We start from the raw sequence: 281,576 nt of genomic DNA, 5'->3' as shown, positions 1-281,576 counted from the left end.
TGCAGGCCAGGTTTGCTGTCCTGCCCCGGTGCTGCAGGTGGGAGAACGACGCTGCTGAAGCGTTGATCGTTCTGGGGAGTTCCTTCTGGGTCTGCATCAGCAGTGGGACTGATCTCCAGTGCATTGATACCTCCGTGTGTTTTTTGGGAAGGCCCGGCCGGAGCTGCCAGGCTGGGCTGTCCTGTGGGTCCGGCAGGTGCCAGTGTCACCGTTCCCACCCCACAGCTGCCTGGGCGGCTCGGCAGGGCCGGGCCCGCCTGTGCCAGCATCGTTCGGGAGCTGAACAGCGATCAGAGGGCATCACAGGGCATCAGAGGGGAACCTGCCCGTTCCTGACAAACCTGCCAGGATCAACACCAGAGCTGCTCTCGGGGTAGAGCAGCAGCATTTTCACGGGGCTGTTGTCACCTGGAGAGGGTTCAGTCAAAGGTGAAACTCTCACAGAAGAGCCCTGGTGCTCCCAAATGATGGCTGGGGCCACTGTGAGGCTGAGGGCCAGACCCTGCAGCACTCCCAGCCCTCACCTGGAACCAGGACGATGTTGGGGCTCTTCCCCAAGCTCCCAGCTCCAGGATAACACACTCACAGCCAGCCAAGCACCTTTTCATCCACTCCACTGGAGAGGTGCAGGTCCTGCTGCCTCCCTCACTGATAGAGAACTGCACCAGCAGGGAATCAGAGATGAAATCCCACAACAAACTCCTCTGAACAGGTGAAGTTCTCCTTGCCCTTTCCCGCTATTGGTGAGTCTATAAAAAGCCCCGAGCCCAGGGCACGTTCCAGGCCTGCACCTTCTTGAGGGAAGCCTGAGCTCATTTAAAGTGTAAATGGCAGCGGATCAGGAACTTCCCGCTGTTCCCAACGCTGACACTTCCTGTAATTTGCATGATAAAATTCTGCTGATTTCAGACAGCATTTCTCAGGACGGATTATTTGACACCCAGACTGTATGTTAGGGAATAAATTATTTTGTTCTGTTCCTAACTGATCACAGCCATGAATTCCGATTTGCTGACACTGAGTCCCAAACAAAAGCACAGAACCTTGTCTAATGGTGCTATGAAAAAGGATATTCAGGAGATATTAACAAGTTTCGTATGGTAATTTATGTAAATAGAAACCATAACTCAGTTGAAAAGATTCAGTTGAACCTATAGAAAGTCTGAAAGCCAAGGTTCTCATGATAAAACATAAATTGAGACTTAGTCTTTACAACCCAAATGTTGTGCTTTCTGGTACAGAACAAAGAAGGGAAAACCAGAAGCTTCGCTTTAATTAAAAAGTGAAACATTTCCCAGTTTGGAGTTTAGGATCTGTGGTGGGGCACTTTTCCAGGATTGTGAACAGAGCCCTCCAAACGGCATCTCTGTGGAAAAGACGCAGCATTAACGTCCCTGGGCAGGGACACCTTCCTGGTGACACAGGGACTCCTTCCACTGTCCCAGGCTGCTCCCAGCCCCAGTGTCCAGCCTGGCCTTGGACACTGCCAGGGATCCAGGGGCAGCCACAGCTTCTCTGGGCACCCTGTGCCAGGGCCTCACCTCCCTCCCAGGGAAGAATTTCTTCTTGATACCCAGTAAACCTGCTCTCTTTCAGTTTAAGCCATTCCCCTTTTCCTGTCAGTCCATGCCCTTTTGGGAAGTCCCTCTCCAGAATTCTTGTAGCCCCTTTAGGCACTGGGGTCTTCTTTAGGCTCTGGGATCAGCCACTCCCGTCCCAAGATCCTGATGATCTGATGCAGATCAAACTGAAGACTCTGAGTTTTCTTTGGTCTTGGGTACCTCCACTAACGTGATTTCCAACCTTCCTAGAGCAAGCCCCTCCATGTCTAGTCTGAGCTTTGCAAAGACCATGTATTTTAATTAAAGACTTTAATTAGTCTGCCCATAATGTGTCAGAGCTCTCATGCTGAGACATAATTAATGTCTTACCTCTACCTTGCAACTTCCGCTATGTGTGTGCTTTCCAAATAAATCTGCTCTTCTGTTTGAAGGGACAGAACAATAACAGCACTTGGCACTTCCTCCTGCTGGAGTAACTGAGTTGTGCATTTATCAAGTGGCTTTCTGTGAGGCTGTCCAAAGGGCAGCAGAGAGCTGTGTGTGCACTCAGCACCTCGTGAGATTGGGCCTCCAGCACATAATCAATATTTACAAATTGTGCTCCAACCTTAAGGCAGCCTGGGACATTCTGGGGATGCTGGGCTTTGTTTGATTTCCAAAAGCAAAATACCGAAGGCCAGCGTCTGAGGGATGTTGGAAACCAAATTGTTGACACTCAAAATTCAAAGAAAAGCTCTCCTAAACGGCTCAGTTTCCATTTTGGCACTGAGATGAGAGTTGACATTGTCGGGATTGCAGCACGTTGGGTCTGAGGCTTAACTGCAAAGGAGCTTTTAGTTCTGGGTGATCTCTGGCTGTTGGGACTTGCAGCTCCTTCTACAAATGAATCATACAGAGACACCCCAGCACTGCAGAGCTGGGGCAATAATCTAAAGAAAAGGGGCTCAATGCACAATGAGCATCTCTGCTGTCCTGCTGAGATCCTGGCTCCTCCCTGGCTGTGGAGAACCCATTCCTCATCCCAGTCCTGCCTGCCCCAGTGCTCACCCCACGTCCCTCTGCAGTGCCAGTTATGATGTGTAACTAAAGCTGGAGGCCCAGAGGCCGGGCTGTTGTTGAGTCGCTGCTTCAGCCGGGCCTTTTATTGTTATTAACGATGAGATCCTGCGGCTGGGCCGCTAATGAGCCTCAGCTCCCTCCCGTGTGTTTATTTTTCTTCTCCCTTCCAACTGTCATTCCAGACTAAATTACTTCTGCCTGCATCTTTGTCAGGGAACAGGGTACCAGCACCCCCACCCCAGCTCGCCCTGTGCTCCCGTTCCAGGCTGCTTCCACCCCTGTCCCTGCGTTCTCTGAGCAGAGTACGGCGCATCCTCCCATCTGTCTTACTTAAGTGGCACGAGGCGCCTCGGCACTGGATGGAGACATCATTTTTATTGCGCCGAGTTCTGGTGCTTGTTTTTGCTCTGAATTATTTACTAACCCACTCCTGAGTGGGGAGAGGCGTGGGGCTGGAGGAGAGAGGCAGCGTCTTTAGATTGGGCGGTGGGAGGAAGAGCAAACAATTTTTCAAGCATCACTCAGAAACTCTGCTGTGATTTTCTCGCCTTTGTTCCATCTCGTGTTAAACATGTTTGTGTCAGGCAAACAACCCACATTAGATGGAATTTCACACCATTCAAAGCATCAGTGTCTCCAGCCTTAATGTGTATTATGTTCAAACATGCAACGTAATCCATCACAAACCCCTGCAGACCTCGCGCTTCCCTCCCGATTTATCTGCTCGAAGCTCCCTCCCCTCACGCACGTAGCCAACCTTCTGTCGGTGGGTTTTTTTATTTATTTGGAAACAGCAGAGCAGATTCTCAGTCAGTGTTCGCTATCACAGCTCCTCTGGCTCCCTGCCCGTGGATTTATCCCAGCAGAGGGGCCGTGCCCGTTGCTGGCTGGAATTTGCGGCTGCAGGATTAACCAGGGGGGTTTATCCCGGGGTCTGTTCCCAGCACACCCAAACTGACCAAACCTCTCTCATCACACCCTGCACGGCTGTCAGGGCCTGCCTCCCCCTGGACTCACCTGGAAAAAATCCATTGTTTGGCCAGGAGGAAAATGTTTGGAAATGAAGCACGAGGTTTGCACAAGGAGGGAAGGCAGCTCTGGAGGAGCCTGACCCGGAGCAGCAGCACTGCTGCTCTGAGGGGTTTGCAGCTGTGAAAAGGAGCAAAATGGACTTAAAGGGGAAAAAAGCTTTGGGTTTGTTTGCAGGACTTAATGCAAACAGAGCCACAACCAACAAACCCAAATCCACTCCAGTAGGGAGGAAAAATCTGTACTTGGTGTGAAGCAGAAGAGCAGTGATTCCCCTGAAAAGGATCCTGAAGTAAGTATCAGGGATACTTTAGATTATAACAGATACTGAATTAGATTCTATTGAAACAGTGGAGTTTTAATTTAAAGAGCAGCACTGTGCTGAAAAACACACCGGTCTTCATTGAGAAGGCTTTCCTTGCAAAGAGATCTCCAGTGAATTTTCAGCCATTTGTGAGTCTATCTGGCTTTTCTGATAGAAATAGCAGGAAATATTGTGGCATGTCTAATTCTGTTTTTCACTGGAGACTTAATTTTTTTCCTTCAAACTCATTTTTTTTTAGCGCAGCCTCCCCATCTCAGTTCATTTTTTCGCAGAGCACATCTTCATCTCTCATCACTCAGCGCTCACCATTTAGCGTATCAACATGGCAATTTCTGCAAAGCAGAAAGCAAAGCCATTAACATTTGAAGTGGAAATTTTGAGTTTCTGATCATTAAATAGCTTGGAAATGTAGGAAAAAATAACCTCTCTCTCCTTTAGTCCAAAGCTCCCAAATAAAACCCTCAGATGAAGGGGTCTGGATGAGTTTGGGTGCTTCCCCCAGATGGGGTGACAATGACCATTGTTCACTTTTGACTTTCCACATCGATCCCACGAACCAGGGGAAGATACAACAGCTTTGTCTGAGCCCTTTGTGTAGGGAAAAGGGGTGGGGGGCCCTGACCAGGCTCCCCAGGGAATGGTCACGGCCCCAAGGCTGTTTGGACAATGCTCTCAGGGATGCGCAGGGTGGGACTTTGGGCTGTCTGTGCAGGGCCAGGAGTGGGATGGATGATCCTGTGGGTCCTTCGCCACTCAGGACATTCCGTGATTCTCTGAAGGGACTCCCAGCTCACAGTGAGTCACTGATGTTTGGTGACCCTGCTGCAGCAGTGGGGCTTTTTGCAGGACCAACCGTGAGCTCATCCCTGGGGATGTCCCAGAACTGCCCCTTCCGAGGAAAGGGCCTGGTCCCGCAGCTCCTGCTCTGCAGGGTGGGTGCACACCTGCTCCAATGTTTGCAGAACCCCTCGTTCGTGTTTGAAGCTGCTGAGACTCCCAGGGCTGGGGAGGGAGCAGAAGGGGGAGGCTGGGCTGGGCTGGCCTGGCTGCGTGGGGGGAGATGGAGCTCTGTGCTCGGGGCCAGCTGTCTGCTCCCCCTTCCTCAGCGCTCCCTTCACGCCTTCCCCAGGCACTGCCAGACTCCGTGCGAGGAGCCGTGTTTGTCCTGGTGCTCCATCTGCTCCCGCTGCCATCCCGGGGCTGCTGCTGGCTCCGGGGCTGCAGGGACCCCGGCTTTGTGCCCAGCACAGGGACCCCAATTTGCACCCAGCACTTGCAGGGCCTGGGCAGCACCCAGGGGAGCGGTGGGTGGGACACAGGGCCGTGGTGGGGTAGGGAGCATCGATGGCTCTGCTCCAACACCGTCAGCAAACATCCCTCCCCAGCAGCCCTGAGCCTGCATGTCACAGAACCCATGGCACAGAATCCCAGCAATGTTAAGGGTGGGAAAGACCTCCAAGATCAACCAGTCCAACCTTTGGCCAAATGCCACCATGCCCAAAGTGGCACCTGTACCCATCTCCTGGACACTCCCAGGGATGGTGACTCCACCACTGCCCTGGGCACCCTGCTCCAAAGCCTGACCACTCCTCCAGGGGAGAAATTTTCCCTGCTCTGGACTGTGGCTGCTGATTGTTAATAATCACAGGAGATACTCCAGATGTGCCACGAGTGGCACAGATTTCCCAGAGCAGCTGTGGCTGCCCCACCCCTGACAGTGCCCAGGGCCAGGTTGGACAGGGCTTGGAGTGGCCTGGGACAGTGGAAGGAGTCCCTGCCCATGGCAGGGGTGGAATTAAGTGATCTTGAAGTCACTTCCCACCTAAACCCTTCTAGGATTTTGTGTTTCTCTGATCCTGCTGCACCTGCCCCTGATTTGGGACATTGGGGTAGTGAACACGGGACTTGGGACTGTGGCTGCAGCACATTTTAGGTTCCAAGATCAAAAACATCAGTTACATATTTTAATGTGTGTGATTTAGGGAAATATGGTCCATTCCATCTGCTTTGCATTAATTTGAATGACTGATTAAAAATACAGGTTGAGATATTACAGCTACTAATAATTTCTCCACATGGCTGGCTCTTAACGGATCGAGGGAAAATTGGGAATAAGGCTTTTTATCAATTTCCACAGGCAAGCTTTGCCATAATCCTTTTATTTCGTCGAGAAATGTTTGTTTGTAGACATTTTATTTGTTTAACAATTTCCCTCTTCTTCTTAATCTTTTCAGTAATTATTTCATATTCTATAAATATTTAAACTAATTTCATTCTTCATAAGAATTATTCTATTTCACTTCGTCCTTTTCCCAGTGAGCTTCAGCTCCTTCCCAAGCCCCTCAGCCTGGGATCCTACTGATCATCCCTGGTATTGCCCAGAAGACTCAGCTGCCATTCAAGCCCCAAAATTAGGAATAATTTTCTGTGGCTTCCCCCAGGGCATTGCTTGTCCTTCACCTGCTTTTATGGACTCGTTTGGCCCTTGACTCCCTGACCTCATGGTCTGAATTGAACACTGCTTTGTCTTTCGTAATCCCTCACCAGCCCATCCTGCAGCACGATTTTTAACTTCCTCCAGGTTCTGCATCCAAGAAAATAAGCAGAATACTGAGCAGGGAAAGAGATGTTTCATTAACACCAGCACTGACATCACAAATATATCTTCTAATTGCTCCTCTAAAAGTGAAATCAATAGCTGGGCTTGCACAAGGGCTGAGACATTTCTAAAAAATTCCACGTGCCATTTTTATTGGAGATGAATGTTGCTGAGAATTGGAGAGCTACTGTTTGCATGAGTGATCTGCCCAATTTGCTGCATATTACTCATAAATCTGGGAAGGAAAAAAAGTTATGTTGAAGTCGTCTCTTACAAAAACACGGGCATTAGATCAGTGAGAGAAGGCAAACATAACAGATGAAAGCCATTAGAGCTGGCTGGGCTTCTGCTGATTTCGTTCCTTGAATATTTCCACTTTACCAGCTTAGAGAATACATCTGCTCCTGACCTTGACCTCCCCACCGTGTTTATTGTGTTTGGGTGAGGAAAAGGAGAATACATTAAAACCCAAATTAAGGGGAGGAACAAGATCTATCCTCGCACACGTTTGGTGAGCAGCGAGCTCGCTCTCCTTTCAGATGACACATTCCAAATTTGTTAAGACAACAAGGCTTTAACAAGGTCAGCACAAGCCTGTGACAAACAGCTCTGAGATGATTTGGAATCCACCAGGGTTTGTTTGTTGTGGTACCCACACGGTGCCTGCAACCTGACAGGGACCTGCTTTGGAGGGGCTGGCACAGGAGGAGTTCAAACTCGTGGTTCTCCAGAACCTGGTGGATGAAAAGGGTGGATTCTGTAGAGCAGAACTGCTCAGCTCAGTGTCTGGAATGGGAATGGGCTTGTGGGGGGGTTAAAACTGCAGAGCTGGAGCAGGCTTGGTCAAAGCTGGTCCTTAAACATCTCCTACCCAAAAGCTGCACAGTCATTTCCAGTGTCCCGTAAGCGGTGCCAGCTTCTAGTGGGGAGTGGGAACGCCACACACAGGCCAGGCCATGGAGGCGTGGGGTGTGAGTGGTTTCCAGGTGGATTTAAACTTGGGAAGCTGTTTAATCTCCTCGGCAGCGAGGCAGTGATGGGGTCTGTGGAGCAGAGGGCTGGATGAAATCAGGTGGCGTTTGATTACAGACTCCAGGCTGCCGAGGCAGTGTGGGGGCAGGCTCAGAGCTGCTGACCCAACTCCATCACAGGTGACCTCTTTTTGTCGAGCCCCTGCTGCCGATTGTTCAATTTGGTTGTTTTTGTTGCCTGAAACCACTCATTTCAGCACTTGCATAAATACTGTTCCCGCTGCCCGAGACCTTGGGGCTTTCATTCCCGGATTTGTGATTGCTGGTAAATGTCATCATTTCTTGCATTGTGCAAATGCTTCAGAACGTGGTGTTCCAGCTCTCAAAGGCAAGGTCAGGGTGGGATGACAAAGGGAATGTGTTCAGTCACGCTGTTAAATGAAAGCTGGGCTTACAATGAAGGGGGAATGACAACTGCTGATCCAGGAGATGGAGAGGCACGGAGTTGTCAGGATTTCCATGGGTTTGAGGCAGAAATTTCCCATCTTGAGTTTTTGTGATGGAGCCCTTTTGGAGGGTCTGTGTTTCCCCATCTCCTGCTGTGACTCAGGACATCCCCTGAGGAAAAAACAAGGGGAGCTGCAGCTCCTTTTCCAGAGCATCTGGTTCAGGTGTCGCTGCTTTGACCTTTGACACCAGCTCTGGCTCAGGTGTCTGGTGAGGGAGACTTCCAGCAGGACACGTTTGTGCTGTGAAATGACTGATGCCAGTCCGAGGATTAAACCTGTGGTGCTGGTTTTCTATTTCTCAGTGTCCTGTAAACCCAGGGTAGACTCTCCCTGGTGTTGATGTGAAATATTGTCCATGAGGATGTTTCCTCCAGCTCTCTCCCGAGCCCAGGAGCCAAAGCCAGTTGAGACCTTTGTGCTTCCTTTAGCCACAGCTGCCAAATTAAATCCCCTGCACTGGCACCGGCGCTTTCCACAGCTCCGAATCAATTCCTCCATCACTCCCCATTCTTAGCTGTGATTAAAAACATGTGTCCCCTAATTAAGCTAACGAGGGATGGTTAATTGGCACACAGCCCCCCTCTGAGTGTGCTTGTTAGTGTCACTGTTCTGACAGGAGAAGGAGCACAAAGGAAGGGCAGAGGGTCCTGCCAGAACTCGGGGTTGGCCCTGGGGTGCAGCTTTGTTTGGGTGGCAGCTGTGGGTGGAGGGCAGGGGGAGCTGGGACAGGGCTGGCACTGCGGTAAAATGGGGATTTTGAGGTGCTGGTGACCCTTCCTAGTGCTGCCTTGCCAAAACTGTGATTTGAATCCCCAAGGGAGGTGAAAGAGTTAAGGATTGCGTCCCCATTGTCCCAGCTTCACTTAATTAAAAAGAAAAAGAGAACGGTAGAGCCAAGAGCTGCCAGGAGCAGCCCCTGCTCTGAGAAGCACCTACTTGGCTTTTGCTGTGGGAAAGGTTAAGTTTTATTTTATTATCACTTGTGTTCAAGGCAGACTCAAAGATTTCTCTGAAGATCAAACCCCTGTCATGGTAACAGCTCTGCTCTCACCTGGGACTGACATTCCCTTGAGGAAGAGCCTGCAGTCACTGAGCTCTCGGGAACTTGGGGAAAGGCTTTTCTTCATCAGTGTTTTCCTGGCAAAGACTGGGCCTTGTCACCAGAGCTTGTCACCAAACCCTGCACTAAATTAGATTTTTTTTTTTTGACATAAAGCTTTTGAACATGACAAGTTTGAAATATTCACTGTCTCTGTGGCTGGGATTTCCAGAGTCCTGCTAGAAATATTGTTCTTGAGGATAACAGGAAGGGTGCAGGGGACTGGAGCAGAGCTGCAGAGGGCTGTGGACACACCAAAGTGGCAAAAACAGAGTCAAAAAGGGCCAGCAGAGCCGTGGGTGAGGCAGCCAGGCTGTGGAGCTGTGGGGTCAGGCACAACATCCCTTTGGGTTAGTGCAGGGTCTGCAGGATGTGGGATTGGTGGAGCTGGCAGTGTGTGGGGCAGGATGAATCCCCCTGCGGGAGGGCAGGGAGGGGCTGGCTCAGGGCACAGCTGCACCTGGCCAGGTACACTCAGCAGGTTTTCCATGATGTCCTTCCTCAGGCCAGGCCTGCAGCACCTCTTTCCCGATCCCCCCGACCCCAGAGGGACAGACAAAAGGTCAGTGGAGCTGTTTGGCTGCAGAGCTCGAGGATGGAAGAATCCCAGCCCTGGCACAGCCCTCGCTCCATCTGCAGCCTCGTCAGGGATATTGTCCCTCATCATTTTTCTTCTCCCCCTGTTCACTCGAGGCTTTCCTGTTCCAAGGCCGAGCTCTGCCCGCTGCAGGCCTGGGCTGGGCAGCAGGGCTGCCTCTGCAAACGAGGCTTTGCCCATCAGACCTCTCGGTGTGGGTGCTCAGCACGGCCGGTTTACCGCTCCTTCCATCCCAGTGCCATCCCAACACAAACACCAGACAGACTGGAGCCCACGCTGCCCTGCAAGCTGGCAGCTGCTATTTTGGCCACACTGCTTTTTATTGAGAGCTAATTAAATATGCTCTTTTTAAGAGCCTGCCCTGCGATGGGTAAAGCCCAAGTGACGCGTGGAGCGTGTGGCAGTGGCAGGGAAATTTCAAGCACCTCACATCTCTGTCCTGGGTCTGCTCTATCAGGCTGCAGAGGGGACAGGGAGAGATGAAACCACATGAAAGCACCTTGCTTTTAGCAATTGCTTGTATCTGGTGCTTCAGGTTGAAGCCTTCCTGAGGAAATCTCTCGCTTTCATGCCAGATGCAATCACCTATTTCCTTCCATGGCTGGATGCACGAACTTCAAAAGTCGAAACTCGCTGTGCTCTCAGATCTGGTGGTGGCTGCAAGGGACCACTGGGATTAATTCTGCTTGGCTTTGAGTAAACACAGCCCTGGTGCTTGGGAGCTAATCCTGGGTTTAGCACTTAGGCTCCATCTCACTCTAAATATATGAAATTGCAAATACCATGATATGGGAAGTGCTCTAATCCCTGTGTTTTTCTGTGCACCTGATCTCCAGGGTCGCAGAGTCTGTGCCTGGGAGATTCCAGCTCCGGAGAAAGGCAGAGCTGGGCCATCCAAGGTTATTTATTGGGGTTTCATTGCTTCATTCTTGTCACCAATACCTGCAGAGCACTTGGGTTCCAAACTTTCAGGGCCAGAACCACAGCCTTGCCCCCAGTTTGTGCCATGGATCACCTGCAATCCAGGGAATCATTGGCATGGGAGGTGGAGGAGCATTTACACCCTCATGGCAGTGAGGTGAGGAGGGAGCTGGGCTGTGCCAGTGTTGGGTCTGAGAGTTCCCTGGGATACTGAGCTCTGCAGGGATGGGAAGTGGGGTTCCAGATGGGTTTAATGCATTATGTGAGCTCCAGCCCTGAGGAGTGCTGATCTGAGCCCACAGCCCCGTTCCACCTGCTGGCTGCTCCCAGCTGGAAACGCATCTCAAACTCTGCTCAAGTGACAGATTTGTCATCAAATCTACTCTGTTCTGTCTGGGCTGATAAGGATGCCACTCCATGGATCACTCGAGGAGAGGTGTCTCAGAGACAGAGAAAAGCTCATATTTCTGCTCACTGAGGTGTTGCTGACACAATTTAGCATGTGGTACCCAGCTCATTTGGAATTCAGTGCCGACTTCATCCGCATCATAAAGTGAATCCTGTTTTACAATTCCCTTGAACATTCTCTAAATGATGGCATCTGAAAACAAGCAGCACAGTTTATGTGGTGGAATTGTGCTGCTGAAATTAATTCTTAGCTGTATAATCCAGGCTATCAGTCAGACACACGCCAGGAGAGGGGCTGCAGGGACTGGGAACTGAGAGACCCAGGTGCCTGCACAGCTCAGCTCTGAGAGGCCTCATTGCTGGACTGCCAGGGCTAGAGGAGCAGGCATGGTAAATAAAATGGAAGTTGGCCCTGGAAAAAAATCATGTGAATTGAGTCAGAATTTGGGGGGGGTGTTTGTTTTCCCATATTTGCTTGTAAAAATCAAGGCCTTTCTTAGAAACAGTTCAGTTATAGTGAAACAGATCCATGCTGGAATTCCTGGCTCTGGTTTTCCAGCTTGGGTGCCTGACTTGCTCTGGTAGCACCAACCTCTGCCTCATTATCTTATCTCTAATGCTGCCACTTCCTTGGCAAGTGATCCTGGCCTAAAAAGCAGATGCAGACACACAGGTGGAGGCTTGCAGCGTGTCAGGTTTGTCAGTTGATTTAGAACTTCTTGTATTTCAATAATTCAGAGGCAAAGATGCTTCAGTCACCGGAGGAGCAGCAGTTGGGCAGTGATTGCTGATCTGAGTCAATAAATGATGGATAAGTGCACGTTAACGTTGGACCTGTGGTCCAGGTGTGTAAATCCCCCTCTAAAGCATCCTTGGAGTTATGGCTGGGACGTTCAGCTCTGAGGGATGCGAGGAGCAGCCTTCCCACAGAGCTGAAGGGAAACACTTCCATGCTAATAGTTGGTTTTAAAATTAGTTTTACATCTCACCTCTTGTGGAACGTGGAAGTGCGCCCGGAGCTGCCGGGGAGATCCAGGCAGCAGTGCCCCAACAAAGCCCTGCTTTCCGTTCAATCAGAGGGAGAGAGCTGCTCCTTTTCTGCTTCCAAGCCTTGCAGGATGTCAGGCCCCTGACAGAGCAGCCGTGGCTGCACGGCACGTCAGGGATCCAGAGCTGTCCAGGGAGACTCTCCCCTCTGCTTCCTGTGCTGAACTGGCATCAAAGACTCACTGGGAGGAATCCCAGCCAGGCGAGGGAAAAGCAGGATCACTGGGTCTCTGAGCAAGAGTCCTTCTTGAAACATAAAGCTGGGCTCGAGGTGGGGACACAATTGAAATATTAGGAGTTAACTGAGATTTTACTGTAGGATAATGCTTTATTTTTATAAAACTGCCTTCTCCTGGTGTAGGGAGAACCAAACCTTGCAGGGTGCTCTGCCTGGAGCTGGTTCTTGTGTCTGACACAGATTCATGGCTGGTGTGGGGTCCATGGAGTTGGCAAAAGCACCTGCTCTGAGCAGAACTAAACCTTCCCATTAGCCCAACCCCTCCAGGCTCTGTCCCACGGCTCTGGGGCGTTCTCAGATGCTCTCCAGTTCCCTCTGTGCCAGATCCTGCTCTGTCCAGCCAGAGAGGAGCTGTGGGAGCTCATCCCCTCATGAATCCTGTGCTGCTCCGTCAGCTCCTGGCCCTGCCAGCTGGGAACCCACTTAGGAAGTTTCAAAGAGAAAGTGCTGTGATTCATTCTTCTGTGACCAATGGATTACAGGCAATTATTCCAAAATTATATCCACATTTCCATCTACTTTCTTTGAAAACAAATAGAACCCAAAAAAAAAAAAAAAAAGAAAACCGAGGAGAGGCAGCTCATTGAACAGTTCTGAAGTGAGAAAAGTGGCTCTCATTACTGCAACTCATCCCCCGTGTTTGGCCTCAGAATCCACAGCTCCTGATTATTATTTGTTTTTTTCCAAGAGGATGCAGATTCCAGTCCTTTCCCATTGCCATTTTCCATGCCTTGGATGTGAACTCCGAGTCCTTCATCTGCTCTTGCTGTTCCCCTTTGTTTGCTGCTCGGGTGCATTGTCAGCAAACCCAGCTGGTTTTCCTCGAACACTCAATACCTCTGGCTGATTTGTTTGCAGTCCTCCTAAACTTTCCTGTTTGCCAGATATCCCAGCCCCTTGATCCAGGCACGAGCTGAGCATCCAAACGTGGGGTTTATGCAAAGTCTCTGTAAAGCTGCACGGCCCAGCCTGGCCTGGGGGGCTGAGCCGGTTCCGTGATTCCTGGCTCTGTGCAGGGACTGCAAACGAAGGGGAGCAGCTGATTTCCATGCAAACTCTGCATCTTCTGTGATTAAAGGAAAAAACCAGAAATAAATGAGGCATCACTCTGCTCTTCCCCTCCCTGCTCTGTGCAGAGCAACTCCAGGCAGCTTTGTCTGTACAGTTCAAAGGCTTTGAATATCTCTGTCCTGGAATCAGGGAATGGTTTGGGTTGGAAGGGACCTTAAAGCTCTTCCAGTGCCATGGGCAGGGACACCTTCCACTGTCCCAGGCTGCTCCAACCTGGCCTTGGACACTCCCAGGGATCCAGGGGCAGCCACAGCTTCTCTGGGCAAGAACCTTTCCTACCCTCAAGTTCTGTGCCACCTCCTCTCCAGGCTGTCACCGTCCCTGTAGCCACCTGAAATGGAAGGGATTTGCTTGTTGAGTCAAATTCTGCTCCTCTGAACATCTCCTCCCATCTGGAGTGGGGAATAGCCACATTAAAAATGATTTTATAGTTCATTTCTGCTGCTTAGCACCTGTTGCAACTGATTAATGAAGTAGCTGCAGGTCCTGATGATATAAATTAGGATGATGAACACAGAGCAGCACTGAACATCACAGGCCAGGCTTAATTCCTAAGCTGCCCTAATTTTTTCCTGTGAAGGATTCAGTTTGACTTTTAAGAGTATCGCACACAGAAGAAATGAAAGAATTAATCCCTTTAGCAAGGAAAAAAGGTAAATTTGCACATGTCTGAAACGTCTCGGGTCTCATTTCTTAAACTCTGGATAATGTGGTCAGAGCATCTTCACACAGATCCTGTGGGTAAACACCAGGATTTGATTTAATGATCAGAGTGCTTTAATTAATTGCTTTTCATATTCAATTTGCCTGTGGACACACAGCTGAGTGTCCCCCCCTGCACTCCCAGCTCAGGGGGAAGCAAACCCAGGAAATGCAGTTTTGGGGATTTCTCAGCACCAACAGCCACTCCTGGAACTTTTATCAAGGTAATTGAACAAGCCTTGCCACTATTCCTGTGTCACATCCTGACATTCTCTAATGACTTCAACCCTTTTGTGAGCAGGAATGCATCTGCCTTTATGTATTTACATAGATATACACCCAGCCTGGAAAATCAAATCTAATTTCCTGGCTGCTGAAACCATCTATAAAGGTAAATGCGGGTGCTGGGGCTTTTTCTCTCATTCCCTTTCATAGTCATGATGCATTTCATGATTTCTTTGCTTTACAGCATCCTTTCAAATGACACATTTTATCAGTTCTCTGGGGAGTATTGATGTTTTGCCCTTTTAAACATGTCATTTGATTTTTTTGATGTTCCTCTCTTACTCTCCATCTGTTTTCTTGTAATGCTTTCATTTGGTGGCAATTTTTCATTGAGTCCCCAAAGGTTTTTTCCAGGAGTTGCCTTGAGCTTATTTTTTTCCCCCCTTGTGTTTGGAAATGTTTGACATGTGACCCAATTCCTCCCCTGGGAGTGGGGCTGCTCCTGTGCTCCCCACAGTCTCATTTAGGGATTTCAGCATGCAGAGCACATTTCCCTGCCTTCAGGATCCCTGGGGATTCAATCAGAGAACAATTTTTAAAAGCAAATGAGGAGAAAAACCCACGGTGATGTTTTAGATTGTGGACAGGGTTTGTGTGGCTTTGGGGAGGTTTCCAAAAACCAAAAAATAAAGGGAATCCTGGATGTCAGAGAGCTGTGCTTCCCTGCTCCCCTCTGGTTTTCCTGTTCCTTTCCCAAAAACAATGTTCATGGTCGGATTTCAAATGGGAATTGTCCTTTGGAAATCTTTCCAGAGGTTTCTCTAAGTCAGGGAGTGTTTTGTGAGGGAAACACTGATGGGAAGCCAAGGTCTGAAGGGGGATCCCATGGTGGAAGCTCCTTCCATAGAAGTTCCCCAGTGTTTGGAGGGTTCTGGACCAGTTCTGAACTGGAGAGGTGCCAGCAATTCCTGAGCTTGGACATGAACTGGCTGAGGTCAGGAAGCCTCAAACATGAAAAATTCATCTCTTTTAATTCTCATTTTTAGTGAATTTAATCAAATCTGATTATTTTTAATTTCCTTATCCCTGCTGTTGCTGGCCCAGTTTTCAGCTGAACACCACAAACCCACTCTGGAAATGTCAGAAATCCATGGGAAATGGCTCCATGTGTGTGAATCCCTCATTTGGGCCCATCATGCCCCTTATGGCCCAGCGAGTTTAACAGGTTGGAGCAGAATTTTATTCCTGGACTTGTGAACGCCACTTCCAACTGTTTGCTACTAAATAACTCCTCTGGAAATAAATCCCAAATTATGTTCAGTGTCTGAACATGGAGGTTGTGTGGGGATGAGATATTTTCCAGCTTGGCTTCGGCAGCCTGAGCTGATATTTTTCAGCAGTTTTTCATGTGCTGTAAAAGATATTTAGATATGGCCAATATATAACCCCGGGATTATCTGGAACAGCGTTTCCAGGTCTGTTCCTATCCAGGATGACTTAAGGGACAAGTGATGTTCAGCTGCATTAGCACAGCAGATGGAGCATTATTCCAGCCTGGATGGCAGGAGAACACAGAACTCACCTCCAGACTCAGCAGATGTCAATTTATATTAACGAGCAGAGGCAACACACAATATATTTGATTTTCCTTGTAACCTGTCTCCATTACAAAACATCTGCATACATTATACCCCATTCCAGATGTTTAAAATTAATGCTGTAGCAAACAGCTCCCATTTTTGCCTTTCACTGATAATTTTTTTTGTCAGCATAGAAATTAGGTCTGATAAAAATGAGAGAGCTGGTGATGGGCTCGGTGTGTTTGGGAGTCTATTACACCATCAATTGCAGCTCCCCCGGCTGCTAAAAGCAGCAATAAGACAAGACTGCTTGTCACATATTTATGAGCTTATGAACCTTCCTGTCCCTTTTGTTATCCCTTCCCCTGGCAGTGCAGAGACTGAACCCTGAATTAATGCAGGAAGGATGAGGCTCCGCTTCCTGCTCCATCCGTCCTGGTGCCTGGCAGTTTGTAAATGTCACCCTGGAATCAGGGACAAGGAGCCGTGTGGTTGGAGCCATCGAGGCTGGCTGTTGTCACAGCTTCCCAGGAAATGGATGGAGCAGTAATGAGCAGCAGATAAGCTCCTTTAATCTTAATGCCCTTTGTATTTTTCTTTATCTTCGCCACAATCTACAGATGAATGTCCTAAGGGTGCAACCCTAAATCTTCTGTCCACAATCAGCTGTAAATCCTAAAGCTGGAGAGCCTCTGGTTGGCCTGAAAAGAGCCTTTCGTGGAAACAGGCAGGGCCTGAAGAGTGGCTGGGAAATTATTCAAGGAATAATTGCAGCAGCTGATCTGGAGAGGTTTTGTGGCGTCTTCCATTTCTCGTTCTCCAAAGCTTTTCCTGTGGCAGGGTTTGATGGAACCTGTGGGAAGCAGAGAGCTCCTGGCCACTGCTCATGAGGAAGAGTTCATGAAGAGCTAAAGGGCACCCAGGGCAGTGGGGTGAAGAAGTGTGGATGTTCACAGGGAATCCCACAAGGGTTTGGGTTGGAAGGACCTGAAATCCCATCCCATTCCACCCCTGCCACGGGCACCTTCCACTGTCCCATGTTGCTCCAACCTGGCCTGGGACACTCCCAGATGTGTTTATACCAACCCATCACACACATAGATGTGTATATTTGATTTTTGGGGTTGGAACTCGGTGAGCTTTAAGGTCCCTCCCAACCCCAGCCTTTCTCTGGTTCCATGATTTGTGTGTCTGTGCATTCCTGGATGTATTCAGGTGCAGAAGATCCCATTCAAACACCCTGGAACAGCACAGAACTCTCACTGTAAATGGTCTCCAGCTGCTCAGGTGTTCTCTCTGTACCAATTTCATTCTGGCCCAAATGAATTTGGCTTTTCCTGACCTAAGGGAGGGATGTGCCTTCCCCAGGGGCAGCCTGGCAGAGCATCCTCGTGCAGGCCAGGAGAAGAAATACATCTGTGTTTAATTTAGTGTGACTCGATTGTTGACTCAACTGCAGGGCAGCAGCACACCCAGGAAAGCGGATAAATCTTTCCTGTGCCATGTGGGGGTTGAGAACAGGGATGGACACTGGAGGCCAGTAATGCTCATTCTCCTTGGGAATCAATAGAATCTGTATTTTATAAATGGCTCCGCTAAACACAAGAGAAAATTCATGAAGTGGCGACAGAAAGAGGCAGAGAATGAAAAGCCGGCTAATTCCTTTCAAACAGCTGATGATTATCAGCAGCCTTGGGAAGCACACCCAGCGGAGGGCACGGAGCAGGAGGCTCCTGTGTTTATTCCCAGCGGGATGATTGCCCTGGCTGTGCAGAGATCCAGGCCTGGCCCCGTATTTCTGGAGCACCCTCAGCCCTGGATGGCCCCGTCACCCCCAGGTACAAACCTGTTCCTGTTCAGCACCTGATAATGGCACTGGGGATCCTCAGAGGCTTCAGGTAGAGCTGGGTAAGGCCTGGATGTTAATCAGCAATTAAATGTGGCATCAGTGGATACGCGGGAAGAGGATTATGAGGTAAAAAAACCCCAAACAACCCAAATGTTTGGGAGAAGAGGACAGGGAAGATGGTTCACAGGTGATTTTGGGGGGAATAAGATGTAGTGGGATCAGGAAAATGCAGGTGAATTTTAGGGTTGAAGTGAAGCTGACAGGGAAGAGAGGTGGGAAAACACAGATTTATGAAAGAGAGCGATGATGAAAAAGGAGCAGGAGAAGAAAAGGTGAAGAGGAGGGAAATGGCAAGTTGAAACAAAAATCAAATCAGGCAAAAGATCAAGCTCAGAGTAAAGTGGAAACCCATCAGCAATAACATTTACTGATGGGGCTGCTGCCCTGGTGGAGTCAGGGATGTGTTTCACTTGCTGAGACTCCAGCCACATTCCCCACAGTCCTGAAGGGATTTTCCTCCTCTCTGCTGTTGCAATCTTCCCTCAGCAAAGTCAGGTGCGAGGTTTGGAGACACAAACCTGGATCTGGCTGAGTTCTGCCAGCCTGGTTTAAAAGCAGGACAGGCAGGAGCAGCAGCTCCTCAAACCTTCCAGGGGTTTCCTCAGCTGGCAAGAGCCGCTCAGGAACGTGGCAAATCCACACCTGAGGCAGCACTGGGGGGCTCGGTCTGACCTTCCCGGCTGCTCCTGGGCTCTGGCTGTGCCTCACCAGCAAAATAAAGATGATTTTGTTTGCAGCACGATGGGAACCTCTGTTGGGCTGGGTTCTGCCGTGTTTGCTGGGGCTCCCTGCACCGCTCCACGAGTGCGTGGGTGAGGATGGATGGCTTTAATCAGGGACACAAAGTATTTATTTTAGATTTTCTCCCAGCGTAGCCCATTTGCAATCCTGCTTCATTGCAAAGGCCAGGGGGGTCACGGACACGTGGAAAATCCAAGGCACTCTCCTGCCTCTGCCACCAAGTCAGAAAGTTTGCAAAGACAAATGGTCCTGTTCCCTCCATGCCCGAGTTTATTCAGCTGGATAATGGCAGCATTAAACCCACGGCAGAGGACAGAGATGAATAGAGCAGAATTCCTCCTGCACCACACAGGTGACAGAAGGAAAAAAGTTGTTAATCCTTTGGAAAAATTGGCCAGCAGTGTGGAATCTGCATTTGTGGAGCTGCAGGAGCAGCGCAGGGCCCTGCAGCTGAGAATGCAGCTGGTCCAGGAGCTGCTGGATGAGGAGGAGCAAGGGGAGCCCGGGCCTGAGCTGCTGGGGCACAGCAAAGTTTGGGAGCCCCGGTGTTCCCTGGAGGGTCCCAGGGATGGGAACAGATTATCCGTGAGATACCAGGAAATCTCCTCCTAAAGTGATCCAAGTCTTTAATCATTATCCCAAAAGCACAAAGCAGCTCCAGACACACACCAGGCTCGCTGAAAGACTTGTCAAGACTGAAAGGGTAATTCACAAATTCACTAAAATTCCCTGCTCCACTGAGCAATGTGACAGCTCTGCCGACCGCAGTAACATTTCTATTCAAACTGGCTTTGGTGCTGGAGCTATAAATATCCCTGCAATATTTCCTGCTTCAGAACATAAAGACAGCTTTACAGTGCTGATAAAATAGAAATTACTTTCTCTCGGAGGTCTAGCTGGAATTTTAATGTCTGTTTTGCAATAAAGCAGCTCCTCCACAATTCAATTTGAGGGAAAGAAAACAAACAGTCTAATTTAGTTACAGTAATGACTCCTCTTGGATTGTTGGCCACAGCTGAGTCTGGGCTGGGGAAGTTTGTAGTGGTGAGCACGGAGATGATTTTTATTGTAATATGAATCCTTTTTATCCCTTGAATGTATAGATACACACACACCCCTGCTTAATTACAGCCAGGGAAAAACAAGGCCCCGGAAAGTAAAAGGTCATTAAAGTTTACAACATCTGACAGTGTTCCTGGAGAAACTGTGACAGCTCTAAAGCTGCTGACCAAAGATGACCTGCATTAAAAAAGGTTCTTTAATTGAAAAGAGAAGTTGCAACTACTGGGCTCATCAGTGTTGCCTTTAATTATCCATAAATGCCACTCTGGTTCTCGTTAGCGCCTTCAAAGGACAACGAAAGGATTTTGTCCACAGTTTTGTTTTGCATTTGTTGGCTGCAGACAGCAGGGAAGAGACCAGGAGCAGTTAAATGGGGAAGGGAGTGAAAAATAATGAAAGATAAAGATTCGCCATTTGCATTTTGGCAGAGGTGGAGCATCCTGAGCACCAAGGACAGGGCCCAGGCCAGCCTGGACCGGGCTGGAGCAGCCTGGGGCAGTGGGACCTGTCCCTGCCCGGGGCAGGGGTGGCACTGGGTGGGCTTTAAGTCCCTCCCAACCCACACCAGTCTGATTTTCTGATTATTGACCTCCTCTGAACTTGCCTTTGCTCTTCCTGCAGAAATCCCTTTCCTCCCCCCGTGCTGAGGTGGCCCTGCTTTGGTCTAAATGGTGCTGGAAGAGATAAAGCAGCTGCAAATAGGACAAAACTTCGGGACAAGTGGCAGAGGTGGGGCAGTGTGTCACTGGCTGACAGCGCTGAGAGGAGAAATTTTGTTTCTCCTTCTCTTCTCTGCTGGATTTATTTGTTTGTGGTTTAGTCTGAGCTCTCCTTGCGTGCCTGTGAAATGCCTAGCAAGCTTCCAGGGCTGCATAAATAAATAATAACTATTTAGAATCTTCTAAAAGATACATAAGTGTATTTCTTTTCGTAGACCCAAAGCTAATGGAAACCTCTGAGTTTTTATTTCAATGACAAAGCAGCCCTGGAGCAGCTGTGGGGGACTCGAATGGAGTCAGCTGCAAATGTTAGATACTATTTCCTTTAAAGAATTAGAATTTATAGTGCTGCAATGAATGCTGATTTATAGATATTTAAAGGAAAATAAATCCCTGTAGATATATTTTTTTATTTCAAAAGGGAATGTGTGATGATGGCTTCCACTGCTTTGGGATAATGTTACAGCAGGCTCCTGAAAGCTGTGGTATCACATAGCAGGGAAAATTAGGGACATTTTACAACAACCTGTAGCCTTCTGTTCCCAAAGAGTCCTTCCTGAAAGCCAGCGCTAAGTGGCTGGGGGAAGAACAACATCAGTCCTGCACAATTCCATGGAAAAGCCTTTTCTGTGCCGTGGATCTGCTGATGTCTTGCAGACAAAACATTGGTGGATGGGGTTTGCTCTGGAATGCTTTAAACCATCCAGACAAATAATAAACTCTGAAAGAGGCATTTTTTCTGTTGAAGAAGTATCAAGACCAATCTGGCAGAGTTGTTATTTCTGAAGGGAAAAGCTTTTATTCCAGAGGACAAATGATTCCTTTGGAGCAGCATTCCTGCTTTGCCTCTCAGGGCCCATAGGCTGCTCCCAGGGTGCCATCAGTGAGACCCAAACCCAACCAGAGCTCTCAAAATGCAGGGAAATTTTGCTGAATGGGCACCTGAACCTGCACAGGAAAAGGTTTCAATATCTGTAGGTCAAGAGGATTGGCAGGAAGGAGGATGAGACACAAATGTCTGACGGGGAGGAGAAAAAGGCACCAAGAGTTTGTTTTTTCAGGGTCATCCCAAAAGGATGCCAGAACTTGCCCTGTTCAATCCAAACGTGCCCAAGTGTTACAGCCTTCAAAAGGGAGGATAAATTCACGATATTTGATCTTAACATCTGTCCTGCTCACGCCTTGGCAAACAGAGGCATCGTTTCCAAGCTGGACTTGCAAGTTCAGGGTCCTATAAAGCAGCCATGGAAGAGGAGTGAATCCTGGTTTTCCTGCCAGTTCTCCTTAATGGGGATGTTCCAGGCAATCCGACCACAATTGCATTTAGATTACATTCATCCCACAGTAAGTGGCAAATCATCGCTGCTGCCTCTGACACTCAGTGTAATAACATTAACCATGATGAATTTCCCTTTACTGTTCATGTGGCCTCCATACATTATTCCAGCTGAATTCCATTGTAACGGGGCACTAATTAATGGCTGCTGCTTATCAAGTGGTGCCCACTTCTCCCTTCCATCCCACTCTGGTTCTTGAGGAATTGCACATGGGAATGCTGCATGAACTGCCACTGGTGCCAGGGAATCTCCACAGGGTGGAAGAAGTCAAGGTTTTGTTCTGATGCCAGGCTTATATCAAAATAACACCATTTTCTTCCAAACTCAGCATTAAATGAGGTTTGCCAAGGAGCTGAGACTATTTTCAAGAGTGATTCTGTGATGAATTTCCTTATTAATTCTCCAGAACCTTAAAAGTTCAGTTTCAGCTTCTTCCCCCCTTGGAGATGCTGCATAACAAGAGTGGGGCTGAAAACCCACAAACCCACAGTTCTGGCTGAAATGAAACCCAAAGGGCAGCTCCGGCCATTTCCCAGGCTCAGTTTCCAGGTTATAGCCCCCAGAAACGCAGCAGAGCTCACCTGAGCCTCTGCCTCGAAGACATCTCCCCGCCAGGTGAGGCAATTCCCAAAGCACAAAGGAGAAATCCCTTCCCGGCACCTTAAAGTCACCAAGTCCGAAGCGGAGCTGATTGAAGTTTTCCTCTGCGGCTGTGAGGGCTGCAAGAAGCCCCGTTCTCCTTACAGGATGTTGGCTGCAGCTTAATTTGAAGATTTAATTAGTCCCTGCTCCTCGGAGCCGTCCTACCACAAGATGTCATCCTTCCGACAGGTCTGTCTTCCCCGGCGGTCCTGGGCCGGACTTCTCTGTCGCGGCCACTCTGGAAGGACCTCAGTGGTCATTCCAGGCTGATTCCTGGTGGCAGCTGCTCCCCAGAAGAGCAAAGCCATTTTCTCCCAGTGACTGATTCCCTGCCAAACTTGGGAACTCGGGACAGGGAGAGAAGAGTTTTCTCTGTGAGAAGCAAACAACAGATTCCTGGCAGCAGAGTGCAAGAGTTAAACCATGCAAACGACTCTAATAAGCATAATTTAAACCTGTGGTTTTCTTTTTATGGTGGTTTCATATTTGGTGTTTTATATTCCAATTTTCCACCTTTTAGTCTTGCTTCTTCCTCTTTTTGCTGCGGAGCCCTATCACAAATGGGAGGGCAATTACCAGGCGAGCATGTAGTTCTTTAATTGAAACACTTATAGGTGTACACTTAAAAACTGTAAAGACTTTTATGGAATGGCAATGCCTTAATAGGCTCCTGTGTATGTACATTGTAATCTAATTCTGTGCCCTGTGAGCATTGCTGGGGGAAGCTGTTAATTTATGGTTCCCGGGAGCAATAAAGCAATAACAGTAATCGCGAGGTGCAATATCCCCTGCTTAGGGGGCATTTATGGGTGTGTATTAAAACTATAAATACATCAGCACGCTGCAGAACTGATCTATAGAAAATGAAAGATAAGCTCTCCTCCCTTTAAAACGGGGGGTTTTCCAGCAGAAGAGCAGCCTGATTAACTTACGGTTGATCTCAGATCCCAGTGCTCAGCAGGGACTGAGGAGGAGCCAAGTGACCAAGTGACCACCTCCCCTCTCCCCAGGTGTCCCCAGAGCTGCCCTGTTTCACCCCAGCAGCTGCAGCTCAGGAGCATTTCCTAGGACACTGCTTGACAGACTTGGTACAAACACTTCATTTTAACCAAGCTGGAGCGAGCAGGGGTGACAGGGAGGGATAATTACCTTGTCTGCACCAGGGCTCTGGGCAGGCACGGTGACATTTCAGAAATCCAAACGGCTTTGTTGTGTTATGATTGGGAAAAGAATGGAGGGCAGAGCCCCTGACATTGCAGACTGGCAGCAGCTCCTCAGGGAGGGCTGGCAGAGCCCTCTGTCCCTCCAGAAATGAGCTGCTGCAGTAAATATTCTGCTTTGGGAGCGTGGGTTAATAACTGCAACTGGGCAAGAACTGGGAGCCAGAACCAATTGGTTTTAATTTGGAGCTTGCACAGGTTCCTCTGAATTTTCCTCTTCTTCACTGTGGTAATGTAAAGTTCCATTGCTGAATTCTCATCAGTGTTTGCAGTGCTCTGCCCTGGGGTTGTTCCAAGCTGTGCCTGTGGTGGCTGAGCACTGATCAGGCGTGTGCTGGTCCAGAGCCTGACTTACAGGTGCAGATCCTTGTGCTGATGGAACTGTGACAGTTGTGAGCTCGCAGTCAGGGGCTGATGTGTGTGCAAGAAAAGTTCAGGTATTCACATCTATCTCCCAGAATTCTGGAATGGTTTGGCTTGGAAGGAACCTTAAATGCCATCTCATTCCCCCTCTGCCATGGGCAGGGACACCTTCCACTATCCCAGCTCACTCCATGCCTCATCCAACTTATTTTCTGTTTCATCCTTTCGAAATGAGGTTGAAAATAAGTGTTTATCTTAAGTAAAAGTTGTGTGAGTACAGATTGATTTTAATATTCAAACAGAGCTTTGAGACCTTCTAGAACAAGATTGTTTAGGAGCAGAGCTGTGCTGTCAGCAATTTTTTCCTTTTCCCTGTTTCCTGGTGAAGGCTGCGAGTTCTCCTTCCCCTCTGTGCTGAGGCTGTCCCAGGAATCCAGAGCTCAGGTGGAATTTATGAGCTGCAGCACAGAAAGGTCCAAAGGAAAGACGCCACTTCAATAAATAAACAGCAAATCTGCATCATTTTCTGGTAACTCCTTGCACTGCTCCATCATTTTCCCACTCCCTGTGCTTTAAGGAGTATATCCATGAGCTGTTCCACTCCTTCCTGGGAAAGGCTGGTGACAGAAAGGCCCTCCCAGGCCGTGCCTACCCAGACCCATCATTTTATCAGGAACCAGCTGCTTGGCACAAGCCTTGCCAACTCAGCAACTCTGTCTGCTCTTCCCTTGAGGAATCCGTTCACCTCATCTCCAAAGAGAGACAGGGGGAAAAAATTCCATCTGTTACAGCTCAGAGCTAGAAAGCTCCATAATTGCGTGGGTACACAGGCTGCATACCAAATTTTTTTGTTGTAGGAAGCACTTAGGGAGCGTTCATTCTCCTTTTATTGTTGTTCCCTTCTCACAAGTGACTGTATTTCACCTCCTCTGGGACACGGAGGGAGGATTTCTGAGCAAATTTCTGGCTTAACAATGCCAGGGAGGTGTTTGGAGCCACAAATCCATCCTGCAAACTCTGTGTGCTGTCCTGAGGTCTGAGGAGAGACCTTCTGCTTCTCCAAAGTCCCTGACAGGAGGGGGCAGCCGGGGGGAGTCGGGTTCTGCAGCGGCTTCGAGCGAATCTTGGGGGCATCACAGCGAGAGAAAAATCCTCCTAAATGCAGTTTACAAGGAGCGAACACTGCAGAACTCCTTGCAAAAAGGGTTTGGGCCAAACGTCTTTCATCCCTCTGCTGCTGGCTTTGATTCTTCGGGTATAGTCAGACCTCAGACTGAATAGCAAGTGGTTCTGCTTTATTTGTTTTTATTGCTGCCAAAAGGAAAAAAAAAAGTCAGAGTAAACAGTGGGATGTTTGCAACCTTCTCACATTAGGCAGATTGAATAAACTGGCTCGCAGTTGATTGTTTTCCTTCAGATCAGTCATTGCATTTGTATTTATTTGATTTTATGGATGTAGTTCTGGGACTTTTGTTTTGTCTTGGATTTTTTTTTTTTTTGCAGTCGTGACTTGTGGTGAGGGAGATGGGAACGGAGACGGCTCTCACCTTTCCTCCCCATCCGTGCGGGGTTTGCAGAACGCCCATTCCTGGGACGGCAGAAATCAGGGGATGATGAGCGTGGGGCTGAGGGGATGCAGAGCCATTCGTGGCAAACAGCACCGAGCCCGATCCTCTCTCCCAATGCCCGGGGCTTTCCCGGCACGGGGAGCAGGACGGGACTGTGGGGCTGTGGAGAGGGGCACCCCAGGGATGGGAAACTTTCCAAGACTCCATCTTGTGCCCACTGATGGCAAAAGCAATTCCCCGAGAACCTTTGCTCTGCAGCAGCCTCGGTTCCCCAGCCAGGCATCCACACCCCGATGGTTTTTCCCTCTCCCGGTCTGGAATTCACTAAACAATGCAAGAAGGGCAGGAGGAGCTGCCGGCAGCGCCTGCCTCTCTCGGTAAGGGTGGCACAGCCACGGTGTCACCTGCACTTACATCTTTATGTCCCTTTTTTCCCTTCCCTTTCCCAGCTTTATTGCAGCTCTCAGAGCACAGGGGAGGGAAAATAGGGCAGGCAGTGCACACGAATTCCCGAATATCCACGATCAGCCCGGCGCCATCTCAGCTCCAAAAATCCACATTTCTCTCCCTGTTTTTCTTAGAAGGCAAAATGAGTTGGAGTCGTGTGGCACTGCTGAGCAGGGAGAGGAGTGAAAAAAGTGAATGTGGGGGTTTTTTTCATGCCTCACAAATGCAAACAGGTTGTGGTTATTCCCTTTATGCAAGGGCATAGAAAGTGCAAGAACACTCATTAATTATGTATAATGCTCACAGTTCAGTTGCCAAAAAATCGTATTTTTGGATATTGTTCACCAGAATATGACTTTAACCTACTGTCACCATTATTTTGCACATTGTGGTGTTTTAATGAACATATGGCACCACATTAGCTCATGCAAGCCCCTGATTTTCTAAGTTGGTTTCCCAGTAGCTGCAGTGGGCATTGTGTGCATCACAAACCCTGCTGAATATTGAAATACTGGGGGACCGGAGCAGCAGAGCTGCTCCTCCTTTGCATTCTGGTGCCGGTGAGTGAATATCAAACGCTGCCCCAGACCTGGCTGAAGGGACCATTCCTGACCCTGCTGCCAGAGCCTGGCCTTCAATTAAATCAATCTGCAACTCCTGACATGGCCCCAGCCCACTCCAGCTCTCAGCAAGGAGAAAGTCTGTTGATCTCTGAAATGTCTTCAGACATCACAGTTCCATGTGAGCATCTTCAAAGGACCTGCCTTTTCCCCCTGCCATAGCACATTGTTTTAAAGCTGATCTCGTAATTGTATCGATTCATTTTTTTGGTTCTCTGCGTCAAAGCACTTCTTTAATCAAAAGTAAATTATGTAAAGGCCACTAGGGTCAGCCCAGCCAGCAAAATAAAAACTGCAATACATCATTTATTTGTAAATGTCAGTGAAATCTGCAGATCAATATTCTGCCCAATGTGATTGATATTTATTCTTTTCTATAACTCCTGAGGCAGCTGCTGGCTCGGGGTGGCCCAGCAGAGCAGGCTGGGGCAGGGGCAGGTTTGGGGGCACCTCTGGGCCTGTCCCTGCTCCTGCACCAGCCCCAGGGCAGTGGCAGATCCTCTCTCCCGTGTCCGTGTCCCTGTGCCTGAGCCGAGGATGCCACGTCTGGCCCTTGGAGCAGGGCCCAGCGCCCAGCTGGGGGTGGCATTTATTGTGTGGCTTTTCAGCTGTGCCCAAGCAGACACCAAACCCTGAGTTTCCCGGCGGCTGCCACCCGTCCCTCCCCGTGTCCCACAGTCCAGACCCCAAACCCTGACACCCCATGCTGTGGGAGCTGGGAAAGGGGGACTCGGCTCCAGGCTGTCCAAACTCCATCTAGTGGCAAAAACCTCGGCATTTTGGGGCGGTGGCAACCCTGGTGGGTGTGGACCAGGGCTGATCTCCCCCAGGGATGGGCTTAGATCCTTCCGTGGCAGCTGGAAACTTGACCTGGATCACTCCTGGGTGCACCCAAGCCAGGAGTTGTCGCTCTCCCGAGGGTTAAACCCCACGTGCTGCTGTTCTGCCCCGACAATGAAGGCATTTCGTGGTGTAGAAAAGCAATCCTGGTGTAATAAAGGGGAAAAAATGCAGGGAATTCTGGCTGGATGGCAAAGCAGGAGCTCCTGGCAGTGTCAGAAGTATCTGTCCATCTTTTTATAGACTTCTATTGGCACATGTGGGTCACTGTTATCTGAGCCTTGTAAGAGGAAATGAAGGAGGATATAACAGCAGATAAGATCTGAGCGCTGCTCTCGCTCTTAAATATTCAAAAGAATTTTATGAGGGATGGGATTAAAATGGAGAGATTTTGCTGATGCTCTGTGGAAAGGATGGTTACAAAGAATAACAATGGGCTGTGCTGGTGGTCAGAGATGGGGCTGCAGGGGAAGGGGGGTCCTGCCCAGGCTTGGGGCTCTGCCCCCCATGGCTCCCTGCAGGAAAAGCCCCTCTGCCCCAAGATCCGTGCCCAGGAGGGAGGACAAGGGGGGAACTGCCGAGTTCCTCGTGTGCCAGGTCTTGGGAGGGTTTTCTTCCAGCTGCCCTGGGGTTTTTATGGACTTAGAGCTGGGCTGGGGGAGGTGCCATATCCCAAATCCCAACCAAGGCCTCGTGTGGATTGGGCTGAGCCTCGTTTTTAGCGAGATAAATTCAGCTGCTGAGGCCGGGGATTGTTCCCTGCCTGTGCACAGAGCGAGGGTTTCCTACAGCCCGGAGGGAGGGAACGCTTCCAAACTGTTCCACACGTCCCTGGCTGTCTCCTGACACTGCCAAGGACCTTAGGGTGCAAAAACCGTGACCCCAAAGCACAAACCCCAGCAAGGAGAGCAGCAGGGCCGTTCCTGCGGCAGGACCTCGGGTGAACGAACATTCCCGGCGCATCCCGGCGCATCCCGGGGCAGGAGCTGCTGTTATCCCGGGGGAGCAGGGACGGTCCCCGGCTGGACAGCGAGAGGCGGTGGCACAGCCTGGCAGCCGGGGACAGCCCAGGGGCATCGGGCCGGGCCCGAGCCCGGCGGAGGATCCCCGTGAATGCGAACCCGGGAGCACAAAGGGCCCGGCACCGCCTGGCCGGGCCGGGGAGCGGCTGCCGCAGCCACGCGCCCGCTAATTGCGGCGCGCTTAATGAAGGCAGACGCAGAGCGGCCGCTCTCATTAAAATATGAAAATGGTGCCAGGCGCTGCCCCTCCCCAGGGATAGCCCTGATGGAGCAGGGAAGGGATGAAGACGCCATTCCAGGGTCCAGCATCTCGCTTTTATCGGGGCCCTTTCCCGTGCGGGGCCCGGAGCTCAGCCCGGAGCTGTCCGAGCCCCACGCGAGGATCTGGGACGGAAAGGCACGGACAGGGCTGGGATGACGCTGCTCAGAGAGAGGGAGATGGGTCAGGAGAACAAATTCCCCCTCCAGACTTTCCCTTGCAAGCAGGAAACACTTCCACAGGGCTGCTCCTGCGGGTAGGGAGTACTGCCTTCAATTCTTCACCAGTCAGAGCCTCCAAAAATCCAGCAGCTCCCGTCATACTCCCCCAGTGCTGCCAAAATCACCTGTCGGGATGGGTGGGAAATCCACGCGTGGATATTTTCAGGAAATGGAACAACCTGGCCTTGCATTGAGGGAATTGTGGTGCGTTTTTCTCTTAATCAACCCTGCAATCTCTGCATTTAACTCCATGTGAGAGCCATGAACCACAGCTGTAAATCCTGCGGCTCTGGGATGAGAAAGTCTTGTGGGTTCCTCGGAAAAATTCTGCAAGGCAACTTCCAATCCCTCCGAAAACAGAGAAAAAGGAAAGGAGGTTAAACACCTAAAACTGTGATTCCACTTGGGATAAAGCATTAAGAGTTTCTATGAAGTTATCATTAAAAAAAAAAAAATAGAGATTTGAGAACAGCTTGGCCTGGAACAATATTTCAGGCATGGCTAGCTGTTAAAAATAAGCTAATTCAGAAGAGCCACATTTAAATAAATATAATGCAAAGGCATAATGGCACAGATAATAGTTTTGAATGGGAAATTCTAATGACTTTGAGGGCATTTTACAGGGCAATTAATACACATGAAAATGCTGCTCTATTCAACCGATGGAAAGAAAATAAAATAAAATAAAATAAAGCCGGCAGAAAGAGAAAGGGAGATGGCTGTGACTGGTAAAAATAGGGTTTGATTTTCTTTTCAATAGGATCACTGCTTACAAACATAATAAAAGGAAAAATAAGCATGTCAGGCTCTATAATGTGGCTTGTGAAATCCCCAATGATTGGTTTCTAAAGAGGGGCAATTAGGAGCCTTTTGCATATGCATGTGACTTCTGCGGAGCGGGGCTTTCTCCGCTCCCTTCTTCTCCTCTCTTCATCAACAGGCTAAAAATACACCTCCCGTTGCAGCGGGCGGCATCCTCCCTGCGGAGGGCAGCGGGGCCGGGGGCTCGCAGAGCGGGGCCGGCGCTCATTGCCCCTCTGGGGGGGACCAGCGGCGCTTTTGGGGTCAGCGCAGCCCCAGACCCGGCCAGGGCCGCTCCCAGGAGGGGTTCGCTGGCAGACGGGAGCCGGAGCTGCCAGGGAGAGGCTGCTGCTAAAAACTGCTCGTGAGGAGCTGCTCCAGGGGGAATCCCAGCGCTTTTCCCTCTGCAGCGGGAATTCAGACACCGCTGAGCGCTCGGGGCTGGCTCCTCCTGCCCCGAGACAGGGGAGGGAGGAGGAAAGCAGCACCTTTGTGGTTTAGCGTGTTTAGTGGAGGTGGTGTTTGGCCAAAGGTCAGTGACCTTGGAGGCCTTTTCCACCCTTAATGATTCTAAATGCTGGTCCCACATCCATTTTTTCCCGGATTTCCTAGCACGGCCTTTCCCGATGGAAAGGGGCAGGGTGCCCTGTGCTGCTGGGGAGCCTCCTCCACCCCCAGGCTGCCCATCACGAGCTGCTGAGCTCACGGCAGGGCTGGATGGGGACAAGGTCACAGCTCTGCTGGCAGTGCAGGGCTGAGCCAGGGGGTCCCTGGGGACCCTGCAGCCCAAAACCCTCCCCCTGCGCCCCCCTGCCCATCTGCACCGGGACTGAGCTGCCCCTGCCCCTGCAACAGAGCCTGTCCAGATCTTGAGCTGCATTTCTGCAATGTATAAATAAATATTACATATGCTAACAGATGGTTCATTAGCCAGTTGTTATGGCAATCAGCATTTCAGCCAATTAAAATCCTTTCTCATAGCTTTAAAAATGTCAGTGATAGGGACGTTTAAATGGCCAGAGAACAAACAGCCCCTCTGTAGCCTGGCACTAAGACAAAAGGCATTTTCTGTGAGTTTATGGAGAAAGGAAGAGGAGAAATAGAGTGAGAGTTGGAAGTCCTTTGTGCTGAAGGAGTGAAAGGTGCTGCCCCTGAGTAAGAATTAATGGGAGAGGTCGCTGGACATTTGTCACCCAAATTACCCAGTTTGGGGTGACCACTTGGGAACCCCAGAGGTGCATCCAGGACATCCCAGTCTCCCCTGGGGTTTTCCTGAAGGAATTCTCCGGGGAGAGCTCAGAGTTCAGCACCCACAGGCAGGGTCAGACTTGGTCCCCAGGTGTGCAGGAATTCCTGAGCTCCTGTTCCTCGGGAATGACAGAGCCTTGCATCCCTTGGCAGCGCCTGTGCCCGGGGGGATGCTCAGCAGAGTTCAGGTCAGGCTGGGTTTGAGCCAGGAGCTCCGTGTCCAGGCCAGAGGGGATGATAATCCAAAGGAATTTAAATTATTCTTGTAGGAACACCAGGATACCCAGAGATGGTGGGGATGGGACAGTCCCAGGGGAGGAATGGAGGAAGGAAGTGACTGTTCCTCATAATTCCTGGTGGTTTTGAGGTTGCATGTGGCTTGAATAGAAAAGAACTGCTTAGGTCCTAAAAATTCCTTCCAAACACCTTTTCCCTGGGTTGGTTGGGCTGCCAGCACTCGCCTCTCCAGCCTGGGGCTCTGAGTGTAGGAATAAAATCGTGGCATGGGAAGGCAGGGCCTTTTCATCCCAAGCTGGTGGTGTGGCAGGACAGGCCCTGGAGTGGGGACAAAACCTCTGGATTCCAGAGAGCATCCTCTTGCAGGCAGGGATCAGGGTTGTCCATGTCCCTTGTGTATGGATTAATGAAGGTAAAATTCCTCACACCTCTTGCTCAGACAGGGCAGGACCGGGTTTTTCCCCCTGTCCCTGCCACATTCCAGGGGCTGCTGCTGCCCTGGCAGCCAGCACAGAGCAGGAGCCTGGATTTGATGAGTCACAGCCTCACCAGGGTTGATTCTCTTTTTCTAATCTCTGCTGTCTTTTGCAACCGTTTAGAGGAGCAAAAAATAGCTCCCACAGACAATCAGGACAGATTATTTTAATGAGAGCTCAAAAACGAGAAACAAACGGCTCAAATTGAGCCTTCAAACATTTCTCCCCACGTCTGCAAGGAGCTGCACGATGCCTGAATCAGCAGGTCTGCAGCACGAGACGGCTGCTGCCAGGAGGGCAGGTTCCAACCCTCTTTTTTAAATTTTTTTTATCCCAGTAGCTGAACTGAACATCCCAAGTGGAAGCTGCCTGCTATCAGCAGCTCCATGTTCTGCTTGTAATTGTCTTTTATCTGCTGGAGTCGGCAGTGCCCAGCTCCCATCTGCTCCTGATTCACTCCCTGCAAGCGTCAGGGAGGGCAGCAATCCCTCCCTTTGCCCATATGTGCTCCAACAGGCACAGGTAGGATGGAGCTAAAACCTTTCAAACCTTCCTTCCTCCCTGGATTGTGGCCGCTTTTTTAATGGTCATTGTTTGCTCATTGGTTAATTCAGCCCGGCCTTGGACACTCCCAGGGATGGGGCAGCCCCAGCTCCTCTGGGCAGCCTGTGCCAGGGTTCCCTCCCAGGGAGCAATTCCTTCCTGACGATGAAGATCTAGTGCAGTATTGGGTCAGAACTGCAGGAAATTGTTGCGTTTCCACAGAGGGATGATTTGCTTCAGTAGGGAAAAGAGAATCCCCAGCAGACCCAGCACCTCCCAGCATTACGTGTCTCACAGGGGGATTCTGCAGCAGAGGAGGAAGCTTTGAGAGCCATGCTGGCATTTCATCCTGTCTGTGTTATCCAGAGAACTCCCCATGACCCATAAATAGATTTTCCCCTTCCCTTTATTTCTCGCCTCCCTTTTGGTCTGTGATGGCAGCTCCAAAAGCTTTAGAGCTGCTTCTTGACGGGCATAAAAATATCATGAGTACTTGTTTAAACATCAGAAAGGTATTAGCTCAATTTTGCACTTCAATGCTACCAAGAATGTTTAGGCCCATTGGGCATGAATTTAATTTTCTTACAGGCTGCAGAGAGAAGAAAAATCAGCCTCCCTATCTGAGCATTAACTGCTGCTCCCTGTGACAGCTCAAAGCATCACCTTTCCAGGGCTCCAGGCTCCAAATGGTGCCGAAATGAAGTCCTGAGCAGGCAGAGGCCTCCAGATCTCTCCCCAGGGCTGTTCTGCACCTTTGCTCGGTGCTTGCACAGGAAAAGCTTCAGCAGGGTCACAATAATTAAATAATTCTGCCCCCTCCAAACCCCCACCACGCTCCCTGTGGCAGGAGGAAATCCTTCCTCCCGTCGTTGGTGATAAAACATTGGCTGTAAATGCATCAAATCAGACTGGGGATTTTTAACAGGGCATTAATGACACGGTTGATAATTACAAAAGCAGATTTGTTTTGCTGTATCCTATTTGGTATCTCGTGTCCAGCTCAGAGCCCTGGGTGTCTCCCCACGTGTGTGCCCAGGGGCTGTGAGGTTCTGAGGGTGACAGGACATCCCCTGCTCCTTTCCCAAGGATCCGGGAATGTCAAGAGTCCTTGTGGCACGGGGGGAAATCACCTTTTAATGGACAATAGCAACAGCCAGTCTGTTTAAATTTTGATGGCAAAGACGTGGACAGTCCATGGCTGTGAATTACGCATGGCCCTGCAGTGGCTGCGAGGTAGGGACGCTCCCAGTCCTGCTGTCCCTGACACCTTACCCCGGCCCCTGCAGTGGTGGCTCTGCTGCCTCTCCCTGGCCCTGCCCTGGGCTCTTCACAGAGCCTCCAGCCCACCTCAGCTTCAGTGCAGGGGGGGCCAAATCAGCGCTGGAGACTCCTGGCATCCTCCCGAGCTTGGTCTGTGCTGGTGAGGAGGGGTTTGATCTGCGTCACCAGGAGCCTGTGGGAGACAGGACCCTTCAGGGCAGTGATGGCCGTGGTAACAGCAATGTCCCTGCTGCAGGAGGTGACAGCAGTGTCCCTGCTGCAGGAATGGCAGCAGTGTCTCTGCTGCAGGAATGGCAGCAATGTCCCTGCTGCAGGAGGTGACAGCAGTGTCCCTGCTGCAGGAGGTGACAGCAGTGTCCCTGCTGCAGGAATGGCAGCAGTGTCCCTGCTGCAGGAATGGCAGCAGTGTCCCTGCTGCAGGAGGTGACAGCAGTGTCCCTGCTGCAGGAGGTGACAGCAGTGTCTCTGCTGCAGGAATGGCAGCAATGTCCCTGCTGCAGGAGGTGACAGCAGTGTCCCTGCTGCAGGAATGGCAGCGGTGTCCCTGCTGCAGGAGGTGACAGCAGTGTCCCTGCTGCAGGAATGGCAGCAGTGTCCCTGCTACAGGAATGGCAGCAATGTCCCTGCTGCAGGAGTCACAGCAATGTCCCTGCTGCAGGAGGTGACAGCAGTGTCCCTGCTGCAGGAATGACAGCAATGTCCCTGCTGCAGGAATGGCAGCAGTGTCTCTGCTGCAGGAGGTGACAGCAGTGTCCCTGCTGCAGGAGGTGACAGCAATGTCCCTGCTGCAGGAATGGCAGCAGTGTCCCTGCTGCAGGAGGTGACAGCAGTGTCCCTGCTGCAGGAGGTGACAGCAGTGTCTCTGCTGCAGGAATGGCAGCAGTGTCTCTGCTGCAGGAGGTGACAGCAATGTCCCTGCTGCAGGAGGTGACAGCAGTGTCCCTGCTGCAGGAATGGCAGCAGTGTCTCTGCTGCAGGAATGGCAGCAATGTCCCTGCTGCAGGAGGTGACAGCAGTGTCCCTGCTGCAGGAGGTGACAGCAGTGTCCCTGCTGCAGGAGGTGACAGCAGTGTCTCTGCTGCAGGAATGGCAACAATGTCCCTGCTGCAGGAATGGCAGCAGTGTCTCTGCTGCAGGAGGTGACAGCAGTGTCCCTGCTGCAGGAATGGCAGCAGTGTCTCTGCTGCAGGAATGGCAGCAATGTCCCTGCTGCAGGAGGTGACAGCAGTGTCCCTGCTGCAGGAATGACAGCAGTGTCCCTGCTGCAGGAGGTGACAGCAATGTCCCTGCTGCAGGAATGGCAGCAGTGTCCCTGCTGCAGGAGGTGACAGCAGTGTCCCTGCTGCAGGAGGTGACAGCAGTGTCCCTGCTGCAGGAGGTGACAGCAATGTCCCTGCTGCAGGAATGGCAGCAGTGTCCCTGCTGCAGGAATGGCAGCAATGTCCCTGCTGCAGGAGGTGACAGCAGTGTCCCTGCTGCAGGAGGTGACAGCAGTGTCCCTGCTGCAGGAGGTGACAGCAATGTCCCTGCTGCAGGCAGGGCTGGGATGAATGCATGCAGTGCTTTGCTCATTTCCCACATTTTTATGCCCTGACAAAGCCCTTCTCTTCGCTTCTCTCTTGCCCACAGAAGAGGTGCAAGGCCACAGAGGGATTTATCATTTTAAAGGAATTTCCAGCTCTGAGCGTGGACATGCAGCCAGCTCCAGTGAAAATGTGCTCTTGGGGGACTTGGGGCCCAGATTTGGAGCCTGGGCCGAGGTTCAGAGAAGCCTTAGCAGAGCATCCAAAAGTGACAGATTCCTTTCTGTGCTCTGCCCAAACCTTGGATCCTTTGAAGCTTGTCCAGGGCTGCTGGCCTGGAGATCAGAGCCACAGGGAGGGAGTTTGGACCCAGGGACCAGGGAAAAGGGTGGCAATAAAAACAAAGGGAACAAATGCAAACTCGAGTGCTACCAGTGCCCTCCACCATCTGCACATCTGCACCCTGGCTGTGCTGCAGAATTCCATGGGGAGTGGGATGCAGCAAGTGCCTCTTGGTGCAGAAGGAGATTTTGGATGCTGATCAAGGTACAAGTGGAAAAGGTTCCAATGAATAAATAAATAATTGTTGGAAAGCTGAAAGGAAGGTGTGAGGATGAGATCAGAGAAAGCCCAAGGAGTGAAGTCTGTAGTAAAGGAACAAATAATCCTGGGGCTGTGGGGAGCTGGCAGAGAGGCTGGACCAGCCTGAATGAAGAGTGCGAGATCCTCGGAAAAACCCTTGGAGGATGGCAGAGCTCTGCTGGCCAGGGTTGGTGGAGGCAGGACCCCGGTTTGGGGGGGTCAGCAGGAGATGCTCTGGGATGAGGCAGGATGGGCCCGATGGAAATGCCATCCCTGTGTCCCTGTGGGGTCCCAGAGCTGCTCCTCCCTGGCTGCACGAGGTGGGAACCTTCCCCTGTCCCTGTGGAAGGAGCCTGCAGGAATCTGGACAGGGACAGAGCCCGGACAGGGCCATAACCCCTGAGTTTGGAAAGCAGGGCACTGAGCACAGGTAATGTTATTCATCCAACCCCCAAACTCTCATTTTAGCTCCACGTCAAATCCTAATCCTCTCCCAGCTCCCCGGGGTTCTGCTGGAGGTGTTTGATTCTGCCTCTGTCTCTTCCTTTAAAAACCCATTTCATTATCAAATGGCGTTGGGGGATCTGATCTGTAATGAGGAACTTGGCAGAGGTCCCAGAGCCATCTGAGGGGCTGAGATCCAGCCAGGTTAAGCTACCGCTCCCCCCAAAAATTGTAAGCAATTAAAATTAATTAAAAATCATGAAACAAACCTTCATGGCTGCAGTGCCACGTGCTGCTGGGTCGGTGCACGCTGTGCCACCATGCCAGGCTGTGGGGCCGTGGAAGGGGTGAGGAGCTGGTGGCTCTTACAGCTCTGAGGGTTTGGTGACAGAGTCAATGCAAATGTTGGAGGGTTCACTGTGTCCCCGTGACCCTGTTCCGTGGGATGAGGCTTTTCTCCCTGCTGCTGGCAGAGTTTCCCTCGCTGTCCAGGGGACGGTGATGGAGTTTTTGTGAATCTGAATCTGTAGCAGCAGAGAGGGAATTTGCCATTTTCTCTCACTGCCATGGGCACGAGCCCTGCTCTGCCCAGGGGTCTCTGGCATTCCTGGTGCTGATACTGACATTACAAAGGTTGATTCTAACCCACGGGGCTGTTCAGTTAGGGGTGGGATTTTGTGCTTGCCTGAAGAATTCGATTTCCACCAGCCAGTCCTACATTTGCCCCTGGGCAGGAGTTCCCCAGAGAAGGGGTTGGGAGCTCGGGGCCCTTCAGGGCTGTTTCCCCCAGCGCTGTTTGCCAGGAGCAGCACCACAGCAGCTCCGTGTGTTCCATTTTCCAGGTCTCTCTCTCCATCTCCTCTGAGCCTGAGGAACATCGATAAACGCCGTGAAAAAGTCTGGTGTAAATAACAGGAGTTTCTGCCTATTCTGATCAATAAAATATTGTTTATAGGAGCCCTCGTGGCCCTCTCAGCTGCAGTGGAAGGTCTGGCAGTGGGTTTATAAACTCGCTTTCCAGGTGGCTGTAACGGGGAGTGCTGCTCTGCCAGGGATGTAAATCAGGTTAAGGTTTGTAGCTCCTGGGTTTGCCGTTTCTTTAAAACACAAGTGGCCGTATATGGCTTTTTAAAATTATTTTTCCTTGCTAGGCCGTAGCTTAATAAAGGGGGTGCAGAGGGTGGATGGATGTGCAGGAGGTGCAGAGGGCAGATGGATGTGCAGGAGGTGCAGAGGGCGGATGGATGTGTTTTTGCAGTTAAACTCTATCGATGTGTTCTCACATGCAGGGAGAGGGAAACAAGCAAACAAATAACGTTGTGATGGATTCCCAGTATCTGCATTTAAAAGCCAAGCACCACACAGAAAGCACAATAACTGCAGCCCATAACTCTCACTCTACAGAGCCAAACTGGGCACTGCTCTGCTAAATTATTTCCTTCTGCTGCCTACATTTCAGACTCCTCTCTCTAGATTTCATCTTGCCCTTTTGATATCCCACCAGCCAAAGACTCAGTGCGTGTAGCAAACCACACCAAACCCCATCTTCACTTCTCAAAATATTAGTTCAGTCCTTACAGCAACACTTGATTTATGGCATGCTAAAAGAATATAAATAATTTCTTCTTGTTTTCACAAGATTAGTTGCCAGATGCAGAGCTAGAAATAAGGGATGAAAGGTCTGTGCTTGCTGTTGGGCATCAAAATCCTTTAATGATTTATTAATGTCAACATTTTTATTTTCCATACCGACTGTTGTTCTGTGTGCGCCTATTTATTTCTGTGCACAGCCAAAGGTCAGTGCTTGGAAAACAGTTGGAAAGATGTTCAAAAGTGCCTGAGAAAGCACCAGCGAGCTTTGTAAGTGGTCAGAAGAGCTTTTGGGATCTCTGTCCATAAATCCACACTTCTCTCCCTGCCAGAGGTGCCAGGTGCCCGCAGGCTTTGCTGCTCTGCAGGGCAGTGACCCCGCAGGTCTGAGCAGGGAGAGCTGTGGGAGGCACCGCTCTGGGGCTGGGGCAGCAGCTTCGTCCTCTCCAGTGGTTTTATCCTTTGGGCTGGGCCAGCAGCACTGGGCCCCGCTGGAGCCATCAGAGGTCATTTGCTGGCCCTGCCTCTGTCCCCAAGTGCAGGGCTGCTGCTGCGGCTCAGAGGGACAGACGGACACTCCTCTGTCCATCCCTTCGTGCCACAGGGAGCGCCAGGGATCCCTCCACACTGCAGCGTGAGCGGCTCTTCCTGCTGACCCAGCTCCGGAAGGTCCTTTCCAGCCTTGAGGCTTCTCTATTCAGTGATTTATCCCCCGAGTGTCTCTGCCCAGCGGGACTCCTTCGCAGGAGTTCTTGAGCGGTTCCCTCTCACCGCTTGCCCTGTCTGTCCCTCTGGGACACCGTGCCTTTGTCTGTCACACCTGGACTCTCTCCCTGTCACCTCCTCAGTGACAAATGCTCCCCATCAGTGTGGGAGTGCCCAGGGCCAGGTTGGAAGGGGCTTGGAGCACCCTGGGGTGGTGGAAGGTGTCCCTCCTGAATAAACTTTAATGTCCCTTCCCACCCAAACCCTCTGTGATTCCATGGCTGTGCCCTTACCTGCCCTGCAGCTCTGGATTCATGGTGAAATTCCTCTCCACAAATTCCCCAAAGCTTTCTGTCGAGTTGGAACTGCTGCCTCCAGCACTGGAGGTGTTTTTGAAGGACACAGGCACGCGTTCACTCACACGAACCCACACAGAAACTCTTCAGCATCGCTGAGTGCAGCTGATGTAACTGAGCAAAAAGAGCCCCAGGAGCAAGCGGGGCCATTGTCCTCCTGTCCATGGCCAGGCTTGAACAGCCCTAAATGTCCAACAACAGGGGCAGAGAGCGACATTTTACAAATAAATTCTATTTACAAAACATTCAGTATCCGTGAAAAGCAGCATGGGGGAGAATTATAATGCAAACCAGCTTCGTTTGACAACACAGCTGAAAACTTATTGACTTGGAAATGTGTGTTTGAGCTATCAAAATGAGAATATTCAAATGGAAAAGTCTCCCTTCCTTTTCAATCGTGGCAAAACTCTGTCCCGTGCATTCAGTAGATTTAGGACAATTTTCTAGCGGTGTTGTCTGGGAAAAAATGTCTTTGCTTGTAAGAGCACAGGTTCTTTTAATGGGAGTTGTCATCTAAATAATTCCATATCATCAAGCAAAAAGATAATTTATAAGGGGGAGAAAAACCAGAGCAGCTTAAAGTCTCAGAGTCAGCCACAGAATTGCTTATGAATGTGCTATTAGTTGGAGGTAAAAGTTAATGGAGAACTGGCTGGCCTCGGGGGGCCAATAAATGGGATACTGAGTCTGCTGCTCTAGGGCAGGATTTCAAAATTGGTCCAAGGCCGCCGTGATTTGAAAGACGTTCCTGTCTGATGCTTATTTGTTGGTCGAAGTGAGATAATGCACTGATGAGCCTCAGCCTAATTCCAAATGAAAACCAGTTCCAGGATGATAATTTTTATTATAGAAACGCTCAGAGGCCACAAACTGTGCCTGGATTTATAATTCCTGCCCATGGTACAAATCTTTCCCCCTGAGCGAGCGCAGGAGGAATATCCATAAATAAATGTGGGGCTGCTCACAGGGCCGGGGAGAGGCAGAAATAAGGCTGGGCTTGGGGGCTGGCATTTTACTGCTGCTGGATCTGGTCCCATCCCTGGGAGTGTCCAAGGCCAGGCTGGAGCAACCTGGGATAGTGGAAGGTGTCCCTGCCCATGGATGAGCTTTGAGGTCCCTCCCAACCCAAACCATTCCATGATTATCTGTAGGGTTATTTTATGTTTATATTTTTGTTTTATATCTTTCATTTTTTGTTTTATATTTTTAATTTGCACAAATGGAGCTTAATTGACTTGTGGTAAAGTGAGACCATTCCTCAAGCTCTCTGAAAGCTCCAGTGGAGGAGAAACCACCTCGCTCCAGCCCTGGGCCAGGATGTGAAGGAACCAGGGAGGGAAAACCAGCTGCAATTGTCCTCCACCCCCACCCAACAGAGAAATTCCAACTCTTGCAGAGGAGGCAGAGCTTGGTGGGTTCGGTGTGTGTGCTGTGCTCCTCCTCTCTGCAGTAATTTATCAATAATTCCATTGCTCAGAGGGCTTTGGAGCCTGGGCTGGGAAGCTTTAGCATGAGCAGGAAAAAAAAGGATTAGATTAGAGGATTAGACATTAGACATTTATATGAATATGAATGGTCTTTGCAGCTACATCAGCCAGGAGAAAATTACATGGGGCTGATAATCTTCATGCTCGAGGGCCTAAGCCGCTCGTGAGAGCCGGTCAAATTATTTGTTGGGAGCCGTTTATTTGAAGAATTCAGCCCTTTGCTGTTTGTGTGCGGATCATGGTTTTTATTCATACCCTTCTTTCTCAGGACGGTTGGACAGCACTTTGCATGGCTGGGGCTGAGCTGTGAATGGTTTATCGTGGATATTCAATCAGTCATTTCCTCTCTGGGGTTTATTCTCTGCGAGGGAGGAGAAAGAGCATCCCGGGGTGGCACTGAGCTGAGACACAGCCCAGTCCTCTCCCGCTGCTCTGCTGCACAAGGCAGCCTGGGCTCAGTGCAGATAAACTCAGTCCCAAGGTATTTTCCCAGGGCCACCCCTGCTCCTTCTGCCCTTCAGCATCTTCATCCCTTGCCCAAGACAGAAAATTCCACCATGGCAGTGACATTCTTATCCCTGGGATTGTGGGGAGCAGGATGGGCTGGGAGTGATGGCAGCTGCTTGGAGCCCAGACCTCTGGACAAAGCCCCAGCTGACCCGGGCCATGTGAACCCCTGAGTGAAGCTTTAACTCCGCAGAGCACCTCCCTCGGGTGCTCCTTTGGTTCATTTTTGGAGTTCATGGGTGTTTGTTTTTGTTCCCTTTTTGCCAAGCTGGTTCCACTCTAGCCTTCGATTAATAGCTCTGAAAAAAAATCACACTCCCGGTTGCAGGGAAGTTTGTGCAAGTGACAGCTTTCCTAACACGTCTGTGGAGCTTCCCAAAATATTGTAGGGGAGAAACGTGTGTGTGTGACTCTGCAAACAGACGTGTTCTGCACGGCCCCTTGTGCAGCCAGGGAAGCACACACACAGTCCTGGGGAAACTGGGCCTCCCCTCCTGGCAGCGGCCCTAACAGACATCCCAATCCCTGCAAACTCCTTTGGGGATACGGGAACATCACAAGACATTCCCTGGCCGTGGTCAGGCAGCCAGGACAGTCTGCAGACAGGGCTGGAGCTGTTCCCAGCCCCACTGTCCCCAGGCAGTCTGGGACCTGCAGGGGAAGGCTGGGCTGGGCCAGCTCGCACCCCCAGGGAGAACAGACCGGGGGTCACTGAGGTTGGAAAAGATGTCCAGGAACATCCAGTCCGTCCTGTGCCTGATCCCCACCTTGTCACCAGCCCAGATCTCTGAGTGTCCTTTGACACCTCCTGGACACCTCCAGGGATGGGGACTCCACCTGGGCAGCTCCTTCCAACGCCTGACCGCCCTGTCCATGAGGAGAGATCCCGATGGTGCTGCTGATGGACAAGAAAGGAGAGGAAAGGAAAGCAGGGAAGACACCTGAGCCCCGTGAGCTGGGGGGGCCGTGGCTGCCACAGCAGCGCGAGCTCGACGGTTAACGAGAAGAAAAATGGGGCTTCCGCTGCTCCGCAGCCGCGGCCGTCACATAAATTGGAAGTGACAGAATTACCATTGATACAAATTAAAAACAAATAAAAAGGGTACACAGCAGTGATTCCCGGAGTTCAAACTCCATTACCAGCTGATTTACTGTGCACTGACCTGTAGTTGTTTGCACGGGGAAGGTGCCGCGCGCGGATCCCGTCGGCCGCGTGGCTCCAGCTCTCTCCAGTCAATAAGCTATTTAATTTAATGAGAAACGGTATTGATGGGCTGGGAATGCAGCTCCCCCCAAAAAAAAGGAAGAAACAAAAGGAGGGAAGAAAGATGCAGCTGCAAAGAGCAGATAAAGTCTTCAACTTGGGGGTTTACTCTTTGGGTGTTTTCCCTTTTGTTATCTCATTAATTAAAGTCCCGAGAAGTCGCAGCTGGATTTGGGAGTGCCAGAGCCTTGCAGGAAAGGTGCTGAAGGTGGGATTGCTGCACGGACAGGGGACCTGGGAGAGGATCATGCAGAGGGCGGTGTGGTACCCTGACCTTCCCCAGTGAACAAATCCTTGAAGGGACAAAGGTGATCTAAAGAAAAATCTGTCAGATCAGTCAAGGAGAACAGGAGGTGCTGCTGGAGAGCCAAATTCTGTGGCAATACTCTAGAGTTTCTGAGATGAAAGTTACATTAAGGCTGCCATAGCTCAAAAAAAAAGTAAAAAAAAGGGAAAATATAAACCCACATGGCGAGGCAGCCCTTGGTGCTCAGTGCAGGGCTCCTGTGAGGTGGCACAGCAGGGTCAGCCTGGTGACTCTTCGGGAAAAGAGAATGTGGCCAAAAATGGTCACAGCAAAATCATGGAATGGTGGAATAGTTGAGGTTGGAAATGACCTGTAAGATCCTCCAGTTCAATCATGAAGCCACCACCATCCCCATGTTCACCACCAAGCCATGTCAAATGCAACATGGGAGAGGAGAGGCAGGGGCTGGGAGAATCAAAACTTGATCAAGCTGCATTTACATCCCTGAATTATTCCAGGAGCCTTTCCCGTGGACAGCCCTCCCTCAGTCTCCTGCGTGTCCCTGAACACAACAGGATGATCCAATTTCCAAGTTCATTAAAGTTCACCATCCCCTGGAAATGAATTCCCAGCTAACAGAGTGCGATGTCGATGCATAAACTGCAGCTCATTGCTGCAAGTTGCCTGTAGTTAGTCGCCTGTAAAGAAAACACACATTTAAGGAAATTAGAGTAGCAGGACAAATGAGGTGGAACCATCAAGAGGAGCAGAAGCTGGAGATAATCCACGTTTTAAAATACTGCAGTGCCTTGCAGGGTTTGGAGGAAGAAATATTCCATGTTTTTTGTGCTCTGCACCCCACAGCTCTGCCCGAGGAGAGGGAGCCAATATCTCACTCAGCTGAGTGTCCAAATCTCCATCAGATCATTCCATGGGGTGCAGGTGCTCTGATCCAGACTGATCCTGGCACCCTGGAATGGCTTTTCAGTTGATACCAAGAATCCCAGGCACCTCAGTGGGACACTGCCCTTAGCCCGGCAGGAAAACCAGCACCAAAAACCACCAAGCTGGGCAATCCTCCCCCTCACTCCTCCCCACTGGATGCTTTCCTTATTTCACATTTAACATTTAACATTTAACATTTAACATTTAACATTTAACATTTAACACTGCCATGGTGTTGGCTGGCACAGCTGCAAACCCACCCCGCTGCCACCTCAGGTGGGAGGAGGGGGCACAAAGGCACAGGGAAGGTGCTTTATAAAACAATTCCATCAACAGCCTGGCCTATGCTGGACGATCCCTCAAGGCAAAGCAATGATCCGCAGCTTTGCCATGGCAGGAATGCCAATCCCGGTGGATGGGAACTGGAGAGGGCCCTTCCCAGGTGGTTCTTCTGCTGCCCTCGTCGTTTGCTGTTCCTGCATCTTTTGTGTCACAAAAAGAAGAGGAAGAGGACTGAAGGTGACATTTTTCCAACTCAAGGAGTGAGGAAATTGTGCACTTTGCTGGAAATTAACATTTTTCTTGCTCGTGGAGAAGCTGGGGGTGCAGACAGGCAGAGGGGTGGTGTGGGGGCAGTGCCTGGGTGCCCACCCTGAGCAGCCCCTGTGTGCCAGGGGACTCCTGATGCTCCTTTTCCAGCAGCCTGGACCATGGAGAAGAACCCCCAGACAGCACAAACGACATTTTCAGGGGCCCAGGTTTCCTTATTATGTATGGCAGCTATGACTCCCTGTATCGAAGCATTATTTTAAGCAAAAGAGGCAGATTGGGAGTGCAGACACAGGAAAGCATGGCAAATGAGAGAAACTTTGATCAAAATTCAAATCCAACTCAGCCTCCAGCTAGCTGCTGAGCAGCCTGCATTCTCCTGGAGAGTTTTTTCCCGTTTTTTTAAGAACAGGAACATGAAGAAAGCACTCGGTATGAGGGAGGTCAATAGACACACTGCATTTCAGAAGTTCAATTTAATCTCATTTTCTTTGGCCTCAGTGATTTGCTTTTCCAGGTCTGGTGGTCCCTTGAGAAACTTTTCATTCTCTCCTTTCAGGTGCTCAGTAATGCAGTGTTAAGCGGACTTTCCACTTTGTGGCCTAATTATGGAAAAATTCATTTCTGAGTGGGCTGTCTGGGCTGCTTTTACGCTGACTCCCTCAGCTCTCGAGTCAGGCTCCTGGCAAGGCACCACTTACAGAGAGCTAAAATCACCCTCTTACAGGTGTTTCATCCCAGGGATGCTGTGCTGGGAATTCAGCAGCTCCTGGAGGGAAGGGCTGTGCCCTGCTGGGACCCCAGAGCTCCTCCCCTGCTGCCTTGAGCCCAGCTCCCCCAGCAAAGTCCCCGTTCCCAATCTGCTCCTGCAAAAACCCCACGTTTTAAACAACTCCCCAGACTGCCTCGCAGGTGTTGGAAAAAACCACAACGCAGGCCATGGGTTTGAAATGCGATCCCCTTGAGAGGGGAGATGGGCTGGGGGGTCTGCTTTGACATCAGGTTTCATTATGCTGTGACAATTATTCTACTTTAATGAAGGGGGGGAAAAACCATTTAAGGCGTGTTGAAAACGAGCCTGAGCTGCCTCATCCCCAGCTCTGCGAGGTGGTGGAAACATTGGAGAATAATCCTGAGTGTGGCTGCATTTATTTCATCAGGGCAGGAAGCCTTGCAGGGTTTGAGAGCCAGAGCAGGAAACACCCGCTCAGTGCCGCTGCTCGGAGCAGCAGCAGCCCAGCGCTGGGAGGACAGCGGGAACGGGCTCCTTCTCGTATCTCCTTCATTGCAGGAACCAGGGAAACCCTCACCCAGCTGATAGAAACCAGGCAGGACGAGGGCATTTGTCACCCAGCCCATGATCTCCTGTGCAGGGTAGCTCTGGCTGCCACGGAATCCTCACAGAGAGCGCTGGGGGCAGAGGAGTTTGGAAAGGAATGGGGCAAATCCCTGCGGAATGAGTCAAGAGTGGTTACTGATCGGAGCGCTTTGGCTGCAGTTTCTTGGAAAACAAGTCCGCAGATCTGCCTTGTGACAGGACAGCGGGGAACGGCTCTGTGCTGGAGCAGGGAGGGTTTGGATGGGATATTGGGAAGGAATTGTTCCCTGGGAGGGTGGGGAGGGCCTGGAATGGAATTCCCACAGCAGCTGTGGCTGCCCCTGGATCCCTGGCAGTGTCCAAGGCCAGGCTGGAGCAGCCTGGGACAGGGGAAGGTGGCCCTGGATCACAGAGGGTGGCCCTGGATGAGTTTTAAGGTCCCTCCCAACCCGAACCATTCTGTGACTCTATAAAAGCTGTGCCAGGCAGTATTTCAGTTTTGAGCTATTGCTTTATCCTTGTGCCACTGGCAGCAGGGTGAAGGATGGATGTGATCGTGGCTGATGATGTCATTTTTGTTTTAAAGAAAATTATGGGGCATTGGCAGTGATTTGAGTTTGTCAACTTTAGTGAGCTCTTAGAAGTAAAACAAAAGCAAGGAAAAAACTTCTGCTGTCCTCAAAAAGCAGCAGCTGGTGAAATAGAAAATTCTGCAGCCATTGCTAAAAAAATTATCACAGATTTTCCTTCTATTAAATAACCCAAAGTAATTTTAAGAACAAAACCAAAACAAATAGGATTCTATGGAAAAGGAGAAGCCTGGGCTCTATTTCTCACTTCAAAAACCAATATCCTGTTCTAGGATTGGGAGCAGAAGTGGCCGTGATTGTCCTGGCAATTTAGTCTCTCCAGCAAATGGAGCGGGGAAATGCTGCATCACAAATACAGAAACTCACAAATCACTGACATTTTTGAGCATGAACTCCTAAAATACCCCGAAATGCTTTCATCTCGAACAGTATCATTTACTCCAGGGGTGTGCAGCCCTCTCCAGGGTACAGCCCGAGGATTTCCAGGAGAAGTGGGTGGTTTTATTCCCACTTTGCAGATTGGGAAATGAGAAAAGGAGAATTGAGGTGCTTTTCTCTGAGAACACTGAATTGAAGGCAGATTTTACAGCTCAGATTTGCCCTCTCGAGCTGGAACCGTGGTTGCTGTCCAGGGCGCAACTTAATTTGGCTTTTCCCTTGAGAACCTGTGCGGTTGCAGATGTGCAGGAGAGATTTGTCCCTGAAATAATCAGATTAAAGCTCTTCACAAGTGACTGATAACAGTGATAACCCGAGGTGGGGAGAGCAGGTTAGAATCGAGGGTGTTCATGAGGAAGGGCCGTCAGTGCTGTGTGAGCACCACCCCTCCATGGCTCAGGAAGGTCTCTGGGAGCTTGGAACTGGCTGTGGGTTCTTCACCTGGAGATTCTTTAGGCCTTTATTTTACATTTCCATGGCATGGGAGGAAGGGATCAGGAGGAGTTTCCAGGCCGTGGGCTGGGACCAGCTGGACGCTGGGGGTGCTGAACACGACGTGCTTCAGCAGAGGAGATTGAGAGCTGAGTGAGGACAGAAAGCAATTAAAGTGCTGGCATGTCTGGGCAAGTGATGTGGATCCCCCGTGCCTGTTCTCATTTCCAGGGCTTTGCCTTTTCCCGGCTCTCCTGCCTGGCACAGCTCCTGCTCACCCTCCCCGTGCCCTCCTGTGCTCCTGGTGATGCTGCCAGAGCCCTCCCCTCTATTTTAGGAAATAGAAATGTGGCTGGGAAATAGGAATGCCATGAAACAAGCCGTCCTCAGCTATCCCGGGCCCTGCCCTCCTTCCCTCCCCTCGCCCTGACCGCAGTATTTGTTGTAGCTGTAGCATCCAATTGATTTTATTTCCCGCTCTCTTGGCCATCCTTGGGCTCCCAGTGCCCTCTGGTTTTTTTTCTCCTTAAGAAAACAAGGAAGCAAGAATGAGGGGATGGAAGTCTCCAGCCTGGCAGCTCTGTGTGCCTGGATGTTCTCCTGAGAGGCTGCCCAAGGTGGTCCCCACCGTGTTTTAATTAAGAGCCCGCACACGTTCCAGCTGTTTGACAACTGTAGCTGAGCTTGTAGGAGCAACAGGGGGAATGGTTCTTTCCCTCTCCAATTTCCACACTTCAGTCCCCCCTCGCCTTCCCGGTGCCCCGGTGCACTCGCACACCTGAGTGAGTACGAGCCTCCCATGGAATCAGTACCATGATTTATGCATGGGAGCCCGGAAACCCTGCAAAACAATTGTGCAAGTAATTTTTCATGAACTCGGCTTAAAGCACTTGCCAACAGGCTAAATTACCCTCTTGTTAAGTGTTGTATTTTGTTCTTCCTCCTTTCTTCTGCTCCGTGTATGCCTTAATATTGATAAGTGTTCTCCAGCATGAGGGAACATTTGCATTTTGTGCTGAACACCGCGCGGGTGAGCACATCAAAGGAGCCTTTTGTTCTTCCCTCTCGCTCATTCCCTGCCATTCAGGATTCCGGAGCTCGTTGCGGGTTCTGTGCTGGGGCTCGTCAGTCAGACCCACCCCGGTACCCCCGAGCCGTTTGCTCAGACGCTGCAGATCCTGGGAAAGCCTTTCCCCGGGATATCGGAGCGAGACGTTCGCGCTGAGCTTCCCTCTGGTTCCTGCAGCGCTGACTCAGGGCCTTCCCCACCCGTGGTGAGGCTGCAATCCTGCTGAAAATCAAATGAACAATCTTAATAATTCCTTCCCTTCCTCCTGGCTGCCCCTGGGTCTTGGCTGCTCTTTGTCTGCGAGGACTCGGCTCCTCTCAGCCCCACTCTCTGCTGTCTTCTCCGGGCTTTTGGTGTCCAACTTCACTTGCCAGGCTTGATTTCAGAGATGGGAACGTGCTCAGCCTGACAGCAGGAGCTGGGTGGTGTGTGCGTGACAAAATCCAGCCAATTCTCATTTCCATGGAATCACAGAAACCCAGAATGGCTCGGGTTGGAAGGGTCCCTAAAGATCACCCAGCTCCAACCCCCTTGGACGTTCCACGAGAGATTTCTCTGCGTTGCACTTCCCAGAATCAAACAACCCCAGGTTTGGAAGATTGATTCCCTGCATATCAACACTGGAAATGGACATCTGGATGTTTTGACTCCTTGTCTCAATCTCTGCCAGCCACAAACCCCTTCCCTGCCCTCCCCTGGCCCTGGGAGCCCCAGCTGCAGTCCCTGGAGGGAAACAGCACCGGGAAAGGAGCAGTTACGGGTTGTAATTCAGATAATCTGTCTCTAAAAATGCTACCTATTAAAAAGAATAAGACTTTAACTATCTTCTCTGTCAGAAACCAATTGCTACCACGATATCAAAGTTCCCCAGCTTAGTTAATGTTTATTTAAATGACCATTTTCCACTGGCAGATAAAAGATTGAAGTGTTTTGTTGCTATTGCTGTTTTTTAAAGCCCTCGAATATGAAGGCGCCTGAAGCCAACATTTGATTCTCATTATGTTATGACATTTTTTTCCCCCTACATAATTTGAATAAGACTCTGCTTAACTCAACAGCTGGAGGGATATGTCTTTTCCTTCACGTTTCAGAAAGGGAAGATAGTTCTGTATAACTAAAAAAAAACAAAACAAGCAGTCTGGTGGAGGGAGCAGAGCGCTCGTTTTCCCTGAACACCTTTCTGTGGCTCTGGAAACGATCACCCGCGGGTTCTGTTTAAGCACAACCACTCAGGCACCGGGAAAGGCGCTGGCACAAAGGGGATTCCAAGGGCCCGAACCCCTCCCCAGGAGGAGCGGACTGGGAGTTACCCGCTCTCAGATTTCCACCTCTAAAGGGATCTTTAGGATCAATTCACGTGCCCCTGTCTAGGGCTGTAGGGTTTCTGTTTGTTTTGGAGCTTCACCTCAGGGCTGCAGCTGGAGCGGGTGCTTCAGAGAAGGAAATGCTGCCCTGGCTGGGTTTAAGGATTTGGAGTAAAGTTCTTCCAGGAATCCCTGCTCTGCTCCTCATCCATGGACCTGCACAGGACACTGCAAACCCACCCAGCAAAGCTCCCTCAGCTCCATCAGCATCCTGGTAACTCCAGCCCTGGACATGGTTTAGTGGGGAACACCGTGGTGCTGCTGGGCTGAGATGATCCCAGAGGGCTTTTCCAGGATTCCGATTGTGGCTGGAGTGCTCAGCAGCCCAAACCTCATCCTTCATCCCGCGTTTCAGAAGAGCATCAGGTCCTTGCAAAGTCCGGCCCTCAGTGGGAGACAAATGGATTTTATCCTCCCTAAGGCAGCAGCGCTTTTAAACTGGGATTTCTGGGGCGCTTTGGATTTTCTTCCCGCCCTCCTCATCCCTGAACCACAAAGCGCTGCTGCCTCCCTGATCATACGCAAGTTGAAATGAAAGTCAGATTTGATTCAAGTTTCCTTAAATCTTCCTTCTTACTGCTCCTCTGGGCACATTATTGAAACTCCAGAAACTCTTCCTCATTTAAGGAGTTAATGAGAGTCATTTTAAACCCTTGGAACACACTCAGGGCTCACGTGCTCTTCAAAAATGAATTTCCAAGGTCTCCCAAGCAGCTTTGCTCTGGAACAGATTTCCGCAGAGGTTCTTCCATGTGGGTTTGCTGAATTCCTGCACTCCATGCCCTGGCATTCCTGCACTCCAAACCCTGGCATTCCTGCACTCCATGCCCTGGCATTCCTGCACTCCATGCCCTGGCATTCCTGCACTCCAAACCCTGGCAATTCCTGCACTCCATGCCCTGGCATTCCTGCACTCCAAACCCTGGCAATTCCTGCACTCCATGTCCTGGCATTCCTGCACTCCAAACCCTGGCATTCCTGCCTCCATATCCTGGCAATTCCTGCACTTTATTGTGCTCTGTGCAAACTCACATCTCTCAAAGTTCGCCTGGTCCTTGGGAAGGCCACTCCTGGCTGCCTCGAGTCTCATTAATGATTGTTAATTGTACCTGGTCATCTTCAAGTCGAGGTCAATACGCAACTCAATGAGTTGAATTTTGCATCCCCTCGTGTCCATCCCTATCTCCTGTTTCTCCCTACAAAGGCCACGTCTGCTCTGTGTTCCTCAAACCCCTGACACCCCCAGCAGCGCTGCTGGTTCCAGATTAAGCCTTTTCCATGTCTCAGAACCCTCTCCCAAACTTCCAGATGTTGCACCCTGTTCCAAGCTTGGCTGCAGGCAGGGAGCAGCTGGGCTGAAGCTGCCAAAGCTGCTTCCTGCTGCTGTCCCGTTCCTTCCTTTATTGCAGCATTATCCCAGACTGTGCAAACATGTCAGGAGAAAAAACCAACCCAACCCAGACATGAAGTGTGAGGGTTTTTCCCTTGCTTGTACACCAATTCCCACTTGCAAAGAGAGCTTACAACTATCAGCAAGCCAGGGTAACCGTCGTTTAATTAAATTAATTAATTAATCCAGCACCATAAAAGTTTGAAGAAAAATGGAGGAGTAGTCCTTAACTACAGGACTGGCAATTTACGAGTTGTGGCACAGAACCAGGAGCAGCTTTTCCCAGGCTGTGATTTCCAGGCAGAGTGTAGGGGAGCCGGAGCAAGTGCCCTACAGCCATAAAAGCAGGTTACTCACGGGCAGGGCGCTGCCTCAGTGTGACAGCACCTCACATCCCCTAAAACCCAGAAATCAGTGTCACAGCCACCAAAGGAGCTGCCAGAGCATCCCTGCAGAGGTGGGGGCAGAGCTGACTCGGGGCAGTGACGGCAGCGCTGGGACAGCTCCGTCCCTGGGCTGACACTGCCTTTGCTCCATCAGGGAATCTCCTCCCTCCTCTGCAGCACTGGGACTCCCCTGCCTGACCCCAGCCAGGCAAGGGTGAGAAAAATCAGCATTTTACATGTCAAGAACAGGAGAAACTTTCCAGAGTTCAGTGGTGCTGATCCTGCAGCAGACCTGGGGTTTGCAGGTTGGGTTCAGCCCCTGAACGAAGCCCTCCGGGGTTTTTCAGGGCCTGAGCCTGACCTGCACAGCAGAAATCTCACCTTCAGTGGGATTTTGATAAGATTTCCAGAGCTTCCTCCTGGGTTCAGCCCCGACATGTGCAGAAAGAGCCTTTCTCACCATGCTTGGGCTTTCCATTTCCAGCTCGTTCCATGGGCTTGGAAAGTGTCAGGAGCGGAACTGAGAGTGCAAATGATTTGTACCCGAATTTATCTGAGCCTCCCAGCCAGGCTGGGTGCAGGGGATGGATGTCCCTCATCTGTTTATGGTCTGTCTGAGCCACTGACTCAGAACAAAGGGGTCAGCAGCCATCATTTCCTTGACCTCTGAATTGCTAAACTCTCACTTCTGACTGTCTCATGCTGCTTCCAAAAATATAAAAGGTTTCTTCCTAAATCCTTAGCAGGACAAGAAGGAATTCTATCCCCAGGGGAGGAAAGGCAGCAAAGGAGAAAATAAACTCTCAGATTAAATTCTAAAATTGCTTTATTAACACTTTTTTCTGTTTAAAGCTTAGCTCCCCTGTGAACACACACATCCTGAAACCTTTCTCTTTCTTAATAGCACTCTCATTTAAACCCCAATAAAAAGATGTTGAGGGGAGGATGAAAGTGTCTCTAATTTCCCCTTAACCTCTTAAAAAATTGCTATGGAAACCACAAATGCCATATTTCAGTGGTCATTCAGCATCCTCATGGCCACAGCGTTATTTGCCATTGCAGAAGCTGCATTGCAGGCAGGCTGCTCCCAAAAAACTTCCTTGGAAAGACTCCAATTTAGCCCCAGAGGGGGATTCTGGTGGTGACCCATGGGAGCACAGGTCCTTGGGCACCCCCTGCCCCAAGTGCCCTCCAGGGTCACATCCTGGACCTCTGTCCGTGGATAGTCTCCTGCCAAAGGGGAGTAATGGACACCTGGGATGGTGGGAGGTGTCCCTGCCCAGGCAGGGGTGGGACTGGATGAGCTTTAAGGTCCTTCCCAGCCCCAACCATCCTGGTTTTCCTGGAATTTCCTGGAATCCTGGAATTCCGGGATTCCCTGGCAGGTTCCTGAGCACAACCACCTGCCCCTGCCAACTGCCAGCCCCCAGCCCTCTCCAGCCTTCACACATCCCACAGCGTGTGTTTATCCAGCCTTTATTTCCACGGGCTCTGTGTACCCTACACACATCATTGACAGTGATTAATGCCTTTCACAGTTTGATTCCACAGAAATTGCCTACGCCAAAAGCTCGGTGTATTTCCTTAAACAAATCAAGCTCAATAAATATTAATGCACCGTGGCCTCGCCGTACGGCACGTCTGGATCTTGTAGCTGGTGATTTGAATGGCTGATAAATTTGTATTTCAATCTTTTATGCAGGAAGGGCCCTGTAACTAAGGCAGCTGCGCAGACACTGGGGCAGCTCTGCTCCACGCAGTCCCACGCTGGCCCTGCGCCCCCAAAGTCCCCTCCGAAGGTCTCCAGCTCTTCCAGGCCTCTCTCCATCCATCCTTCCCCTCCTCTTGATGCTTCTTGTGCCAGCCAAAAAACATCTCACAGCTGTGCGTTCAGAGAGCAAAACTCCTCTGCTCTGGGCAGGAAATCTGGGGTGGATCCAGCGCCAGGACAGGCACAGTTTCCCCAGGGCTCCCATTCCCCTTTCCCTGCCCTCCTCTTTCCGACAGAGCTGGGATTGTGCTCTATGGACAGCAGCTCCTGGTGTGTGGAGGAAGGATTCTCCTTCTGGGTTTGGCACTGCCCTGGCAGAGCTCCCTGGGACTTTGCCCTTTCCCCTTCTCTGCTGGGATGCCTGGGAAGCAGCACTGGACAGGGAATGTTTCTTGGGAAATACCGCCTGGCAAGGGATTTCAAAGGCTTAAACCCACCCAATTTCCCTGGCTCTCAGAGTTCCAGGCTTGATTGCAGCTTTCTGACTAGTCCTTGATATCCTGAAAATACACCAGGAGGATTTTAGATGGGTGTGAGCACAGTCCCTGTCCCTCAGGGTGTGGGAACGGGGCATGTGCAGCTTTTCTCTCGAGTTATCCCCAAAATGTTCTCCCCCTGTGCTCTGCAATCCCTCCCTCCTCCTTTAATTTCAGCTCCATGTCGAGGATTTTCCCCTCTGTGATATATTAATTTCAAATATTGACTCACCAGATTCTGTGATTGATAGAACTCAAACATATTAGTCTTATTACATCCTATATACTTTAATTAACTTCAGCAGGTGATGTTAATCAACTTGAAGGCTGAAATGTGGAGCAGCTAAATAAATGAAAGGGAGATGGAAAAATATCTCCTGCATTATCTGCCAGTGTGGATGGCTCCTGCTCCCAAGCCAGGCACATTTAGAAGGGGTTTTTTTGAACTCAGACCTGTGTGGGGGACATTTGATAGCAGTTCCTTCATTTAAGTTAAAAGAGATGTGCAGACCCCACAGTATTTTGATCAGGGTAAGAAAAACATTGGAAGGAAATATTATTTAAAATAGTGATGTTTCAAAGAAACATCCAAGCTGCAGGAACTCGGTGCAGGCTTGTGACTTCCTGAGGCGGTGTGGGGACCTTTCTGGAAGCCTCAGGTACCAAAACTGAGTATTTCATGGGAAAAGCAGAGTCATGGAATCCCAGTGTGCTTTGGATTGGGGGGAGCTAAAAGCCCATCCAGTGCCACCGCTGCCACGGGTGGGGACACCTTCCACTGCCCCAGGCTGCTCCAAGCCCTGTCCAGCCTGGCCTTGGGCACTGCCAGGGATCCAGGGGCAGCCACAGGATCCCTGGAATGAGGCTGATGTCCTCAGGAATCAGTGGCTTAACTTCCTAATTCCATTCAAAAGGGCTTGTAAGGAAAAGGGAGGTTACCCCACAGCCTTGGAACCACATCTGCCCAGGGGAAATCTGTTTGAATAACTCAAGGTTTCCTCATGACCTTGCAATGTTCCTGAATTCCATCAGCACACCTGGGTGCTTTCCTCCTTGCCATAGCCATGTGCAAGCAGCGTTTAAACCTTGCTAAACTTCGAGCTCTGATGTAAAAGGGGTTGTAATTCCTGAGCCAAAGCACTGAACACCCTGGGCCCGTACAGAACCACTTCCAGCAGGGGAATCCTCCCTCTCCTTGGGGGATCCATGGATTCATTGGGTGATGGACCTGATTCAGGAGATGCCCCATTTGATTCAGAAAGAGATGTACTATTATTATTATTATTATTTTGGTTCTAAATGATTCATTTCTCCTCTGGATAATTTACCCACTGCTGGGGAGCTCAGTTCACCAGGCACTGAGGCTGTTTCTCAGTGAGCCCCGTGTCAGTACCAGCACTAACTCTGCCTCCTTGCACAGCTGATATGGCCATGATAACATCAAATCCTGCCCCGAGAAGCACTTTATATGCAAAGATGTAACGTGACAAATGTCCAATATGTTATGCAAATAGAATCGGCTGCTTCCGAGCCTGCAAAATGCACAAACATGGAAATATCCTCTGCAATTTATTTCAATTTCCCCAGCCCTTGTACCCATGCAATATTTAGCAGTTTCTGTAAGAGCCTTGTCAGGAGCACCCCCGGACCCTGCACGGGGCTCTCCTCAGTGAGGAGCACCAGGGCAGAGCAGCAGCTGCTCCTGCGCTCGGATCTGCAGCCGCTGACGGAGCCCTCGCCCAGCCCGGCAGTGCCGCTCCTGCCGCACTGCACAAACGATGCTCCCCATCCCACCGCGGCCCCGCGCTCGGCTCCCTTAGGAAAGCAGAGACAGGATCGCAGCGCAGCAGAGATGGGCTGGCTGGGAAGGGGCCTCAAAGCTCCTCTTGTTCCATGGGCAGGGACATTTCCAGTGTCCCAGGCTGCTCCAAGCCCCGGGCAGCCTGGCCTTGGGCACTGCCAGGGATGGGGCAGCCCCAGCCCCATGGATGTGACTCTCGGATGTGAATGGGGGCCAGGAGGCTCAGTAGGGCCGGGCCTGAGCAGGGATTTGGGCTGTGAGGTTTCACTGCCCCGTTCATCTGACCCCAAACACGGCTCCTCTCTCTCCAGCCGTGCCAAGGAACCACCGCCCTGGGGCCGTGGTGGCACCTGGTTCGCCCTTGCCACACATCCCACAGCTCAAGGGGACCGTCCCTGTGTCCTCTTCCACGGGCAGGGACCGGGTGATTCCCAGAGAGTCTCCTGATGTGCTGGCGTCACCTTTGTCACCCAGGGGGCCCTCCCTGCTCCCTCCCACAGCCTTTGGCTGCCTGGCTTTTTATAGAATATTAATTTATGGAACAAAGGCTGCCTTCTCCTATGTGTGTTGAGAGCATCTGGCACCAATTATGAGTCAGGCTTCGAAGCGCTTAAATACTATCAATGCAAACCCAAACTGCCAAAAATCTCTTTTTTTCCTCCCCTCTCTCTGCATCTGGGTGAAATTCTGCCATCTTGTTATCAGAAATGACCTTGGGTTTGACTCTGGGATTTACCTGACAGGAATTTCGTGGTGTAAACCCAAAGCTTGATATCCTTTGGTAGCTCCATATGAAATATTCAGTTCTGCATGTAAAACATGTGCCCACCCTTCTCCTGATCAATTTGCCTGGCAGCACTGAAGTAAGACCTGAAGATAAAACCATTTCCCAGGTTTGACCAAACTTTTTTTGTTGTTTCTTAATCTTGGAAATCAATGAAATACGATTGATTTTTACCAGCATAAATCATAAGTGGCTGTTAGTGCTCGGGGAGTACATTCAGTCTTGGTAATGAGACTGAAAGATCTCCTCTTTGTTTTGCTCCATGAGCTGTTTGTCATGTTCAAGAGGCTGCTGTGAATGACTCACTTCACTTTGAAGAGAGATTTATTTTTGTAAACCATTATTCCTTGCAAAGACACAAAGGCCTATCCCCCACACTCACATCACGGTGGTGCAATTCCGTTTCTTGTTTTCCCTGCAGAGGGTGCAGCCCTGGGCTCCCTGTCCCTTTTCCCCATGGCCCGGCTGGCTGGGTTGGGTTTCTCCATGGGACAAACCCTGGCAGGAATTTTGGGTTCAGCACATCACTGGGAGTGCTGGGATGAATTATTCCCACACAAGGAGAGGAGCAGGCATTACTGGCGTAGAGGAGAATGTCTTTTCCTCTCCAGTGATAGAGTTTATTTTGTTCCCAAAGAAACAGCTGCTTTCCCAGGTACTTATCCCAGGGTTTTCCTTCCCAGCCGGTTTTAGGACACTCCCTGGGGCTGAGTTTGCTTAGGGCAGGCCGGGCTGCAGGTCCTGCTCCCCACTGCCACCCTGGCCCTGCTTTTATGGCTCGGCTTTGTCTCAGCCCCGCAGAGCCCAGCAGGGCTGGGCTGGATTTAGGGCTCAGATCATGGAGCCACCTGGTGATGTCACTGCTGATGTCACTGCCCAGCAGTGACAGGAGCAGGGACTTTTGTCACAGTGAGAGCTGCAGGAGCCAGCTCTTCTTTTGAAATCCATTGATATAAAAAGTAATATCCCCCTTGTCTGGGCTCTTCTTCTTGACAGTGACTTATAACTGATGTTTGAAAAAATATGCAAAAATTCCTGCAATGTCTCCAGCCTGTCAGCAATATATGCAAGAAAATTGCTTCCTGACCTCCATCATTTCATAACCTGAAGCATGAGGGCTCCTAATCTCAGCAACTGTGTGTGCTCCAGCTCCTGGAGCTGCAGATCTTCATCTTATTATTATGGACAGATTGGATGCCAAATAGTTATAGCTTAATTTAAATGTCCATTCTAATCTTTACTCTTTGCTTCCTCCCGAGTTTTTATTGAAGTAAACAATCTATTTGCAAAATGAAATGCTTAAAATAGGAAGTTTTTTGTTTTTTTCTAGTGGGGAAATTCAGGCCTGGAATTATTTACATTAGCTGGTCAGAAATTGGTGGCTGGTTTACTTGAGAAGTTAAAAGCTTTTGAGACATCTTTCTGTTCCTGCAGAACGTAAATATAAGAACAGAGATCAGTTTGTTTTAATGCTCTGTTGACACAAACTGATGTTCTTATGGCTCTGTGCTAATGGAGAGTTTGTTAGAGGTGTACATTTAATTTTAGCTGCCTGTTTGCTTGGGGCTTTATGTGTGTCTGCACTCCACACATCACTTACAGCACCATCCCAGCTCTGCATCCCAGCTTTGGGCCATTCCTGTCACATTTATCCATCCTCCTGCCTGCTCCACACCTTCTTTGGGACCACATCCCTCCTTTTCCCCTCCTGCTGCCCACTCAGGTGCTCCCTGCCAGGGATTCAGCTCCTGTTCCAGTTAGGGAGGAACCTCCAGATTGATTTCTGTGTTGCTCTGATCAATATTTATGTGCATTAATGTTGTTTCCAGTGTCTAACTGTAAGGGCACGAATCTTCAGCCAGTTCCCACTTTAATTCACCTGTCAGGGAACCTTTACTTCGTGTTGGTTGGATGTTGAGCAAACCATGGGAATTTTGGATCAGCAGAGCTGAATAAATTTCCCCCCAGACCTTCCTCCTTTCCATTTTTCTAATCAGGACTGTTGTCATCTGCTCTGACAGATTATTAATGCTACACACAAGCATGTAATAGAGATTGTGTTTTTCCATTCAGGGATTTTTGTCCTGATAAACAGCCTGGCAGAGACAAGTTACCCCAGTCCCTGCACGAATGGTGGGAGTTTAAACGCAGCCAAATCCTTGAGAGCCACTGGCCCTGGGCCAGGAGCCCTCTGTCATTGCTCTTGGCTCCTCCTCTGCAATCCATCACCACTGACCCATCACCCCGGCAGCTACCAGAAGAAATCTGGCATCTGGTGCCTGCTTTTATCCCAGCTCAGGTTCTGGTTTCTGTCCTTTATCTCCATGTCTGGCTCAAAGCTGCTCAAGCAAAGAAGGATCTCTCTGTTGAATTCAACAAGCTTCGTATTTGGCTTTTTTCCCCTTAGATACATCCCGGTCCTGGTTGTTTTTCATGTTCCTTTGTGTAAGGAAATAAAAATCAACCTTCTCTGTGTTTCCTGTATCTCTTTGCTTCATCCCTTCCGTACGTTGCTGTTCCTGATTGTACATTTCTAGCTCCTTATCTCAGATATTCCTCCTCCTCAGCATTTCTCAAACCGTGAGGAGAGGGCTGGGAAGGGATGAGATGTGGAGCATTTCCCAGCCAGGTCAGCAGCTCAGGTAACCCAGTTCAGTGAGGAGCACGAGGTGAGGAAATCTTGGCTTTTGGGTGACGTGGACCAGGGCTCCAGACCCCCCCAGAGACACAGAGGGGAGGATTTCGGTTGTAAGCATGTAGAATTCCAGCAGGACATGAGGTCTGGCAGGGCTTGGTTTGGGCAGCACCAGGCTCTCTGGAACAGCTCTGGAGAGTGACCCTGCTCCTGCAATGAGGATGAAAACAGACCATGAAGTGTGTGGGAAGCACGAAATGCGGGTGGGAAGGTCAGGTGTGTGTGCTCAGGGTCAGAGCCACGTGTGGCTCCTGGCACTGCTGCTCCTTCCCTGGAGCTGCTGCTTCCCACCAGGGCTAAAACCCCAGGAAAACCCAGATTTTGGGAGCTGTTTGGGTGCAGGAGGCTCTGAGGGGGAGCAGAGAGGCTCCAGCACCAGCCCATGGACAGAGACCGTGAGTACAAAGCCCCAGGGCTGCGTTCTCTGCTGAGATACAGAAGCTGCTGCTGTAAATTATTCATTCGTTTGCCAGAGTTTGTTTGGGTTTTATTTAGTTTGACATGGTCTAGAAGGTGGAGTAATTTTCTAACTCACTGAATGATCTTTTTTTACTCTCCTAAGCACCTTCTCTGTCACATGAAAACAATTTTCAATCAAGACTACAAAGCACCCACTCGTAGCCGATGGACTTTATTCCCTGTGCATGTCATTCACAGCTCTGGATAGATTTCATTTAAATACATTTGCATGGGGAGGCCAGGGCAGCCTCTGACTTGGGGTGAAGCAAACTCCTCTCTATGCAAATACTGAGCAAAGGGAGTCACCCAGCACAGCCAGGTCAAAGACTCCTTTGCATAACGGTGTGTGCTGTGAAACGCTGTTCCTGCCTCTCTCTTCCTTGCCTTTCCTTTGTTTTAATGGAAAGCAATTTCAGTGAAGCATTTGAGGGAATTTCGGGGTGGTTTTTGCTCATCCCAAGGCCTGCTGAGAGTGCAGAGCTGCGGAGGGAAGGGCCCCGCTGGCAGTGCCAGCCGGCGAGCCGGGCACGGCCCCTTCCCTGCGCCAGCCGGGCAGAACGGAGCGCCAGAACTGCTCCCCAGATTTCCTTCACTGAGTCATTTCTTAATTACAGCGTGCCCACTGGAGAATAAAGCCTTGGCCTCGTTTCGTTCTGAGTGCCAGGGGATGAGGAGAGCTCAGGAGCCGGCGGTGGGAAGGCCAGGACAGGGGAGAGCAGAGTTCGCTGATCTTCGTTTAAGGATTTCGGTGCATCTTGCAGGGAGAGCAAGGAGCGTTCTCCAGGTTAGAGAAGCGAAACGTGGCGAGCAGGAATGACTCGGTGAAGGTCGTTCAGGGAGTGCATCACTGCTCTGAACTGGAGCTGCCATTGCAGTTCCTCCCTGGAACCACGACGTCCCTTTCCATTCCCTAATCCATGGGTCAGCTCCATGACCCTGAAACTCGGGAGGGATCCAATACTGGGAGTTTAATCTGCCTAAAACTGGCCAAGTCTGAAATGCTGAGTCCAAATTGAAATGCAGCTAATCTAATAGATATTGATTTTCCCCTTTTTTTTGTAGAAGAGCTTGTCTAGGAAATGCAGGGTTTCTAGAAACGGCTCAGGCCAAATCCACTTATTCAGTGGTTTGTTAGGAAACATCCCTGATAGGTTTGCTGTCATTTCAGTGCCATTCTATTTCTGGAAGTTTAGAGAAAGCAAGAGTGGCTTAAATCCGAGTTAAAAGTAACACTGGAGGATTTCAAGCCACTGCTTTCTCAGGTCCGCTTGTCTTTCCTTATCTTGCTGGAGAAAATATATGGGGGGAGCTGAAATCACCTGGATTTTTAGTTCACCTGAAAATAAATCAGTTGTTTTACTCCTGCAAGAACTGGCCCAACATTCCTGTGAAATTAAAGGTGTGCATTAAAATGCACGAAGCTGTGTTGATTCAGCCAGCAAGGTTTGATCCAGACCATGAACTCTGTGACTGCTTCCCAATTCCACCCAGAAATCCTGCCCAGGGATATTCTCATGAAGGAGAATTCTTCTATTAAATCACATTTCTGCCTAGGAAGATAAACCCGCTGGGAATATTTCCAGGCCTGTTCCCATGGAATGTGAAATTTCCTCGGATGGGCAGTGCTGCAGCTCTCACGTTTAATTAATCTCCCTCCTCAGAGAGGTTCTTACCCTGCCACCTTTGTGCTGCAGCCCAGGTCACTGCGCTGGGATTTCCCCTTTCTGGCATCAATGCCCATTCCATGCCCCAGCTGGGATGAGGGGATGGAGCAGCTCAGTCCAGGGGGAGGCAGTTTGGGAATGCAGGAGGCCTCTGGGTGGATACAGATCCTGCCCCCACCCCAAGCCCTGCAGGAGCCCCAGGGCTGAAAGAGGCACCCCCTCACCCCAGTGACCCCGGCACGGCTCCCTCTGCTCCTGCAGAGCACTGCTTTGGGATGAGGAATGAAATTAATGAAATTATTCCTTGCAAAAAAACCTGAAAGAATCTATTTGTGACATCTTAATGCACCCTGAGCGTGGTGGGCTCCGAGCTGTGCTGCTGCCTTATCAATGGAATTGCTGATAACAATCCCCCCATGCTGGGCACGGGGCAGGGGTGCCCAGGACGGGCCCACTGTGCTGTGATGGCTCTGTCTGCTGGAAAAACCCAGTTTAATGTGACACCATCAATCTCAGGGCAGGCGCGGGATGGATTTTCCAATTACGGGGTTAAGTGATGCATCAGGGGAGAGCAGAGCTGGTCACTGCTAATCACTGGAATTTGGGAAGACTGAGGAGCGTGACATTATTGGCTGGCATTAAAGAGCAGCTCTTTGCTAGCAGCTGTTTGTAAGTGTCCTCTCTGCTCCAGGGCTGCGTTTGTTATCCAGACAATAGGAAAATGAGCTCAAGGAGGCCGCTCTGTTCGGGCTTTGGGGTCTGTGCAGGTGACAGCACCATGCTGTAACCCAGGAGCTCCAGAAATGCTTCCACTGTCTGAACTAAATGGGAATCTTGGTCCTGGATCAGGGCAATCTCACTGGAAATGTGAGAAGAGGGAAGTGTGAGGCATAAAATTCAATTTGACTGTAAATCTGCAGCCCGGTGCTGGTGTGCTGGTGAACTCCAGGGTGTTGCAGCAGCCCTCTGGAATGGGGTTGTCCCTACATTGTTCTGCAATTTCTACACGATACAGCTTCCAACCAGCCCAACAACTCCCATCAAAGCACCTTGGTTTGCATTTCCCTGCTCCCAGGGAAGCCCCTAGTCCCCGGAATTCATGGAGTGAGTGGCTGGGTCAGTGCAGCCCGTCCTGCTGAGGAGCTGACTCCGTTTCGCCTGGCAATAATCCCCTCATCAAACCACTGCTGCCCTGGCTCAGGATGTCACATCTCCCTGGAAGGTGAAATTCCTCTTTCGCAAAAGAGAAAGGAGAGACAAGGTTGGCCCCTCAAGAGTGATTTTTAATTATTTTCAGATCTTCTGGATCATTAGGAAGATGAAAGATGGAATCGGTTAAGATGCGGGGCACACTGATAGAATGTAATTGATTTTTACATATATTTAACTGATGATTCATAAAATGGGATCTGACTGGAGCAGCACAGCCTCAAGTGCAGCCTGAACAGGAAAGGTCCAGGCCCAGAATGGAGAGATCCCTGGCTCCGCCACTGCTGGAGGTGGGAGCCTGAGGACAGGGTTCCTGACATCCCTCAGCATTATCCATATTTATCAGGATACAAACCTCTGGCTGGAGGCTCCTGGTGCTGGTGGTGCCAGGGGCTCACAAGGAAAACAGGGAAATGAGCTGAGAGAGAGCAGCCTGGGAGTCACTGACATCAGGGGCTGGTGGGGGTGGGATGCCACCTGTGGAGCTTGGTCCTCGCTGTGTCCTATTCCCAGAATCCATAGATCCTTGTTTTTCTGATTTTATATCTATATGTATGTAAGCTGACGGAGGGCAGGGCTGGATGGGATATTGGAGAGGAATTGTTCCCTGGGAAGGTGGGGAGGCCCTGGAAGGGAATTCCCAGAGCAGCTGTGGCTGCCCCTGCATCCCTGGGAGGTTCCAAGGCCTGGCTGGACACCCTGGGACAGTGCAAGGTGTCCCTGCCCAGGGCGGGGGTGGCACTGGGTGATCCTGTCCTGGGGACAGAAGTGTCAGCCTTGAAGGTCCCCCCGTGCTGGAGGACACTGGGCAGGGATGGAGGCTGCAGGAATCTGTCCCTCAGGCACAGTCTGGGGACTCTGAGGATGAGATCGGACAGCCAGCCTGAAACCCTGAGCAGCCCCTCCTCACCTGCGAGCTGGGCCAGGCTTGGAGAGCTTCAGTTTCTCGTTTCAGGGATTTCTATTGATTGCTTGAGGAATTATACACACACACACAGGGCACAGGAAAATCAGAGCAAACTTTTCCCCAACAGTCATATCCCAAAGGGCTGGGAAGGATTGATTTTTACACGTTTGGCTTTTAGGCTGTTCACATCTCAATCCAGACAATTTTCTTTCCAGAGAGTCCACTACAGTCTCCTTAATTGTATTTTCTAACCAAGCACTGGAAGAGATTTGTTGGCTTTACTGTCCAAAGAAGACACAAATCTTTTCTTCCATTTTTTTTTCCTCGAGTCCATAATACAGTGAGTGAATTTCTAACCCTAAAAGCGATAAAATATCAAATTGCTCAGTGCAACACCACAGGGGAAAGATTAGTTCGTGGAGGATTGTAAAGACTTGGAAAGGAGGACCTGGCTGTATATTTTTATTTATTTTCTTTATTGGATAGCAATTACTCTGAGTGTAACTCTCCAATTTGGCCAGGACGGTGGGTGAGCTCTGATCCTGCGCTTCACGTAATCACTTGGAGAAACAACCCCAGAATGGGCTTTCAAAAAGAATTCTTTTGTGTATTTTCTTTGGCTCCACGTTTAATAGTTGGAAATATTGTGGCCTAGCAGGTCAGGTATTCCAGGGACATCTTGTGAATTGGGGTAAGAACACAGGTTTGGACCTCCTGTCCGAGTTTGCTGCTTTATTTAAGAACACAGTTATGTAATTCCTATCCAAGCTTGCTGGATTATTCAAGGTTCAGATGCCATAAAATAATTGGTTTAAATATGTGGCTTTATCTGCCAGCTGCAAATTCAGAGCTTCATTTACAGTGAAACTTTTTTCCAATACTTTAACTTATTTATTTATTTATTTATTTAAACAGCACAACCAAAATTCCTTTTGCTCAGAATATTTTGCTGGCCATGCCCCACGCTAGACCTTCTCTAAATTTTCCTAACTGACTGAAAAATCTCATTTCACATCCCAAAACCCCTCTGTACAACAACACCAAAAGTGAAGTTTCAGCCTGGTCTGTCTCTAAAAACCCCTTGGGGAAGGAAAAGTGGGGAGCCCTGGGCAAACAGGGCTTGACCCTTGAACGCAGCCCACGGAGCTGGAACAACATTTCCTGCCAGTCCCTCTTTATCCCATCCCAGCAAAACAAGCAAATAAACTGCTCGTGGTGCTTGGAAACTTCATCCTCTGTAATATTCCTGTAATGGAATGCTTTTAGAGAGGGGCCATAAAAATAAATTGAAAACTGCTTTTTGTGCTGCTGCAGCTGGCACAGGCCCTGTGTGAGCGAACAGAACACGGAGCTGAACGGAGCATCCCTGCTTTTATTGCTCGGAATAAAGCGACAGGTCTCGGAATTGTGTAAATTAACTTAAAAAATGGACTTTTTTAGAAGCCCTCTGTGTTAATTCTGAGCAGTATAATTACAGGGCTCTTTATGATTTAGGTTAGACACCAATTAGCTGCTCCTGAGACTCCAGAAAGATCGTTCCTGCCTTGCCATGCGGGACTGGCTCTGCTCTGGATTTATCCCCTCGAAGCTGTAAAGTGAAATCGCTCAGAACCGAGCCAAAGAGCTGTTTGTGGGCTTGGCTTTGCTTTAAGTACATTTGCTGCTGTCACAGGAAATGCAAATTTGTGAGCAAGCTCCTGCTTCATAAGCCAGAGAGCATCAGGTGGTGGGGGGGTTTTGGGAGCCACCAGAGATTGCAGCCCCCCCGCTGTCCCTGGGCCGCTCTGTCCCTGCGTCCCTCTGTCCTGTCCACCACCTGATCCCCTTTCCCTCGTGCCCCATTCCCACCCTGATCCAAGGATTCACGGCCAGCCTGAGCCCCAGGACTGCTGCCCATCATTGTCACCCTGACCCTTGCCTGTTCCAGCAGTGCCGCTCCATGGATTGCCCCTGGATGCAGGATATAAGAAACTTACTGAAATCATTTATAAAAAGATATAATTTGAATGAATTTATATAATTTAAATAATAAATAAATTTATAATTTATTAAAAAGTGGAAAGATGTCCCATTTTTCCCGAGGTTCTGTGTGTTAAAAACCCCAAGAGCTGGTGTGTCTCGTAAGTGGTTCTGTGAGGACTTAGGGTCAGTTCTGCAGAAGTTCTCTTGAGCAATTACTTGCTCTGACATTGTTTTGCACCTTCTACTGAAAGATCTGCGTGTGGGCTGCAGGATGGTCTGACCCAGTGGGTTCAGAGCTAGCCGAACTTATCCCTGTAAAAAATGAAAGCCAGCTCTTATTATAGTGGCTGTAGGAAGATAGAGAGGATTCCTCATCGCTACTCTTATTCCCTAATTTTTAAGCCAGGTTTTTAGGTGGTAAAAATTAATTACATCCCTTCCCTACTAAATTTCCCTGCATTTTCTGCCCCGCTGCTGTAACCTGCCAACAACTCCAGGGTGACAGGGGCCCAACACAGAGAATCCAGAAAGGGGCACAACCAGTGGACAGAAAGAGAATGACCCTGCCTGAAGTCGCTTTGCAAATGGAGCCTTCAGTCTTCAAATTTCCCTTTGGAAGCTCATAATGAGTAAAATATAGGATGTAGCCCAAGGAAACTGCGGCACCACCACCAAATTCTCACCACTTCCTTCACTAAGCAGCTGCATTGTGATTTATTTTCCTTGCTTCGTGCTCGATAGTTCTTGGTGATAATCTAAATTTGTGTCATTGGCTGTGTTGTTGGCTGAATTCTAACTAAAAAATGTTTTACATCCCCATTAAGGGAGCTGCTCCCTCACTGCAATGCAGGGCTCTCCTGGGCAGGATTCCCTGGCTGGTTAACACACAGCAGCCCTGGACAGGGAGGGACAAATCTGGCATCAATCCATGACTGAGCAGCCCAAGGGTTTGATGGTGTCTTTCTCCTCAAGGTCACCAGTTCAAATAGAACAAAAGCTGGAAGGTGACCTTGGTACCATTGGATGGCTCTTTGACGGAGAGCAGGTTTGGATGGGATATTGGGAAGAAATCCTTCCCTGGGAAGGAGGTGAGGCCCTGGCCCAGGGTGCCCAGAGAAGCTGGGGCTGCCCCTGGATCCCTGGAAGGTTCCAAGGCCAGGCTGGATGGGGCTTGGAGCAGCCTGGGACAGTGGAAGGAGTCCCTGGTGTTGCACACAGAACTTGTGCAGGATGAGTTTGAAACCCAGGATGCTGTCCAAGGACAAAGCAGTCTGACCTAAATTCCTCCATGTGATGGCAGGGCCTGCAGTAATGAATTCTGTCTTATCTGTGTGATGGGGTTATGATTTGCAGACATCAAAATCCGTAATTCAGTGAATGCTGCTCTGAACCGGGGAGGGCGGCTAAATAAATAAATAAAATTTGTCAATGCAGAATAATGTGCTTGCACATGGTTAGCAAGAGCCAGACAACTGTATATCACCGCCAAGAATAATGTCAGGTTTTGGAATCAGATAAATTGCAAATAACAATGCAGAAAGCAACTGAACCTTGAGGAATATCCGCAGCCAGGCTGGGATGAGGTGCCTGCAAAAAGCCTTTGTTTGGAAGGGAGAAATAGAGACCAATAAGACAGAGGGTAAAAAAAATGGGGAGGGAACAGCAGGGCCATAAAGCTGTGATCAAGTGCAGGAGAGATGATAAAAGGCCATGGACAGCCCAGGAAAAATATTAAGAAGCAATAAAATGCAGCATCAGTGGAGATAAGATGATAATTTGTTATTCTCAGCAGAGCCATTTGTGCACCGAGGCTCTTCCTGGACTCAGAGCTGAGCTGGGTTGTGCCTTGCACCTTGGGCAGAGATTTCCACCCTGGGCAGAGATTTGCACCTTGGGCAGCAATTTCCCCCTTGGCAGAGCAGCAGGAACCCCCTGAGCAGGCAGTGAGAGTTTTGTGTGTGTTTGTTCAGGGGGAGGGAATTGAGTCCTGGCAAAGCTTCAGCCTGTCCCTGAAAGGGCTTGGAGGTGTTTCCAAACTCCTCTGGCTGGCCAGGAGCTGCGGACTCCTGACTTTGGCATAAATGAGAATCAGACCCACTTTTCCCAAGGAAGAATGGCTCAGCAGGGATCTGGGAAGCAGGTGCTCCGTGATAGAGGGCCAGAGATGAATACTGATCCTCTCAGGCGAGGGCCAGCACATCCCACACCAGCCCTGGAGTCAGGAAAGGATTTGGAGGGATTTTTGGGTGCCCTGGTGCCAGCTACTGTGGGCACACCCACTTTCCTCCCCGGGCACACGCTCCCGTGGCTCCAGCTCTCAGGACGAAGCTCAGCCACGTTCACACATGAGCTTTTGGCTCAGAATAAATGAAAATGTTGCTGGGCTGGGCTGACCTTCAGAGGAGTGATGTGAGTCTGAGCACTGGGCAGGCTCACAGGGGCAGGTGGGGGCAAATCCCTGCTCTCCACAGGGCACAGCCTGGGTGATGCAGGAACACGGGCTGGAGAGCCTGGAAGTGGCTCTGGGATCGGGAGGGGAGGCAGCTGCATGGAGCTATCTCCCAGCTCCATCTCTGCATCCCTAAATGGTGCAGACATTGTTCAGCAGTTTTCAAAGATGCTGATAACAATGATACACATCCCTGGTACTTATTAAGCTGATGGCTTTTAAACATTAAATCCCAGCTATAATTAAATTAACTGAAATTGGTTTTATTAAAAAAAAAAAAAAAAAAGAAAAGGGATCCTAAGCACTCCCCAGTAGCATTTAAAAGGTGAGGGAATTGCCTGCAGGCCCAAATAAGCATTGCTGCAGATTGCAGCCAGGACTAATTCGATAGCTAATGACTGAAGTTGTAGTCAGGGGACCACAGGGGAGGGGGAGGACGAGGGAGGAGGGACGAACTTCATCCCTGGGGAGGACTCTGTGGTGCTGTGGCTGTTTTTTCCTGGAAAGGGATTCTAGGCCATCCTCTTGCAAAGCCAAGGAATTACCTGCAGAATGATATGATCGTCCTGTTAATCAGGAAGTGGTTTCTTGTTAAATGTTTCAGTTCCAGAGTCGGATGCAGCCCTGAAGCACCAGCTCTGCAGGGTGATGCAGCCTTGGTTTGATACTCTCAGTGGGCTCATCAGGGGTTGATGCCCACCGGGGAGGGAAAAAAAATGAGCTTTTAGTGCCTCCAAGACTTTCTCACCCTGTGTCCCACAGGCAGCGTTTGGGAGGGAAGGAGGGACCGTGGAAATGGTGGGAAGCAAAGAGATCTGGCTCGGCTGAGCTCGAGTCCAGGAGCCCCTGGGTGCCTGCGGGACACGCTGCTATTCCCTGCCTGCTTTCCAGGCACAGGGAATGCCCCTGGTACAACCCCACAGCAACGGGGGGGGGGCCTCGCCCCTCCCAGCGCAGAGGGGCTGCCCGGGTGTGGATTTCCAGAGGGTCGGGGAAGGGGAGGCTGTGCCGGGCCCCTGCTGCCCTCAGCGCGGGGCCGCCGAGCGCCAGGGCCTGCGCGGGCAGCTGGGAACCCTCAGGAGCTCAAAAATCCATTTTTAAAGAGAAGAACTGAAGGAAATGAGAAACGAAGTCCCACAGACTCTGACCCCGCTCGCTGCTCTGCATTTAAATCCACTGTTCTAGCCTGGGGCACCCTTGAATAATTACCGCTGATGAGCGGCTGTGACGCGCTCGTGATGCTCCCCAGGCACAGCGGGGCTGGGTGAGGCCAGCAGAGCTCCGAGCTGGCTGTGAGGAGCCCACCCGGGCAGGGGGACCCTCCCCTGCTGCGGTTTGGGAGGACAAAGCCCTGGGCCCCCTCCCCGTGGCTCCCTGCTCCGTGTCCCTGCTCCCTGCAGGTCCTGCCCGTGTCCCCCTGTGCCCTGCAGCTGCCAGGCTGTCCCTGGGTGCCAGCCCAACCCCAGGCCTGAGGCAGGTGGTCCCTCATGGTCCCTCAGACAGCCCCAGGCTCTTCTCCTCCAAACTATTCCACACTGGGAGAACACCCAGCAGCTCCCAGCCCTCCTCTCTGAAGGTCTCGGTGCTCGTTTCCGCTCCAGCAGCATCGTTTACCTGGGAGGGGAGAGCTCTGGGAGAGGCCAAATAACACATTTTTTATAGAGAAAATCACAGTTTGGGTTCAACAGGACCCTCCTGCACAGGTTGGTCCTCATGCCAAGATACCAGCTGTGTCCTGGTGACATCCCTGGGTCCTGGTGACGCCCTTGGGTGCTCAGGGTGTGGTGGGAACCTCACTCGTCTTTTGGGATCTGACCTAGCAAAGATCCATGGCATTCAGGAATTTCAGGACAGAGCAGGGAAAGCTCGAGCTGTGCTGAAGCTGAGCATCCAGGGGGAAGGGATGTGCTCGGTGATGAACTCCTTTAATTCCTCTGGGACATCTGTGCTGCAGCAGCCCCAGGTTTGTGACTGACAGGGTGAGTTCAGTCCTTGCTGGAGCAGAAAACACCAGTGAGTGTCAGACCCTGCTCTCCAGCTCATGGCAGAGGTTCTGAGCTCAGCACAGGCTCGTGTCAGACCCCTCTGCCACCATCCCCTCTGCAGGAACTCCTTCTGAAAGACACAGAACATTTCTGTCCTGGCTTTGAAGATCTGATTAAAGCCTGTTCTGTTTTGAAGGAATTGAAGATACACTTGTTCACTTAATAGATGGCTTCCTCTGGCTGCAGCATTCGCCCTTGTTAGGCACATCATTCAAAAATTATCTATTGTGGCTGAAAAAATAATTTCGAGACATCTGGATTGGTGCTAATAACGGTGAGCAGCAAGGCTTTGATTTCCTTCATCCTTCATTACTGCCGTGTCCCAAGCAGCAATCCTGCCTTAATGAGGGCTTGTTCCTCCTGTCAGGACGTGGGTCAGTGGGAGATGTGGAACGACAAGAGGGCATTTTCCTGATTTTCCTGGGGGAAGCTGTCCACTGCTGACAGCCCTGCTGGAGCACAGCACGCTGACTCTCAGTCCTGCAGCTTTATAGCAAATCTAGCACTGACAAAGGGGATTTTTAGCTCTCCTCCCACTCTGAATTCCTTTCCTGGCTGGATGTTGGAGCCGCTGCTCGTGAGGAGGGCAGGAAGGACAGGCAGAGGGACAGACACACTGACAGGCGAGGCCATCCCAGACCCCAGCCCTGTTCCAGCACAGGCTGAAGCATTTTTGTTTCCCAGTGACCGTCAGGAGTGACGAAAGCTTGGAAATCTCAGCCCTGCATGCCCCATCCCATCTGCCTCAGACCCCGTGGGATAACCGCCCCTAATTCATCGCAAGGAAAGCGCTGCAAGGTTCAATCGTTCAGTATTAGGAGAGCACTTTGACAGCCAGGGCACCACGTACCTGCTAATTAACAGCAGCTCTGTTTGAGCCACTGATCATTGATGTGTATTTTATGTCCCAGGGTGTGTTTGACAACACGGGCAGGGGAAGGATGCCTGGGCTCTGGGAAAAGGACAGGGAGCACAAATCTCTGTCTCAGGGAGTGACCTCAGGTGGCTGAGCCCCCCAGGATTTCTCCTTTCTCTTCCTTCCCAGATTAACCTCGCTGCCCTCTCTGTGCTGAACAGCCCAGGGCTGCTGCAGGAAGGCAGAGACAGAAAATCCTCTCTGGAGGCACAAGGTGAAAATGCTCTGAAGTCGATAAAGATGCCCCATCTAAATCTGGAAATGTGACCCAATAAATCCAAAATGAGGGGGATTTCTGGGTTGTTTTTAATCCCTATTGAACAAGTTATTTTGCTCCTCGGGTCTGGGGGTCTCTGCACTCCCTGGAGAGAGACACAATCCCCCAGAGCTGCAGAGACCAACCTGAGCTGCAGCAACATCTGGCCCTTGATTCAGCAGGAGAAGTAAGGCAGGAGGTGTAGCACAAGTCTTTGCTGTCATCTTGCTGCTCTGAAATGACTCATTTTGTCTTTCTTATCTGTCCCCTGGAAACCTGTGTCCTCACATCTGAGTTTTATGCATTGATATGCCAGAGGGGAAAAAAAAAAAGAAGTAAAAAATAAAAAGATGACATCATTTCCCTACCAGCTGGGGGTTTGTCCTGTGCTCCTGACCAGTTAATGCTGTAAAGTTTATTTCCATTAGTTGCATTATTGCCTTTTATCTACTTTTCCCCACAGCGCCAACATCTGAGAGTCACATCTATTTTTATGAAATTGCCCTGGAAAAAAAAAGAAAAAAAAAAGGAAAAAAAGAAAAATTTAAAAGGCCAGCAAGAAGAAAAGGTGATGGATTAGGTCTTAAAGCATCACAACAGCTCCTTAGGCTCCTCTCTGCCATGAGCTTCATTTCACGACATTTTGTTCCTGTGTCCCCTGGTTGTCAGTGGTGGCTTTTGTTACAGCTCCCACCTAATTCTGTGTTGAGTGTGAGGTTCTTGGAGTGCCCTTTGCAGAGGAGGCACTGCAGAACTCCCCGAGGCCAGGGCAGAGCTGGCCCTGGGATCCCTGAGCCGCTGGGATTGTCCAGCCAGGGGAAGAGGAGCTTTGGGGTGACCTCACTGTGGTCTCCCAGTGCCTGCAGGGGCCAGCAGGGCCGATGGAGAGTGCAGCAGGGGCTGTGGTGTCCCTTTGCTCCACCTTTAGGAGCTGTTAAATGCCCTGGGACACCCCAGGAGCTGCAGCTCTATCCCAGCCTGAACCCCTTTGGCAATGGGTGCCAAAACTGGGGGCTCAGCTCCCTCCTGGGGGTTGTGCCCAGAGGCTGGGAGGGGTTTGATCCAAAGGGCTGTGGTTTAATCTGAAATTAATGCTCCTTGTAGAGGTGTCCAGCATGGAATGGCTCCCAGCCACAAACCAGGCCCAGCCTTCCCTCCCTGCCCCTGCCTAGTCCTGCTCCCTTTGGAGCCTTGTCCTGGACCAGGAGCATCCCTGGGGTTCCAAAGGGGCATCCTGAGCCTGGATTGGGTCTGTGAGGCAGGTGATCCACCTGGGATGTGTCCAGCCTAGCTTCCCAGGCCCTCTGTCCATCCCCATTCCATGTCCTTCTGCTGCCTTGGCTCCAGAACAGCATCAGGGGATATTTTTGTATAAAATTATCTATGCCAAGGGCTCGAGTCCTTCACTTGTTCAGAGCTGATTTATTGCATTCCTTGGCAATCTTGGAGCTGTTCAGTGCTGCCTCTCAGCCCTGTTTGTGCATTTTAAAACAGAGAGGGAGGCACTTTGCTAATCCACTGTGCAGCCTGGTGAAAACTTTCAGCTTTCCTGGGAAACTGCTGCTTCGTGTTCCGCTTGGAGCTCCCGACTTCTCCATGAAATTATGATGATTCCTTTTGAAACTTGAGGAGCTTTAAATTCCAAATGTACCTGGCTCTCCTCCCTCCTCACTGGGGCATGTGGCTGCTGCAGAGGTGACTTTGGGCAGGGCTGGGAGATGTGGGAATGCAGCTTTTCCTCCTAGCGGGATGAAATCACCCCTGGCTCCTCCTCGGGGCTCTCCAGAGTGGGTGTCAGGAGCGGGAGAAGTGAAGGGAGCAGGCTGAGGCTCAGAGTTAGTTAGAGCTGAAAGCTGACACTGACATTTGGCCCTGTTTGGGAGCTTCAGAGGAGGGACTCGGAAAGGACAGGGAGAAAGACACCTTCGGTTCTTTTTCAAGTAGGATAAAAATGCCTTAAAGACACCATTAAGGAAAGAGCTATTGATGATAAAGGCCAATAAAGCTGTGGCTGACTCTTTATTCAGCTGCAGAACTCCTGAGCCGGGAGAACTAATGAAGTTGGGGCTGGTTTGAACTGCTCTATTTCATGTGGGAGGGCTGGGCTTGTGTGGCGTGGGGATGGAGAGCCCAGTCCCACGTTCCGGCCTCGGCAAAGGGGTAAATTCTGTGGGGAGGGGGTGCTCTGACCACCCCCAGCACGTCCATGCAATCACACAATCGGTCCTGGCACTTCCAACCCACTTAGCAGCAGAGACAGAAGTTCAGCCAGGCATATTAACCCCTTAATTAATAATCCTGATGCTTAACTCCACTGCAGGTCCCCATTAAGCTTCTGCTGACAGTGATGGAGCAGCAGGGACCGTCAGTGGAGCTGGGGCCTGGGCGGTGCTGCGGGGTGGCAGGTGCACTTTTGGGGTGTCCCCTCCTTTAGCAATGCCCTTAAAGTCAGTTTTACTCCGTGGTTCTTCCTCAGGGCCTGTTTCCTGGCTCCCACGGGGCAAACTGTGGGCACAGACACCGGCTCCTCCCAGGCCTTTCGGGAAGCAAAGGCTGCTGGAAGGATCTCTGTGATTCTCCGAGGGGGAAAGGAGGTCTCTGCCAGCCAGATAAAACCTCTGCAGGGAAACTGCAGAAGGTGCTGGGCTCAGAAGGGGTCACGGCAATCAGCGGAACCCTCTCATCACTAGAGGGACACCAAAAAATGAAAGATCCCGAAAAATTACATCCTGTGCAGCATCCAGCAAAAATACAATGTGCAAATTCTAGATGAACAATGTCATCATTGATGTGGCTCGTGACCTTTAATTGCTTTTGGATTTTTAGGTGCTCTGGAGTGTAACATGATCCCCTGGATGTGACAAAAGCAGAGCATTTCCTCTTGCAAAAGCTCCAGCTGTTTCCTGCCGTACTCCTTTGCATCAGGACAACACACTGTGTTCTCTGAAACAAGTCAAATCAAGTTGAGCCAAACCTTGTCATCCAGCTGGAATTCAGCTGGCTGCTCCTCAGCTGGAATCCTGGGGCAAGAGTCAAAGGAGAACAAGAATATTCCAGCTTTGAGTGAGCCATTGAAGCTCAGGAGGGCTGGGACAGCCAGCACAGGCTGTCAGCGCAGCACAGCTCAGGGTCCCGTTCGGGACTGGAGCTGATGGCACCAGGAGCAGTCGGGGTGCTCAGAGCTGCTCCCTGCAGAGCAGGATGCTGTCAGGTCGTATTTGCCATCACTCCCTCCATACCAGTGGGATTTAAGCTGCACTCAGGCCCTGTGCAGGATTTTTTGAGATAGACCTTTTCCACTTCACATTCCCTGATAAGGGCTTCTCTTTAAGCTGTCAAGGCTTTGCTTCTCCAGCACTGGGAGGTGAGGAGGCTTTGGCTGGAGCTGTCCCTGGTCGTGCACAGGGAGCTGCAGTTTCTGGTGCAGAACCAGCAAAACTCATCCCCACAATCTCCTCCGCTGCTCTCAGGAGACACAGCAGCCACAGCTCCTCAGAACCTTGAATTGCAAATGCAAATCCCCACCAAAACTGCATTTCCACGCTGCATCTTTCATCTTTTACGTAACTCTCAGCTTCTGTCCCCTAAGAAACTCCTGGGCTCTTCTGTGCACCAACAGCAGAGAAAATCAAGCAGACAATAAAGGAAAAGCTTTGCTGTCTCTAAAAAGACAGGAAAGAGTCACCAGTGCTCCTCTTCTCAGAGTCTTAAAAACAGAATCTTGGCTTGGAAAAATCCAGTAAAAAAAACAACAACTGGGAGTGTTTCTACAAACTTTGTGCTGTTTCCCCACTGGGGTGCTATGGGGTAACCATAAATATATATTTATACACCTGATCATTGAGCTGGATTTGGGATTGGCCACAATGTATAATTCAGTAAATAACCTTGAGCATAAAAATGAGATTCTCCTCCAGAAAACTCTTTAATCTCCCTTGTTTTTATGGATCAGCAAAGGTGTCAGAAGTTTGACATTCCAGATAATTGAGCTCTTGCATTTAGAGCACAGCCTCCAAATAGTGGCAACTTTGCTTTGAAAGAGTCTCTCTAAACTTTGGGTTGACAATTAGCATTTCAAAAGCTTGCAGCTCTGTAGCTGCCATCCCCTAATACATAGTTTTGAATCAAATGTAAAGATTAATAGCACAGCACTAAATCCAGCCATAAACTCTCCCTGCCTTGGATGTGCTCCTGGCAGCTCCGTAATAGATGGAAATCTGGAACTGTGTATCCATGAGACATCTGCCACTCCTCACCAGGGGTGACAGGACGGGGACGCTGCCTGGAGCTGATTCCGGCCCAGGGAAGGACAGTGGGACACAAACCCAGCTGCTCCCAGAACTCCCCCAGAACAAGGTGGGTACCTGTGGGTGTGGATGGTGAAAGAGCAGCTCTGGTTTGGAGAGCAAATGTCCCCTTCCATGCCCAGGGCACAGGGATGTGTAAGACAGCCCAGGAGGGAGCAGATCCACAAGGATTTCAGCAAATCCCAGTGTTCTGGGCCTCAGATTGCTCCAGGGAGGTTTAGATTGGATATTAGGAAAAAATTCTGAACAGGAAGTGTTGTCAAATTCTGGAACAGGCTCCCACTTCGAGGGCTGGGGCAGCCACGGCAGCTCTGGGCACCCTATGCCAGCACCTCCCTACCCTCACAGGGAGGAATTCCTTCCCAAAATCCCACCTATCTCTGCCCTCTGGCACTTTGAAGCCTTTCCCTGTGTCCCTGAATCCTCTTGCTGCTCCTCAGGCTCACCCAATGCTGGGAACAAACACCCTGAGGACTTTCTCCTCTCCTTTAACTGAACGCAACCAACGGGGGATTCTGTGCAGCCCCTTCTTTACCAGCCCTGCTCAGGCAGAATGCGATCTGCGCTTCGGGCAGAATTAATACGAGATAGTAATAGTGATTAGGTAATTAGCAACTACCAGGAGTATTTAACCTTCCTGGTGACAGCGTGTCTGACATCACCTGAGCTCGTGCAGACTCTGTGAAAAGAATTAACAATTTTAAATTACCCCATTTAAGTTATTAATTATGAAATAGAAGTCTGCCCAGGAACGATGGCAGTGCTGCCCGGTATCCTGGTGGTTTTTTCTGCCTCTGCATATCTTAAATCTGTGTTATTTTCTGCCTTCCATTTCACTGGAAAATTGGAATGGGATTGCAAGGATTGAAGGACATCTGCTGTGGGAAAATCTGGCTACATCCCTGGAATTGTTCAGAGCCAGGTTGGACGGGGCTGGAGCAGCCTGGGATGGTGGAAGGTGTCCCTGCCATGGCAGGGTGGCTTTAAGGTCCTTTCCAACGCCAAACATCCAATGATCCTATGCTATACCCACACTGTTATCCCTGCTCCCATGAAGGATCAGGAAAGAACATTTCCTTTCCTTCTCCTTTTACCTGAAAATACTGAAATCTTACAGTGGCTGAGTATTTTGATCATTTTTCCTCCATGCCAATGTTTTTCTCTTTGGAGCAGTGTGCATTTTCCTCAAGAATGTTTTTCCCCTCTCCACACACATCGGTGCCAGGGATTATCGAGCTGCAGCCATCCCTGAATCGGTTCCTTGGCACTGGGATGCCCCAGATCCCAGAGCATCCCCCTCCCTGGGGCACATGGGGGTGTTGGAGTCTTCCCCCTTCCTTGGGGGATCCCAACAGAGCAGGGTCCCCCCTCAGCTCTGCAGATGCACTTTTTTTAGGAGAGCTGGAAAAAGGTGACTCTCACGGAGAGGATTCACAGGCAGCTTGTCAGGGATATTTATATCCCAAGCTGAAACCCTGCTCCAAAGGAAGTTTGCAAACATTTGCTCCTGTAATGCATGTTTACAGCGCTGGAGTTTGCTTCCATAAATTTCCTATTTAGTCACTTCATGGACTGTAAAGTGCATGTGTGAGTGCATAAATCCGCTGGTGGCCACCCAGCCGTCCCCCTGGATTCCTGGCTGTCCCATCCAGGCTGCCCCTCTCCCTTTCACCCCCAGCTACGGCTCAGCCCCCAGCTCCTCACTCAGCCTCTCGTTATTAGCAGCCGGTAATGTATTAATGCATTGCACAGTGGGAAGTGAGCTCCTCACCATTACCTTGGACACTCATTTAGCTGAATTTGATAGTGACAACACATTGACATTGGTAAGGTTAATGACCCAATCCTTTATTTCATGGAACGAGTGGAACAACATTTAGTACCTTGTTCTGCTGTGTCCCCGAGAGCTGCCGGAGCTGTTCCTTTAATGGCACTGTGGCATCTTTGCCCTTTAAGTAATTGGCACCGTGAAAATATTCTCTAGGTCCTGTCACAATTGATTAGGATTGCACTGAATTGCAAAAAAAAAAAAAAAAAAAAAAAAGAAATTAGTTTTATTTTCCTTTCTTGATCCTTTTACAGTGAGTGAAGGCAAAACTTGATCTCTGTGGCTGTGGAAGGCTGGCAGCTCTGAAAGTGGTGGGGAGGTAAAGTCCTGAAGGTCCTGGATGTGGAGCCAGCCCAAAGCTCTGCCCCTCGCCTCATCCTGACCTGCTGATCCATAGGTTCCACAGGAATTAGTCCTATTTCTGCTGGGTGTTCCTGGCCAAGGAAACAGAGATCCAGCATTCCCAGGGAGTTCTGCCTTTCTGAGCACCCTGTGCAGAGAGGGGATCCCTGCTCTTGGAGGGGAGGTGGAATTGGATGAACTTTAAGGAATTCTCTATCTTCCAAAAAGGCTGGAAGATGAAAAAGTGTAGGATGAATTCTCTGCTCAGTGCAGGAAACAATGGCATGGCTCTGAAATGACACCTGGGAACAGAGAGGTGGCATTTGGTGGCAGTGACCCAGAAGACAAGCGGTGTTTTCTCCATGGGGCCGGGAGGTGTGAAGTAAAACATCATTTCTGTGTTTGCAGCAACAACAAAAAATCCTTGACTTTGGATTTGTGTCGTCCTTCCCTCACCTTCCCCCTCTCTTTTAAATTACCCCTGATTGTACAACAGCTGCTCCCTTCACGCCTGCATATGGCTGCCTCCTTAAATCTGCATTTCTGTCGAGGGGCTGCATACAAATACCCAGCTGAAAGTTTGCTTTCAAAGGTCTGATTAACCAACTTACTGTGGCAAAGAAAAATGAGTATTGACATGACTGGAGGAGCTGACAGGGAGGGGAAGGGGGATGGAGAGGAATGGTAATGACAAGTGTCAGGCAGGGACACTGCCAAGGCCCCGAGAGGAAGCAATCCCAGGATCAAACCCCACATCTTCAGACAGGAGCCTGTGTTTCATTCTTGCACTCAAAAAATAAAACCCTCAAAAAATAAAACCCTCACAGATGTGAAATTCAGAAAACATGAGAGGAATGTTATTTTTTTTAGGCATGTGAGAAAAATTCCTCCACTTGACATGCTCAGAATGTCTCCTCACCAGACATTTCCTACCCAAAATACTCAGCAAAGATTTCCAGCAAAGCTCTGGGTTGGGAGTGTGTAGGATGGCAAGATAAAGGAGTATCTGCCTGTGAGCTCTCGTTGGTGAAGTTATCTCTCTTTTGATTTTAAACCTTAAAAAATAACCATATAAAAGCACAGAACTGTCCTCTGATCATCTAAATCTGTTTATAATCTGCTATACAGCTTTTTCTGCTGTCTCTACAGGATGGATTAGCTTTTAGTTTATGGTAGTGGAAATAGATCCATGAGTATATGGGAGATGGAGGCCAAATTCCAAAGGTTAAACCACAGAATTTCGGATTCCTTGGTGACTTGCCTTGTGCCCATGGGCTGGTAATTAACTTCTCGGTGCCTTGACCTCTAATGGACCGGGCTTTTTTGTTATTTTGTTACTGTATTTTATTCTTCCCAGTTCAAGTCCTCATTTTAAGCCGCTCGGGTGGCACCTGGCTGAGCAGAGTCACCTCTGCAGAGACCGGAACTGGGCAGAGGGGCATCCCTGGGAGGAAGGCAGGGAACACCTCTGCCAGCAATCCCTGATGCCACCGCCGAGGATTTCTGTGTCCTCTCAGGCGGCTCTGGCAGAGGGATGATGACATCCAGCCTTGTGAGCTGAGGCAGAAGCAGTGCAAGGGGAAGGCCTCGTTTGCTGAACACATTTATTCGTTTTCCCCCCACTCGCCTCCCTCCGTCTGCCTTCCCTCCCTCCAGCCCACCCCCCGGCTCTCCACCTCCGTTCCCCAGCTGAGCCTTTCTGGAATAGACTCTATATTTGTCTCCTGCTTCCCTGAACACCCATTATTATGTGGAATAATAATGCGGGAGCCGTGCTCGGCACCTCTGCTCGGTGGCTCCGAGGGGCTGGATTGTAGCCGGCGGCGGGGGGTGATAAATGTGGCGTGAGATGCCTTTTCCACAGCAAACTGCAAATTGCCTCGGCAGCACGGCCCACAAAGGGAGCCTGCCGAGCAAATTTATCTCCCATTGTCGGCCCAAGGAGGCAAAGGGAGAGGAGCAGGCATCTTATTTTTAAAAAGTCACATTTGATCTCGTTCAGGCTCCAAGTCCAGAGTATTTTAAAGGACTTTTGGTGGAAAATGTGGAGCCGAGGATGCGGCGCGGATAAAGGGATTTATTTTTAACTGCAGCCAGGGTTCATGACCATGGGAGCATTTCAATTTTAAGCCACTCAGTTTGAATAATATATTTCAGCAAAGCAGTGTTATGTCATCTAATAACTCCTGTGTGGGAGGAGAGCTGGGGGCTGGCGAGGGGGAGAGGAGCTGGCAGGGAGAAATCGCCCTCCGAGGAGTTCCCGGCACTTCCTAAAGCAGGAGGAGGGGAGCAGGGATTTGGGGAGGGTTCTGTCCACTCAGGAGCCCACACCTCCTCAGTTCAGGCCTCAGAGAGCAGCAGGGTGGACACTCCAGGGAATGAAGTGATGGATTTATCGCTGGATGATGGATGGTGGGGACAGGACTCGGGGACGTTTGGTGATGGACTGAGGGCGGCACAGCCACAGCACCCACAGCTCCTGGCACAGGGCACCTCTGATATGGGATGGCCTTGAAGACCTTTGTGTCTGGCATCTGCTGCTCCCATTTCCTCTGCACCTTCCTCCGAATGGCAGTAAATGAATTAAAAGTGGATATTTGGTGTGGGTTTGGCAGAGGAGCCCTTCGCACCATCCCAAGCTTCCACCACGGCACAGCTGGAGCCGGGGCATGGCCTGCAGGGTCCCCTGCTCTCATCTGAGCTGGGTCCTGGGATTTATGAGGGTGTTTCCAGGGATAAATGCTCGGCTGCCTTTAATTGTACCCTTCATTAGCATCCCAGAGTTATTATTTGCATTACAGTAATTGTTCCCATCCTCCTTGGAGATCTGCGAGCAGCTCCGGAGCAGCACAGCTGAGAGCTGGGAGCTGGGAACAAGGACTGGGAGGCAGGGACAGCCCTCTGGGAATGCTGGTGGGTGACGGGGAAAGGCAAGGCTTGACTCCCAGCACCCTCACGCAGCTCTGGGCTCTGGAATCTCCCGTGGAAATGCATTTGGCCCGTGCTCCCTTCCCTCCCAAATCGGGTTAGCAGAATCAGCCGCACGCCTCGCGCGCCTTCCAGAGCACGTCGGGGGCTGCAAGGGAATTATTCCGGGGTGAGGAGTGTGCAAATGGAAGCAGCTTAGCTCTCCTTGCCTCAGTGTCCCTCTTTGTGAGAGAACCTCGAGTAAAGGCTGCTGTGAAGGGAGGCTTAATTTATTTGTGTCATGCCTAATTAACAGTGCGGGATCCTGCCTCAGAAAGGGGATTATTAGCAACAATAATATTATTATTCCAGCACTGTTGATTTTAGCTGAACTCTTATCAATAGGTGATAAGTACCTATAAATCAAGGAAGGATTAACAGCACCCCAGGGCAGCAAGATCAGCACTGGGAACTGGGAGCAGATCCCACCCAGCCCGGGATGAATGTGCTCCATCCTCTAAGTAAGGAGTTATTAAGGAAAAATACAAACCAACCTGCACTGTAGATCCATTTTCCCACACCTTAGCTGCAAACACCTCAACCAATTTGCAATTCCAAGTTGAATTTGAGGGATTAGAACCTATTTTTCTGTGCTAACAGAAGGAAAAATAAATACAAGTTTGCGGGTTGTTTTTCAAATGGCCTTTAAATTGAAGGTTTATTTATACACCATTTCTTTCCCAAGCACAGAAATAAAAAAGTCTTCACTCCTCTTCTTCATCTAAGATATCTTCATATCTTTTCCCATGAAAATAATTCATGTCACTGAGAAAAAAAGGCTTCTATGAATCACTGATGAGTCTTTGATGCTTAATGTGCTGTCCAGCATGAGTTCTCTCGGAACGTACTTTAACAAGAAGATCTGATTTTCTTCCTACCATCATTAAAGTTTCCCCTTCAAATTTCACTTAACAAGCAAATGAATGTTCTCCCAGCATAATTATCATTTCTTCTTTTTAAAAAAAAAAAAAAAAAAATTCATTTAGAAAAAGGCTTCCTGCGTCTGTGTTCTCCCACCGGGAGGGACCCAGCCAGCTCAGCCGTGCTGGGAATTATCTCCAGTTTGGGCTGGAGTGGGGTTTAAAACATAATTCTGAAAGGATTCCTGGGGAGAATACGGCAAAACCCTTCCTGTAGGGCCTGGGTGCTTTTCTGGTGGATTTGGGGTAGAAAACTCCGTTGTGCTGAGTGAGTTTTCTGTGCAGAATTCCAGTGGGTGCCAGTGTGGGAAGGCCATGAGCACAGGGGGGTTCTGGCATGGCTGATCCTTGCTCAGACCTCTCTGCTCTCCCCTGAGCAAAACTCTGCCAGAACCAAAAGCCCCTCATTATTAATGTATTTTATCCTCTGGCAGTAATTGCTTTGTGGGTTAAAACTGTTCCCAAGCTTCCCCTCCAGGAGCAGAGGTGGGACCTGGAATGCTGACTGCATTTCCCTGATTATTTTCCCCTTTCTTGCTCTCTCTCCCCTTCCTGGCTGGGTTTAATCCCTGATTTCTGCCCTGGGCTGGCAAATCCTTTTCCTTGAGAATACAGGGCACCTATCCCTAACATCTGAACTGGCAGAATGTGGATAATTGGAGCGGAGTGCAAGGAATTTCTGAATCAAGGCCTTGGTGTGTCACGGGCTGTAAAATTTAATCTGCCAGCAGCTCCTGGCCTCAGAGCGATTACAGGCAGCAAAATGAGGGAAAGTGTCCCAAATTTCTGGGCAGTTTTGGGAAAAGCCATCCTCAGATCTGCCCCTGGATCCCTGGCAGTGCCCAAGGCCAGGCTGGACGGGGCTTGGAGCAGTGGAAGGTGTCCCTGCCCATGGCAGGGGTGGCACTGGGTGGGCTTTAAGGTCCCTTCCACCCAAACCATTCTGGGATTCTGTGAAGATGACAAACCTGCCTCTTGCTGGGTGTCTGCAGAGTTCTTAAACAAGCACCCTGCAATACAAACAACAATTAAATCCTCAGTGCCTGAGAGAGAATGAATAATTAGCCAGATAATAGAATATACAAACAGCAACTGCCTTAAAAGCAGAAATATGTAGGGAACAAGGCACTGTTACAGTTCTCCTCCCCCCCTGGATTTGTCTGGGGATGCTCAAAGCCTCCTCTTGAGGGAAAAAAAGCCCTCTCATTTCTGCTCTATTTGTATGCTACAGTAGCAGTTTAGAGAAATTAAAAATAATTGATACATTCGCCAAAGCACGAGCAGGAACTATTTCATATTTTTAAAAGCTTGCAAATATCCAGGAAAAAAGTGCTGTGCCTGCATAAAGCCAGAGCTGAGATCTGCTCAGAATGATGGAATGGAGCCCTTTTTGTGGGAATATCTGAGTGTAACAAACCCACAGATGGAGGAAATGTGGAGAAGCTGAGTGATCCCTGGGTTTGGGTGCTTTTTGCTGGGCTGGGGAAAGGTTTTCCCTTCAGTCCCAGAGGGGCTGGAGAGAGCTCCTGGCCGTGCCCCATCGTGCTGGCTGTGGGCTCAGTTCTGCCCCAGCCACCCTCATCCTGCCCTGGCAAACGCCTTAATTAGCAGGAGTTTGGGAAAAGCGCTGATGGCCGTGCGAGCATTAACTGGAACAGATCAAACCTGGGACCAGCCCTTCCCTGGGCTGCCTGCAGGAGTTTCTGCACACTTTTTTTGATGGATATCCCCCACAGCAGTGCCCTCAGCCGTGCCCAGGAGCTGCAGCTGGAGTAGTCACAGGAGAGGAACTCCAGAGGAGGCTGCTCCGTGAGGTAAAAGGGAATGAAGCACAGAAAATGGTATTAAAGATGAACAAATGCCTCCATTATTTCACCAAATTAAATGCACTTTTCCGAGTGGGAAGGCAAAAGTCAGTCATTATCTGTCTGTAATACACGGCAGCAGATAATAAAGAGGGTTTATGATCTCTGAAAGCAAATTAGAGGATATTTAAACAACATGTCTTCCTCTGAAGGAGCGATAATTACAAAACCAGGTCAAAATGCAGAACAATCTAACCCTGCCCCAAGCTAACGCTTCTCGAATGAGCTGAAACCTCCTGAACTCCCTGTCGGAAGGAGGATCCATGCGGGATGCAGCTGTTCTCATCCTTGTTTCTCATCTGGGCTCCCAAACCCTCGGTGTGCGTGGATGCTGTCAAACCCAGCCCCAGCGCTGCTCTGTGCTCTGCTGACCCAGCTACGTGCCCTGGGCAGGCGCAGAGCAGCTCCTCCCTCTGCCTCCCCCACCTTTCCCTGCAGTTCTGGGTTGGAAACTGGAATTTCTCTGCCTTGTACAGCTGCACAATTCCTACTCCAGCAGACACCCAGTCCTGGAGTTCAGGAGTCCAACACAGCTTCATTCAGTCAGGAGATGAATTCTCTTGGTCTTCACAAACCTTTCTGCCTGCTGTGCCCATCTTGCTGTCCTCGTTCAGGACATTTCCAAAACCACATTTTCCATAAGTAACACAGATTTAACACAGATTGGGCTGGGTTTTTACAGAGTGTTTTGGTAACTGCTCTCAAATAACTCACAAGGCTCCAGAGCTGAGCACCCTGGGCAGCTCTGAAAAGCCCTGGAGCTGCTGGAGCTGCTGGGAATGTATTGGGGATGTGCCCCAAGCCTGCTCCCACTCAGGTCAGTGGGATTCTGACCCAATCCTGGCAGCAGTGTCAGCAGGGAGCCCATGCAGGGGCTGATCCCCAGTGGCGGAGATCACCTGCGTTTGACAGACGGAGGGAATTAACTTCTAAATCCTCCAGTTACCTTTTGCAGTTACCTGCAGCACATCTTGGGGTCATTTAATGACTTTTCTGGGACAGAGACAGCTGCCAGGGGGACCAGTCACATCAGCCCTTGCTGGAAACACACGTAATGATGGGTCCTTGGAGCAGCAGCCACAACATCAGCCTGACCCAAGCCGAATTTCACATTCAGGACACCTCTGTGTGATCTCCCTGGCACAGGAACCCAGAATTATCCAGCATTCAGCAAAATACTCCTGGTTTCCCGCTGGTTTAGCCCAGAACAGAATTTTGCTGATAAAAACAAAGGATGAGCTGCTTCCCCAGCCCTTCCTCTTTTCTAATCCTCTGTGACCCACAGTATGAAAACTGAACTGATTAAAGCTCCAGCAAACAGACTGTGGGAATCCTGGCGGCTCTTGCCCTGAGGGGAGACTGGAATGGCCTAAAAGGTCTTTTCCCTGCTCTAATTTCGGGGATTTTTATGATTCACTTTGCTGTGGGAATAGAAAGGAAAAGGCAAAGCACCTGGACAAATTGTTTCAGGCCCTGGAAACCAAAGGAAAGGAAAATGTCAGAGCAGATGAAAATGAAGTTGCCGTGGCTGTGGGAGAGCAGCAGAGAGATCAGAGCCTGGACAGGACCCTGGAGCTGGGAGAGGGCAGGAAAATCTCCCTCTCCTCCTCAGGGAGATCCTGGGCTGCTTTTCCTTTGAGCCAAAAAATGGGAAAATCCCCTCTTGTTCCAGGTTTATGTGTCTTGTCCCTTCCCAGGGATTTTCCCTCACAAAGACACGACCCAACCCCCAGTCCTGGGGTGTGTTTGGGGTCCCTCCTGCCCCAGGGACAGCGTGGGCTGGGACTCCATGGAAGAGCACTCCAGCAGCACATGGAATTATGCCATTTATGGAATTTAATGAAATTAAGCACCCTCCTCGTTGCGATATTCATGGAGCTGCATCCTCGGATAGACACAGAGCAGCCTCTAAACAAGGAACCCTCCTGCCTCAGCTTTGCTCCCAGGCATCTCACGATGTGTCCGCAGCCATTAAATCCCAGCCCGCTGCTGCCTGACAGTTTGGGGCTGGGAGAAGGTCCCGAGCACTCTCAGGAGCAGCTCAGATCCCTGTAATTTATGGAACTCCTCGCCCGTGGTGCAGGGAATGATAATTGCAGCCACCAGCAGGGAATAACGATTTGTGGTTGTGCTGCACGTTGTTTTCTCTTCCTGTTAGGGCCCCGACACCCAGGGCTTGTGCTGGGCACCACAGCATCATTGGGAGAGGCATTTGTGGTGTCCAGCCTGGAATTGCCAGGTGTGACCCTCTGGGATGTACCGGTGCCACAGGGGCACGTCCCACTGAGGGAGAGGGGATTTAACTAAAGGCACTGAAAGGAAACTGAGGCTCAGAGGGTTTGGCGAGATTGGGAATTTTTCCTAGGAAAAGCAGTGGCTGGAGGCCGGGCAGTCCCACTCAGAGTCACTCAGAATCCCCCCAAAATGGCGTTAAGAGACACAGGAGGGCTAAACTGGGCTGCACCTGCCCCACACTGTGAAACACCCGGCAGATTCTTGCTGTCAGCAGCCCAGAGAATCATTCTCTCTTCAGGACAAGGGGTTTTCCCTGCACAGATTTTCCTGCTGCCCTTTTATCAGCTCAGGCCAGATTGAAGAATGCAGCAAGGCACTGTATCTGCCCAGAAAATTCCTAAATATCGTGGTAGCTTTTAATTGAACCACTTCCTTCCCAGGTAACAGCCATGGCAGGCACCATTTTCTCCATTAAACAGTGTCATTTATTGTGATTAATTCTGTGGGCCTTATCTAGTGCATGCACACTGGTTCCTTATTTTTGAAGCCTATTCCCCTAAAAGTGCCTTTTAATGGATTTCCAGGGGAGGGAGTCAGGGAAGGCAGCGACCACTTGAGATTCCTCAGTTTCCTTGGCTGCACCTCCAAAAATCTGAGTTGTCACTGGAGATGATGCCTTGGAATCTGCAGCCCGGTGCCAGGCCAGGAGCTGGGCAAAACCCTCAATAGCAGCAGCCCGAGTTCGGGAGGGAGCAAGGAACCACTGGAATTACTGGGGTGTGTGAATGGGCATTAATAACTCCAGCTTGATCTTGGGAAGTGCAACTCTGGCTCCATCCCAGTGCATTTCCCACTGCAGTCTGTGGGATTTGGGATCCCAAACTTCCAGGCCAGCAGTTTTCAGGGACACAGAGGAGAGGGAAGGGCCGTGCACCCGCCCCTGGCACAGCTCAGGCCCAGCAATCCATCCACGAGATGAAAAGGAGCATCCACAGTCACAGGGCTCTGCTGCAACCTCATATTTCCTTGGGTGTCTCTGCAGTTAATTAGTTATCCTCTTCTTCCAGTTAATTAGCTCAAAGAAAAACAGCCCTTTGTACTCAGCCTTATAAATTACAGTCTTTGCCTGTCTTATATGTTAGAAGAGATGACACTTTCTGCATTTCCTTAGCAAGGTCACATTTACAATTCTTAAAGGTTTGGGAGGAATCTCAGCCAGGCTGCGGAGCTCGGACGTGGGGAAGGTTTCAAAGTTACCGTGATGCCTTTAAAAAATTATCAGAGGCACTGGGAGGGAAAATTGGGAGGATCAAAGCAAAGGGACTCTATTAAAAAAGACTAACTAATGAAAAAAGTTACTGAGAAAATGCATGAAAGTGGCAAAAGGAACTTTAGATGTTGGTGAGATCCCATCTGAAGGAGCTGGGGAGCGTTCAGGGAGCAGCTGATCTCACCTCAGTGCCTGGTGCAGGTACGGCCACATCAACCCCGGGGTGCTGAGTTGAGGCACCAGCATCTGGTGAGAGGTTAGATCAGGGAGGGAGAGGAGGAAAACAGAGTCCAAAGCAACCAAGAGCTTAATCTCAACAGCGGAAAACTGAAAGAGGTTCCAAAACCACCACAGAGCTGAAAAGTGTTGGGGTAGGGAGCGGATGGTTGGTTTAACTTGGGGTGGAGGAGTCTCCAGAGCCCGGCTTTATGAGGGACCGAGGGCTCCCGAGCAGACCCTGGATACTCCTCCAGCCATTCCCAGCTTCCAGCACTCACCTCAAACCAAAGTCTCGGTATTTGGAAAGAAAATGCTTCAAAACCCCCTAATTTTCCTGCATGTCTGAAAGTTTCATAAGAACTCCTCCGTGCCCACCTTGGACTGAGAGCTGGGCACTGATCCCTGGCTGGGATTTGATTCTGGTCTGGCAGCAGCTCCAAGGGGTTTTTGTAGCCTGGCCCTTCTTTTCTCTGCAGGTCCAACCTCAGCTGCACCTTCACCCCCAGCTCCTCTCCCCAGGACTCCCCCGCTGCCAGGGCTGGGGCACAGAGACTTCGTGCCAGTCCTGCCCTCGCTGAGCACCAGCACTGTGCAAAGCAGTTAAAAACATCACCGCGGGATTTTTGGGGTTGAGCCCGAGCTCCCGAACCCGCCCGGTTGCTCCGTGCAAGTTGCAGCCTGCGTGCAGCGCTCGCGGGCGCCAGCAATGCAGCGCGCAGCAGGAATTGCAGCGCTGGCTGCTCGTGGGCAGCTTCGGGACAGAAGGGGTCAGTAATGGGAAAACAACCTGCTGGAGGCTTGGGTTTCTTTAGGTTGTTGATTGAGGTTTTAAGTTTAATGCAAGGAGATGGTTACAGAGTCCAAAGTGTATTTTAAGCATCTATTTATTAAAGCTGCATTGTGCTCGAACTTCTGTTCCAAAGCACACCTGACAGCTAAATGAATAGCAAATTATTTCACAGCGATCTGTGCTATTTTCTGTTGTTACTGTGCAGCCAGCTCCGCACGCAGGGCAGGTTAAAAGAATTCTCAACCTTCTATTTAATATAATAAACTTTGTCAGATGTTGTTATTATTTTATCTGAATGCCACATCCCAGTGTAAAATATGCATAAAAGCCTCATTGACTCCTGGAGCAGCCCAAGTCAAGTGGAAACAGGAGTGAGGGGAAAGCTGAGCAAGGTGGCTTTTATTTAATCTGCCTCTATCAGGGCCTAATGATGGGCATTAAAAACGCTGGCAAAACCAGGGAAACAACTTTATTCCCGTTCATCAGGGGCCCTGGCAGTTTTCTGTCCAGGGTGGGGATGGCAGGGTGTGTTATCCATGAAATAACAGATCCCACTGCCACGGAATTCACAGCCCCCGGAGGAGGGAGCACCCTCAGCCTGGTGAGAAGGAGTTGATAAATCACAGAATGGGTTGGAAGGACCTCAAAGTTCATCTCCTTCCAACCCCCGCTAAATGAGAGTTAATGAGAATTGTTAACAGGGGGTAAGACTTTTCCCAGGGGTGTCCTCAGCAGGGCTGGAAGGAACATCCAGATCCCCCCAGGAGCTCCTGCAGGTGCCCAGGGGTGGCACTGACCGCGCTTCAATGGTCAGGTGAGGCAGGGAGCTCCCCTTGCAGGGTCTGAGTGGGCTTTGTGGTGAGAGGAAGCCTTTGAAAAAAGAAGCAGAAGTTCCCTGGGGGTTCATCCAGGAGCAGCTCGGAGCAGCTCATCTCCTCCAGCCAAAAAAACAAAGGTGTGAGAAATAATAGCGTAGAAAAAACCCAGAGATTTATGGTGTGAGCCACAGAGTTCAGTGCAGGAGATAAAAAAGTGCAGGAAATCATTGCTGTGTGTGACCTGGAGTTGATTAAATGAAACATTTGGGCTTTGGGTGAGCCTGGGAGGGGACTCAGCTGAGGGAAGGGCTCTGCCTGCTGCTGGGTCAGGAGCGAATAGGATTGAGGTGGCTGGTCCCAGTAAAAGGCGTAAACTGGGCTTGTGCTGCTCTGCTGGAGCCCTCACACCCACAACGCTTCTGTTCCCTTTTTTCTGGAGTTTGGTGGAGTTATTTTGGATATTTTTCACTGAGTTCCTGAGCTTGGCTTGCCCAGTTCCTTGGGAAATGCTCCTGGGGCTGATTTTTGGGCTTTGTTTAACGTGGAAGGTGCTCAGGAGCAGGGCAGGGAGGAACTGGGAGCTCCCTGCACAGTGGGTGCCAGAGCTGGTGCCAAAGCCTGACCTGATTTATTTAATTTTCTCAGAATAATAATAATTCTTCCCTGAATTGACAGTCTGCGTGTCAAAGTTTCAGCTCGATTTGAAATGCCTGAAAGATGAATTCCAGGGGAGAAATAACGTTGTCTGTGTGTGCTGATGGCCCCTTCCCAAGGCGCTGCTCTCCACCTTCCTGCACCGCAGAAAAAAAAATTATAGGCTGGCAAAAAGAGCTGTATTTGCTGTGATTATGGCTTGTTTGGGGTCCTGGCCATTAGGAAGTAAAAAGGAGAGCAGGCAGGGTGGGCTTTGTTTGCTTTTGAGCCTTCAACTGAGAATATTTCAGCCTGGAGTGACTGAGGCGCTTGCAGAGGTTGTGATTTTAATGGTGGGGTTGCCCCTTGGGGAGGGGGGAGTTCAGCACCGGGAGGGCTTTGGGGCTGTGACCTCACAGTGCTGCTCTGGAAATCACCTGGGTGGGTTCAGGTTTGCCCTGCATCCACCACGTTAAAAATTAAATTCATTCTGTCTCTAATTTTCCTTGTCAGGAGACCTTTGGAAGTCTGATTCGCTTGCTCTCCACTCTCCTGGGTGTCCTGGTGTAATTTATCCTGTAAAGGGCAAAATGTCCTGTGTAAATCACAGCTGAGTGCCTGAAGAAACTCACCAAAAATTATGGAGGCCATCAAACTTTTTTTTTTAATATATATAAAATATCCAAGAGAGCTGTTTCTGATAATACCCAGAGTATCTTTTATTAAAGATCTAATTTCAGGGGCTTTGGGTGTGATTGGATTTTGGAAGTCTCGGGTGGTTCGTTTGCAAGGACCAGAACAATTGATGGCAATGGGGTGCCAGGAGGACGTTTTGTGGCTGCTGCTTGGGTTTGGTGGTTCCAGGACAGAGCCCAGCAGGCAGCAACCCCAGGCAGGAGCCTTTCCCCTTTTTAATGGTGTTATGAGGTCTGAATCCAAACCAGGGGCTCCTAATTGGCCCCAGGCTGGGTTTATTTTTAGGATGCGCAGGTTTGGAATAAGTTTCCTTTAAAAAGCTACGTAAGGTGTGCAGAGGCCGCGCAGTTTGTGGGGAAGCAAAGCACAATGAATTTATCATGGAACCACAGCCAGAAGAAGCAGGAAATAATCGAGGGGGGAGAATAAAGCTCTGCCTGCACGTGGGGGATGTGGAAGGGAGGGGCTTTTGCAAATGCACCAGGAATCATAATTAAACTCCTGGCTCATCATGATTAAAGTGGAGCTGGGGGAGCGTTGGTGGCCTTCAGGATTATCTGACCATTAGGGACAGCTGAGGGCTGGGAGGCAGCAGCAGCAGCAGCAACACACACATCCCTCTGTCCCCAAAGAACAGAGCTGTGGCTCCAAGGGATCCTCTGCGACAGCAGCACCTTCACTGCTGCCCAGGAGTGAGGGGACAACGGCAAGGTCTGCTCCTCAAATTAAAAAAAAAAATAAAGTATGCAAATGAGCAAAGAATGCCCCTGGTTAGAGAAGTTATTCCAGCAAGTGGCTCTATAAATGTCTTTATATTGTTATTTCCGATATTAGTTTGTTGTTCCTTCATGAAAGCTGATTTATTTGAAATGTTATTACTTGAAACACCCTAATCTTTTTGTAATAATTCATATACTGGAGATTACAGTTTTGGAAGGCAGCCCAGCTCTGGCTGGAATCCTATTTATGGATTAAAGGATTTGAACAGCATTGCAAGCTAGATCTCCGAATAGCAGGATAATGTAAACCTGGTTCCATATAAAATGCTTTCCCTCTGCAATAGTAACCGCATTAAAGGCAGATTGTTGAGGAGAGCACTTCCATTACACAGAGCAGGATATCTTGCACCCCTGAAGAGCCAGCATTGCCAGGGCTGAGCCTCCCCCTTGTCACCATGCCCTGAGCTGCATCCTGAGCTCTCCTTTCCTCTGGAAGCCTCCATGCCAGAGAATTCCAGGGGTTTGGAGGTTTGCAGGGACTTTTGGAGACAGAACCTTTGTTGTGGTGGGAACTGAGCCCCCACAACCAGCAATGGGTGCCCCAGCACGGAGCTGCTCCTGCCCTTCGTGGGAGGGTCTGGGAGCTGGGGTTTCCATGTGAACAATCCCAGCCCAGGACTCCTCAGAGTCCCTGAGGGACAATCCCAGCCCAAGAAGCCAAAAGCTTTGGGGAGAGTTGCCATTTAATTAATTCCCCACTTCATTTAACTGTGTGTGGGGAACCCAGCCACGGGCTGAAGTTTCCTTGTGTGGTACCCGAGGATGGGCCACAAGGGCAACATTTCATTGTAATCTGCCTCTAATCCGTAGGAAATACAGGACTAGGCTGGAAAACAACGGCACCGGGAGCCCACGTTGAAACTGCTGGGTTTGGGACGGGGGCAGCCTCACTTGTGGAGCTGTTTGCACACACGGCAGCGAGGGAGGTTTGAGACCAAACTGGAAGCAGAGAATTGAGGTGTTTTTGTGGGTGTTTATGGGCAGCTGTTACCAGAACTGAGGTGTGACAGAGCCTGTGCCCTGGGCCAGGCTGAACAAAAGGAGAGAAAGGGAGGACAAGGTGCCCAAAAGCCCAGGGAACCTGTGCTGGGTGGAACTGAGCGGGATGAGCTGCGGGGTGGTGCAGGCAAAACCTCCCGGTGTTGTGAGCACGGGTGGGAATGAGGTGGTGGTGGCAATAATTGTCCCACAGGATGATGAAAGCCTGGAGAAGGCTCCTCGTGTGCCCCAGGGAAGGCTAAAGGGCAGAGATGCAAAAACCCCACAAGATTTATTGGGGCTGTGGCTGTGGCACCCTGGAGAGGCTCTGGCGCTGAAGCTGATGCTCAGCTATTCTTTTATGATCTTTTTTTTCTCAGAGAAGTTGAGGAAGGCACTTGGAAGAGTGCTGAGGTGGAGATCAAGATCTCTTTTTCCCTCGGGTGGAATCGTGGGGAGGAGGAGGGGCCTGGGATCCGCTGCTCGTGATTTCAGGGGACTGCAGAAGAGAAGGACCACAGGGACCACCGGTTCCAAAAAACCCCTTCCCTGAGGTGCTCTCCTAACGCAGTTTGCAGCGAGCAGTTGGAAATGGGGTTCTCATGCCCGTGGGTATCCCTGGTATCCCTCCTCCCCTGGAGCGGCAGCCGGGGCTGTGGGATTGGGAACGATCCCAGCCTGCCGCAGCAGTGCCCCGGGCAGGAATCATTCCACTGCTCTGGAGCTCGGCTGCCTCTTCCCTGGAACGGGGGGATATCACGTGCATCCCGGAGGGTTTGAGCATTACTTATTATTTCTACAGGGATTTGAAGGTTAATAGCTTTACACAAGCCTAATTAATTGCTATTATTTAGTTTAATATTCTCTCCGAGTACTTTGCCCGTGCGAAGCTCGCTCCGCCATCCTCCCTGCGAGAGGCTTGGAAGCTGCAGTTTGTTTGTGCGTGAATGTGCCCAAAACTGAGGAGCTGTGGCAGGGCAGGGGAAGGTGTGGTGGTGTTGGGAGCACATCGAGTGCAGCCCTGAGGGGGCTCCGTGCAGGCAGTGCTGGAGCAGACTCAGAGGGGGCAACAAAATAAGTGGGGTTAATAAAATAAAGGAGGGTAATAAACCCTTCCTCCTGCGATGTGAGCGATGCTCCCTCTCCCCGAGCTGCTGTCCCCTGCACACAGCTCAGTGTGCCCCAAACCCGGCACAGGCAGGGCTGGGCACTGTCCCTCCCCTGCCTTGTGCCCGAGGAAGGAGGGTTCGCAGGGACGAAAGTGGTGCTGTTGCAGCCTTTACGTGGAATTCTGGAGCTCCTGCATCGCTCCCTCTGAGCAGGCAGGGAAGGATCTGCTCTGGCAGAGCCCTCCTTGCCAAAGAGGAAATCAAACCATTCCCTGCAGTGCCTGGACAGGAGCTGCGGGCAGAGCCTGATGGAATAAAACGTGGTCTTAATAACAAACCAACCCCAAGAGATAAGAGCTTTAATGTTAGTGCTTAAAGACGGCGGGGTAGCAAATAAAGGCTGCTGTAATGTCACTGGAGAGGGGACGCGGGGACAAAGATGGATCACGTACATCGCGTGTGTGACAGAGAAAAGGATGGCAGTGCGAGGGGGCGACAGGGATATCACAAAGTCAGTGTTGGCCACGTCCAGGGGGAGCACCGGGGGTGTTTGGAGGGGGCTGAGAGCAGCTGAGGGACCGCAGCCCTCAGCAGGGCTCGGGGGGAGCACTGGGGCTCCATCCCATGGAGTATGTGGACACATTTGGCCCTCTGCGGAGGAAAGGATTGCTCTGGGAGACCCCAGGGGATGCCCTGGGAGCCTCAGCCTCACCCCCGGCACACAGCAGAGTCTGGATCTGTGCCTGAGCTCCGCTCTCTGGGGGTGCGAGAGGTTCCACAGCGGGGAAGGAGACCCAAAATCGATCCCTGTAAGGGCAAGGTGGGAACGGGGGTGGGAAGTGTCCCTGTGTTGGATTGCAGCCCCAGCGCTTCCCCTGTGCCCGCTGCTTCCAGCTGGGTGCCCGTGCTGGAGGGAAATGCAAACACTGATTAATCCCGTGTATCCCCACAATCCACACGCTGCTGGGAACGCGTTTCCATCCATCCCTGCCCTGCAGCACGATCTGTTCCTGCTGGAGCTCATCCTGCTCTGTGCTGGCACGAGAAAAAAGTGAATACCTGCAGCTTAAAGATATAATTTAATAATTATATTTAAAAGTCTACCAGGCTCTATAAATTTTTAATGACAGATTAATTAAAAGCCCAGTTATGAAAGCTTTGGAAAGGAGAAATAAATGTTTAATATTTATTAAAATATTCATATGCTACATGTTTTTTAATCTTGAATAAATATTTTTGGATAATCAGGCACAGGTTTTTTGTGATGCTAAAAGTTTGCATTGTAAATTCAACCATGATTGATTATAAACTGCGCAATCTATTAATTATGAAAGAGCACATGTGCTGCTCAGGACCTGGAGGAAATATCTATATCTGGGTTTTATAACCAGAGGAGTTATCAAGGTAATGTGCTCGTTGAACGCAGTGAAAGCTTTGATTCCTGGGCTGGTGGCAAGATCTTGACCTTCATCACTGTGAAATACAACTCTGCTCCTTCTTCCTTCGCACTAAACAAGACACGGAAGTAAGGAATGATCCTCCCCATCCCTGGCAGTGTCCCAGGCTGGGCTGGACAGGGCTTGGGGCAGCCGGGGACAGTGGGAGGTGTCCCTGCCCATGGCAGGGGGTGGGATGGGATGATTTTGAAGGTCCCTTCCCACCCAAACCACTCTGTGATTCCATGAAATGCTCAGTTTAATATTCAGGGGTGCTGAAGGTGTTTCCATCTGCCCAAACCCTGCCTGAGGAGGGGCTCCCCGAGCTGCCCTGGGCTCTTGCAGCATTTCCTCGTTCACTTCCCTCCTCAGCCGTCAGTTTTTCACAGCTCTCGTGGACAGGAGCAGCAATGCCTGAGTGTCTCATTCCCCACCCTGTTTTGGGGGGGTCTCACGCTATTCCTGGGATTTCTTGGTGTTCTCTGAACGGATCCCAGCAGCACAAACGGGCTCAAAGCGAGAGATACCCTGGGTTTTACTGAGCTGAGCTGACCCTCCCTCCCTGCCCTGATTTAGGAGCTGCTCCCTCCTCTGTTGTGAAGCTTAAGGACGCCTTAAGTCTCTTTTTCCTGTGCAAAACAAATACAAGGCTCTTGCTGTGAATTAGGGCGTAAGTCAGAGCTGCTAAAGACACCAAACCCAAACCAAAGGCAAACATAAAAGGCTTGTTTGGGGTCGGTTGCTGTTCTCAGTGGATGGATTATTGTTGGTTTTATGGAAAGTTCATCCCGGAGGCTGGAGGCACGGGCATTGCTTGAGCAAGATTGAGCTGTTTAAAATTTCAGGGTTGTCCGCCAAAACAATAATAATAATAGGAAGTTGTGTGGAGAGGAATGTGCTGACAGCAGGAATGGTTGGGTAATAATTCATGTGCTGGGGAGGGAGGATGCTCTGGAGCACTGCCCGGCTGCGGGCTGGGGAGGCTCCCGTGCTCTGCCCCGTCACGGGATGGGCTGGGCATGCAGCGGGGATGGGTTTGGGGGCCGGGGTGGGCACAGGGGAGCAGCACCGCGGGGTCAGGGCCTGTCTGTGCCAAAGGAACCCTCTGGTCTGAGGGAAACACCTCGCCCCTGCTTTGTCTGGAGTCAGGGGAGCCCCAGGGGCTGGGCTGAGGGATGGGGTGAGGTTCTGCAGCAGCCCCAGGTGCTGGGGTTTCCCCCAGGAACACCAGCTGGAGCAGCTGCTGGTGCCCTGACCTCATTCTCCAGCACCACGGGGTCTCTCTGTGATGTGGCACAGGATTATTGCTCCTGGGCCCCTTGGTCCCTTTGTTGTGGGCTCCAGGTGGTGCTGAGCCCCCTGATCCTTGTGGGGTGTTCCTGGGCAGCATTTCCCAGTCCCAGTCCCAGTCCCAGTCCCAGTCCAGGCTGAGTGTCCCAGGTCTGGCTCAGCTCAGTCCCAGGTTCTCCAGCAGCTCCAGAGGCAGCAGCCACCAGCACCTGCTGCATGGAGGGGAGAGCCTGCAGTGCTTCAAACCTGGATTATTTCACAGAATCCCAGGAGCCCTGAGGTTGGAAAAGCCCTCCCAGATCAGAGTCCACCCTGTGCCCCATGCCCACCTTGTCCCCAGCCCAGAGCTCTGAGTGCCACATCCTTGGACACCTCCAGGGGTGGGGACTCCAAACCTCCCTGGGCAGCCCCTGCCAAGGCCTGACCGCCCTTTCCATGAGGAAATTCTTCCAGAGAATTTAAATCTCTCAGTGTGTGGAGCAGCCAAGCAGCCAGACTCCTCCTGAGCCATGAGCAGGTTCTCCCACAGCACAACTTTTGTGGCTGGAACCCCATAAAATTCTCTGTGTGACCTCACCAGGCCCAAGGTGGGCTCATTCTCTGAGATTTAGGTGTGAATATCCCAATTTTCTGCAGAGCCTCAGCATGCACAAACCATCTGGGGATTAATATTTTCTCCTTGCAGCCCTTAGGAAGCTGATTGGGATCAGCTGCTGTCGTGAATGTCTCATTCCACCTCCAGAGGCTCCTCCAGAGCCCCAAGAACATTATTCTGGCAGTTGTTGGTGCCCAGGAATTACAGGCACCAAATGTATCAGACCCTTTGAAGCCTGACTGAAAACTTGACTTAAGCCCCCGGAAATAATAAAAGGAAAGTGAAGAACTCAGTAAAGCTGCAGAAAGGGATTAAGGGGGGGGAGAAGCCAACGGAGACAAGCAATTGCAGCCCTGCGTGATGGGGCTGTACAGCGCTGGTGCTGTCGCTGCACCCAGGGCCTGCTCCCAGCTCTGTACACAACCTTTTCCCATTTCTAAATCTCAGCCATTCTCTTGTATTTTTTCCCAATACTGGCAGTATTTAAGAAAGAACTAAAGTTTAAAAACAAAGATTTTTTTTTTTTTTTTTTACCTGCTTCCCTGAAAGATTTTGTGTGCAATAAAGAAGCTGAGAAGGCTCTGCTGCCTCCGAAGTCTCAGTTAAGAAAAGAGGCAGGGTCTCAAAACCAACAGAAATCTGGGTTTGGGCTGGGTTTACAAACAATCCGTTTTGTTTGGTGTCTGTGGAGGAAAACCATTCATGAGCACCTTGGCTCCTGTTCCTGTCCCTTTGAAGAGGCTTTTGTCCAAGGCACTGGCACCTGGCCCTCTCTCCTTGCCCACATCTGAGCACCTTCCAAGGTCAGAGCGTGCTGAAAGGGTTATAAATTCCTTCTGCCAGGAATCCGCCGTTTAAGTCTGATGAGTGTGATCAGCAAACAATTCCAGTGAGTGTGGCTCCTGTTAAAACCCTGCTCGGAGCAGGAGGACACGCAGAGAAATTAATGCAGAGCAATTTCTCCCTCCTTTCTGAGACTCACTGGTGTTAATGCAGACTAATAACCTCGGGTTTTAATTGTTCTTCGGGTAGATTGGCTGCTTTTGTGTTTGTGTGTCTGCACAAGTCGGGGTTTGTGTGGGAAGTGGCCACACTGTGCTGGTCAGAGGCGCTGGGAAACCACCCAGGGCCAGGACTGGGAGGCTAAAATGGGAAAAATCCAGCATTTCCCCCGTTGTTAACAGCTCTGCTTTTATAAGCTCGGCTGTAACATAATTCCCACCTCCTGGGACAGCCCCTGAGCTGTTTGTTCAATGTGTATCTGGTTCTGAGGCAGACAAAGCTCCTGGATCTCAAAAGTGCCGCGGATCTGCGACTCCAGCCCAGGACCAGCCCCAGGAGGATCAGGGAGGTTCCACCTGATCTGTGACACCGGAGGCACCACAGCTGTGCCCTGATGCTGGAATAGGATTCAGCTGCTGGTTTTTCCTCCTGACTGAAGGAAAGTTTCAAATTCCTGACCTGAACAGAGCCCCTGGGTCTCCTGAAGGTGTTTGTGCAAGCAAAGCACAAGCCCCAGTACAAATGGGGCTGAGCAAAATCCCCCGTGGACGCATTAACTTTGAAAACAAAACCTCCCCGGGTATTTCTGTGCACGCTGAGTGTCCTTCAGTTGTGTTTCAGCCCTTTAAATTTATGGGCTCACATTTCCTGAATGGCTTAAGGTGGTTTTGTGGAATTGCAGCAACAGGAGAACCCTGACCACGAGCAGTTATCCAGGTGCCAAACCCCGGTCCCAAGTGCCCCATCCCAAACCCAGCCTTTCACTGCAGGATTTTTCCCTGCTTTTCAGCACAGAAGTAATGAGAAACGGACAATAAAGATCGATGTTTTCCTTACATAGGTAATTTTTGATGTGGGAATAACCTGTTTCCTTTTAAAAAAAGAGTTAAAGTGGAGAACTGGGGGATAAAATGGACCACGAGGCGTGAGCAAAACTCCTCGGGGCATCCAGGTCCAGCTCCTGCCAACACTCCCCAGGTGCTCTGGTGGCTCCTTCAGTTCTGGGGGGGTTCTGTTCTTTCCTCACCTTGACCCTGAGCCCTTCTCCAGTCCCCAGTTAAACACGGGTGTGCTGTGCTTGGAGGGCACTGACAACTATTCATTTTAAGATGAATTCTAGATCAAGATTCTGATAAAAGCCACCATTTCTGTGTGCTGGCCCCATGCTGTGGCCCTGGCAGGGTTAAGGACACCTCTTCCCTGGCAGCAGCTCCACTCCCTGCCTGGCAGATCTGTCTTTGCTGGGAATCCACAGCCTAAATCAGAGCCACCAGAAAGAAAAATGGAAAAGGCTTAAAATATAGCAGCCCCTGGGATATTTTGGTAAATGATCATGGTGTAGAGATGGATCGGGGAAGGGATGGACAGTTACAAAGTTAAAGAAATGATGTCTCTGGAACTAATTCTGAATTAATGACACCTTGTAGATCTTTACTGGCTCCCGTCTGAGGAGCTCAAGCTGACACACGGACATTTATTAATTAGAGGTCGTTTTACACCAGAACAAGCTGAGGATGGGGATGGAGAAGAAGCTCTGGAGCCATCATAAGTCACACATCAGGGATGGAGGCAGCAGTGGAAAGCCAGGATGTGGATTCCCAGCCTGTGCTCCAGGCCTGTGGTGATGCTGAGCAGAGAGGCAGGAGGAATAAATTCTCCCCAAAGGTGAAAACAGCGTTTGGGTCAAGTAAGATTTATCTTGCCCCGAGCTGGAGTCAGTGAGGCTCTCGGTGAGGTCAGGAGGAGGTAACAAATTGGTGCCACAAAGAAAAGCCCAGCCTGGGAACCCGCACGGGTGTAACCCTGATGCTGAATTAATTACAGGCTGATGAGCTCCATAAATACACCATGCTCTGATCATCTATCTGAAACATCTCATCTGGACTATAATTAGTAGATAAGAGACTTTAATCTTTCCTTTCTTCACGTTTGTTTGTACCTGTTTACGGGTTTAATTAAAACTAAAGCAGTTTAAAATAAATGATCAGAAAGGAGGAGTGATGAAGAGGAGAAAAGAAGTGGGAGAGCAGAGGAAGGTGGGGATGGGGGAAGGGGTCTGCCCAAACCCTGGCTGCGTTTGCCTTGGCTTTGATGAGCCATCAGGTAAAATTCGTTTTCAACAACACAGACTCATCTCTGCACCAGGACTGGGTTCTCTCTGGATCAACAGGAAAGGGTTTAAACTGAGCTTTCTGAGCAGAAGAGGTTGGGCATGAATCTGAGCTGCTGCACAAGCCAGAAAAAAAGGATTTTTTGTGATGTTGCAACAGCTGATCTGCTCCAAGATCTGCTCCCAGACTGGCACTGCCCAGAGCTGAGCGTCTGGGTGAAATTAATGAATGAAGTGGGGGATACTGCAGATGGAGCAGGCTGTACCCGGCTCCTGTGTGCTCTTGGCAAGGAACTCTTGCTGGTGAGGTTTCCGTGTGATTAAACACAGCCTCAGTGGCAGACCCAGCTCTCCAAGCAGGAAGGGGAGACCCGCACCAGAGCTGCAGATTCTGGAGAGGAGAACTCTGTGAGGTTTTTGCCCCCTTTTGCCTCAAAGCCACCCCTCCCTGCCAGCAGCACCAGCAGAGCACGAACCATCCAAGGGTTGCTGCCTCGGAGCCCGACCCTCAGCTGGCACCGATATCCATGGATTGCCCCAGCCAGGGGGGCTCGGGGGGGTCTGCTGGGAGCTCACTGGGATGTGCAGCAGATTCCAGAGGCACTGCAGGCGTGGGGGGCTGGAAGTGAGACCCCAGAGCAGCTGAGCAGCAGCCCCAGGGTGAGCATTAACCCTGTGAGTGCTCCTCACTCTCTGATCAGGGACGGTGCCACCAAGGCAAGATCTGCTCAGTCCGGGCACTCATTTACGGGGATTTATAGGGAACCAGGGCCAGGGAGATAAAAGCCCCTTCCCGGTGTTATCCCTGCTCCCTCCCAGAGACTCCCCTGGTGGAGCCTGGTCATCTGTCAGCCCTGCCGAGGTCCCAGGGGAATGGAGCTGAATTATGTAAATGTTAGGGATCGCCATTCGAAACGTTTCAGTTCTCACTTCGTTCCTTTGTCCCTGAAGAGTATGGTTTGATAAAACAAAATTGCTCTTAATTAACCACCTGCCCTGTCCGAGTGGGACAACTCTGGATGGCAGGGGCAGGCTGGAGCAGTGAGCTTGGTTTTTAAAATAAAGCAGAAAAAAATGAAATTAGAAAGGAATAGCCTTTAAAATAATTAACCAGATTATGCCCTCTTCTGCACTAATGACTCTGGGCTCCGCTACCCACTGGCTCCTGACATCTTCCCTGGCAAACTGGGGCAGTGCTCAGCCAAGTGCCAAACTTCGGGATTAAAATGCAGCAGAAGGAAAGTGAAATATTGGTTTCCCTTCTCACATCCAGCCCCAATCTGCCTTTGAAGAAAGTGAGCCACATAAAAAATGGATGAAAAGGTTCCTTGGGAAATTGCAGCATTTGCCCACAGCGGCGGCTGAGGTTTGGGGACAGACCGACAAAAGTTACTCAGGTGCTTGGAGGGCTTTGCCAGCTCCCTGTGTGAACCTGGGGAAGCTTCAGGTGCCACCTAAAGAAGGTAAAATCACCGGTGTCTGTTGTTCCAGACCTTCACTACAAAGCCCTGGGAGGAGGCAGAGCAGGCTCCTGTCGCTGCCTCGGTGCTGGGAGTGCTCAGCTCTGCCAGCCAAGGCTGCCTCCTGTGCTGGTTGTGTCGAACAGCTCTTCTTCCCCAAAAACCTGCGAGCTGGAGCCTCTGTTCCAGGCTGGAGCATCTGGGCTGTGGGACAGCAGTGCTGGGAGCAGCACCTTGTTCCAGCCAGCGCTGCTGGGCTGGGCTGGCAGCCAGGCCCTGGGAACATCCACACCCCTCTGTGGGAAACGTGAGCAGACTCAGCCTTTGCAGGTTAGTTTTTGAAAGGATGGAGCCTTTTCTCTGCTGTGTACTCCTACAGGGCTTGGGGAGAAGCTGCCTGTGTCTGTCAGAGAGGGGTACACGGGAGTCACTCACCTTCCGAGCTTGAAAGGGGATTCAGTTATCTGTCCTCTGACCTCAGCGTCTGAGGCAGCAGAGAAAGCCTCCGTCTGGGAATAGAACTGCATCATTCCTCCTCCTGCAGGGTCCTCTGCCTTGCCCTTTTCATTGTCTGAGATCTCGTTCAAATCCTGCCTCTTTCACATATGATCAGCTTCTGCTTTGCTGGAGTCGGGCAGAAGTAAAACCAAACAGACCTCTGCTCCCAGCTGCTGGTTCCTGCACACCCCTCACCTTCTCCCTGCAGCGACTCCCAGCCCTTCCCCTTTCCCAGAGAGTGCCCAGGTGATGCTGTGGGGCTGCCCCAAAGGGGTGCTCCTGGATGCCCCTCCTGTGCAGAGACTGGTGCTGAGCAGGGGCACGATGTGGCTACACCTCAGCAGAGGCAGGATCAGTGCAGGGTTTGGAGGGTTCCCATTTTTATGTGAAATATCACGAAATAACGATAATTTTACAAAACTTCAGGGGGAAAAAACAATCACATTTTCTTCTGTCCATAGCTGGAACTCCATGGAGCAAAATCTCTGTGTGATCTATGAAATTCCAGGTGCTGGGCTTACAGGTCATGAACCAGATTAGGAACTGTTGTGGCCTGGACTGGATTTAATGCATAATAGTTCCTATTAATGAAGAATTGTTTGTACCTGTGCTCCCCTCACACACTTCCCGAAGTCAGTTGTAAGTTTTTTGCTTAGTTTTGCATAACTGGAGAAACTTCAGCAGTGCAAAGCTGCTGGGGCAGGCAGGGAGCTTTGCTTCTGTGCTCAGACTGCTCCTGGAAGTGATTGATCTTGTTTAGGTATTGGCACCCAGCTCCCCTTCCCGCTGGCAGCAGCACACGCTGTTTTCCAGGCTATTTTCCATATTAGAGAAGGAGGGAGATGGTGCTGGAATGAGTTTGTTCCGTGTTTGAAAGTCTCTAAAAACCACACCACCGCTGTTGGCTCAGCAGTTTGTTTCAGGCTTGGATTTAAACCTCTCCTGGTTTGTTTGGGGTCAGGTGAGATCCCTGGGAGTGTGTGCACACCAGTGCCATCCCCACCTGGGGAAGATGCTCACCCTGAGGCCCACGAGAGTCAGGAATGGGAGCAGAAATGGGATTGGCAGCTCCTGTACCTGGGGATTCCTGTGGTCAGACACACAACGTCAGCTCTGGGCTCTGCCCCTTTGGGGATGGTTTCACCTGGGCTGAGACCCCTGAGGAGAACTGGGCTGCTCGCTGGTGGGAAATGCAGCATTCTCCTGGGTTAAATCAGAGCCAGGGCTGCAGAGATTCCACAGTAATTCCAACAAGTTCAGTCTTCTGTTTATCACAGATTTAGTGGATAAAAAGTGGAAGGTGACAGTCACCATGACTTTGGGGTGTGTGTTACTAACACAAGGATTTAGCCCATCAGTGCTGTCACCCATCCCTTCCTGGCCCTGCTGACTCCTCATCCAGCTGTTCCCTTTCCAGCTCCGTCCTGCTGCAGACATTCACATCCAAGAGATGCAATCAATGCCCGGATTTCAATGCTGGAGGCATTCCCTACAGAAATCCCCTGCTCAGTCAATTAGCAGGACTGCATTTCATATTACTTAAAATCTATTCTCCTGGAAGGCAGGAGTTTCCAGCATCTCCATCTATATTTGCTGGGATTATTGCTTAAAGGTGGCTTAGCTGCTAAGCCACTGCTGCAAAAGCTCCATTAAGTTCTTTCCTTGTTGTACATGGGAGCTGGAAGGATTTCAGGGCAGCAGGTCGGCTGCAGAAACCTGACACCCATTCTTCCAGCAATTAAACTTTGCAAAGTAAACTCTGTGGATTTCATTAAGGAAATGGAGCCATCAGCACTGGGAATACCGTTTATGAATATTTCCTTGTAATGGCCAAGCGAGCATGTTGACAGGATGAGTTATTAGCCATATTTACACGCAGCTGTTAAAAAGCCAATGTGGAGGTCCCAGCTGTATTTTCCCCCCTTTTTATGCAGGGTTTATAGCAGTTATCCTTTGAACAGCCAGCTTGATTGGCTTTCCTGCGAGGAGAGGTAAGCTTGATTAATATATTCCTCCTCCCCAGGCCGGCAGTCACAGGGAGGGAGCAGTCTGTCTGTCTGTCTGTCTGTCTGTGTGCAGCTCGCTGGAGGAACAAACCCAAGGGCAGACAAGCAGCTCCCAGCCTACACGTGTTTAATTACAGGCATTGTGTACTTCTGATGCAGGGATCAATAAGTTTGAGCCTTTTCCCCAGTCTGGCTGATTTTTCATGGAGTTTTTTCCCTTTGCCGTGGGAAATGAGAGGTCGTTGGTGGGAGTTGGACACCGGGGGACAGGGTTTGGGTCCTGGTGACACCAGGAAGGGTCTGGCAGGGTTCACCAGCTGATCCTCCACGTTTATAGGGACAGGCAGGAAAGAATTAAACCCAAGATGTTGCGCCTTGAGGAGCTGTGAATTCTGTTCCTGAACGTCTTGGAAGTCACAGGAAATGCGAATCCCGTGGCACTGGATTACAAGCACAGAATATGCCGTGAGATTACTGCCAGCACTTCCAGCCCTGTCTCCTGCCCGTGTCCCCTCCTGCTGTCCCTTGCTGCCCCAATCCTCCACCTCTCCCTCAAGCAAGCAGGTGGAACAGCTCGGCTGGAGAGGCCCTGGCGCTGCACCCCAAGAGCTGTGGGACCGTGGTGTCCATGGCCCTTGACCTGGAATTCCTGGGCCGCTTCCCGCAGCCAGATTCCCGCGGATCCCAGCCAGCCCCAGCAGCTCCTCTCTTCTCCCTGTGACGAGACGCCATGTGGGGAGCTCCTTGTGTTGTTTCCATCTGACTGCAGCAGCATCTGCTGCTGATAAAGCTGCTAGGAAGGGGAGAGGAGCAGCCCCAGCCCGTGAGAGGGACCCTGGCGGGTCCTGGCTGGTGACAATTCCCTGGAACAATCATCACCCACCTCGGTGCTCAAAATTCTGACCCAAATGCCAGCACCCTCAGCCACGTGCTGGGATCCAGCTCTATTTCCCTAGGCAGAGCAGCATCTCGTGGAGCTCCCAGAGCGCTTAAGTGTGAGTGTTTTCCCTTTGGGGTTCCAGGGCTCCCCTTCCATCCACTGAAATCCCTCCCAGCCATTTCCGTCACTCCTTCGGAGCCAGTTTCTCCAGGGAAGGGATGGTAGAGAAATGGAGCCCTTGGAACAAGCTCAGTGTTTTAATGATGGATTTGCTCAGGTCTCTTCTCACATCGTCTGAAGTTGGGTCTCCAGTTTCCTGCCCCAGCTCCAGCAGGGACCCCTTGGCCATGCAGGAGGAACATTGCACAGCTTTTTTTCCATGATGATCTCCTGTGCCACAGGAACAAATTCTCTGTGTTTGTCTCCATAATTTTTACAAATCTATTTCAAACAGAACCAGTGTGAAGCCAGCCCTGTTTTTGTGTGTTGAAGAGAATTTTGGGTCTCTCTAAGCTAAATCCATGAAAGAATTCAAGTATTTTTAAAAAGGTTTTTAAGTTAATTAAGAAATGGAAGTGTGTGGTTCTAAGGAAGTTAGATTTGGTATAGCACCCATATATAACACTCCTGTTTCCTGAGGAGATCCAGTGGAAGGACACATTCCCTTTCTGAGGTGCTTAGGTTGGTGAGAAACCCATTTGTAAGGAAAATTGACTCTGGAAACAGCTGAGAGCGAGCGGCTGCTTGTTCTAAAGTCCCTGCCAAGTGATTGATTCAGTCCGTGGGTTCATCAGATCATTGCTCCCAATAATATCATTTTGCTTATTTATTTTATAGAGGATCAATATGATAAATATTGCAGCACTGTGGGAGTGCCAGGGAGATGACTCCTGGGGTGGTGAGGGGCTCTCTGCAGCCTCCTCCGTGTGCCCCATGAAGCAGAAAAGCAATTCAGTCACACTAAAGGCTACAGATGAGGCTGGATGTTCGCTGCAATAAATGCAAATGATCTGAATTCATTTCACTGGTAAGAGGAGAAGAGAGAGGGGAAAAAAAAAAAATAAAGCTAAAGATGTTGCAGATCAAGGAATTCAACTTTAAGCAGACGCAGAATTAACATAAAAGAAAACAAAGCAATAAAGAGAGGGGGAAAATAGATTTCACTAAAATAATCTGGTTTAATGAACAGGCTGTGATTTATTTCTGAAGTACCTCTCTGTGGTGGTGGTTTTCCCGCCCTGGTTTTTTTAGAGCATGTACAATGGGGTTCTGGCCCTGCTGCAATCAGTCTGCTGCGAACAGCTTGTAGATATTTGGCTGTGCACTGGCCCATGAGAGCAAATCGTCCTCCCTCACCGTCAAAGACTTTCTTTTCCCATTCCTTTCTGAGGTGACAAACGGTTCCCTTTCCTTTTGTTCTCCAGCGTTGAGCACATTCAGCTTTTCTGGCTCTGCTTTATTATTTTTGTTTAGATTTGTTAATGACTCGTGCTCCTTTGTGTGCCGGGCGTGGGGCTGGGGACTCTCCTGCTTCTCATTCACCTGGGTGAGTCCCAGCTGGGATCCTTCCATGGACCTTCACGGCAGCACCTTGGGGGAATTCTTGCAAAGCCTCTTCAGCAGGAGGGAAGTTCCCCCTTGTCCATGGGCAGTGCTGGAACAGCTGAGCAGGCACCAGGAGCTCGCACGTTTGGTGTCCAGCACCACAGCAGGAATAAAGGGTAAAATAATCTTAAAATGAGACACTCAAATTTATGGATAGCCTGCCCAAGTCACTTCTTGTTTAAATTTAGTTTGAATTACTTCTAGGCCGAGGAGCTCTACAAAGCAAAGGGAAGAGAGGGAAGGGTCACATCCTCGTGGAAAACCCTCTGGTGCTTCCTTCAAGGGTGTGAGGGCTCCTGGAGCCGCCAAGGGCTCTGCTGGCCTGGGAATCGCCCCACCTGACAGAGAAATGGGCCCCAAGGCTTGGGTTTGGATTGGCCACGAGTAACTTGAGATGGCTAAAGCCCTGCAACGCCACGGGAACTGGAGCCTGAGGATGCTGCAGCACCAAGGAATTCGGGGGTGTTGATCAGATCTGCCAGATTGGCACATTTGGGTTCCCCCTGCCCTTTCTCGCCTCTGCCTGAGCTGAACCTCTGGCCCAAGGAACACCAGAAATCATGGAAGAGAAAAATACCAGCATTCCTAATTGGAAACAGCCTCTTCCTTTTGTCTGGGCTGGGTATATTTAACTGGTCCAGTTCTGCTGCCAGAACACACTTGCCAAGGAAAACTTCCCCATTTAAACCTTCCACTCATCTAAATAAGGAGAGAGAAGCTGGAAAGAGGTCCTGGCAGAGCCATGGAGAGATTGGAACTGGGAGAAATAATCCACTTGGTCTCCTTTTCTTGTGATCCAGTCCTTTTTGAAACCTGGGGTGCTTTTCCTGGTGCGCACAGGGAAGCACACGGGGATGGGTCTGGTGTCAGTCACGGCCGGAGGGTGACTCGAGGGGTTGGACAGGAGCTCTGGTCTTTTTTTATTCCTCAGGATGTGCTTTTGTCTTTCTTAATACCCCGGGACTTCATCCCAGATCCCAATCACCAAGGGCACACTGCCCGCCAGGCTGGCACCAGGGAGGTGCCATCGCCCCCACTCTGAGAGGCCTTTTGGGAGGAGAAAATGGAGCTTTTGGGCCTTCTTTTGTCAGAAGGAAACTTGTTAGAAGAGGAGCAGTTTGCCAAGTCCCAGCAGCTCACTGGAGACACCTGTGACACCTCTGGGGTGTCACTGGAGGAAATCCAACGTTTTCCCCTGGTTTTGGGGGAAGCTGCAGTGGAGCTCCCTGGTTTGGGGTCAGGGGTTTGTCCCTGGCAGGAGCTGGGAGTCTGCACTGGGCTGGGTTCATTCACCTGCCCCAGACCTGGGCACTTGGGATCAGCATCAGAAAGGCTCCTCCAGACCCCTCCAGACCCCACAGAGGGCAGTCGGTGGCATCTGCAGGGCTGGCAGCTCCTTAATTAGGGGAATGCAAATGGGCTGCGAGGGAGAAGGTGCCAGTGAAAGGAAAAGCAGCTCATGAAAGGGAGCACAGACAAGAACGGGGAAATTATTCACAGAGCCCTAAAGTTTACTTCTAAGAGGTCTTTTTTTCTTTTTTTTTTTTTCAATTTCATATATTTGCCTTGATCATTTGAGAGAAAAGATCCGTCCACAGACAGATCTCCAAAGAGATTATGATTTTTTTCAGCGTTGCTGTTGCTTTAATCCGTGGTCTCTTTAGACAGGGAATGTCTAATTGGTGCACTGGTGAAATCAAATGTTTAAATAGATTGAATGGCAGACTTTTTCCCTCTGTTGTGACATTAATCCCCCAATATTCCTGGGCCCCTTGCTGGGTATTGAGGCAAAGAAAGGAGCCAGAGGAGGTCCCTCTCTGTACATCTGTGAGGTGAAAACTCCCTGGGTGCACTCACCACACATGATCCAATACATCAATTAAACCCAGGACCTTGCTGCAATCAGCACTCGCACACATTAAATAAATCTCTCCATATGATCCACATTTCCCTAGCCCAGGGCAGCCTCTCTGCAGAGGAGCTGTGGTGGGCCAGAGCAGGAGAGGGGAGCCCAGACAGTGCCTGGGCTCCAGCAGAACTTCTCCCTGCGGGGATGGAACTGAGGTTTCCTGGCTCTGATCCCGTGGGCACTGAGAGAGCTGCAAGGAGGTGCTGGAGAAGCAGGTGAGATGGAAATTCAGGGGTAAATGAAAGGGCTGGTGCTCTCCAAGTTTTCTTCTTTTGCTGTTTTTATCCTTCAACAGCCTCTGTTCTTTGTGATTGTATCAAAACTGATAATGGTGTTTAAAATGAGCTTGTATCTGTTCTGCCTTTCTCTGGTATTGGCTGAGTTACCTGAAGAGAAGGAGTTTTATAAACTTCTGGGTTTGTGTTTGACTGGGAGCATCCGCCTCCCTTTCCTGACAAAGCTCCCAAGCAATCCTGAAGAGAGTCTGGAGCGATAAGCAGGCTGCAGCTCCGCATTCTTCCATCGCTCACAAAACACTTTGCAGAATTTGCAGCAGCAGATTAACACTGCCAGACCCACAAATCAAAGGATTTCCAGTTCCACCCCCCTCCCACCTATTATGCAGGGGGAAAAAAAAATCTCCATCTCCTCAGACAAGAGGGAAAAAAGAGATGAAATTAGGGTTTAAAATCATTTAGGTTTGCATTTCATTCCGTTTGGCATTGTCAGTGATACACAGTGCCTACAGAAGAATTAGAAAGATTATTGTGGAATAAAAGGCAGAGCCACGGCGTGTTTGACAATATGCTCTGTATTTTACCTTCATTAGGACAGGGAGCTTGAAATACTCATTTCTTTATGATGAAGGAACTAAAGATTTCCAATGAGCACAGAGCAGGGAGCAGGCAGGGGAGATTTATTGCTAAAGCAGTTTCTGAATCACAGCAAGCATCTGAACTGAATTGTGGAGACGCTTCTCCCCCAAGACACCCCTTCAGTGAGCCGGGGAAGGGGGAGCCCTGCAGGTGGAATTCAGCCAGTCCTGGGGACATTCAGATGCAGAGATTCTGGAAACCACAGCTGGAGCCCTGGTAAAGCCCCCCTTTGGACCCCCATCCCTCCGAACGGGACAGCCGTGTCACCACAGGCCCTGCTGCATTTGGGATCTTTGTGCAGGTCCTGCCATGGGTTGTAGGATACCAAAAGCAGCCCCAGGAATAGCCTGGGATGGAGGTGGTGGGAACTGGGACCATGGTGATCATCAGCAGCTCGGAATAACGCTGAGGATGCGCCTTGGGCATGTCTGGAGTTCCGAGCACTGAAGACTTTTCCCTGTTACTGGAACAAACCCAGACGGGAAATCTTTGCAGGCTGCCCCAAGCACTGTGGGTTGGGTTGTGGCTGTGTCATTAGTGAGTAATTAATGACATGGACAAACCCACAGGCCCCTGGCTGCAGCTGCTTCAGCCGCTGAACAGCAGCGAGGGGGAGAGGGAGCAGGCACAGCTGGGGCTGGGGGCAGCTCAGGAGTCACCCACGAGCAGGGAATGTCCCCTCCCGGCTGGGGAACGTGCCCCTGATCCATGGACACGCGGGGGACTCGTGTCAGAGCAGGATTTGGCCCTTAGGAAATCTTGAAGCTGGAAATTCTCAATGGGGCAGGGCAGGGGAGTTCGTGTCAAAGGCTGTGTGGACGCTCCTTCATTAGGGGCCAATAATCGACTCCAGGGGCTGTAATTTCTGACCCCCTTTGATCCCAGTCCTGGGCTGGAGGGGCAGCCTGACCCTGAGCATCCCTGGGAGGCTCCAGCAGAGCAGCTCCTGGCCTCAGGCACCGCTTCAGCAGCTGGAGGGGCCCCGCTGGGGGCTGGGGCAGCACAGCTGGATCGGGGTCAGCAGCTGGGGTGGGGAACACTTCCAAAAGCCATGGATGGACGCCCAGTCCCATGGCCTGGTTCTGGGGGAGGATGCGGCTCCCTGCTCTCAGCACCTGTGCCCAGCTCTGTGTGGTGGCCCTGGGCTCACAGGTCCCTTTGGGGACACTTCTGGGCACAGATGTGTTTCAGAGTGGCACCAGAGGGCCACAAGGAGCTGACAACCTCTTCAGGTGACCTTTCTTTGGCCACTTGGCTGGACTTGTGACCGAGACGGGAACCTCTCCCTGCTCCTGGCAGGGACACATCCTGGAGTGGGGAAACACAAGGATGAGGCAGAATATTTATTTCAAAAAGGAGTGGGAGCGGTGTGCAGACCTCGGGTCACACTGAGGAGCCAAAGGAAGGAGAGGAGAAGGTGACCCGGTCACTCCTGGGAACGGGCCAGCATGGCCAATGTTTTCATGTTGTATTTGATTTTTTAACGTCACTAAAAGTTACTTAATTTTTTTTTTCAGGGTTATTTTTGTGCTTTCCTCTGTATGATCCCTTTTCTTTCAGCTCTAAGCTGTGGGAAGATGATTAAAAATGGCACATTGTCTGCACCTGGAATTCCTGACACAGCCTCGGCACAGGCAATTGTGTTCCTGACAGTAACAAGACACTCTGGAACTCGGATTTGGAGACTTTCTGTTCTCCTGCCCTTGCACTTAATGAACCCAGAGTTTGTTTTAGAAGAAAAAGCTGGAGTTAATTTCAGCTCAGTTCAAACCAGGGGATCCAGAGGCAGGAGCCGAAGCTTGGAGTTATGAGAAAATCCGAGGAGAGGAAAGGATAAGGAGTGCTAGGAAAAGAAAAATCCTTTTTATTTCCCAAGAAGGCATTATGAGCAGGAGAGAGGAAAAGAAATCACTTGACAAGTTTCTTCTAAAGAGGAAGAATAGTGTAAAGTGCTGGTTAAATTCCCATTGATCCTTCACTCAGCTTCCCATGTACATGTGGGTTTGACTATTTGATACTTCCTTTCACTGTCATAAGTAATAACCGAGGGGAAACAATCATTTCTAAATAACTGCCTATGATTCTTCTATTGTAGTGATTAGTGCTGAATAATTATTACCTGCGCCGGGTTGGTGCCTGGCTGCATGGCAGCGGGAGCTGTCAGCGCTGACGGGTGGCGCCTATAGACGGTGCCTATAGACGGTGCCTATAGACGGTGCCTATAGACGGTGCCTACAGACGGTGCCTATAGACGGTGCCTATAGACGGTGCCTATAGATGGTGCCTACAGACGGTGCCTATAGACGGTGCCTATAGACGGTGCCTATAGACGGTGCCTATAGGCGGCGCCTATGGATGGTGCCTATAGACGGTGCCTATAGACGGTGCCTATAGGCGGCGCCTATGGATGGTGCCTATAGACGGTGCCTATAGATGGTGCCTATAGACGGTGCCTACAGACGGTGCCTACAGACGGTGCCTATAGACGGTGCCTATAGACGGTGCCTATAGATGGTGCCTGTAGACGGTGCCTATAGACGGTGCCTACAGACGGTGCCTATAGACGGTGCCTATAGACGGTGCCTATAGATGGTGCCTATGGACGGTGCCTACAGACGGTGCCTGTAGACGGTGCCTATAGACGGTGCCTATAGACGGTGCCTACAGACGGTGCCTATAGACGGTGCCTATAGACGGTGCCTATAGATGGTGCCTATGGACGGTGCCTACAGACGGTGCCTATAGACGGTGCCTATAGACGGTGCCTATAGACGGTGCCTATAGGCGGCGCCTATGGATGGTGCCTATAGACGGTGCCTATAGACGGTGCCTATAGGCGGCGCCTATGGATGGTGCCTATAGACGGTGCCTATAGATGGTGCCTATAGACGGTGCCTACAGACGGTGCCTACAGACGGTGCCTATAGACGGTGCCTATAGACGGTGCCTATAGATGGTGCCTGTAGACGGTGCCTATAGACGGTGCCTACAGACGGTGCCTATAGACGGTGCCTATAGACGGTGCCTATAGACGGTGCCTATAGATGGTGCCTACAGACGGTGCCTATAGACGGTGCCTATAGACGGTGCCTATAGATGGTGCCTACAGACGGTGCCTATAGACGGTGCCTATAGATGGTGCCTATGGACGGTGCCTGTAGACGGTGCCAATGGACGGTGCCTACGGACGGTGCCTGTAGACGGTGCCAATGGACGGTGCCTATAGATGGTGCCTACAGACGGTGCCTATAGACGGTGCCTATAGATGGTGCTCTTGGCCTCGCACAGCGCCGGCAGCCGCTCGGCGCCGCCGATCCGCCTCCTGGACGCGCTGCCCGTGTCCGGAACGCTCACAGAAAAGCGGGGGAAAGGCTCTTTTCCACCCCGCTGTGGTTGTCAGGGAAGAGCCGGCTCTGTTTCATTGCCCTGGGAATGGCTGATTTCGGGTCCTGCGCCTCCGCGGGCACCAAGGGAAGTGCCCGAGGCGGTGTCTGAAGCCGCGATACCCAGGGCTTTCAGGGGATGTGAAGCTCTGGGTGGTGGGAGGGTTCAAAGGCTCCTGCAGCAGACAGATTCGTGACCCCCGCGCTCTGAACCAAGGCGTTTATCAAAGATACGGACTGAGGGAAACCGTGAAACACGGGCTCCAAACAGAGCCTGATCTGTCCCTGGTGCTTTGCTTCCCCAGCTGCTTGAACACTGCTTTGGCACCTGCAGCCCCTCAGAAAAGGGGTGCTGGGGTGATCCCTGGGTCACGAAATAGGGATAAGAAGTTCATGCCGAGGGTTCGGAGGTGGATTTATAGCCCATCTCCCCTGCTTGGCCAGCAGCTGTCGGGCTCCTTGTTTCTTCTCCAAAGCTCTGTGTGCCTGTGTCGGTGCCCCTCCTGCCAAGAAAGTGGCCACTGGCACCCAGGTGGCACTGCAGGCTGGTCCAAGGGCCTGTTCTGTCCCCGGATTTGGGGACAGGAGAAGGGAATGCCAGGCATGGGCCAGGACCTGCTCTCCTGGCTGTTAAATTCCCATCTCCACATGGTGGTACCGTGAGGGTGTGTAAAGGCTGTGCAGAGGTTGTGTGGAGCTCTGTGGCCACAGGACTGCACCCGTGTGTCCGTCTCTGTCCGTCTGTCACCAGCAATGCTGTAACTGGCTGGAAACAGACTCACACCTGAGCACAATCGACCATCTCTAAACAATAACCAGAAGGCAGCGTGCAGACGCAGACGGGCCTGCAAAGAGGAGAGGAAGGGTTGCTGAGACACTCTGCCCTGCCCTGCAAGGCTTCTGCACGAGGAGGAACTGCGTTAGAGGGATGTGCATTTAGCCAAAGATGGGTTTGCAATGGGATTTGGTTCCATTTGCGGGAATGTGGAATGCAGGAGCTGCTCTGGGAACAGAATGGGAAAGAGAAAAGCTTGCTCAGGAACCAATGCTGCCATCCACTGAGTGCCTTCTGCTTCCTCTCCTGAGCTGAGCAGCTGCAGCTTGGGGATCTCTCCAGGCTGTCAAACCTCAGCTCTGGAGCTGCAGCGAGGTCGAGGGGACCCTTTTTGTGGGAGTGGGCGCTTGGCTGTGCAGGGAGCTGTGCCCGTGCTCCACTCAGGGCTCTGCAGGGGCTGCGGGACAGGACGGTGACTGTGCTGGGATGGGGGAGAACACAAACAAACCAACCTGTGGCTTTCTCCCCGGGGAGGGGGCAGTGCAGGGCTGGTTATAACCCCCAGGGCAGGGGGAAGGGTGGGACCTGGATCTGCACAGTGGGATGCAAAGGCACTCCCTGCTGGACCTCTCATGAGGGGTCCCTGAATCCTCTACAGGGGGCAAACAGCAAAACCAACAGCAACTGTGGCTTTTTCCTCCCAAAACTGCTCTTGCAGCTCTCGCTAGCGTGCACCAGGCAGGGAAGATGCGGCAAGGCCAGGTGACAGCAGTGAGGGTGACACGGACTGGGCTGCAGGGGAACTGTAAGAGGAGATTGGGTTGGTTTGGTCACTGGGGTTTGTTGTGGAGGAGGCCCAGGATGATGGTTCTGATTTTCTCTTGTGACTATTCCAATGTGTAATAGCAAAATGGTTAAAAAATTCCTGACGACAAGACCTGGCAAACAGCAATCCGTCATGGTATTGATCCCCTCCACAGGTTGCACTCTTTGGAATCATTCCCATGCCCCTGGCTGGGTCAGGGTCAGCCAGACCCTGGTGCTCCTGGCTTTTAGGAGCAGAATGTCCTGCTGTGGCACTGGGACTGGCTTTTTCTCCCTGACTCCAGATGTTCCCAGCCCTTGTGAGCTGCTGCAGGTGACCAGTGAGGCTCGGCGTGTTTGAAGATGCTCCTCACTCTGGGTACCCTGCAGCTTCCAGGTGTTTCTCCCTGTGCTGAGGCAACAGGAGAGGCCTGGTGGTGGCCCTGTGGCTGAACCACTCAACCCCAAGGAGGGATCTCCTGGTTCCTCCTGGTTCCCAGCTGTAGGTGGGCACAGGGTGCCCTGTCCCAGCTGGCCATGGCCACTGTGGTTGGGTTCTGGCAGCTTTTGGCAGGAGGTGTGGGAGTCGGTGGCTTCAGGGGCGTTGCAGCACATGCCCAGCTCTAGCTCTGCTGGAGGTGACCCGGCCTTGGCACAAAACCAGGCCGTCAGCCCCTTCCAGAGATGGGGAAACTGAGGAACGGAGAGCTCAGGTGTCGCTCCTGCCACCAGAACTGGGGGCAAGGGATGCGCAGGGGCTCAGAGCGGGGGACAGAAGCCAACAGCCCCATTCCGCTCCCTGCAGCCCCGCCGAGGTGGGACAGCTGCGGGGGCAGGTGCGCGGCTTTATGGGGACAGCTGCGCCGGGGCCGGGCCGCGCAGCCCCGCGCGGTGAGGCTGCCCCGGGCCGCTCTGGGGCTTTGTTCCAGCGCGGAGCCGCTCCCCCGGCACCGGTTCCGCTGCGCTCTGCGGGGACAGGGGGGCGCAGGTGAGGTGGGGAGGGGGTGCCGAGCCCCGCTGCCGGCGCCGAGGCTGGGGAAGGGTTAACGCGGGGAGCGGGGGCGGCGCGGGGGCGGGCGCGGAGCGGCGCGGGGAGCGCGCCCGGGCGCGGGGCTGGCGCGGAGCGGGGAGCGCGCCCGGGCTGGCGGCGGGCGGATGCCGGGGCGGGCGCAGCGCAGCCGAGCCGCGCTCGCCGCACTCGGGCAGCGGCTGCGGAGGCGATGAGAGGCCGGCGGGGCTGAGCCGAGCCGAGCCGCGCCGCGCCGGGGGAGGCGGAGGGGCTGCGGGCAGCGGCGGCCGCCCGGCCCCGGATTTCCATGGTGCCGGGGGCCGCCTGCACCCCCCCGCCCTGAGCCGGGAGGCGGGCGGCACCGGAGCGGCGAGGGCTGGTGAGTGGCGGCGGATGGCGAGGGGCTGCTGCCCGCCGGGGCGCGGGGGGTCCCCGAGGTGGGGGCTCCGCTGGGCAGCTGCCGCCGGAGGATGCGGGGAGGAGGCTCGGGATCGTGGTCGCCGTGCCGCCCGCAGCTGCCCGAGCCGGGTGGCACCGGGGGCTGCGGGTGGCACCGGGGGCTGCAGAGCGCGGGGTGGTGCTCGGCGGCCCCGGCCCCGCCGCCGCGCCGGTCCCAGCCGTGCCCGCGGAGCTGCGCGGGGGTGCCGGGGGAGCCTGGGGAAGTGATGGAAGAACCCCTGCGACTGCCCGGTTCCAGGGAATCCAGCTCCTGCTCCCTCCCCGAGCCGCTCCGCGTTCCCATTAGACATCGCTGTTTCCTCGTTAATTCTGCGGCCGCTCGGTACCGCTCAGTCACGGTCTGGAGCCGATGCAGCGGGATAAACTCACCTCCATGAAAAGTTCCTGCTAGCAAGGAGGCGCTTTTTGGAAATCACCCTTGAATCTTAGGGGAAAAGACATAAAATCCCCACCAAAACTTTCCTAAATACCCGCAAGAGCCTTTTTGGAAGGTGATGAAGGGAGAGATGCCGAATGCACTTGTGCTCCCTTGAGGCAAATCCCAACTCCTGGGTAATGGTCCCGGTTTCCGCAGCCCCGGAGCTGTCGGATGGGTGTCGGTGACAGCCGAGGCTGCTCTGTGTGAGCTGTCCTCGCCGGTTGTGACCTCCGTTTAACCTGGCACGGTCAGGCATTCCCGGCTTTGTCTCCATTCACGCTATGGCCAATACTCGCACGTTCCTGGAGGTGAAGTGAGTGATGTTCAATTAATCTGTGTTCTAAGGGGTATCAGAAAGTCAATAGGTTAATTTTAAGCGAGGTGAATAGTAAAGTGGCAGAGGGAAAAAAATCCCCTGTGCGCCTGTGAGCAGCAGCTGAGGCTGGGAGGTGAGGGAACGTGAAGTTCTCGGAGTGCCATGATGTGAAACCACCGCTCAAAGGCTGCTCCTGCTCTTTGCTGAGCACTTGATGCTTCGCTGGTGGCTTCAGTGTGCTTGATAGACCTCAGCTGAGCTGGGGACAAGGTCCTGTCCCTCCTGCTCTGGATGGCTTCATTGATAACGGTGTCTAAAGTGAAATGAGATGACCTACTTACAGCTGAGGGACAGATGCCTCGCAAGAATCTGTGCCATCCTCGGAACAGATGTTTGGCTTTTTACCTTTAACACAGGGGTGTTAGATCCTTTAGAACTCAATGGGGCTTTTTTGGTCTTTATTGCTGTCCTTTTGCCATTTGTTGTCACTTCGAGGACCCTTAAAGCTCAAATGTGGTATTTTAGGGTGGTGCAGGGGACCAGATAAAGCAGCTTTGATTTGCGAGGCTTGGTACGAGCAGTGAGGGACGTGACCCAACAGTGCCAGTTGAGAAATGGCTTATCTGGCAAGGCAGTCATCCCCCCCAACTCTTCTAACCACATCCCCAGCGCTTGTTGCAAGAAGATAAAGTAACCCAATCTACTCCTTATTGTCGTTATGGTGTTGTTTGATGTAATTAATTGTGGAGTTTCCCCCCGGCTCAGAACAAGTTGGTGCGGTGCAAGCAGGTAACAGATGCTGCGTAAGATCTGCACATAATCCACCAATATGATGGAAGCAGCTTTTTCCATGCTCTTCCCGTGCTCTGCCCTGTTCTTTGCATTAACCCTGAGCTTCCCCTGCTTCCCGGCAGAAGGGAACTCCAGCTGGATGCAAGAGGGAAGCTGCAGACGCAGGCTGGCTGCAGGAGCCCGGAGAAGGAAGGGGTGACTGCTCCTGCCCTGTGCTCTTTAACTCTCCTCAGCAAATTGCATTAGGACGTGACAAATTGGCTCACAAAGCAGCTAAATGGAAATGACATTTGGAGCAGTTTGCTGGGCAGACCCCGTGGAGTCTCGGGGAAATGTGTGGTTTGCAGGCTCTTCCCGACATCTCCCATTTAGGTACCACCACGAGGCTTTCCAGAACTTACTTCGGGAACTCCTGTTGCAGCTAAATGTGGGAATCTCGAGCATGCCTGGGAAAGGTTGCCCAAAAGCTAGGGCAGATGTAGGTGCAGACTGTCTCATGCCGTGGGCAGCTGAGATGAGGAGCTGAACTGGGAGAGAAAGCAAAGCCGATATTTAGAAATTGCGTGAGTGGTGAGAAGCTGAAGGTGGGAAGCTGGGCTGGCTGCTGGGTGCCAACGTGACGCTCTGCTGGGGGAGCAGGGACACCTTTGTTCACCGAGGGGTGATCTCCTGGGGGAGCAGGGGCACCTTTTTTCACTGAGGGGTGATCTCCTGGGGGAGCAGAGGCACCTTTTTTCACCGAGGGGTGATCTCCTGGGGGAGCAGGGACACCTTTGTTCACCAAGGGGTGATCTCCTAGGGGAGCAGAGGCACCTTTGTTCACCGAGGGGTGATCTCCTGGGGGAGCAGAGGCACCTTTGTTCACCGAGGGGTGATCTCCTGGGGGAGCAGGGGCACCTTTGTTCACCGAGGGGTGATCTCCTGGGGGAGCAGGGACACCTTTGTTCACCGAGGGGTGATCTCCTGGGGGAGCAGAGGCACCTTTTTTCACCGAGGGGTGATCTCCTGCAGGAGCAGGGGTACCTTTGTTCACTGGGGCAGGTTTGTGGCTCTCGGAGAAGGGACTGCGCCGCATCCCAACAGGAACGTGCACACCTGCCTCTCTCATCCTGCCTCTCCGAGCACATCCGTGGTTGCTCGAACACGGCAGTGATCAAGCTGTTTTAATTGGCCCCTCTGCAGCCTGAACAATAAATATGTAATGGGGGAGAGTGCCCCCCTGTTCCTCACGGCGCTCAGCCTGTCATTTTTGACGGGGCAGCGCGTGCTCTCCGCTCTCCCCATCCCCGCGCTCGGGCTCCGCTCCCCTCACTTCCACCCTGTGCAAACCGCGCTCCCCCATCTGCCTTTGGCATCCTTAAAAAGGGGGGGGAACCTGAAAAAAGATGAACCTGAGCACGCAGTGCTCCTGAGACAGGCCCCTTCACATTTCTAAACACTCTTGATTATTCAGCTAATCTTTATTTCATGGGCCTGTTACAAGAAACACAAACGGGGGAGAAAGTAGAAGGCGGTGACACATTTAAAATACACAAGAAAAGTGCTGGCAGGAATATAATCGTTCTTCTTCCAGCAATATGAAATATTTATGGGCCTAAGTTGTGGCAAGATTCTCTGCCTTCCCTCCCACCTAACTCCGAAATGTTTTTCCCGGTACAACAGGAACTGGGGGCACTGGTGGTGCTGCCAGCAGTGCCCTGTCCCCCCCCCTCGGCTGTCTGCAGGGCAGGGGCACCCAGCTGGCCGGGCACAGCGTCCGTCTGTCCGTCCCCGTGGAAGGGAGGGGAAGGGAAGGGAGGAGCGGAGCGCTGGCCAAGCTGCCCGGCTCAAACGGGAGCAGAGCTGTTACAGTCTGTTAACTCGAAATAATTCAGCAGCGTCCCCTCGGCGAGCTGTGAAAAGCCCCCTTTGAGGTGCCCGTGTTGTGGAGGAGACGCTGCTCCCCCAGGGCATTCTGCTATTAATTCATTAGATCTGAGGGTTTCTTCTCTCGTCCCCCCTCTTTTCTGTTCCCCACCCCCCTCCCTGGCAATTCAAACAGTGATGAATGGACAAAAATCCCTCAAGGGAAACATTTTTTCACTTAGTTACAAAGATTTCATGGCTAATTAGAGTAAATGTGGTTTTTAGAGTGTTAATCTCTTAACCAGCTTGGCTGGGAGGCCACCGCCACAACAGCAAAGGGGAGGGCAGGGGGAGCCAAGGCGGAAAAGGTGCTCCCAGCTCCTGCCGGGGGCTGGATCTGAAGGAGCTGAAGTGTCGGTGTCAGCCGGAGCATCCCTGGGGACCTCCTCGGCCGCGCTCGCTGGGTGCCACCTTCCTCCCCGGGCAGGGCGAGGGCACAGCGAGACTCGCCGGCGTTCGGTCCGAGGAGGCCACGAGCTCTTTGTGCGCCCGAGCGGGGAGCCGGGGATGAAAAGCGAAGCGGCAACAAAAGCAGAATTGAGCGCGCTGTCCTTGGGCGGCAGCGGCGGCCGCCCGGGGCCCGTGCTCAGAGCCGCTCTCTGCAGTGGAAATAAATGGATTTACTGCGGGGTGGCGCCGGCAGGGACACGGGCTGGGGGAGCCTCGCGGGGTCCCCACGTGCTGCTGTGGCACAGGGTGGCCCTGCCACCTCCAACCCCTGTCCTGCGGGGAGTGCCCGGTGACACACGCGGGCCAGGTGGCCCCTTATGGCCAAAGGTGTTTGGCGGATGGAAGTCATCTCTTTTTGCTGCTGTGAAGGGGATTTATCCTCATGTTTGCAGTGTTTCTCTTCCCTCCGTTCTCCCCGCCTGCGCTGCCTCCCTGGCATCCACGTTGCAGCCTGGCTTTGGATTTACCTCCAATGGGAAAAAAGGCAAAATGAGCTGAGTAACTCCTGAGCCTGCTCCCCGTGGCAGCCCAGCACCCACCCTGGGCCCCACGGCCAGCACAGAGAGAGCTGGGGGAGATTGGGGGTGGGATGTGGGCTTGAAATTCCTCCTCATCCCACTAGAGGGGATCCTCTGGATCCAACTAAAAACCGAACACAAACCCAGCCAGGAGCAAAGCCGCGCTGAGCTGCGGCCTCTGGCTGGTGACGATGGGGGCACGGGGTACAGGGGCCAGAAATCTGACCTGGGGCTTTGCTGACCGCAGCACCGGAGGGGGGACAGGAGGTTTTTGGTGCTTTTTTGACATTCCCGGGTGATCCAGGCTGGCTGTGGCTGTGTCCCCACTCCTTGGCCGTGGAAAGGTGGCTCCTCTGCCCGCTGCGCCCCAGCGGAGCTCTCGGGTGGGGCGAGGCTGCTCCAGCAGCACTTTCCCAAGGAAGCACAAGTTTCCCAAGCCCACGAGTGCAACACGTGTCAGTGGTGGACCTGGTGTGCTGCGTGTTCCCCGCCGCGCTGGAGTGGGAATTCTGCTTCGTCCGTGCGGCTCGGCGGGGCTGGGTACCGGGATACTGCGTGGGGGGAGCTGCCAGGGATGGGGCGCTGGCAAAGAGGAGCCCTCCCCTCCTTATCGGAGAGAGCCCATCTCATGTTTGTCCCTGTAATCGCAGCTTCTGTTTGGCTGAAATCGACCGGGGAGGTGGGGATGGGGGAGTGAGAAGCGAGATAAATGTATCCTACTAGGAAAATTTAATCCAGCTTTGCCTGGGCGAAAATTGCATTCAGAGCAGGAGATAAAAGGTATCGGAGTCACGTTATGAAAAAGTCCCGATGATCTTCGAAGGCACAGGGAGAGGGAGCCTGGGAGAGCCCTGCTGAAGCCCAGGAGAGGCTCTTCAGAGCTCCTGCCTGTCCGGCCATTCCCAGCTGGAGCCTGGGAGCCCATCCCCAGCCCCATAAGGGGTCTGAGAGTCCTGCCCCAGCCAGGCCCTGGCTCTCCAGAGCCGGCTCCGTGCTGTGCTTGGCGTCACAGCAGCCTCCCAGGCAGGAACGTCCCTCGCAGCCCTTTTCCTGCTCCGGCACCGTTTCCCCACTTCATAAAAGTGAAAGGTGACATCTGAGTAAATATTGCCCTGACCTCTCACCTCTCCTCCTCCCGCTGCCGCCGCTGCCTCCCCAGGGCTCCTCTGCGCCTCCCCGGGGCTGTGCCGGGGGCTGGGGGCTCCGTGGGGCCTCAGGGCTGGAGCTCGAGCCTGGTGTCTCACGGCTGGAGCTGGACGGGAAGGGCAGGGTCCGGCCTGGCTGCCGCTCCGAGCGCGGTGAGTGGGTGTTGGGTCCGCGGTGGCGTGAGCTCTCCCTGTGCGTGTGACGGCCACCAACGCCATCCGTGTGTCACAGCCCAGCCACGTCCTGGTGGGAGCACGGGGAGGTGCTGCTCTGGCAGGAGCCTCTGTGGGAACCCGCACCAGGAATAATCCGTGTGAGCAGGAGAGCGTTCGGAGAAGGGGGCATAGGTAGGGAGGGCTGAGCATGGGCCCAGCCGCTGACCCTCTGTGTGGCCTGGAGGGGCTGGCAGGGCTCTCCAAGGGCTGGACCAGCGGCTCCCACCTGCCCTGGCTTTGACTTGTGCGTGGGGATCAGCAGTGGGAATGCTGCAGGGTGTGGGGGAAGCCCTTGGGATGCACAGGCAAATCTTATCCCATTTTCCTACTGAAGGGGCGGTGGATGGGAGAGCGACTGTCCTTGGAGAGCCATTCCCGGTGTGTCCCAGGACAGGCTGAAGCAAACAGCTCGTTTTCCTTGCTGCTCCTGTCTGCCTCTGACAGCATTTCCACACCAGCAGTTTAACCCCTGCAGTGTCAGGCTCCGGAGCCCCGTGTCCCTGTCCCGTGTCTGGGAAGCCGCAGGCAGCGGGGAAAACAGGAAAGCTGTGGGGCAGCGCTGGCTCTGCCGCCGGCTCCTGACGCGCGCCGGGGAGGAAGCACGGCCACCGCGGCCCTGCAGCTGCCGTCACTCCCTGACTCAGCGTGGAAGAAGTTCCTCCTGTCATTTCCAGGCTCAGCCAGCCTGGGAACAGGTTCCTCCCAGGGAGATTCATGTGCAGTTCTTCCTCCGTGGCGGTTCTGTCATCGGGTGGGAGCCCGCGCTGATCCCTCGTGTGTGCACCGGTCCTGCTGGAGGACACTGGGCGTCCAGCAAGAGAAGGGCAGAAATCTGGAGGTGTTTTCCAGGTGCTCCTGAATCACCCTGCTTTGGTTTGTTCACCTGGGAATGAGCTTCCAAAAAGTGAGTTTGTGCTCCGAGCCTTTGAGGTTAATACTTGGACAACGCTTAAAATTAGGCTTTGAGTTGTTTGGATTTGTGTCTCGATTTCTGGGCTCTCCGAGTTTGCCTTGGCAGGGTTTTCCTTCGAGCCCAAAGTGGCGATTTCCCCCTCGGAATGAGAGCTGAGGTTCTGGGAACTGGCAGTTGGGAAAGCTGTGATGAGTGGCAGTGTGTTGGTAGCAGGGTTAAACCCCCAGGTGACGGTCCTGAAATGGGCGTTTTCCCTCCTTTTGGGGAATATTTACACATAGCAGAGCCCAGGGGCTGGGTACTTGCCCAGGTAGCCAAATCTGAGGGGTTCACGTGTGGCCAGCTCGTGTGAAGAGCTTTGTTCCCCGTGGCTGGGCAGATTTATTGGTGTCAGAGCAGAGGAACGGGGAGTTGGCTGCGGAACAGGGATGTTACAGTTCAACTCCATAAAACACGCCGGCTGTCTCCTCTACTCAGTCATTTGCCAAGTCCCCAAAAAGTCGCAGTGACAGGAGCGGAGGATGGAGCTCTGCCCTCATGATCGTATTTCCTGTCTTTGCTGGCTTATGTCACAGCCTGGAATGTTATTTAAACAAAAAAAAAAAAAAAAAAAGAAAAGCCTGTGAATTTCCTTTTGATTTTTAATGGAAGTGTGAAGAGGTGGGGAGGAAAAGGGAGCATGCCTGGAGGTTTCCTAACTGCCTTGATTTTTCTTATGCTTAAAATTTGTCATTTCAGAGGTTTGAAATCTGCACTGGAGTTAAAACATAGAACCATGGGATGGTTTGGGTTGAAAAGGACCTTAAAGGTCCCTTCCCTGGCAGTGTCCAAGGCCAGGCTGGATGGGGCTTGGAGCACCCTGGGACAGTGGGAGGTGTCCCTGCCCATGGCAGGGGTGGAACTGGATGTGCTTTAAGGTCCCTTCCAACCCAAACCATTCTGGAATCCTATGATAAACCCAGAGTAAGCAAATTGACAGTAAGAGCTTTTCAAAGTCCACCTTAGAATGAGAAATGCTTTTGTGTTTGCCTTAAATGTCCAAAAATCCTGACCTTTGCTGTCTGCCCCTCTGGATTTCCAAATCAATTTAGCATCAGAGGCATCATCCGTTGTGTGACTGGAGGCGGGAGGGCCAGATGGAAAAACATCCCCAGCAGTTTGCTTGGCTGGGAGATGCTGTGGCAGAAAAAGGGGCACTGCAGGATCCTTCTGTCCTGGCTGTGAAGTTTTCTCTGCAGTTCTCAAGGAGTTAATTCCAGCAGCTGCGAGGACGAGCTCTGTCCTGGAGTGTTTGGCTCCACTGGCAGCTGAGGAGCCTCGTGGAGCAGAATTGTGTTAAAAGCCTGCTCAGTGGTGACAGGTTCAGACTGCCTTTAAAAATCTCATAGCAACCGAGGAGCTCGGGCCAAACTTGCCGAGTTCACGGGGAGAGAGAGGCAGCAGCCCCCGTGTTTGTCCCCCGGGCCATAATGAGGTGCTGCCACAAGGGCTTGTGTAACTCTGCTTTTCAGGGCAGGAATCGTGTGACAGGGACAAGTTCTGTGTGACAGGGAAAAGTCGGTCCCATCGGTTCCACCAGATGAATTCCCTGGAGTCGAGGTGGCCGCGGCTTGTGCTGGGCTCAGCGGTGCCAGGACAAATTCCCAGAGAGAAACAAAAGCAGAGGCTCTTGTAAGGACTTCCAAGGGTGTTGTGTAACTTGTTTAAAAAAAAAAATAAAAGATAAAAATAAGGCCAGCCCAGGGTGCTGGGTCACTGGGAGGTTTGGCCTCAGGAGGGACAGGTTGGGCGGGATTGCGCTGACTTTGCAGAAGGGGTTCTTCACTTCTGAGTGTGAATTCAGCAACCTGTGTTGGGGTTTTAACCATTCACTGCCTCACAGACTGGTGCCAATGAGCTCTGTGTCACTGAAATGAGATTTAATTGACTTTTAATAAAGGAGTGGTCTCCCTGGGGGTGAGTCCTGCTGGCACAGGGCTCTGGGCAGCTCGCCTGCCCTACCAGAACCTGCTCTCCCACCCTCTGAGCTGCAAAGATCTATTGAAAACCAGACAATTTTGGCTTAATTTCCTTCTCCTCCCAAGATTTTAATAAAAGCATTATTTTTGTCACAAACTGTGCAAATGTTAACATGAGAAGAAGCAGAATTTAGGCTCTTTTTTTCTTCTCTGCAAATTCCTGCTTCATTCTCTGCAAATTCCCATTATAAACATGACACTTGGGCAGATTATCTACTTTAGCCATCGTGTTACTGAAGGGGATATCCTATTAATTTCCTTGTCATTTAGTTTGTTCTCATCCGTGTGAGATCATTTGGTTAAAAGTCTTGTGATCCTTGATGGAACTCAGTTGCTCTTTGCTTCCGGCTTCCAAACAGACAAAGGAAGCAGCACTGAAGTGCTCCTGGATTTTCCAAGATCACCGGTTTTCCTCAGCTCTGGGAGGTTCTTTTTGGCCAAGCATCTCGGCTGGGTTGTTTCGGTGAAAGTTCCACAGGTTTGGGGCCAGAGACAGCTCCAATTGTTGAGTTTTGGCTTTGCCCCCCGAGTCCTGGAGCTTTGTAGGAATGTTTTTGGGATCTGGAGGAGCAGTCTGTGGTTGTGAAGGGGGGATTTGTAAAAAGGAACCAGCTGGTTCTCACAAGTTGTTCTGTTGTGTTTTTGGACGAAACTCCTTTTGTGATGTACCCTTGGGTTTGCCAAAGGAGTCCCGCCACAAGTTCAACCGTAGCTTCTCTCCCAGTGGCATCCTCTGTGTATTTTATGGAATCCCGGAAGTTCTGTGGTCGGTTCTTAGCCCATCTTGGTGATGTGTCCACTCGGGGCTGATGGGGTGGTTTTGATCCCTGTGCGGGTCCATCCAAAGCAGCGCCCTGGGGATTTGGGGACAGCTGGGATGGGACTGGGCCAGGGTGGGACATCTCGGCTGGGGCAGTGCTGAATCCAGGGGTGCTGAGGGGCTCTCGGGGCAGGCAGGCTCGCTGCAGCCCTGTGAAATATGGCCTCACACGTCCTTGAAGGATTTATTGTTTTCCGGGCACGGCTGGAGCCCGTCCGACAGGCTGGATCTGGGAAGGAAATGACTCAGTTGCTCTCCAGACAAGTGCAGCTTTGAAATCCAGAGAGGCAGGAGACAGCTGAGTGGTTCCGGCTCGCTCCCGTTGGAATTCCCGGTGTGGCTGTTACTCCTGGTGGGCTCTGGGTGGGACGGGGCAGGGGCTGGGAGGGACGAGGCCGGGCTTGGCAGTGGCCACGCCGCCTCAGGACCCTCTGGCGTGAGGATGTCACAGCAGAGCAGGTGACAAGGGAAGGTGGGAGCCACGGGAGCAGGGACAGGCTGTGGATGCTGTGCCAGGCTGGGAGCAGCTGGAGCAGCCCATGGCCAATCGATTGCCATGCCGGGGGCACAGTGTGGGACACAGCCTGAGCAGCAGCAGCAGCTTCCAGGGGCTTTTATGGAATATTTTCCACCCCCACAGGCAGAAACACCGTGACCCTTCCTGGGTGAGGAGTGTGGGTGCTCCCCAGCCTCCTCTCCTGTCGCTCACATTGTCCCCAGAGTCCCGGGGTTTGTGCCCTGCTCTGAGCTACACAGGAACTTGTAAAGCTCCTGATTTTGCTCAGGCTTTTGGGATATCTTATCCATCAAAGTGTCCGGCCCCTCTTTAGCCTCGGAACTTCTGGCTGATGTCAGATGTGGACGTAAGCAGCTGCTTTCTCCATCTTATTATCAGCTTGGTTGGAGAGAGAGAACTTTTTAAATGACAGAGATCCTTAGCAAAGAGACGAGAGTTAGTGTTAAAAATAAAGAAAACAAGACAGCTCGTTTCATCTAAACAGAAGGGTTATTAAACAGGCTTGAATTAATCAGAGATCTGCCAGAGCTCTGAAATTGAAAAGCAGGGCAGAGGAGCAGGGAGCACATGAGTGTGAAGGAGCCACTTTCTCAAGCAGACATTGATGTCCCAGTGCTGTGGGAGAGGAGCTGATGTTCAGCTGTTGGTGGCACAGAGGTGAGATGGCTCCAGGCTTTGGGGTCCTTGCCTGGACCTCAGGACATGAGGCTGGGGGCACCTGCCACCCCTGGGAGCCCTCAGACACTGATCCCCAGGCCATGGTGGGACCCTGCCCACGGCCAGGGACCATCCCCGTGGGTCTGAGCTCTGTGATGGTCACTTCTCGAGGTGGGTGGAGCAGACTGGGCAGGGATGAAGCTGCTTCGCCCTTCCCAGGGTTCAAGCACCTTGAAACGCTGTCAAAAACTGAATCAAGCACCCGAGGGATGCCCTTGGAAGGGCAGCCAGCCCTGGCAAAGAGGCTCTTGGGGGGTAAAGGCGTTTCCTTGGGGTGGCTGCTGGAGCTGGTGGTGGTTGCAGCTCCCAGCCCACCCTTCCACCAGGCCAGGCCTGCCAGGGGCTGGTTAATGGGCCTGAAGGGTTCTTCAGTGCTGTGTGGCCTCCGTCCTGCATCACCCTGTCTGCTCGGCTTTTCCTGTTCATTTAAGGGCTTTTGCAGCTGTGTTCTGCCTCCCCAAGTCCTCGTGCTCCCACAGCGGCACCTGGGTGACAATTGCTCCCCTGTGTGTGCTGGGAATGCTGGGGTTGTGACTGGCAGCTGGAATGTGGAGGGGAGCAGGGAGCTGGTGCTGGGCACGGAGCAGGAATGAACCTCTCCCTGAGCATCTTCCTGCTCTTCCCACCCCTTCCCCTGCCCTCCCAGGGATGGGGATGGACAGCAGGGTGGCCTGGGGGTGTGCAGGCTTGGCTTGGCGCTTATTGCTGCCAATCCCAGGAGATAACCCCGCTCTGGAGCGGCAGGGAGCACCGCCAGGAACCCCCAAACGTGCCTGGAGGTGCTCACAGGCAGTGCCGTGCTCCCCACAGCTCCAGCACCGCTGGCTGAGCGAGACCCAGCGCTGCACAGCTGGGATCCAGCATCTCAGAACCTAATTTGAACAAATGCACCATTTCCTGGTTTACTTAGGTAACAGCGCTGTGGCTACTGTGTAAACACCTCTGGCTGCCGTGGGCAGCGGGGATAACGAACAGCGCTCGCTGCACGGCGCTGGCACAGCCAGAGGAGCTCTGGTGCAGGATTTCTGTTTAATGGAGTGGCTGGGGACCCATTTAATTTGAAGCTGGGGTTCTTCACTCGCCTGTGGTGTGTTGGAGTGAGGCCAGGAGAAGCTGCTGCTTATTTTTCTCCTGCAGTTCGGTGGCTGCTCTGTGATCCTCCCTCGTGCTGCTCTGTAATATTCTCCTGTAATAAACTGCAGCTGGATGTCACCTGGGGACACAGTGCTGGGCTGAGGCTTGGGAGATAAAACTCCCTGCCTTGCCACTGGGACCTTTTGCTTAGCCTTGGGCAAATCATTTCATCGTTTAATCTGCTTGCACCTAAGGTCAGCAGCCATTAAATTCCATTTTGTTGGGAATAAAGTCCGTGAATAATCAAACGATGCTCAGGTGGAGAGGTGGATAAAGCTCAGTCCATCAGGACTCAGGTAGGAAACCAGGAAAAGCACTTTCTGAGGCACATAAAACTGACCTAGATTGCCTGGAGGGGTTGTGGATTCTGTTTCTGGGGGTCCTTAAGGACAGTCTAGAGAAACTCCGCTGGAATGATGGTTGTAACAGCTGGGCCTTGCAGCAGGAGGCTGCGTTAGACACAACTCTCCGTCCAACTCTCATTCTTTTAACGTTATCCAAAGCCAGTGACCTCTTTACACAGGTTTGGCTGAACCTGAGCCCTCCCAAAACTTGACTAAACGAGCTATGAAACTTCACAAGTGTTGAACTTCCCCTTGGTGTCGGACTTCAAGGCAGCTGGGAGAGTCAGGGTCTGTTCTGCTCCGCGCTCCAGCACGTCAGGCTGTCACCAGCCTCGAGCCTGTCCTCAGGGACTGCCTGGGGAATAAAGTCCTCCTTGCCCAGCTCCCCTCTCCAAGCAAGGTAATTTATGAGCTGTTTCACAGCAGTGCACTCGAAGCTCAGTAGCTGCCAGCTGTGGTTTCTCAGAGAGCAGGTGTCAAGTGTCAGCACAGGGAAAGGAGAAGGTGTCTCATTTCTGCCACTGAGGTGTCCGAGGTTGGTTATGGATTTTCGGGGAAGCCCTGTGGGGTTGCTGGGTTAAATGACTGCAGCTGTGAGGCACAGCTGGGTGGCAGCCACAGCTGTGGTCCTGCTTTGGATCTCCCTGGGGGTGGGGAGTGAGGAGCACAGCTTGTCCAGACCTGTCCAGCAAATCTGGGACAATGCCAGGGGTGGCATCAGATGCGCTGTGTCCTTGTCCTCCAAACTGCAGTTCCAAATCTGGGGCTTAGGACAGGGCCCTCCCTGCATTTTCTGTTTCTCTGGACCTGTTGGGATGTGTGTGCACAGGAGGGAGGCAGAGGGGAGAGCTTTGCGCAGTGTGTGTTGTTTAAACAAATATCTGGGCTCTGGACAGATTTTGTGCATAATTCCTGCGATGGTGTTTGTTATCAGGGAAATGCCTTTTCGTGGCTGGGCTCTGTTCTTCCCCTCCTCTTCCTTGTCCCAGGCCTGGAGGAAGCAATAATCACAATGCTGTGTTTTGCCCTCTTAACTCTTTCTCAGAACGCTGCCGAGCCTGTGAAATGTCATCCCTGGGAACAAGCAGCTCCGGGGAAGGGGTACACAGCTCCTGGCGTGGTTCCTGCCGGTGGCTGCCAGCACGGAGCAGGGACAGGAAGCCCAGGGCCAGCCAGGAAGGTGGATTTTGGTCCAAAACCCAAAGCGTTCAGGTTGTGTTTTAGGAAATGCTTGTTACTTGTCATCCCTGTGAGGCAGTAACCTCTGGAGAAACCTCAGAGCTGGCTCCAAGCTCCTCCCTGGTGATTTACAGCTTGCTCTTACTGTTGTTGGAGTCAAAATATTTTAAAAAAAGGCCAAGAAGAGGTGGTAGGAGCCGTCCCCATTGCTCTGTGTTACAGATCTAGTTATTCACACCGAGCCGCCAGTAACTCCCCTTGGGCTCAGGCTCTTGGGTGGTGTCTGCCTGGTGGGGTTTGGAGGGATCAGTGCCAAGACTCCCTGCTCCGGGATAGCCAGGGAAACCCTCTGCTCGGGGCATGGACGTGCCAAGGCTTCTCCTCCTGGAGAAAGGCCTGAGAGCAGGGAAGGGGTTGTGTGAATGGGAGGAGAGGTTTCTGCTGGGCCAGGGGGGATTTGGCAGCGTGGGGCTCCTCTGGCTGTGGTGGCCTGGCCAAAGAGGCAGCCCTGAGCATCCAGACCTCTGATCCATGCTGGAAACATCCCAGGGCTTGGAGAAGCTTCCATCAGACAGTTTGGCTCAGATCTTTTGTCTAATTAAACCCAAACCCTATGAATTATTGTAAGGTCGTCCTCCATAGGTGACAAATGTGTCCTGAACGTCGCTCCTGCAAGGGGATCAATCCCTGCAGCAGCTCCAGTGCTTGGAGAGGTTTCGCAGGGCAGTTCCCGATGTGCTCCAGGAGGGATGAGGGTCCTGTGTTCCTACAAAGAAATGGCCAAACTCGGGGCTTTTCCCCTCATCCTGTGGGCAGATCTGATACGGAGCCAATGGAAGGGGAAAGGCTCAGGCTGGGGCAGGGCTGAGGTTGTTCCGAAGGGTTTGTTCTGTCTTTGGGTTTAGCACGTGCAGCCTGTGCTGCTGGTGGCCCTTTGGGCAGGGCTGGGGGGTGCGGCAGCCTGCTGACCGCAGGGAGGGCAGTGCTGGGAGCCGGCCGCTGCCCCCGCTCCCGGCCATGAATCCTATGGAGCTCTAAAGGGCAAAAAGGGCAGAGCCCACCCCAGCTCAGGGAGCAATCCCAGCCCCTCTGCCCCTCCTGGCAGGCTCTGTCATTCCTCTGCGGGGTTTGTTCAGGGACACAGCCCCCACAAAGCCAGCATGGGATTTATGGCCCGCTCCGCTCCCCCTCTGCCCATCCTTGGGGACCCTGGTGGCCTCTGGGCAGGGGGAGCCACAGGGACAGATTGGGAAAAGCTTGTGGGGCTGGGAGGCTGGAGGTGAGGAAGGGGGTCAGTGAGGATGACGGGGTCAGTGCAGGTTCTGGGGTCAGTGAAGGCACTGGGGATGTTTTGCTGTGTCCTGGAGGTGCTGGGGCACATCCAGAGCAGGTGAAATATCCCAGGAACACAGGAGCTGAGGGAGCAGAGGCGATGGCTGAGGGCCCAGCAGTGCTGAGTGTAAATCACTGCTCACCACACCGACCCCACCCCCAAAGAAAAGCCACCGCCACCACCAGGCAAATGCAGCTGCCACACTGGTGACATCAGAATTGTGCCTTTGAGTCGTCATTTGCCACAGGAGATTCTCTTGTTGTTTTGGCTTTAATTTTCCTTTTTTCCCCTGTTTTTTGTGGGTTTTTTGGTGTGCACAAAACGCCACTAATGACAAACTGTGGTGCCCATGAGTGAGTGACAGCTGAAATGAGAGAAATGACTAATGGTGCCTCCTGAAGCCCTGTCGCATGGAGATTAAATGAGCCCTTTTTTCTTCCCCCCTCAATGAGAATCATGGGCATTTGAATAATAATATTATAGTCTCCATTAGGATGACAGTGGGGGAAAAAATCGGCTCAGACCTGTGATTATTCCTTCAATCTAATAATTATTTAAATACCAGATAACTCCTTTCAGCCTAATTGAGGCCTTTCAGCTGCTTGGGTTTATATTGTGTCCCTGAATTTACTCTCGCTTTCACCTTGCGTTACTAATAGCTGCAGATTGCTTCTGAGGCTGTATTTTAAAACTCTCTTCAGAAAAAAAAAGAAAAAGAGGAAAAATTAATGATCAAATGGTATTAAGGATCAGAGCTAAAATCACCCATTCTCCTGGTGTTTAACTCCCCAGGTGTTTGGCCTCCTCCACAGAGAATCATAGAATGGTTTGTGTTGGGAGGGATCTTAAAGTTCATCTCGTTCCTCCCCCTGCCATGGGCAGGGACACCTTCCACCATCCCAGGACGCTCCGAGCCCCGTCCAGCCTGGCCTTGGACACTTCAGGGATGTGGCAGCCACAGCTGGCAGCCTCTGCCAACCTCTCCCCATCCTTTGAGCCAAGAACTCCTTCCCCAAATGCCACCTAACCCTCGCAGGCAGTGGGTTCCCCTGGCTGTTTGGTGTCTATTGCTGAGCTCTGCCCAGCCCTGCACCCTCACGTCCTGCCCCAGCCCTGGGGTCGTGGGAGCTGCAGGAGCTGCCCCGGGGGTGACACGGATCCGGGGATGGCTGGGTAGGGTGGCAGCTCATGGCCGTGCTCTGTCGTGTTCAGATAACGTTTGAAAGCGCAGATTCTCCTTCCCGGCTGATCTCTCCTGCCGTTGGCAGTGACTGTTCACAAACGCTCCGCAAAACCTTCCCTGTGAGGCACAGCAGAGAGGCTGGGCTCCAGCTGACAGCCCTGCTGCACAGCAGCTCCACGCTGCGCTGGGTTTGGGCTGGCTTGGCATGGAAATGTGCTGAAAAACATCTGAAACTGCTGTGGTCAAAGTGCAGAGCTGCTGTTGTCCCACACGTCCAGATGTGTGTAACGTTAATTATTTAAATGCATTCATTTCTGGCCTGCACCGTCCTTGTCTCGCCTTGCAGTGGAACAACTTTTTAAAGATTGGGAGCTGCTGAACAGGAAAGCTGTGTGTGCTGAGCTTTACAGCAGGGCCTCCCTGTTCTCTGCAGGATCTCTCCCTTGTGGGGCTTCCCTTGAAGCAGAGCCTGTAAAGGACCATGTCCCAGGGCTTGGGGCACCGTGGGGCTCCAGGCAGAGCTGCTCTGAGACCCCTGTGCCCCATGATCAGGTGTCAGTGCCCACCACGTGTCACCAGCACGGAGAGGATCCTCCCAGATCCCTGGGAACGATTTGATCTGTGCCATTTGGAAAGATTCCGGGACAGGGAACGGTGTTGGGCCGTTCACTCAGAAATGTAGTGAGAAGAGCCGGGGAGTCCCCCTGGTGCTGCCGTGGATGTGGGAAGGCAGCGGGAGCAGCCGTTCTGTGCCACAGCCGTCCCCACAATGCCGAGAGGGTGGCAGGGTCCGTGTCCTCCCCGGGACAGAGAAACCACCACAGCCAAAGGTGGGAATGCCGAGCCTGGCAGCGAGAGGGAAGCAGCTGGGGAAATGTGTCCCTGAGCAGAATGAGAAACCCATTACTGCTCCCTCTCTCCTGTCGTGTCTCCTGTCAGTGACACGGAGACAGCAGCTCAGGGACAGAGCTCCTTTGTCACCTCTCAGGAACAGCCGTCTCCGGCTCCCGGCGGGAACAAGCCTAAAGAGCGGCTGTTCAGTGACACTCACGAGCTCAGAGTGGCTGTGCAGTGCTGGGAATTGTTTCAAGTACCAAACCAGGAGCAGCATCCATTATCAGGGCGTGAGGGAGCAGCCTCCTGCCTTGGCACCCAGGGCAGGGGCATCAGAGCTGCCGAGGGCAGGGTTTCCGTGGGGTGCGTGCTGGCGCTGGCCTGGCCCTGCTGGCAGGGGATGGGTGCAGACTGTGGCTCATCCTCAGCCTCTTCCCAGGCTGGGGTGACCCTGAGGCGAGGAAGGATGTCCCTGAAGTGGCTCCTTTGCCTGCCCAGCCTGGAGCATGTAAAGAATGCAGAATTTGGGATAAAGGAGAACTTCGTGGTGGTTTTCTGTGTCCATGCAGTCAGACACCTCTGTGGTCAGGTTGAGCAGGCAAGGGTGGTCTCTCCCTTGCTGGCAGGTTTGGTGGCTGATCTAACCACGTGCTCCCACCTTGGTGGCAGCTGCTTTTTGGCAGGAAAGTACCTGGTGAGGGAGTTCCTGCCCAAAATGCACCTGCTTGAGAGGCACTTCTGGCTCTGGGGACGGGCTGAGGGGAGATGTCAGTACCTTCAGTGTTTGTGCTCAGTGAATTTGCCGGCATGAGGCTTCTTTCTCATGTTCCCAAATTAAATCAGAGAGGGTTTAAAGGTGAAGAACAGCTCTTGTTTCCTCTGCTGCTTCCAGCAACAAACCCTGCAGGAGACACCCTTCTAGCCAAGATTGCAGATGGATGGCTGAGGCTGTGAGCCGCAGGCTTTGCCTTGGGCTGGAGCTGGTTCTCCCCTCCCTGGCTGAGCAGAGCATGTTCTAAACAGCCAGACCACATCACAAATTAAGATGCAGGGGCTGAAACAAGTGGTAAAACATCGACCTGAACTGTTCACCAGTACATTGTGGACTTGCTTAATTCTTGTTGTGCTTAGAGACATCCTCGCTTTATCTCAAGGACTGTGTAATTAGAAAGCCTCCTTTGAATTTTATCTGCAGGGCACACGGGATCTAATCCTTGGCTCTGGGTGGTTCTTCTCTCCACAGAACCATGTGAGGGACATTGCCGGGGCTCAGGACACGTGCGGGGGACACGGAGTTTGCCTTTCCCAGGATGGATCAGAGGAGGAACTGGCCTCGGGTACTGGACTCTGATGGCTGGTCAGTGGCTCTGCTCTGCCTCTTCCTGGCATCGCTCTCCCGGAACGTGTCCAGCAATGCCTTGTTCAACACTTTCCACTCGGAGAACCGGGACTGGACGTTCAACCACCTGACAGTGCACCGGGGCACCGGGGCCGTCTACGTGGGGGCCATCAACAGGGTGTACAAGCTTTCGGGGAACCTGACCATTCTGGTGGCTCACAAAACTGGTCCCGAGGAGGACAACAAATCCTGCTACCCGCCCCTCATCGTGCAGCCATGCAGCGAGGTCCTCACGCTCACCAACAACGTCAACAAGCTGCTCATCATCGACTACTCCGAGAACCGGCTGCTGGCGTGCGGCAGCCTCTACCAAGGGGTCTGCAAGCTGCTGCGCCTCGACGACCTCTTCATCCTGGTGGAGCCCTCGCACAAGAAGGAGCATTACCTGTCCAGCGTCAACAAAACGGGCACCATGTACGGGGTGATCGTGCGCTCCGAGGGCGAGGACGGGAAGCTCTTCATCGGCACGGCAGTGGACGGCAAGCAGGATTATTTCCCCACCCTCTCCAGCCGCAAGCTGCCCCGGGACCCGGAGTCGTCGGCGATGTTGGATTATGAGCTCCACAGTGACTTTGTTTCGTCCCTCATCAAAATCCCCTCGGACACGCTGGCCCTGGTTTCGCACTTCGACATCTTTTACATCTACGGCTTCGCCAGTGGCAACTTCGTCTATTTTCTGACCGTGCAGCCGGAGACCCCCGAGGGCGTCTCCATCAACTCTGCCAGCGACCTCTTCTACACCTCCCGCATCGTCCGCCTGTGCAAGGACGACCCCAAGTTCCACTCGTACGTGTCCCTGCCCTTCGGCTGCGTCAGGGGGGACACGGAGTACCGGCTGCTGCAGGCCGCCTACCTGTCCAAGCCGGGAGAGGTGCTGGCCAGGGCCCTCAACATCACGGCGCAGGAGGACGTGCTCTTTGCCATCTTCTCCAAGGGGCAGAAGCAGTACCACCACCCCCCCGACGACTCCGCGCTCTGCGTGTTCCCCATCCGCACCATCAACGCCCACATCAAGGAGCGCCTGCAGTCCTGCTACCAGGGCGAGGGCAACCTGGAGCTCAACTGGCTGCTGGGGAAGGATGTCCAGTGCACCAAAGCGGTAAGGATGCTCTAGGTGTTGGCTGTGGGAGCCCTCGAGAGCCGGGATCAATCCCTGCCCCAGTGGGACACAAGTTTGCAGAGTGGGATCAGTCCATCTGTGCCTCAGTTTCCCTGAATTCAGAGCACTCTTCCCCTTTAATCCATGCTCTCATCCTACAGTGGGATGACAATGAGGGAAGGGATGGTGTTAGGGCAGAATGAAGGTGTGCAGCTTCCTGCGAGTCTTTGCCATTCCCAACCTGGGGCTCTGCAAGCTCGAGGATCCCTGGGGAAGGTGGCCGGAGCTGGCAGGGGGTGGCCCGTTGGTGGCCCCCAGACCCTGCTGCCGGCACCGCCAGCTCCCTGCACACCACCCCGAGTGTGTGGGGCTGCCCTGGGCTCTGTTTCACTCACAGCTGCCCCAAACCTTGTCTTTCCAGCCAGTCCCCATCGATGACAACTTCTGCGGGCTCGACATCAACCAGCCCCTGGGGGGCTCGGTGCCCGTGGACGGGGTGACACTCTTCACCTCCAGCCGCGACCGCATGACCTCCGTGGCTTCCTACGTCTACAACGGCTACAGCGTGCTCTTTGTGGGCACCAAGACGGGCAGGCTGAAGAAGGTAAGCCTGTGTCCGTGGCTCTGGAGAGCCAGGAGCTGGGTTTTGTCTCTCTCGGGATGCTCGTCACTGCTGCTGTGTCTTATGGGTGCTTTCCAGTGGGAAACTGGGAGTGAAGCAGAAGTCGCAGGGTTTGGGTCACAGAGAGCCTGTGTTGGTGAGGCAGAGCTCAGCCCTCAGCGCTGTTAGTGTGGTTTGTTCTGAAGTGCCAAGTTTTGGGAAAGGTGCAGTGGAAGCTGCTGCAGGGTGGTCTTGGAAAAGGAACCAAACGAGGTCTGATGGAAATCTTGCAGTAGTTTTGTTTCCCAGCAATCCTTCTGCAACTGGTGTAGGAGACCATGAGTTAGGAAGCCATTGGAGCTGCTGGTGGAGGCGGGATTTTGGTCATGGAGAGATGGGAATGGGTTCATGTGGCTGCTTTTGGAACCAAGCCTCAGGGCAGAGTCCTACTGCTTCCCTCTGCCTCTTCCCTCCTGCTGGATGATTGATCAGTCCTGGGACATTCCTTGTCCTCTGCACAAGAAACACTGAGGAGGGGTTTGGTGGGGCTCAGCTGAGAGTCACAGAATGTTTTGGGTTGGAAGGGACATGGGCAAGGACACCTTCCACTAGCCCAGGTTGCTCCAAGCCCTGTCCAACCTGCCCTTGAATGACTTCTAGGCTCTTGAAGTCCAGCTGGGACTGCCGCACTTCTGAGTGACAAACTCACAGAATATTCTGAGTTGGAAGGGAACTCTCTGAGGAGTTCTGTATTTAAAATAAGTTTGGAAGTGGCCTTGGGGTGTAAACAGAGGCGTGTGAGAGCCTTTGTTGGCCTTTAGAGCTGGAGCTGCAGCTGGAAGCCAGCTCAGCAGTAGGTTTGATCCAGCTCCAGCAGAACCAGCCTTGGAGCTGCTGCTCTGGCAAGCTGAGACCCTTCCAATTAACCTCAGCTCTAAATGACAGCTTTAGGTGAACCTGTTAAATGCAGCCCCTGCTCCTTCATGCCAGGGAAAGAGTTAACAAATGTAATCAACAGCAGGCTGTTAATTTTTTGAGTCCTTAAGCAGCAGGGAGTTTCTTCCTCATCTATCCAGGAAGATACAAGGACAGGCAGATACTACACTTGAATGTCTGCATCATTTTAATTACATCAGTTCATTAATATTCATTCAGCACTTTACAAGTGCTGAGTAGTAGTAAATTAGGTGCCTCCCTGGTGCCTCTCGAGTGTCAGTGGGGCAGTTTTGAACGTGGGGGAGAGGGAGCTTGTAAAGCAGAGCCCTTCACTTCCCTGCACAGGGGAGAGCCGGGGTGCTTTTAGCTAAATGGAAGGGAGAGGAGCCCTTGGCACAGCCCAAATGCACGTGCCGAGCTCGGAGCTGGGGATGCAGCCCGGAGATGCAGCCTGGTGCTCGCTGCGTGCAGGGGTTTGGGGGGACAGGGGAGGCTCGTCGCTCAGAGGCAGCAAAAGCCAAGAGCCTGTGCCTGCACACGAGGTATTTACGGGCTTGTTCCATGAATTATGAAGGATTACAGAAGCAGCAGTCCCTCCAGCAGGGTTTAATTCCTGGTGCTAGTCTACACTGAACAGTTTTTGATGCGAAGTTAATCTATTCATGCTCCGCTGTCCAGAGGGAGGGCTGTGGAATCCTTCACCTGGAATCCTTCATCTGTTGGATGAAAATTGGCCCATCCCTGGAGTAAATTCATTCCAGACATTCACTACAGTCAGGCTTTCGTGGCATCTGCCCTTATTTAACATCAGAGCTGCCTGCAGCTGATGGGATCCATCCCCCCTGTAATTAACTGGAACAATCGTGGTCCCGTCCTCCCCTGTGTGGGGCCAAGGATGTTGCTGTTCTCTCTCTCACCGTTCTGTCCTACACCTTCAGCAGATCTTCCCTCAATTGACACGTGGGATTATCTTTTCCATGGCCTGAGAGAGGCCAGGTGAGGCACAGGAAGCAGCTCTGCACAGAGCTGAGGGGCTCTGGCTGCAGAGGAGGTGAGACCCGGGGGAAGTTAACAGGTTGTCTCGGGATTTTGTGCCTGTTTCAAGATAACCAGACATGTCTTGAAGCCAGTGAGTGCTCGGGACTGTTTCCTTATCACTCCTTCCCCATCTGTGAAATGATGGTGGAAATGTTCAGCACCTCTCTAAGTGCCAGGGATTTGTGGAGATGCCTTTTCCACCAGATCTCCTTCGTGTCCTCCTCCGTCTCAGATCTACCCACACAATTAATGTCTGAAAGCTTTGTCACACCTATTCCCTCGCCCACAGCTGTTGATTTCCTTTGGAAATGAGCTGCTGGCTCTGTCTGGGCTTTCAGGGAAGGTGTTTTTGTGTAGCTGGAGGAAAGTCAGGGAGATGTCTCTGAAGCCTTTCAAATTTGCCTGTGCTCCCCCAGTGAGAATTCCTTACTGGAAACACTGGGTTCTCTCACTGGTGTCCTCCTGCCTTTAGCTCTTCACTTCACTGCTCCTGCCACATTCCCAGCTCCTGCTGGTTCTGCTCCCCAGCAATTGTCTCAAAGTGGGTGAGAAGCAAATGCTGCTGATGCTGGGGCCCTCTGGCTCAAGCACAGGTATGTGGGTGAAGTTCTGCCTCCTGCTCTCCTTCCAAAGCACCTCAGCTCCCTGGCTGTGGGAACAGGAGGAAAGGGGATCATGTTGGAGACAAAACCATTCAGAATCGTGGATTCCTCCAATGAAGCCGTTTCCATCAAGCAAAATGAGAAGGGACATTAATGCAACAGTGAACAGCAACTAAGTGCTGGGGGGAGATGTGTCAGCTTGCTTGTTCTGTTTATGGGCTTCATACAATTCTATCAATATTGATGTGTGATGCCTTTGATTTTGACACTAATCATTGCCATGAATTAAATTTGCAGCCATATAATTAGAACTGCTATTAATAGGGCCTCAAGCTAAGCACTGCTGTGCTAGTTGTCTTTTTCCTGATGGAAAACGGCATCCACGGAACTCAGCTGATGTGGTTTGCCTGGGAGATGCTGAGACTGATGTGAAAATTGCACTTGCTGTGTTTAGAGGGGCTCCTCTGGAAGGCAGATTCATGGGAAGGGTCTGGCCCAGAGGTTTCCCAGGAACTGCACCTTAAACTTCCCAGTGGTTTGCTGCTCTTGGGACACAGAGCCTAAGTGGGAGAGAGGAGGGTGCAGGGAGAGCAGGGGAGCCCTCAGCATGCAGGGCTGTTACTGCCTTGTTTCCATTCCATCTCCCCTTCCCCCTGCAAATGCTCCCGTTTATTCCCCTGCCCTAGCAGAGCTGTGTCAGCTCCGTGTCCCTGTGCACGCCTGGTTCCATCTCATCAGCCTGAGCTCAGTGCCTGGGATGGCAGCAAGGCTCACCACTAAAAATCAATCTTGTATTTCATCCCAAGAGGTCTGTTTCTTATTAGGTCTAATAAATCAGTGAAGTGCCCTTCATTCAGCTTGTCAATGCAGGACATTGTTTGTGATCAAGAATAAATAAATGTCTCTCCTCTGTCTGCCAGTTGCCATCTAGGTATTATTTTTCCATCATGCTGTTTATGCTGGCTGTAGGAAAAATGCAGTTCCTGCAGCCTTGCCTGCCTTCCCACGAGCTGGGAAGGCTCCTGGGTGGTACAGGCGAGGGAGAAGTGGGAACAGTGACGTTGTACCTGGGTTTCACCCAGCACCGAGTTGCTCAGTGGTGATAAGGCTTTAACTTGTGTGCTTGGAGATGTGGAGGTGTTGCAGTGCTGCGGGCAAGGGCCCAGGTGTGGTTATTTCAGACGCCCTGAGGTGAAGGATAAAGTGTGCAAATGAAATCACCCCCAATTCTCCTGGAAAAATGGGTGTCACACGCTGTCCTGGACACCTGTGCCCCTCTGTCCCCAGGGCAGCTGCACTGGACGTGCCTGGAATCCATCCCAGGCTGTGAGGTCACTACTCGGGATCTGTCTGCAGGAGTGCTATGGAGAAATACACAGTGCTGGGACTCTCTTTGGGATGGGGAACACATTCCTGTCACCTGTTGAATTCCTGAACTCAGTCCTTGCTCCCCGCCTCCCCTTTTCCAGGGGACAGTGGTGAGTGATTGGATTGTGCCACCAGAGGAACGGAGAACTTTTAAGTGCGTTGTTACGTCTTGGGACGTGAGAGTTTTATTCAGCTTGGCTGATTTAATTTGTTCCATTAGTGGGAATAAAGGAGGTCTTTCACAATGAAATATATATGTCCGAACCTGTCCTTAGATGACTTCATTCTATGGATGGTTATCTCATCCTGGTGATTTATCCTTCATTATCGCCCCCGCACGCGCATCCCGCGGCCCTTCGGGAAAAACTCGGTTGCATCAGCGTGTGGAGAAGCCAAGAGGACACCAGGCTGTTATTGAACAGATGAAAATATCCATTTGCAGGCGCCTTCCAAAGGATTTGCCTGGTTTTAGCTGTAGGCTGGGAGGTCAGGGGCTCTGCCGGCTCCATGGTCAATCCATCACCCTCGGAGTGCAGATCCCCACGTCCCAGCAGATGTGTGAGAGGGCAGATGGTTCTTGTTTGGCTGAAGAAGTTGTTTAATTGAAAGGTCTGGGAAGAAAAGTCTGGGTTTTGCCCTAGGATGTGAAATAAGGGTTTATTTGGTCACTACTGCACTGCTGCTGTGGTTGGGACTAATTTTCTCCCTAAACAAGGATTTTTCCAGCCTCAGAAAGTAATTCCCCTTTGCTTCCATCTGTGCTGTCAAACCACAGAAGTGGGTCCCCAAAATGCCCCACAGTCCCTCACATTTGTTATTGTTCATAGCCAGGAGTTGGAATCTCCCTTACTGATTGGAATTTGTTCAAGGGAATAAGAAAAGTGGTGGAAGCCAGAGGAGAGCACTGGGGTGTGTTTGGGGCTGGAGATGGGGCAGAGCTGCCAAGTCCCTCTAGACTCTGGGTCTGAGCACTCCGGAATGTCCCTGCCACTTCTTAAGGCATGAAATTGGCCTCCTCTCCCTGCCCTGGGTCTGTTATCTGGTGCCTGCCAGAGCAAGTCACATCAGGGAAAAGCCAGAAGTTGGCAGATATTTTATAGCTGCTGGAGAGCGAAGGGGCAGGTGTTCAGGAAATGCTGGGGATGTGAAATGGAGCCAGGTGAGCTCGGAGGCTGCTTTAATCTCATTTCTTGGCTCAGGAGATGGAGGGTGACTCTGGGTTTTACGCAGGTTCAGGCACCTTGAAAAGTCAACTTGAAATTTTGGAGGGCAGCGATTGCATTTGGTTCAGTTCTAAACTGGGGTTTGGGGGGAGGCTGCGAGGGGCTGAGCAGCCTAATCCATGGAATACATCCTGCTTCTGGAATCATGGAGTGGCTTGGGCTGGAAGGGACCTTCAAAGGCCATCCAGTCCTGCCATGAGCAGGGACACCTTCAACCAGACCAGGTTGCTCAGTGCCCCATCCAAACAAGGTTTTTTATCTTGAACATATTTTGGAGATAATTCATCCCCACACCTCCTCTCGGAGGTATTATCTCCTTTATGAGCATCAAGTGAGGCAGAAGTTATTCCTCCTCCGTTTCACGGTGTTTTCATCACGTTCAATAATGAGTTTCTACTTGAAATGATCTTGGTGAAAAATGTCATGAAATTCTAAACTCTTTAGTGAGCTCCTGTTGGTTTTCCTGCCTGTCCCAGCTTTCCTCAGAGCGTGAAGCTGAGTGAGTTGCTGTGCTCTGGATGTTGTTGGCTTTGGGGGTAGGGCAGTGTCAGACTCCTGCCTTTCTACTCACGAGTCAAGAAGTTCATGCTTTCTTTACTATAAACATATTTTTCTGCTGGCTTTTAAAATCCTCAGAGGTCAAAATAACACAGGTTTTGGTCCATTTGTAAGATCTTAAATCCCTGGGTGGCAAGAAATACTGTGAGAAGACCAGGCTATGTTGCTTCTCTAATTGCCTCCTCGAGGCAGGGAAAACAAATGTGGAAACCACAAATGTGCCGGGAGAGACGGGGGAATGTGCAGGGAGAGCCCTGGGCGCTGCCGCAGCCCCCGAGCTGCTGCTGCTGCTGCGAAAAGGCTGGGATTTGGGGACAATCAGGGGGTGAGACGCCTGGGGAAAGCAGCAGCGCCGCGGTTTGAGGTGGGGATGGCTGCGGGGCTTTCCCTGGGTGTGCGGTGGTTCCGCCTTTAACATCCCCTCCATCCATGTCCTGAGCCGGGCTGTGAAGCGCTGCCGGCTTTGGGCGGCACATCCCCCAGCGGAGCATCTGCCCGCATTTACGGCCGAGCCGGGCGGGGACGGGACGCGGGCAGTTTCTCTCTATCCGCACGGGCCCATTGCTCCCGTTACGAAGCACGGGCTCCGCACCTCCCCCTGCCTTTCACGAGCCTCTTCCCATTCCTGCCGAGCCGCTTGGATAGGCAGAAGCCCGCCTTTGCCTTCGGGGAGCTCGCTGCAGGCAGCCCAGGCTGGGAATAACAGAGGGAGGGAAACCCCTGCCTGCTGGAAGGAGCTCCCGGGGATGCAGCACCCCGGGGGATTTTGCACCAGAATCCCCTGGAGCCGTGGAAGGAACTGAACCTGAGCTCTGCCCGGGCTGTGACCCAAAGCTGTCGCTCCCATGGAGCTTCCTCCTGAGCAGAGGGAGAGGCCCCCAGTCACTCCCAGTTCATACTGGGGAGCCTGCTGGGAGCAGGGGAGGATGGTGGAGGAATAGAGGGTTTAGGATTGTGATTCCTTGGACACGGATGCAGAAGGGGAGCACAGGCAGCAGCACGGGAAGGCTGCAATAATTAGCAAGAGGCTCCATCAGCAATTGTCCCGCCAGCCCCTGCCAGCGCCTGCACCTCTCCCGCTGTTCTCTCTCGCTCGGTGACACGGCTCTGCATCAAACAGACCCGTGTACATGAAAGTGATGTGCATTGGAATGAATGTACGCATCATACAGCCTCGCTCCTATACAGCACGGGAAGGGGTTTTTTTGCGGTTAGCTGCTACATTATTTATTGTGTGCCGGGCTTTAATCTCATAAACCTGCCTGCAGGCCTTAGGCAAACCAGCCTGAGCATCCTGGAAAGCCGGGAGCCAGCAGCGCAGAGCGCTGGGGGACTGCGGGTGGGAATTGTTTGTCTTGCCTTGGTCCCTCTGCCCCTGCAGCTCATTAAAAGCAGCGGCACCGTAAATTGGTCGCTGCCACCACCTTAGAGCGTGATTTGCATTTGCCACTGGGAGGGGACGCCAGTCCCACACCCCGTCAGTCGGAAAGAACAAGAGCTGGTCCCTTGAGCTGCTGAGAGCAAAGGGAAAAGGGAAAAAGGGTGAGGGAGAGGCGCTGGGGTAAAACAAGGTCTGCCACATAAACGGCGCTGGGAGCTCTCCACCCTCCCGAGCGGCCGGGAGCGCTCTTGCCAGCACCTCGAGCTGCGAGTCAGCATTTGGCTGCCTCATGCGGAGCTTGCTCTCGCCAGTCCTCCCGAGCCAGTGGTTGATGAGGAGAACAGAGCATCCCCCTGCCTGCCTCCCCTTCCCACTGCCTTTGATGCTCTTCAAGCTCCTCACTCCCAGAGACTTCGTACCACGAGCACAAGAAAAGGGGTACCCTGGGCTTGCACGCTGAAATTAGTGAATAACAGAATTGGAATGAAACCAGAGTTCCTCCTCCAGCCCTCCCCTTTCTTCTGACTCTCAGGCCAATTGCAGTTCTGGAGTATGTTTGGGCTAAATCGTTGTGCAGAGCTCTGAAGCCAAAGGGCAGCAGGCTGTGACCCTCTCTGCTTTTCTTCTCGGGATTTCTTTGTGCAGAGCCTTTCACCCCAGGAGCTCGGTCTCATTACTGAGAAATAAATAATTAGAATATCTGGAAGGTCCAGGTGTAGTGGAAGGGAGACTGAGGAGTTTCAAAGACACACAGGCTGCTTTCTGCCCCTGCATTCCCACCTGGAAAAGGGGTAACTGCACTTCCTGACTTCACAGGGAGTTCAGCTGAGTTTGTAATTCAAAGTGCAAAGAAAGCAAGATAAACACTGACCTTCACCATTGGCAATCAACTGATCAATGTTTAAATGTTGCATATTTTGGAGCAAAGCACATCCCATTGCATGGGCCACGTTTTTTATTATTTGCCCTTGATTTTTAGGGGAGTTTGGCTGTGCCAGGGTGCAGGCGTGGGGCTGGGATTTGGCTGATTCCAGCAGCCCCAGAGTGGGGATTGCCAGGGAAATGCAGCAGGAACAGGACAAACAGCACCGAGCACCAGGTTTGGGGCGAGAAAAGCAGCTCAGTGTTTGCTGAAGAAAACAAACAAGTTTCATGTTTTTCAAGTGTGCTGCACGGAGCCTGGCTTGTGCAGAGCCCTGTGATCAGAGGCACCAGGCAGCCCAGGTCCAGCAGGAGCTGTGTTATTCCTCGAGGAGCATTAAAGAGCAGCCGATGCCTTCTGGAAATTGTTGATAAAGCTCTCTTTTTTAGAATCATTTTTGCTTCTCCAGCACAAATGTAATATTTCTTGTTTGGATGTGTTGCTTTCTTCATTCACTTTTACTATTAGGGACATTTACATGAAAACAGCTTTTTTTTTTTTGCTCTCGCAGCACATTTCCCAATTGCAGCTGCACTTCCTGCGTGGAAGGAGATCTCCACCTTCCCTGGGATTGGGGCTGCCAGGCTCAGGGATCAGGGATGGGGATGGGCCCTCCAAGTGGGGCAGCTCCCTGTGCTCCAGAGGGGATGTTCCAGCTCATCCCTGGCTCTCTGCTCTCTTTACCCACCTTGTGGGTTCATTGGGATGCTGGGTGTGTCCATCCCCTCCCGAGCACAGGATTTATTTGTACCTTTCCAGCAGAGAGAGGCCGCTGTGAAACCCTCGAGCAGGCAGGAATCCTCCCAGGGTTTCCCAAAGTGCCCGGCCCTGGTTGGGGAGCAGTTTGGGAAGGGAGAGCTAATGGAGATGTCTGGCAGATGGAGAGTGCAGTGATAATGTACATTACAGGGAAAACCCCAAAGGCTGCTGTTCGGGGCACGGCGATGACATAAGCCATGTGGGATGGGAGATTTATTCCCTCCCTGCTGGAGCCCAGCTCCCTCCCCTGAACAGGCACCTGGAGAGGAACCTGCAGGACCTTCCCTTTCTCTGCCTGCCTCGCTCGTCTCCGCAGATGGGAAATGGAAACTCCAGATGTGTTAAGCACATCTTTAATTTCCTCTCGTTCCATTTCTGCTGGAGGTTTGTTTTAGGGGTTGGCATTTCAGGTGTTTGTTTTGGTTTTTTTTGCTGGCATCTTGAGAAGCTTGGGATAAGCCAAAAAAAAAAGGAGAGAAGTTTCAGGAGAGAGGAGCTGCTCTGGCTGTGGGGTGGGAGACGCCCTGCTCTGTCCCCACAAGTCCCCTCTGCACTGCCCTGGCCCAGCTCAGCTTCCCCCACGCCTGGCAGGAGCTCTGGGGCTGCTGATTCATGGAAGCAGATGCTTGGAGAGGTGAAATTCCTCCCTGTGTGCTTCCCTCACCCCTGACCCTGCTCCATTTCTTCCGCCTGACCCCCGAATTTCAAACCCGACCTTTGGAATCGCGGGGGAGGGAGGGGAGGCAGGAGGGCAGGGAAAGGGCAGGGTGAGTTTGGCTGTGGCTGGGAGGTGGGGGAGGTAAAGCTGCGATCCAAATGATGGCTGGGATGCTCTGGGATGCTCTGGGATGCTCTGGGATGTTGTCGGATGTTGTCGAATGCTGTGGGGGCTGTGGGGGTGGAGCAGGTGCTGCTGCTTCGTCCCTCAGTGCCCGTCTGGAATATTTGCCTGTGCATTCAGTTCCCTGAAATGTAAAATACGTCCAGGGCTGAGCTCTGAATGCCATCCCCACCCTGTGCTTCCCCTGCCCTGCAGGGAGGGGCAAACCCCCGTGGGGTGCCGGGGGTGTGGGGTGAGGCTGGGGAACACGGGGATGGGGATGTGTGGGTGCTCGTGGCATTCAGCTTCACACCCCCGGGTTTGTGGCAGCTCCTGCTCCGTGTCTGGGGCTGTGGGCACAGCTCAGCCTCCCTGGGCTGTGGCATTTCTGCCTGTGAGCCCAGACAAACACAATCTGCTGTGCACAGTCCTCCCTCCCTCCCTCCCCAGCTCGTTCCTGCCTGGCCTTGGGCTGCTCCTTCCCCGCTCAGTGCAGCAGTGGGGGGTTCTCATCCCTGCACCACAACAAAGGCAAACTGAGCTTTTCCACCTGCAGGAACATGGCAGAGGACCCAGCTGAAGGCAGCACCTTTCCAGGGCCTGGGGACACAGGCAGGACTCGATTGTCCTCTTGGGATCTTCGTCCCCATCCCCTGAGCCCCTGCTTCAGCACAGCCCGCCAGCCCTGGTGTGCCCGGGCTGGGTTCATGACTTCTCCCCTCTGACACGCTGCCTGGGGGGGATTTAAAGCAGAATAGAAAAATCCCTGCTGTGTCATGCGGAGGCAAAGTGGCCCAATCCATCTCTGTCCCCGCAGCGCGCTGCTGGCTCCCTGAGCCCCCGGGGAAGGTCCCTGTCGATAGAGTTCTGCATCTTGTCGTGGCACTGCCGAGTCCTTGGGAATGGATGTGGAGGCTGGGAGTGCTCAATATCCCCCTGACAGGTAGGGGCTCATTTAATGGGATGCTGCCTTATCCATTACCCTGGGAGCGGCCGCGGGCCCGGAGCAGGTGCCGGGCTCCCCCTGCCACCACAAAGGCTCTGTGTGAGTGAGGACGCAGTAAATGTCTCTCGCTCCCAGATTTATTCCTTCATTAGGTATTTAAATCCATTCTGCTGGATAGGATGCTTCTGTGAGGGAGGCTGCTGCCGTTTCTCTCTGTGGAATAAACGTGGGGGCTGCCAAACAGCTCTGCCCGGCCGAGCCCCTTCCCCACACCCGCAGAGCCAGCGGGGTTTGGGCAGGGGGAGCAGCAGTGGGGTGGGGAAGGGGCTGTGGGTGCTTCGTTCAGCCTCTGCAGAGAGTGGGGGGTTTGTGGGAGGGAATCCCAGCAGAGGGGTGAGCAGGAGGGGGCTGCAGGGCTGGAAGGGGTGCTGGGGTGGGCGCAGCCGCACTGGGATGGCCCCAAATCCCCGTGGTTTGGGGAGGTGTTGGGCTGGGCTCACAGTGGCCTGGCCAGCAGCCAGCTCCGGCCACCCCACACCAGCTCAGGGACCCACTGGGTTTGTCACAGCAGGGATGGGTCCCACAGGCCCCTTCCTCTCCTTCCCCTTTCCCACTCACAGCCAGGCTGGACCATCCCAGCATGGAACGTTTTTGGGAGGTGCAGTAGGTGCTCTAAAACTGTGCAGTCATGGAACCAGACAGCTCCGGGAAGAGCTGAGAAACTAAAATTAGCAGGAGTGCCCCAGGCAGGGGCCACCTGGGGCTCTGTTTCGTTTCGCTCTTAACTTTCATCTCTTTTATTTATAATTTGTGGTTGATTGATTTTTATTTTTTTTTAAGCTTTTTTTTCCTCTTCCCTCCTTTGAAAACGAGGAGCTCTGCTGGCTCATGATGTGTAATCCCTGCATTCCCAAGGGTGGCATTGCCTCTTCTGCCCCAGTTCTGCCTGGTTCCTCCCCCCCAGCAGCAGCATCTTCTTCCACCCAGCAGGAGAAGTGGTGGGCAAGCCCTGGCTCCGCCCTGGACCACGTCTCCTCCTCTCCATCCTTCCTTAGCAGATTTTTGTGCTCAGCCCTGCTCCACCCCAACCTGTAACGGGTCCTTCCCTCAGGTGTTGGACCTCTGGGAACTGGAGGACCCAAATGTGGTGATTTCAGACAGTGGTTTTAGAATCTGTGGCTGCCCCTGGATCCCTGGCAGTGTCCAACGCCCGGGGCTTGGAGCAGCCTGGGACAGTGGGAGGTGTCCCTGCCATGGCAGGGGTGGGATGGGATGAGCTTTAAGGTCCCTTCCAGCCCAAACCATTCTGGGATTCTGTGACCTGCCCTGCCCTGTGCTTCCCGTGCCCCCTGTGTGTTCTTCCTGGGCCGGGTTTGGGTTTTCTCCTCAGGCAATTCCCAGCACCCTTGTCCTGGGGAATGCTCCGTTGTAGGGCAGCAGACTGGATTCCCTGGCTCACTTTGCTCCTGGCTCTGCTCAGTCCCAGCTCTGTGCCAGCTCTGATGGCAGAACGTGCCCGAGGCTGTCTGGAAAATAAACCAAACCTCCTTGAGCCCTGGTCAGCCAGGCGAGGTTTGGGTGAGCTCCAGCGGAGGGGAAGCCGGGGAGGATTTGTATTGATGGTTAAAGGTTTAACAGCCCCTCCCCAGCCCTGGGCAAAGCACCTCCAACCTCTTCATTACACAGTTTATTCTTCTAATGAGGGCTGCTTTCAGCAGCCTGACCCACCCTGGCTCGCTTTGGTGTGAGGTGACCTGACCCCTGTCCGCCGAATCCCCCGAATTCCTCTTTGCCGCTTCCCAGAGCTTTCTCCTGGCCCCAGCTCTCAGTGCCGTGGGCCGAGATAAATTCACAAACATGTTCGGGGTGATGTTCAGGGGTTTGCTCACCACCAAAGCATCCCAGAGCGTGCCTTGAAATCGGAAACCTGGCGGAGGGAGGAGCTGGGACCGGAGCAGAGATGGTGTCGGTGTCAATCAGCCTCATCCCCGGGCTCAGGGCAGCACAGATTTCAGTCCTCAGCTTTGGCCAGCGTGGATCAGGATTTCCTTTTGCCCCTGGGAATGGCACAGCAAAGGAAACATTCATCTGAAACCAGGGTGTGTTTTAAAAGCCCAGAAAATCCAGTAGCTTCCCCTGAACCGCTGTTCTTTCCTGCCGTGTCTCTGGCTAAATTAAGACTTTCTTAGAAATGCACAGGTTAAAAGTTTAAAAGCTTAAGGTTTCATTCATAATTCACATATCAATGAGGCTTTGATTCCTCCCAGGGAGAGCCGCCGGTGGCTGCAGTGAATGTTGATAGGGGAGCCCAGCACCTCTGTGCCTCCCCTTCCCGAGCTCCTTTGTCCAGAGGCAGAGCGGGATGGCTCCCAGGGGCTGCTGCTGGGGAGAGCCAAACCTGTCCCTTTTGGGTCACTGGCTTGAGTCTGACCCAGGGCAGCAGATGCCAGAAGTCATTAACGTCTGACGGCTGCTCAGGGCCCTGTGACAAACGAGGCACCGGCTCCTGGTCCTGTTCCCAACAAGGGCAGCATCCCAATCCCAAAAGCCTGCTGCCGCCCCTGCCTCCGATGGCCTGGGGCAGTGACTATTATCAGACCATTCCTGATCGCTGCACCTTCCTATCACAGCATCCCCGGTTGTTCCAGGGCAGGGAAAGCCTTGCCCCGTTCCTGTGAGGATGAGGAAGCCAAGAGGGCTGGGCTGGGGTGAGTTCCTGGGGGTCACAGTGTGACAGTACAGAGGGGATGCTCTGTGCTCTGCTGCTGCTTCCAGGGTAGGAGAGTGATGGCTTCAACCTGAAAGAGAGGAGGCTTGGATGGGATATTGGGAAAAATCCTCCCCTGGGAGAGTGGGGAGGCCCTGGCACAGGGTGCCCAGAGCAGCTGTGGCTGCCCCTGGATCCCTGGAATTGTCCAAAGCCAGGTTGGACGGGGCTTGGAGCAGCCTGGGACAGTGGGAGGTGTCCCTGCCTGTGGAATGAGATGAGATTTGAGGTCCCTTCCAGCACAGGCCGTTCTCTGGCTGGATGGACAAACCCTCCACACAGCACTGATGTGTCTGTGCCCCTCTCAGAGCTCCAGCCTGTCGTTCTCTCCCTTCCGAGGAGGAAGAGGAGCTGGGAGTGGGTCCTGCACAGGCAGCAGGGAGGAGGTGCCTTCCCCTGGCCGGGCTGATCCTTCCCATGGCTGTCCCTGGCACTCTGCCCTCCCTCCCCTCACCCAGATGGTCTCTGCATCTCCTTGTCAGGCATCCAGGAATGTTTCCCCTGCGCTCTTCCCATCCTCTCCAGCAGCCTCCTTGCCTGGCTGCAGCCTTTCAGCCTTAATCTCCTCTTTGTGCCTCAGAGGCACCTCTGCAGCTCTTGGCTGCCACAGGAGCTCCAGCCACGGCTGCTCTGCTGCTTTTTGGGTGAAGATGCCCCCCATCCTCCCCCTTCCCACCATCCTCCCCCTTCCCCCCCTTCTAATTCTGACAGTTTTGAGAGGGATTAAAGAAACAAGTGCAGCAGCCTGGCAATTTGGCTTGAAACTTGTTCCTTTTGAGAATCTTTTGCCTTTATTATCCAGCAGATAAATCTGCTTTCAGCTGCCTGTCTGTGCTGGGAATGGGAATAGCAGGGAGCAGCCCCCTGTGCTAATCCCCCCTTCCCAGGTGTGGTGCCGCTTCCATCCCATCCAGGACCACCAGGACCGGGCTGGAAACGAGCTGGGGGCCGGTGCTCTCTGCCTGTGGCTCCCTGGTTGTTATTCTTCAAAACAAGTTAAATTTGAGATATTAATCTCAAGAAGGAGAGGAGTTTTTCTTCCTTATTTTCCATTGTTTCCCCCCCTCCCAAACTTTTCCAAAGGCTTTGCTGGCAGCAGGCGCTCCGTGGCAGCGGGGCCAGGAGGGCGCTTGGCAGCGGCTCAGCGGAGGGGATTGGATTGCAGGAACAGAAATCCCTCCACACTGGGAGCCTGGTTTTATCCTGCCATGTGGCATCTGGCCCCGGAATGCTGCCTGTCCCCCGCCCCATCGCAGGTGACACCGGCGGCGCCCGGCCCTGTTGGTGGCCCGGCTGCTCCGAGCAGGAAATCACCGAGGATCCTGTGCATGGGCACTGCCTTCAGGTGTCTTTGGGGTGGATTTGGGGCATTTTTTTCAAACTTCTTAAAATCTGTATTAGAAATCTGCTAAAAGATGAACGAAGGCAGCTGCTCTCAGTTCTGAGCCACGTTCAGCTTAGAGCAGCACCTGGGGCTGTGTCTCTGAATGGAGTTGGCAGCTTTGGGGGGAAGGTTTGGGCAGGTTTGGAGCATGGGCAGAGGTTGGATCGTCCCCTCGCTGTGGGATCCACATTTGGGGGTCTTTGCTGAGCTGTCTCTGGTCCTGGCTGTGAATTTTGCAACAAGTGTGGCTCTCAGACCCTGGGCACTGAACCACAGGCAGGAGCTGGGCTTCCCACTGCAGTTACATCGATGGCTGACCTTTCCTCCCAAAAATCCCCCAGGGGCTCATCCTCACCTCCTTTCCCCTTCCCATCTCTGCGTATCCAAAGCTCCCCTAATATTTAAATCTCTCCATAAACCCTCACTCAGCAGCACAGAGTAATGCACTGATACACACCGAGCTGTTGACAACACAGGTGCCAGGGGCAGTGAGAGAAAAACCATTGAATTTCTTCCTAAAAAAGGGCAAGAAATGGGCAAGAAAAAAAAACCCCGGGCCCCAGGAAAGGCACAGGTGCTGCTGCTGCAGGCACTGGGCTGGTTTGTGCTCAGGATGTAAAGGAAGACATTTCTGAGGTGCCCTTGCTGTAAAAGCTGTCCTGGGGCTGCCTGGCTTTGCCTCGCTGTGTCTTCCACCCCAGCCTGGTTCTCCCCAGCTCTCTGCCCCGAGGCACTGCCAGGGTGGCACAGCCCGGGCTGGCTGGTGGCCCTGGTGGCCCTGGTGGCCCTGGTGGCCCTGGTGGCCCTGGCAGCCCCCGGTCCCAGCTGGGGCAGGGGGGATTAGAGCCCAGCCCGGCTGCGCTGGCAGATGCTGTGGTAGCTGAGCTGGTGCTTTAGTGCTCCGTGTGAACCTCCACAGCCATTCCTGCAGATGTTTCCAGGGGTCAGGTTGATAATGAAGGGATTAATTTAATTCCCCCCGCCCTCACCGAGCTCCCCCCGCAGCTGGTGTGTGCCTGCTCATCTGGGGGTGCTTTTATTGGCATGATTTGGGCACTGCCCGGGGCTGGAGCTCGGGAAATCCTTGGGTTGGGGTTGTCCCAGTGGACTGGGAGCTGTGGGATGCAGCCTCTGACCCTTCCCACAGCCCCTGGCTTGGACAGGAATAAAACACCCAGCAAATACTGGAAACCCAATGACAGCCAAAAATGTTTTGACTTTAATGGAGTGGCCCAGTGCAAAAATCACCTTCCACCAGTCCCACTGCAAGGCTCAAGCCTGACCCTGTGACCTGGGGGGCTCTGGGGGTCCAAGGGTGATGCCCCAGGCGCGGCACAACTTCGCCTGTGGGTCCGTGGGTCTGTCCCTGCCCCAGGGAAGGAGGGAGGGCACATTCCCAGGTCGGTGCTGGGGACAGGGACGTGTCCCCTTGGAGGCAGAGGGTGGCGGGGAAGTGAGAAGCACATTAGTATTGCTGGCTGCAGCTTCCCTGCCTCCGAGCAGCTCTTGGCGGTGGGTGGCTGCAGATTTTTTCCTCAATTCTATCCCAAACCTGTTTCAGATTAAAAACAAACGCTGTTGCATATCGGTTTGTCAGTCACTCTAGACCTAATCTCCCAAAATAATCTTTTGCCAGCCCTCCTCCTCCCCCAAGATGGGCAGTAATTGTTTCAAGACATGTCAGCCTTTGTTTAAAGTGAGGTTTGTGTCTTCCTGAGGCTCATGTTCTTGGAAGGGAAAGAAAAGAGGTGCTGAGCGAGGGCTGACTGCAGGGAGAGGTGGGAGGGGAGAGATGAGGGGGGGATTTGGCAGCCCCCATGTGCTGGGGATAATTTTCCTGCTGGTGTGGGACAGCACGGGTTGGTCGCTGCCGTGTCCCACCAGGCCCAGATGAGCTCCAAACTGCTGCAGTGCCCTGGGGAGAGGAGAGGGACCTGTTTTCCCTTGCTCCTGTCTAAACAACTAAGTCCATTTCCCACCAGTGCTGGAAAATAATCCCTCCCACTGATTTTTACCTATTTTGACTCAATATTAATCCAGCTCAGGTCTCTGCAGGTAGAGCTGAATGTCAGTGCCCAGGAGACTCTTCTGGTGCCATGTGCTCACCACATCCGTGCTCTTGGTTCCTCTGCTCTGTGGCAGTGCAGGGTCAAGGCTCAGGGTCTGTGCTCACAGGGACTGCCCCACGCTGCTCTCCGGAGCCCTGGGAGCAGCTGGAAATGCCTGTTGGGAACGAATTTCCCAAAAAATGTGGCTTTTTGGCTGAGCGCTGCTGTGGTGAAGGAGGTTTTTTAAAGGGGATCGGGTGCCAAAACTTTGAAGGAGTTTTTCTCCAACTATAAGAAGTGATTTTTAGAAAAGCAGAACTTGCTGGCTCTGCAGCTCCTGTGTTTTTTGGAGGATTGCTCTCCCAAATCAGCCTTCCCCCATCGCCCCGCCTGCATCTGCTCCCGTGTGTGTCCCTGGCAGTGCAGGCACGTGTGGTCCCGTGTGCCAGGCAGATAAATATTGCAAAAGTGCTCTGGGACGTGACAGACACCCTGGGGCTGTCGTGTTTTTACCTGGCTCTGCTGCTCCTGCTGGCTTTGCCCATGAAAGGGAGATTGGCAGCACTGGGAATTGGCCACCATTCCCAGGAGGAACTGGTTTGTGGGCTCTTCCAGCAGCCCGAGCATCTGGGACAAGTCGGTTCACAAATGTGGTAACAGCTTATCAGGGAATTGTGGTTTGGATTACAGCAAAATCCCAGAATGACAAATCCCTGACTAATCTGGAGGGCTCTGGCAGCCTGACTGCAGCTTCAGAAAGGAAAATGGAGCTGGCAGAAGTTTTCTGTGCCCTCTGGGAACTTTCTCCCAATTCACACCCCGTTAGGATAACAAAGTAAAAACATTTCATTGGTCCCTCCCTCCTTATTTCTGGGCCTCCCTGCGTTTGGATTTTCCATTTCTTGCTTTTCCTGGTGGTGCTGCTCAGTGCTGGGGACTTTGAGCTGCTGGGTAGAGACGAGGTTTGAAACATTAAAATCCGGGCTGGGTTCAGCTCCATGTCCACTGACAGATGTGAGGGTCTGGGGTGAGAACTGGAGCAGCCAGGGGCAGCTGCCAGAGCCAGGAATTTCAACTCCACCTTAAATGAAGGGCCTGGGAGCGTTGGAGCTGTAATGCTCGGCTGGAATTGCCAACTGGACTGTTAAATAGCTGTGGTTTGGGCTGCGAGGAGCAGGTATTTCTAATGCACGGACTCGCTGTGCTGGAGTTTAGCCGGCGTTCGGCGGCGCCGGGAGGGAAGCAGAACAGGTTTTACCTCCTGTACCTCCACCCCCACGAGAGGTCCCTTAGGTTGGCTGCTCCAGATGAAGCAGATTAATGGGATGTGGAACAGGGAAGTTGATGTTGCTGCTGATGGTGGTGGGAGCAGGGAGGCATCACCAGGTGAGATGCAGAGACTTCGCTCTGTATTCCCAATCTTTGGGCACTCTCCCTGAGCCCAGACCTGCTCTGCTGAGGGCTGTGTGAGCTCACGGAGTCACCAGCCCAGCTCTGGTGACACCGTTTGAATACAAAACCCCACAGGGCACCTTTGGACAGGTCCCCAGCACCTTTAACCACGGGACCTGCAGGAAGCTGCCAGCTGGAGTGGTCCAAACCATGATTTCCCTTGCCCAGCCACTGCTGAAGCTCTTTGTGTGCCTGAGCTAACGTGGAGGAGCCCCAAAGAGGAGCAGGCAGACACCCACCTCCCCTCTGCGTTATTCAGAACCGTGGGGGGATGTGATTTGCATTCTTTACGGCACCGTGGGATCTCTGATTCCCTTTGGGGGGAGATTACACGAGATTGCAGCGAGGCTGGCAGGGAAATTGCTCCAAATTGCACCTATCATGGCAAGGACGCGTGGCTGTGCACGCTCAGAGCCGGGGCTGCTCCCGGGAAAGGGCTGGGAGCAGGAGAGGGTCAGGGTGGGAGAAGGGGCTCTGTGACCCAGGGACGCTCCCAGGATGTGGTGGTGCTCCATCACAGGGGAGCTGGTTGAGCAGGAGGTGGTGGAATGGGAGGCCAGGTGGCATCTTTTCCTGGGAGAAGGAATGGGAGAGGAGGGTGGAGCAGGCACAGACGGGTTTGGCTGTCAAATCTTGAAGGGAAATCAGCGTGGAAGCACGTAGGGTTCTGCTGTGAGACGCTTCCCCTCACATCCCAATTAACACGAGCAAACACAGGCGCTGCACGGAGCACAGGATACATGTGTTGATATTTAATTATATCCCAGCAGCCAGGCCTGCTCCAGCTGCTCCTGGGGGTGCCAGCAGGGTGACACCGAGGGCACCGCAGTGAATTTAAAAATACTTTGATGAATTTATTAAAGAGGGGCTGGATCCTGTCTGTGCCAGCAGCGTGGGAAGCTGCAGGTGGGTCCCAATCCCTGCATCCTGTGCCACCCCCGTGTCCCTGTCCTGCTGGAGCAGCACCTGGGGGATCACCGGGAGCCGCTCTCCAGCTCCGCCGTGTTTCCTGCTCAGTTGGCTTTTATGGGATTGCCCTTCCTGGCTTTGACGCTGCAGGTTTCTCCCTGCACCTCCCAACTGCTCCACAACTTCTTGGAAGAGACATCAGGGCCTGGCCAGTCCCACTTTCCTTTCAAAATGCATTCAGCACGAGGAGCTGCAGTTTCACTGGAGCAGAAGGAGCGCCTGTGCGAGCTCCTCTTTCTCGCCTCCTTTTGCCTCTTTCTGCTCAAGCTTTTTGCTGGGATATCAGCAGGGCCCTGGGCATTATTTATTGATTCTTCAGCAACACAGAGCAAATCCTCCACCACGGTGCTGGTGTTCCCTGCCCACAGCCCCCGAGAGCAGGTACTGGGAGGGAAATGAGAGTAAACTTTAAGTCCATTTCACAGCTGGACAGGAGGACACAGGGACGTGCCCGAGGCTGTACAAAGATTCCTGGAGCTGGGTTAGGAGGTCACAGCCCACAGTTTCTCTCCTGTTTCAGGGGAAAGGCTGTCATGGTCCCCTCCCCATCCCTGACAAGCCCTGTGTCCTTGACTCCTGGCCAAAGGTCTTTAACGTGAACCCACCCCAAACGCTCACCACCTGCCAAACCTCTGTCAGAGCAGCAGCATCTCCCAGTCTGGGCTGGCCTGGAGCCAGTGGCTCCTGGGCACAGGCTTTGTATCCCAATCCAGAGCCTTGTGCAGCCCCCTGCGCTCCTCTGGCACCGCAGCTGCTGCTGCTGGGATGGTTCTGCACATTCCCACAGAGTGCTGCCTTCCCCAGAAACTTTCCTGGCTGTCTCCACTGCAGGAATCCAGATGGCTATTCTTCATCTTTCATACAATCTGCTCACGCCAGGCTCAGCTGGAGCTGAGCGCAGCTCGGCGTGGAAGGGCTGGCAAACCTCTGCTCGCATCAGGCAGGACTGAGAAACTTTGGGGGATTTGGATGCCTGCTGGATGCTGCAGAGAGCTTTACCCTGCAGCTGCAGGCCAAGCTGTGAGTCAGGGTTGGTGTCACATAAGAGCAGGGAGTGGTTTCAGGGCTATTTTCAGTGTCCAGGGAACACAAACCCAGTGCACTTGTTTTACTCTTGGGGCGGTGTCAACATCCGGGCTCGCCATCTCTGCAAGTGTCCAAGGCCAGGCTGGATGGGGCTCTGGGTAACCTGGGATAGTGGAATGGTCCCCCACCATGGCAGGGGGTTTGGAATGACATGAGCTTTAGGGTCCCTTCCAACCCAAACCGTTCCGGGTTCTGAGATGTGTGGCAAAGATGACCTTGGCGTAAATGGGGGCTGCATTATCTGGCTTTTAAGCAGACACTGGACACGGAGAAGCTTTTGTGTGAATGAGAACTGCCCAAACTGTGCTGGAGCTCCTGACCCCAGCATTGCTCCCCAGATCTCTCCTCTAAGGTGGACAGGCAGATCAAGAGCCCCCGAGCAAGAGACGGAGCCGAAATCACGTGGCAACCACGGAGCCTTTGGATGCAGCCTGGATCAATTGGGAAGGCTTTGCCCCCTCGCTGTGTAAAACATCCAGAGCAAATGTAGAGTGACAGGAAAGGGGTCAGTGGTCTGGGTCACCACTGAGGTGCTGGAGGAGATAATCAGACCCTTTTCCTTCCAGTTCAGTGGCTGCCAAAAACACCGGAGCGCCTCACAAAAGTGCGGGGCCCAGCCAAGCGTGAGCACTCAGAGAGGCCAGCGCTGGAGGAGCCCGGTGTCCCCACCCCGAGTGCCACTGGCGGCTCAGCCCTCGCTCACTTTGATCTGCTCCACGGGGTGAGGACGATTTGGGGGTTGTGAGTCGGGGCATGAAACGTTCACATTGCCCCGCCTCACCTGGGAGGTGGCAAACTTCTCGTGGGCTGCTTTTGTGGAGTGTTTTATGGTCCCTGGGGGACTCAGGGCAGGCTGAAGCAGCCAGCCTGGATTAGCAGTGCTGTTAATAGAACTTGAGAGCCTCTCTGCTCCGTATGGGGCTGGGCAAAGCCATAAAACGAGGTGATTTAAGAAGGCCAGATCCCACTAACCCTGCTCTGAGGGGTTTCTCTCCAAAGCTCTCCCAAGGAACATATTGGAGTTTGCTGCTGTTCAGCTCAAATCTTCCTCTCCAACCAAGGCTTCGGTGCTGATTGCATCTCCAAAAAGGCTCCCTGCCGGGGATGTTTTGACAGAAAGTGTGATAAAATATAACACAGCAGATACCGTCCCCCTCGCAATTTGTGAGGAATTTTGTAACCTGAGGGGATTAATTCCGTATCATGTTACGGCACATAGTATAGATCCTGTCCTGCTTGCTGTTCCTTTGCATACATAATGAGCGAACCTTTGAACAAATTCGTTTGTATCTGAAAAATTCGTGTGGCCGGGCTTGAGCTAATCAAGTTCCCGTCTGCAGCATCTTCCCCCCACTTTGTCCCCAGATGATCTCACAGTTATCCCGACTTTCTCAAAAGCACAAATTAAAACACTTTCTGTGCGAGCTGCAATTGCTTTTGACAACTCAATGGCTCTTTGGAACTTGGGAAACCACAAAAAAACCTCCCAGGCTCCCCAGTTCTGCTCCAGATCCCTTCTTCATCTCTTCCCTGTCATTTACACCCCGTGGAGTGGGTGGGAATGGTGGGAGTGAAATGCTGGTTTAGGAGCACGGAGATAGGTGGGGTTTGGAGGCACGCAGGCAATTCAGCAATGATAATCGATGGGATTTGGGCATTTTCGGGAATGTGTCTTTGCTGCTCGCCGGGCGTTTGTGCAAATGATCAACAACTCGAGACGGGAGATTTGTTCCCCACTCCCTCTCCCTGTCAGCTTTTATTTGCCTTCCCTTGCCATCCCGCACAATCCATAAGCCCTCCTCTTTTGCATGATTGTCTCAATTTGCATTTCCAGCAGATCCACTGACATTTGGCTGGACTCTGGGTGAAACACTCCTTGAAATTAGCCTGCACATTGAGTTTGTTCTGGGGAGATAAGAAGGGAAGTGGCAGGGGGGCCTGGGGGGAATTACACATGTGAAGCTGCGCTGGGAAAGGAGCACCAACAGCCACACTCCAGGCCAGCAATATTTCTCTGGGATTTGTTTGGGAAGCAGAATTTGTCACCGTGGGCAATAGACTCGTCTCCCTCACCCCACTGGCTTCCAATCCCAGCACAAGCCCGCCTGAGGAAGCCAAAGGATAAATTGTCTGCTCGCCTGCTCTAGAGCTGCTCTGTAGTGCTGGCAGTGTGAGACTGAGGAGGAATTTTAATTTCATGCTGTGTAAGGAGGAGTGCATGCAACAGTAGCAGCCGTATGGATTTTCACATGAATAGAGTACAGTATCCATAACAGGGCAGCAGTGTTGTCCCGCAGGTTTGCATTCTTCTCCTTTCTTTGCTGTTTTCACATTTCCCTCGCTGTCCACCCATTCTCGCACTTGCTGAAATGGGAAGTATGTCCTTGCCAGACGGGTGTACAAAGTGACGAGCCTGTTTCTCGGTTAGATGGCAATTGGCTTCAGAGACCTTTTGTTGCTTTAATTTCTGTGCAATCCAAGTGCGAGTCTGTTTTGCTTGAGAGGGAACATTTTTTAGCCTGGTGCCTCTCTTGCTCAGCTTTGCGGGTATCTAAGCACGAGCACTTTGCAGACAGTGGAGCCCATTAATGCTGCTCTGTCTTGAGAACTCTCTAAAATAGCGGGACTTAGATCGCTTGCTCGGAGGGGGAAGGAAGGTCCTGGGAATGCTTGATCAGCAGGGATGGGTTGTGTGGGGTTGGACTGGGGACTTTTTGCCCCTTTCTCCTTCCTGGTGATCTCTTTAGTCTTCACCCAAGAGCTGAAGTCACCTCAGCGGCAAAGAATTTGGTTTGTAAAACGTGTCGCGCTTTGTTCAGGGGAGGTTTTGTTCTATTTGATTTTAAAGATGTTTGTGGATTTGTTGGGGAAGGAACCTGTAGTGATTTTTCTTGAGGGTGCTGATCTAATACATTCTGCACAGCCATAAAATATGCTTTAGATAAACTTCTCCTCCTAACATCTGTGAGAGCGCTGCTCCGCTCGTTTCCATGCTAAACTGGTCGTTAATGCGCCGGCACGTCTGTCAAACCCAATCAGTTTTGCCAGGTAGGGCAGGTGGATAAATCTGTCTGCCTGCAGACACTGCTCTTCCTGATATCCCTGCATGGTAGGGAAAGGCATGAATGGGGAAAATCCTTTTCCTGGCTGCCGGGGAGGCATGGGCGTTGACAGGAGAGGAGCAGGGAAATCTCAGGATTGTCGGTGCAGAGAGAGCCTGGACACTGAGCTGGGGAAACGTGGCTGGAGAAGGGGTTTGCAGCAATGCAAGTGATTTTCTCTCCCATCCTCGTCTGTCCCTTTGACAGCTGCTGGCAGCACGCTGAGCTGAAGCCCAGCAGTGCCGGATCTGGCTCCGGACATTCCCTGCCAGCCGGTGGGAAAAATGGAGAAACCCGGCGGCGTCTCCAGATGGACGTTGCCTGACCATCCTTTACAGTCCTGGGGTGGTCAGGGCACACCCTCCACTGCCACAGCGCCCCTTGCTAGGGAGAGAGTGGATATTGGGGAAAAAACTCACAGTCAGGTTCAACCAAATAACTCCATGAGCTGCTCGTCATGAATGTGGTGAGTTCCTCTGAGGGTAATTCCAAGAGATGCTGTCATGGCCTGAGAAGGGGAGAGGTTTCCCCAGGGTACCTCTGAGAGATCCTCTCGTGGCCTGAGAAGGGACAGGTCTGTGCCTGGCATTGCTGCCTCTCCTCAGCCTGGCTTGGAGAGGCTGTTAAGGAGCTGTTTCAAGTGCAGGCTAAGAGGGAAGCTAAAGTGACCAATAAAGTCCCTCTTCAGCACTTGTGGAGCCTTTGGGATCCTCTTATAAATCAAAGCCTGCAGGTAGACTCAGGTGCAGGAGCACAGAGCCACAAACAGCATTAATGAGGCCGCAGAACATCATCCCCGCGGTGGCAGAAGCAAAGGGGAGGGTGTTTCATCTTGCAGAGCCTGTGACTCTAATGATGGTGCAAGTCCTTCAGAAGGAAAGAAGGGACAGTCTGGGGAAAAGGACCTTCTGGGCTGGCTCGTTCCCAAAGATCCAGGAGTGTACGGAGCTGCTCGTGTTGCCTGCCTGCTAATTGGAGTTGGCTGTAACTGGTTTAGAAAGCGATGGCCTTGGGGAGCTGAGATTGTTGTTTGTGTTTGTCTGGGATTAAATACAGATGGAATTAAAACGAAGGGGCGAAAAAAACAACCCCACAACAAACCCTTGATTCGAGGAGGAAGCTTTGATGGAATGAATTCGTGCTGCTGGAAGGGAGCGGGCGCTGCCGCCGTCGCCGGGCCGGGCTTTCGGTGCCATTCCCATGGAAGCAGCGGGGAAACAATGAAAGGGTAGAGACAGAAATAGAAAGCAAAAAGATGAGTGGACTCTGATGAAAGGAGTCATATTAATAATGAAAACGGGAGGGTTTGAAGCTGCTTTAGAATGAATTTTCAAGGCACGGAGCCTCTCGGGAGCAGGGGCTTTGGCGGCTGCCTCAGCCCTTTGGTGGAGGCACAAACCACAGCACTCCAGATGCTCAGAGCAGGACCCAGCTCCCAGCCAGGCTCTGGAAGCACAAACTGCAGCAAGAGACAGGGAAATACCTGGTGGGTTGGAATGGCCAGGCCAGAGGCCTCCAGCACCAGGAAAATTGGAGTCTCGTGGTTTTAGGTCAGGGCGAGATTTCTTCACAGCTGAGTGCAAACCATGACACAACCAATAAATCATGACAGTGAGAAAACACGAGGCCTGGGATCATTAGCAGATTGCACTCTGCCGATGTGTGGATGTGGAGGGGGGGCTGTGTTGGTTCTGGAGCAATGGGAAGAGAAAGGCAAGAGGGAGCTCAGCTCCCCTGGCATTGAGCAGTGGCCTCGTGCACAGAGGCTGCTGTGCCAGCACTCCCTCGCTGGGAAAATCTGTCCTGGAAGGTAACTTTCCATATCAGTTCTGAGCCTTGGCTCAGTTTATAGCTCTTATTTTAAAAGCTTTAGGAACATTTGAGACCTGGTCTGTTTTTAGTGCGAGCAATTCAAACAACTGCCCTTGTTAGAACTCCAGCTTCTGGGGGCAGGGGGTGGAAAACGGGAGCCTCAGGCCCCGATGGTGTCCCTCAGGCCACTTCAAAGCTGCCTGGAGGTGAATGTGAGCAGCTCCCTTTCCTCCCAACACCTCTCTCTGCCCCTTTCAGCACCCCTGACACCTCTCCCTGGCTGGCTGCAAATCTCCTGCCAGTGCTCATTAACGTGAGCCGAGACTCCCGAGATTCCTGGGTCTGGCTGGAGTCACTTCCACCATCCCCTGGCAAAACAGAGGCTGAGAACACACCCAGGTCCCTGGGCTGTGGCTTTGCTGCAGCTTTGTCCCCTGAGAGCCGGCAGCAGACATCTCTGGGATGCTGCTGCACATCCCCAGTGGGTGCCTCAGTCCCAGCTCCCAGTCTGACCAGTCTGGGGCTGCTCTCCCACTTGTACACTGATGGATGTGAAATGGGGAAAAGAGAATAAAGGGCATCCAGCCCCTACAGAGCTGCCTCCAGCTCCTTTCACCACCTCACAGCTCCCCATGGAGCCTTAGGATGCCTGGCTTTGGGCAGGCATGGGAGATGGAGAGAGGAATTTGTGCTGGATTTAAGGCAAAGACACCACAGAGCAGCCAGCACAGACTCACGTGTCAGTGGCATTCGATACTGGGGGTGTGGGCAGGAAGAATGGCCCCGAAGCTGCCTGAAAGCTGCGGTAATTCCTGGGAGACAGAAAAATTCCATCCACTGACAGCCTCAGTGTGCAAATGGGATCTCCTGTCTGGAATGCAGCAGCCAGAGGGTCCCTGTCCCTGGCCAGAGAGGGAAGGGGGGAGCACAGCGCCTGCCTGGGGGCTGGAAACACCATTTGGGACGTGCCTGCAGCTTCAGGGACACACGGAATTCTAGCACTGCCTTCGGGAACACGGTCCCCAGGAGCTGTGGGATGGGCTCTGAGTGGCTCCTCCGGGAGGCTTTGAGGGACCAGGTTGGATTTTGGCTGGAAGCGCGGTTTCCATGCAGAGGGAATGATGGCAGAGCACCAAACTGTGCCAGATCCCTGCTGCTGCTGCTGAAATCCATCTTGATGTGCTGCCATCCAGCCAGGAGGCTCTGCTCCCAGCCTGGTTCACCCCAGTGCTGGCCATGGAAAGCAGCCTGTGTCCAAAGGGAGGCAGGAGCGGGAGCTGGCTTAGCCAGGAAAGCAGCATCTGGGCTCGCTCTCCTCGGGGGCTTCTCTTTAAAAGGAGCTTTGAATTGATAAATTTCCACTCCTTTTTGTCTAAAGAAATCTGCCTGGCTTTGCTACAAAGGCGCAGCCTGCTCTGCTCGCTGCTGGTCTGTTCCTGGAGCAGGGGGACACGGAGGGGACAGAGGAGCAGGGCTGGGGACCAGAGCCTGGAGCCCAAAGCGGGGAGCCAGGCACAGCCTGTGGCCTCTGTCAGAACCGAGAGCTGGGGCTGCACAAGCACCCAGGGCTGGCTCTGCCCTGCCCCAGCACGGAAACAAATGTTCTGTAGGGATTCAGGCCACGAGGCCGGGGCTGTGCAATGGTTCTGAGCTTGCTCCTCACACGAGGGGCCTGGTTCTGGGGGCTCTGCACTCTCCCAGGCACAGAAACCCAGCCCCTAGAGCAGCAGCAACCAAAACGGGCAAAACAGAGACCAAGACCTTTTTCCAAAAGCAGGCAAGCCCTTTGTGACACTGCCTAAGATGAGGAGTGAAATCCTCCTTGAGACACTCCAGCTAATACTCCTGCAATAGTATCGCTTTTAAACCTGTATTTCAGGGGACTGGCATTAAGTGTGAAGAGAGAGCTGGAGGTGTCTGTAGCTTCTATCACAGGTGAATTTTAGAAAGAAAACAGATATTTGACCGTGGCTTCAGCAGCTCAGCTCCTTGTTGCTGGGGATGGATGAAATGGTTAAGTGAAGGTGTTTTCTCTCTGTGCTTTCTTGGTTTCTCTGCCTCCCCGTTGGCACACACATCCACGTTCTCTGTTCCTCTCCCATCTGCTTCCCCTTCCCAAATTTCGAACATTTCAATCCTAAAATTTTGCCTTCATGTATATGAATGAAAGAGAAAAATATCACTGCAAACCATACGGGCTCAGTAGCTGGGATAAATTCTGATCTGCACCACAAAACCCCTCCTAGGTGTGGTCGCCTCCAGCTCTGGTTGTGGTGTTGGTGCTGAGCATCCCTCACGAGGAGACTGTTTCTCTGTCGGGGTCTCAGTTGTGGCTCTCAGATGCTGAATTTAGGCAGGCGGGGGTGGTGCTGCCCTAAAATCGCGGCGTGATCACTGCGGGATGCAGATGGGGTGAGGGTGCCACTCCGACACCAGCGGAGCAGGGGCTCTGGGTGAGCTGCGGGCCTTGTTTCATGCCCAGCCCCTCGGGATGTAACTGGAGCTCGGTGGAGCAGCAGTCTGGGGGAGATGAGGCCTCTTGCAGCAATGAAAGCACTTAGAGCTGTTTAGGGAAGCGGCCTGGGAGGACAGCACAGGGGGAGTCGTTCCAGTGTTGAATTACTGCACCACACACGCAGTATTTGCCTAGCCAGCTAGACCTGAATTGCTGTTCAAACACTGCTTTGCTGCCTGACGTTGGCAATCAGGGAGCTAATTACACTGGATTAGGGTTTTTCTCTTAATTACATGAAAAATTTAGCGCGGCTGATGTTCACGAGGCTGCAGGGGATTAAGGCGGAAGCCGTGTGTTTATCTACAGGTCAATTATGGAAGCGAGAGCAGGAATGTGCCGGAGCTTTGTCTCTGCCATCCCTGCACCCCAGCCTGGACCCATCTCCTGCTGCTGATTTTGGGCCCTGGGCGCGAGGAGGGATTGGCTGAGCTGGCTGCTGGGGGAGCAGCAGCGGGGCGTGGGGAAGAGCTGCCTCTGTCCTGCTCCTGTGGGGTTTGTCAGCTCCGGGGTGGGTCTGTTCCACCTCCTCGTGCTCAGGAACCACAAGCAAGACCGTTCAGCACGAAGCCAGGCTCAGGCTGCTGTGTCCCGCTGGAGCAGGGCGTGCAGGCTCTCAGCTGTGCCGCTCGTGTGTTCCAAACCTGTTCTCAGCTCCAGTCCTGCAGCCACAGCCCCTTTTCCCCTCCCTCCTCCCAGTCTGGGGTGTCTGACGTGTCTGGTGTGCTTTGCCTGGATCACCCCGTGTTGTTGCTCCATCTGCCCTTGTGTCCCTGTGCCAGTGGCATCCGTGGCCACCAACAAAGAGTTGTGGCATCAGCTGTGTCCCTGTGATTGCCACCGGGGGCAACATCACCTCTTTGTGATGTGTTTTCCCTGCGGATGGGGTGAAGAGGGAGGCTCTGTGTCCACCGGTGGCTCTGCCAGGACAGGACAGGGCTGTGGCTGCTCTGCAGGGAATTTCACAGTGCTTCAGGTGTTAGACCCAGTCCTGAGTCCTGACTGGTTCAGAGGCACAGGCAGAGCACCCAGCTCCTGCAGATTCCTCTCTTTCCCCAGCTGAATTTGAAACCAAACTCTGAATCTGGGTGTTTGAGGAGCAGCAGGCTGATCCACCCACCCTCCCTCGCTGGCCCGATGCAGAACAGGGCAGTGTGTGCTGGCTCTGGGGAACTGCAGCTCCAGCACTCCCAGGACAGGGATGGACAGGGACAGAGGGACAGGGACAGACGTGTGCTCTGAGCCCAACCCAGCAAATCCTGCTGCGTTCGAGGCTGTGCTGAGCAGAGTTCCATGTGTTGCATACACAGATTATTCAGAGCCAGCTCATCTGCTTATCTGCTGATTAATTCTGTGATGCTGCAAAGGGCATGTGCCGAAGGCTTAGGGAGTAACAGTGCGGAGATGGAAGAGATTTTGCTTTTTGTTTTTATTTTTATCCTTGATCTGCCCCAGAATAGCACTAGGGAAGCAGCTCAGAGGGGCAGGAGGAGCTTTCCTCACACAGCGGGAACCTGAGCTACCTCAAACCTCTGTCTGATGGAGATGGGGGCATGAAAGAGCAGATAAGGAAGTGCAAGGAGAGATTCAGCCCCATGGATTTATACTGTAGAGCCTCCCCTCAGGAGTCTTTAATGCTTCCAGGACAGGGAAAGTACCAGGAAATGTCCCTGGGCCCCAGCCAGCCCTGCAGGTCCTGCAGGAGACACGTTCACTGCAGCTCCTGTGTGCCCAGAGATGATGAAAAAGCCCCACACACAGAGCCTGTCCCTGCTCTGTGCTTGCCCACAGCCCAGCCAGGCTGCAGGGGCAGGGGAGAGCTGACGGAGCCGTGGGGCAGTGCCAGCTTGGCCGGGGCTCTGTCCTCACACGACCTCACTGCAGGGCTGCTCCTGCGGCCAAACCCGGCCCTGTGCGGTCAGGGACGGGCTGGGGATGGACACTGAGTCCTCTGGGGGACTCTGGGCCATTCCTAACCAGAAAATCCCATCCCCACCTGCCACTCTGCATCCTGCTGGGCATTGGGGTGCAGCAGCGATGTGGGAGAGCCTCATTTCCCGGGATTTGAGCGGAGCTGAGCGCTCTGTAATTTTCTCACATCCTCTGCCCGAGCAAGGTTAGATCTGATCAGTAACACATGACTGGCTCTGCATGCACAAGTGAAACCAAAAACATGCACGGCCTCCTCGTTCACCTGATGGTTCCTGCCTGGCCTAGAGCGGCGCAGATCCACCAGGCAGGATTTACCCACAGGTTTATAAACCCCAAAGACAATAAAATTTAGATTCTCCTATTTCCTTCTGGGTTTTGGCCTCAGAGTTTGGCTCATGTTCCAGCATTCCCGGGAGGTGCTGGGCAGGAAATCGAAGCCATTTGAAACATATTACTTACATGATGTTTTCGAAAAGGAAAGAGAATAATATTTCCTGAGGAACTCTGTGGCTCCCACCTGATCAGCTGGAAGCCGTGGCTTCGGAGAAACAGGGTTTTTGTGTGGCAATTTTTGACAGTCATTTAGTTTTTTCCTCCTTGGGGACAATCACGACTCACTGAAGCTCATTTAGAGCAAACTTCACATTAGACAGTCTTGTCTAAGTGGCTTTTGATGCCATTTTACATGGCCACTCAAGGTCAACAAAGCAAACTAAGCAAGACCAATCCCTTCAGCTGTGAAATGCAGTGCTGGAGGAGGATGTTGGTGGGGGGAGAGAGCCTGGCCCGGAGCTGTGCGGGATTATTCAGCTGGAAGGGCACAGGTGAGGTGTGGACAGAGAACACAGATGCAGGGCTATTTTGGGGGCTTTGGGCAAGAGCTGCAAATGGTTTGTGACAAGCAGATACCTGGTACCTCCCTCGCCCTAAATAACACCAGAACAACACCAGCTCTGGGCTTCCTCTCATGTTTTCTGTCGATCACAGGGGCTGAGGCTCAGCACTCAGCCCTGTTTTCCTTCCCTTGGGCTGTTACTCCCTCCCCAAAGGCCACTCCCAGCTCCCTCCATCCCTGACCGTGTCCTGCAGGCAGGGACAGGGAGTTGTGGATTTCTGTGCTGGCTCATGGGTCCCTTTGGGTGCCTGCTGACACCGAGCCCAGCTCTGGGTCAGGGCGAAGATGGCAACAAGGGCAAAGAGGAAGGGAATGACCCAGGGTTTGTGGCACCCAGAGGGCTGAAGGGCAGCCTGGGGTGTGTTCCCTGCACACCCAGGGTCCCCAGCTAACCCTCCATCCCTGCTCAAGGCTGCCAGGGCCGTGGAGAACAGGATGCTTTAGGAATAAAAACCCCTCTCTGCCTGCTCCTGGAGCTGTCCCACTCTTTCCTCGCCTGTGCTTTCATTTGCTTCCCAGCTGGAAGGGAAGGAGCTGCACTGAAGCTGCCCGGAGCAGGAGGAGCAGGGGTGGGGCCGGGAAAGGATGGCAGAGGCTGAGGAGCAGCATGCAGAGGGGTCAGCATGCGGAGCTGTGGCACAGCAACACCCACCTCGTTCCTGCCTCTGGGAGGCCACAGCTTCATCCCTTTGATGGATTCCTTGCTCGGTGCCCAAATGTAAAGCCTGGAGTGGAGCAGGGCTGTTAATGATTCCCAGCTCCCAGAGAAGCAGCGAGACACCTCCTCAAAAATCAAACAGGAGAGTAAAGGGAGGAGGGGCTGACCACAGGGAAAGGACAGCACTGCTCACTGGGGCTCTTCCTGAGGGGACAGATTAGAAGGGGACAGGTTTTGAGCCCTGAGCTCTCCTCCTTCTGCTCAGGGAATCCCCAGGACCCTGAGTGTTCCCACCTTTTGAGGGTTGTATCTGATGCTGCTGGAAGGTGCGAGGCTGCTGGCCCTGGACCCCCGGCCATTGTCTCTTTGCAGCAAGTGCTCCAAAAGAAAGCAGCCCTGCTCCTTCTCAGCATTCCCTCATCCCTGGAGCCCCACAGGTTTTTATTCTCTACCTTCTGCTTTTGTATTGAGCCCTCTCCTGCCCTGCATTTCCTCAGTACTATAGAAGACAATTCTTCTGGGCACCTCACACATCATTTTTTTCACCTCATCTGCTGGTTTTAGCTGATTTAGGGCTGGTCTGTGCCATGCAGTGGTTGGTTCCAGCACCAGGGTGTGCAGAGCCTTCCTGAGGGCACAGAATGGGAACGAGCTTCCCTCTGGACAGGAGGGAGAGCTGGGCCTCCAGGAAAAGACAATGCTGCTGATTTAAAGCACCATCCAAAGCAATCCAACCTCGCCAGCCCAAATTTGATTCTAATGAATCCATCCCCGGAAGAATACTACTTAATTAATTAGCAGCTCATTTGCATGAGGTGGCATGTTATTAAAGTTCTGCTGCTGCAAGTGGGGCTGTGACAAGGTGTGAGCTGACAGCTTTTCAAATAAAAAGTCTTTTCAAGGAATGATCTCCCGAACTGGCAGCTTTGTTCTAAATGAGCCTCTCATGCAGTAATAAATTAAAGACATGGGGCTGCTGATTAGGCTCTGCATGGTGCCTCTGTGCCATCCTCCCTGCTTCATCCTGCAGGATCAGCTCTGCACAAGGGTGGAGGGAGCAGAAGGATGGGAGAAGGAAATAAAGGTGTGGAGAAAGAAAGAACCTCTTCAGTGGCAGTTTCTCTTAAGGGTTCGTCCTGTCAGGATCTCTGAGCTGCTGCTTCACCCCAGCAGTTGGCTCCTTCCCCTCCAGAACCCTGCAGAAAGGCAGCAAGGGATCCTTCTCCTGATCTCCTTCCTCATGGGAATGGGAAGAACTGTGTTCACGGAAAAAATGTTCATGGAATCTCTTCTGGCAGATCCAACATTGTGGGTGCACCCCAAAGCTGCTCCTTCACCTTGGCGTGGCAGCTGGGTGTCCCTGGCCAGGGGACAGTGGGGCTGTTGGTCCAGGTCATGGGCTCACAGAATGGTTTGGGCTGGAGGGACCTTAAAGCTCATCCTGTTCCATGGGCAGGGACACCTCCCAGTACCCCAAGGTGCTCCAAGCCCTGTCCAACCTGGCCCTGGACACCTCCAGGGATGGGACATCCAGAATCCATTTGGTGCAGCAGCCTGCTGAGTGTGATTTGAGCTTTAACAGGGAAGGAACAGTGGGGTTTAATTTGTTTTGTATTTCAAAACCTCCCTGGCCTTCCCTGGAGGTGAGCTCACACTCAGAAATGCCAAGATTGAGTGCTCAGGTGTCTGTTCCACCCTGGGCAGGCTGCAGTACACTTGCCAGAGGCAGGAAGCCTTCCCTGGAGGAGCAGTCCCTGAGGCCTGGCGCTGCAGCCGCAGGAAGCGCGAGTTAATTCGGGTTGGTTTGTTTGTTTGTTTGTTTGTTTGCTGCGTCACCAGCGCGGTGCCCGGCGGTGTGTGGGTGCTGCAGACACAGCCCCGCTCCCCACGGAGCCGCTGCCAGCCCGGGGGGCTCTCGGTGCCCCCTCAATTAGCCCAGCGCTTCCTCTGCCTCCCGGCGCCTCTGGGGAGCTGCAGCTTCCCGGGCTGTGCCTTTGAACGCTGAGCTAACATTTCCCAAGCAGAAAGGATGGGAAGCACAAGTGGGTGTGAAGCAGATGCACAGAGACGTTTCTGACACCGGTATTGGACCCACTGAGCCCTCAGCTCTGTGAGCAGTGTGGGGCACGGAGGCTGAGCAGAACACGCCCAGGCTGGAGGCCCCCTGCCTCCCCCTGCCCAGCTGCTGCCCCACGTTACCTGCGAGTGCCCAGGCCTGCCCCTGGCACCTGCTCCCCTCTGCCCATCCCTTTCCCAAGGAATTAGCCCAGGCATCCAGCGGCACAGCCAGGAGAGCCTGCACATCCTGCAAGGGAGGAATTGTCTGAGCCGAGGGCAATTTAATCCATGGGGAAAGGTGGGATCCAAGTGAGGCAGGGACAGAGGAGGTCTGTCCCCTTGCACCTGGGGCTTTCCTGAAGTTCAGGGAGGGGATGGAGGAGGGAAAGCTCTCCAAGAAAGGGGATTAGAGTTGGAAAACGTGAGCAGAGAGAGGTGGTCATGGCTTTGTCCCTGCCTGGATGCTCTGTGTGCCCTGTGCCCAGCAGCAGCAGCGGGGAGAGGCTGGGAAGCACAGCTGGGTTTGCTTGGATGGAGCTCTCGTGTCCCTTTGAAGTCCAAAAGGCAGAGGAATGGTGACACCTGGACACGTGTGGCCCTCATGGAGGACGGGGGAGCTGGGGGAGTCTTGGGGTGATCCCACCAAAGTGCCAGGGACCTGAAATCCAGACTTTGAGCAGTCTCCTGGCAGATGAGAGGGTGACACGATGCCAGCGGCTGCTTGTCACTGGCCCCAGTGGTTCATCCCCTTCCCAGCCGGAGCTGCCACCCATCACTGATGCCACAGCTGCCCTGCTCAAGGCCCCTCTCAGGCACTCTGGGAAAGAAAGATCTGTGTGTGGAAATTTAAGGAATGTTCCTGGCACCAGCAGGCAGCGCTTGAGGAAAACTCTCATCTCCAACACAACCCTGAGCAGGGCTCCCTCCAACAAACCCTTCACCAAACTGAATTCTCTCCCCAGGGTTTTGCAAGGGCAACCCCAGCAGTGATTAGTGAGTGTATTTAATGTTTAGTTGGACAGTGTAATTCGGGAAAGGATGGATTTTCTGCTCCCTCAGGGACCAGGTCCCTTGGTCTCCAGGAGCTGCTTTGCTCCCAGCCCCTTCTCCTGGCCGCGCCGTGACTCCTGCAGGGAACCCATCCATTGAGGCTTCGCCGGGCTGACTTTGGGGCAAGGACAAAGGTGATGCCCACTGTGACAGATCCATTCCAGCCTAATTTGGGAGGAATGCATAAAGAAAATGTGACAGGAGAGAAGGAGACTGGGAGATGAGGGAGCCTGCAGGTAATGAAGTTAATTGGATATGCTGATTTGAATTGGATGTGCATGTAAGGTTCGTCATTAACTTCCTCACGGACACATCTATGATTCAAAGGAAAGATACTTAATGGGATTACTGTTTCACTTGAATTCCGAGGGGGAGACTTCCCACATGCAGAGGAGGGAGCCCAGTCCATTCCTGGTGTTCCTGCCTGCAGGAGGGGCGTGCAGGGAAACTTTTCCAGGGCTGGGCTTCTCCTCCTGTGGATGGGGACGTGGTGAGGGGTGCTGCCGGAGGCTCGGGCCCCTTGCACATCTGCATTAGCAAATTCAGATCCCAGATGTGGGGTGGATTGGCAGAATGATCCTCAGAAACACCCCCACTTCCCTGGCTTTAGTAGTGATCTGGAAATGGGTCCAGTCCGGACCAGCAGCGAATCTGGGGGGTGCCTTGCTCCCAGAATTCCACAGAGGGTCTGAAGGGCTCTTGGAAACTTCTCGGGTAATGATTTGCAATTCCAGTTCTGGATTCTTCCCTCCTGGAGGTGGCTGTAGGTGTCAGAGGATGCAGGACCAAGAGCATCACACAGGCCCAGCTTTTCACTTCGTTGTCATTAAAAAAATAACCAAGTTCAGGCAGTGCCTGCTGCTCCTGGCCCTGGGAATCATCTCAGGAGCCCCTCCATTGCCTCCCTGGCTCTTTCCACATGGCAGCCCAAAGTGCTTTGGGACTCAGCAGGCGCCTGCAGATGTGGGGAGGAGCTGCAGCTCTGGAGGAGTTAATGGGTGGCCTTGCTGCAGGACCCAGGGTGGGGAATCAGTCCCTTCATGCATGGACTTATTCAGCTGTTTTTTCTGGCATCAGGCATTCCATCATGAGTCAGCCTCGTGGAAACACCCGTAATGAAAGCAGACAGGTAATTTAATCATGGAAAGTTCCTACAAAGAGATCCAATGTCTTCTAATGGGAGCCTGCTGGGAGGGACTGGAAGGGAGTGCAGAGATATCCCAGCACTGGCACTGGCTGGGCAGAACACCTGAGGGGAGCTTTCCTACAAGAGGTGTGCTGGAGCTTCATGTCCAATTAGATCCTTGAATGGCTCCTACATGGCAGCATCCCGGTGGCACAATGTGGTATTTTGCTAATCTCTGGTGATAAAGCCCAGCTTATGCCTGCAGCTGCATTGTGGGGGTATTACAGAGCTCAGCGTGAGCCCAGCTCTGCAGGGCTGCAGCTCCCTGCACCCAGCACATCCTGCTCCATCCCGAGGGGCTGCCGCTGGCCCTGCGAGCCAGGGATGAGTTTGGATTTGCAGATTATGTCATTAGGGACTTCTCAGGAGAGATTTGTAAACATCCATCAGGAGGGGAGGGCTGCATCTGGCCCAAGCAGCTCTTCTGGTTCGTGTCCGAGTGCGGGAGCCTGTGGTGTGTCCTCCTGGGCTCTGCTGTCCCTCTGATCCCCGTTCCAGCTCACTGAGGTGCCTCTCCCCGCACCTGCCTGCTCCACCCATCCTGGCTCTGCTTCCCTCTGTGCCTCTCCGTGCCATCACTGTGTCAGGAGACAGGGAGAGTGAGGGGACATAACCAAACAGCACCACCGGAGCCCAGCCCCACCCCTCTGCTCCCCTCTCCCTCATCGCCGTGCCAGGATGAGCCCTGGATTCGGGATGAGCCCTGGATTCGGGACGAGCCCTGGATTCGGGACGAGCCCAGGGGTGCAGGGTTAGTCCCACGCTGCTGTTCCAGGGACAGGTCAGGAGCTGTCTGGCCCTGGGAGGGCACCCATACGTGAGGCAGACGAATTATTTCCCTCTCCAAACGTCAACAAGAAGCTTCCTGCTGTGTGAGATGATCCCTTTCTTCTTCCTCATCCACAGGAATCATCGCTCTTCTCTGACATCATCATTTGTTGCCATGGAAACCGAGCCCTGAGCAAGAGATGCAGTGGAGCATCCTGGTGTCAGTGGGTGCCTCTCAGCCCTGGGCTGTGGGCAGGGGGCTCTGGGGTATCTGGGGGCTCAACACCCACCCAGGGAGTGGGGCAGGGGGGCAGCGGGCTCTGCTGTCCCCTTGTCCCGTGCCCTGAGCCACCTCACCGTGACAGGCTCCAGGAGAGCCCCAGGGCTGCTCCCCGGCCTTCGAGGGGGCAGGAGGGTGCAGGCAGCACCCAGCACCCCGTGCTGTGTCCCAACACTCCCGCTGCAGGCACGGCTCCGAGCCCTCGTCCAGGCTGGAGGAGCCATCGGGCACACGGCGCTGTCTCCAACCCAGAGCTGCAATTCCCAGTTGGAATTGGTCTGCACCAGGCTTGTCCAGTGGTATCTCTCTTTATTAGCCCTGTCTGACCTCATTACTAGAAAGAAGCTCAATTTAACGAGCTGCCGGTGCCCTGAGGGAACTCTGGAAAACAGTTGTTTTTCACAAAGGCTGCTGATCCTTCATGTCCGGAGCTTCCATTCCGGTCCGGCCATTAATCAGGCGTTTGCATGGAGCTGTGGCTGTGGATCCCTGACAGCCCCGAGTTCTGCTGTTTACTCCTCAAGTGATTTTTGTCCCTCTGTCCCTGGTGGCTCCCAAAGCAGCGTGGGTGACTCGGGCTGCAACACCCAGTGAGGCACTGGGCTCATACTGGTGTGAGCCTGCCTCTAATTCTCGGTGTTTCACGGGGGCTGTGATGATCCTAATTCTCACAGGTGGAATTAAAGCAGGATTTGACCTTCTGCCTTCTGGGGGATTTTGCTTTCTGAAAATTCAGGGCTTTCGAGGCAGGCTTGGGCTGGCAGCTTAATCCTGCCAGAGGCTCCGTGCCTGGCTGTGGGTGTTCAGCAGACCACTCACATTCCCACCTGATGTTCTTTTATAGCACTGAAATCTCAGGAGGTAAAGAGGAGAAGAGAGAAATCCAGAAAATAAATGTGTTTGTGTGTACCCAACGTGTCTGTACATGGCAGGAGGCACCGAGGCTCTTTCCAAGGGGAGGATTTATTCGGAGCAGGGTGTAGGGGAGCGTCTCTGCTCTCGGAGGGTGAAGATCTCCTGGTATTTCCAGCTGGGGTGGCTCATTTCTCAGATAAATCATAAGATGCTTAACAGCCTGCTCCCTTACCTCCTGGGGACGTGAACCAGAAAAAAGAGCCAGCCCTTTCTGTGCTCCCTCCTGCCTCTTCCGAAGGTTTAGGCTTCGGCTTTTCCTGCCTTTGCAGCCAGGCAGGGAATAACGGAGCAGCAGAACGGGCTGGGGCAGCAGAGCCCGCCTGGAGCAGAGGGCATCTCTGGGATAAGAGATGTTTCCAGGGCCGTGATGCCTCTCCTGCGTGGGCAGCAGGCTCATCCCGGCCCATTCCCGGCCCATTCCCGGCCCATTCCCGGCTCCCTGGCCCGGCAGCGCTGTCGCTGCGAGCCCTTGGCTCTCCCAGCCTCGCACACACCGCGTTGCCATCCAGTGGCTCTCCAAATATGCAAATCCTGGTGGGAAAGACAATGTAAATAGTTTGTTTATCCTCCTCCCTTCCCCTCGCACAGCCCCCGAGGCCATCAATTATTAACTTTGGGAAGAGAAGGCGGCTGCTGGCAGGGACGGCGTTTGTCACAGCCTGGGCTGGTTTTCCTGCAGGAGCAGGGAGTTGTTTTGGAGGGACGGAGGGATGCCTGGAGCCCGAACTGAACGGGCCGTGTGGTGCTGTGTCAGAGCTCTGCTCTCCCAGCAGAGCGGGCTGGGCTGGCTTTGCCTCACTGAAGCCAGCAGACAGGAAAGTGGCAGCAGCATCTCCAGGTTTTCAGCAGAGATGATGCTCCAGGAGGATTCCGTGGCAGGAAGAGGTGATGGAGAGTGTCCAAGTGTCATTCTATAGGTGTCTAGAGAATTACAGAATAACTCTGCAGTGTCTTGGCTTTGCTGTTGGCTGTAGAGTTTTGTGGTCTCCTTTCAGGCTTATTTTAGAGAGAACCTTAAAAGTTTACAGTTTTCCTTCCCCCTGGATGGTCAATCACAGCTCACTGGCAGTCTCTGTGCTCACCTTGCAACCACAAAACTTTCTCATTATTTCAGCTGGATTGGGAAAATCACATTGGCTCCAGTGGAGAAGGAACCTTTGCTCCAGCTCCTGCTCCCACACACTGCCTGCTGGCTCCTTACTCCCTCTCCAGCTGGGAGCTGAGATTTTTGAATTAATTCCTTTTCCTACCTTGTCCCCCTCCTCCTCCCATCACCCCACCATCCCCCGAAGTAAAGCCGGAATTTGGCTGCTGTGAGATCCGCTCTGATCTGTGTGTGCTCCTTGCAGATCCGGGCAGACGGCCCTCCCCAGGGTGGCATTCAGTACGAGGTGCTGACAGTGTTCAAGGACGGGAGCCCGGTGCTGCGAGACATGGCCTTCTCCATCGACCACAAGTACCTGTACGTCATGGCAGAGCGGCAGGTGAGTGTCTGCTCCCCTGACCCCTTCCTGAGGAATGTGCTCTGGAGCACACAGAGCTGAGCCCCGCGGTGCCGGGATGGGGACGAGAGGTTGGAGCGCCAGGAGGAGCTTGGGTTTTTCTGCCTGCGAGCAGAGATGGGCGTCAGTGCTGGGGGGAGAGTTGTACCTGCATGGTCCTGGCTGGAAGTGCTGGGAACTGAGCTGGTGCGGGGCTCTGAGCCATTCGTGCCTCAGTGCTGAGCTGCAGGGATTCCAGGGCTGCTGCTCGTGCAGCGAGGCTGGCAGGCTGGGGGTCTGCGTGGGTTTGTCTGGGGGCATCCTTCAGCACAGAATCCCAGAATCCCTGAGGTTGGAAAATCCCTCCAGGATCATCGATTCCATCCTTTGCCCCATCCCCACCTTGTCCCCAGCCCAGAGCACTGAGTGCCACTTCCTTGGACACCTCCAGGGGCGGGCACTCCAAACCTCCCTGGGCAGCCCCTGCCAAGGCCTGACCGCCCTTTTTGTGTACAAGTTCTTCCTGAAATGGCTGAACTGATGGGGGCTTTATTTCTCTGTGTATTTCTTTGTTTGTTTAGCTATTTACCAGCGTGTTTGAAGGGGTTGCCAGTGAGTGATGCTGCACAGAGGGGGGACCAGGCTCCACTAACCCCGGCTCTGCTCTGTGCCAGTTCTGCTCCTGCCCCGGGGTGGTGCCCACCCCAAAAAAGCACAACCCAAGTGATTATGATGGGAATTGATGGCTGGCAGTCCACGGGAGGCTGGTGCTGGGGGAGCCAGAATGATGGCAATAATCTGGGGCCTTCTGTTCTTCTCTGAGGCACAGAACCACTCGGAGCCCCCCCACTCAGATTTCTGGGCTCACTGGTTCTGCTGAGCATTTTCCTGGCTGTTCCTCAGGCCTGTGGGATTCAGGTTAATAGGGCTGGTGCCTTGTGGGTGCTGGAGGCAAGGGAAGGGCTGCACCTGGAGCTGTCTGGGTGCTGTTAAATTGTTCTGTGTGCAGCGAACCCTCTGGTCACTGGCAGCTTTCCACCGGTCCTCCCTCCCACCTGCTCTGAGGTGCTGCAGGGAGGTGTTGGTGTGATCAGGGATGTTCTGATGGGGATAGAGAGCAGCTCCCCTTGTACCTTGCACTGGGAGCCTCCAGCTCCTCCCAAAGCCAGCAGAACTGTTCTCCTAACCTACGGCAAGAAAGAAAAAATTGGGAAACCCTTTGCTTGGTTATAAGGTCATTTAAAAGCAGGGAAGAAATGTTTTAGAAGAGGGCAAAGTCTTCTCCCTGCTGGAAGCATCGAGTGAATGAATCCCTGATGCTGAGGAAGGCATTTTGTGCTTGTTAGAGGCACTCAGGGACAGACACTTGCATGAGCAGCCACAAATTTCAGATCCCATTGCAGCTTGGGCTGGGATTAGATGGCAATAAAGGGGATCTGTGCAAACTTTGCAATTGAATTATTTTATTCAAATGTTAATGCTTGGTCACTTTGTGGAGGAGCCACGTGCTGCCGTGCTCCCACCAGGGAGGAAACGACCCAGTGTGGATCTCAAACAGTTGAGGAACTGTTTTCATTAGGAGCAAAATCCAGTGGGAATGCCTCTAACTCATCTTTTATGAGGCAAGAGCATCTTAATATTCATCAAAGCACTAATTTGCTTAATTGTGAAACAAAAAGATGTGAAGAGAATTAGCAAATAATAGAATATTCCTGGAACATCAACTCCATTTTCAGCCACAGCTCTGCCTTGGGGAGACTCCAGGAGCTGGAGGCTGTTGCCTCTCATTCCTTGCAGGATTTGCCACAGGATTTGCCTTTTGCCCTCGTAGCAGTGCGTGCTTTGGGTCCCAAAATCCCAGCATCCGATGCATATGGATCTTGTCAGCTCCTGTGACCCCAGTGCCCCCATCCTGGCAATGTGATAGTTCAGCAAAGTGCAGCCAAGAATATATTTTTCCCTGGGTTCTCTATAGAGGAGGCTGATGGTTGGAAAGGGGTCAGCACCAAGAGGAGGAGAGAGGTCCAGTGGCTCCAGAGGGCTGAGGCTGTAAATGGTGGGAGGTGCCCTCAGAAGGACTGAGAATGTACAGCAAAGAAAGGCCTCTGAAAGCTGGAAATTCAGAGCAAACAGAAATTCTGCCACAGGAAAATGGCACCGAGAGCAGCTGCTCCTGGCAGGGATGGGCTGCACGTTAACGTGGGGGGAGGATTGTCCAGAGCCGGGATTTGAATATCTGCTGAGACAGAAACAGGCCGAGGCCTGTGTCAGAGCACGGCTCTCGAGACATGGCCGGGGTTGTGGAACTGAGCTGGGGAAGGGGCTCCCCAAGAGAGCTGGGGCAGCTCCTGAGCTCCTTCGGGCTCGGAGACAGCCAGCCCTGGGATGAGATCTCGGTGCAGCACCGGGACTGTGGGGATGCTTCCCGACAAAGGATGGAGCTCCTCGGCACGGAGCCCGCCTCCCTTCTGTGCTAGCAGCAGCCAGGACCAGCTTTGTGCTGAAATGCACCCGGGAAAGGAGCCTCTCCCTGCTCAGAGCTGTGGTTGTAGGCACAGCCCTTCCCCGCTCCCCTGGCTCCTGTCCCAGCCCCGTCTGTGCTTTGCTCCAGTTTTTTCCTCCCTCTTTTTTTGAGCTCTCCCTGAGCCTTTCATGTCTCGCTGCCAACTCCTTCCAAAGCAGAATATTTGACATTTGATTTCACTCCCACAAAGCACAGGAGCAACAGTTGCACAGCCCAATCCGGGGGAGAGAGGAATAAAGAAACTTTGCTTCCAGACACTCGGAGTTCTGGAACCACGCGGTTTAAGGGTGGTTATTAGGAGCTGTGTCAGGTTTCAGATACTCAGAAGGGGAAAAGAGAAGTGGTTCTGACCCTGTTTAAAGCAGGAATTAATTTCTCTGTGTTTCTGGAGCAAACAAAGCCCATTTCTGCCCACGGGCTGAGCAAGGCTCGGAGAGAGCTGGGTGGTGATGGGAGATGGAGATGGAGATGGAGATGGAGATGGAGATGGATGGCACTGGAAGAGCTTTGTGGGGTTCCAGGGTGGGTCTGGCAGGTGCTGACAGAGTTACTGTCCCCAAAATCCCAATTTTTGAGTCCTGTCCCCAAATTCACCATGAGTTCTGTGGTGGGTCAGTGTCGGGGGGACCAGCACGGCTGCAGTTAGGAGACCATGGCTCTTCTCAGCCACTGCCTCATTTTTCACAGACAGGCAAATTCAATTAACAGTTTCTATCAGGAAAAAAACCAAAAACTCCACAAAAAATAAAATATTGAAGTGGAATCAGTCACGTTGCCTCTTTACTGGCCACGGGTGAGATGTGGGCATGCACCCAGGGCTGATCAAACAGCAGGTGAGGGGTGAATGGCAATGCCCTGACAAATGTGGGGCCACCAAGAGCCCCACAATTAAAAATTTCCCATTTTATCAGCGAGTCTGTCACAGAGCCCACCCCAACAACCCCTGCACGTGCAGGAAATCTTCTCTGCTTTCCTCCCTTCAGAGGGAAGGACTGGGGCTCGCAGAAGTGCTGGTGACACTGAGGAGAAGTGGCTCTGTAGTGCAGTTGTGGAGCAGGAATTGTCTGCCTGTCGGGGACACAGTCGGGTTCTTCACTGTGAGAGCTCGGCGCGTTCCAGTTCCACCAGCCCTGTGGGATGAAGGGGATTTGATGGCCCCAAGGCCGCAGGAGCCCCCTCTGCTCCCTGGGGCAGCAGCTCTGCCTTGGCTCCCATCCACCCCCAGCCCTGGCAGGGCTGCTGGGCACACTGCAGCCAGGCCTTATGTAAGCACCAGCAAAAGTGGGGCCAAAGATTTTTGCAGCTCTTGGCAGAAGAACGAGTTTGGCTATTTTTAAGCCGGGAGTGAGAGGAGCTCAGTCAAACCCGGGGCAGGGATTGCCGGCTCCAAAAGATTTCACCACCTAATCAAGGGCTGTAAACGTGGAATTTAAATCAGCAGGATCGAGACGCCCGCAGGAAGCACTCCTTGGAAGGAACATCCTTGTGTTGTGGGGAGGAAAACATCCCAGGAGGGCTCTTTCCATCCCTGCCAGCTCCAAGCCCTGTCCACCCTGGTTTTGAAGTCTCCAGGGACGGGGCAGCCGCAGCTCCTCCTGACCTATTCCCAGACCTGTTGCTTTTCCACCGACTGAATTTCCCCCCTCCCTCTCCACATCCATCACTGTGGCTTTAGGTAAAGAAATTGTCTTTCAGTCTGCTTTTAGGAGCAGTGAAATATTTGCTTTGCAAGTGCCCCTGTGCCAGGAGCTGCAGCTCTCCAGGGATAATTTGTTGTGCATTCCCCTGTCCTGTAACCTCAAGAGGTTTCAGTCTTGTGAAAACTGCTTTGTTTTGGACTGGACTTTCTGGATGCTGATTGAGGGGGAGGCAGACGGGAGCTGCCCGGATGATTTAGGAGAGGTTGGGATTGGAGCGAGGGCTGAGAAAAGCAGGGGAGCCCATCAGTCCTGGAGCAGCAGGGCTGTAAATACTGATGGTGTCCTGAAAAGAACTGAGAAAACATGATAAAAAATGCAGGAGATGTGGATAAAAGGGTCTGGAGTCATCAAGAGGGAAAAAATGAACTGATTAAATTTTTAACTACATTATCTGCTAGTTGAACAGCCAGTTAGCTGGACATAATCTCAGCAGACTTTGAACACTGGCACAGGGCAAAGGGCTTGGCTGAATCCCACCAGAGGTGTCCGAAATCCTGCCTCCCGTGGACTCCTCCACCTGCTCATCCTGTGCCAGCCTTTGCCCACAGGCTGGGACAGAGAGGGAGCTCGGGATGGGGAGAGGATCCTGGAGGAAGGGCTGTGCCCTGTGGGGTGTTGCACAGCTCCTCTTCCACGCCACCTGCTCCTCCTCCACCCTGCCCAAGTTCCTGGCTTGACGCTGACTTTTTCCACTTCCCTCCCCGCAGCCAATTAAGAAATTCTGCTAAAAACTTGCCTGAGATCATTAACAATGCCTCTCTGACAAGGAGGATGTGTTAATTAACATCAATTGACCAAGAAGCCCAGGCAGGTGGGACAGCCTGCTGCCTCTGCGGTGCCCTGCTGCCAGCACATTTGTCAGGCCTGCAGAGCTCTGGCCCTGCTGGGGCTCTCGTGCTGGTGGCCAGACTGGTTCCAGTGCCTCCCCACAGCCCCCAGCTGGCCGGGATGTCTGTCCAGACACAAAACAAATGTGGGCAGCTCAGGGCAGAAGCCGTTGAGGTGAGGAATCCTTGAAGAAGAAACTTTCCGGGAAGAAGTGGTGGAAAGCGCTGCAGTGTGAGCTCGGGGTCGGTGGGTTTGTTTTTCCTGGATGAGTTCTATTTCAGACATTGCTCGTGTGGTTGTTCCTTTCAAGTGCTGCCTGCCTTTGCCTGCAGTTTGTTTGTTTTGCTTCGGTTTTTCTTTGTATTAGGGCTGTTTCTTCCCCTGCCAGTCACAGCCACAGGGTTCCCATGTGTTTGCTTCGGCATTTGCTTCCCTTTCCAATTCCTCCTCTTCCACAGACCCATTGTTCCATTCTCAGGCGAGCCACCACAGTCCTGAAGTATTTCTAGAATTTCCCTTACGTGCGGGTTCCCAGGCACAAAGCCTCAGCTCCCCAGTGCTGCGGGGCTTCTAAAGGGACCTGTGGCATCCTCAGGAGCTGGGGCAGGTCTGGTGTCCCTCCAGATTTGATGCCACCACCCCTGCTCCATCCTGAAAGAAGCTGAGTTCATGGAATCCCAGAACTTTTGGGGTTGAAAAGAACCTTAAAGATCATTTTGTTCCAAGCCCTGCCATGGGCAAGGACACTTTCCACTGTCCCAGGTTGTCCAGAGCCTCGTCCAGCTCCGTGGGTGATGCTGATGGGTTTGAGCTGGGTTTGGAATGCTGCAGAGCCCTGGCTTTGCTGCAGGATCTCCTGTCTGGATGGACAGACAGACCCAGGTGTCCTTCCTTAACAGCAGCAATGACAGACAGAGCTGTATTCCCAGCAGGGAAAATGGCTTGAAGGAGGGATCTGAAATGTCACACTTGGTGCTCAGCTCTGAAACTTAAAAACAAGTTTGGATTCCTCTTCCTCTTTAAACTTCCCCTCTTCTCCCATGCTCGTGGCCCTGGAATGGTTTGTCTTTCCAGCAGATGAGGTTGGTGGGTACTGAGCCAGCGAGGCCGGGAATTGCTCACGCTGGGCGCCAACAGAAAGGAAACATAACTCACAATATGCTGAGGGGAGCTCTGAAATTGCACAAATTATTCTATTTTATACTTTAATTAGTTTGAATTAGCAATGGGAATAGATGCATAAAATGATCCAGTGAAGGGTGAAATGGAAAAAGGGCTGTGGTGTGGAGTACCACTTTATTATTGTGGGATTTGTGCAGACAACGTGCAGGAGCTCGTCCTGCTGGATCTTTTTCCTGTGAGGACTTCCTCATCCCTGCAGGTGTTTGCCTCATCCCTGCAGGTGTTTGCCTCATCCCTGGCAGTGTCCAGGGCCAGGCTGGACGGGGCTTGGAGCAGCCTGGGACAGTGGGAGGTGTCCCTGCCCATGGCAGGGGTAGAACAGGATGGGGTTTAAGATACTTTCCAACCCAAACCATTCCTGGGTCTGTGACTCTGCCAGGAAGGGCAGCAAGTTCAGGCTCTCTCCTGCAGTGCTTCCCTTGGGCCAGGCTTTGCCTGATCTCCTCAAAAGCCTGGGACAACGTGGTGCTTTTCTGGTGGCTGTGTGGGCTGGGGAGCAGCTGAGACCCCCCCCAGCAGTGGCCTCTCCAGGCTCCCAACTCCTGCTTGGACTGAATCTGAGGCTTGAAGGGGCAGAAGGATTTAAGAGAGTTCAAATTCATCCTGGCTCTTAAACCCTGAGCATCTTTTTCTGCTTTTCCCTCCAAGGTTCTGAAAAATTCCCCCAGATGAGGTGGAACTTGATTCAGGCTCCTGCAGGTTCCAGATAGGTTGAAGATGATGGATGTGCCCCAGGGAAAGTGGCTGGAATGGTTTTGCAAGCTGGGTCTAAATATAAAAGTTAAAGCTGGTTGTAAAGCAGAAAAAACCCAACTTTTTGTGACGTTTGCTCTTGCTCTCCCTCCTCCTCCTCCCCTGGAAATGTATTTCCTGTTATAAGTTTGCTGTGGCAAGAAACGTTGAGATTTTCTGGAGCATGGGTCTGGTACAGGGATTTGCCTGGGATCCCAAATGGAAATCCTGGGCACCGAACCTGGTGCAGATCCTGCCTTTCTCAACAAGAAATCCCTCCATCCCCGAGGTCCCTCCAGCCCCATCCCTGTGCTTTTCCCAGGAGCCTCTTGATGACTGTGGCATTTCTGGCTGGTGCTGGTGAGGGGAAGGAGCTCCATCAGTAACCCTGTATTTATTTGAGCAGCGAGCAGGAATGTGCCCGGCAGACTAAACACTCCCTGCTCCCCCTGCACCAGGGGCTGCCCCTGCCCTGCCAGGGCCTGGCCCTGCCAACAGTTCTGGGGGCCAGGCAGAGAGGGGGAGCAGCAATTGTGGCCAGGAGCTCTCTGTGTGGGTGTTAAAGAAATTATTTTCCTTGTAATCAAGCTTGGGACGTGCTGCTCACACGGGGGGATTGTTGTTTTCCCTCTTTATTTTCCCTCTGCCTTTTCCACCGGTTTCTCTGCTCCAAACCCCACCAGGCTGTGAACATTTTGCTCTCCACTCCCAGATTTTACCCTCCCCAAAGCCCTACGAGATGGAGCAGCAGTATCACTTTTTAGATCAGGATTGAAGCTCTGTGACCTATCCTAAGTCAGGAAATCTGGGAGACCTCCCAAATTTTTAGTCCCACATTCCATTCTTCACTTTGCTGCTGTCCAGGTCGATGCTCCAACGAGGAGGGTGTGGGAAGAGAAGGCAGTGGATATGGTTTGCTGTGCCAAATAATTTATAAAGACCCCATCGATTTGGGCATCACCTTCCCAACTGCAGCTGGGAGTGAACCTTTAAAATGGATAAATGTTTGTGAAAAGTTGATTCCGGCACACAAAACCCCCTTGGAAGCTGCAGCAAATGCCCCAGTGCCTGTCCCCGAGGGGGATGCTCCTGGCAGGGCACACAGGTGTGCTGGGCACCACGGCTGCGTCCTGGGGAGCTGTGGGAGCGCCTTCCCTCCCCACAGAGCAGCTGGAAGTGGCCGTAGCCGGCGGCATTTTCCAGGCTTGGCTGAGCAATGGGCTGATCCTTCGTGGCAGCCCTGGAGGTGCAGAGGAGCTTTCGTGTGAGCTGTTGCTGCCAAGCTACACCTGTGAATATTTATAGATCCTGGGCTCATCTTCTCTCCACCCTGGGAACTTCCTCTCTTTCCTCCAAGCCTCCTTGAACTCTGGGAGAGCCAAACTTCTGGGTTTGATGGCAAAAAGCAAAGCTCGAGGGGGGTTTTGCTGTTGCTGCCTTGGAGCCCCAGTTCCACAGAACATCCCCGGGCTCTGTCCTTCCCAAGTACAAACAGAACAGCATCCCTGATTCCAGCTGCAGACAAAGCAGGGCAGAGAATATGGGGCTTAAAACTGTGCTGAAGGCTCAACCAGCAGGGTCGTGCTGCGTCTGTAAAGGGAAAGAGGGGCAGGAGCACTCCATGACCCACTCGTGCTGCCAGGGCTGCTCACCGTCCTTTGTTAGGGAGAAATGGGAAGTGCTGGGTGTTTTCTCCTCTCAGGAGGCAGGAAAAGGCTGTGTTTGGGAGGATGGGTATCCCTGCAGTTGCTGTCTGCAGCCCAGAGGCTGCTCAGTTGCAGAGGAGTTGGCACAGGCGTTCTGGAGCGTGCTGGAAGCTGGCACGGGAAGGCTGCTTTATCTGGCCTTCAGATGGAGCAAAATATTGCTCCAAATGGGCATTGCTGAGGTCAAGGCAGCCATGGAGGGCACAGAGGAGGAGGAAGAAGGTTTTCAGGGAGCAGTTTCTTGCATTGCACAAAGTCTGGATGGGTTTGGGGTTCTGAAAAAATTATTTTAAGCCACGAGCACTCTGCTGAAGTTGTGCCACCAGCAGCAGTGACACATTGCCTCCTCCCCTCCCTGGCTCCACTTCAGAGCGTGTCTCTCCAGTTTCTCTTGCAGCACATATTTATCTGCTCCGTGCCCTTCTGGCTGTTTGATTTGTACTCGTGTTCCCTTTCCAACAGAGGCTGAGCAGAGCGCGGGGGGAGCGGGAGCCACACGGGCAGGGCACACGTGGGGCTGCAGGACCTGCAGGAGGCCAGACTGGCTTGTCAGGGTGTCAGAGATGCTTTCAATTAATTGAATTCAAAGACCCTCTCGGAATCCCGTTCCAGCAGTGGAGAATAGGGAGATTTGAGTAGAGAGGGGGACAAAAAGGAGCCCCGGGCACTGAGGGTCTCTCAGCTGCTGAGGGGGGTGGAGGTGGAATGCGATGAGCTTTAAGGTCCTTTCCAACCCAGACCATTCCAGGATTCTCGGGTTCTAAGACTCTCAGAGGCAGGGACATGCCTTTCGCTTCGTTTGTGACACCCTTAACGATCCTGGGCGGTGCCGTGGCCTCCGGAGCCACATCGGAACCCAAACGGCCAAAATCCCGGGACATTTAGGGCAGGATTTGGTCAGGGATCGCTGCCTGCCTGCCTGGTTCTTTGGGCACTCTCTGGAGCTGGGGCAGCCCCTGGCAGGCACAGCCGAGGGAGCGCTGGGGAGCAATTCCCACCCGATCTGCTGGAATGGGGACAGCACTCAGCACTGGGGACCAGGAACGAGGCTTCCTTTGCCTCCTGACAAGCTGCAGTTTTGGCTTTTCCCCATCCATTTAAGAGACTCACAACTGTCAGTGCCCTGGGTGCTATTAACACCTCACTAAGAACACGATTTTAAATATTTTAAATTTTATTTTCTTTGTGGAGGAACCAGGGGAAGGATGGGGTTTCACAAATAACTCCTCCCTGTGTGGCTGGGCCTCGGTGTGAGCGAGCAGACAGCGCTGCCCACAAAAACAATTTGCTCAAAATCCCTCCAAAAAGAGCTGACCGCACTTTTATTTGGAGAAGCTGTGCCAGAAACAGCATTCCCGTGCCGGCAGAGAGGAGAGTGCAAGCTCCAGTTAGACAAAAACAAGCTGGATTTTTCCATTTTAGGTCTTTGCATGGTCCAGGCTGGTGGCCTGGGATCCCGCTCGTCCCTGGCACCTTGTCCAAGCGGGATGCTGGAGGAAATGTTGGATTTGTAGGAGAAATATCCCTGTGAGGCAGCAGCAGGGGATTGGGGGCTGGGTTTAGGCTTTGTTGGGGTGATGCAGGGGAGGCAGCGATCCAGAGCAGCTGGATCTCATCCATAAAGGACCTTGAGCCTTCAGGGTGAAGGGGAATCACAGAATACCCTGAGCTGGAAGGCACCCACAAAGACCACTGGGTCCTGGCCCTGCACAGGACACCCCAAAATCCCACTCTGTGCCTGACAGTGTTGTCCAAACACTGAGTTTTGGCTCATTTTAGGAGTATTTTAAGCCATGAGCAGGATTCTGAAGCCGTAGCACCAGAAGCAATGGCTCATTGTCCCCTGGCCTCCCTGGCTCCACTTCAGAGGGTGCTGCTGGAGGTGTCCAGGCAGGGGGTGGCTGGTTTGGGGCTCTCCCTGTCCTCACAGGGGTGCAGGGGAACCACTGGATCAGAGGCAGCCCCCAAAGCAGCTCCCGGGTCTCTTCCCGTGGTGTCCGTGGGGAGGGGGAGCGTTCTGCTCATCCAGCAGGACTCCCCAGTGCCAGGAGCGGGGACGGTGGCACTGGGATCCCAGCTGGCAATCACCCATCCCTCCCTGAGGCCCTGGCTGTGCTCCCCACATCCATGAATTCTCTTGCCGTGGGTCAGTTCCAGTCGGAGCCTCAGTGCCACGGGAGGGGCAGGGTTTGATCTCTGTGGAATCACCCCGATGGCAGCGGTGTCACAGCGCTGAAGGATGGGTGACAACAGGGACAGGAGGCTCCTCCGGAGCTCCCCGTTGTTATTGTCTTTGGGTGCAGAGCAAAAATGTGTAGGCTTCAGGCTAGATTGTGTAAATCTCGTTAGAAAGCCATTCCCAGCTAATGAAACCCTGGGAGAGAGGGATTTGGCTTCCCAGCCCTCAGCCTTGCAGCAAAGGCTGGAATAAATCCATCTCCAGTGGTGTGTGGGCTGCTCTGCCCTCTCCCCCAGCACGGGGGTGTTTTACTGGGGGAGCAGCCCCAGGTCAGCATTTGGTGAATCTGCACCTGAATAATTTCAGGTGATAACTATCTTCTCTTCAAAAAAGAAAAAAACCACCCAGAAACAAAACAACAACTGCCGCACGAAGAGACATCACCCGGCCTTTAAGGCTTGTGCAGGAATGGAGAACAGCCTCGTGAATAATTTGGCCTCCCCCTGCAGCTCGCTGGGCACTGGGTATTAATTCCAGGGGCCAGAGCTGTTAAGCAAAGCTGTTGAAAGGAGGGATGTGAGATAAATTCACCTCATCTAGGGTTGTTTGTGTAGGCTGGGGCTGTGCCTGCCACAGCCATGGATCCCACCCGGGGTCATGTTTGTTTGGCTGCGCCTTTATTGCTCTAAGTGTGAATTTAGCAGCTCCTACCGGGTGAAATACGATTGTCTTTGTGCTCCGTGGCCAGGCTGGGCTTTGCTGAAGTTCTGAGCGCAGCTGCTGCAATGTTTTGGTTTATTAACACAGATACAAGGCAGAGACACAGCCCTGGGCTTCAGCTGCAGGATTTGTGCCCAGATTTGTCCCTTCCCTGCAGATTTGGGGTGATTTGGACACCCAGGGCTGGCTGCCATCCCCATCCCTGGAGAGATCCGTGATCCCTCGCGTCCCAGCCCATCCTTGTGCTGGGCCTTCCCTTCCCTGCAGGCACCGAGGCAGGAATTGCTCTGTTCTCTGCTTTTTCTTGATTTATCTGTTTTTCCCTCACCTGTCTTGCCTTTGTCACCCATATACATCTATATATCCATGTATCCATCTCCCTATGTACTTAACCGACAACTGAGATGCAAATCCCGCAGTGCAGAGGCGTCCAGGCCCATCTGGGACAGCACAGGCTGCTGGAAATATTTCCATTGTTTTGCATTCCCTTTCCCCCTGCCTGTCCCAAAGAACACAGGGGTATCCTGGGCGTGTAATGAAGCCCCTGAAGGGTTGAACAGTTATTTCTTTTCCGCCTCTAACTAATCTTTTTTAATGCTTGACAGGCTCATGTTCTGTAATTGAATGCATTTTTATTTAGAAAATAACATTTAGTGCCACTTTGGATTTCCAATTATTCTTCAATCGGACTTTGAGGGCCTAATGTCTTTGTCACTTGGATGTGTGCAGGAGATGGCAACATCAGAGCAGACAAGAGCAAATTATTTCCACTACTGATTACTAGGCTTGGGAGGAAAATATGCAGGGACAAATTTAGTCTCAGCATAAATGTATGAAAATGAGTTAAAGCACTGCTCCAGCAGCAGCTCTGTGCCGTGGCTCGGTGCGGATGGGAAGCACCTGCCTGGCTCATCCTGCAGCTTCCTGCAACAACCAGGGAATCTTCGGGAGGAGGGGAAGGGAGAGGCTCGGTGACAGTGGAAAAGCCTCCAAGGAATGGGAGCTGCAGCATCCACCTGGATCTGTCTGTGGTGCTCAGGATGGGCTTTGAGGGCCTTGGTGGCACCTCTCGTGCAGGAGGCAAAGCCTCCCTGGTAAATCCATTGTGAACCCACAAATAACTCCTCGCCAAAGGAGGAGCTGCCTTCTCCCACCTCGTGGGTGTCCTTCATGCTCAGAGAGGACGCAGAGCTTTGATCTGGAGCTGTGTCAGGGCAGGTTTAGGTTGCAGATCAGGAAAGGTTCTTCCCCCAGAGGGTGCTGGGCACTGCCCAGGCTCCCCAGGGAATGAGCACAGCTCCAAGGCTGCCAGAGCTCCAGGAGCCTTTGGACAGCGCTGCCAGGGATTTTTCCATTGCTTGCAGTGCCCAGTGGAATTCCACAGCCTGGGAATCGAGAGAGAGTAGCAGGATGTTCCTGTTGGTCTAAATCTGCTCTTGTAGTCTAAACCATTCCTTCAGGGCTCCTCATTAGCCTTGAGACAAATCTGGCACCTTATCACAGGGTGAGATGCCCAAGGACACCATGGGCAGGGCCAGCCCAGCTCTGTCTTCCCTATGGGAAAAGCAAAATGCCTTGTCAGAGCAGTAAATTGGGAGAATCCAAAGTATTTTCCAGTCTCCAACGCAAACAATGAGTTAAACTTCAGCCCAAACTGATTTGGTGCGTGTGGGAAGGGGAGGGCCTGCCGTGCTGGGAGCAAACACAGCGCCTTAGAACGATCAAACCTTCTGTTCTGACAGCTCTCTGTGCTCCCAGGGTTTGATGTGGCCCTGGAGCTCGGCCGTGTTGTCTCCTGAGATGTTTTTCTTGGTCCTCACTGACGTGTCCATGTGTGGTAACAGCCCCATGTCCTACACCCGCCACGGGACGCTGGGCTCCTTCTGTGGGGACAAGAGCTTGGAGCTCATTTTCCTCCAGAACTCGAGAGTTTGGGATACGCTTAGGAGGGCTCATTCCTCACACTGGTGGTCAGGTTCCTAAATTATTTTTGACAGCCGCATGTAATGATATACAAATGGGAAAGTGATGGAGTAGCAGAAAATTGACTGGCAAGGACAGCGTGATGGAGTTAGAGAGCAATCCCTGCTAAAAAGCCGTGGAGACTGCGGCGCGTTCCTGGAGCAAACACGGAGCAGGGCCCTCGCCAGGCTGTGGAAGCAGCAATGATACCACTCTGTGACCTTTAAAGCTACTCAGGGCATTCAAGTGCTTTGGATTTTCAAGGCTCTATAAAATTGCACAAACGGGCTGTGCCTGGGACATTTCTCCCAGGTTTCCGCAGTGTTTGAACAATTTGAAGAGCCCTGAATGGTTCAGAAATGGGGAATTGAGGCTCGCTCGTGTTCCTGCCCTGAGTGCAGCAGACCTCTGTGGCTACAGAGAAGATCTGAGCAGGGTCTGGGATGGCTGTGTTGAATCTGCCCCAGAGCTCACCTGGAAAGGCGGCATTCCATGGGATGTGGGCATCTGAGGGATGAACCTTGCAGCTCTGCCAGCCAGGATTCATAGAATCCTAGAACATAAAAAGGACCCACAGGTTCATCCAGTCCAAATCCTGCATGGGACACCCCAAAATCCCACCCTGTGCCTGAGAGCATTGTCCAAACACTCCTGGAGCTCTGGTAGCCTTGGGGCTACCGTTCCCTGGGGAGCCCGGGCAGTGCCCCAGCACTGGTCACCCAGCCTGGGATGTGGGATGCTGTGCTGGAAAAGCAGGCAGAGCGAGATGGGCACAGAAGGAGCCAGAGGGACTGGATGCCCTCGTTTGGTGCCCAGCCCCTCTCTGGGCAGAGCTGCTGCTGAATAATCCTGTCAGTCACACGCGAGGTGCGGGCAGAGCCGGGGTTGGGCCATTGAAACGATGCCTGCGTGTGCCAAGAAAACAAACAGAAAGGGCCAGTCAAAGCTTTTCAGTGTCACTGACACCCTCGGACGTGCCAGAGCCGGGAACAAAGCCGGCATTGAGGCGCAGCACAGCCTGGGAGGCTGCTGGGAGCAGGCAGATGCGGGGCTGTGCCCACCCTGCTGCGCCGCGGCCACTCGGACACGTGGGGCCCTCGCAAGGTGGGTGGCAGGACACGGCCTGGGCTTCCTCCTCAGCGAGGAGGGCGAACAAAATGTGGCCTCGTGTCCCCGTGTGTGCCAGGGGTGGGAGGTGGCCGGGAACTCGGGGGGGTCTGTAGGGACAGCGGCGGGGAGAAGGCACAAAGCCAAGGCGACTCCAGCTCTGCCTCCGAGGTGCCAGGAGAGGGGTGGCTTTAGGACACTGGCCCTGACACAGAGTGCTGCCAGCGATTTTGGGCACACCTGGCCTCTGTGCCCTCCGAAAGTGCCCAGCAGAGACCTTCAGCCCATCAGGCTCTGGGGAAGGGCAGCCTGGGGACGGACACGGGGCACCGCTCCGGCCACTGCCGCCCCTGTGCTGTGCCCCACTGCACCGCCCTCCCCAGCACTGCTCCCTTGCCCACAAACCGAGGATAATGTTTCCTCTGCTGCTGGCAGCAGCTGTGCTCTGTTGTGTTGTGTGTGCACACGGTGCCCATTCCAGCAGGGCTGCAGCTCCTCTTTAATCTCCGGGCACGCCAGAGACGCGAGGAACGCACTGCCAGCCCGGGACACCGGTGTTGGGGACCGCCAGGTGTGAGCCAGGTCACTGCCTTTGGCTGCTTTGCTCCAGCAGAGGAAAGCAAGGGTTAATCTCAGGGCCCCAGTGGAGAGAGGGAAATAACCCAGGGAGCCTGGGGTCCCTCACTGTGCTCCATCTGCCTCCCGTGCATGTGCTGCTCATTTTTCATACTGAACACAGCTGCCGCCAGCAGCTCTGTCCTACCCCGGCTCCTGCCAGTTTTATGAGCAGAGAATAAAGTAGGGGAGCACATAAAGCACCGAGGTTCATTTGCCGGTTGTCAGGCTGCCGGGGCAGCAGGGACCGAGCCATCGCAGCACCTTTTCATTGGCAGCGTTCTTTATTCATCCACCCAAGCTGCTCTCCTTTTTGGAGGAAGGGACCTGCTGCTGCTCGTGCTTTTATCAAGGCTTTGGCCCTGCTTAGCTGGGTGGGATGGAAGGAGCTGCCTTTCCTGGGATCTCTCCTGGGGTGAAGGCATTGCTGTGCCGAGGTCGATGCCATCAGCCTGTGCTGTGAGCACTGGGGGCTGGCAGAGCCCTCAGGCTGCCCCTCTTCCTTCAGCTGGGTAATTAGGAGCTCTCAGAGCGGGGGAAGAGAGGTCACACATGGAGTGGGCCTATTAACCCCGTCCCTTGCCAGCCACCCTGCGGAGAAATGCCCTCAGAGCAGCTGCTCCAGCACGGGCTCCCAGCAGGACGGCGGCTGAGGTGAGGGAAGATCCCCTTCCAGCCCTGCTCCCCCACGCACAGGTGGGGATTCGCCCCCAGTGGGAGTTTAGCAGCTGAAAAACATCGTGCCAGGGACCAGGTTTGGTCCAGAAGGGATGGTTTCATGTCTTTCACATGGCAGAAGGAGCCACCCTGGTAGGGCACCCTGTGCCCTGCTCCCTGCCAGAGGCAGAAGACAGAGCAGGTCATGGATCCACCAGCTCTTCTCCTGGTTTTTGGCATTCCCAAGTTGTCCTTAACCAACTGATCCCTGCAAGTCTCTTAGATGCCATCCACTTTCAGCCTCCTGGAGCAATGATTCCCCCTTGTTCCCAGCCTCACTGGGAGCTGAGGGCTACCAATTCCCACTGAAGTCGGTTAATTCTGTCCTCTCCAATCCCTTCCAAGCCCAGAGCTTTTCCTGGAGCTGATCTGTAGGTAGGCTCAGCAGCAGTCTGCAGGATCCCCCTCGCAGTCTGTTGGGTCTGTTGCTGTACTGACGCCAGTGATATTTATGGAAATATATGCAGAAGTTCCTCCGGCTCTGATGGAGCAGAAATAGTTTCATGGCATTATTTGCCCAAAATGCCACCGTTCTGAGTGCTGAACCCGGACAGTGAGAAGCTGATGTCAAAGCAACTGTTTACAGCAGGAGCTGATGTGGCTTCCAGGGACAAGTGACTTGGCGTTGCAGCCCTGGGAGCATTAATGCAGCAATGCTGAAGTTTGTGTGGAAGCTCTGAGCTCTGAGCCTCCCGTCAGAGCAGTGCCACAGCCCCAGAGCTGCTCTGTGGTTCCGCATCTCCCGTGCAGCAAAACAGCAGCCCAAGGAGAAGCAGGTAAAGATCAAAGCGAAACCCTTTGCCCGACCTTCTCTGGCTACAAAACCCATCCCAGCTTTTATTTCCCGTAATGGGAGGCCCTTGGTTGGTGCTCCCACTTTCCCAGGGGCACTTCCAAGCCGCAGGCAGCGCTGTTTGCTCTGCGGTGTGGGAGGGAGAAGCAGGGGGTGTTTAAAGTGCTCACTTGTGGTGGCACCGCAAATGAAGTCATGTCCCGAGGGACGGGGATGTTGTGGGGAAGGTCTGATGGGTGAAAACCGCCGTGTTGTGACTCGTGACCCAGCGAAACCCCTAATTGTGTGTTTAAAGCAAACCCCAGGCTGGAGCTGTTTCCTTTGCCTCCGTCTTGGCGCGCTGCCTTTGGCTGTGGGGGGCTCGGATCACTCATCCTGTGGTTAGGGCTGGTCAGGAGTCACCCCCGTCGTTAGGAAAGGAATGTTAAAGGGCTGTTGTGTAAACCAGCCGCTGTCTGAACAGGCTTTGTTTTCAGTGCAAATCCGCTGCAGGGAATGATTTAACCTTCATCTATTCTTTTTTTTTTTTTTTCATTAAATATGATTTATACAGGTATGGTATTGGAAAGGTCATCCATCCCCCGAGCTGTGGGACGAGCTCTGTGCATTCCTCCCTCTTCGCTTGGCTGTTTTACCCGTGGTTTCAGGCTGGGAATGCACCAAGCCTGGGTTTGTTGCCTTCCTGGGAAATGGATTTATCCCTGCCTGGCACACGGGGCCCCCTCAGCCCTCCTGCCCCCATTCCCACACTCGATGAATTCTCCAGCCAGAGTCACCAGGAGCTGCTGTGTGGCCTTTCCCAAAGGGATCGCATCCCAGCTGGGGGAAAGCGGGGGGTAATTCCCCTCCTCTCCCTCAGGAAATACGGGATGCTGGATCTGCAGCACGGACCTGGGCTTTAAGCTCAGGATCTCTGGATGCTTCGCTGTTCCACACTCCGGCTGCCCCTGGATCCCTGAAATGAGCTATTTTATGTCTTTCTTGTTTACTGATATGTGCTGAGGCTGACTGAGGGGTTTTTTGCAGTTATTTAAGATCCTGTAGCAGCAAAACCTCAGTGGTTGGGCAGTGCAGCCCAGGTGTGCTCCCAGTGCTCTGTTTATCCCGTCGGCTCTGAGCATCCCCAGCCTTCGAGGACACTCCAGCGAGGCACGGAGCTTCACAGGCTGAGGCAGCAGAGCTGGGAAGGAGCTTTTGCAGCTTTTCTAGCAGCAACCTGTTCTCCAGGGCTTTTCTGAACCCTGAGAACAGATGGCTGGGCTGGAGGCTGAGATGCAAGGACAAGGGACTCATGTTGACATTACCTTTACCGGAGTGCCTTTCATCATTAGCATGTAAATGCCACCAAACACCCAGGAATTATCCATCTATGATCTCTTCATTAGAAGAGGCCTCTGATCAGGTTAATCTCACTTTCCCAGCGTGGAAAGGAGGATGCTGAGCAGCTGTACCCACCAGCAAGGGGAAACGGAGTGAATTTCTGAGAGGGAAGGATGCTGCGAGCATCAGGTTTGAAGTGGCTCGTCAGTGATTGCTTTGGCTCTTGCACAGCGCTGCCAGGGCTGAAACAGCAGCGCTGATGGTGGTGATTGAGCCTGATGGGCCTTGAGCTCTGGGGCAGGTGGCCTGGAACACCTTGGGTGGGTGCTGAGCAGCCCAACTCTCCTGCGGGCAGGAGGGAAGTGGGGGAAGCTTCCAGCCCCGTGCGTTTTCCATCCTCTCAGTGATCTCCTCTCCCTCTTGAGAAGCAGAAGCCAAAGCAAGCATGGGGGAGGGTGGAGGAAATGTGTTTTAACAGTAAATACGGCCTTGTAATTTATCAATGCAGAGTAATTGAAGTAATTTCATGTCGGTTTTAAATGCAGCGCCCAGGGATCTAATCTATCTGTCTAATATTAATGGGGAATATTTGCTTGCCTCATTCATTCATTACTGTTTTCATTAAGACTCTAGTCCCATTTAGGAGTCTGTTTGTCATTTTAAACTCTTCTGTTTTATCTTAGCCTGCCACAATCCTTTTTAACAACTTAAGTGAATTCGTGAGTTGCAGGCTGGCAGCTTGGGGGAAGGGGCTCTGCTGTCTGGCGTGTGCTTTTCCTGGGGAGACAGGAGAAACAGACGGCTGGAGGCACCCGCAGGCAGCAGGCTCTGAGCTTCCCTGGGATCCACACCCCGGAGACTCAGGGCTTTCAGAAGGAGCTGGGTGTCTGTGCTGCCCAGCATGGAGATCCCTGCTCGGACTCAGCTGCAGGGACCCCGGCTTTGGAGGCTCCATCATTTCCAAGCCAGCCCAGGCAGGTGCTCGGAGCAGGGATGTTGCTGATGAATGCTCAGGGTGTTCCCAGCTGGGTGCTCTCGTTCCTCCCAAGGTGTGTCCCCCCTCTAAGGCATCCCCACCTTCAGGATATCACAGAACCTCAGAAGGTCTGGCTTGAAAGGGACATTAAAGCTCATCCAGTGCCACCCCTGCCATGGCAGGGACACCTCCCACTGTCCCAGGGTGCTCCAAGCCCCGTCCAGCCCGGCCTTGGGCACTGCCAGGGATCCAGGGGCAGCCACAGCTGCTCTGGGCACCCTGTGCCAGGGCCTGCCCACCCTCACAGGGTGGAATCTCTTCCCACTGCCCTATGCCAGTGGCTCTGCCCCTGTCCCCACACTCCTCCTGGATGAGTCCCCACACCCTGGAGCTGGGAGGAGCCCAGGGAGCTCTGCTGGGGTGCCCATGGAGCATCACCTGCAGTGCTGGGTGGGCAGCAGGGCTGGGCATCCGTGAGCTGGAGGCATCCAAGCCTAATTAGAGTCCTGGGGAACAGGAGCATTGTGCTGCTAATGACTCTCTGGCAAAATGTTCTAGCTAAAACAGTAATTTCAATAAGCACAGCCCAATTGTGAGTGTTGAACACCTAATTACATTGGTTACTGCTCCAAAATTATTCCGAATTCTATTTGTGCCGTTTTCTCACCAAACAGAGAGGGGAAGAAGTGCACACTTTATAATCATTCGCCTTAATTAATTTTCTGAGCTTCTGTTAAAACTTTTAAATGACTGCAGGGAGCACATCAGGAGTTCCGTGGCAGCCAGGCAAAGCATGGAACGCAGAGGCCGTGAACTGATGTGAGATGAAAGTTTGCTGTGTTGGATTGATCCCCGCCTGAGCCCACAAATTTTGGAAGGCTGCCCCCCTTTTATCCTGATTAATTAGTTCCCCCGAGGTCTGGGCTAATCAGGCTGCAAAGGGCAATGCTCATCAGCGGGGTGGCCTCGCCCAGCGGTGTCAGAAGATGGTGCCAACACGTCAGGAAGCCACTGGTGATGGCAGCAGTGATGTCCCCTGGCAGGAGCACTTGGATGTGCCCCTGGCTGCTCCAGACACATCACCCTGGAATCCAGAGCGAGCCCAGAGGGGAATCCCACAGGAGCAGGGCGGTTGTGTCACCCTGGCTGGGGAGGAGCAGGGGAGCTCCTGCCTGGATCAGGATCCTGATTTCCAGGAACTCATTTGACCCTTTCCGTTCAGTCAAGAACAGAATTGCAGCTCCCCTGAGGAGTGGTGGTTTTCCAGGGATCCAGGGATGTGGATCCATCACAGCCTAACCCTGTCCCTGTGGGGGCGACCTTCAGCATCCCACTCCTCGTTATTGGCACGTGTACACCCTCACCACTCCCTTTTCTTGTCAGGGAGAGGTTCTCTGGGTCAGTTCTGCAAGACACACAGTGGTTTAGTGTCCCAACAGAGGAGAATCTGCTGAGGGTCCTGTCCTCCCCAGCTGCCATCCCTGTGTGGGGACACCAGGCTGTCACCAGCACCCTGGGGCAGGAGCAGCTCAGAGGAGCCGGCCAGGAATGAATGTGAGGCTGCACCTCATTATTTAATCCATGAATTTTGCTGCATTTGCCATTCCAGAAGCCACTGGGAATACCTCAGCCAGGTCTGTGCTCCAGATTTTATTTCAGCGTTGAAGATGAAAGAATTGCTCCCTGATTTTGTGTGTGCACCAGGCTTTTCCAGCTCTGGAGGCAGTGGGCACACGGAGATGGAGGCGGCCGTGCATCCCTGGCCCCACAATTCCCAGATGCAGATGGTCCGTGCGAGGCAGGAGGCAGAGCTGGTGCTGCCAAGGCACTTTGGAGCAGTGACTGTCACACAGAGCTGTCACTGGTGTGCCAGTCTGAGCAGGGGGTGGATGCCAGGGTGGGATCCCAAATGCTGGGCTGAGCCTCCACCCACAGCTGGGAGCTGAGGGAGGGTGAGGGATGGGACACCCGGTGCCTGTGCCACGCAGGGGGCACCTGCCCCTGTGCCACCTCCTGCGCAGGCCCACCCTGCAGCCCCGGAGCGTCACTGTCGCCTGCCAGGGCAGAGGAGGAGCTGCCAGAGCGAACAGACCGAGCATCCCATGGACGGTCACGTGCAGCCCGCGCTGGAGATGAAAACCCATTTCCCCTCCTGCAGGTTTGCACGAGCCTGTGCTGCTCCTGGGAGCGGGGCTGGGATCTCTGCCTGGCACTTTGTTATTCCAACAAACCCCGCTCAGATGTTCCATATTGATGTGATGATTAACTCGAGCCGTGGTAAACCACAGGAAAGCATTTGTCTGCAGGAGCCTGTGTGCCAGAACACGAGGCTGCTCCGAGCCCTGGCGGGATTCTGGGCCGGATGGATGGAGGAAACTCTGGCTTGAGGACAATTTTCCTGCTTGAGCAAGCCTCACTTCGGGATATTTGCTATTTTTTCAGTCTTCCTTGCTTCCCAGAGGAGGCTGTCCTCGCTTTCATCACCTCCCTCAGGAGCCTGGCGCGGTACGCGGAGGGTGTGAGGGAGCCAAGGAGATGGGAATGTTTGGAGAAGCTCTGATCCCTCACTCGGGGAGTGATCCGGTCCCCTGTGCTCCAACACAGCATGTCCTCATCAGATGTTAATGATGTTCTTAGAGCAGCAAAGCCAAACCTCTGCAAAGGTTGCCTGGATCAGAGTTGAAGGGGCTCTCTCCGCGTGCATCTGCAGCGCCGTAATTAAATAATCCCCTCGTAGCCATGGCAACGTTGTCTCCGTGTCCTCTCCCACTCGCTGCTGCTCTGCCAGAACTTCCAGGTGTTGATTTGGTTCTGACAGCCCGGTGGGGGCTCTGAGAACCCTCTCTGAGCTGGGGGCATGGGAGAGCAGAGCTGGTCCTGCAGGAGAGGCTGGACCTGGCGGGAGAGCTGCCCCTCACCTGCTCTGTGCCTTCCTGTGGCACAGGAATTGATCCTGGAGCCATTCCCACCCTTGGGAGCTCCACAGCATCGTGGGGATGCTCCTCAGTTATTTGTGGCTAAAACTCCCCCTTTCCCCTCTCCTCTGTGCCCTGGCTCTGCCCCAAGGATTCATTTCGCGCATCCCGCTCGCTCCTGGTCCTTCCACACTCATTGCTGGCGTCAGTCTCAGTGTGTCTGAGATCTCCACGAGTCAGGAACAGCAGTTTCCAGGTAGGAATTTCCACAGCCCGAAGCAGATTGCACCCACGTGTCTTGCTCAGCACAGCCAGAGTGTTCCCATCCCTGCACACTGGGATTTTTCTTGGCAAAGGTGCCCAGCAGGATATTCCACCTGGAGCTGAGCATGGAGGCACAGGAGGAGGAGCAGTGGGAACAGGAGTCTGTCAAACTTCTTACAGCCCCTGAGAAAGTCTCACTTTATTTTTCCTGTCACCCTGACACATTAATGGCTGCAGCTGAGGCATCCTCCTTGCTCCTTCCCACACTTTTCCACGTCTCCTGCCCCAGCACAAAGCAGAGTTTTCTCATGAATAAAGGAAAGAATCAAATCTCATTGGAAAGTTCATCAACTTTGGGCTCCTGCTCAGTGAGTGATAGATGGCTTTAATTACACTGAACTAGTTGGCATCTCTACTCCACTCCCCAAAGTCATTAAAAATTGATTTTCTGTTTGAACTCCAGCCCCCCGAGGGGTCTGTGGGCAGCGTGCCGTGGCTGTGGGATGCTCCAGGGGCTGTCTCCAGCCAGGGGAGGTCACAGGCCTGGGCTGGTAGCACGCAAAAGCTGTGGAAACTTTGCTTTGGCTGCTTATTTTAGGTATTTATTTATTTATTTATTTATTTGGAACTGGTTTCTTGCACTTATTTGTTCCGGAGGCTGGCAGAGTTGGAATTCATGTGTTTTGGAGAGACCGTATTGATTTTTTTTTTTTTTTTAATTTATTTTATTTTGCTGCTCTTATGGGTCAGGCAGTCATGGAAAGCAGTAATGAGACTTTATCATTTAATGGTTGAGCAGCAGGTTCGTTTTGGCACAGGGAGCAGGGAGAGAGGTCACAGTCAGGCAGGGGGGAGCAGGGCTGTGCCCTCAGGAGTGAGGAGATCCCCCGGCAGTGTTGGATTCTTGGCTGTTGTCCTTCACACAGATGCTCCTCTGCAGACATTGTTCAAAATCTCTGTGTGGTTTTTAAAGAATTATCATGTGCAGAAGCCGCAGCTCCTGAGCAGAAAAAGAAACGAAGCGCTCAACATCAAATCATCTCTAATGAACTCTTATTCACATAATTCCAATCCTCTGTTATTTATAGAGCGCAGCGAGAGCATCCAGCTCCTCACAAACACGAAACAAGCCCTGAGCTGCATTTAAATCACAGGGACAGATCCTGCCAAGCCTCCCTTTGTTGGGGATCCACGGTGCCGGGTGATTTTGGGGCTGTCCTGACCTCCAGGCTGGGTCCGAGTTCAGCGTGCTGGGCAGATTTTAGGGGAAACCCAGCGACCTCCCTGGGTGCTCCTGTGCTGGCTGGTGTCTCCCACAGGGAATGCTGAGAGCTGTGGGATGCTTGTTTGGTTTGAAGAGCACGTGTTTGCTTCTGGTTCTCCACCCAGGAGCAGCGTGATGGCTGCAGCACTGGTTTGCACTGGGAAATGCTGGGGTGGGGTGGATGTGGGCAGTGTCAGCACCAGGCAGGGTGCAGGAATAAGTCCTGGCTGGGCTGTCCTGGGGGGCTGTGCTGCCTCCAGCCCCTGGGGTCAGTCCCACCCCACGGTGCTGTCCCTAAAGTGCTTTTTGCTCCTTAGAAGGGAGAGGCAAAGCAGGAAAAAACACCTGACCTGTGGCCACTCGAGGTGTAGACCCTGCGAGGACACCCCAGGCCCCCTCTGCAGCCAGGAATCAAACCCAAGCCCTTCATTTCCACCTCTGACCCTGAATTTCTCTTCTCCATTCCCGAAGCTCTTTCATCCATCACTGGCTGAGGGCATTCCCACCTCTGCCCCTCATTTCCAGGGTCCCAAACCGAGCCCTCCACCCATCCCACGGGCTCCACGTCGGCGAGAAAACACCAACCCCGCGCTTCCCTGGGTGATCTCTGTTCCAGGAAAAGCTGTTGAGTGGGGCTGAGGAAACAAGAAGAATAGCAGCCCTATTGGTGTCGTCCTCAGAGAGGAACTGGGTTCTCACTGTGTCAACAGCACTTGGCGTGACAGTGGCCGTTGTTTGGGGAGACACTGCTCCTTTCAGAGCCGGCTGCTGGGAGCCGGGTGCTGTTTTGACGGACAGAGCCGGTGCAATCCAACAGTTGTTTGAATTCCCAGCCAGTTGCAGGCATCGCTCCCGGGGCCCGAGCGCTGCAGGGAGGCTGGGAGAGGATTATCTGCAGTATTTGGTGGGAGAAATGGAAATAGAACCACAGGATCACGGAATGGTGTGGGCTGGGAGGGAGCTTGAAGATCATCCGGTTACACCTGGACACCTTCCACTCTCCCAGGTTGTTCCAAGGTCTGTCCAGCCTGGCTTTGAACACCTCCAGGGACAGGGAGTCCACAGCCTCTTGGGAAACCTGTTCCTGTGCCTCCCAACCGTATAGGAAGGAATCTCTTCCATACATTGTAGAGGGACAGAGCAGGAGCTCTGTGCAGAGATGGAATGCAAGCCCACCCTGCTGCTGGAGGTGGCAAAGGACGGGTTGGAAAGGTTCAAGTGGTTAAAAAGGTTAAAAATGTCTTTGCTGGAGCCAAGCAGTGACCTGTGGTTAAAGCCTGGTGTCGTTTTGAAGCCTTTGGGGTTTCAGTGCTGGTAAATAGGTGAGGGCCGTGCTGCACCTCAGCATCAGGCAGGGACCTTCCTCATGTGCTGTGGGTGGGAGAGGGGTTTACAGCAGTGTTTGGGGTTGTTCCCACCTGTGCTTCCCTCTGTGGCATCCCTGCCTGGAAGGGACAGCAATCCCCAGGGGGTCAGGCTTGGGGCCAGCGTGGCTGCTGCTGGAAGGGCTCAGAGGGGCCAAAGCAGTGAAACACCTACCCAGACTAAACAAGCTGCCAAAATGCCCGTGATTTATTGCCTGCAGCAGCTCCCCTGGGAGAAGGGTGAGAGAGCAAAGCATAAATCAGGGAGGAGAGGACTCAGCTCCAGCCACAGCGGAGGTCTGGGCAGGGGGGCTCAGGGGTTTGAGGAGCCGACGGCGCCGTGGGAGCCCGGCTGGGGCTCTGTGTGCCCAGGACTCGCCCAAGGGACGGGGTGACCTCATGTCTCAGTCTCCAATAATTCCTATTCTCGCATGTTGGAACAAATTCATTTCAGGCTGTGGATTTGCTGTTGTGTTCCGTGACTCTGAGGGGCGAAGCGGGACCTGGGGCTGCTCTGGCTTTGCTGTGGGAGAGCAGCTCTGAGAATGTGTGGTTCCCTTGCAGGTGTCCCGGGTGCCCGTGGAGTCCTGTGAGCAGTACACGACCTGCCAGGAGTGCCTGAGCTCGGGGGACCCCCACTGCGGCTGGTGCTCCCTCCACCACATGTAAGTCCAGCCTTGGCTGTTTCCTGGTGATAAAAGCAGCTTTCAAGGCTTCTGAGTGCCTCCCACGCAAAACGAATTAGGCTGAAGTTCCTTAAATCCATTTTTCTCTCCTTTGGACATTCCCTGCATTGCAGCGCAGATGCCATTGGAGATCCCTGAGCTCCCGGGGAGAGGTGAAGGGAAATAAACCCCTGCTCCAGGAGCAGTGGGTCGCCCACAGCGTGGGCAGGGGGATGTGGACACAATGGAAAACCAAAATTTAAACTGGTGGGAATGGAGGCCTGGTGGTTTGCACACTCCTGCTCCTTGCCCAGGTTGTAAATCCCAAATAATGTGAAATTTTTAAAGGCAACAGTAGATGTGAATCTGTGAGTGGGGCTTTGCTTCCAGCGAGGTTACAGCCCCAGAGCAGAGCACAGAGCCCTTTTAAATGCACCAGGAAAGGAGATTGAAATCCTGCAAGGGGAGGTCAGGGGTCTCTGCTCCAGCCGTTCCCGGGGGGATCCAGCAGCGGGCTCGGAGCTGGCAGCCCCCCTCACACTGCCAGGCACAAAGGGCTGAGGGTGCTTTTCTCCAGGGGAACTCCAGGAAATTCTCTCTGCATTCAGGAGGTGTCCGTGCCCTTCCTTTCTCTGCCCTGCCATAATAACGAGCACTTCCTAAGGCGGAAGGGAGACCACCGGGCAGAGGAGCTCGGGGGAGGAGGGGAAGGCCTGGGGAAGGCTGGAGCAGGGGAATAGAAATCCCTCCGGCCCCGTGCCAGCTCGCAGAGCGGCCCCGTTACTGCACGGAGAGCGTGGCAATGGGGGAGGCAGAGTTCAGGGCCCCGCACAGCAGCGCTTGGCCCCTTGCCTGAGGAGCAGGTGCTGGAGGGGAGCGGGGAGCTGCAGGCTCCTCCGCAAATCCGGCCTGGATTCGGGGCTTTGGGGTGCAGAGCAGCTCCCCACAGCGGGTTTGGTTTATGGCCACACTTGGGGAGGTGCAGGAGAAGCAGCTCAGCCCCTGAGCATCGCACAGGCTCCTCTCAGGGAAGGGCTGGAGACAGCAGCAGAGCTCTGAGCATCCCACAGCAGCACCTCAGGGCACTCTGGGCATCCTTTGGGGTTTTTCAGCTGTTTTCCTTTGCAAACGGGCCTGTCCTGCCCTACAGCTGAGCCACCCTTTGTGCAGTCATGTCCGAAAGTCTTCACTGCCACAGCTCCTTCTTCAGAAGGGAATTATTTCCATCCCTGGGCATTCCCACCCCTCGGGCTCTGCCCCCGGGGCAGCCACCCCAGTGTGCCCTCCCAGGGACAGCGGGTGGGGAGGGGACGCTGCAGCAGGGGCTGTGCTGGGGCTGTTGCTGCTGCTCCTGCTGCAGCTCCTCCGAAAGGATCACCGAGCACTTCCCTCATGCTAATGAGCTGGATCTTCACAAGCCACCTGGGAGGCAGGTAAAGGTTGTTATCTTCACTTTGCAGAGACAAAACCCTCAATGACAAGAGGAGAGAAAAGTGTCATTTCCTCTGCCCTTTTGGCCATGACATTTCGGCATCAACCTATTCCCAACAAGGGCTCCTCCCCGATGGGATTTCTCAACTCTCCCTTCAAGCATCTGCACTTCAGAGCAGTGATCATTTTTTAGCCTTTTTTTTAAGCTGTAAATAATTGAGTTTATCTTACTGTTCCTCGAAGCCTCTGTCATCTTTGTTTGGAGGCCCCAAGTGCTGGAGTGTTTGTATTTAATTTGTCATCTCTCCCCTTTAATTCTCACACATTCCTGCTTCCAGCTGGAGCAGCTGCTCTGTGGAAGGGTGGTGGGTCAGGGGGTGACGCTCACACTGTGTTTAGGGATGGCTGAAAGGGTGAGGGGCAGAGGAGGAGGTGATTTGTTCATCCTCTGCATGGACAGAGGGTTCCTTTGCTCTTCGGGAGTGATCAGAGGCCTCCAGGAGATTGTTACAGGATCTCTCCAGCCCAGTGGGATCTGAAGCCTGCAAGACTTCCCCGTGCTGCTCTCTGCAAGTGTGTTATTGTCTCCAGGCCTATTTATCTCTGTTGGGGCTGTTGCCATAAGTAGGATGATAAAAAAGAGCCATTCCAGCGAGTCAATGAGATAAAGGCTCCAGTCAAGAGCTCACTTTAGGGCTATCTTAGAGATTCACTTAAACCTCGATATTTCTTCCTTTGGCACCATTCATATTTAGCTCCATTATGCTCCAGGAGAAAAGGTACAAAAGGGAGAGGGTGAGGAGAGCAGCCCCAGCGTCTGTTGGGGATCACGGGGGTGGTTTGGAAAGGGAAAGTGGAAACCTCACTTATCCTCATCTAAAGCAAACGGCCTCACTCCCACTGTCCCATAGAATCCCACAGTGGGTGGGTTCGAAGGGACCTTAAAGGCAAATTTGTCATCTGCACCCCTGGAGGGGGGTTGGAAGGAAAGGATTTTCCCCAAATGACATAAACCAGGAAATCCTGGAGGGATGCCAGCACCACAGTCTGGTTGGAGACACTGAAAGTCCTCCCTCGGTTCCCAGTGTGTGCTCTGCTGGAAACAGCGGAATTTCCCTCTGCTCCAAGGACACCTGCAAGAGAAAACAGGGATAAGGAGCCATGCTGGAGCCCATGGAATGCCAGCAGCAGTCCCAGCCACCTTGGCATGCTCAGAGCGTGCGTCCCTGCTGCTGGGAATGGGGTAGAGCTGGGAGCTCAGGGCGTGAGCACCAGCCAAGCACCGCTGGCAGCAGCTGGAAGCTCCCATTCCTGGCCGTGTCTCGCACTCAGCTCCAGGAGGAGATGATTAGTGAGCTGTGTGGGTTCAATTAGGACAGAGGCATCATCCTGCCCCTGCCTGTTACTGCTTTCTGCTTTAGTTCCTGTGCAGATGATGAGTTCATGGCTCGTCCCACACCACCAGCACATGGGATTAGCAGCTCTCAGTTGTGTCCCAGTGCAGGAATTACTCATGGGATACTCACGGTTTGTCTTTTTGCTGATCACAGAATATTTTCCAGCACCCTTTGCTCCTAACCTGGTGCCCAACACCTGCTCCCTGTGCGGGCGTCACCAGGTCCTGCTGCGGAACATCTCCCCGGGGGTTTTGGGTGCGTTCTGTGCTCTGGGTGGGTGTTCTTGTGCTGAGTGCTCGTGTGTGGCAGGTGCTCCCCGAGGGACCGCTGTGAGCGGGCAGAGGAGCCGTTCCGCTTCGCAGGGAGCATCAGCCAGTGCCTGAGTGTGACGGTGCAGCCCAGCAGCATCTCCGTGTCCGAGCACAGCCTCCCGGTGAGCAGGGATGGGGGCTGCGGGAGAGGCACCTCCAGCAGGGAACACTCCACGCTCCAGCCTTTCTCCCTTCCCTCTGGCACAAGTGTTTTCTCATGAAGTCACGCTCGCAGAAGGACAGGGGAGCCAAGGGGTCACCCGAGCTGGGGAAGGAGCCGGAGGGGGGACGGCAGAAACAAATTCCCCTTCCCCTGGTGCCCCAGCTCACATTTCCCTTGGTCTGGTTTCTGTAGCTGGTGAAAGGAAAGCCTTTGTTTCCCAAAAAGCTCCTCTGTGAGCAGCGCTCGGGCCTGGCTCTCCGAAGCTTCCCAGCTGTTGCTGCCGGAGCCCCCCAGCCCCCTGTGGCAGCTGGTCCTGCTGCCTGCCCTTCCCAGGCTGCCCTCAGAACCCCGAGTAAAAATGGTGTGGGGAGAGGGGACTCAGCCCTCCAGGCACTGGTTTGCCATGGGGACACTGCCCAGCTGTGATGGGGACACTGGGGACTTGCTCCTGCCAGGCCAGGGCAGGGTGGTCTGTCCTGTCCATGCAGTGGGAAGGGAGGTGGATTGAGCTCAGGGGTTTGGGGACAGTCACTGCTGCTCTCAGGGCCCTGCCATAGGCATTGGGGGTGGCAAAGCTTCTGTAGAGCAACCAGGGGACAAAAATCTGCCATTGCCACCACTCCTGACCTGCAGCGCCCAAAGGCTCAGCGGGGTGGGTTTGTATCCATAAAGAACATCCTTGGCTTCCTTTTTCCCCCTCCCTTTCCCATGAAAGGGCAGCTGGCCAGAACCTGTGGGCAGGTGGGTGATTTGAGGGGGTCATTTTGAAAGGGAAAACAGTTGGGACAGGGAATTTGAGGGAGATCTGGGAAGCTCTGCCTGCTCACAGCTCTGTTTCGCTCCCCGGTGTCCCTGCTGCAGCTCAGCCTGCGGGTGAGCGATGCTCCAGACCTGAGCGCCGGCGTCAGCTGCCTCTTCGGGAACCTGACGGAGGTGGAGGGGCAGGTTTCGGGCAGCCAGGTGGTTTGTGTGTCACCGCCAGCCAAAGATGTCCCTGCCATCCCCGTGGATCAGGGTAAGTGATGACTCCTGAGCAGTGACACGGTGTCAGACAGCGCGGGGCAGCTTTGGGAGTATCAGCTGAGTGGAGCAGAGCCTTTGGGGCTGCTGCCGGAGAAATTCGTGCTCCTGTCAAAGCCTATTGAACCCAGGGAGCTTCATCCTTAGGAAATGCATCCCACACAGGGCAGGATGGGCTGGCAGCAGGCAGCAGGGAGTGCTTGCCCTATCCTTACACCCTCCCTGCGCTGCCAGACAGCTCCCAGGGCAGGACAGGAGCCGTCTGTCCCTTCCAGGGTGGCTCACAGGTGGCCAGGAGCTCTCATCCCTGCCAGATGGGGTGAATCTGGGAAGCAGGAATCTCCCCTAGGCCTGGCTCAGCACCCACAAGTACTGGCTGCAGTTTCTCTGTTTCGGTGCTGGTCTCTGGGTTGTCTCCTCATTAATGTCACCACTGTCATATTTTCTCTTCCCGTAACTGAAACGCCACTGGCTTGGAGTTCATCTTCTCCTTGGCATCCTTCCAGGTGTCCACGGTGCCTCCCTGCTGATGTCTTCGTATTTCTGAGGCATTTTATGGAGCCTGAGACTTGGGGAACACCGGGAGGCCCAGAGCCCTGTAGCAGCAGGACCAGGATAGGCTTCCCCACAGCAGCCCCAAAAGAGCGATCTGCTCTTAATTGACCCAGAGTGGAGGCTCCTGGAGAGCTCTGCTGGTGCTTCACTTGTTTCCAGCAGCGGCTCCTGTTCTGGGAGATAATTCAGGGACATTATGCCCAGAGAAGCTGTGGATCCTAATCCCTGGAAGTGTTCAAGGGTGGGGCTGGATGGGGTTTGGAGCAACCTGGGATGGTGGAAAGTGTCCCAGCCCATGGCAGCGGGTTGGAATGAGATGATCTTTCCCTTCCAACCCAAACCTTTCCATGATTCCACGATTCTATTCCTGGGCTGCCTCTCAGAACAGTCTCACTTCTTATACCGGAGACTGACTCAGGAACAGGGCGAGATTCCAAAATCATCCCAAGGCAGCGTTTCCCCCGTGTCTCTGATGCATTTTGCCATCAGGGCTGGTTTTTTGGAGGCATTGTTGGACACAGACACCCCGGGGTGTTCGGGGGCAGGGTGTGGGTGGAGGTCCTGGTGGGTGGGGGAGCAGGGAGATGAAACCCCGAGCTCCCCAGCAGCAGGTGGCTCAGCGGGCGGGCAGTGGGCAGCAGATCAGCCCGGGTGTGCTGCTGTCCCCTCGCTCCCGCGGGCAGGAGTGACGGGCTCTGCTCTGCATCCCCAGACTGGTTCGGCGTCGTGCTCCAGCTGAAGTCCCGGGAGACGGGCAGGACCTTCGTCAGCACCGAGTTCAAGTTCTACAACTGCAGTGCCCACCAGCTGTGAGTGCTCCTTCCCCACCCTCAGCAGAGCCAAAAACCAGCCCAGAAAATTTGAGGGATGGGCGTGGGACCGGCCAGGGGGGTTGGCACGGTGCGCGGGTCGCAGCACGCACGGTGCGGGCCAAGGGCAGCCAGCAGCCCGGGTCTGCTCGAACTCCGGGGGCGTGCGGAGCTCGGAGAGCCCCGGGAGGACGCAGGTGGAGCGAGCCGGGAGCAACCTCAACCTGCTGGTGCCCCCAAGCTGCGCGATCCCGCAACTGAGAACTCGGATACAGCCGGCACGGGAACGGGAAGGGAGCTGCTGGGGAAGGCAGAGCAGGGGGGCTGGGGGATGCGGGCAGAGGGAGGTGGGATGCGGGCAGAGGGAGGTGGGATGCGGGCGGAGGGAGGTGGGATGTGGGCAGAGGCAGGTGGGCTGCAGGAGGGGAAGGTGGGCTGCAGGAGAGGAAGGTGGGCTGCAGGAGGGGAAGGTGGGCTGCAGGAGAGGAAGGTGGGCTGCAGGAGGGGAAGGTGGGCTGCAGGAGAGGAAGGTGGGCTGCAGGAGGGGAAGGTGGGCTGCAGGAGAGGAAGGTGGGCTGCAGGAGGGGAAGGTGGGCTGCAGGAGGGGAAGGTGGGCTGCAGGAGGGGAAGGTGGGCTGCAGCCCAGGCATGTGGGAGGCCCAGTGGAGGCTCCATGGAGGGCTCGGTGCTGCTGAGGATTGTGGAATCACATCCCCCCGGGCACTGGAAGGCAGCAGGCAGCCGGCCGGCCTTAAAAACACATTTTCAGACCTGAAGCGTTTATGGATTTCTCTCTGGAAACAAAGTGAGCTCCGGCTCTGCGGGCAGGACCTGCCAGCAGCTGGATGGGGATGGCAGGGCTGGGAGCCTCTCCTGGGGCAGGGGCAGCTGCTGGAGTCACCGAGTGCCAGCACAAGGTCACTCCCAGCCCTTCTGTGCTGGTTTGAAGCCTCAAGCTCCAGGGCCTTTCCTGATGCCCTTGGAAGAGGGTTTGTGTGTTTGTGTGCTCACAGGCTTGGCTGGCCGCTGGCTTTCCTAGGCAGGCATTCATTTTTAATTTAAATTCTGTTGTGAGCCACAGCACAGAGCAGAGGTACCGGGATGACAGGGAATCCTTCAGTCCCCCTGTGCTGCCTGTGGGATCCATATCCATAATCCCAATGATTCCTGCTCCTGCCCTGCTGCCCCTCATGCACAGCTGTCTCCTCAGGCCCTTGTGCCTCGGTCAGGCTGTGCAGCACCAGCAGCACTTGCAGTTCCCCCAGGCTCCTCTGCATTCTCCCAGTGCGGAATTTTCATGAGGAATGGCGTTCCAGGGACCCCTATTTCCATGGAGGAGCCGAGGTTTGGATCAGGAGAAGCAATACATCCTTCCTGGCCTGTCACTCGGCTTCATCTGGCCGTGCCTCCCCCCCCCCGTTTGTGTCTGGAGATAAAGTGCTTACAGGGTGGTAAATTCTGCAGCACTTACATCACTCCAGACTCGTTATCACAGAGTTCAAGGAGGGCACAGCCAGCCTGGCAGGAATGAATCACGGCATGCAGAAAGGAGGCAGAATTCAGGGCTCAGCCAGCAGAGAGGAGAGATCTATTGATCCTGAGGCTCCGTGCTGCAGTGCTGGGTGTGCGGGGAGCAGGGGAGCTGCTTTGGGCTGTGTGGCATCTGATGCACTCACCCCTGGGAGGTGACACGGGGAGAGAGGGACAGGAGGGGTTTGGGGATGGGCAGGAAGGTCCTGGGAACCCTCCTGTGATGTTGTGACCCCATGGACTGAGGTGGTTAGGAGCTCAGGCCCATGGATTCTGTGTCCCCAGGGGGCTGCAGGTGGGACAGGGAACCTTCCCTGACAAGTGTCTTTTAGTAAGGACTAGGTGGGTGGAGAGATGCACTTTCTGAAGCAAAGGAGACACACTGGTTCTTGAGAAAGGTGGACTGGGGTGAAAGAGCCAGGGTGGTGACCCGGTGTAAAGCTGAGAGCTCAGGATCCCACCTTGCCCTACTGCCAGGCCGGGGGAGAGCTGGAAGCAGCAGCCAGGAAACTACAGAAACCACGGAACAGGGAGAGGTGCCAAACCAAACCACTGGCCTGGGTGCCCAGGGAGATTCTCCTCCCTTGGAGGGGAAACTGGGAGCTCCAGCAGCCCCTGCTGGGAATGCTGGAGGCCAGGCTGGGTGAGGGCAGGTGGGTGAGGTGCTGCAGACCCAAACAGGGACAGAAGTGGGTCAGACAAATGAGTAATTAAATAAGCTCGCAGCACTCGGTGTTCTCCCCCAGATTTGCCCGTGCATGATTAGAATAAGCTCCCTTGGCTATTGGGGCCACCAGGAAGGCATCAGGAGAACACAAGTGAGGTATTAGAACTCATTCTGGTGGCAGCAGCTCACACGAGCTCGCACTGCCCTGGTCCCTGTGCCCAGCTGGCGAGGGAGCCCCTGCTGCAGAGCCTCTCTCCTCCTCTTCCAGAGCTTCTTGCCCGAGGCCACACTGCCACCTCCCTGGTGACATTTGTCTGCCTGCCCTGGCCTTGCTCCAGCACATCCCCGGGCACTTCCCTCTCCAGGCAGCACCACAGTGCCTGGAGCCACAGGTTATGGCACGGGACTGACTCCATGGGCACAGCTGATCCTTGTGCCACCAAGAGCTGCCACGTGGCAGGAGGGGTGGCCTCGGAGATGGAGGAGGTGGCAACTGCCAGGATCAGCAGCTGTCACAGCTCGTGCATCTCTGTGGCGGCAGCAAGTGGGGAACAAAACCCACCCAGGCACTCTGCTGGCAGCTGGGCCCCCCGGGGCTGAAAAGGGTCTGTGTTCTTTCAAAAACATTTCATAAACAGTTATTTTTTTTCCCAACATGAATCAAAAGCACTTGCTGGACCCTCTGCGCTCCAAGGCCGGGCAGAAGTGTTGCCGTTGACTTGGCGCATTCCTGACTTGTAAAACAACTGATCCCATTTTTGCCAGGCTTGCCTTCTTTTCTAGAAACTAAAACCCAAGCCTGGTGCCTGTGCAATGCCCTGCTCTACTTTACACCAACCCAGTGATGTGCAATAAATCCGAGCTTGTATTTTACTGTGGAATAAATTGTGAGGCTGCCCAAAGTCTGTCTTTTGAGCCTGTGTGTTTTCCCAAACCCGTTTCTCACTTTTGCTGTATCAAAACCACGCCCCTCAAAGAAATTATTTTCCCAGGAAGCCTGGATTTCTGGTGAAGCCTGGAGATGACTGTGCTGAGCCCTGTGCTGACCCCTCCTTTGTCCCCAGGTGCCTGTCCTGTGTGAACAGCGCCTTCCGCTGCCACTGGTGCAAGTACCGGAACCTCTGCACCCACGACCCCACCACCTGCTCCTTCCAGGAGGGACGGATCAACGTCTCTGAGGTACCACACTGGGATTCTTCCCTTTATCCTTTGCTTTTCTGTGCCGCAAGCAGCAGAACCAAAGTTTCTGTGAGGTTTGTTGCCTTCCCGTGGGTCTCTGTGTTGTCAAAAAGATGCAGCTTTAAAGCAGGGAGGTGTTGGTGTCACTGAAGTGCTGCTCTTGACCTGAACGCCAGAGCTGATCCCACCCCTGCTGTGTGGGAATGCCCAGGTTCATTAATTACAGTAATTACTGCAGGGCTTTCCCTCGGGGGGTCCCAAGGACTCCTCAAACCCAGCACCTTTCAGCAGCTCTGCTTTGTCTGAGGGCCACAGCAGGTCTGGCTGGGGCTGGTCGGTGCCTTGTGCTGGCAGGGCTGGGATTTATGGCTGTGGACTGGTGGAGAAGGGAATTGCCAAAGTGCACAGCCCCGGATTTTGGAAAAGGGAGTTGGTTCGGGTTCCAGCGCTGGGGACCCGGAGCCATCTCTCTTAGCAGTTCATAAAAGGTGTGGGGCTCCAATCCAAAAATGCTTTTAACACTTGGAAAGGCACAGCCCGTGAATGGCTCTGCCAGCTCTCCTGTGTGTCCCAGGGCTGAGGGATCCCGGGAGGAAAGGGGTTTGTTAGCACAAATTCCTGATTGAACATGGCCAGGAACCCTCGGTCTGGGGTTTCTGCATCCTTCGTTCTGGCTGATGCCCCTGCCTGCTTCATCTTCCTGAGGTCCTGATGCTGGTAAGGTCCCGGTCTTTGCCCTCACTGTTCCTACAAACAGCTTTGTAGCACCTGAAATGAGACCATATAAAGACAAAGCAAAACCCTTTGCGTCTCCTCCTCCTGAGCGATGGGGAGGTTTCTCCTTCACACTCAGAGCATCCCTGTCCTCCCAGGCTGCTCAGTTGGAGTCCTCTGTTCTCTGGGTCTCCAACCCTGCCAGAAGTGTCTGGCAAGTCTCTGCTAAAGTAGGACAATCCCATTGTCTCTGTTTTCCTCCTGGGAGCACCCAGGACTTGCCTGAGATCACAGAGAGGGAGAGAGCGGAGTTGGTATCTCTGGAAGTTCCTCCTGGGATCACAGGGCTGTCGTGTCTCCGAAGAACTTCCTCTGTCTTCTTCATCTTGCAGAGGTTGTTTCTTACCAGGGGATGTTTTGGGATATCTCACACCTTCCTGGGATTAGTTTTGATAAGGGCTGATGATAACGATACAAGTGCTCTGCTGTCCATCATTTCTTCTCCAGACCTCTGAGCACAGGCAAAACCACCCCAAATAAATTTGTTTGTTTATTTAAGACCAATGAGTTTCCTCCTCACACGCAGCACGGTGATAATGCCTTTACCACGGGCTCTTTACTAGCACAGAAATAAATAAATGCCTCATGAAGAGTTTCCTCTCCTAACCCAACGCAGATCACAATGTTCTCATTGTGTCACGGCCTGATGTATTAGGAAATTGTTTGTGCTCACCCTCGCTCCCTCCCCAGCAGAGCCAGTGGTGTTTGGAGCCGTGATCTCCGTGTCTGTGCCCTACTTTCAGTCTCCTGTGCCTCTCCTTATGTAAGGTTTACACACGTGTTCACACCGGCCTGGAAATTTGCTCGCATCTTTATATTTAATTCAAGGGAAAATATCTTGAATATTCCCTTTTACTCCTGGCCCATCAGAACTGGCGTCCCAGTGGGACTGGATGTGTAACGAGCTCCCTTTGATGCTCCCAGGAGTTGTCTGTCTGGAGGAGGAACAAGAGCTCAAAGCCTCAGCCACTTCACGAGGAGATGAGGGAGAGAAATTCCTTCTTCGTGAGCTGTGCTCTTGCTCACCGCAAGCTTCTGCCTCTACTGACCGAGCTAAATGCTGCTTTTTTGCCCTGCCTTCCATGAAAATACAACCCAGAGAGCTTTGCTCATCCCTCCACCTGCCCTGTCAGCAGGAAGTGTTTGCTCCGGTCCAAGCTCAGGGGCAGATGTGGGGGGTGCAGAGGAAGCCCCAGAGGGGGGTGGGTGCTTTTGGAAAAGTGCAAACGTGGAACACGTGGTTTGGGGTCACCAGTCAATGAATACAGAGCCCTTCACAGCCTTTACAGCAGAGGGAACTTGCAGGACGGAGCTGGCTGTTCCTGCTATCCTCCCTCATGGGAATTTCTGACATGGGGGAACCCAGCTCCTCTGAGGTGTCCATTTCCAGGTACCCAATTCTTTAGGAGTTCCTAATTAGGTAGGCAATTATTTTCCCATCCTGTTCTTGGCCAGAGGCTTCATTGTCAGCAGAAGGTGCCTGCTCAGACCTTGCTCCCACTAAACCAGGATTTCTCCAAGAGATTCTCGTGGGTGTGGAGCATTGATTGGCCCACTTTACACAGCTCCAGATCAAGCCAATGATGTGATTTCAATGTGTCTGATGTGGTTGGGTTTGTGTGTGTCTGAGGTTTTATGATGTCTCTCTCTAAATGTTTGAAATTTCCAGAGGAGGAGAAATGTGGATACATAAACGCATCCTTACACCCCATCCCAGGGAGAGCTCGAACCAAATAAATCCTCTTAGCTCCCCAGAATGTGGGGCCCATCCCTCTTTGATGTCCAGTGTGTGCTGATAATGCCATTCTCACAGGAGGGCTGCTGATCTGGGGACGGAGAGTTCCAGATTCGGGGAGTTCGGTGCCGAGCCAGATTCCGGCTCCGTTGTGACTCCTTTAAATTCCCACTGATGTCAGAGCAACGCCCTTGCCCCTGGCTGTGCCCTTGGGTGCTGAGTGCTGCTCGATGTGCCTTGAAGGACACCAATCGAAATCAACCCACCCTCGTGCCTGTCCTGCCAATCCCCATCCCAGGAGAGCTGAGATGTGCGGGAGGTGACTCAGAGCCACATCTCAGGCCACCAAAGCCAGCCAATGACTTTGCTGGGTCACACCTGACTTTGGGGAGATGCCTTTGCCTGAAATAGGAACAAAAAGCCCGGTTTCAGCAAAACTACCCCAGCTCTGAGCAGTGGCAATGCCTTTTCCATCCGCGGTGTGGATGTTTGGTGTTTGGAGGGAAGGAGCCGCACGGGGAAGAGCTGCAGGGAGCAGAGGGAGATGTTCCTGCCTGTAACCTGTCCCCAGGGAATGGCTCCTGTCCTCACCTCTGGCACACAAAGGGTTGTTTACAGCAGGGAATGATTCCCTCCAGCCTTTCCATGGCTGTAAATATCCGCCTGCCTCCCAAATTAATGGAGAAGACCCAGGTTACAGCACGTGCCCGGAGCTCAGGACTAATGGTGTGGGGAAGGAATTTACCAGGCTTGGCTCCAGCTGCTTTTCTTTCATGTCTGGTTTCTAAGGAACAGGGTCTGCTCTCCTTTCCAGTGGCATAAATGAAGGATAATGTGTTTCCATGAGTGACAGGGACTGTAATTTATATCATTGGGAACACAACTGCGAACCAGGGGTTTACATTCACGTGCCAGATTGGGTTATGTTTATAACTTCAAAATATGTGCAGCAAGTTAACATTTGTGGAGAGTTTGTGGGGGTTTTTTGAAGATGAACAGTACAAAACCAGTCTATTTTCTGCCATTTGGGCTAAATCCCGTAGTCAGAAGAATTGCCTGCCATTTCTAGGCAATTTTTTTTTCCAAATAAGAGCAAGGAGGTTTGACCTACTAAAACTGCTCGGTTAAACACAAATAATAACCATGGGTGCTCTGTTCTGCTCCAGAGACAGCTGCAGAATGCGAGTCTTTAAGGTATTTATAGACCTTAGAGTCTTTGAGGCTAAAAAGTGTTGGAGAAGCATAAAATGTCTTTGTAAATTGTGTGTGCTGCTACTTCACAGGCAGAATATTCCCCAAGAGTCTGTGCCACTCAGGCATCGGAGCCTTGTCTTCCTCCAGCAGATCTGATCCGTGTTTATTCTGGCGGAGGGAAGTCAAGGAGGATAATGAGAGGATTCTGCGTGTTTGTTTAGTGAGAGGAGGCAATAATGGCCTTCCTAACTCGCTGCAGGATTTACCGCTCATGAATTAAAAAACAAAGTAAACTGATTATGGAACAAATTGTGTATTCCATCACCTCTATTCGGTGTTTTCTGGGTGTTTCGCTCTTCCTGGGGCGGAAACGCGGAATGGGGCACCCAGGCTGAGCCTGACAAAGCAGGGACACGAGGGATCTTGGCCACAGCTCTGGCCCCAGCAGCAGGGCTGGTGCTGCCAACCCCTTCCCAGTTCATCACGAAATTCCTCTGAAGGGAATCAGCACTGACTGAGGCACTGCTGAAGCTGATGATAAACCCCTAACAAAATAATTTGTCTGCAAAGTGGCTTTACAGCCAGGGAGCAGCTGGGAGAGGTGGTGGAGGGACAAACCACGCTGCCAGGCTGTTCTCCTGCAGCAGCACCCATGTGAGAGCCAAAACCCCCACACAAGGTCTGTGAGCAGGGCTGTGTGTGCAGGGATGTGGGAGTGCAGGGATTTGGGGTGCAGGGATGTGGGTTTGTAGGGATTTGGGGTGCAGGGATGTGGCTGTGCAGGGATTTGGGGTGCAGGGATGTGGGTTTGTAGGGTTTTAGGGTGCAAGGCTGTGGCTGTGCAGGGATTTGGGGTGCAGGGACATGGCTGTCCAGGGCCATGGGTGCATATTACTGCGGCAGCAATTTAAAAAACAAATGGCAAAGAAAAAATCCCTGAAAGCTGAGCACTGAGGTTGAAAATGGCTCACAGGGGCTCCAGAGCACGTGCAGGGTCTGAGCCAACCCAAACCCTTGACCAGCCCTGGCAGCTCCCGCGGCTCCCCTCGCTCAGCTGAGAAATACAGCAGCGACTGCCCGCAGCAGTGTGGCTCCCCATGAGCATCCTGGGTTTTCCAGAGTCTGGCATCTTCCTACAGATCTCTCCATCCCAAAACGTGGATCCCTTATTAGTGTGATCACTGCAGCTGTCAGCCAGCACAGAGGGGCTGCCTTGCTTCTGCTCAGGCTGCGCCCGCCTTGCTTTCCTCACAATCCCAATGTGACATTTTCCTTCCACTGGAACCAAAGGAATGAAAAAAAAAAAAAAATCTATTTTGTCCCACTTTGTCTCTAATGATGGCAGAACAGATTTTGCTACCAACGTTTTCAGCACCAGAGAGCAGATCTGGGAACAGGAGTCCTCTCCCGTGCCTGGAGAGGCAGGAGCCCTTCCTTAGCAGGCGCCTCACGGATGGCGCTGGCCAGGAAGGATAATGGTCCATAACATATTCATTATTTTCAGGACTGTGCACTGAAGTTCTCGCACTGGTGAGGCGCGTGGAGATTTTTTGTTTTCAGTCATAGCGGGGTAAAGGACTCTGCAGCTCCAGGCTGCTTTTCCTTCCAAACCACGGGCGCTCCGTGGGGCTGGGCCCCTCTCTGGAGCAGAGTCACTTGTCTCCTGTCAGTGCTCGATGTGACTTTGAGGTGAAATTCAAAACCTGAAATGCAGGCAGGTGTTGAGTGGAAGGTGGCACAGGCGTGTGGTGTGTAAGGAGAGGAAGGAATGAGTGTGCAGAGTCAGCTTGGAAGAGCTGGCAGGGGGTGGAAAATGCCATGAGTCCTCAGAGTGTGCTGGTGGTGAGCTGGGGTGGGATCCACAGCCCCAGGGCCAGTGGGAAGCTGGGAATGCCATTCCCTTCCAGCCTGCGAACCCACTCCACTGCAGGAAAGGCCTTCCCTTCCCTCCCCAGCACAGCTTGCTGGCTGATGGAGTTTGAAATCACTCTTGGCTGTTAATCCGTGAAAGTCCCTGTTAGAAATAAAATAAAATATATATAAGGAAAAGTGCCACTAAAAAGGTTTATGAGGCTGCAGTTTAAGTTAGTGGCTCCTCCAGACCAAGGGAGCGTCTGTTCCTCATTTACTGCTCACTTGAGCCACTGGTGAAACAACTTCCCCTGGCCCTGGCTGGAGCTGGAGCGGGAGCCTGGGCTGGGGAGGGGGGGATGTTCCCCCTGGACACACTGTGCTAGCGGGATCCTGGGCAGGATGGCTGTCCTGGCATTGCCATCAGGATGATTTCCTTTCATCCCCAGGTTGGGGGGCAGAGGGCTCGGGGTGCCAGTCTGGGATTTGGCAGAAGGAACAGAGATGGAGATGTCAGGGTGTTCGTTCTAAACTCCTGCTTTAGCTCAGGATTAATCATTCCGTGTCAGGTACTCACAGGTACTTAGGTACCTTGTTCCATTAGATCAAAGCAAATCAGAGCTGAGCAGAATGTAAATACTGCTGATGGTCAGAGCCTTTGTCTCAGCGTGGTGCAGTTCCTGGTGTAGAAATTGAAGAAAAATTGTATTTCCCAGTGTGCCGTGCAGAGGTAATGTTTGGGATGCTGAGATCTCATGGGAGGGGTGTCACAAAGTTACCAGGTGCTGCTAAGTTGTTTTTTGTGGTCCATCTCAGGGTTTCATTTGGACATTCAGTTTGTGTTTGGGGGGAACTGGAGATCTGTTCTTCTGTGGAATGGTGTTTCATGGGATCACAGATGGTTTGGATGGGAAGGGATCTTGAAAATCATCTCATCCCACCCCCTGCTGTGGGCAGGGACACCTTCCACTATCCCAGATTGCTCCAAATCCCATCCAACCTGGCCTTGGACACTTCCAGGAATGATTTTTATGGTCCCTTCGCATACAAAGCACTCTGTGATGTGGAGATAGAAGGGGCAGTTCAGGTCGGATGCTTTGCCCACCCAGCTGGCAGAGGCACAAATCCCACCCAGGCTGAGGAGAACACTGCCAGCCACGGGAGCTGGTGGGCGGTTCAGGAAGGCAGGAGGTGTTGGAGCATGGAGAGGAGTGAGAGCAGACAGAGTAGAACTTAATGTCACCTCAGAAATGAATGGCACCTTGGCCTAATTTTACTGAGATAAAGCAGAGCAGAACAGTGCCTGGTGGTGAGAGGGAAGCACACCCTGGGCTGATCCATCTCACTCCACAGCACGAGGGGTCTGAGGGGTGAAATGGGATTAGGAGAAGCCCCCGTGGCTGGGAGCAGCCTGTCCCCTCCCAGAGCAGGGGGCTCGGCAGGGCTGGAGCAGCTGATAAGGGGCTGTGCTCCTCAGGAGGGTACAGCAGGAGATGCTGGCTCCGCAGATAAAACCCGGGGGAAGCTCAGAGCGGGGAGGACACCTTGGATTTGTCCCCAGAGAGGGTGTTCCTCCTTGTGCAGCTGCAGCGAGGACATCAGTGCCAGCCCCGGGGCACAGGGGGTTCTGTGTCCCTGCACTTCACCTGCAGCTGGACTGGGGAGTGGCAGGCCCTGGGCGCTGGGGATGTGCTGGGACATCGGCCCTGCCACCAGAGCAGGTGGCCCGAGACCAGGTCACAGCTGCAGCTCCACCACAGCCCACCCTTAACCCCGCACGTCTCTCATTGCCTCCTAGGACTGCCCCCAGCTCTTCCCCACGGAGGAGATCCTGATCCCGGTGGGAGAGGTGAAGCCCATCACGCTGAAGGCCAGGAACCTGCCCCAGCCCCAGTCGGGGCAGAGGGGCTACGAGTGTGTGCTCAGCATCCAGGGCATCATCCACAGGGTGCCCGCCCTGCGCTTCAACAGCTCCAGCGTGCAGTGCCAGAACAGCTCGGTGAGAGCGGGGGGGAACCTTTGGAAAGGGAGTGTCAGCTCCAAACAGCCGCGGGGAGGGTGGGAAGTCTCTAATCCTGAATCCCAGGTGGGAGAATGCCCACGAGGGGTTCAGTCACGGGGAGGAGATCCCTTATCTGGAGTCCCCTGGCTGCCGGTGGGGGGTCAGCCGGGGGAAGGGGAGGAGCAGGAAGGAATGCAGAGGGTGTTAAGGCAGGCTAATTCCCACACCGGCAGATAAGGAGAATCACAGACCCCTTATCGGGGAGCTGTCGAGTTCCAGGTCACGGTGGCTGGATGAATAGAGCAGTGCTGGAGAGCAGGGAAGGAAGGAGGGGGAAAGGGAGACTGCCAGGGGAGGAGCAGAGCACGGCGGGGAGAGGGGAATCTCCGCAGCGATGCTGCCCGAGGAGCAGGGGAGGATAATCCCCCTCCACAGGACGGGGCTCAGCCTTGCCATGGACCCCAGGGCACCCCAGAGTCACCCTGGTGGGTACCTGGGGCTGCCAGAACGCAAATGGCAAACGCACAGCTGATCCACAGCCCACGTTTGGGTCTCCTGTGGCCCTTCGCAGCTGGGGGACGAGCAGGGACAAGCGTGGCCCTTCCTCTGCTCACCATGTGCTCGGGAAGGGCCCTGGGCAAACAGGGCACAGTCAGTTTGTTTTAGGCAGCAGAACAGGGTCCGCTTGAATATTCAGCGCAGATGGTCTTAAATTGTTAATGAAGTTCTGAATTTTTAAAAATTTTACTGGATATTTATACATTGCTGGCCGTCTTTGGGCCTCGCAGCTTGGTGGATAATAAATGTATTAATAGTATACGGTACTTTTCCTATCCAGAGTGATTTATAAGCATTAGAGAAGCACTTTCACTGCTGTTAGGCTGACAGGAAGTGGTAGGGGAAGGATGTAAGGGCCATTCTGGACTCACAGCTTCTTGTTCCACACCAGCTCAGTAAAACCCAGGCAGGGTGAACCAGTACAGTCAAATGTGAGTTAAAACTGCACAACTCCTGCCCAGGGACAGGCAGAGCAGTCTGCCTTGCTGAAATCACCCTTCCCTCATCCCAGAGAGGATGGCAATGCTCACTCACCTTTTTAAGTCGTCTTAGCAGCTCTTGGTTGACCTAAAGAGAGCAGCAGAGTGAGGCCTCGCCAGTGCTGGGTGTGATAATGGGAATTTCAGCGTTCACTGGGAGTTCAGCTGAAGCATCCAGCTTCACTCAGCCACGGCCCCCAGGATGTCCATAGGAAGGGGAATAATTCAAGCCAGCGCTATCGCAGAGCAGGCTGAAGCAGTGGCTGGGGCTCTGCACCAGCTATTTTTGCTCAGCTGTTCCTATTCCACCAGCAAAGGTCCCAGTGGGATTTCCCAGCTCTCAGTCACACTGGGGTGCACGAACTGGGCAAGAAACAGCCTGAAGGCACCAGTCCCAGCCTGGTGAACTGGAGGGGCTGTGTTGCTAAACCAGAGACTGAGTGACGAAAGCAACCACTGCGAGTGGAATAATTAATCTGTTACCTCTCGCAAGGACTAGACCTGATTTAATTATCTCTTCCTGGTGAGGAGAAGGGACTCAAAGCAGAACCCTGGAGATGAAGTGTAAAAGTGTGGTGTCTGAGGCACCAGCAGATGTTTTTAAGCAGAGAATAAGGATGGTTTCTTTCAAAAAAGCCTTCTTTGTCTGTGAGTGTTGTCTCCCCAAGCATTTCGTTGTGGATCTTCCCCTGCAGTACCTCTATGATGGGATGGACATCAGCAACCTGGCAGTGGACTTTGCCGTGGTTTGGAACGGGAACTTCGTCATTGACAACCCAGAGAATCTGAAAGGTAAAATCTGCTTGAATTGGCTTCAGGTCATGGTGGTGGGGGGCTGGAGAGGGGCTGTTGGGGCAGAGGCATTGTGACCCCTGAGGATCCCCCTGAGGAGGAGAGCAGCTCCCTGCACTGCTGGTGCTGCTCTCTGAGCCCCACTGCCACTGCCTTGGCTGTGCAGGAATCCACCTGTGCAGGGGCACCTGCGGCTTGGGGAGCCAAAGCCGAGCTCGTGCTGTGGCGGGCAAGTCCAGGAGCAGCTGCATCCTGGGGGAATCTCTCAATCCCAGCTGCATCCTGGGGGAATCTCTCAATCCCAGCTGTATCCCAGGGGAATCTCTCAATCCCAGCTGTATCCCAGGGGACTCTCTCAATCCCAGCTGCATCCTGGGGGAATCTCTCGGTCCCTGACCCTTCTCAATCCCAGCTGTATCCCAGGGGGAATCTCTCGGTCCCTGACCCTTCTCAATCCCAGCTGTATCCCAGGGGGAATCTCTCAGTCCCTGACCCTTCTCAATCCCAGCTGCATCCCAGGGGGAATCTCTCAGTCCCTGACCCTTCTCAATCCCAGCTGCATCCAGGGGAATCTCTCGGTCCCTGACCCTCCCTGCTCTCCCACCCTCTCCCCGCAGTGCACCTGTACAAGTGCGCGGCGCAGCGCGAGAGCTGCGGGCTGTGCCTCAAGGCCGACCCCAAGTTCGAGTGTGGCTGGTGCAGCGGCGAGGCCAAGTGCACCCTGCGGCCCCACTGCGGCTCCCCCGGCGCCCAGCCCTGGCTCGACTGGTCCAGCCACAACGTCAAGTGCTCCAACCCGCGCATCACCGAGGTGAGGCCGCGCTCCCCGCCCCCGCTCCTCCCGCGGCCGCTGGGCTGTCTCTGTGCTGGCCAAAATCCACCCGGCCCTGAGAAACAGGGATAAAACGCTCCAGTGCTGTCTGGGAAACTGCTGGCATGTGGCCAGGTGTGCCCACGGGCAGCTGGCACTCACCAGCCGTGCCACCCGCGCCGGGGTGACCGCCACGGACTGCTGCGGGAATGCTAATTTAACCAGGGAGCTAATTAGTCTGGAGTTGATGCTTCTGATGTTTCTGTTCAGCCCACTGAGGGATGCAAAATGTGTCCCAGGAGCATTTTCACCAGTGAAACTACACTCGCTCTGTTAACGCTGCTGTGAGGAGTGACACTCTATCAGGTGGGAATGAAGGAAGGTTTGGGTTTCTCGGTTAATTAAATCCCCCAGAAAAGCCTCCCTTGCCCTAGCTGTGCATCCACGCTGCAAAAGGTGTAACAGAGTTGGATCAGAGTTGTCTGTTACACCAACGCTCGTGGCAGGGCCGCTCAGCACCCAAAATCTGCCAGCTGAATCAGAACCCAAGTGAGTGTGGAAGTTTCCTCTTAAATTAAATTAGTTTCTACACTGGTTTAACTAAACTGGCTCAGATCCCAGGGGAAGGAAGCATCAACCTCCTTTTTATAGAGGAGAGGAGGAAGCACAGAGGCTGCTGCTGTGTCAGGGCTGGCTGGGGCTGCCTGGAGGATGATGGTGCTGAGGAGGGTCCATCCATCCTCAGGGATGTCACCAGACTTTTGGTATTTCTGCCTTAGACCTGTCCAGCAGTGCTGTACCTCTCTTGGGCAGGTTTTTCTCTTGTGCAGGCAGGGTGGAGCTGCTGAGGGGCAGGAGAGGTGCTGGGGCTGGTTGTGCAGAGATGGGAAACATAAAAAGGCTTGGAAGCCTGTCCTTTCCTTGTTTGGTTGGTGTCTTTGTTTTCCCAGTCCCAGCTGTCCTACCAAGAGATTAAATGAACCTTAAAGGCTTCCCTGGCTATTCCCCTTGCCCTGCCAGTGGGCAGAACCCAAACTTCTCTTGCCCGAGTGCTGTTCTGCTGCACAAGGTTATGCTACGAGAAGCAAAACAGCCTCTACTGAGATTTGCTTCCCCATAAAGCAGGCAGAAAGTTGTCAAGTTGAAGAAATCTTGGAATTATTTATCTGTCCCTCCTTGAGCTAAGCAGAGAAGGGAAAAATGCTGTGCTCCAGCCACCAAGTGACTTGCATGTGAGCAGTGCCAGGCTGGCTCTGGCAGCTGGCTGCAGGCAGGGCACTGCCACCAAGTGTTTTATCACTGTCCAACTTGAAAGCAATACTTTTGGGCTCTGTCCAAGGAGAAAAGAGCAGAGCTCTGCTGATACAGATTTCTTGACTCCAGGTCTGTGTCTCAGCCCTGAGAGGGAGATTGTGGAGGAGACCATGAGACCTTCACGGCTTTTGTTGCTGTTGGGTCCTTTCCCGACATCTGAGTTTTCTCAGGATTCTGGTACCACGTTGCAGTGCCCAGTGCTGCAGAGCTGTACGGCTGGGTGGCCACCCTGCCCTGCTGGGACTGACCTGCCCCTGGCAGGTCCAGAGCTGGCACTGGTGGCACATCCTCCATCCCTTGGCCACCAGCAGTGACAGGACTGGGGAGCAGGGTTTGCTCTCATGCTGAAGCTCACATTGCAGCCTGGATTACCCAGACTAAAAGAGCCTTTAATATGGGCTGTTTCCCACTCCTTTTGCTTCATCTGGCCAGGTTCACTCTTTGTGACAAGCCTGAGGTCAAGGGCCTGGCTCCCAGGCGCCAGTCCCTTCGGGGGATGCATAAATAAGAAGAGATTGTGTTTTAATGGTTCTAAAAGTAAATGAGCAGTGGGGTATTTGCAGTCCTTTCACTGAGTGAGAGGCCCAGCCCTCCCCAGCAATGTCCCCTCAGCAGCTCAAAACTTCCAGCCGGTCTGTGGCCTTAGCAATAAATAAATAAAAATCAGTTTTCTGGCGAACAAGCGGCGCTCTGATCTCCTATTCATTTATTTGCAGGCCTCATTAATATAACATCAGCGCAACAAACAGCTGAAGGGGGGGCAGTGTCAGGCTGAATAATGGAGTTGCTCTGCTGAGATAACAATTAGGTTCTGAATGTGCCATCAGCTGAGGCAGAGACAAGGAGGGATCATGCCGGGATGACAATGCTCATGTGCCGCTTCCCCGCTGGGCTCATCAGCTGGGATCCAGAGCTTAGAGCAGGAGGAGAAAAGCACAACGAGGATGAAGGTGGATGAGGTTTGGGGAGGGGGCGGGGGCTGTGCCATTGATTGGGTGCTCTCTCCGCACCTGAACAGATGCCCAGGGGTTGCTGTGCAGGGCTCGTGGCTCCCCTCCAGCTCTGCAGGGAAGGCCCCAGCAGCTCCCAGCCAGCCCCGGCCCCAGCTCTCCCTGGCTCCTCACTGGCTTCTTCTGCAGGCGAAATGTTGCTTCATGTCAGAAACTCTCAGCGATTCAAGCAGCAAGACGTGACACTGAGAACATTCACCCCTCATTGCTGGAGCAGTGTCTTCTGCAGGCTGGGGAGGGGAGGGGTTCTAGCACTGGGCTGGGGCTCCCGGACCCCTGGGATCCTTGGATCCCAACCACAGGGATCCCTTGGACTCCAGCCTCGGGGATCCCTTGGATTCCAGCCTTGGGGGTCCCTACCCTGGTTTCAAGTAAAAGGCAGCAATAAGAGAAGTGCTCTGGAGCATTTCTGTCCCCTCCCTCATCAAGGACGGGGTGTGAGGGTGACCGAGCTCCTGCCACCCACTCCCCCATCCCTGTACCCAACCCTTTTTATGAATAACCCAGTGCTGCACACCTGATCAATCCTTCCCAGCATTATTACAGGGGCTGGATTGGGATTTCTCTCCTGCAGTGGGGAGAGATGACCTGCTCAGAGTAATTCTGCCTCCCACAGCAGAGGTGCAGATTGCTAAACAGCAAATATCCAATTCCTGGTAATGGCCTTGCTTTTCCTCAGCTGCCCTTTGCAAGTCCCTTTCATCCTCCACAGAGCTCTAAGTGAAAAGCCAGTCTAGTGAAGTGATTTTCTTGAAATTGGGGAATATTTCTTGCTAATCCTGTCTGTCTCGGATCAGAAATTGGGGCTGGCAGCCCAGCAGCCTGGGCAGCTCCCAGCACAGCCCAGCTGGGATTAAGGCAGAGCATGGGCTGGCTGTGCTGGAGGTGCCTCATCCTCACCCCAAGGAGAAGCCCAGGGATGCTGCTCAGAGGGTCCCCAGCTCTGGGTGCACCGGGACCTTTAAGACTTATCTTCTTTCTGTGATTTTGACTGAATCTCTCCAGCTGTAATTAATTGAATGCATCTGTTCTAACCCTGGGGCTGCTTTATGGCACAGTTACTTCAAAACTGTTCAATTAGTGGCCACTAAATCTAGGTCGAGTGGAGCTCCATATTGGGGATTTTCCAGGTCAGGACATTTTTTAAATACAGCATCAGCTCGGCTTTGTTCGGGGAGGCCGCTTGGCCCCGCTGGTTCTGCTCAGGTCAGGAAATGGCAAGCGGTGACTCTTTCCTGAGCAGTGATGAGACAACGAGCCCAGCAGAGTAAGTGCTCCAGTAAATGCATTTTAACATCATCCAGAGCTGCAAAGGACAGCTGTAACTGTCAAGTGCGTGAAGTGCCAAGTTCAGGTGATTCCCAACCAGTGATGTAAACACTACCAGGCCTCCAGGACTCGGTGTAACACAATCCAGCTTGATTTTGTAGTGGGTTTATGGGCACGTCGAGCTTCCCAGAGCTAAATGATACAAGACAGGCCATGGTGTGAGTTACAGGGAACAGGAGCACAACAGGCAGTGCGTGGTGAATAAATTAAAAACCTCCGTCAGGCGGTGGAGGGGAGAGGGAGGTGGGAATTAAAGGATGTGGAGGAAGGAGGGGGGGGCTTGGTGGCTCCGCCGGGTGCCTGGAGCTGGAATAACCTCAGCACGTGTGGCCAAAAATGGGACAGAATGCCCAGGGAAGTGGTGGAGTCACCCTGGAAGGTTCAAAAACCACATGGATGTGGCACCTGGTTTAGTGGGGATGGCGGGATTCCATCTTGAAGATCTCAGATGTCTTTTTGGAGATGCCTTTGGGGAAGTTGGAACCAACTGTGATGAGGACAGGGATGTCCCACGAGGGCTGCTGTGGGACAGGTCACTGCGACGTGCTGTCCTGGTGGGACTGGTGTTCGGCCACCTCCCTCACTCACTCCTAAGAAGGTGGAGAAAACCAAGCATCCATCTGGGAACAGCAAGGGAAAGGCTCTGAAGAGCTCAAGTTTTTTTGCCAAAGACGAGGGTGGAACAAAGAAGCGTAAACAAGATTTATCCATTAAATTAATTAAATAGCATTATTATGGATTGTGTTTATTTATTAATAACAGCTGCAGCACGGGGAAGATGAGAAACTCACCCAAGAGCAACAGCAGAGCGGTGGCAGATTCAGGATAACTGTCTGAGAGTCCTGGGCCCAAATTTTGTGACTATGCATTATTGAAATTTATACTCCTAATTGAAGAGGAGATTGTCCTTAATGCAGGTCCGGGGAAGCAGGGATGGTTATGGCTGAGGCGGGCTATAAACAGGCAGCTTGAAAGCACACACCTCACCCTTTAACATTTTTAAGTCATTCGAGGTGCCAAGTCACTAATAAAATGTGACATTAACATTCAGAGAACAGCCAAAGCAGAAAGTAAAGTTCTCCCAAGCACCAGGCTGCTTCTGGAAGGTGACTTACCCTCTTCTGGACAGAGAAGATAGGAGCTAGGTTTATCCTTCTGGAAGGATTTCGGGGGAATGGCATTGCCCACTCCTCTTGGCCAGCTCAGGGACCTCAGAGTCCTCTCTTGGAGCACGGCACAGATAGATTTCAGCATCCTTGGGCTTCTCCAGGACATCCAGAAGGGCCATGAGGGGGTGGCCATGGCTGGGTTTGGCAGCAGGAGCAGGAGGAGGCTGCAGCACTCAAAGCAGAAGTGTTTCCAAACCAGGGCGGGGCTGAAGAACGGGCGTGGTGGGGATGTCACCTCCACTTCCCTGTGTTCTGTTTCCCTGCAGATCCTGACGGTGTCGGGGCCGCCGGAAGGAGGGACGAGGGTGACCATCCGTGGTGTGAACCTGGGCCTGGACTTCTCGGAGATCGCGCAGGGGGTGCAGGTGGCCGGGGTGCAGTGCACGCCCCTGCCCGAGCACTACGTCGTGGCGGAGCAGTGAGTGACCCCTCACCCGTCCCCACCGTGGGTCCCCAGGGCTGGGCACCCCACAGAGCCTCCTCCCTGACCTCCAGCCAATGCTCAGGAGGCCAAAAGCTCGCACAGAACCTGGGCGCCTGCAGGAAGGGCTCTGGAGGTGGACATGGGGAGGGGTTCCTGCACGTTCCCACATGTTCCCACACTCTGGACTCTCCCTGCGGGGGTTAAGCAGCCCTTTAAGTTTTCATTAAATGTTCTGTTTCCTTCCTGCTTGGCTAAGCACCTTTGCTGATGAGCACCTTGCTGCTGCCACCGAGCCTCCGCGCTCCCCATGCTCCCCATCCCACTTGGAATTCCGCCGGCGCCGCCGGCTGCACGCAGCCATTTGTTAGGCAGGCGAGGCGGTGACAGCCCCTTAATCCGAGTGGGCCTTCACTGGAGTCAATTCATTTGTTTCACTAAGAAAAATGTCAGGCCAAAATTAGAAAATAGGCCTGTAACAGGGGATGAGCGAATAAACCCCGTGGCGTGACAGCCGCTCCTCTCCTGCCCTGGAGGGGCTGTGCTGGGGTAGCCAAGGTGCTCAGGGGGTGTTGGGGGTCATTTGTGCTGGGTGGGACAGCAGAAAGAGGTGATGTCTCCCCTTGGGCTGTGTCGTCTCCTGCTGGGGAGCAGGACGGTGCCCTGTGCAGCAGGATTGTGAGTGTGGAGATGGCCAAGACCCCACGGGTGGTCGCAGCAGCACAGACCTGCCCCAGCTTCGGGAGCAGCTGAAAGGAGTTGTCCTCTGCTGGGAAATGAATTTGGTGGCTCCCACTGAGAGCCCCAGCAAAGTGCAGGACCTGTCACCTGGCGGCTTTGGTTTGGGGCTTGTCCATTCCTTGTGGTTCTTTCCCCATCTGTCCGGCGGAAGGGGCACTGATGACCCCTCTGGAGCAGCGAGAGCGAGTGCAGAGTGCCAGGGGATCTGGGATCACGGGATGAAGGGTGCCTGGTGTTCCTGCAGGAACGGCTCCAACCATGGCACCAATACCCCATCACTGCGAGCAGTTGGGGCTGTTCTGCTGAGCAGGACTTTGTTATATTTTATTTTTCAAATAAAGGATGGAAGATTATGAAATTATCCCCCTTTGATGGTATGAAACCCTGATTTTATAATCATGACTCTAATTACGGCTCTTGAGCTTTCAAAGTTTGTTAACATCATTAAAACATTTACCCTGGGCAGATAACAGCAAGCGTTAGCATGAGAGCTGCCTTTTAAAGATGAATACAGATAAAAGGACCCTCTTACGGGTTCTGTGGGCAGACTGAATTCCAAGACTGTAATGACTCTGCCATATGCTCCAGCCCCGCAATCTATCAGCCAGCAATTAGGTTAATGTTGGTGAAAGGGCCACTTAGCCCGGCAATCAGCACCCTACAGCTCTGCCGAATGCATCATTTTGTAACAAGGTACCTGCTGGGGATTTGGCTTTTAGTGGGACTGGGGACCAGGTGTACCCGGTCACTTGTGCCCCGTCCCACGGCCCTCCCTGCCCGGGCTGTGCTGCAGCTGCTGCTTTGCTGGCAGAGTTCAGTATTCGGTGATTCCTTGTGGGAGAGAGAACCTCCCCTCTCTTCTCCTGCCCGTGGCGGGTCAGGAACCGCTTCCCAGGCTTTGTTTGCCGCGCCCCGAGCTCGGAGTGACCTCCTCTCCCTGCTGCCAGTCTGCAGAAGTGAGGGAGGAGCAGGCAGAGAGGTGCAGGGGCGATGTCTGGTTGAAAGGCAGAGCGAGGAGCACGTGGCAGAGGAAGGCACGGAGCCGAGACGCTTCAATCCCTGCTCTCCAAAGGCAGCATCTCTCTAGGCAACCCCTTTTGATGTGCAGCAATGAGGATGTGCACGTTCCAGCTCTTTACCGGTGTGTGTGTATTTCATCGGCCCTCCTGGCATCACCTGTGCAGGCGAGCTGCAGCTTCTTTTCTTCCTTTAGTCTTCGCCTTTTATTTTATTTTACTTTGTTTTATTTGCAGTGAATTTAATGCTGCTGAAGGCAGCTGGAACGCTGCCTCCCCAAACTGGGGCCTTTTGTGTCTTTGTGTGTGATAGGCAGAGGAGTGAGTGCTTCCTTCTCCTTCAGCCTCAGCAGGCAGAGGCTGCTCTGGCTCTTTCTCAGGTCCCTCTCCTGGGGTCAGAGCCCACGGGTATCTCATCATGGGTGGAACTGCACCTCCTGCCTCAGGCTGGTTACTCCTACCCTCAGCTTTTCATCCCTGAGGCAAATTACCCATCCTCAAGTCTCCAGTCCCGAGGCAAGTTGCTCCCACTCTCAGATTTCCAGTCTGGGGCAGGTTCCTCCCACCCTCAGCTTCCCAGTGCCTGCAGGGATGCTCTTGAATTCATCTTTCCAGCACTGCTGTGGGAGCATCCACCCCTTTCAGGTCCATCTGGAGAGCCCTGCCAGCTGATGCCTCTCTGGAAACCTCCCCCAAACCTGCTGGCACGACTGGCATCCGCTTGATCCCGTCCCCAGCTAGTGTCACACATCCCCTGTGCCCTGGGATTTGGGGGTTGTGCATCCACAGTGATCAGCCATGGTTAAGCCCAGCAGATCTCCCTGTCCCTGCAGCTTTCCCAGCCTCAGGATGTGCCCACGGGGCTGAGCTGGACCACGCCAGGAGCACGGGGACAAGCTCCTGTGACCACCACGAGTGTGTTTGTGGCAGCCAGCCCTGTCCCCCAGCAGGAGCTGCTCTCCAGGGCTGTCTCTATCATCCCCCAGCCGGTTTCTCCAGTTTTGATTAACTGGGAGTCTGCAGTGTGAGCTGTTCCCTTAATGAACTCATCTGTTACTCTGAGGACTTTGCACTCACTTTGCTACTGGCTAATATATTGCCATTAGTGCTCTGCTTTGCTCTGGAGTTTACAGCTTGTAATAATTATGTCTAATTTTGATTTTTTTCCCTTTAAATTACTACATGGGGTAAAAATAGACTCAGTAATTAACTTCTTCCAAAGAGGCAGATATCAAAGTTAAAGAGGAGGGGGGAGAGAAAGGAGAAAAAAAGGCAGTGTGGAGCTGTGCAGGGCACTGCTGGCACCTCCTGCCAAAGCTTCCCTGCGGCATTTCTGCTTCCAGGATCGTCTGTGAAATGGGGCAGGCGCTTCCAGGGATCAGCTCCGGCCCAGTGCTCCTGTGCATCGGAGAGTGCAAGCCCGAGTTCACGGCCAAGTCAGCGCAGCAGTACATGTTCGTGGTGAGTGTCCTGCTGGGAGACAGCACATGTGTCCCCCAGGAACTGAGCGTGGCACATGGAGGGGGTTCAGCTCCAGGAGACAATCCCAGAATTGCCATTTTTTTCTGGTGGTTTCCCCCTGGTGTTGCACAATTTTGGGGGGCCCAGTCAACAAGCCCAGCTTGCAGGATTGAGAGCCCACCCTGGGAATAAACCAGGGCTCCCACAACATTTGGGTTCAGCTTTGCACCCCCAAAACAGCGATTATGGAATCACAGAATGGCTTGGGTTGGAAGGGATCCTCAAAGACCCAGTGCAACCCGTGCCATGGGCAAGGACACTTTCCTCTGTCCCAGGGTGCTCCAAACCCCGTCCAGCCTGGCCTTGGACACACTCAGGGATGTCCTTCTCTGCTGCCACAGCCCCCCACAGCAGCTCCCTGCAGCAGCAGGAGCCCTGAGCTTGTCCTTTCCTTCCTGCAGACTCCAGCCGTGAGTTTCCTGAGCCCCAGCCGCGGCCCGGAGTCGGGAGGGACCATGGTGACCATCTCCGGCCACTACCTCGGGGCTGGCAGCCGCGTGTCCGTGCTCCTGGGAAACCAGACCTGCGAATTCCACGAGTAAGAGACCAGCACAGGCTCCTGCAGCACCTCCTGCCCCTGTCCCAGCACGGATCTGCTGGAGCTGAATGTGCGAAAATCCATCTGGGAGGCCCTAAGGCTCCCATTCCCTCTTCTATTGCATGAAACCATCTTCTCTTTTATTGTGATGGAGGCTTGCATGGCAAGGGAGGGATTCATCGGTGTCAGTGCTGTCCATTATTTCATTTTAATGCTGTTCCAATGGTAACTGGTCTGAAAATCTCAGCGAAACACCACTGTGATGGAAATAGGCTTATATTGGCCATCAGTACCTGCCCCCAGCCCGGCTGCTCTGAAGAAAATGGAACATTTATAAGAAATATCTCCTTTCTCTTTCCACTGCACTGCTTTTATTACAGCCACTGCTGCAGGTGCCTCGACCTCCTAAAAATGGTGTGGGATCCTCAGGGCAGAGCAAGGCGAGGGTCTGCTCACACGTCCTGCTGAGGAACTTGCACAGCCATCAATCTCTGCTGGGATTTCAATGGCAAATTTGCTTTTTCCCCAGCAGTGTGAACACACAGTTGACATTTGCAGGGTTTAATGGGTTTTCCTGGGGCTTAGTTAAAGAAGAGACGTGTGGTTTACATCTGTGTGCATCAGTACACAGCCCTGCCCGCCCTGCCCACCCTGCCGGCAGTGGGCACAGCCTGGTGCCAACCCGATGTCCAAAGGGATTCTGCCTCCCAGATCCTCACTCAGGAGGAATTGAGGAAGTTTCTGGGAAAGCAAAGATCCCTGGAGGGGAATTTCTCATCCAAAAGCCTGAGAGGTTCTTGGATGTGGGAGCTGTGGGCATTCAGGTGGGGGAGCACAGTGGGTTATTGGCAGGGCTTGTTCTGGATCCATCCCAGGATGGTGCCTGGCGAGGTCAGGGCATTCCAGGACCTCCCAGTGCAGCTCAGTCCTGAACAACCCATCAATATCTCCTCCCACATCCAAAACAAAGGTGCCAAACTGCTCCCTCAGATGGAGACAGGGAACAGCGTTACCACCAGCAGAAGAGTGGGATCAGCCCTGTAACATCATCCCTTAAACACCTGATCCTACTCAGGCAACCTGCAGCTACTGCCCTGCAAAGCCTTGAAGAGCTCTGGATTCCCTGGATGTTCTAATTGCAGCGGGAAGCAGAAACTCGAGCAAGGCGAGAGCAGCGACTGAGCAGCTCCATCCCTCACGTGGGGCCACGCTGTGCACTTGGTTTGCCGTGGACTGTTTGGAGGCAATGAACTTCAATTGTACTCGAGGGTGTGGGGGAGCCTGATGAGATGAAGCAGCTCCTAATGAGATTCCCTCTAATCACAGCTTCCCCCATTCTCCCCTCTCTGATCGGAGGAGTGGGTAGATTCACCATGACGACATAATAATAGCACAGAAAGCTAATTAGCTGATCACAGGGAGCCGGGAGCTGCTCTGCCAGCAGCCCTGCATCACTCTGCAGCCCGTGCCAGAGCTGGGCAGGCACGGCGGGGTCTGGGGTGGGCAGCAGAGCAGGCAGGGCAGGGCAGAGCAGGCAGGGCAGGGCAGAGCAGGTAGCCCATCAGGCTGCACAGAATCACTCCAGCACTCAGCACAGAGGCAGGAGAATCCCACCCCTCACACAAGGAGGCCTTTGCAGCTAAATTAAACCAAGGTGGAGACTGAGGATGGGATGAGGGAGAGAAAAGGAGCAGGGCAGTGGATGTGTTGCTGCATCAACAGACACAGCCGAGTGCAATTGGTTTGAGGTGTTTTAGGGGTTCTTTAGGGGATTATTTCTGTTCCCTCGGTTGTGGGGGGTGGAAGTGCCCAGGTGTGAGCTGGGAACATTGTGGTACCTGCTGTTCCATGCCCTCCTAAATGCCCATACTCCTTAGGGGGGGGAAGGAGTGTGTAAGGACCCCAAAAAAGGACCACCCGTTGTCCCCCTGCCAGGCACAGACTCAGAGCTTTGCAGGAAGCGGAGCAGGGACACGGCTGCACTTGAGCCTCAGCCGGCCAGCACCTCCACAAGCCCCTGAGGATGGTGAGGATGGTGAAGGTTGCCCATTCCGGAGTGCCAGGTTTTGATTTAAGTGCCCGACTGGCAGTGAGGTGCTGCAGACCTGCCTGTCCTCTCCCCTGGGAGAGCCCAAAACGAAACCAGCCATGGAAAGAACACTGACTTCTCAGCAAGCCAGGGGCAGGTTTGGGCAGGAAGGACAGCCACGGGGGCCATGCAGGAACACTTCTTGTAGGAACACTCATGCAGGAGCGCTTCTTGTAGGATCAGTGTCCAAGGAGCCGTGTGGTTCCTCCCAGCTCTGTTCTGGACGCTCAGATCTCATTCCCTTTCTGCATCCCTCCACCCACTGGCGCCTTTGTGCTCTTACGGTGCTTCACTGCGCCGCTGCCTCGACCTTCTCCGGGGCTCTGGTGGCAGCAGATGGTCTGTTGTGTCCAGCCAGGCAGCGCCGAGCCGAGGTCACCCCGCTCTGATGGGGAGACAAAGCCCGAGGCAGCGGTGCCGGTGCCATGGCCCTTCCCCGGCGGGGGCTGCACGGGGCCATTATGCTGCTTACAAGAGCCTCGTGTGTGCAGTGGAGTGGGGAGGGGAAGAATTTGGCTTTTCACTGAGCTTATGCATCCCATTTAAAAGGCAGCCATCTGTTTTCACACGCCCAGCAGAAGGCAGCGGGTTCAGGGGGATGCGGAGCTGCAGTTTGGCACAAAGAGGGATTTCAGGGAGGCTGCGCTGCTCTCCCGGTGGGCAGAGCTCGGTGCAGAGCTCTCTACCCTCCCTCCCGTGCCAAACCCTCCTGCCCATCCCAGGAGCTTCCCAGGTACCAGTCTGGGGCTGGCCGATGGCTCAGCCCTTTAGTGACCCGCCCCAGGACAGGACAGAGGCTGTGACCTGCCCCTACACCAGCCCCATTAACACTCCCCGTTTCCCTCTCGTGCAGGCGATCCATGAACGAGATCATTTGTGTGTCAGCGCCCTCAGCCCACGGCCTGGGGGCTGTTCCCGTCTCTGTCAGCGTGGACCGGGCTCAGCTGGAGAGGACTTTGCTGTTCGAGTACATCGATGACCCCAAGGTGCAGCACATCGAGCCCGAGTGGAGCATCGCCAGGTAAGGGCACTGACAGCACCTGCTTGGCCCTCCCCTGCCCTGGGGCTCCTCAGCACACAGCCAGGCCAAAGGAGGGGCTCTTTGGAAATGCACTTCCCACCCCGCACCCTGGATGGGTCAGGGCTGGGCATTCCTGGGGTCTACATTTAGCAGAACTCCGGCCTGGGGTTACCAGAGGGGTTGTGTTTATCCAGGCAGTGACAGCGGACCCTGCACCGGCAGTGTGGGGGCCGCTCTACAGCCCAGATCACCCCCTCAGCTGCAGAAGGGCACAATTGCCCCTTAAAGGCTCCTTCTTGTGGTCCTGGAATACGACAGAGCCAGCAGCCACCGAGAAAGGGAAAAGCTGATGTCAATCAAAGTGCACTGCGAGGAACAGGGTGGCTGCTGCTGTCACATCGTGGGGACATTGCTGTACTCACCCTCTCAACGCTCACCCTCACGTCAGCTTGTCACTGGGGCTGAGCTCCGCAGCGCTGGAGCCCCGGCTCTGTGCACACCCAGCCCACTGACCAGGCCTCTCCTGGCTTTCCCGCAGCGGACACACGCCCCTGACTGTCACCGGCTCCAACCTGGACGTGATCCAGGAGCCCCGGATCCGCGTCAAGTACAATGGGAAGGAGTTTGTCAACGTGAGTAGGGGCTGTCAGCTGGGAACCTCCTTCTGCATCCCCCTGGATGGGGGTGCCGGTGCCAGTGCTGCCTGCCTGGGGAGGTTTGCCATGGCAAAAGCTGCTCTGGGGCTGTTTCCCCGCACTCCCCCTAACTGGGGGCACTGGGAAGAGGGAATTTGACACTCAAAAATGGGAAATTACCTCCTTCCCCTACCTGCATTCTCAGTCCATGAGTGAGAAACTGAGATGAACCCCCAGCTAAATGGGGACTGAGCGAGGTTCTTGTGTGTGCTGCAAGTAAGAATGGTACCTCCAGGACCTCAGAAATCATTCTGATCAAGTAGAACTGAAATATATTGTTTCCATGCAGTGATCTTTGTGACTGAGTCCGTATTATCTTGGAAAGGGCAAATCACTTACCGGTCTTTTCCTATTCCTTTTCTCCCCCTCAAGACCTTTTTCATCTGAGCTCTTTTTAAAAAGACATCTAATTTTGTTGCTAGCACTTGCAGTTATAGTGCTACAAAAATAATTCTGAAGACACAAAATTGAATGAAATTAAATCTTTCACTTATGGAGGGAGGCCAAATGGTTGGGTTCTTGCTGCTTTACAAGGCAAGAGCCCCATAAATCAGCGATTTCCCTGCTTTGAGGGCTGGAGGAGCTGTGGGTGTCCTCAGCCCAGCAGGAGGTGACCTTCAGGTTCCCTCCTGCCCACCAGTGTCGGATGATCCTTCCCTTCCCTCGCTGGCGTTTGGGAATGGCCTCTAATCACCCATTTGCAGTGTTCCCTATGGGTCTGCTTCAGAGCTAGAGAGGAGGAAAGTGGAAGGAAAAGGGGAAAAAATAAAGAAAAAGGAGTAAGAGCTGCTGTGTGAGCCTTTAGCTCTGCTGAAACATGGCTCATTTTGGGCTCACACTCCATCTCTACCCCAGTGCCTTTGTGCTGGCTGGAGGAGAAGCAAATTGCCCCAAACCAGGGTTGTAATGCCTCACAGAATCAGTAAGGTTGGAAAAGATCTCTGAGGTCACGGACCATCAAGCCTGGATTAAATATTTCCAGCTAAGCATGAATCCACTGGACTTCCCAGCCATCAGAGCATCACTGTCCCGCTCAGGGCAGAGCGTTCCCTGCTGCCTCTCTGAAAGCACCCCCTTCCCCAGGTGTGCAAGGTGGTGAACGCCACGGCCCTGGCCTGCCTGGCCCCCCCGCTGACCCCCGAGTACCGGCCAGGCCTGGACGCCGTGGAGCGGCCGGACGAGTTCGGCTTCATCTTCAACAACGTCCAGTCCCTGCTGGTCTACAATGACACCAAGTTCATCTACTACCCCAACCCCACGTTTGAAATGCTGAGCTCCACCGGGGTGCTGGAGCAGAAGCCAGGCTCACCCATCATCCTGAAGGTAAGGAGAGCCTGGCTCAGCCCATGGGGACAGTCACGAAAACCCCGGAGGGAGGGAGGGAGGGAGGGAGGGGGTCGTCCCTGCTGCGGAGGATGGGGTGCCCTGAGCAGAGCCCCGCTGTTCGCACAAGTGGAAGCTGGAGGAATGTGCTGCATCTTTGTCGCTGTTGTGTCCCTGTGTCCCCAGGGCAGGAACCTGTGCCCGCCCGCCCCAGGAGGAGCCAAGCTCAACTACACGGTGCTGATCGGAGAGACGCCCTGCGCCGTCACCGTATCCGAGACGCAGCTGCTGTGCGAGCCCCCCACCCTCACCGGGCAGCACAAAGTCATGGTGAGGGGCCACCTGTCCCATCAGCATCCCCTTCCCCTCTCCACCCTTTCTCCTCCTTCCCCAGCTCCCCGAGTCCCTTGGATACTGAACACAACCCCCTGTGTGAGGCCTGGTAGGGTTTTAGATTTTATGGGTGTCTAATTGGAAGTTTAAAATACTGATGTGGATTAGCGTGGAGAGACTTTGTCCTTCCCCGAGAGTCACTCCCTTCTAGAAGGGAAAATGCCCTTCAGAGCTTTCTAGAAGGAACAAATCTGTCTGGCAGTGCCTTTGGCACTGGGTGCCATCCTTCCGCTGGATGAGGTTGAGACCATTCCCAGTGTTCTCCCTCCTGAAGGGATTTAATCAGCCCACAGAGCCAGACCTGATCTGCCAAGTGGATGGAAAGGTTTTGCCTTTTCCCAAAGCAGGAGCCAGGAACATCTGAGCACTGGAGTGGTTGGATTGACACCCTCAGCCAGGATAAATCAGTGCCTTCCTCTGCTCTGCCTTTGGGCATCGCCGCTTCCTCTGCTCCCCTTGCAGACCAAACCCTAGCTGCCGAATTGCTGGAGCAGGGCCCAAATGAGATTGTAATTGTGATTTATTTCCCTTGAAGTTCAGCATCCAGAACATATTCAGATTATCACAGTGTGACTCCCAGAAGCGCGACCTGGCTGAGAGCTGCTCACATCTGTGGCCAGGGCACATCCAAGAAAAGCCTGTCCTGGTATTAACTCCAGCCTGTTTGCTGCACAGCTTCCACGTGGGCTTCCTCCTCCCTTCTCTGCCCTGTCCTTGCAGTCACTCTGGTTTCTTGTCAGTGCAACGATCAGGGGCTTGTTAATGTCCACAGTTTACAAAAAGGAGTTGAAAGCTGTAAAATGAAAGTCAAATGGAGCCATCAGATAATAGGAACAAAGCCCCGATAGTGAAGGGCTGGCACATTTATCATCACTTGAAGCCTCCCTGTGTTCACACTAGCGGCCCCCTCTGTGTTTGAAGGCAACTGGAGTTTTACATTCCTAAGCAGAGGTGGCTCACTGCTTCCCAAGGGATCTGGGCAGGACAGGGTTTGGCACAGGGAGGCACCCCCAGCTGCTGCTCACCCGTGCTGTGCCCTGCAGGTGCGTGTTGGGGGGGTCATCTTCTCCCCTGGCTCGGTGAGCATCGTCTCCGACAGCCTCCTGACCCTGCCCGCCATCGTCAGCATCGCGGCCGGCGGCTCCCTGCTCCTCATCATCGTCATCATCGTCCTCATCGCCTACAAGCGCAAGTCCCGCGAGAACGACCTCACCCTCAAGAGGCTGCAGATGCAGATGGACAATCTGGAGTCCCGGGTGGCCCTGGAGTGCAAGGAGGGTCAGTACTGCCAGGGCCAGGCGCTCTCTGCGTGCTGCAGCCCCGCGGGTGGGGTCCTAGTTCTCCCAGCACCCCGGGGTCTGCAGCGCGGAGCTGGCTGGGTGCTCCGTGGGGTTTGTGGGTGTCCCTTGGGGTTTGTGGGGGGTCCCTTGGGGTTCCCACACCTGCCCCACCTCGGGAGGATGGCAGCCAGCAGCGTGTGAGCAGCAGACACGGCTCTGATGTGCAGAGAATGGGATTAGAGCTTGGTCCCGCTTAGGCGGCCTGCCTGGCTCGCACGGCAGGGACGGCACGAGCCCCGCGTGCCCTGCACAAAGTGTCCCCTTGCCCGATGGCTTTGGAGGGAGGGGCTTTTCCAAAGGCACAGAGAGAGGGGGACAGAGGGGCTCTGACCCCCAAATAACAGCGTGAAGCCCACTTGGGAGGCAGGAGGGCTGGAAAGCTGGGCCAGTCCCTCCTCCGGCCCAAGCGTAAGCCCAGAGCAGCAAGAGTAGGTTCAGGGGCTAGGAAGAAGCTCCTCAGGCATTTGCTTCTGGGAAGTTTTGGGTGTTATCTGGAGCATCCAGAGCTGCTGCTTGCAAGTTTCCACATGAACAAGTCCTGTCCCTTGCGAGGAGGCAGCTGAGCCCCCCTCACCCTGCAGGTGAAGGTGGGGTTTTGGGGGGGTGCTGCTGTTGTTTCCTACATCCTCCCACCTGGGCAGGGGCTTAATCAATCAAAGTAACATAAATAGAAAGCTGCACATTTCATAGTGGAGAGAGGGAGTTGCACTGGATTTGTTCAGCTGATTTCAAGGGTAGCCTTGAAAGCACAGGGCAAAAATTGAGATGTATTCAGGAGAAACCACAGACAGCTTGGCACAGCCCAGCTGGGGTACAGAGGTCTCACTGAGCCAGCGTGTCACACTTTGGAGAGGGAACACGAGGAGACACATCCAGCTGTAGAACATGGTGTTATGAGAGGAAGAATAAATCCCTTCCTGACCCCTGCAGCAGCTCAGATTTGATCTGCATCAGATTTGATTATCTTGGCAACTGTTGATAGAGGAGGAAAACCAGAAGAAAGGAAAGGAGGGGAGGCACCAAGTTATGAAAACAGATCCTTGTTTCTCTGTGCAGCCTTGTGCTGCTGTTTTAGGTGTGTGTGCACAGGTGTGAACTGCATACAAATTAGCCACAGCTTTGTTCTCAGTCTCTGCTCTGAGCAGTGCCTGCTCTCCCACCCTCGGCTGCTGAGATGGAGTCTCCAAGGGTGTCTGAGCTCCTCGGAATCCTTTCCTGAGCTGGCCCCTCCTGCCATGTCCACGGGGAGAGCAGGCAGCCAGCCCTGCCCAAAACCTTCTCCCAAAGGCTCCCGGAGCTCAGCTCTCCCTGCCCTGTTGTCTCCCCCGAACAGCTTTTGCAGAGCTGCAGACGGACATCAATGAGCTGACCAGCGACCTGGACCGCTCCGGGATCCCCTACCTGGACTACCGCACCTACGCCATGAGGGTGCTATTCCCGGGCATCGAGGACCACCCAGTCCTGCGGGAGCTGGAGGTAACCCAGCTCTGCTCCGGCTCTCCCGGTTCCCCTGAGCCCTCAGGGAAGCCAGCAGGGAGCCCTGCAGCACCTTTACGGCTCCACGCCAGAGCGTGTTGGATGCCCTGGGGTCAGCAGGCTGAGCCCCGAGTTCATTTTAACTCCGAGCCTGGAGTTTTATCTCTGCCCACATCACCGGCTTCCTTTCGGTTTCTCCTCCCTGGTGTTGGTTTATTTTTATTTTATGGGGGTTTATACTGCTCTAGGGCAGCAGCAGAGCAGGGCAGAGATGTTATGGTGTGCTCTAAAGTCCTCCTAAGCCGCCTCGAGGTGCAGGGGATGGCTGAGTGCCCGGAGCATCCTGCCCGGAGCATCCCGCTGCTGTTCCCTCGCGTGTCCACAGGAGGGCAAGGGGAATGCCCAGGCTCTCCAGCCTCCGAGCAAGTGCTTCCATCTCCCTGGTTTTCCCACTAAGATGTGTAAAAATAAAGAAAAGATTTTCCCTGGGGATACGGAGGAATTGGGAACGTGCAAGGCTCCAGCGGGGCACCTGGCAGATGGGCCCTGCTCACCTGGGAGAGGGCCAAAAAAAGGATGGGGTTCACAAACATCATCTCACACCTGGGATGGAGCTGCCTTCCTTCCCACGGGATGGGGCTGTGATCCTCACGCTGGGATGAGGCTGCCGTCCTCCGTGTGGGATGTCCACAGGCTCAGCTCAGCTTTTCAGAGACTGGGATTGCCCCAGTATACCCTGAAATCCTGTTTCCTCCACACAGAGCAGGGTTGGATGCAGGAGGGAGGAGTCCTGGTTGCTCCAGGGCTGGATTCCTTTTCCAGGCAGGCACTTCCCAGCATTAAAGCGTTAATTTGGGTTCCTTTCCTCGGCCACCAGCACCGAGCAGTCTCTGTGGCGTTGCTAAAACAGAAGCAGCCTCTCCCAGCCCATTCCTGCTCCGAGTTTTCCAGCTCCATGCATTATGTTTGCTGTTGGAGTTGCCAAAGAAGCTGATGCTCCCACAAACAAATATGAATGCTTTTTGTTTTACTCATGAAAAACAGAATTGCAGAAGTGATAAATGTGTTGCCAATTACACAGTTGCTTAATTATGTAACGTTAGTAAAACCAATACATAACTCTCCAAGATGTTTGGTAAAGAGTTGCTTCGTGCAGTTCATCATTTTCACTCGTAATGAATTACTTGAATCCGCAACTGGCTGAAAGCCTCAATTAATTTTTTACACTTGGCCCATAATAAAGCAATAGTCTAAATTAGTGTTTAATTTACTTACAAGAGTGCCACTTTTTTGTGCAGAACAAGCAGAACTGGGTGTCATTTCTGGGGCCATTAGGCTCAAAGCTGCTGCTTTATGGCGTGCACAGAGCGCAGCTCCCAGCCAGGATTCGGGGGAGCTGTGGAGGGGGAGGTTTGCTCAGCATGGACCAGAAACCACATGCAGGGATGTTGAGACCCTGAGGGATGGGCGCTGAGGCCCTGAGGGATGGGTGCTGGCCTGTGCAGCCAGGGTTAAACCATCCTGTGCACACTTCTGGTGCCCCCAGCGTGAGAGGGACATGGAACTGCTGGAGCAAGTCCAGAGGAGGCCAGGAAGTCACTCAGGGGATTGGAACAGGCTGGGAGAGTTGGGAATGTTCAGCCTGGAGAAGAAAAGGTTGTGCGGAGACCACCCAGCACCTTCCAGGATCTGAAGGGGTGGCAAGAGAGCTGGAGTTGGGACTGTTCATCAGGAACTGCAGGGACAGGACAGGGAGGAATGGATTCAGACTGACAGAGGGCAGGGATGGATGGGATATTGGGAAGGAATCCTTCCCTGCGAGGGTGGGCAGGGCCTGGCACAGGGTGCCCAGAGCAGCTGTGGCTGCCCCTGGATCCCTGGCAGTGTCCAAGGCCAGGCTGGAGCACCCTGGGATGGTGGAAGGTGTCCCTGCCCATGGCAGGGGGTGGAATGAGATGGTCTTTAAGGTCCCCTCCCACCCAAACCATTCCATGCTCCTGTGACTCCCCCAGTGCTGGCAGCGCTGCCCTCCCGTCCCTTGTCCCCCAGTGCCGTGGCCGATGGCCGTGCTCTCCTCCTGCAGGTCCAAGGCAACGGGCAGCAGAGCGTGGAGAAGGCCCTGAAGCTCTTTGCGCAGCTGATCAACAACAAGGTGTTCCTGCTGACCTTCATCCGCACGCTGGAGCTGCAGCGCAGCTTCTCCATGCGGGACCGCGGCAACGTGGCCTCGCTCATCATGACGGGGCTGCAGGGCAAGCTGGAGTACGCCACCGACGTCCTCAAACAGCTGCTCTCTGACCTCATCGAGAAGAACCTGGAGAACAAGAACCACCCCAAGCTGCTCCTGCGCAGGTGAGGCCGGGGACAGGGAGGGGATGGATCCCACGGGCCGGCACGGCCACGCTGGTGGGGCAGTCAGGAGGGATTTCTCCATGGAGAGGGTTGGAAGGGGCTGCCCAGGGAGGTGGTGGAGTCTCTGGATGGCCTGGTCTGGTCTGGTTGACAAGGTGGGGATCGGTCACAGGTTGGACTCGATGCTCTCAGAGGTTTTCTCCAACCTAAATAATTCCAGGATTCTGTGATCTGAGGGCTCTGTGGGTGGTGGCGTTGGAAGGGAATCACTGCTCTCCGTGGAGGATTCCCATCCATTTCCTCACCTGTCTCCAGCACGAGGGGTTAGCCCTGCTCTGGGAGCTCACAGATGTCTGGACAGGGTCTCAGACTGGATCCTTGGGCTCTGCTTGGCCAAAGAGCAGCATTTCTGTGCCACAGCTGGGCCAGGAGCTCAAGGATGGATTGAGCAACTCACCCAAGATAGAGCTGGGAAGTGGCGGCAAGAAAATAGGGAAAAAATGTGCATGAATGTGGGGCAGAACAGCGGGCACAAGGGAAAGTCTCCCTGTGTTCTCCACATCCTCGGGGGTCCTGCAGAGCCTGGCCTTGGCCAGTGCTGCCCCTCGGCTGTGCTGGCATCACACTGGAGAGAAGGGAGGGTTTCACAGCTCCAGAAAAATTTCAGGGGTCCCTCCAGCCACAATGAATATACTTGACAGGAAATTGCTTTAAATCTGGCTGTGTTTGCGGAGGCAATAACTCATCTCGGCAAAGGAAGCGGCCTTAATTTCCCCCGTGGTTTGACGAGTCGCTGGGAAGGCGTCTGCTGCCTCAGCCATCAATAATGACTTTTCCTGGTGCTCCAGAAAACACAGGGATGGTGATAAGAGCTGTGCCCCCTCCTCCCTGCAGCAGCCAGCAAGGAGTCGGGGCCGTGGGCTCTCTGTCCTGCACCGGGATTTACCCACTGCACAGGGAATTTGGATCTTCCCAGGAATGGGGCATCTACCCCCCCTCTGGGCAACTTGGGCCTGTGTTTCACCACCCGTATAAAAATTCCTGCTTTATCTCTAGTCTGAATCTACTCCCTTTTAGTTTAAAACCTTTATTCCTTGTCCTGTTACTCCAGGTCCTATTAGGCCTTGGGCTGAGCCCTGGCCCAACCCTGTGCCCGGCTGTCAGTGCCCAAACCAGCCCAGCCTGGAACTCCTCACTCTGACTTAATAAGGAGTGATCAGCCATGAAGTGAAACACTATTTTTTAGAATGTTTTGAGCTCTCTGGTGGCAGCAGTTGATAACTGACAGTCAGTTCTTTCCCTCTTTCTTCCTTGCTTTCCCCTCTCTCTTTCTTCCACGACTGCCCCTCGCGGGAGACAGCAAGAAAGTTGACGTTAAATCAAACAGCTGCTCTGGTTGTTGGCAACTGCAGTTTGGAGACCTACATAGAGCAGGGAGAGTTAATAAAATACATATTTATTTTTTGGGTTCTCTCAGCTCATTTTGTTTAGGTTTGTTTTCTTGCCGTGCCTCAGGAAGCTAGCGGAGCAGCCAAGGCTGGGCTCCTTTGAAAAATCATCTCTGGATCGTGCCGTGCCCTCCTTCTGTGGTCAGCATGAGAAGGCTTTGCTCCACGCCTGGGGATTCTCTTGTGCCCTGGTGATCTCCAGGAGCTTACTTTTTATTTTTGGAGCAGATCTTTAACAGCATCCAGAGGCCGGCGATGGCACAGAGTGGTGCTGGTAGGGGCAGCTGAGAACCCGGCAGCAGATTTGGGGGCTCAGCAGAGCCCTCCATGTGTAGGAGGAAGGCCAGGCCCTGGGCTGCCAGGCAGTTTCCCATTTGCAAGGCAGAGGAGGGCAGGGAAGCTCCAGGCAGCCAGGGAGGCTGAGAGCAGCCCCTCTCCCAGGCAGCACAGGACAGTGGTGGTGAACCCAACAGTGACTCCATTGCTGGCTGTCCCCAGGACTGGGGCACTGCAAATACCTCGTTGTCAGGCCATGCTGGGAGGAGATTCAGTGCTGGGAGCTCAGGAGAAGTGGGATTTGACAGGGATGCTCCGAGGTGTTTCTTTGCTGCTCCGTTCAGCTGATCTGGTATTGCTGGTACAGAAATAAAAGGGAAGAGCCAGGCCTGGAGTATCCCATCCCATTCACCCCTGAAAAATGCCCCGACTTCTCTGTTACTCCACGCTTCAGTGCTTTTTGTAGAGCTGGTGTCAGGCCATGAGCAGCCCACAGGGACAGGACACAGCACTGCTTCACTGGGAGGGCTAATTGTGAGACTTGCTAATTCTTCATTTAATATTCTATTAACAAAGTAGTTTATTAAATTAATATCCCCCCTGAAGTCCTGAATGTATCGTTTTCTGAGCTTGTCACCCATTCTGTGGTTTGTGTCACTGCCTCTCCATTTTCCAGGGCTGTTTGGAAGGGTGCTGGTGCTTCTCCTCTTTAATTGGGTGCCTGAAATATTTCAAACAGGAGAACGACACGTGTGTCAATTTGTAGGATGAATTTTTAGGCAGTTAATCAATTTAGGCTTAAATTCTTTGGGGATCTGCAGACATTTTCACAAATTCCTGGCAGATGTTGCCATCCTAGGAGATGATGGATGATGTGACCCCAGCTCTGTTGGCCGACTGGTGTCAGTTTTTGTTTGTTGAAATCTCTGGCTCCTGTTTATTCTTGATCTGCTTGGCTTTGGAATCGAGCCCTGTGCTTCTTCAGTGTGTGCTTGTAATTCCAGGCGCTCGGAATGCTGTGGGGATTCATAGCAAGAGGCAGTCCCTCATTTAAGGGGAAAAATGGGGAAAATGGGTCTGAAGTGGGATGTGGTGGTCTCCAGGCCAGGGAAGAGGTGACCTGGTTCGTGGTGAGGGCAGAGGGGACAGTCCCCAGAGGAAAGGATGCAGGGAATTGGATTCATCCCTCTTTGCTTGCTGGAATTTGGACCGGATCCTGGTGTTCGTGAGGGGAAGGCTGGTGGTGCTGAGCCAGGCAGGGGCATGGTCACAGCTGGCCAGGGGCACAGTCACAGCTGGCCAGAGTCGTGGTCAAGTTGGCCAGGCTGCAGCACAGCAGCTCTTCCCTGCACGGGGCTGGAGCTCCAATGTGAGACACCCCGCGACCACCAGAGCCATCCCATCCCAGGAAAAGGGGCTGTGGAGCTTTAAGGAAAGCCTCTGGGTCCTGCAGAGGCAGCATTAAAAACTATCATTAGGAGCCATTGTATTTAAATTAGAGATAATCTCGGGCACAATGTGGGGAGAGGACACTGGGTGGGACTGGGGAGAAAGCTGCAATTTCCCTGCCATTGTCACTCGGCTGTCCCTGATTGCCAGGAACCGCTGTAAATCCCAGTGATTTACTGAGCCAGGCTGTAATTTGCTCCACGTGCGGGGAGCTGAGTGTCACCAGGCTCGCTGTCACCAGCCCCACCGGGGGCTGGCAGCTGGCAGCGCTGCAGGCACGGGGACAGCGCTGGCCTCATCCTGCTGCCCCGGGGCGCTGTGCCAGGTGCGGCTCTGGAGCCCGGCTCTGTGTGTGATGTGTGCCCTCTGCCTTCCCCAGGACCGAGTCTGTGGCGGAGAAGATGCTGACGAACTGGTTTGCCTTCCTGCTCCACAGATTCCTCAAGGTGAGGAGAGATGGAGCGGGGTCCCCGCTGCTGCTTTGCTGTCTGACCCTGCAGCCATGGCCGGGGTGCATCTGGGGGTGAAGCTCTTCCATCAGGCTCCAAAAGATGGAGTAGGGAGGAAGGAGAGGTGGAAATTTGCTCTGGGGCTGCTGCTCCATGCTCACAGCCTTCCCGAAGCCTCAGGTCTCCCGGAGTAATTCCCAAGTAAAGGAGGTTCTGTTACATCTCTTCAGTACTTAAGGGAAATTCTCACATCTTCATGCCTTGGCTTCCATAGTTTTTAACTTAATTTGTGGCTTTGGAAGCCCCACCGAATTTCCTCCATGGGAGTGAACAGTGAGATCGAGATCTCGAATTCCATTTTTTTACAGCCATATAGATTCAGGAGGGATTTACCCTGCCAAAGACCACACAGCCACGGAGCAGTGGAGCTCGTGGGTTTGGCTGTGCTCTCCAGGAGCTGCTGGGGGCCAGCCCTGGGTTGCAATGTGCTAAGGATTGAGACAGGGGGGCTGAGCCTGTGCTGGGAGGAATCCTGTGCCAAACGGGGCTGGGAGCCCTGGAGGAGAGGCACCTTCCCCCTGTGTCAGCTCTGGTGTCCTCCTCTCGTGCAGGAATGTGCTGGAGAGCCGCTGTTCATGCTCTACTGTGCCATCAAGCAGCAGATGGAGAAGGGCCCCATCGATGCCATCACGGGCGAGGCGCGGTACTCCCTGAGCGAGGACAAACTCATCCGGCAGCAGATCGAGTACAAGACCCTGGTGAGTGGCGCTGCCGGGGGATCCTGCTGTCCCTCAGCTGTGCTGGCCCTTGGAGCAGGGAGCAGGGCGCTGCCTGAGGTGTGAGTGTTGCTGGGCAATAAGGACCCGTGTCCCAGCCAGGTGTGTCCCCAGTTTGCAGGTTTGGGAATGCAGGTCTGAGGGGAAGCTTTTATCTCACTGTGCACTGGGCGTTGCCCTCCTGCAGCAAATGAAAATGGACATCCAGGACTCCTCCCTCAGCCATGATTCTATCGATATTTTAGATGCAATAGCAGTGATGCATTTAGGGCTGCAGTGGGGTTTTATATGGGAAAGGTTTGTTGTGAGACGTGGTTACGCTTTAGAGCGTGGTGTGGTTCTTTTCTTGCAGATCCTAAACTGCGTGAACCCAGACAACGAGAACAGCCCAGAGATCCCTGTGAAGGTGCTGAACTGTGACACCATCACCCAAGTCAAGGAGAAGATCCTGGATGCCGTGTACAAAAACGTCCCCTATTCCCAAAGACCGAGAGCTGTTGACATGGATTTGGGTAGGAGCTTCCCTGCCTGATGGGAGGGGGTGACCAGAGGGGCTGGTGGGCGATTCCTGGTGGGACTTGCAGCGCTCGGCCCCCTCTGACCGCGGATTCCCCTCTCCCCAGAGTGGCGGCAGGGCCGGATCGCTCGGGTGGTGCTGCAGGATGAAGACATCACCACCAAGATCGAGGGGGACTGGAAGCGCCTGAACACCCTGGTGCACTATCAGGTGAGGGAGCAGCCCCACTGACAGCTCCCAGAAAGCTGCCAGCAGGGAAGAGGAGAACAGCAGGAAGTGAATTCCCAAGTGTCTCGTCTGCCCAGACAGACAGGGAGGTCACGTTCGTGTGATAAACCAGAAGGGTTCCATGTGCTTTAGCATTAGGGGGGAAAGCAACCTTGACACGGAGCTCAAAGGAAGCAGCAGAGTTGAAAATTGGCTGAATTAAACCTGCCAGCCGTGGGAGAGAGGCAGAGGGAGCCGTGCAGGGGCTGAGCTGACACTGCTGGGGATGAGGGGCCTGGGAAGGGGAGCAGGGGGGCCTCAGAACTTTGTCTGGGGGTCTGGGACAGCCTGGAGTACAAAAGGAGAGGCATAAAGTCATGGGAAAGTGAAGCCAGGCAGTGAAGGTGCTCAGACAGGATGGGTGAGGAGGCCTGAGAAATTCTTGCCACCTTCAGCTCCTGGATGGGGCAGAGCTGTTGGGAAGGGCTCCTTACAGTGTGGGAGAGGGGAAGAGAGGTGAGGAGCGGGCTGAGGGAGGTTTGGTTGCAGGGAATCAAATCTTTCCCTCCCAGCCTGTCTGCAGCACAGGATAACTGCATTAATTGGGACCCGTAACCTACTCCTGTCCATCACCACCTCCCCAGAAGTGTTTAGTATTTAATCTGGCATCTTTCCCTGTTTATCCAGCATCTCCAGTCCATCAGCCTGACTCACGCTGGGGGACTTGAATGGGAGCCAGTATTGACAGGAGCCCTGCAATCAGGGAGCGAGGCAGGAGAGGGGCATCAATATGCACCGTGCATGTTAAACAGCACCTCCAGGGTCAACTTTTCCAAGCAGCCCCCAGGATTTAAACACAGATTGCCGTAAAATGTCAGAGGAGTTGTGCAGATTAATTCCATTGTTCCTAAAAATCTGTTTTACCTGACAGTTGCAAGGGATTAACCAACATGCAGGGAAGCAGCGCGACTTTATTACGCCTTGATCTTTAAAAGTCATCGTGAGGAAGTCACAAGTGAAAGCTGTGCTTGTCTGACGTGCGCTGGATGCTGGGGGAGGGAGCACTTTCATTCCAGTGCCTGTGGGAAAACCTGAGCCAAAAGCTTCCCCTTAAAATAAACAAAGTCCTCGCAGCACTCAAGATGCTGCAGCTCTTGCTGCCATTTGAATGTCAGGTTTGCTCTGGAAGAAAGGAGAAGTTGGCAGCCAAGCATCCAGCCAGGTAGTGACACGTGTCTGCCTGCTCTGGCCCGAGCTCTGCACAGCCCAACGGATTAAAGAGAAGCCAAATTCTTCTCACTGCAGCAGAAATCTTGTCAAGGCGAGGCTTTTGCCAAAATCTAATAGCAATATACATTATTTTAATTTTTTTTTTTTTTTTAATTTTTTTTATTCTTACCAGTTTGGGGTTTTTTTCTGTTGGAGTAAATGTTTTTCTTAGGTATCAAAAATACAGATGCTCCAGAGCTACACAGTTAAACAAATACCTGGGTAAAGGCCCAGCTTAAAGAGGGTATAAAATCACTGGAGTTCCAAGTGCTGCTGTCTCACCATTTAACAGGAGTGTGACACGTGAACCAGGTGTGGTTCGAGCCATTAAAATAAATGTGGGTTTCCAGAGGAGTAGTGAAGACGATTTCTAAATTTCTAGGGAAGAAATTGAAGCTGCTTTGTAAAGCTCTGCCCATCTTTTATTGAGATCTGCCTTGTCTTTGTTTTGCTCTGAAGGCAGAGAGATCCCTGGGTTTGCAGATGGTGCTGGGAGATGCTCAGCCCAGGTTCCCATCCCGGGGCTCCAGGTGTGTCCCTTGGACAGGTGCTGCACCTGGGATTCTGCAGGAGGGGGCAGAACCCTGCTGCTCCTCAATTCCCTGCTCCTGACTCCCGGGATCCATTCCCCACAGCCCCATTCCTGCACCTCCAGGGCTCCAAACCATCTCCTCCTCCTCACTGTGCCCTGAGAGTGGGTATTTAATTCCAAGGGTTTCCCAGCTCCACACCTGGATGCTGGGTTTTGACACGGCTGCTTTTGTTTTCTGCATTAGAATCACAAAAATACAGTAAGAGATCAAACGCATTTTTCATGGGAAGCCTCCACGTACAAAACCCAAATTGGAATTAAAGAGAAATATTCACCTTTCTAATAGTTTTGAACCACTTTATAAAATTATAGAGAGCACTGTGCACCTCCTGCTTATTTCTTCATTTATAAAAATAGATGCCTAGCTTAAATAAGTGTAATTCTTTGTTAAATTCTCTGGTGCTTTTATACGTGGCAAGGACTTGTATTACATTTGTGTCATATCCTTTTGGTTTCATGCCTATTAAGCTCCATGGGAGAGCCTTACCCCATGTGGTTTCACTCAGGAAAAATGAAACACCGAATTTAATATCGAATGATTTACAGTGGCTCACGCAGGGTTAACTCAGAGGCAGCAGAGCATGAATACCTGTCAGCCCCTTCCAGTCTGGGGAGGCCAGGAGACCAGGAAACTGCTTTAAATGAAAAACTAGAAGGAGAAAGGGAAGGTTTGGGTGGAAAATGAGGCTTAGGCGCTGAGGGTGGTGTGGATGTGGAGCTGGAATCCTCATCGCGCCCTCGCTGCCCCACACCAACACAGCACCATGGCCTGCGCTCCCGTCTCCCCCTCCCCAGGTTTTATTTTCCCTGTCTTTAAGGTGTTTTGTGCGCCGTGTTTCCAGCTTGTAGAATAATCAGAATATTTATAAAGCTGTAAAGCAGCCAGGCAGCTCGGAGTGTGTCCCGGGGGTGCTCTGGGAGCGTGGCAGCGCGAGGGGGGAGCGAGCGCCTGCTCCGTCTGAGGCCGATCTGCAGCTGCTGGGGCTGAGCTGACAGCAGCCATTCCACCCGAAATTTAGAGAGTGTGAGTGCTCTTCTGTGTGTGTGGAATTTTTAGTGCCTCTCCCCCAGTTAAGCACAGCCCTGGTGGAAATGGATCCGGCACGGGAGCACCCTGGGCTCGGGTTTCTCCCTGGTGAAATGGAGCTGAAGTGGCAGCTAATAACAGCCTAAGGAAATAATATCAGCGCTGATCACTTCTTCCACTGACTTAATAAATTGGATGAAGTGAGGCAAGAGCAGCAAAGGAAATAATGGAGGTGTTTGGGGTGTTTTGCTTAGAAAAATCTCACTTTTGCGCCGTGAAACACAAGTAACTATTATTTCCACTATCACCAGCAGTAATAACAACTCGATTTTCCATGAAACCTTTCATCTGAATGCAGCCCAGGGCCTTGGAGGCAGTGCAGGTCGCTGTGTGCAGCTCACCTTGTGCTGCAGATGTTGTACAAATCCCTGGAGCTGCTGGGGGAGAAAAAACCTCCGTTCATAGGGTCAGTGCTGAGTCCATCACAAGATTTCTGGCAAATAACGCAGGGTTTAGCCCCAAAAAGCAATTCCTGCAGCAGAAAGAGCCATTTCTTTTGTGCTGAGCCTCTAAAAAGTGTCTGCTGGGCCCTGGCAAGATGTGGTGACTCTCTGCTCCCTCGCTGTGCTGCACCACAGGTCACAAGTTCAAAATTAAAAGCCACTCAGGCCCATTCCCTGGAAACCTGCAGATCCTTAATTAAGGGGAATAAGTTAGAAAACTTCCAGTGACTACCAGATTTATAGGGAGGATAAAATTAAACATGGCTACTAAAATCTGCTGTAACAAAACCTTGTTAGCGCTAATGTTCATTTATAGTTTGACTTCCCAGTGTTTAATTCCTTCTCTGGAGCAGTAAAGGGATAACAATTAAATACCCTGAAAGATGGCTTTATGACTCGCTCTGCCATAAATCAAACTTTTAAAGTTCGTAAAAATTGCTAAAATAAAAAATGGTTTAATAGGAATGTTTTATGGCCCATAACGTTATTACAGCCCTTTTATTCCCTCTGCATTGTTACTTTAATTGGATCACAACAATTCTTGAGATTCTCATTTTTATTGGGTAAGGCATAATCTTAAATCAGAACGACCAAAAGCATCTTCACCACGTCTTTTGATTTATCCCTCATTTCCTTCAGGCTCTTGCTGTAGCCTGACCCAGCACAGGGCTCAGCCAGGCTGGGAGCGTGTCCTGGACTCCTCTCCCCAGGATCTGCGGGATCAGCAGCTGGAGATCACAGTGTGCACAGGGAATCCCACTGACCTTCTCCTGCTCTGCCTCCCCAGGTGTCAGACCGCTCCGTGGTGGCTCTGGTTCCCAAGCAAACCTCCTCCTACAACATTCCTGCCTCTGCCAGCATCTCCCGGACATCAATTAGCAGATACGGTGAGAAATGGGATGGGGAGGGATGGCTCATGGACCAAAACTGCAATTTAGGTGGGGAAAAAGCAGCAGCTTGCCCCAAAGAACCACCCAAAATGAATGCAAATCAACAGAGAAACGTCCTTGGCTGCTGGTTTGGTTTGCAAAGGCTTTTCCAGCTATGAGAACAGCAAAAGGACCAGAGGAGGTGAGAGGAGGGAAAAGGAAGTGCCAAGCACAAGAGCAGCCTTTGGGAATGTGGGTCCTGGGAAGGTTCCAAGGGCTCAGAGGGGATGGGTGATGCAGGAAAGGATCTTTGAGCCCCTTGGCCCTGAGCAGGGCTGCACCACAGAAAAACCTGATTCCTTCTCCTGTTTCCTCTCCACGTGCAGGAGCCTGAGCTCTGAGCTAATGGGTCACAAATGGGGAAGGGCAATCTTAGCACAGAGTGCAGGGATGTGCACACCTGGGAATTCCTGATTTGCATAATAGCAGGGCTCAGCACATTCCAGAGGGTCCCTGAAGATGCTGCAGCCTGAGAAAATGAGCCTGCGAGGTGCCAGGTGCACGCTCGGAACACTAAATCCACAATAATTGTAATAATAGACTTCCATAAAAGGCAGCAGTGGCAAAATCTCTCGAGTGCTGATCTTTCATTATCGTTCATTTCACAGAGTGTTTTACCAGCAAAAAGTCTCCTGACAAACCCATCTCCTCCTCTTGTTTATAGCTCCCAAAATAATGTTGGTTTTTAGTTCGAGCAAGGGTTCTGAGGAGCCAAAAGCAGGGGAGTCTTGAGGTAAAAACCAGGAGGAAAGGCATTTCTCCCTGCCAGGTGTAGGCCCACAAGTGTCCAACACATCCCGTAGCCACATTTCCATAGGTGATGGAAAAACCAAGGCTGGGTCTCACAGCCTGAGCCCTCAGTGCTCATTGATCTCTGTCAGCTGGAAAAGCTTTTGCAAAGCACCAATATGAGCGATCATTGCTCATGTTAAGATTAATATTTCTAATTGTGCCAGCAGAATTTAAATTAGATACTTATTTACTTCCCCAGCTATATATCAGTACAGAGATATGTTTAAAAATAGAATTACTGGATGCTTCCTGATCTGTCCCCCTGTCTGTCTCCTTAATTATATCAGTTGGAGCACTCATTTATCTAAGCCTTAATCAGGGATGAAAATCCAGCTACTTTGGTAATGAGTTGAGTATTTCCCTCAGCTGATTTACGATCGATCCCTGCACTCTTGACGAGGAGGGTGAGCAGTGAATTGAAGGCTAAACTTGAGAAAACACACGAGAATCCCAGAGAACAAAGAAATGTAGCGAGAGGAAAAACCCAGCAAGGCACAGTTGGGCTCCTCAGCCTCGTCTCTCGTCCTGGAGATGCTGGGCATGGGATCCAGGGAGGGACTTCTTTGGGAAGTGAAATATATAAATAAATGTTTCACATCCCTCCATGGCTTCTGAGCAATTAAGGGGAAGTTGTCTGGTGCCCTTTGAGCTCCCCTTTCCCTGCAGGGACAGCAGGAGGCTGGGCCTGCTCCGTCCAGGGGTGGCACAGGCTGCAGGACTGGCCTCAGGCTCTGCTGTTGATGCTCAGCTTGAGTCCTCACTGCTCTCCTGAAAGCCTCAAGGACAAGCTCAGCAGTTTCTCCTGTCCTTTGTGCTGGCTGTGCTGGGCAGCTCCTCATTATTTACAAAACCCTGGAATCAGGACGCTGCTGCTGCAGGAGTTGGTGCCCGGGTTAATGCGTGTGAGCTGTGACTCGGGGAGGATTTTCGCGTGGATCTCTATGAGGAGTTCACACCAGGAAAGGATGTGAATGGGGCAGGAAAGTCCATGTCTGGGAGAAAAAACAGCTCAATTCTGAGGTTTTTTGTGGAGTGGAGACCAACACAAATCTTCTGCAAGTGCCGAATTTTGATGGTGCGGAGCAAGAACATGTGCGGAACAAAACCACGGGGGTTTTCCATTTCATTTCCGCATTAAAAAGCCCCGTGCAAGTGGTTTGGGCGTTATCAGACATGGTGGGGGCACTGAGGGAAGTGCAGAAGGGTTTTGCTCCGAGCCTGACCAGCCTCTCTGCCCTGGCCCAGACTCCACGTTCCGCTACACCGGGAGCCCCGACAGCCTCCGCTCCCGCGCCCCCATGATCACCCCCGACCTGGAGAGCGGCGTCAAGGTCTGGCACCTGGTCAAGAACCACGACCACGGCGACCAGAAGGAAGGAGACCGGGGCAGCAAGATGGTGTCGGAGATCTACCTGACCAGGCTCTTGGCTACAAAGGTAACTGAGCTAAATTCACTTGGGAGAAGCGCAGTGAGGCTCATCCAGGGCTGCCATGCAGCCCCTGGTGATGCTCAGCTCCCAGGCTGGCTGTCCCTGCTGGGTTTTCCTGGGGTTGGAGGGGTTCTGAAGTCCAGATTTCCTCACACTCGGGTGATATTTGTCAATGTTCATTTAGCTCCTCTGTATCTTCTGGCTCTGGGAATCTCCTTTTTGTTGATTGAAGCCTATCAGGCCTCACGCAGAAATTCTCAAACCCCCGGTGAAACAGAGCCTTTTCAAAGAGAACTTCAGTTCCCCCCACCCTGGGCAGAGGCGAACAAATAAACAAAATAAAATTACATTAAAAAAATGTTCAAAGTTGTCTAATTTGCAATGCTCCCGTCAGGGCACGCTGCAGAAGTTCGTGGACGACCTGTTCGAGACGCTGTTCAGCACCGTGCACCGCGGCAGCGCCCTGCCCCTCGCCATCAAGTACATGTTCGACTTCCTGGACGAGCAGGCGGACAAGCACGGCATCCACGACACCGACGTCCGGCACACCTGGAAGAGCAACTGGTAAAGGGGGACAGGGAGGCCAATAGGAGTGTTCAGCCACTGTGGGGAAAAAACCACATGGGAGTTGTTTTGGGAAGGGCTGGGAACAGCCAAGCCCCAGAGCGGGAGATGGACACTGTGCTGCCCCAGGGTGTGTGGCAGTGGGGTTTGAGCCTGGGCTGGGCTGCCAGTGTGGTGTTCATAGGATCATAAAATCATAAAATGTCCTCATTTGGAAGGGAAGGGGAATAGCCTGGCTACCTCTGAGTCCTCTGCCCAGGTGGGAGCTGGACACTGGCCTAATTTACACAGCTGGACTTTGGAAAGAGCCGGTCTGTGAGTGGGAAGCAGGGCTCCAGTGCCTGCCCTGTGCTGCCTGCACAGCCCTGCTGTGCCACAAATGCCAGCATTGGCTGGGAGGGGAGAGCTCAGCACCTTTCCCATCACTTTGGAAAGCACCTGGAGCGTTTGGGCATCAGCAGGAGGTGGCACAGGGACAAGGAGCCAGCTTTGCGTGCCCCAGCATGGGCTACAGCTGGGTCCAGCCTCTCCAAATAGTAGGAGCACTCACATCTCTGCCTCTGCTGCTATTTTAGGATTAAAACCTCCATGGGTTGGAAATTTACCTCTGCAAGAAAGGAAAAAAAAAGCACAACAAATGGTTGCTCCCTAAAGACCTTGTATTTTCCCCTGAGTCCCTCGTGGTTTAAAAGGCCTTTAATCATCATGGCTGCAAAAGCTGGTTCCCTGCTAAGGCAGTGGGAAGCTCAAAACAATTCATTTAAAGCCTTAGAAGAAGGAGTTATTGGGATAAAAACTGTAGAATCACAAGAAATTACGAGAAAAAAGAAAGCAATAACCATCAGGGTTTGGTCTGTGAGAGCCACCAGACCCTACCAGGCCTGGGCCTTCCTTCTCCCCACCTCAGCTGAGCTGCAGCATTCCCACAAAGGGAATTTCGGTGGGGACATGGGAGGAGGCTGCCCCTGGAGCAGGTCACAGCAAATGGAAGTTTGGAAGAGAGAGCTGGGGTGGCTGGGGCTGGGGCTGAGCTGCTCTCCTGCAGCACTGCAAGAGTTAAGGCTGCAGCCTTCAGCGAGCTGGAGAGACAGAGAGAGCTGCGACTTGAAAGGTAATAGAAAGCAGCAGCTGCTTTTTTGATCCTGCTATACAGCTGGAGAAAAAAAGGAATAATAATTCCCCTTTGATTGCAAAGGCCCCGGGATTTGGGGACAAAGCCTGTGATTCCTGCAGGTGACGGAGCGCGGAGCCGCCGGGCAGCGCTGATTAGCGCCGGGGCTGCCCCCGGCTCACCCTGCCCTGCAGCCCTGCTCTGACCAGCTCCTCCTAATGGGCTCCTCCTGCAGATGCTCCCCCAGTACCCCCAAACTGCCCAGCTCTGCCCTGGCACAGCCAGCCTGCCCCTCATCTCCTCCACTGCTCCGTGTGGGATCCGAGCCCAGAGCGGCTCCCCAGCGTGGCAGGATCCACCACCAGCCATCTGAGCAGCACTGGGCTAACTGGTGCTTGATGGCCTTGGCCCAGCTCCTGTTTAAATTCTTCTCTTACTCCTCCCACCATTCGTGTTCTGCCTGGGAGCACCATCTCCAGCAGGTGCCCTTTCCTCGCCTTTGTCTTCTCATTTCATTTCGTTTCTTGCTTTCCCTCCCAGCCTCCCCCTCCGCTTCTGGGTGAACGTGATCAAAAACCCACAGTTCGTGTTCGACATCCACAAGGGCAGCATCACGGATGCCTGCCTCTCCGTGGTGGCTCAGACCTTCATGGATTCCTGCTCCACCTCGGAGCACCGCCTGGGCAAGGACTCCCCCTCCAACAAGCTGCTGTACGCCAAGGACATCCCCAGCTACAAGAGCTGGGTGGAAAGGTGAGGGCAGCACGTGGGAGTGTGGATGCAGGGTGCTCTGGTCCTGCCTGAAACCCCATGGATCTCAGAATAGAACATCCTGAGTGGAAGGGAAGCACGGGGACCATCAGTGATGCTGCAGGGTGCTTCTCAGCCCCGCCGAGCATCGCTGCTCTTGTTTTCAGCTCAGGATCCTGTTTTGCTGGATGTAAACACAAAGCAAAAGGATGTTCTTATCCCTGCAGAGCTTAGCTTAAATCCCAGGGGGAAGAGGAACACTTGGAGCGTTCCTGTTTCTCATTTCTCCCTTGACCCCTCATTCCTGCAGGTATTACGCGGACATCGCCAAGCTCCCGGCCATCAGCGACCAGGACATGAACGCCTACCTCGCCGAGCAGTCGCGCCTGCATGCCGTGGAGTTCAACATGCTGAGTGCACTCAACGAGATCTACTCCTACGTCAGCAAGTACAGCGAGGAGGTGGGTGTGGGCAGCGCTGTCCCCTGGGCCGTGGTGGTGTCCCCTGGAGTGGTGGCATCCCCTGGGCCATGGTGTCCCCTGGGGCGATAGGGCCCCGTGGCACGTGCGTGGGAGAGCAGATGCAGTGCTGGGTTGTGTAGGGATCCCTCTGCTGCCTCCAGAGCTCCTTCCCCTCCCTTCCCTGGATGCAGCCCGGCCATAGCTGGCGCCGCTCCTGCCCCGCTGTTCTCTTCACGCTCAGAGGGGTTTGGGTTTGGCCACACTTGTAGCATCCTCGCCAGGAGGATTGAGAGCTAAAATATTGTGGGAGCACCTGGATTCCTCGGCCCTGGCATGCACCCAGTGCAGTGGAAATCATTCATGACCCAGAGAAGCTCCCCAGAAACCTCGGTGTCCTTTGGGAGCAGCGTGGTCCAAATCCCCGTTGCCGTGACACAGACTCCTGTTTGCAAAGGCTCCCTGGCAGCCTGAGCTCCTTTAATGAATGCATCACTTGAAACCAGGTTCTCGCCATCTGTTCCACCCCTTCATTTCCCCGCAAGAAGGAGCGATTTTGTAATTATGTCCGTGAAACGGAAGGGTTTTGTCATCAAACTGCGTGTAGCCATTTGTGATACAACGCCACGGCTATTTTCCCATTAGGGTTGAAAAATCTCATCACTTTCATGCTAAACGAGACAAGAAATGTGGAGTCTGAGGCACCAGAGTGGGTTTTGTTGGGTGGGTATCAAGGGGTCCAACAAACCAACGACAGCCAAGTTGCTTCACCGTTTATTGGGATTTCGCACCTCCCCACTTCAAGTTGCTCACATCTCGCTGCCCACCCACCTCTCCCACCCCCTCTCTCACACTGATTTCTCTCTCTAATTCTTTTTTTCCCCCTTTTTCTGTTTCCTCCCCAGCTCATCGGGGCTCTGGAGCAGGATGAGCAGGCTCGGAGGCAGCGCTTGGCTTACAAAGTAGAGCAACTCATTGGGGCCATGTCGTTTGAGAGCTGAAGAAAGGTCACGGACAGCAAAGGGCAGAGGATCGCAGGGACTCTCGGGAATTTGGAGGGAGAACAAGCAAGGAAGGCACTGGACACACCCCCCCAAGGCTCTTCTGGAGGGAGCAGAGCCTGGCCCAAGGACTGGCTGTGCTCAAAAATCATACAGGACCCAGTCTGAATGGGCAGGAAGACAAGAAGATGAAACATCTCAATCAAAGTCCAAGCAAGGCGGATCATTTCTTTGCGCGTACACGGAAAGAAGGAACCTGGAAAGTCTGGATCTCTCCACGACTGCTGCTTTGCATGAAAATTGTTTAATGTATATTAGAAAATAGAACTTTATTTAAAGGGGTTTTTTTTTAAAAAAAAAAAAGGAAGAAAAGGAAAAAAAAAAGAGAAATAGAGCAAAAACCACAGAGGCCATAGAGATAATCCTGGCAAGAAGGAGCAGCTCTGAATCCTGTCCCCGAGAACCTCCCGAGGACACGGCTCAGGCATTCTGTGAACGGACTCTCACACCAACTGGAACATCTGGAAAACCGAAATGTCTTTGTTTTGGGATCTTACAACAAATACGAGCACAAGTTTGCACCACACCTTTTTACACAAGTGAAATAGCAGTTTAGCCTGAAAATAGTCCAGTGGCTGAGTAACTTAGAGGCACTAGGAGGAACTTTACCTGAACTGCAAAACCATCAGATCATCCGACCTGTCTTGACATCCAGCTTTATCCATGTATTTATAGAATGTCTATTTTTTTTTTTTAATCCCATTTACTGTCAAATGAGGGAAGATCTGAATTTCATTGCTTTTCCCTTTTCCACCTCCATTCCACCTCGCTGGCTGCCGGTGGTCCAGCAGTGTCCAGCAGTGTCCAGCATGGCCACAGTGATCTGGCAAGGATCCAGCAGTGTCCGGCATGGCCGTGGTGATCCGGCAGGGATCCATTCAGTGTCCACTGCTGGTTCCTGCAGGTGCCAAGGCAGAGCTGGGCCAACGCCTCCAGGGTTGGTTTTGGGGGTCTCCAGCAGCCGCCTCCGATGTCTCGCAGCAAAACCCTACAAACCCCGATGTTTACGGTGACAATACTTGAAAAGCCTGGACGCTGGGAGAGCAGATTGTTGTTGCTTTTCTGCTGGATGTGCGGAGTCCTTGGGCACAGGCTCCCTCTGGGTCTCTCCACCAGCGTTTGCCGCCTCACCCAGGGCCAGGACTTGCATTTCCACTGGCAAAGGGAGAGAAATCTCTGCTCCAGGGCAAGAGCAAACCTTAACCAGCACCCCCGGGCCAGCCAGCTCTGCTGTCGTGTCTCTGTGTTGGCGTCTCGTTGTTCTCTTCAATTCCTTGCTGGCCCCCACGGCACACGTTCCTGTGGCCAGTGGCAGGCAAATGTTTGTGAGTGTTATTTCTTTCAAAGACACCAAAGCTTATGTGTGTCCCTTTGTAGAGTGCCAGGAGGGGAAGGAATGCTGTAAATATTTCTCTCTGTAGTAAATATTGATGCGTGTGCAGGCTGCAGTGGGGAGGGCGGGGAGAGGAGGCCTAATGGAAATACAAGTGTTGGCTGCAGGAGCTTGGGAATGGCAGCAAAATAATTCCTGGTGTCTGCCCAGGCGGTGTCACACCAGACTGGGACCTTCCTTTGCAGCCAGTGTGTGTCGAAGGAAAATCCATTTCCATATCCATCCCCCTCCTCCACCATTCCTGCCTGGAGGAGCCCAGCAGGGCTCCCAGAGAGCTGCTGGCTTTTGGTGTCCTGCAGTCCAGCACCAGAGGAGGGGAGAAGCATGTAGAGAAATACTCAGGAAACATGGTTTAATTACCATTCAGTAAAAGCCATGCCAAGTCCACTTTCTTTTGGTAATCCACTTCTGTGAGTCTCTCTGAAAAGCAGAAAATACTGATGATAATAATCAACCTTGTGCAATAAGTTCTTGACATTTACAGCAGCCTGAGCACTGGATTTACTGAGACAGGGGGAGAGTGGCAGAAGCAGAGACTAAGAGGCAGAGCGGGGTTCCTACTGCCTGTTATCCCAGAGTTCCCTTCGCAGGGATCCTGCTCCTGCACAGTGAATCCCATTTCTAAGGCAGATAATGTGCAAAAGTCCTACTAAAGGTCAGGCACTGCGGAGCCCAGCACTGGGAATGTCACTGGAGCCCTCCCCAGGCTGGCCTGCTCTTTGCTGCAGGTACCACAGGACATGGCAGAGATTCAGGCTTTGAAATCCTGCAGGTTTTTGCTGGTTCTGTTCCTACTGTTCACAGGGAGGGATTTCCAGATCTGTTCTAGCTGTGATTGTTGGTTTGGGTTCACCAAATGCTCATGGTACTCTGAAACCCAAAGACAGCACTCCAAAAAGTTCCCAAACAGTTTCCAAACACCTCTGGATATCAGTCTGGGGAGTTATCTCTGCAGGACTCACAAAATACGAGTACAGCCCAAAGCAAAGGCCTGGCTGTGCATCACCTGGGCCTCATGACCATGTCCCTGCCCACCAGCCCTCGGGGTGCTCCTCTCTGCCTCTCTTTGAGAGGCTTTTTGTAGCCCTTTTAATCCTGCTTTCCTCCTCCTGCTCTCCACCTTGTGGCCAGGAGCACCCTGCAAGTCAAGGTTTTGTCATTCCCCACTCCCCTGTATTTTCTCAGCAGAAGTGGAGGTCCCCAAACACCCCCTGGATTCTCTGGGAGAATGTTAAGGAGAAAAGGGGACAACTGAGATGATCTTCTGTGCTGTGGGAAGATTAGAGCAGAGAGAAAAAAGGGGAAGCAGCAGGAGCACTTTGCAAACCAATAAACTCTCACACTTCTGACTGAATTCCCACCTCTTCCATCATCTGGAAAAGCTTTAGGAGGATGGCAGAGGGAACAGCACAGCCCTGGCTGGAAGGGTGGCCTAGAAATACATTGCCAAGTATCTACTCACGGTGGTTGACATTAATTATGGATCTTTACAGGCAATTATATGGATTGAAGCAACATATCTCCCTGGGGCAAAGCTGGGAATCTCTTGCCCTGCTTGCATCTGACATTTCCATTCCTCCTTTGGGAAGAGGAAGCTTCAGATCTCAAAATGGCATTTTCATTGCACTCGCAGCAAACTGGACTCAAGGTTTGGTCAGGAGGGGGCACTTGCCTTAGATGAAACGATTTCACATCCCTCTCATTGCCCCCTTCCTCCTGCAAGGCCGCTCGGTGTTTGGAGTCTCCAGTTCACTCCGTTTCAGGTATTCCGACATCAAAGTGGGAGACGTCACTTTCCGGAATCTCTCTGCTGGTGTCACCGCTTGAATAATTCCGTTTAATCTTCCGCTCATGAGCTATCAAAGCACCCACTCCGAGGGGGAGCGAGGTGCTAATCAAACGCTTCTCCTCCTTGAAAGCCTTTATTAAAACCCCACACTCGAGAGTGGAACTCGCAGGCAAGGCTGGCCCCGCTGTGGAGCTGCAGCCACCAAAGCTTGGAGGATGTGGACAGCGAGTGGGCCACGCTTTGCCATAGAGGATGGATTCAAGGGAGGCAGGAGGGATCAGCACAGCCGAAGCGCTGCCAGCCCTGTGAAATCCAGCATGGATATCCATGGAAACCCTGGATATCCTGTCTGCAGCTGAGTGAGGACCCACCGTGAGGACCAGCGCTGAGAAACAAAACTGCTGCCACGGCCTCGCTGCATCCCAGCAGCATTCCAGGTGTGGAATTCCAGGTTTACCCCTGAAGGGTGGCCATGGGGACAGCGGTGCCTCCCTGCAGGGCTCGGGGCTGTGACACGCTGGGGACGGCGAGCGCAGCCACTCGCCACAGTGCCAACAGAGACCTTCATCACAGCAGTGCCTTCCACACACTGTCTTAAAATCCTGGTGGCCCATCCCCACGTCAGTGTTCCCTCCTACCTTCCACTGGACTCCACAAGAAATGTCACAATGTGGGAAACGGTTTGGGTGGGCATGTGGAGGGCAAAGGCAAAATGGGGTCGCGTTCGGCACGCTGCTGGCTCTGAGCTCCTCGTGGGAGTCTTTGCGTGTTTAAGTCTGTGGGGAAAAAGGGTCAGAGCATCCTCTCCTCCCGTGGGCACAGCCTCCAAACAAGGTCTCATTCCCAGAAGTCCCACAGAGCCAGCAGGGATGAGGAAGGCCAGGTTGGCAAAGGGCAGAGCAGCTCCTGGCACGGTCCCTGTGCTGCTCCAAAGCCTCGAGCCCATTCCCTGGCAGCAGCCCAGCCACGTTCTCCTGTCACTGGCTGTTCTCCATCCAGTTTCCTGCACTGTCAGAGCTCACCTGTCACAGGGACTCAGCTCCCCAAACTAAACGAGACTAAAATAGACCTGACTCGAATAAGCTGGGCCATCAGGGAGAGTTGGCGTGTGACTGTGCCCTGGAGAGAAGAAAAAATTTTCCGAGGAGGGTGAATAACTGACATCAAAGATGCATTAAAATGCCACAGAGCTTCAGCCATCCTACTCCAGAATCACGTTTGCACCAGGAATTGCAAGGCAATAGTGCAGGGAGCTGTGACATTGTACAGAGTTGTGTGCGAGGAAGAGCTCGGAGCACAGTCCTGCCCTCGGTGAACGTCTGCAGTGAAAACACCCAGCCCGGACCCAAAACCAGAGACCAGTGGGTCAGAGGCTGAGGGCAAAGCACTGGTGACAGCTCTGAGGCCACCTGCACGGACAGGATGGTTTGATTTTATCCATGAGACATTCAGCAGGGAAATAATTGGAGTGAGAGGCCCGTATGCGCTGAGAAGGCGCCGCTGGGCATCCGCTGAGCTGAGCAATTTCAGTGCAGTTTCGTCGGTTTAGTTTTGCAGGGGAAGAGGATGGGAGCCTTTGAAATTATTTTGATTGCCTGGAAGGCTTTGTGCAAAGCCCCTTCACCCTCAAAATTCAGGTGTTCTGGGCAGGCCATGGAGCAGCAGCCGGAGCCCCAGCTGTGGGTGGTGCCTGGTGCCTTCCTGGCTCCTGGAAGAAAGCTGGGGGTCTGTGGTGCGTGCCCTGCACCCCGGGGTGCTCTGCTGGGTGCTGGGACCGTGCTGGGGTCAGAGATGGGGAAGTGGAAGGGTGGGGCAGTGGGAGATGGCAGAGCCCGACTGCTCCTTGCTGGAAAAGCTTCTCCAGTCCCACCGGGGCGTCTGTGCCCACGTTGCTGAGGTGGCACCCGGAGGTGGTGTGGCCGTGCCGTGAGCATGGCAGTGTCCCTGTGCTTGTTCTTTCAGATCCCCCTTAGTCCCCGTGTTTCCCATCCCTCTCCTTCCTTTGTAACCGTGGAATAAAATCCTGGGAAAATTGACCTTTCTGCAGCGCTGCGGAACAGGCTCCAAAGGCCCGCAGGGTCCATCCGATTGCACGGACAATATCCCAAATATCCCAAACCCCCTGGGCCTCCCAAGGCTGCCAAATCAAACACGAGATCTCCTGTATGGCCTTTCCTTTGGGATTTTTAATACCTCTCTTTCGAATAAGCTTGGAAGTTTATGCAACAGCTTCTCCAGCCGCCGCTTCCATCCCATGGACTGGGCACACACAGGTGGAGCCGTGGGGAGGGAAAGGAGCTGATGTTGCCGCGTTATTTCACAGTTCAGGAGATAATGCAGTAAAATGTCCTTCTCTTACTGATGAGCTGTGGTGTTGATGGCACCTTGGGGGTCGCTAGGAGAGGCAGCAAGGGGAAGGGAATGTACAGGTACTAAAGCTTCTGGAGTCCCCCAGAAACGTCACAGAATGTAGAGGTATCAGCCATGGAACAGATTCTGATTTCTTCTTCCCCTTCTCCTTACAAACCAACCCCCACCAGTTTTAGGGGATTTGTGTATTGGCAGGAACAAGGAATTGATTTGTATCTGTGCCCATTCCACCGTGGCTCCTCCCCTCCCCGTTATACTTGACACACTGGAGTTCTGTATTATATTTTTTTTTAAGATGATTGTCTGTTTTTTGTTGTTTTTACAAGTGTTGTGGAAAAAAAAAAAGCAAATGTAAGAAAGTTTAAGTATTTAAAAATGTTCCAAGGAAATAAAAGGGGGTTTTGTTATTATTCTAATATATTATTGTGTACCTATTGTAAATATGAAACACTCCTATTTTGCAAGCCAAGGACTCACTTTGTACTGTTGTTATATATAAATAAAGTTTACTGGTTAAAAAAGCCCTCCTGAGTGGCTCCTTATTTTCCAACATGTGCTGTGGGGCATTTATTGTGTGAGGAATATTTATTTACTGAATCCCAGCAGCAAGAAATGGGTGAGTGGAAATCCCAGAGGAAGGGACCTTAAAACCCATCCAGTGCCACCCCTGCCATGGGCAGGGACACCTCCCACTGTCCCAGGCTGCTCCAAGCCCTGTCCAGCCTGGACTTGGACACTTCCAGGGATGGAGCATCTGGAAATGACCCCTGAATGGTGAAAATGGGGTGCAGCTGGGCTGGATGGGGGTCCCCAGCCCTTGCAGACAGGAGCAGCCCTTAGGGACTGTGAAATTCCAGTTATTTCCGCTCCAGCTGGAGCAGGAGCAGCAAACCCTGCTCGCAAATAAAAGGCCTGGGTGAGTTCTTCACGTTTCCCCTCTCTGAGATGCTCCTTCCTTGAGGTGAAACGCTTTTGCTTCCATTTCATAAATTCAAGCCAACATCTCAGCAAACGCTGAGAGGCATCTGCTGAGTAGCAGGAATCAGCGAGTGACTTCTCCAGCAGCTGTCTGTCAACTTTAATGACCAATATGGTCGCAATTACAGCAATGAACTTTCTCTAACAGCCCAAAATTACTCTGGATGATGATAAGTGACAGAAAAATGGAGACCCTTAAGGAAGCATTAAAGAAGAAACATGTGGATACGGAACAGGAGGGCTCACTGCTTTTTCTGGAGGATCTCAAGGGGTTGTTTTTTTTCTTTTCTGAATTAGGTACTAAAAGGGTAAATCTAAGCCAGAAGGGGAAGGCCTGGCACACCGTGGGTCACAGCAGGGAGTGCAGTGCTGCCCCGAGGTGTGGTTTTTATGGACATTTGACTCTAAATCCGCTTGTTTTAGTGTGGGGCTGATGGGGAGATGGGAAGCTGCTCCCGTTTGAGGGGGAATGCAAATCCATCGTGTCAGAGCAGCACTCTGCTCCTCAGGCAGGTCATTCCAGCTTATTTCCCTCAAACTGAGACCAAAGCTTGACATAGACCTCAGGGGGGCAGTTTGGCCACATCCTGCCAACTCCCACTTGAAACCAGCAGATTTTAACCTCCCCAGATGGATCCCACGGGCTCTGCTGCTGGAAGCCCTGGACCCATTCCAGCGCTGTGACCACCCAACGTGGAGTGGAGTTTTCACATGATTTGTGAATTAGGGAATAAAAAAGAAGACTCTTGGTTTTCACCTGTGCCTTGGGTAAGTCTAAAGTTAAAGAATGAAATAGGAACTGAGGTTCTCAGATCTTTCCTACGGGCTGGGGGAGTTGGATTTTGCGTTTTACCTTCAGAGATGCTGATCCTGTGCTGGTTTACCAGTGGCCACTGTGCTGTAGGAAAGACCCTGGAGGCAGGACAGCAGCTGCCAGGGAAATCTCCACTCCCTGCGCACCCTTTGGGAGATTATTGACTCCTTCAGCTCAGCAAAGGAGAAAGAAATTCCAACATGAATCGACAGCATCGACCGTGGGGTCATTTGTATTCATCTGCACCTTGTTAATAGATGTAATAAGGATACTCAATTAAAAATTACATTTTATCTGGCATGCACTTCACAGGGCTTTATTGGCACTGACAAGGTCAAGTGATGCTTAGAAAAGGTTATATAAAATGCAGATGGCTTGGATGCCTTCATCATCCCCCACGTCCAGTGAAGAGCCACAGCGTGGAAAGAATCAGGAGAAGAGCAGGTTTGGATCTTCCACGGGAAGTTTGGGGGTCCCAGCACTGAAACAGCAGCAAAATATCCTGGAGCTTCCCCTCATCCCCCATTTTGTCGCTGCCACCCCGTGCATCCCCTTGGCCAGCTTAGATTTCACCTTCTGAGCGTGTGGGACCGTCCTGTTGGTTAATCACTGTCACTCTGCAGATTGTGCAGCAGATTTTGGACATCCCGGTGCTGGCTTTTCCAGCCTGGTTATCAGGGCGAGCTAATGGAGGTGACACTTCCAATTATCAAATACAGTCGTGGCATTAATTTTGACCTGTTTAAATTTCAGCATCTTTTCCCTTCTGCGAGTGCTTAGCTAGAGGGTGACATAGAATTGGATGGAATCAGACAGTGATCTCAGACTGGCAATAACGGCCACAAAAATCTCCTGCTTTTTATTTATGCAGGGTCTGGTTATATTTAAGTGGCCAACTCATTTGTAATGGAAATTTAATTCCGTGTCATTGGACACTTCACTGCTTAAAATGAAGCAGATCACTGAAACCCACATTAAATCCCCTCCTCTCAACTCCAGACTCTCTCCAGGGGACATTTGGGGACCCCCTCGCCTGCTGGGGCTATAAAAATTATAATTTAATTAAAATTTAAAGGTAATAATAATAAAATATAAAACACATTACCCCAGGTGCCAGGTCAACCTGGAACCTGCAAAATACTGATGTTGTCCCAGTCTGACATCAAGGTGATGAAAACTCATTAATTAATTTAGAGATCATCCCAAAGAGAGATCTTATCTGTGCTCCAGTATATTGACAGGTTTGTGCAGGCAAGTGTACATAAAATAATGTGAAAGTATAAAAACAAAATATAAAGTAGATGTAGAGCATAATCCAATATGAGCTTGTCTCTGTCTATTTGGATCAAGAGTACACCCCGAGGTTCATGTTAAACTTAAAATTACAAATATTTATGCCAAAACAAAGGGTTTGTTTTTACTCCTAAATAATACTTAGGAAGATGGGAACCATTCAGGCTTTATTGTCACTTCATAATTAACTCCAGTGAAGGAATCTAATTACAAATGTTCAATGCTGCTCCGGGGCAATGTGTGTAGGAAAAGGGAAGGAGGATGGTCAGGCTTAAACAACTCAGGTAAAGATGAACTCCGTGGTAATATTTGATAATTAAGAATGTCTCTATCAGCTTGTCTGGCCATTAATGAATTGGGCTGTTCTTTTCACATTTGATTACTGGAGTTTTATGATGCCTGCTCGCCTTTATTGCTCCTGGGAATGGGCTTCTCTGTGGGCTGAGCACCAGGAATAACGTTAGAGAATGGGTTGGGTTGGAAGAGACCTTAAAATTCATCCAGTGCCACCCCTGCCACGGGCAGGGGCACCTTCCACTGTCCCAGGCTGCTCCAAGCCCCATCCAGCCTGGCCTTGGACACTGCCAGGGATCCAGGGGCACCCACAGCTCTTCTGGGCACCTGTGCCACGGTGTTGGGAGATTTAATTGTATTTTGAGAGCCTCAGCTGAAAGGCACCAGGGATTAAAACATTCCGTAGTCCTGCTGGGTGCCAGGGCTGGACACATGGACCCCTGATGTTGAAGTGTGGGAGATGGCCGGGGGTCTGTGGGATGCCGGGCAGAGCTGCTGGAGCTGGCTCTGGACACACGGAGCCCTGGTGCTGAGGCGCAGGTGGGTGGCAGAGCTGCCGGGTGATGCCAGGCCTGCCGGGGCTGGCTGGCTCCGCACGGCTGGAATTGTCATTCCGCTCAGCCGCCGCCGCCTGCCTGCAGAGGAGAAAGCGTTTTCTCTTTTGTTCTCACTCAATTAGGCTGAGCTTTGAGGAGAAGATAGAAATGCTTAAAAGTTCCTCTTTTTTGCCGTGTTCAGCCTTCACAAAGGGAAGTGTCGGGATGATCTCAGGGGGAGAGGCGCTCTCCACGCGTTTTTCAGGATTCTTTTGACGTTCATTTGATTTTTGCAGCGGGAACCTGCAATGTCTCTGAGCTCCCCACAAAGGCATCGCCTCGGGCTGTACAGGGGTTTATAGCCTGGGTCACGGACCTCATGCATATTTTATTTGTGCTCAAATGGCATCTTAGCCTTTGACAAGCCCGGGTCAGCGTGCCAGCACCCTTCTGGGAGGGACATGGCTCAAGGCAAGTCACACGGAACAAATGCACCAAACAAACAGATCAAGCACCAGAGATGCTCCAATCCACTCTGGGAGGGAACTCAAGGGATTGCTCTGTGCGTGGCCTGGCCTGTTTGCCTGCACAGGGAGAAGCAGGAGGATGGCCTGATGTTTCCAGAAGGGTTGGGAGCGAGGAATGACGGCCCTGGCCAGCATCTCTTACCATGCTGAAGGATGGAATTCCTCTCACCTGCTGTAGATGAGTAAAAGAGATCCGTGTTTCTAGAAGACCTCGCACCCTCTGGAGATGCTGTAATTCCCTGTACTCCTGTGGGAGCAGGAGCTGCTGGAGCTCGGTGTGTACTGGCACAGGGGAGGGTGTAGGAAATGTGTCCGCAGTGGCCTCAGCGCTGTGCTAATTGCAGGTCTCAAACAAACACCTCATTTCCACACACACACTAATGAATTGGCTGCCTTTTGATGGGGAGCTGTGGAGTGGGGAGCTCTGCGGGGAGCTCCCAAGGCTGCACCTCTGAAAAAAGGCAGAATTCCCTCCCTCCATCTGCAGAGGAGCTGCTAGTGGGGAGCCAATGCCCCCAGTGCACGAGCTGGAGGATTAGCAGGTTGGTGATGGATATGGGTAGAGTAATAATCTGTGGAGTGATTAATATGGAGATGATTTTTGGATTAATAAGGATGCAGCAGAGCTGTCTGCTCAGGAAAGATGTTTGCACTCTGCAGCTTGAACGCGGTGACCGTTACCTTAATGCTGTGATTAAATCCACATTTAAGACACCTCATTAAATTAGAGTGTAAGAGTGAATTCTTATAACCCACAGCAGGAAATGTATTCGGGCCTGGTGGGTGAAGAATGCCAGAAGATCCCTGGAGCACCTCTGGGAATGTCTGACAGCTGCCAGCCCCGCACCCTGCACTGCTCCCGAGTGTTTGGCTGTCATCACCTTCACCTCAGTTTGGAACTCTGCCCTCCAGCAGGGATCCTGACCGTGGTCACACGGCCACAGTCACCCCTCTGCAGCTGTGTTACCTTCAGTGAACTCGGTTCAGCTGCAGAACGAGTCTTGAGCAGGAAAATCCACTGCGAACCACGGGTGTGGGGCTCCTGCCATGCTCTGAAGTGCACCGAGCTTTCCCACCTCTGCTGAGCCCTGAAAACGAGGGGTTCTCACTTCAAAAAGGGCTTAAACGTACAGGTGGATCCCTGACCTGTCTGCAAAGCACTGACCTAGAAGGGAAGGAGACTTTCAAGCGCTTTATGACCTCCCCTGCAGCTCGAAGCTCAGCTCACGTCCCCCTCAGTTGCCTTTCACTGCTCTGGGGATGAAAGCAGCCTTTGGCAGAGGGGATTGGAGAACCGAGGCACTGCAGATCCTCTCCTTCCAGCCCAGGCAAACGCTGCTCCGACCCTGCGGGGACGGGAGGGGACCCTGGCAGCCAGGGCCACCCCTGCCCACGTGTGTGCCCAGGCCCGCGTGCCCTGTGCGTGTTTGTAAAACAATCTCTTTCATTTTCCGCCTGGTTTAATTTTCTGCAGATCGCAGCTGCTCCTTGCCCAGAGCTCCTCAGCACATTTGCACAGGTTCCCGTTTCCATACGGGAGGGCTTTTCAATCCCTCCTCGCCGTGTGTTTCAGGGATAAACCCTCCGAAATACCGCGCCTGCCTGGGACAGGGAATGGGGTGTGGGATGCACGGAGGGCACACCCGATGGCACAGCCCGGGGTTGTTGTGGCTGCCCTGTGGAGGAGGATTTCATGGGGTTTCGCTCTTCACTTGTTTTTGCTTTAACTCACTGGCTTTGTGTTTATCAAGCCCGAGCCGAGGTGCTTGAGGATTAATTGATGCTCGCCGCTGAGCGAGGCTCATTAAGCAGCAGCTTTGGGGTGCAAGTGGCCGCTCGCAGAGGCTGTAATGAGCAGGACAAGAGCTCCCGGACTGGAACTTCTCTCCCCCAGCATCTGTTACCACAATTACGGCCCCGGAACCACGGGAGCAGCCACCAGCACGCACAAAAGAGCCTCATTAGAACGAACGGCTCCGGCCACCGCCTCCCGCGGGGGGAACGGCGGGGATTTCTCGGGGAGCAGCACCCTGCAGTGGGTTAATCACGGGTGTTTGGGGAGCCTTTCCTGCCGCAGAACCTCGCACATCCCCGCGGCAAACTGGGCAGGGAACGGCTCTGCTTAAATCAGCGGCGGAACCTCGGGGTGTGGGGCGGAGGGGGGGCTGGCAGGGGGCTCCCCCCGGGCTGGGGCGGTGGGTACAGCAATTAGTGTCCTATTGTGATTAATATGGTGCAATTTGTGCGTGTGCTGTAATTACAGGGACAATTTATGCACGCAGTTGATGATAGCGGAGCTCGATTGCTGCGGGTCCCGGCTCCCCAGGGCACAGCTCCGTCCCCCGGGGGCGATGCCCGGTCCGTGCCCCCCGCCGTGGGACACCGGCCCTGCGACCGCCCCCGGGGCGCTGCCAGGGCGAGGAAGCGGTGCAGGGGATGCAGGAGGTGTGGGGATGCTCCGGTCCCGCCGCTCCGGCTGCCATCTGGTGGCTTCCCAGGGATTGTTTTTCCCTGGATGCGCAGCTCCTGGAGCAGCTCCCGTGGACTCTGAGCTGGGGTAGGAGAGGAGCGCTGGCCAGGCTTTGGACGGGTGACAAGGATTTGCACTGGGTGGGGAGTGATACGGGATTTATTTCGGATTTATCTCAGTTTGCTTTATTAAAGCACTTTCTGATATTGTTTGGCTCAACTTTTCCCTGTTTATGCCCCGAAAGTGCTCCTGACCCCGGGCACACAGACTCTGGCGTCAGCCCTGTCTGTCCAGCTCGGAAGATGCCGGTGATGACCTCGAGGGCAAGGGGTTTGGAATAATGATCTGCGATGTCCTCTCTTCCCAACCCAGCTGGGAGCTCGGATCCTGATTTGTAGCAGAGCAAATGGTAAACAAAACAAAACAAAAAACCCCCCCAACAATCCTGATCTATGTGCAGAGGCAGCGGGCTGTAAATGTAAAATGTAAATGTAAAATATCTGAAAGCTTGTCCTCACAGTGTCACCCTGCAGCTGGGACAAGGCTCTGTGCTGTTCTGTTTCTGAGGTTTAAGGCTTTTGCCTCATCTGGAAAAGAAGGATAAAATTAAGTGAGAACCTATGAATTCAGTGGGATGGTTCTCACCCCAGAGTGCTTTAGGGACTGAGGATCAGCCCTTTGAGTTGCCCTGATGCTCTGCAGTGCAGGATCTGGGCTACAACGGACAGCAAGGGCTGAATTTTGGAGGTGTGACCCCGCTCCAGATGGGATGGGAGCCCCTCAGAGCACAGCCACGACCCTGCAAGGACCAGCTGCTGCTGTGGCAGAAAGAAACCCGTGAAATAAACGGGATAAAATGCATTTTAGCCACTCCATGGGCTGCCCTGAGTGTGCTCTGCTCAAGTGAGTGATGGGAGCCTCCCTCTTGAGTCTGAAACCCCCCAAATTCCCTGGAGGAAACATTCCCCCCGAAAGCACAAGGATCCTGCTCCCACCTGGCTCCGTGGTGCTGTTAACAGAGGCTCTGGAAGGCACAGACATCAGAATAAATGTGACCCTCTTGAAGACGGCTGATGATGCAAAGGTCAAAAGAAATGACTGACGAGGAGAAAAGTACATGCTAATATTTCTCCAAGAGGAGGAAGAATTGCACATAATGGGTGTAATATTCAGAGCGAGAGAGAGCACAGTCTGGTGACTGATGCCAGCATTTTAAAGGCACTTAAGCCTTAAATTTCCCCTTGACAAAAGTTATGTCACGTCACTCTTGCGCTGACATGGGCTATGGGGGAAGTGTCACAAAAACAGAGCCGGAGGAGAGGAGTGCCAGGGAAAACAGCAGGAGCAGAGGGTGAGCACAGCTCTTCCCACCTGCTCCTTGGGAAGGATCCCCCTGAAAGGTGTGCTCAGCACAGCTCTTGGCACTCAGATTGAGCCTGTGCAGGTTTTTTGTTGTCCTTTGTCCGACAAGAAAGAACCCCAAATTCCCCTCTCTGCCGCAGCAGCTGGTTTTGATCATTACCAACAGCATCACACCCTCAGCTCGGACATGGCCAAGGGTGGGACTCGTAAATCCTGAGCTTTGCTCCAAGCCCACAGTGTTTGTGTCAGAGTGTTGTGAAACGAGGGCCTGGGGCTGTGAGAAATTCAGGGGTTTAGGCAGAGAAGGACACAGGGTGCAGGGCGAGGATGCAGCATCCCGAGGGAGCACCAAGCACCTTCCCCAGCACCTCAGCTCTGAGCAGGGAGAAGTTCCTGCACCAAGAAACCCTCGGGATTGATTGATCTCTGAACTGGGCACACAAAAACCCCAACCAGGGCAGTAACCACAGTGATAAACTTTATGCTTCTCTATCACAAAAAATAATTGTTCTGCCTGAGCATCATTATCCTGACATTTTTCTGCTCCTGTGTCTCTCACCGAAAATAAAGGTTCATTTCTGCTGTTATAATGAGCTACACTTTCAATAATTCACAGCGATTTTTTTACTGGGCTTTTTTTTTTAATCTTCATCACAAGGCTATAAAATTTGTGCCACTTTTCCAGGTGTTCCTGGAGGATCAGCAGCAGGAGAAAGGAAGTGCAGATTTGCTGCTGTTCATTTAGTGGGATTTTCCTGTGCTCTTTTGGAACTACTATTATTATTATTGTTGTTATTATTATTATTATTACTATTATTACTATTATTATTACTATTACTATTTCCAGTGCCTACTACTGAGGGAAGAGTTGGGTTCAGAGGAGACTTGGAATGAAATTTGGGCCCCAAAGATGCCCTCCAGGCTGCTGTTTTAGAGACAACATTTTCTATTCCTGATACCTGCAGAAGTCTCTGAAGCAGTGAAATCCTTGCACAACCATTCCAGGCTAAAAAAGTGCCTTTTGCCCCCTCTCCTCCTATTGTTTCTTACCGGGTTTGATGTGTGATAACTCCATGTGTGTAAATATACGTAGTTAATTTTCCATCTGGAAAGTTCTGCCTGTCTTCATGAAGACAATGTGGAACTTCCTTGACATTAATCTGGCAGCATCCCGAGTTATGGTGCTGTTCCTGAATGCTTTCTTCATCTCTATGAAATGATTATTTGACAGAACAGCCATTCAATATTGTTGGAATAATTATTATGCTTGTTTAATACATCAATTTGAGCTGTTATCATGGATTCTTTGAAATGTTGGATAATTACATAAATAATTAGGAAACAGTCTATCAGTGCATTTTAGGGCAAAGCAGAGCTGCTGATCTTTTATACAGACAGGACTCAAACTTGGGGAAGGAGGAGGGAATCCATGGCGCCATGAACTGGTGGCTTTCCGTGTATTCCCACTGGCTGTTGGCTCCTCCTCATCCTCTTTGTGCCCTCATGGAACCACACATCCTTAAAATCATGGGGTGATCTGGTTATTTCCACAACTTAAATGTGTTAAAATGGCTTTTCTTAAGCAGAACGGTGCCTTGTGTCCAGTACAAGCCAAGAACTGGGGATTCTGTGGGATTCCATGGCCAACAAAGCCACTCTTGGCCCTTCCCTCTGCCTCTGCTGCTGCCTGGCAGGAATGCAGCACCTCTATTGATCCTCAGTCTCCTGGGGCTTTATTAACACACTGTTAATTAGCACACGAGGCCGAGGGGAGCCCCGTCACCTGCCATTCCCAAACCCATCACCTCCATTTGCACTGGAAAGGGCTTTTTTTCCTTCTTTTTACAGAAGAAACCAGGGATGGGTGTGAAGAGCGGCGTGAGCAATCTGGAGAAAACAGAATTTCTTAATTTGGGAAGGATGGGGAAAGGATGGACCTGTGTCACTTGTGTCACCTGTGTCACTTGTGTCACCTCTGCTCTGCTGGCAGCCCAAGGATGGGCAGGAGAGGCTCTGCTGGATGCTGGAGCTGCAGCCCCAGCTGCCTCAGCTCAGCACATTTAGTGACAATAAATCAGAGGTTTGAATGAGGCTCCTTGAACATCGTGGGGAGGATTCGAGTGAAGCTCTGGGTTCTGACTGAATTTTCCTCCCTTTGTTTAAACTCCTCTGCAGTGGGGGGAGGCAGCAGCACCCCCTCAGCTGTGAGACCCCAGCAGCCCTGGCACCCTCCCCGTTTTGGGGGGGACATCTGGTGCTGTCGGCTGAGCAGCTCCATCACAGCTCCCCTCTGCTGTCACCGGGAGACACGGCGGAACGAAAACAAAAGACGTGACAAATTTGTCCTTTTCTCTTTTATAATTAACCAAAATATCTCGTTGTGTAGCAAAGCGTGGCTCCTAATTAACAGACAGGCGAGAGGCTATTTTTAAAATCCAGACCCCCAGTAATTATATTTGCAGCAGAGAATGATATTTCAGTCAAACGCGACAGACAGTGAGCCAAGCTCCCATGTGAGGCAATTAATATTTCACACCTGCCAAGCAAATCAGTGGCAGGGAGGAGAGGGGAGGGCGTTGAGGCTGCACTGGGGGGGCCCTGCCTGCTCACAGAACACCAAAAATCCTTCACCTGGCTGTAGGGTGGCCGGTGAAGCAGCTCTGGCTGCTGTTGGGACAAAGAGAGTTGGCCAAAAGGGCCAGCAGGAAACAGAATGGGGAGAGGATGCATGGGAAGGCTGGGCCCTGCTGGAAAGGGGAGAGAAATAACCAGGAACACCCAGAATCCGCCCTGCCCTTCCCAGTACAAAGTTATTTTTCTTCTCCTGGCCCTTGGGGGCTGGAGGACGCCGCTGGCTCGGGCTGCTCTCCTCACCCAGGGCTCTGCTCCACGAGCTCCTCACGGCTGGAGCTGCCCCTCTCCTGTGAGTTGTCCACATCAGTGTGTTCGTTTTCCCTGTTATGCAGACAAAAGCTGTATTTTCCTTCCCACTGTTTGTGCAGCTCAGGATTAATCTGCCCGCTAATGGATAATCTGTCAGCCTCTGGATGCTCTGGAAGCTGGGAGGAGATTCACGGGCGTGTGATGCCATCTGCTTTATCGGGAGGGTTTGGAAACCTGACGTTCGATTTGTTCTGCAGGATTTGACGGTGGATTATTCTCCAGATTCCAAAATAATTAAGGAAATCAAAAAGCAGAAAGAAGGATGACAAGGAGGAGGAAGCAGAGGGAGGGGAGGCAGCTCTCGACCTGTGCTCTGGGTAGGACAGGCTGACAAACCCTGCCTGGGGAGGTTTTCTGTCCTTTGTTCCTGTGCTTGGTAATAAAACTCCACAAGCAGTGGCTGGGGCACCTCAGAGCCAGCAGGGCTGATCCTGGGGAACAGCAGAGACACAATTATCCCTTATTCCTGGGTAATTTTAAAGCTTTTGTGTTTAACGAAGGAGCTGGTCAGGGAAGGGGTTGTGTGGTCCAGAGTTTGCTCTCAAACACTCTGTGCAAGGTGCCCCGGGCACTGCAGCTCTGGAAATTTCCCTTCCAAATTATGGAGGAATCTCGCCCAGGCAGGAGCCTCTACTGACCTCCTGCCACCCTCCTAATGAGAAAAGATGATGGCTACACTCCAGGGGGAGCAAAAGCAAACAAACCTCCTCTCTTCCATAAAAACAAACCTGCAAACCTGTAACAATTAATCTGAGACCGGCCAGGAGAGGTCCCAGGATGGGGTTTGCATTTCCAAGGCTCTCTCTGAAGCACTCCTGGTAAGTGACGGAGCCTCAGCCTGCCCAGATCGATCGTGTGGCCTTTGCCACCCCAGAGTTTTCTCTAAATGATGCGGCGTCACTTCCCATCACCAGCCTCTCCCTGCGATAACAGATGGGGCTGGGGGGAGCTGTGTCCCACAGGATCTCAGGAAAAGTCCTTTTAGGTGGAAAAAACAGTCAGGTCGGAGCATTCCCCATCCCAAACTCCCCGTGTGAATTCCCGCAGTCCTCCCACTGCCCCAGCCAAAGCCACACTGAGCAGCGCTTGTGACCCCGCTGTGGCCACCACGGTGCCATCCTGGGCATGGAGGGGCAGAGGGGCTGTGCCTGGAAAGCTCCTCCTGGCCCTGAAACCCTTCCAGCTGCTCTGGGAGCACCCAGAGTCATCAACCCTCTGTTCCTGCAGGAGGTTCTGTGCCTTGGTCATTTCTAATGCATTTTTTATTCTCTCATAAATGTTTTTTTTTTGCTGTAGATCACCACAGCACTGAGAGGAAAGGTTCGGGATGGTGCCCACCATTTGGGTGCCTTTTCATGGAATCATGGAATTACAGAATTATAGGATGGCCTGGGTGGGAAGGGACATTAAAGCTCATCCCATCCCACCCCCTGCCATGGGCAGGGACACCTTCCACTGTCCCAGGCTGCTCCAAGCCTTGTCCAGCCTGGCCTTGGGCACTGCCAGGGATCCAGGGGCAGCCCCAGCTGCTCTGGGCACCCTGTGCCAGGACCTGCCCACCCTCTCAGGGAACAATTTATTCCCAGTATCCCATCCAAACCCACTCTCAGCGCCTCTTCACTCGGACCCTCTCAACATGAAATAAACTGTAATTTGTGGGGTAAAACAGCACTATGATTTTAAACTGCAATTCTGTGGGATGTTCCCATTTAATGTGACTGTCCTGTGAGTCCCACCTCCTCCTGAGCTGCCCCTCGCTCCCCTTCCCAGGAGGTTTCACTGGATACCATCTACTTCCATATGTGCTTTGATTCCCAGTGATCCTGGAAGCTTTTTGTTCTATTATTCACCGTCGGTCTGTGTTGTCTGCGCTTATTATGAGCCATCAGAAGGTACCTGGGAGTCTGCAGCCTTCCCAGCCACTTCTATTGTACAAACACATCAATAAATAAGTGGTGTCTGAATTTAGCTGTGAGCTCGTAACCGTTAGCAGAGCCCTGTCATTTTTTCAGGTCATCTGGCACTGCAGTTAAAATAGTTTTGCTGTTGCACCCTTCTCTTCAGGAGAAAACCAAAGAAGTGGCTCTTAGATTTCTATTTCTTTTTTATTTATCACTCCTAAGAACAAGGACAGACTTCAAACTCCAGACAAAAGGAGGTTTGGAATGCAGGCCCTGGCGGTTTCCAGAGCAGTGGGTCAGGAGCAGCAGGAGTTGGTAATGACCGAGGATGCTCCCGTCCCCGTATTTGAACAATTCCTCCTTTGAAAAATGGAAAGCCTCGTCCCTCTGGGACCTCATTTCCCAGGTAGAAAACAGCAGCACTTTATTACCAGCAATTGCCAGGGTGGAGACAAGAGCCCTTTGCAGCCCCGTTCCCCTGGCGCTGCTGGGGCTGCCTTTCATCGCTGCCTCTGACGAGTTCTGCGTCTCCGATGCTCCAGCAACACCTGGCACTAATCTGGTGTTTACTCAGAGGAAAAGCCATCCCTTCGTTTCCTAATTACAGTTTTGGTTTCTCCCTGAGAAGCACCACCAAAGTTAGGGGTTTTTTTAGGCTGTACTTCCTTTGCATGGATTACAGCTGGAGGGGGGATCTCCCTGGAAACAAAGGCAGTTCAACTGAGATTTTTTTCTCTAATTCCCTGGGCAGAAGGGATGCTCAGCAGGATCCAGCCAGGCTTCTGGCAAGTGTAAGCTTGGGATCAACAAGGCAACCCATCAGGTGGTTGTGTTTGAAGTGTATTTGTAAAGACAATAAATGAAACACATAAAAGCAGCCAATGGGAGATATTTTTTCACCAAAAGTTTGGTCAAGAATTGGAAAAGGTGACCCAGGGTGGAGTCCCCCATCCCTGGAGGGATTTATAAGATGTGTGGATGTGGCACCTGGGGACATGGCTGGGAACAGCAGTGCTGGGGAATGTTGGACTCGATGATCTCAAAGCTCTTTTCCAGCCTAAACGATTCCACGATCCCATCATTGCCCTTAAAACGAACAACGCCGTAAACAGCATTTATCTGGAATTCAATTTTAAATTAAACATCTCATCTATCTCGGATTCTGCTCTCTTGGGCCATCAACACGATGGACTTGCTGCAGTCCTGGCAGTGGGTGGAGAGCCCCAGCCGTGGGCCCAGCTCACACGTTCCTGTGACATCCACAAACGGGAGAAATAAATTGCAATTAGCGGGCTGCAGATCCGGCTGGAGGAGCCAATCTTCGCCCTGAATTACGAGACTTAGGCTTTAATGATTTTTATCGGTGTTTTGTGGTGCTGCTGTTTGTTACAGTGAAGCACTTGGGAGGGGGCAGCGATGGAAAGCACTCAGTGAAATCAGGTTAATGAGACTCTGCCACTGATGGATGGGGACAGGAGTGTGACCACTCCAGTTCTGTCCTCTCCTCTCTGTTCTCACATTCCTGCAGCTCCTTGCTGCTCCTGGTATATTCAACTGATTTTGGTACATTCAAACTAATGGGGAAATTACCAGAAAAATTTTAAAAGAACAGTTTTTGAGAATATCTTGGTACCTCAACACACTGAGAGTAGCTGCCTGAAATCACACTTCGTGCATGTGATGGCAGACAGGGATTCAGCTGCATCCCACAGAGATGGGTAATTCACTTATTTACTCTTCCCAAGGGATTATCATAAAATTCCAGACTAGTTTGGGTTGGAAGGAACCTTAAAAACCCCCGGGTTCCACCCCTGCCATGAGCAGGGACACTTTCCTCTATCTCAGGTTGCTCCAAGCCCTGTCCAACCTGGCCTTGGACACTTCCAGGGACGGGATAGCAACTAAAATATTGGGTTTAGAATTAAAACCCATATATATATGGGTCTGGGGTTTTTTTAAATTTTTTTAACTTGAGCAAATTCTTGTCTCTTCACAACCCTTCCAACTGCATTTAACTGTGCCCTGCTATTTATCACCCTCTTGCACAGCTACTACTCACCCACTTACACAGAGCAGAGTCATTTCTCTGGGAGAAACAGCTGGGAAAACCCCTCAGAATCCCAGACTCTTGCTCTGCAGATCACACATTTTATTCCAAAAAAGCTCTTAAAAAAAAAAAAAACAGAAAAAGAAGAAAGATGCATGGCTGCTGCAACTCTAACACGCTGTTAATAAAAGTGGTCTATTAAAACAAATTGCTCGGTATGATCATTCTGCTAAAATCAATATCTTCAAATAATAAAGCACATATGAAGTGCACACACGACTGCAGCCCGGCAAACCATCTGCTGGGGAGATTGCTGAGGAGTTTTATGCCTGAAACTTTTACTCCAAGACTGTTGGTTCAAATCTAATCAAGGCAACGCTCATTTACTGCCTTCTGTGTGCTCAGCGCTTTGTGGGCTATTCCCAGGTCTTTAATCCCGGTTTAAGGGGCAGGCTGCGATGTAAATCAAGGCACTTAAGTGTTTTTCCATGAAACTCTTCCCCAGAGGAATATTTTCCTGCAGCAATACCGGAGGTGGAACGAGTCAGGAGGAATTGCCTCGAAAAACAAGGCGAGAAGGGGCAAACCCAGCAGCCTGCAGGGAGCAGATGCTCTTCCCAGCCGCAGGAACGGGAGTTTGGGTGGGAAGAAAGGAATTCTGGCACAGGATGGGCACGGAGCCGGGAGATGCTGGGCCGGACCTGCTGGCGTGACCTGGAAACAGTTGGTAGCACATGGAGCAGCACAGGCAGGAAACCACACCGGCTGCCCCAGCTCCAGCGCTAAATAAAGCCCTTTGTTGTCCTGGAAAGGAATCCCTCCTGGATTTGAGACGGGAAGAAGGAGGTCTGTGGAGATGATATCTGCCCGTGCCAGAGCTCTGCTCCCAGCGCGGCAGACGCGGCAGCAGAGGGACCGAGCAAATCCAACAACAGCCAGGAAACTCATCTAAAAACCCCCTCAAACTGGGCTTTTGGCACTGTGAGAGGACAGGCTCTCACTGCAGTCCTCGGAATGCCTGGAGGAGGAAAAAAAAGGAGGATTCAGGGAGATGTTTTAGCACCTTCCAGCGTCCCCAGCACCCTCCTGTGTGGGAGGGCAGCGTGCCCAGGGCAGTGCCAGGGCTCTTCAGGACACTCTGGTGCAGAAATTGAGGCCACAACCTCTCCAGAGCCACCTTCCCACAAAGGATGCCCTGGCAGGAGGCTCAGGATGGAGTTTCTGAAGCCCCACTGAAGGAAGCATTTCCTGCCCCAAGAGTTACAATACAATGATGCCACCGTGCAAATCCCAGCACAATCAAACAAATGGATGACAAGTTCTTCAGGAAATCACGATAAGGATGATACTACCAGGGCAGCTTTGGAGCTCTTTGCCCTTTCTTGGATGAATCCCATCAGTTCATTACTCAGGAACTGCCTGCTCAGAGCAGAATTTGTGTCCTCCTGCAGGGACAGGAGCTGCCCTCGCTCAGCCCTGGGCAGGATTTGGTGCTGCAGCTCCTGCTAGCCCAGAGCAGATGTGATCCCAACAGCATTAATGAGGAGAAATAACCCAAACTCCACTAAATCCCATTTTATTTGCGGCTTCATGCTCTGCTCTGGCTGTCCACCATTCCCAAAAGCTGGATCTCCTCCTGCAGTGTCTCCTCCTCCTCCTGCATCAGCAGATTTTGGGGGCTGAGCGTGCTGGATGTGGAGAGGGGCTGTGATTTCCAGGGAATGGGGCAGTTTGGTTGCTAAGGCTGAGGGCTGGGATGCAGAACTTGTGTCTTTTGGGATTTCCCCGCGGCGTGGCCCTGCTCCAAGTGCTTCCACGTGCCTCTGGAAGTGCTGTGAAGAGTTATTACTCACTCCAGTTGAAGCGGGAAGGTTATTAAAATGCTTTGAAACTCGTGAATAGCAACGGGTAGGTGGGTGTAAGGCAGATTTATTTGATGTGATTTTGCACAGAAATAGCCCTCTAACACTGCACATCCTCTGGGTCAGCAGTGCTGGTGCCTTGGGCGGATGGTGGGAATGGGATTATTTCATCTGTCCGAAATAGTAACTTTCAAGAGGTGAGGAAATGACTACACCGAAACCATTGTGTGCCATCTGCCTGCTAAAATGCTTATAGAAAACATGTTTCCTGGCATATAGCTTCCCAGCCATATGTCTATTGCATCACTCACAATTAAATTAAATCACCCTTAAACACTTGGACAAAATCCCAGCCCACGTGAAGGAGCCTTCATCGCTGCACCGTACGAAATTCGGACACTTGATCCCGTAAATGTTTGGTTGGAAGGGGCTCAGGCGTTGTTAACCTGATACAGCTGACGCTGAGTGCTGTGAGATAATTCAAGGGCATGTTCCTTGTTGTGGTCTTTCAACTCCTGGCTATAAAAACGTGTCAGGGCTCTGAGAGAAAGGAAATAATTCTGCAGGATTCGCTTGCAGCACGCTCGAGTCACTTTAATCAGGTTTGAACGGAGGGTTGTATCCATGAGAAAAGGTGTTGTCCCCCACTCATGGAATAAACAGAAATAACTGAAGGGCCTGGTCACAGCTGGATATTTGGGATGTTTAGGATGTGCTCGGAGGTGTGTACACAGAAACTTCCAACAACAAAGCCTGGCCTGCTCCGTGCTAGGCTGGGTCAGCTTTTTGTCAGCTGTGGGGGGAAGGAGGCTCCCGCTGCCACCACCCTGTGCCGTGTGTCCAGCACAGCAATTCCTGGGCCACAGGAATGATCAGGCTCAAAAACCTGAGTGGTTGGATGCATGGATGGATGGATGGATGGATGAAAGCATCCCTAGATTTGCCCACAGAAGTCCCCTGGGGACAGTGCATTCAGTTAAAGAATAATCTTAATAAGTCACTTATTTTGTGGTTTTGTGGCTCTTCCTTTGAGGAAATGTTGGATTTCCCTGTGCTTAGCTGAGCCACTATCCCAGGAGGAGTTCTGTGGGATGGTCTGACATGGACAGTGCATAATTAGGAATGAAATTCCACATCTTTGACACAGGGAATGACGTTCCAATCCAAACCAGCTTCCACTGGAAACCAAACCCACGAGCTTCCCGTGCGCGGTGTCTGCCAGACCCGGTCACAGCCTATTTTTAGTGCAGCTCTCTATTTTCAGTCTGGTTTTGAAAGGTGAAACAAGCCCAGCAGCCAGGCCCGGATGATCCCGGTGGTTTCTTTCATCCAGGAGTAACCTGGGCTATGGAAGGTGTCCCTGTCCATGGCACGGGTGGAATGGGATGATCTTTAATGTCCCTTCCAACCCAAACCATCCCATGGTTCTAGCAGTCTGATTTTCAGTAGTGTTATTCAACCCAAATTCTCATTTTCATAGACAAAAACATATCTGTTATTTAAATAAGACTCTTGTCTCACTCTGCCTTTCACATTTCATCTCTGAATTCATTTTCTGGGCTGATATGCAATGTAAAACCTGGTTACACACTGAGTCAGGCGCTTCCCAATGTGCGTCCGTGTGTCTGAGGGAGGAAAAAAGGGAAAATTCTTGGTGGGAGCTGTTGCAGTCAGCAGGGCCGTGCCCACACTGAGGTTTTAGACCACGTTTCACTGGGGTGTTTTGGCCTTTAATAGAGCTGTGTGTCTCTGTCAGTCAGTAATGGATTACTGAACATAATAGAAATCTTTATATAGATGTTGGAGCCCTTTGCTGAGCTACAGATGTTTCCTTCCAAGAAACATTTTCCTGCCACGGAATCACAGAATGCTTTGAGTTGGAAGGGACATTTAAACATCATCTCATCCAACTCCTGTACTATGCTAAAAGCAAAAGCTACTGGAATTCTGTCCTACAATAAATGTGGAAATATTGTTTGAGGATTTCTTTGTAGGTAACACCATCTTAACCCTTTTTTTGGTGTCTTTTAATCCTTTTCTGGCTGTAGCCAAATGATGGCCATCCCTGCCCAGGGCAGGGACTTGGAATGAGTTTTGGGTCTCTTAAAACCCAAACCAGTTTCTGTGATTCTGTGATTGTAGAAGTGTTACAGGAGCATCCACAAAATGATAATCATGGAGTAAGAGCTTCCTCATCCTTCTTTCCACAGCTTTTTTTCCTGTCCACCTCATTTTTCAATTTCCTGTTCCCAATGACTCCTTTAATCACCTCATCATCCAGCTGTAAAAGAAAAGATGGAATTAAGACTGAACTGGAGCTGAATTTCCCAAGTGTTCATCTCTTTTTTTTTTTTATACCCAAAGGCCAAATTTTGAATTCCAGTCTGGTTTGGGATATCAAGGATCATCTCATTCCACGCCCTGCCATGGGCAGGAACACCTTCCACTCCCCCAGGTTGCTCCAAATCCCATCCAACCTGGCCTGGAACATTCCGGGGATGGACATCCCCATGTGAGGGAGGACACAGAGCATCCCTCACCCTGCCCTTCCAGAGCTGGTCTCACGTGTGTCTGCAGGGCAATCACTGCAGAACCAGAGAGCCAAGTTTCCCACTTGGTGAGGCCCAGCCTGGTAATAAAACTGCAGTTGGAGTTCCTGTGCTGCCTGCAGGGTTCCCACAGAGCAGTCCTAATGAGCTTGGGGAAGTTATTGCTCTCCTGTCCCTCTCCTGCTCCAGGTTCAACGCCAAAGCTTTTGCCTGTGGGTTTTTCTCTGCCCCAGACCTTCTCTAACCCATCTCGGCCGTGCTCCCTGTTTGACTGGAGTCAATTTAGTGCAGCTAATGGAGTTACTTCTCTTCAGGTCAGTGATGATTTCGCATCCTTGAGTTCCTTGCTTAATTTGCTGAGAAAATTTCTGATTCTGAAGCCCATTTTCAGCATTCCCCCGTTTTCCACGGTGCTGGGACCCCGCTCAGGGCTTGCTGGGCTGGAGCTGGGGCTTCTGCACGTCCCTGCTCTCCTCGGGCTGTGTTTGCTTTGCTTTGAGGGAAGCTCAGCTGCAGGCTCGGCTGCAATCCCTGCATCCAGCTGGATCAGGCTGTGTCCCTGCCTTCCCTCGGACAGGAAAGCAGCAGCTCTCAGGAAAGAGTTAATCCCGGCGAGCCTTTGGGATCCTTTGCTGGGGAGAGGGCTGATCTTTTGTTTGTTTTGAAGCTGCTGGCAGGAAAGTGGGGAGGAGAAAATTACCTAAGTGATAGTGAGGTTGCCACGAACTATATAAAACTGGGAAATCAAAGCGGAGAAACTCCACCTCGCAGTTCTGAACCACAAGCACAACCCCTGAAGAGAAACCCACCCCACAAGTGAGTGAACTCAAAGGCTTGAACTCCAACCAAGCTGCATGAGCTCAGAGCTGCTGCGGGACTGAGAAGCCCGGCGCTGTCCCGGCCGGATCCCGCTGCCCCGGGAGCAGGGAGCGCAGCTCTCGGCAGCTTTCCCAGCCATGCAGTGGAGGCAGCTCCTGTGCATCGCCGCCTGCCTGGTGCAGCTGGCTGGTGAGTATTGATGCCCCAAACCCGCGGGTCACACGAGGCACCGGTGCGTGGGGCAGCTCCTGGGAGCAGCAGCTCGGTGGGGGGAAGATGCTTCTCCGGGAGTTTGGGATTGCAGTTCCACCCAAAAACCCTGCGGTGACATTTTACGGAGCATCAGCAACCCGGCCAGCACGCTCACAGCCATGTGCTGCGGAGAAAACTCGCAGCTGCTCTGAAAAGGACAGGAATCAGGATCTAAACTCCCTACGAAATTCTGGATAACGTGAGGGGATGGGAGTGCAGCAGGCAGAGTGCAGCCACAGCTCGAGTTGTCTCTCAGCCTGTGCTGGTGTAAATGAGCCACACTCCTGTTTTGTGGTTGGAACTAAACATTTGCTGAAAATCAAATGAATCTCCATAAATATTAAAATCTCCTATTGCAGCTCTTCAAATATTCATCACATGGAGCAATGAATAACAGCACCGAGATTTTCTCGAGGTACTACTTTTTAAAGGGTTATATTTTAGGGAAATATTATCATTTTTGTCCCAAACCCAACAACCATGAGGTAATAAAAAAGGACTAAAAAAGTGAAGCAGCACTCTGTGTGTTGCCTGGTGTGCTGGGACAGGAGCCAGGAGCCTGCGGGTGTCTCCTCAAATGTAATTTTTTCTTATTCACACGAATGTGAGCGACGAGATCCATTGCAGGAATTCGCTGGGTTTTGTTCTCCTGTTCCACAGAGCTCCTTTCATGTTCCCCTGGCTGCCCAGGTAAATGGCTCACCTGAGATGCCAGCTGACTCTCCAGTCTGTGTTAATTTTACAGGAATTGAAAAAACAACCAATTTTATTTAAGGGAAATGACATTCAGGACTGTGTGGTTGGGCTGAACTGAGCCAGGGTGTGACAAAGGTGTGAGGCAAACCCTGAGTTTCAAACCTTGAGTTCCTTGTACAAAGCAAAAGTGATGGAAAAGTGATAAAAAGCTTGAGTTTTGGAAGGACAAAGGTGCTGGGCAGCAGGCGCTTTAATGCTGCACAATGTCCTTGCACAGCCCCTGCCCAGCACTCCTGCAGGATATTCCTGGCTGGGAGGTGGAGGAGGTTGATTTTTCCTCCAGCAGCTCATCCTTGGGGCTCTGCTTGTTCCTCAGCTCCATGGGGAATCCCAGAGAATCCATCAAAGGCTCCAGTTGTGCAATTCCCATGGAAATCCCAATTCTGTGGGTTTGGGCTCAACTTGCTCCTGGCAGCGCTGCTGAGGGTGGGAGCAGCGGCCTCCTCCTACTCCCAGGACACCTTCAGCTAAAGCCACGTGTTCTATGGGAAAAAAACCCCTTGTGCCACACTGGGGCAGGGGCAGGAGTCCTACAAATGCTGCTGTGGATGTGGTGTGGGGAGGATGGAGTCTGGGTTCCAGGATCTGGAGCCAGGAGCAGCCTCGTCCAACCCCACAGGAGCAAATTCCCCAGGAAACCCAACCTCAAAGGCAGCAAATCCCCTGTAAATGCTCATTCTGGCCTTTGCCTGGTTCTTTGGGGTCCTTCCTGAGTTTCAAGGAGCAAGGAAGAGGTTTACACCCATCCCTGGTCTGCAGAGTGGGCTGCTGTTCCCAGACCCTCCCAAACTCCTGGGAGGATGCTGTGAGCAGCTTGTGTTGGAAAATTGGGGATGGATAAACCACATGGAGAGCTGTCCTGTGCTTGGCTCAGAGTGAACATGGAAAAGGGAGTACGGACTGTATCTGTACCCAATGAAAACACTTTATTTCTTTTACTTCACCTTTTATCTTTCTTTTTTGTTTATTTTTCATTCATCTCCCCCAAACTTGATTTTTAGAAAAATCTCTTTTCTTGCCATTTTCCAGCACTCTCTCTTTCCTCCACTCCTTTTGCATCACTTATGGAAGTTCTGAATATCAGGAAAGGAAAAAGAGACTTTAAAACTTCCAGCTGCTCGAGTTTAACATCCTTTAGAGGCTGCCGCTCCAGCCAGGAGAAATCTCAACCCCCGGGAAGGTGCCGGGCTCCCAGGCTGCACGAGAGGCCCCAGTCCCAAGGAAAGCCTTGGAGCAACAGCTGGGCTTTGGTGTGGCAGCTCGGGGGGCTCCCCCAGCCCCCGCCCCCGGCCCCACACCCACATCCTGTCTGGGCGAAGGAAAAGGCGGAGGGAAGGGATTTTTATCAGATATTTCCAGAGGGAAGAGGGCTCCACCCGCTTGAATTCCTGCCACATGGCTGAGAGCTGTGGAGATGGAAAGGCATGAGTAATGCCGGCTGGAGCCCTTGGAGGGGCTGCTGCGGGGAGCCGGGGCTGGCTCCGGCTCCAGGACTCGGCATCCCACGCTTCCACAACTCCTCTCCTGCCTCCCGTGCTTCCAGAACTCCTCTCCTACATCCCAGGGTCCTGCACCCTCCTGTCCTGCATCCCATGGTTCCATACCCTCCTCTCCTACATCCCAGGGTCCTGCACTCTCCTGTCCTGCATCCCATGGTTCCATACCCTCCTCTCCTACATCCCAGGGTCCTGCACCCTCCTGTCCTGCATCCCGTGGCTCCCCACCCTCCTCTGCAGCCTCGGGACCGGCAGTGCCCTTGTGCCAGCCCGGGGCATCCCTTTGCCG

At 52.8% G+C, this 281,576-nt stretch overlaps 2 protein-coding genes and 1 long non-coding RNA gene across 9 annotated transcripts in view; 2 read left to right on the top strand and 1 right to left on the bottom strand.

Moving 5' to 3' along the window:
- The first annotated feature begins 113,696 nt into the window (after window positions 1-113,696).
- Window positions 113,697-258,912, top strand: PLXNA2 (plexin A2). 3 transcript variants are annotated; one of them, XR_004244347.1, is made up of 33 exons: window positions 113,697-113,851; window positions 131,927-133,181; window positions 133,603-133,785; window positions 172,558-172,692; window positions 198,122-198,222; window positions 201,360-201,483; window positions 202,386-202,539; window positions 203,812-203,908; window positions 207,170-207,284; window positions 214,637-214,837; window positions 216,573-216,669; window positions 217,287-217,480; window positions 222,569-222,720; window positions 225,824-225,941; window positions 226,403-226,539; window positions 229,482-229,649; window positions 230,188-230,281; window positions 231,428-231,667; window positions 231,854-231,997; window positions 233,104-233,338; window positions 234,734-234,876; window positions 236,960-237,228; window positions 240,781-240,847; window positions 241,462-241,608; window positions 241,979-242,138; window positions 242,250-242,353; window positions 246,529-246,628; window positions 248,708-248,898; window positions 249,287-249,456; window positions 251,108-251,320; window positions 251,628-251,778; window positions 252,681-254,161; window positions 255,723-258,912. XR_004244347.1 is itself a non-coding variant. In XM_032132796.1 (32 exons), exons 2-32 carry the CDS (start codon window positions 131,994-131,996, stop codon window positions 252,774-252,776), a joined length of 5,688 nt encoding a protein of 1,895 aa, XP_031988687.1. In that variant the 5' UTR covers window positions 113,697-113,851; window positions 131,927-131,993; the 3' UTR covers window positions 252,777-258,912. The 3 variants fall into 3 exon arrangements, 2 of the variants coding, with proteins under 2 accessions (XP_031988687.1, XP_031988689.1); XM_032132796.1 differs by having other exon boundaries at window positions 252,681-258,912; XM_032132798.1 differs by lacking the exon at window positions 113,697-113,851 and adding an exon at window positions 120,378-120,595 and having other exon boundaries at window positions 252,681-258,912.
- LOC116455230 lies at window positions 134,883-151,184 on the bottom strand. Of its 2 annotated transcripts, XR_004244349.1 has the most exons (4): window positions 151,048-151,184; window positions 150,502-150,709; window positions 146,225-146,392; window positions 134,883-138,363 (listed from the first exon to the last, which is right to left on the bottom strand). It is a non-coding gene; the product is annotated as an uncharacterized LOC116455230 (long non-coding RNA). The 2 variants fall into 2 exon arrangements; XR_004244348.1 differs by lacking the exon at window positions 134,883-138,363 and having other exon boundaries at window positions 146,010-146,392.
- A 19,216-nt stretch (window positions 258,913-278,128) lies between the features above and the next one.
- CD34 (CD34 molecule) overlaps window positions 278,129-281,576 on the top strand; it is a 13,583-nt gene continuing 10,135 nt past the window's right edge. Inside the window, exons 1-2 of one of the 4 annotated variants that reach the window (XM_032133203.1) lie at window positions 278,129-278,278; window positions 278,736-278,972. In XM_032133203.1, coding sequence (XP_031989094.1) covers window positions 278,921-278,972 — 52 coding nt within the window. In that variant the 5' untranslated portion in view covers window positions 278,129-278,278; window positions 278,736-278,920. Of the gene's footprint in view, window positions 278,279-278,330; window positions 278,973-281,576 lie in introns of those variants that run through there. The other 3 variants (XM_032133202.1, XM_032133204.1, XM_032133205.1) reach the window with 3 other exon arrangements.

Source organism: Corvus moneduloides, chromosome 24, assembly GCF_009650955.1.
Source record: "Corvus moneduloides isolate bCorMon1 chromosome 24, bCorMon1.pri, whole genome shotgun sequence".
In the NCBI taxonomy this organism is placed as follows: Eukaryota; Metazoa; Chordata; class Aves; order Passeriformes; family Corvidae; genus Corvus; species Corvus moneduloides.
Note: the sequence above shows the minus strand (reverse complement) of the source record. Positions and strands in the feature narration are given on the sequence as shown.

Bases quoted from the DNA above. Each gene is read 5' to 3' on its own strand.
- PLXNA2 (XM_032132796.1), top strand. From the start codon at position 131,994: ATGGATCAGAGGAGGAACTGGCCTCGGGTACTGGACTCTGATGGCTGG. The intron at 198,223-201,359 runs GTAAGTCCAGCC...CGTGTGTGGCAG, and splicing joins TGGTGCTCCCTCCACCACAT to GTGCTCCCCGAGGGACCGCT. The intron at 229,650-230,187 runs GTAAGGGCACTG...GCTTTCCCGCAG, and splicing joins CCCGAGTGGAGCATCGCCAG to CGGACACACGCCCCTGACTG.